The 288358-nt window shown below is 32.1% G+C and overlaps 6 protein-coding genes and 2 long non-coding RNA genes across 10 annotated transcripts; 3 read left to right on the top strand and 5 right to left on the bottom strand.

Annotated features, from left to right (window-relative positions):
* Positions 1–10479: 10479 nt before the first annotated feature.
* On the bottom strand, positions 10480–24008 carry LOC127730515 (uncharacterized). 2 transcript variants are annotated; one of them, XM_052238935.1, is made up of 5 exons: positions 23829–24008; positions 19216–19282; positions 16297–16452; positions 12659–14638; positions 10480–11943 (listed from the first exon to the last, which is right to left on the bottom strand). In XM_052238935.1, exons 2-5 carry the CDS (start codon positions 19274–19276, stop codon positions 10913–10915), a joined length of 3228 nt encoding a protein of 1075 aa, XP_052094895.1. In that variant the 5' UTR covers positions 19277–19282; positions 23829–24008; the 3' UTR covers positions 10480–10912. The 2 variants fall into 2 exon arrangements, with proteins under 2 accessions (XP_052094895.1, XP_052094896.1); XM_052238936.1 differs by having other exon boundaries at positions 12659–12733; positions 23829–24005.
* Positions 24009–49903: 25895 nt separating this feature from the next.
* Positions 49904–55972, bottom strand: LOC127730514 (uncharacterized). Its single transcript, XR_007995139.1, has 3 exons — positions 55843–55972; positions 53289–53365; positions 49904–50439 (listed from the first exon to the last, which is right to left on the bottom strand). It is a non-coding gene; the product is annotated as an uncharacterized LOC127730514 (long non-coding RNA).
* Positions 55973–106060: 50088 nt separating this feature from the next.
* Positions 106061–108104, bottom strand: LOC127728816 (uncharacterized). The gene is made up of 3 exons (XR_007994383.1): positions 108015–108104; positions 107762–107848; positions 106061–106351 (listed from the first exon to the last, which is right to left on the bottom strand). It is a non-coding gene; the product is annotated as an uncharacterized LOC127728816 (long non-coding RNA).
* A 43797-nt stretch (positions 108105–151901) lies between these two features.
* LOC127730481 (3-ketoacyl-CoA thiolase A, peroxisomal-like) lies at positions 151902–174119 on the top strand. The gene is made up of 12 exons (XM_052238910.1): positions 151902–152162; positions 156152–156245; positions 157139–157193; positions 158296–158375; positions 159371–159413; positions 160553–160654; positions 161719–161799; positions 164597–164693; positions 165274–165364; positions 167977–168156; positions 168804–169005; positions 173036–174119. Exons 1-12 carry the CDS (start codon positions 151995–151997, stop codon positions 173109–173111), a joined length of 1269 nt encoding a protein of 422 aa, XP_052094870.1. The 5' UTR covers positions 151902–151994; the 3' UTR covers positions 173112–174119.
* Positions 174120–180795: 6676 nt separating this feature from the next.
* On the top strand, positions 180796–201360 carry LOC127730485 (uncharacterized). Its single transcript, XM_052238913.1, has 5 exons — positions 180796–181070; positions 190707–190846; positions 192970–193082; positions 194970–195176; positions 196878–201360. The coding sequence occupies exons 1-5, from the start codon at positions 180883–180885 to the stop codon at positions 197214–197216; spliced, it is 987 nt and encodes a 328-aa protein (XP_052094873.1). The 5' UTR covers positions 180796–180882; the 3' UTR covers positions 197217–201360.
* Positions 201361–205736: 4376 nt separating this feature from the next.
* Positions 205737–235876, bottom strand: LOC127730470 (peroxisomal bifunctional enzyme-like). The gene is made up of 18 exons (XM_052238894.1): positions 235818–235876; positions 232072–232228; positions 229838–229977; positions 226727–226865; positions 225974–226130; positions 224834–224963; positions 222046–222095; positions 218524–218670; positions 217648–217797; positions 217162–217305; positions 216267–216386; positions 215673–215894; positions 215306–215408; positions 213386–213532; positions 212619–212743; positions 210932–211029; positions 210170–210279; positions 205737–206783 (listed from the first exon to the last, which is right to left on the bottom strand). Exons 2-18 carry the CDS (start codon positions 232140–232142, stop codon positions 206683–206685), a joined length of 2154 nt encoding a protein of 717 aa, XP_052094854.1. The 5' UTR covers positions 232143–232228; positions 235818–235876; the 3' UTR covers positions 205737–206682.
* A 255-nt stretch (positions 235877–236131) lies between these two features.
* Positions 236132–266337, top strand: LOC127730472 (F-box/LRR-repeat protein 4-like). 2 transcript variants are annotated; one of them, XM_052238895.1, is made up of 15 exons: positions 236132–236359; positions 239968–240058; positions 240414–240543; positions 244230–244322; positions 244595–244955; positions 245294–245364; positions 246505–246574; positions 247927–248039; positions 249955–250064; positions 251171–251300; positions 252780–252872; positions 254860–254967; positions 257247–257333; positions 258447–258551; positions 265690–266337. In XM_052238895.1, the coding sequence occupies exons 1-15, from the start codon at positions 236135–236137 to the stop codon at positions 265817–265819; spliced, it is 1917 nt and encodes a 638-aa protein (XP_052094855.1). In that variant the 5' UTR covers positions 236132–236134; the 3' UTR covers positions 265820–266337. The 2 variants fall into 2 exon arrangements, with proteins under 2 accessions (XP_052094855.1, XP_052094856.1); XM_052238896.1 differs by lacking the exon at positions 265690–266337 and adding an exon at positions 264652–265309.
* An 18395-nt stretch (positions 266338–284732) lies between these two features.
* Positions 284733–286686, bottom strand: LOC127727733 (galactoside alpha-(1,2)-fucosyltransferase 2-like). The gene is made up of 2 exons (XM_052234847.1): positions 286272–286686; positions 284733–284755 (listed from the first exon to the last, which is right to left on the bottom strand). Exons 1-2 carry the CDS (start codon positions 286684–286686, stop codon positions 284733–284735), a joined length of 438 nt encoding a protein of 145 aa, XP_052090807.1.
* Positions 286687–288358: the final 1672 nt, after the last annotated feature.

Raw genomic sequence — 288358 nt, 5'->3', positions numbered from 1 at the left:
CTCGTAGGAGCTGCTATAATCCTCGTATACAAAACGGGCTTTTTTGAATTTTTCTAAGTGCAAAAGTGCCATGCCAAAAAGCAAAAATTGAAATTACTAAGAATAAAAGTATGAAAAATAGTAAGTTTACTAAGTCTATCCAAAACAGAGCCTAAATGTTTTAAAACATTTAGTTGCTGTGAAGCCCTCCTGCAGATCGAGCTGATATAAACATCAAAATTTAACTGATAATCCATTTCAATGCCTAATAATTTAACTGGTTTTTTTTCACATGTAAGGTTCGAATTTTGAAAATGTATAGAAGGATTTTTTTCAAAGGTCTTTTTGCCAACAGCCAAAACTTGAAACTTGTCGGGATTTGCTTGCATTTTATTCACCGGAACCACTCAATAAGTATTTTTGACTCAGATTCCAAAGTTAAAATTAAAATAAATCAAAATCTGGAGTGCAGAAAGACAGAGTATTGTCATCTGCATAGTTATATAAACTACCATTTTTAACAAAAAGAAAAATATCATTTAAAAATACGTTTGATCAAAAGCGACCATTCCATTCATTAATGCTCCCTTTGAAAACACATTAATTGAACATATGAGACGACTTGAAAGTGTGACTGAATAGGGAGCACAATATGTCCCTATGATAAAGGTTTATAACTTGAAACCTTGGACACACGACGAGCACCTGAATAGTCCAGGTATGTTGATATGTGATGCTTATAAATTACTTCTGGATACCTGCTCAAAATGTAGTATATTTTCTTTAAGGTTGGGATAAAAATCAATAGAGAAAAATACACAACCGACATTACAATTAAAATTACTTAAGATTATATACATATATAATACCTCAGAAGTGACGCAAGGATATAAACTATACGTAAGAAAAATTGCAGTTGTCTTTCTTCTTACACAAAATCGGGCGATATTGCATAATATGTATTATGATAACATTATCGAGAATTCTTTATCTTTAAGTTATATACGCAAGAAGGCAGTTTGTATGAGAAGAAAGAAATGCTATTTTTTCCTTCCGTGTAATTTATATCCTTGCGTCACCTCTGAGGTATTTTATAAATCATTTAAACAATATAATGTATATTGTAATGTCAATTGTGTGTTTTCTGTAAAAGAGAGACGAAAGATACAAAAGAGACGATCAACTCATAAATCGAAAATAAACTGACAACGCCATGGCTAAAAAAGAAAAAGACAAACAGACAAACAATAGTACACAAAACACAACATAGAAATCTAAAGACTGAGCAACACGAACCCCACCAAAAACTGGGGGGATCTCAGGTGCTCCTGAAGGATAAGAAGATACTGCTCCACATGCTGGCACCCGTCTTGTTGCTCATGTTAGTACAAACCCGGTAATGAGTCTAATTCGGTAGGTTACATTCGAGGAAAAGGTGGGGAGGCGGGATTGTAGTTACGACATTAGGAACATATCCGCTATCATCTGTGAAACGGATATTCCATAACGGTCAAACAACTCGTGATGGCGTCCGTTAAATTTACGAAGGGATGATTTCAACATCACCACTTGGAACTCTTGGTTTAATAGCTTCCTTGTGAGCAGCAACCCTCTATCAAGGAAATCATGATAGGAAATACAAGCCCTGGAATATCGTATCGACTGGGAGATATATACTCCGTGTGCAGGCGTTGCTGAAATGTTGCTACATAAAAATGGAAAGTTCACAATTGGGAATCTGAAATCATCTCTTTTGTCGTAAAGTTTTGTTTTCAACCGACCCTCATTGTCAATTTCTAGATGTAAGTCAAGATATGAGGCAGAATTGACTGTATCTGGTGTATCCTTTATCTCAAATTCGATGGGATAGATGCGTTCAACATAGTCACCAAATTTTGAATTATTTAGTGAGTTAACATCATTCGTAAAGCGGAAAGTAAATTTAAAATGATACTGTTAACTTCTTTTCTTTCTTCCTAAGACTTTCCTGTATGAAGTCAGCATCGTATGAATAAAGGAACAAGTCGGCAAGAAGAGGGCACAGTTGGTTCCCATGGGAATGCCGATTGTTTGTTGAAAACACGTCCTCCAAACGTAACAAATAAGTTGTCAATCCAGAAATCAAGCATCTTGATAATGTCAGTTTCAGAGAATTTTTGTTTGAATCAGAGTGATTTTTTACAAAGTAGGATTTATCCCACCCTAAGACAAAATACTTGTCTCTACGTTGGCCATTCTTTTTTATGAAACAAAGCAGGACCAACTTTTTTCAATTTGTCTTTTAGTTTGGAATGGGGAATACTTGTGTAAAGTGTAGAAAAGTCAAATGTTTTAATGTTATTCATGAGGAAAGAGTATTAGATTGTATGTACTCTAAAAGATCTTTAGAATTTTGTAGTATCCACATCTGATTCACGCTACCTCTAGAATAGGTAGTTTCACTATAGCTTTGAAGCCCGGCTTTGATTGATGATAAAATTGATGTTAATAAATTAAATCGCAGACATTACAAATTTTACATAGATAAAACAGAAATTTTAGTGGCAATAAAATATCATTATTTTTTTATTCGGAGGACAGAATTTCGGAAAATGAGTAATGAGTAAAAATCATGACTTACATTTTTTGCGACAATTACGTGTATTTATATATTTGTACTTATGTACTATTTTTCGGGTACTAAATTTGGTAAATCTAGGCAAGTGTAAAAGTCACTTGTATTCATATGTAGTTTTTCATTTTCTAGTTGTACATGTATGCATACAAATTCCATGAAATCGTTCTTCGCTTTAAGAACCCTCGCAACATCAGTTTGAGGGGTTCATAGGTGGCCTGCTGCAAGGCAATATTTCTGTCATACCCTCATATTCTAGAGGCAGTTGACCGACTTTTTGTCATCTACGTATTGGATTTATCTTTCTGACTATGTATTAAATATCAAGACAAACAAAACAAAACTTTTCTAATTTAATTAATTGGTCGTTTGAAAAATCTTATTGCAGAGGTTTCTGCTGCGTTTCATAATGAGGCCTTCTGTAATGATAAAGGTAAATATGCTAGATATACTTACTGGAAGTGTGATGAGTTGATTAAAGCTGTAAATGTTCTCCTTGACAGCATTTGTGTACGTTTCGGCAATAACTTTAATTGACAGTTTGTAGGTATTCTTACGGGCACGAATTATGCCCCTTTAATAGCAGACTTGTTCCCGTATTGTTTTGAATCAAAGTTTATGGCAAAACTCAGTAAAGAACCGTCAAAATTCCATTTACCTAATAAATTCAACAACACTTACTGTTATCTTGACGATTTTCCGTTCCCTGTTGATAAATTGTCTTTATTGGACGGTGAGTTCATTTGGCTCCATCATTCTTATATTTATCCCAAGTTGTTCGCTATGCCCTTGTTTGTAGTGACATTTTGGATTTTAATGAACGTAATAAATGTGTCAATGGTGTTATTAAGTCAAGGATTTCGTTCAAAAACGATTCAAAACCTTAAAGTATTCTTTTATAGATACACAGATTTGGTTTGAAAGTTTGGTTGTAAATTATTACTAAAGGGATAATATTACATCCTAATGTATTCGGTGATACTGTTTTAGTGCCCGCAAATTTAGATACGATCCATGAAAACTTATCGATCCGTTGAATTAAATTATAAGAAGATCATTGAATATTGTTTTATCGGTACTAATATTGATGTTCTTATCTATGAATTAAAACGTAAATTATTATGTATCGCTATATAGTTATAAAGGTTTACAGTTTTATATTCTGTAGATACTTATATTTTGTCATTGCACAAGGTCAAGTTTTTAAAACTCTTTATGAATTCTATTGACTACGTCCATTGAATGTGTATTGACTGATATTTTTCATACATGATTTTTTATTTGTTGTTATTGGCTTGCAACGAGTTTTCAGTAACTGAGAGTTCGCTCATATCGGTAATGTGTGTCTTTTGTTTATTTGTTAGTTGTTTTTGTGCTTTGTGCCGATGAATCGAGCAATTCTCAACTGATTTTATAGTTTGTTCTTATGTTGTGCTGTTACACTCCTGTCCCAGGTTAATGGAGGTTGGCGCCCGTGATCACGTTTAACCCTGCCACACTCTGTATGTACCTGGGAACCTGTAATTCAGTTGTTGCCGATTGTTGTTATATATCATATTTGTTTTTCGTTTATTGTTTTGTACATAAATCAGGCCGTTAGTTTTGTCGTTTGAATTGATTTACATTTGCCAGTTCGGGCCTTTTATAGCTTGATATGCGTCATGTTGCTGAAGGCCGTACGGTGACATAAAGTTGATAACTTCTTTGGCATTTGGTTTCTGGTGGAGGGTTGTCTCATTGGCAATAATGCCACATCTTCTAATTTGTATATAACAATTAAACAACCGAATTGATAAAGAGACAAGGGAATTCAGAATTGTGTGTTAAAAGTTGATCAAAACATTGTGATCAAAATGCAGTTCTTTTAACGTGTAACCTGCCACAATTAAGAAAACTGAGAGCCTGAGAAACAACTACACAATATTAAAATAAATTGACATTTTGTATATTCAAACTGCAAGATAAAAAAAAACCATGTACCTGAATTCGATTTAACTTTGCGAATCATCATGTTCTTTCCTCGGGCAAAGCTAAAATTAGGCTGTTTCGACTTTTTGGGTTTTTGATATTCCTAAACCCGTATATATTTTTATTTCCAAATTTTTAAATCTGTCAAGGGAGACAATTACTATAGAAAGGGTTCCAAGAATGATTTCCTGGATTGAAGAAACTGATGAAATGTTTAAACTATAATACATGCTACACACATATATATTATATATACAAATATAAATATATCCCAATAGATTTGATTAAATTTTAACCCAAGATGATTCAAACACAATGTAATTCAACTGACATTGTTTATTTAAGATTTTAACTTTGAATTACGTATAACAATAAAACTAATCGTGGTTATTCAGTCTGCAGTTTGTCCTTTTCTCACAGATCCATCAAAATGCAGTCTCTCTTATGAAATGTTGCTGTGTTACTGTTTTGCCGGACAATCGTTTCTGTTTGCCTGTTTAATGCTTAACGCGTATTGTTGCATTGAGAATTACAGACAAAAATATAATGTAACGAACAAATCGTTTATATAACTAGTTTGGTTTTTATACGTAGTAATACATATTAAGAAAAATTATAATACATGGTGGGCAGTGCTTAATCGCGTGATAAATTACTTGTCAAATTCTGTCACGATATGTCTTTTTTAGGCCTGTTGTTTGACATTTTTTACGTTTTCAGAAATTAGCATTATCATATTTCATATCTATACATTTTATGTTGGCAATTAATTTTTTTTACTAGTACATGTATTCGTTAACTGTATGTACATGTAAATATTTGACTAAATATGGCTTTACATTGGTCTGAATATCAAAACATCGAAATTTGTGTCTCTATACTTTTTACCTCTTCGGAAATAAATTTCAATCAATATCATCACAGCTGTAAGCCTGATTAATAAAATATAATATCTTATTTCTTTCACAACTGATTAAGACTAATGTCTTTGGACCACATCATTATTTTAACATCTGTTGTAAGGTATTGTCATGTTGATATTATTTTAGGACTACTACTGTTGGTTATTATATGTGTCTATAATATTAGCGGTACATTATATCAACACATCGTAGAAAAAATGTTAGGCTCTCAAATTTTAAGAACAAAAGACGTTTTATACATCGGTTAAAAACCCAGATCCCAAAATCAGTTACTTAACAGAAAGACACCCCTGTTGTCATTTATGATAATGTTACTCAAATGTGCATCTTTAATTCTTTTATCCAATCTAGGCTAATTTTAGACCTTACAAAGCTGAAATCTAGGAAAGAAACATTAGATATTGGAGTTAATGAACAAAGTCAGAATGTAACAAGACAATATCAACAACATCAAGTTAAAGAACAACAAACATCATTTTTATTTATTACATTGAGAATAAAAAGATACCACAGGGGAAATAAAAAAAGAACAGAAACTGTTTGTGCTCTCAAAGAAAAATCGCTATAATAGACATAGTTACCCGATTTTATGTATGGTATTAGATTATTGCATGTATTCACAAAACTAAATTTTTCTTACACTTTGTTTTGAAATATCGGTGGAAAGTCTAGTCATGTTATTATGGTTTTAGGATGCGTTCGCGTTAAATGTATAATTTGCTTCCACCATCGTATGGAGAACAGTCTTACGTGTGAAAACAACACAATTCCATAGTGGTATTTATAATTATGTGTGTTTACTTATAATCAGATTGGAAAACATATAAAACAGCTCAGGTATGCCTTTTGTCAGATGAAATAAATTGTAAACTCTGAGCTGATTGTTTGCCAGGTGGTATACCTTTGAGTAAATCAATCATCTTCGGTTACAATTTCTGAACTTGTATAAAAAAAAAGACGCCGACAATTGCATATTGTATTTTACCTTTTTCAAATATTAGTTTTCGTAATAACTTCTTTTCATATACAGTATTTAATAATCCCTTTAGCTTGGTTCTTCTTTTCATAAAACCTTTTTGCTGAAAACTATTCTTCCGGTTGACAATGCTATGCATGTCTTTGTATTTGGCACTTTTTTTTACAAAGCAAGCTAACTGTAATGCCAGATAAATGAATATCGTCTGAAAAGAAGACATAAGATCATCATTCCAGTGCTGAATCTGCTTTGATTTCCATTTCCAATTACATTTGAGACGATAGGCCTAATTGGAGACTTGTTCCTAATGAGTAAACGCGGACGAGTTGTCTAGAGTGTTGGATTGTAATGAGTAAACGCGGACGAGTTGTCTAGAGTGTTGGATTGTAATGAGTAAACGCGGACGAGTTGTCTAGAGTGTTGGATTGTATGAATGCATTGTTTTGCCATTGATGTTGTGATCACTCGTGAAAGTTTCTGATTAGCTGGTATATAAACAATTTATACATGTATATGCCAAACAAGTCGTTTGCATTGAAATAAGTATCATGCCGGAGTAAGAATAATGACGTATAGAATATATGTTCGCAGTAATTGTTAATCAGGAATAAAGTATATTTCTTTCAGCTCACACTGTACATTTCCTTTATATTGTTTTATTGCCTTTTAAACAAACCGTACCGAAATTAAAAATTAAAAACTATGACATGGTGTAAAATGTTTAAATTACATTGATGATTGACATATTTAATATCATTATGGTTTAAGTAATGGAACAGAGTTTAACCGAAAGATCCGTTGTATTTAGAAAATTAATATCTGTCATATGAACATTGTAATAGTTATATATTTTTACTGAGTTATTTCCTGTAACATTTAATTATCCAAACCACATCTGTTTTAGCTCTTAATCATTTTATGATTTTGGCTTAACTAAATTATTGCTTGTACGTATCTGATTAATGTTATTGAGAAACACGTGATGCGTGCAATTATATTTTTATAATCGTTTTTTTTAATGAAATTGTTTTTAGTATGAATTCATGTATGATGGTAAAAAACGTTGACTAATAAATAACTAATGTTGTTGTTTAGCAACCTTCATACATATAATAACCCTATTATGTTTATCATGACAGTCAGTCGAGGAGTTACTATGATAATTATAAATCAAACAACTGGATACGAGGTAATGTTTTACGTATACTTTCACCATGCGAGAGAATGCAATACAAAATACGCTACTGTCCAATGTAAATGGTTGATTGAGCGCTCACAAACATATTCATATTGATGGCCTTGGGTTTAATTTTCTTTTGTCTCTTTAACACATTCCCCGTTTCCATATGCGATTCCATTATCACGTTGTAGGTATTTCCATGGGCACCATTTGCACCCCTTTAATAGCAAACTAGTTACAGTTTATGTCCAAAATCAGTAAAGATCCGTCTAAATTCCATTTAATTGATAAATTCAATAACATTAACCGTTACCTTGATGGTAATTTTGCTTAATATATTCACAAATTATTCTACAAAAAGTTACGAAAGAGAACGCACTTTAAATAAATCTAATATTAACAGCAATACTTGACCTTCTCTATATTTGGATATTTCAGTTACATACTGGAAAAATCAGAAAAAAACCCAAAACGATCCCTATTGTTATTTTTCTTTTTACGTTAAGTATATATAGATTCTACATCAAGTATAATGCGATATTTCTCCAACCGAGACAGTTTGATTTTCAAATTTGAAACGCAAGATTTGCCGAGTTTTTTAAATATTAAAAACGAAATTGTCGAGACTGGAGAAATTTCGTATTGCACGACATTCAGTAGTGGAATTTTTTTCTGTAATGATTTTTGGACGATATGATGACACGTTTTTTCACTGATTTGCCAAAAATGTGTTCTTTAAATTCAAAGCCGCCTTTTTGATGACGTCACAATAGGAAATTCAGAGGAAAGCGAGACAATTTGTAGTCATGATTCAATTTTGACCTATGAAGAACTGAGATCAAACGAGCCACACATTGCTTAGTAAAAGATATCAACCGGTCATGAAAAGTATTAAACCGGTAAAGAATTAGATAAATTGCATATAAGTGACGTTTTATAATTAGATTTCAATGAACGTAATTTATGTATAACTGGTAAATTATTAAGTCAAGGATTTCGTTACAATAAAATACTTAAAACTTTTACTAAGTTTTTTCATAGATATAAAGATTTGGTTTTGAAGTCTAGCTCTTTCTGAATAATTCCTGTGAAAAACGGCTGGTCACTTCCTAATTTTAACGGATATATTGTTTATAAAGCCCGTAACTTAAAATACGATCCATGTAACAAATAATGTTTTTCTTAAAGGATATAATTTTAATACCGCAGTAAGATCTTTGAATATGGTTTTTATCGGTACTAACATTGTTTTTGTTTTTGATAAATTGAAACATAACTAAATATATATTGTTGAACGCTAATGAAAACGTATAGTCCTACATACTGTCGATATTATGTACGTATAGTTTGGCATTGTTCAAGTTCATGCTTTTCTCAGACTGTTTATGAAGTCCTTTCACACGTTATATGTACTGATTGAAACTAGTTTTTAGTAATTGCGACTACTGTTAGATCAGTGTTTATGTCTTTTGTCTTTATGTTAGTTGTTTTTGTGTTTCGTGCTTATCTGACGAGTCAAACCATTTCATACTGATTTTTAAAGTGTGCTTTTATGTCTTGCTGTTATACAACTGTCCAAGATTATGAGAGGGTTGAGCGCTCCCAACCCTTTTTAACCCCGCTACTTTCTATATTTGCCTGTCCAAAATCAGGATCCTGTAAATCAGTGGTTGTTGCTGGTTGATGTCTATCATATTTTATTTTTCGTTAATTTTGATGTCATAAAACAGTCCGTCTGTTTTTCTGTTTGATTTTTTTTCACATTTTGCCTTAATAGCCGACACTACGATATGTGTTTTGCTCATTGTTGAGTACCGAACTTTGACCCGTAGTTGTTTCTCCTCATTCGGACTTGGAAATTTTCTTATTAGCAATCATACAAAAACCTTTATTTTATATTAAGGTAACTCGGATGTATTCCGCCATCTTGGAATGTGAAATACCAGAAAGCAATCTGTTTATTTTTTAAATTAAATATGGAAATTAAAAAAAGAATGCAGCTAATTTGTAAGCCTTTTCATCTGAATGAAGACAATTATGTTTTTCATTTCTAACATTACGACTGTTTTTCATTTTTATAAAAAACATATTGTTTTTCAATAGATTCATTGTTTTCCAAATTCAGCAATATAATGGAAGATAACTGCCAATCTCTTATTTTTTATGAATGAACGTTTAATTAATTGACCTATTTTGTTTTGTTACAAAAAAGACTCCAATTTTATAAGTCACATTTTAAGCGCTATTTTCTTATAATCTATCTTAACATTTTATTGTTCACTTTCATATCTATTCGCACATCATTGGTTTATCCATGCATCTATACAAAATTTACAATTTTGCACAGCCTGTAACTTATAAAAAAGCACATTGACCCATACTTTTATCCTATTTTTGATAATTATAGCATAATATATATAAACTACATTTTGGCAAATTATAAAACAAATCTATCGTTTTAAATTAAGACTGTAATCTACCTTAAGCACACCACATGTTCTTCTTGCCTGTCCGCAGTTCTTTAATAGCCTGTTTGTCCTTGGTTGCTGTCTATCATATTTGTTTTTCGTTAATTGTTTTGTCATATATCAAGCCGTTGATTTTTTTAATTGTCGGTGCCTTTTATAGCTCACTATACTACTTGGGTTTTGTTCATTGTTGAAAGTTGTACGGTGACGTTTATTTCCTGAAATCAATCTCATTTTGGACTCTGGTGCATAGTTGTCTCATTAGCACATCCCTTTATTTTATATCAACTGAAAACTTACCAGTACTTTTATAAACTAGAAAGATTATTAATAGATCTTCAATCTCAACACAATATTCCGAACTTGGACAATACCATCGATGAGATTTTTATTGAACTACACGACATTTCATTGAGTGTCATTATATAGTTAAATAAAACAGAATAAATCACCAAAAGCAGATCAGAGTAATTGCTTATTGATGTTGACCTTTAGGTAGCTGTCAGTATATAAAGAACATACACGAATTGTCAAAAAACAAGTAGCTTGAAATAAAAAGAAAGTCGTTCAAACGTAATAGATTTTACATATGGGTAAAGAGATCAGGCCTATACGCTATGTCATGCTCTAAGTCGTGCTGAATCAACAAATGAGCTCGTTTTTGTATGTTATTTTATCTTCGAAATGAAAGGATTGTCTTTTGTTTGGATTTTTTTATATTTATAAAAACGAGATAATGATATGAGAATACAGAATATACATGTACTTAAAATAAATTCCAATCAACTACAATAATTACAATAATTACAATAAAAAAGCCATTGGACTATTTTCGAAAAGTGTGGATCCTAGCTGAGATCTTACTTCTGAATTCATTGCCGTTATCGGCATACCCATTGACAACGCACCTGCACCACCCATTTCAGTCATCCTATCCTGCATTATTTCTTGGGCGTCACTGGCTCCTTCCTTCATGGCAATACTTCTAAACATCATATTGTATGGCGATGTTTTAGAGGACGCTTCTCCAGCTGTTGATGGGTTTCGCCTTAAAGTTGACATTTGGATACCATTGAATTGACTATTAGAGTTTTGCACGTACATTCCATTGTTATTAACACTTTGTCCGTTGTTATTAACACTTTGTCCGTTGTAAGTAGCACTTTGTCTATTGTTATCAACACTTTGTCCGTTTATAGAAACACCATTCCCACTGTTTGAACTTTGAGCTTGTAATGCTGATAGTCTCTTCAATAACTTTTGAAGAATTACTCGTTTTTGTTCATCTACACTAGAACGAGTTTGCAAACTTCTTGCCTGATGTTTATTTCCACTTTTTAAATTAGATTGTGTAGACACTGGTTGTGATAATTGAACAGGAGGTTTTGGTTCTTCTGTCGGCAATGTTAAAGTCCTCACATGGGTTTTTTTTGCTGTCTTTGTTATAGGGGTCGGATTTGATGCCGATACAAACGAATTTCTGACAGTTCTTGGGTTGACACTTTGTAGTGCATTTCTTTCTCTTAAGAATGCGGTTATCGTTGCCAAATCCTGTTCAAGTAATGGAGTATTCAGCTGTGGTTTTGACTGACGAGATTTTATTTTTGGATCCAACAATTGAGATTTAATATTAGACTTTTCAGAATATACATCAAGCTTAGGAATGGCATTCGGTATTGTTTGACTTAATCCCCGTAACTGTGGTGTTGACTTTTCTACTGGAGTGTCCACTTGCCTACTAGGAAACAAACCCAACAGAGGTTTTTGCGATAATAAACTTAACAAATCGAAACTCGGGGAAGCTATTCCATTTTGACCAGGTTTGTAACTGAACTCTGTAAGAAGGGAAATGCAATTTTCGGCTCCATAAATTTTATATGAATCCAACTTCCTTTTATATTTCTATTTTCGTCGGTTTATCAAAGGATTTATTTATATAATTTCGAAGTGAAATTTACAGCTATTGTAAAAAAAATTATCATGTTTGCTATTTAAATGTTTATTTAAATAATTTCAAATTTACAAGAATGTACATTTATTTTAGTAAAACGTTTATATTGCATAAAATTATTAAATGGAAGAACCATAGGTTCATAGTTTACTTCGGTGGTGGAGAAGGAGGTAATTCATTCGCTGTCCATACTTGATAAACAGGTGTAGTGCCAGTTTCATTAATGTAAGGTTTCATATTTGTGTTTGTTAATGAATTATAATCAATATCAGTTTCCGGTAATTGAGAAATTGGAGGCGGATCTGATATTGTAAATGTTTTTGGAAGCAAGCCAGCATCCATCTGCTGTTTTTGTAACCGTAGAGCATGCACAATATAAAACTTGTTTGCTTTTGTCTTATTGTGCGTTTCTATTTGTGTATTGTTGTGAATTTCCATTATAGTGTTATTGTTCATATATGCAGTATCCTCCCTGGTTGAGTTTTGTTCCTGTTTTATAGGTGACGTTTTGATTAAAGGTTTAGATATTAATACGTCATTGTTTGGTTTTGATGCACTTGTTGTGGCTGGTGAAGATGTATCTAAATTGTTTATTTTACCTGCTGTTTTGGACTTTCTGCGTTTGCTTTTGGGTCTTTTATAATCAGTTCCATGTATTAATGGTAGAGATGCCCCTGAAGAAAATGAAGAAATCGTAATAACATTTTGAACTGTTTGTTGATTTTTATAGCTTTTTGTACTACTCTGTGGAGTCTCTGGGTCACGAATTGTTATGTGTTTTTGTTTTAATGAAATTGTTTCATTTCCCTGTTTGAACGATATATTTATTTGATTTTTACCCTTCGAAGTGCCATTTTCAGATGTGGATATAATTTCCGGTTGTTCTTTTTTTTCTTCAAGCACTACCGGGGACTTAGATACATTTACTGGTTTAGACTTAACCGTCACTGTATCTTGTTTGTGCACTACCGGGGACTTAGTTACATATACTGGTTTAGAATTAACCGTCAGTTTATCTTGTTTGTCTATTGTTTCGTGTAATTCTTTTCTTTTGGACTTGTTCTGTAACTTATCTTTCATTTTCATTCTTCTTTCCTCTTTTAATTTTTGTATCAGCATTTTTCTTTTTTCGAGCAATATTTTAAGAAGGGAAAAGGGAATGTTACCTGTTTTCTTAGCTTGCTTTAATTTCTTTTTTATCAATTTAAGTAATTTTGTGGCTGACATTTCGGCCTCTGGTTTTGGTGTTTTGTCGTCAGAAGGAGACTTACGTATTGGTGTTGTAGGTGCAGGTGTTGTAGGTGCAGGTGTTGTGTGTATTTTCATATCAGATTTTGGTAGATTACTCTTAGACAGATTGATAGGCTGTATGACTGGAGTGGTAAATTTTTGAAGAGATGATAAGTGATTTACTTGAAATGAGCTTTTGATATTCGTGCTGGATTGGACACTGTTCATGTTTTCTGCTTTTGAATCCAAATGATTATAAACAGCAGGTTTAATTATTGTGCCATCTGCTGTTCCCCTGTATATCCAGTGTGATGGTATGAACACTTGTTCTTTCATCCTCTGTTTTGTTGGTAGTTTAACGACGTGTTGGATTTGCTGTTGTTTTACAAGAGATTGTGCTTGAGAAAGTTTCTGTGTCTTTCTTGGTGTTATTGGTTGTGATATCGACCTTAGATGTTTATCAGGGTTATTTGATATTTGAGATTGCACATTTTGCCTCAATGGGTTTCTTGTCCGGTGAATATTTTTTGTGTTCGTTTTAGCTCGTGATGATGGGGGGTATGTGTGTGGTGACATTGGCGGAGAAGCAATCGGATTACCTAGTGCAGAAGGTCTGGTTGTAGTTGATTTTGTTGTAGGAAAAGCTTTTAAAATTGAACTTGCTATTGATTGGAAATTATCTAAAGCACTTTGCTTTTGTATTGTTGGCTTTTGGGTGCTATGTGGTTGCGAAACAGGCGTTATGATATTTGATTTCAATGTAGGTGTTGTCATAAGATTCTGAAAAGATTCAATTAAATCTTTAATTTCTTGAAAATTAACCTTAGACTGGGTTGTAGGTGTGGGTGTCATGATCATTGATAGAGGAGGGTTTTGAGAATGCCTTCCTTCGTTTTGTAACTTATTTTGTGTATGCATATCCCTAAATGCTCCAACCATATGTTCATTGTGTGTTCCTTCACTGAACTTTCTCTCGTTATTATGTCTGCTCGGCAATTGTGAAAATGCGTTCTGCGTTTGAAAAATGTTTGATCCAGGAAGACCATTTTCCAATAACAATAGGCGATCTAACTCATTTAAGACATCATTTGGGATATCTTCTGGTCTTACATTCTGAAAAAGCTCCAAAATTTGCTGAGTATTGACAGATGACGGGGAAAATATATCAGTTTGCTGTTGCCCTTGATTGTTCAATCCTGTGGTCTTTTCAAATGAAGATGGGACAGATTGTGCATTCAGAGGAAACATATTTTGTGATGTAAGATATAAAAGTTCTTTTTGAAGGACATCCAGAGGCATGTTTGCAAGCTCCGGGTATGCCGTTGTTAATCCGTCAATGAATGCCAGCCCTTTAAAAAAGTATTTCAAGTAAATAAGACAACGTTCATATCGAATTTCTGAACAATAATTAAAACAACAAAGAAAATATGCCGACAAAATTACTATTTAGAGTCATACGTTAACATCGTCCTTCACCAAATCGGTATCACAATTTTTGGTGGTTTTGAATTTTTGATAAGGCCTGTTTCATTAACCTATACAGAAATAACATTCTGAAAATAATTGCTCATCCATAGAAGCTACTTCAACATTTCTGACCAGTAGTTTAAAACAAACCAAAATAACACTTTATAAGTTTTGTGTTCGCAGCGGTTTTCTGGATTTACCTTTACCAAGAACGCCCACACATAAATATTTGAAAGCCAAGGTTGTTTAAATATCTAAAAATGTTAGGAACTATATGACCAAAGAGGACATACAAAGAATTGCCAAATTCATCAAAGGTCAACTTTCCCTGGGGGAGTTGGAATTTTAGTTTCCTAATATTTTTTTTAATTTCTCAACCGAGAGTTTAACATAAGTTGGTTATAAATCATGTTAATACAGAAGCACTAACTACTGATCTGATCAGCATATCATTAGTACGATTTCTGAAAACAATTATTTGGTGCCATTTATTGTTAGATAGTAATCTTTAGGTATTTCTTTGCCTCAAATTTGATTGTTTTCATTTAGGTCTCCAAAAGACACAAAAATATACATGTATGCTGCCTACATAATCTACAGAGCATGCCGCCTTTAATGGGTTGATGTTTCTAAGTGTTAAGATTATTGTGAAGAGTTTTTGGATTGTTTGTTTTTCGCACTTATAATTTTTTACAACTTTCAGTTTTAACTGACCATAAAAACAATCTCAGTATAAAAACATATGTTTAAGTGAAAGTTTTTGGACTGACATGGTAATCAGTTCATGTAATGACTCGCCAGTATTTTTACCTCAAACATTTTGTTTGTTGTTTAATGTTTGGTTCTTATAACGAAATGTTAAATTTCCGTCCCCATTAGGACACAGTTTGTGCAAAGGAGTTAAACATGGTCTGTGAACTGACTCTATAAAAATAAAGGCAACTGGGTTATTTCATCGTGCAATAAAATCAAATTTAAAGATATCTGGAAATTTTTTTTTCTATATATTTACATGGATGTGAAAGAATGTTTGCACAAAACAAACATGTATTCTAACAACATTAGCGGTAACAATTGTATTGCACCAGATGCACATTTCGACAATTAATGTCTCTTCAGATATGCCCTAGGACATAGTGTTTGAATGCCTAATACCTTATTCAAACGTTGAAGAGATGATAAAACCCAAAATGAACCAAAAGGAAATCCAAACCCGGAAAAGCAATCAGAACTAAGCATCTTTGAGAAATAATGTATTTGTATATGAATGTAATCTGGAGATATATTTTACCTTAAATATCTATAAAATTAAACATTTGTAAAAAAAAAATAATAAGATAAACAATTTCTATTCCGATCTGCTAAAACCAAAAAACATGTAAGGATTAACCTATGAAATCTTAAGAATTTTTTCATTATCAATCACGAATGTCTTAAAGATGTCAGTTTAGCTCTTTAACTGGTTTAGTAGAATAACATTCGCTTACATTTTAGAAAACACCGGATCAGTTGATTTATATATATCAAATGAAAAACCTACCTGTTGACCATGGTATAGAAGATAGCAGAGAACATTCACAAGATGCTGGATCAAATTCAGTCCCTGGAGCGCAATGTCGTTCATGTGCAATATTATGTACCATTTCTATATACCTCTTAGCATCCCCTGGTACAACTGTTCTGCTGTATGGACATCCTAGTCAAAACAAATGTATATGTAATAAATCTATATGTTATGTGATCTTATTTAACCTAAGTTTTAGTGTTCTGTATAACGTTTTGTAGGCTGTTGTTTGTCTCTTCGTCTTTATGTTTGGTTATATTATGAAGATAATTATCGGTAAGAGGGTACAGTTTTCGTCCATTGCAATATTTTTCTTCTGTATGTTGTTTAAGCTAAAGCTATCAGTTTTGCTAACCTTATATGTACGCAAAATACAAGCCATTCAGAGATACAATTCAAAGGGAATGACCATAACAAAGTTTTCCCAATTATATTTTAGCGCTGCATGTGTAATGAAAAGGACATGCTGGTGTTTATTTGCTATTATTTTATATTTGTACTTAGGCTAACGGTGGTCAAAATGGCATGATCATCACATTAAATTTGAAGTGTTTGCTAAGATTGTTTACACGACATAGTGATATTGTGGTGAAAAAATTAAACAACATTAAAAAATGGAAACATGTATTACTGATTATATATGTAAACAGCCGCCAGAAGGTTTCATTATGTTTCAGACAGAAATCCATACCCCTTCAGAAATGCTGTTCGAGGAAACCTCATACTTCCTAAACCAAAAATTGAATTGTTCAAGAAATCTTTAATGTATTCTGGACATCATTGTGGAACAATTTGCCTATATCGTTGCTAAATATAACAAATGTTAAGTCCTTCAAATACAAAATAACAGATCATTTATTGAAATCACTCTTAAAGCAAAATGTTTGATATTAATTATTTTATCATGTTTACTTTTTTCATTACATTTTATGCAGTTGTATTGAACATTATCAGTATACTTGACTCTTATACTAATGTATTCCATGTATATGTTTGCATTTTTGTTTTTCAACGATTCTTTGTTTATTCTTTGCTATGATGAGGGCCCCAGGGACGATAAGTTATATAACATTTCGGGGCATTTTATAGCTGACTATGCGGTAATGGTTTTGCTCATTGATGAAGGCCGTACGGCGACCTATAGTTTTTAACTTCTATGTCATTTGATCTCTGGTGGAGAGATTTCTTATTGCCAATCATACCATATCTTCTTATTTCATATGCAACCCTCTTAAAATAAAATAGTTTTGTTGTTGTTAGTTTTATTGGCGGGCAACGTTTTTGGCAATTCAATGTTTAATGGCAAATTTAGGTCAATGTGACAATAAGAAGATGTGGTATGATTGCCAATGAAATAAGTTTCCACCACAGACCAAATAACATAATAATTAGCAACTATAGATCAATATGGATTGTATTACTTCAAAGATGTGTAATCGGGACCAACTTCCACATTGGACAAATATTATGATATAATTAACGACAACGACTGACGAGGTTTCATATTGTTTACAAGCACCTGAACATGTCACGGGGTTAAATTTAGAATTAGGAGTAGAAATAACTGTCAGTTGTACAAGTGAATGGATTGGCCGGCCGTAAAACCTGGTTCAATCCATAATTTTTATTCAAATTTGCATTTAACTAGTGAGAAATATGACACTTCATAGTTCTTAGACACAACTTTTCTCCCTTTTTATAATATACCTTTGACTTAATATTTTTTTCTTTCCATGCCTAATATTCATATAGAAAACATTTTGCAACCTTTTAAAAGAAACTTTCAAATCAACACATTATTGTTGTAGCCAAATTTATAATACATTTTATATTTTAAATCTATGCCACTTTTCAAAATCTGATCAACTCATGTTAGGGCCAGTTGAAAAATAAGTTCAACTTTTCATTTGTTATATTTTTAAAGTATTGAAGGGAAGTCGTGCAAATTTTCACAAAAATTGAGTTTTGATTTGAAAATATCTTGTCTTTGACATAAAAACTAAAAAGTGTTAAAAAGCTTCAAGTATTCTATAACGGGAAAACGTAAGGAGCAAAACTGATCGGCCGAAAAGTACCCCCTTTTGTGATTGAACATTAACGTATTTAAAGAGATCTCATAAAGAAAATATCCTTGCCGTTTAATCATATATGTTCTATACCGCTACTTATTTCAATTGTTGTATGACTTTTCTATTTTTCATCACTACCTTTTATTCCTTCGTAAACGATAAGAATGACAATACTGAAACATAACATCACTTAACTAAATGATGAAAACACTTGAGTTTTAAATAAATTAAATTGTGTGCAATAGTAGCTGGTTTTTTTAGGATATTTACAGCAATTGAACATTACAAATAATAATGTGATGTAATAGGCAATAGATGAATATTTTAACTTGTGCAGAACAAAAATAGATAACTTTACAATTGACGTTCTGAAACATTATTCTGTGTCGTATTATGACTGTTGTCTACGAAACATAATAGCTATTATAAATATACAAATTAAATCTTCTCGTAGTGACAAGGCTGAACTTATCTTCTGGACTTCATTTTAATAAATTCTAATGATTACATTTGCATTTGTTTGTCATTAAGAATCATTGAACTAAGTCATGACCTATTGCACCAAATCATAACAAAATAATTGCACTACGTTGTCTTCAGTATATCTACGTTCCTGTATGTACATGTGATACTTAGAGTACACAAACAAAGGCTCATGTATTCATTCAGGACTCCCAAACGTTTGGTTGGTCTCAAACGCAATTGAAAATTTCATTCCTGAAACTTGTGTGTCGTATGCATTGAAATCAATACGTTATCCCGTTATGCCTTTGATTCTTAAACCCGTATCCTTTCTGACAACGCGTTTATTGTTCTTAAATCTTACCTTGTCCTATAGTTAAAGGTAGCCATACGCTGGACCATGCTATTAAGAACTTGAAGTTCATCACAATCTATAATAAAGTGATCAGGTTTAAAATAGAACAAGTATAATGATTTTGGCGGTTTCATTGCAATTTCATGGAATATTTTAAATACTATTGTATTGTACAAATGCATCCCTTTAACGAATACATTAAAGGTTTAAGTGTGTCTTCAGGGGAGGGTTTTCATAACGATACTCGTATTTCATCATTCCATTCTACAGAGAAGGACAAAATCATGTATCATGGCTTGGATTTCAATCGTTAGCTTTAATATAATCTTTATTACTTCCTAAAGTTTTAAGCTGTTTCATATGAATATTCACAACACAATAAATAATGTCAAAATATTTTCTGTGGCAAAAACTTACAATTGACCAACGAACCATGACAATGAAGTCAATGTCAGATGAAAACCTACCGAACGGACATGTACATGTACACCTTACCTTACAAACATTCCATACACCAAATATAGTACAACTATTGCTCATAGTATATGCGATACTGACATGACCACGAAACTTTAACATTGAACCTTTATCCAAGAAATGAGGTAAAGGTCAGTTGAACCCTTTCTGGCAGATATGCAGACCTTGCAAGGATCCCATATACTAAATACAGCTATCTTATTACTTATCATGAATGAGAAAATCACATGAGAGACGGATTTATATAAAAAGGGAGACGAAGTTATGGAAGAGCACTGCTCTTATTTCCTTATTTCAATTATTGAATTACTTGTATATTTCGTATTTATTTACTCTTGTAGCTATACATAACGAATTATTTAATAAAATATGTTTACACTGAATCACATGACGAAAAAAATATACAGAGGTTTAAGAAAATAATGTTAAAGACAACGGACATGAGACAGACGGAAACTTTTTACCATAAGGCATCATCATACAAACTTCTGTCGCAGGCGAGACAAAAGAAAACGAATTAAATGAATTTACTTATATCACTGACAAATCATAAAAATAGTTATTGAAAGCAAAAAAGTACCAAAAAGAGGGCAAGAAGAAAACACAAACATAAGAAACAATGACTGCGTACGGTTATTGCTTATGTTTTAAAGGACCATGTTAGCAACAAGACCATTGTCACATTTTAATTTTAATTTTTAATGAAGATAATTTAAAGATAGCACTTCACCGCAGAAAAGTTGGTATGTTGATTATCATTAAAAAAATATACATATAAATTAGTCGGAAAGCAAGTCCTAAGAGACCTCAGTTGTTTCCACTACCTTATGTAAAACAATAATGTATCAGATAGATAATCCCGCCATTCCGAATTGTCTCAGTTCATGCAAACAAGGTAGAAAAATGGCATTCCCATGACCCCCATGCTTGCTTCTTAAAATGGTCAGCTTTCAGATGACAGCGAATATGTTCCAATTGTCGTAACTACAATCCCGTCACCTTTTCCCCGAATGTGACCAACCGAATTAGACTTATTACCGGTATTAACATGAGTAACACGACGGGTGCAACATGTGGAGCAGGATCTGCTTACCCTTCCGGAGAACCTGAAATCACCCCCAGTTTTTGGTGGGGTTCGTGTTGCTCAGTCTTTAGTTTTCTATGTTGTGTTTTGTGTACTGTTGTCTGTCTGTCTGTCTGTCTGTTGGTCTTTTTCTTTTTTAGCCATGGCGTTGTCAGTTTGTTTTTTGAATTATGAGTTTAAATGTCCCTTTGGTATCTTTTGCCTCTCTTTTAGTACAGATAAAACATACTTATGCTGAAATAAGATGACATAATATCGTAATGACTAATATTTCGACACAATAAATGGACTTCGTCAGTATCAATATTTTTTTTTCCAAATGCAATTATGAATATTCTTAGTGTATAATAGTGATTATTTACACAGATAACATCGACCTTTAATCCGTATTCCGAGACGTATCCGAAAAAGAACATTCAAACCGAAAGCAATAAGTTCGTACTTATACATCCCAAACAACTGTCAAAATGCAATAGTTTCTGCAACAATTTACATTTACTGACAATATTTTATTGATGGACACATCATCAAAACCGCCATTTTTTTCTATTTGTAACATTTGGATGAAGAATATTAAATTCCTTTATCCAGAATCTTTCCAGATTACGATATACATATGTATGTTTATAACATTTACAAAACTGTTGAAGCGTTCGGTAAACCTCACCCACCCCCAGTTTTTAAGCCTCATACAATATAAGTTTTCTGATATTGACCAAAAATTGTTTTTATGACTGCAGCTAAAAATTGCTACAATTATGTTATTGAAAATGTTAACACAAAAATGAAACTGATTTTCCAGCTCTAAACGAACCCCAGCTTGTGAAGAAAATCATGACATGAAATCGACATTTCACGAAATATCCTTTTGTATTTGGTAGATAAAGGTAATAGGAAGTGCTGCAGCAGCTGCAGTATAAAAGAAAATAGTCTATTTTTAAGTCGTATGAAATTTCAAATTCAAAACAAAAAGTTGAATATGTTTTATATACCTGAGTTGCTAAGTTTTATTATAAAACAAGTGTACGTAAACTTTCTTGTGACAGAAAATCCTTTACATCTATATTATCAAAATCTTCATAAATGTACTGTTATTGAATTATTGTCTTCCCGTACACTAATTCTTAGATATTTTTCCGTATGCAATGACCTTAACTACTAGACCTCTTGTTCGAACTTTGGCTACCGCGTAGCAAGTGCGAGGGGAAACCGTGATGAAATAATTTAAGCAAACGTGCACTGGAAGGAAAATAGTAATAACTGAATCATAAAGAACAAATTTAATACAACAAAACATTTAACATCTTTTAAGGAAAGTTTAATTAATAAATGGATACGCATTGAAAATTAGAAAAATATATATCATGACTGTATCAATACACTATTTGTCACGTGCTCCCCTTGCTCTGCTACTAGGTTTTTTTTAACAACCTTGACGACCCATGAGGGTCTCGCACGGTCGGAACTCTGTAATGATTGTTTTTCTATGTCATAATCCGGTATACTTCGGCAACAAACTCGAAAGTTAATTTGCTTGCGATCAACAATCACTGAATGAAGTATTAATTATCTATAATACGTTATTGATTCGTAATAAGTATTAAAAAAAAACGTGCATACAGGACTTAGATTAGTATATATGCGTGCACTGATTCAATTATTTCGGTTACATTAAAACTACAAGAAACTCGTTACATATGACATTAAGTGACATGTGTAAATCAACATAAATGTATGTGCAAAGTATAATCCGACACAAACCAATGGACCAATAAGTCACGTTTTACTTTCAATTCATTTAAATGTTTTCATATCACGTGTTAATGTCAATTTAAAATATTCAAGAGATTGGTTTGTATAAATTAACTGATTTCCATGTGCACATCACATGTTTCTGTTTTTTCAAATAGACTCTATCTGGTACACTCGAGGTGAAAGAACAGGTAAACTCGAGGTAGAGGGGTTTAAAAGCCTGAAATATAAAATGCTTTGGGGGGACAAAATCCTCTAAACAGATCGTCAATTTTTATTGAATGTGTCATTTTGGCTGAATATAACCATGACTGGGCTGTTTATGAAATGGTGATTCACAGAGATGTCACTTTAGTGGTTATACTCTCTTGAGAAACAAACTAATTAAGAGGATGAACACACTATCCACAGAAAATGCATATGAGTAATATTACTATTTGGAGATTTGTTATAGACTTTTCACATTTGGTGTCTGTGGATAGATGTTATCCGTATATGAAGCAGATCTTACATGTATCTTTAAAAGAATGTCCTTAAATTTTCTTGCACATTGGAATATATGAGAAGCAGATTATTTTTTAATTTCATTAACATTTTTTTTTCTTAAACACCATACAAATAACATATAGCAGAAACTAAAATTAAGAGACGTATGTAACCTCTTTTATGAAAAAGGACGTATTGATTATATGTCAATGACCCAGCAACCAAACAACAAATATCGACAAAAGACATTTATAACGTAGCATACTGACTTTTACAATAGACAGGTGTCTACAATATGTCAAGCTCTTAATTGCACCATATAAAGGTTGAAGATTCATTAAATGGAAAGTTTCGAAGTTCTGCCATCTACAAATATATTGATTAATGACGATGATCAGTTAAAAGTATGTAAAATCGAATAAAAACGAAGTTGTTCTCTCTTTTTCTAATTATTCGTTGTTTGAATCAGTGTAGTTCATGAAACTCCATTATCTTGTCCGCCTAAAATCAGATATTCACACCCTTTTTCATTCTAATATATAAAAACAATGATATATTGACGTTTTGAGAGGCTATTTCATTTATGATTTTATCCATATTCAGCTTGTCATTTCTATGTATTGAATTAAAATTCAGACATGCTGCACACTCGTTTGTAACGATGTGTAATAATAATGGCAACATAAAATTAGTTTACAGGATACAAGTCATTCATCGACCGTATAACTTTCTGCAACGATGATTATGGTAAAAACATGCAGTTCATTTGAATTCATAACATCCTAAGGACAATATATCGTATCCTCATTTAAATAATACTTACTTGCAAAAAGAATCCGGGTACAAAAAATAAGGAAATTAGAATTCAGATGGTGTTTACATAATATTCCAGTTTAAATATCGACTTCAAAATAAGCAAAGAGGAAAAATCACAAACACATGGCTGAATTGAAGCTATGTCACAATAGTTTAAACAAAATGGTCGCAAATGTCAAAATTAGCTCACGTCATGCATAACAATTAAAGTAATTAATAATTTTAATTAACTCAACATACATGATAAATAAGACTGCAAGACTTTTATAAACAGAATGAAGTTTATCTATGCATAATTTTTATGTTCTCGCTGTAGCTACATTGACACGTACATTTGTTTTTAACATGTGCGTATTCTAATTCTTTTCAAATTTCATTTCTGCAAAAATTGTGGTTTTGTAATGAATATTTAAGTTAATTGTTGACATGAACTCATGATAAATTCATTAATAAGAATGCAAATGTGTATATTGCTTCATATCATCATATTTTAAAATGGTTTTAGTGATAGCTATACATGATCTCTTACTGTGTTTTGTATTTCCATGTAAATTAAATGTTAAAAGTTCTTAACTTGGTAGAAATGTTGAAATTTTTAAATTACATCAAATAAATTATTAGTTTAGTTAAACAAAAAATAAAAATAGAAACGACATTTGTTTGTCTTCACAGAAATTAATTAGAGTTTTAGAAAATCAAAATTTCTGTATTTTCGAACCAACAAATGGTGCAGTGGTGAAAAGTAAAATCACAAAAATACTGAACTCCGAGGAAAATTCAAAAAGGAAAGTCCCCAATCAAATGGCAAAATCAAAACAACAAACACATCAAACGAATGGATAACAACTGTCATATTCCTGACTTGGTACAGGCATTTTCTTATGTAGAAAATGGTGGATTGAACCTGGTTTTATAGCTAGCTAAACCTCTCACTTGTATGACAGTCGCATCAAATTCCATTATATTGACAACGATGCGTGAACAAAACAAACAGACACAATAGGTAAAAATGTCAAAAATAGGGGTACAGCAGTCAACATTGTGTTATCATCTTAATCACTATAAAAAAGAACAAATGTAACGAAGAAGCACAAAAAAGCATACATCAAATTTAACATCCTCATTTTGCTTATATTATACGATTTTATTTATCTATGTAAAATCCACCCATAAAGGATGGAAGGTTTTAAGTACTGGCGTAAAATCGCGCGTTTAAAATTCGCACAGGTAGACATAAAATAATTTTGTTGTTCAAAGTATGACGGACTTTCCTAACTGGCTTTTTTTTTTTTTTTTGTTGTTGGTAGTTTTGATAGATTAATACAAGGATTCATTTGAGGTACATCTGGGCAAACGCTTCTAACTTAGTATAATACACATGTTCAATTCCAGACACTCATCATCCATCCTACTACAACCTTTGTAAATGAAAAAAAAACAAGTAAAATTGATAAAACTGACATCATCAAGATGCTGTTGTTTTCAAAACATATTAATCTTGTTTGGTGGACGTGTTTTTTTTTTGTTTTGTTTTTTTTTTGTTGTTCACCAGACAGTTATCATTCCTATTGGACCAAACTGTGCTACTCTTCTTGCCGATTTGTTCCCTTTATTCGCATGATGCAGATTTCATACAAAGCTTCTCTCCGAAATAATGAAAAGAATTTACCACTATATAAATGACATCCTTTCACTGAATAATTTAAAAGTTGTAGACTATGTTGATTGTTGTTGATAAATCCAATTGAACTAGAAATAAAGCACAGCGTGAATACAGTCGGGTCTATTTCATAACTTGACTTATATCTATAAATATACATTGAGGGTCGATTGATAACTTTACTCTATTACAAAAGAGATTATTTCGATTTTTCTATTGTGAACTTTCCATTTATATGTAGCAACCTTCTAGCATCCCCTGTGTATGAAGCATATTTCTCCTAGTTGATACTTTATTTCAGGGATGACGTTTCTACCCTGATTTCCTTAATAGAGGTTTTTTGCTTACAAATTATTTAATGACCAAACGTTTGTAGATTTTAAAGATGAAGTTATCTCTTCAAAAGATTTACGGAAGCCATCATGATTTGATTTAAAGTTGTAGAAGTTAATGTGTTAATGATGACCACGGGTATTTTCAATCATATCCACTTTTCCTCTATAATGACTTCACCGAATACGATATATTATCCGATGTTTACTGTCCTGCCCATCACAACAGTTACCACTATAGTAATAGAATCCGCTTAACATTTCTGAATACCTGCGTTCACCTCCAGTTTTTGTTGAGGTTCATGTTGTTCAATCTTGTTTTCTTTCGTCATAATTCATTCCGTATTTTCTAACATATAAATTTTACTGCACAATTTTGTTACACTTGTACTTTATTCACCTGGTTGAATTGACGACATTACTCCTGTAAATAATTAGTAGTACTGTGTACAGTCTTATGAAGTTCTTCCTCTTTTCATCATTTATTACATGACTGAATTAGACTAATCATTGAATAAGTCATGAGCAAAACGACAGTAAAAGAAACAAGAATTGCTTATCCCCTCAGGCAGCTAAATTACGCCTATTTATATGGTGGGTTTTATGCTGCTCTATTTTAAGTTTCAGTGTAGTGTTTAAGGGGTCTGTTGTTTATCTGTTCGTCTTTTTCCTTTGGTCGTGGTGTTTTTCGTCTTATGTTGTTTGATTGCCCTTTCGTATCTTTACCCTATTTTCTTGAAAACAAATTTCTGTTAAAAGGGCATTCTTTCTTTATCCATTGTAATACCTTTCACTTGATGGCAAAACTTTAAAGGACTGGTAAAACTAGTAATTTTAAAGCAGTAAAAATGCTTCTCAGTTTAATATTCATTATTTTATCATAAGCAAGAACTTTCATTTATTCCTGCAAAATTTGGCCACAAATAGCCGCTGCAAAGTACATAGTTTGACGTAGAAGAAGACAATCTAATATAAGTATAATCATTTATTTTTCATTGTAGCCAGCCGTTTCGAAATTTGATGAAAAAATTAAAGCCCATTTATTGGTTAAGGAAAATCAGAATCAAGTAAGAAATCAAACGAACTCTTTAATGAACAGGCAACCACATGACATCATGACTGTTTGTACAATATGTCAAGCTCTAAATGAATAGGAAGTTTAAAAAAGTACATTGTTATAACTGTATACATTCATTAGTTTAAATGGTTTTCCTTAATTTTTAAATGATTTAAGAATAGCAATTTTTAAGTACACCAACCCTTTGCTATCAAGATTTTCAACCACTAGAGAGTATGAGAGATCTTTATCCAGGTGGATAGAAAATTCAAACTTTCAGATTTGTTAGCCAAAGGGTCGACATATCGATTCCACAGCCAATGAACTGGACGAGCACTTTGATCAATTCAGACTGAATTGACAAATGTATGCAAAAATCATAATTATGAATGCTACACTAAAGAACTTGGAGTTTCGCAGCAAATCTTGGAACCCGACACATACTCCTTCATCATTCACACAAAGAGGAGATTTAGACAATCACAAATTCGTCCTTCACTCCTTTTGGTATTAAAATTAAAAAGAGGACGATAAAAAAAATCCTTCTTTATACCTGATACCTTAACTTCACAAAAGAGCAATATATAGCTTGGTCGTCTAGATATTCGACTAACCATATTTCTAAAGTGTTAACTACCATTCTTTCTTCAGTAATAGATGACCTTCCAAAATATTGTAATGAGGTATATTGAACCAGTTGTGGCAATCAGATGTTAATTGTTTAAGCATTCTAAAACTCTGCCTCTAAATCTTCAATCTCAATGTTTACGATATACAATTTTATCAAATAATATCAAAACGCTTGATTTTTCTGCACTCTACACTGTTATGTCCCATGCTGAAATATTGACTACATCGTTCCATAAAACAAAGCTTTTTTTTAAATCTGAATTGTAGAATTACATTTCTTGTTTTAGGTCATTAAATTTTTTTTACAAAGAACCACACTGATTTCAACAACACATACACAGAAGATGACATCATAAAAAGCTGGACTTTTGAGGACAACATATCTGTTGAGTTTGGTGGATTGGTATTTAAACAGGATTTGATATTCAAATAGGTAATTTTTTTCTTAAAATGTCTTGTACCAAGTCAGGAAAATGGCCATTGTTATATTATAGTTCGTTTGTGTGTGTGTTACATTTTAATGTTGTGTTTCTGTTGTGTCGTAGTTCTCCTCTTATATTTGATGTGTTTCCCTCAGTTTTAGTTTGTAACTCGGATTTGTTTTTTTCTCAATCGATTTATGAATTTCGAACAGCGGTATACTACTGTTGCCTTTATTTAATAATTGTGAACTTCTAATGTCCGGCTTGTTTTGTACTCACATTTTAGCAAAATTCATACAAAATATACTCAATTACTAAAAAAGGCTTCTGGCAAAGTTCCTTGATTTTACTTTCAGATATATTGAGCGTGTCCTGTAACTCAATAGCCCATTTTCAGTCAGTGCTTGCAACTCATTTGTCCCAATTAACTTGAAATTATGGACACTTTCAAAAATAGACGGTCTGCTTCATATATTTATCCTTTTCTTTGGATATTGAGATAGGTGAACGAATTCTATGACCAACGTGATGAGTTCAACTTTCAAATTATCAACATAACCTTTGCCTCATCATATGGCGTATGATATCCAAATGAAATGTTTATATGTAACACTCGTGCATGTTCACACTATACGAACTTCATTAACAGGGTTGTGCTGCTGACACAAAAGCTGCTACAAGAAGGTTATGAGATTAAACGATTAAAATCGGCACTACTAATTCATGAATCTGTTTACCGATACGATATATAATGTCTCAACTTACTGGCGACATGTTTTCTCGATCTTTTAATACCAGAATGGTCGTCTGATCTGTAAACTGACCGATTGTGTCCACTTCCCATTGTGATATTTTGACTGAGTATGGATTTTAATGGCGGGTAATGCATAGCAGGATATGCTGACCTTGTCAACATACATGGTTTCGCTCCTTTTTGAGTTGATAACATTCCGTCAGTTTTAGTTTTTGTTATCTTCTAATTTGATTTATGCGATTTGAACATTGACAAACTACTATTGTCTCTTAAATTATCTCAAAGACCTCTCTCAATCCCCTATATATATTATCCCAAAGACCTCTCTCAATCCCCTATATATATTATCCCAAAGACCTCTCTCAATCCCCTATATATATTATCCCAAAGACCTCTTTCAATCCCCTATATATATTATCCCTAAGACCTCTCTCAATCCCCTATATATAAAACATTCTTCATCTCAAAGACCTCTCTCAATCCCCTATATATAAAACTTTCTTCATCTCAAAGACCTCTCTCAATCCCCTATATATAAAACTTTCTTCATCTCAAAGACCTCTCTCAACCCCCTATATATAAAACTTTCTTCATCTCAAAGACCTCTCTCAATCCCCTATATATATTATCCCAAAGACCTCTCTCAATCCCCTATATATATTATCCCAAAGACCTCTCTCAATCCCCTATATATATTATCCCAAAGACCTCTCTCAATCCCTTATATATAAAACATTCTTCATCTCAAAGACCTCTCTCAATCCCCTATATATAAAACTTTCTTCATCTCAAACACCTCTCTCAATCCCCTATATATAAAACTTTCTTCAGTTATCAATGCCTCTTGTTGTGTTTTGTATACTGTTGTTTGTCTTTTCGTCGTTTTTCGTTTTTGACATGGCGCTGTCAGTTTTTCATCGACTTATGAGTTTGAATATCTCTTTCAAATTGGTATCTGCTGCTCTTTGAGATAATTTAAGATAAACAAATTTTATTTTGTCCATTTCCTGTTTTCGTGCTTCGAAATATTCAAATGAAAGATTGGTTATTTAACTTGATGTTCAATTTTCTTGTTCTTGTTGATGTGTTACCTTTTAAAATTATATGTTTAAGTAAAACATACAAAGAATAACAGGATTTACCAAAAATATACGATAGTACATCAGACCAACACCAAAGCCAAACAACAAAGAACAGCATATGACGTGATATTCGGTACCCATAATTCCGATAATAAGAACATCGTACTTTATTTGAACTTTTTTTTATTCAAGCGTAAATATTGTTTCTTTTGTAGACGAAACGTAAGTCTGGCGCAATACATTATAAGCGTGGTATCTTTCATGATTTTTTTTGTATACGATACAAAACTTGGCATAACAAACAAAAATATTTCAAGCAAGAAATGATTATTTCTGCGCATGTCCAGGAACAATGATTCTTAAATCTTGTATGCCTAAAAGACCGTTTAGCATTACCACATATCAATTCGGACCCAATTTACGAATAGCCTATTCATTAGTTTATCCTGGATTTTTGGTGATCAACAGAATTAACTGTGAAGTTTACTCTAACTTGAACTCTGAAATCTCATTTCTATATTAATCTATTATACTAATTACGATTCAAAGTCATTGACAAGTGTATGTTTGCATTTAAAAGCTGTTGTTATCATTTTGATATTTAACGTTTGCAAGATGTTACGAATGAATTTAAACTTCAGCTGCTATGACTTTTTCAATACCTTGAAGTAAGACAGAGTGCTCACGCGACTTGCCTCTCCATAATATAGCCTCTATTCAAAGGTATGTTTTTTCTCATGCATTTACACGTTTTTATTTAATTAGCTATCGATAGAAAACCTTAAACTTTTTTATCTCGTGCTCCAAAAAAAAAATGCTACTAAGTTTGTCTTTTGTTTTTATTTTTCTATTTTGATTATATGATGGTGAATAGACATACACACAAACATACATACATTCATACAGTCATAGTTCATACGCGTTTCTCGTTTCTCGTTTTTTATATAGATTAGACCGTTGGTTTTTGCGTTTGAATGGTTTTACAATAGTAATTTTTTGGGGCCCTTTATAGCTTGCTGTTCGGTGTGAGCTAATGCTCCGTGTTGAAGGCCGTACCTTGACCTATAATGGTTTACTTTTATAAATTGTAACTTGAATGGAGAGTTGTCTCATTGGCACTCATACCACATCTTCCTATATCTATATACATATACATCCATATCCAGCCATACAGCCGTCCATACTTATATACATACATTCATACAATTTTTACGAAATATGGTATAAAAAAACAAATGGACAGGTTTGTGTGCATATTGAACTTGTTTAAAGCAACTTATTTTGTTCTTGTCCCATGTGTTAACAATTGGTGTTCGTCTTTATTTGTACCTCTAAAGTTTCGAAGGAATCTGGTGTTAATGTTTAGTGCGGTCAGTTGTACTGCCAAATATGTTGGGTGATTTCTGTTATTCCTTTTATGTTTTATACAGAATTCCAATACATATAAAACGTATTTCTACAATTTCATAGAAAAGTCTATACAAATGGTGTTGAGATTGTTGGTTGATAATAATGATTTGCATCTTTTTATCACAATAAATTGGGTCTTTTTCATTATCATTAAAAGCAACAAATTACCATATTTGAATGGGATAAGAATTTATTTCTTGACCGTATGATGTGTTTAATAAATCTTGATAAAAAAAATTGATAACATTCAAAACATCAAAACAAAGGAAACAATATGTGAAGACCCGATGGTGATCATTTTCGGGAACAAACGAATAAGCACATCCTGTTATTCAAGCACAACACAAATAAAAATATGAACTAACGCGAACTCCGTAAAAACCCATCGAGGACATGTATAATTTAAGGCTTTGACCTCTAGCACAGTTATATGACGTTGGCTATGTTGCCTAAAAGAGGAACTTTAAAAGTCAAGTAAGATCACAATAAATATCAGTACAAAAAAATTACAAAACTATAATAACACTTATTTTAATGTATTCAATGTATGAATTTATGTAAAATACAAGTTTTGTTACAAAATATAAATATCTAATACTTGACAAGACAATACTGTACAATATTCAACAAACGAGTTTTCAATGTGTGTTTTGCATATTTAATCTGAACCTATAGTTCTAAAACAGTGATTCATACAATAAGTATTTAGATAAACCAGAGTTTCCAAAAAGTCCATTATTTGATGCTCTATTTTCTTTTGCTTGCTGTTTCTCTATATAAGCAAGTCGGGCGAGGATGAGTTGAACGTATCGCAACATTTCATTAGAATTGCCAGCTCCTCCATGCACATGTGATCCATGTATTCCTATATAGAAAATAGAAAATATAAAAAATGTCAAAAAGACTATAAAATTGTTATTGAAAGAAGATACTTATTCAAAATATATTAATTGGTATCAAAGCATGCATACTTGAACTAATAAATAATGAATATGAAGTTATGTTATTATACATAATTATATTGATATTAATTTTTTAGTATCTTTGTTATATTAGGTATATACATCTTTCAATACGGTGCATAATAGGAAAAATATATAGAAATAATGATACATACCGCAGATGCAGACAATAAATTTTCAGTTCTGTCCTATATGGGTACTATAGTTATTTTTTTTTTTCACGATGATGACATTTGATGAAGGCAACCTGGTTTTGTTTCGGACAACTCTCAGTAAAGATGCAAAAGTCAACATGTAAAATTACATGATACATAAAGACATACTCATACACTTAACACCTGTTGCAAACATGCGCACAAAAGTAAAGAAATTAAGCTATAAGAAAATATATAGATTAACTATACATTATAGTTTTGTGCAAGGCTAATAAATAAGTAAGACACGATGTGTTCCAGGGCATTGCTATCCTGTTTCGAGTAGAGTAAAAATAAAATTTATGTTTTGAGACAACACATGATTGTTCTCTTTAAACTTTTTAAGTTGGGTAAAAATCAACAACTATTTGAAGCCGGACTATGTTAACAATCCGCGAAACTGTAGTCTATAAAGAATTGTGCGATATCCTAATATGATATTTTACGAATATCGCCATCTGGTATCATACATATTTTAGAATCAACAGTACTCAATGTTGACGTAACAGTTCATTCATTTCTCCCGGAAGTTAAGCATAATTAAAACGTTCGAAAATTTTCAGAAATCAAATTTTTTTTTCAAGATTTGAAATATCAATCGCAAAATAGATAACACATACCTGAGGGAGCAGAAATGGAAGATGGGTCGAATTTATGGGTATAGCACTCAAAAACTTTTCAGCGACAACATGGCGGGCGACAAAGTTATCTCCGATGTTTAGTGTTTTCTAGAGTTTTTTTTTAAAGTATCTTAAAGGAACATACGATGTCCCGCAAATTTGTATCTGAGGAGCATACAATTTCTCGCAAATTTGAAAACAAACATGCACCAATAACCTCGAGGTCTCATCAGGTATCACATGCCTCGTATAATACTCCGGAAGAAATCAAAAATGGTAAGAGGACCGAATCGGGTCTATATACCATGACATGAAAAACATTCAACAACATGGCGGAAATAAAACTTCTTTTCCGTTTTTGTTTTTTTTTTCGGAATTTTTCCTAAAATATCATAAAGGAGCTACGATTCCCCGCAAACATACATTTGATTACAACAAAACGGAGCAATTTTGTATATCTGATTTCCGAAAGTATAATGACAAGTAAAATATGCAAAATCCATTTGTTAAAGACTGATAATGTTCTCATGTTATCAGAACTTAACATGTTCATGTTTGTATTACACAAAAAGAATAAAACTGACATTTGTACATGGTCGTGAAATTAAGAGAAAATGTTTCACTCGCTGTTTCTTCCGCTCATATTTTCCATATTTCTCATGAAATGTTTTTAAAAAGATAGTTGTCAACTAATATGATTCTTCTTTATGCACTGAAATTCAACTATTCTCTTACTAAATAAGGTGTTGATAAAAAGAACTTCACACAAAAAAAAATCAAAATTTCTGACTGAAATCAGATATTTTCATAGTTATCAATATGTGCTAGACACAATGAATTTCAAATCAGAGAAGGTAAATTAATTTATTCTTGCAATTTCAATTTACAATATTATTTATATCGTGTTACGAATTAAAGCATACATACAAATATTTTCAAACAGATTTACAAGGTTAGGATGTCTAATATTAATTAGGATTCGTCGTACTTTACGTGGATTGTCTAAAATTGTCATCTTAATTCAATTGAAACAAACATAATCATTTTTGCTATTTTGTTCAAAACGTATTCGGTCTGCTGAATATGTCTTTGCTACTGATAATTTGAAGAATATACATAACCCTTTCCATCAATTTCATATCCTTTCAATACTAAAACATCATGTATAGTTATTTCTTGCCAATCACTTGAACAAATGTTCCAGAACCATAGCATTATGTAGACTATTTCCAGAGCCAAACCAACCACCGCTGCTTTGCTTTTTTTTCTGTTGCTGTTGTCGTTCTAATCTCTGAATACGCGCTAGAATTAATTTGACATATTTCAAAAATAGGTCATTTGAATTTCCTGCCGTTGAATGTGTACTTGCGCCGAGAGCACCGTGTGTGTCCATTCCATACCCAGGACCCAAACCTATAAAATATATAAAAAGAAGCAATCGTTTAAATAATATATAAGGATTCTTTGATGTATATTTTAAGTAATGTCTTGCAAACTACTAAGCTTCAGAACAAATGTCTTTAACCCTTTGACCTTACAAAACGGTACGACTATTTCTTCTATAAAATTGAGAATGGAAATGGGGAATATGTCAAAGAGACAACAACCCGGTCAAAGAGCAGATAACAGCCGAAGGCCACCAATGGGTCTTCAACGCAGCGAGAATATCCCGCACCCGGAGGTGGTCCTCAGCTGGCCCCTAAATAAAAATGTGTACTAGTTCAGTGAAAATGGACGTCATATTAAACTCCAAAACATATAAATGAACTAAAATTAAAAAAAACATACAAGACTAACAAAGGCCAGAGGCTCCTGACTTGGGACAGGCGCAAAAATGTATACATTGTATTTATTTACAATAGATATAAGAAGATGTGGTATAAAGGTGACCAAATGCAATCAGATCCTCAAAAATACAGACCAATATCGATATTAAGCTGTATGGGTAAACTTTTCACGTCAATTTTGAAACTAAGACTTAGTAATTTTTTGGAAGAATATTTGTTGTTAAATGAAAACCAGTTTGGTTTCAGAGAGGGCTATTCCACTGTAGACAGCATATTTACTGTGCATATTTTATTTGAACTACTGAGACAAAAAAGAAAAAACTTTTTTGTGCTTTTATTGATTTTGCTTAAAGCATTCGATACAGTTTGGAGATCTGGTCTTTGGTCAAAACTCATTTTACATACAGTGAATGGGAAGATGTATAATACTATGTTTAATATGTATAAAAATGTCAAATCACGAATTTTCAGTGATGGTGAATATTCAGATTACTTTCCATGTAATGTAGGTGTAAGACAGGGAGAAAATTTATACTTATACTTTTCTCTATTTATTTAAATGATTTGGAAAGCTTTTTTCAGAACAAAAATATAAATGGTTTGAAATTTTTATCAGATCAAATAGAGAACGAGCTAAATATGTATTTAAAACTGTTTGTTGTATTGTACGCAGACGACACTGTACTTATGTCAGAAACACAAGCAGATCTACAAAAACAATTAGGCGCTTTAAAGGAATATTGTGATAAATGGAAATTGAAAGTCAATGTCCAAAAAGCAAAACAGTAATTTTTTCTAAAGGTAGACCACTACAAAATGTTATTTTTAAATATGCTGATATTGAGTTAGATATTGTTGAAGAATTTACATATATTAGTGTATTATTTTCTAGAACAGGAAATTTCACAAAAGCAAAAAAGGCACAAGATGAGAAAGCAATAAGGGCTATGTACGATATTCTAAAAAAAGGGGAGATTACATAATTTAAACATTAAATGTCAACTAGAATTATTTGACAAAGTAGTTAAGCAAATATTATTGTACGGGTGTGAAGTCTGGGGAATGGGCAACACCTCTGTTATAGAACGTGTTCATCTAAAAGTTTGTAAACTACTGCTTAATCTTAAAAAATCCACTCCTGATTACATGATATATGGGGAACTTGGCCGATTCCCACTGGATATTTTTATTCAATTAATTATACTATTAATTATTGGGCAAAGCTTGTAACTGGAGAAGAAAAGAAACTTCCTGTTATTCTATACAATCTTGTTACTCGGGTAGTTGTAATGGAAATATAGCTTGGTGTAAGAATGTAAAATCTGTGCTTGATAATTGTGGACTATCAAATATATGGAACACTAAATGTTTTATAAGTGAAAACTGGTTGTATGATACTGTTAAATTAAGATTAACTGACCAGTTCAGACAGACATGGTATGCTACTCAACAGAATTCTCCAAAAGCTCTAAATTATGAATTGTTCGAAAATAGTATAAATTTCGAAACCTACTTTGATATTTTAGATGACAAAAATATTGCTTCTTTTTGTAGATTTAGAACTTTGAACACAAAAATTCCTATCGAAATTGGTAGATGGCAAAATATTCAGAGAAAATCGTATTTTTACTTTGCGTAATTCCGGTGATATTGGCGACGAGTTCCATTATATTTCAGAATGATCGGCAATAGACGAAAGTAGACAAATGCTACTAAAGCATCATTTTGTAAATAGACCAAATATTTTAAAATTTCAAGGTCTAATGAATAGCAACAACCCGTCTGAACTAAACAAGCTGTGCAAGTTTATAAGAATAATTATTAAATGCCTAGAATCTCCTGGGTAACCACTTTATGTCTCTACTGTACATTTGTATTTAAAATTTATACTATGTATGTTAATTTATTTGTATATGTCTCTATACCATTGTACTTTGGTTTACGAGAATAATGATATATATATATATATACAGTCGATTAAAATAGAAATTTACATATGATAAGACCGCTTGTCTATAATTAAAGACCGTATGTTGACAAATAAGTTTTTTGATGATTATGTTCTTCAACATTTCCAAACGTCCGATTGGTTGTGATTATGATAACGATTACTAACGCCCGATTGGTTTGATTTCATTAAAGTTTACTAACGTCCGATTGGTTGTGTTTTTTTTAACGATTACCAACGCCCGATTTTAATTATTTTATTTAAATAGTCAATTGTATAAAGGTATGTCAGTACTGTAACTTTCTTAAACGAATTTAATTTGAATCTAGTATTTGTTTATTCAAAATTGGTGGTGTAAAGGGGTTAACTTCTTTTTTTTTCTTTCTTTTTTTTTCTTGACGGGAGTTGTCACCTTAAAAAAATAGGAAAACACACTTTGTAAATGTGTTGCGTCAAAAGCACTTTTCTTGATTTACCTTAAAAAGGGACGTTCATACCAAAACAAATGAAAGTCAAGGATGAACTACCACTTCATCTTAGGTCAACTTTTCCTGAGGTAATTGGAAACTTATTGTTTTAGTAATTTCTCAATTAATCAACGGAAAATTTATTTGCGAAAGAATAGTATCAATCATGCCAGTACTGAATCCCGGACTACTGAGCTGATGATACCCCAGGTGACTAGCTGTCAACCAGCAGCGGTATCGACCGGTTCTACCTGTGTCATTTCATTCTGTCCTTAAAAGGAGTTAATACCAAGACATCCGTCGATCTGAACAGAAAACCCAGTTCTTTACCTCAAGATACAATAGATATTTTTGATTAATCTATATCAATAACATGGGATTTTCAACGGATGACCATCTGCAATGATATATAAAGTACTGTTTATATCTTGAAATTCACTAAAACGTGCAATTTACATTTAGAATGGTCTTACACAACAATTTATATTTGCTGTTCCATATTCAAAGAACATGAAACCATTCCTTCATTTTTTCAGTAAACAACTGTATGGCTTATTACCGAATGCGTGTTATCAGCTGATATTTAGTATTACAAGCAACACGCCGGGTGCCGTTACTATTCAAACTTGATTTTAGTGGGGTTCGTTTTGTTCAATCTATTAGTTTTCTCTGTGAAATTTTGAGTACGAAAATAATTGTCTGATGTTGGAAGAATTTACGTATCCAGAGACCTATTTAGAACCACTCGATTTTTTTTTTAAATTATTGTTGATTACGTAATAAGAATGCCCTTATTGTCCTATTTCGATTATGCTACATCATCTATTTCACAGTTTGTTCCGTGTAAATGAAGAGAGGGTTATTTGTTTGACCATGATTCCTTTCATCACAAAATGATGCTAATCAGTAGTAGAAACTGGAACCCAATTAACAAGAAACCAATTAAGTCTGGTTTTCCCTTGACGGGATTTAAACCCATGCTTATGTGACACCGTGGCAACTCCGACTGCAGTGTGCTCAGTCACCGAGACCACTTGGGCAACTAGGCTATATGAAATATAGCTTTCGTTAGTCGAGTGGTACCCTCTTCGTCAGCTTTATCTATGTTTACAACAACGTACATGATGTATGGAAGGAAGCAGATCGATTACATTGCAAATTGGCTATTTTTGTTAGTCGTAAATGATGATACGTACATGTTTTAACCATGCAGTCACATATATTTATTATAGATGTCTATACATGTGACAACTCTACGACTGACTCTCTCCATTGGATAACCAAGGATTGTACAGGTCTAACACCACAGACTACATATACATCGTCTCAAATTTAGCCCAACATTGTTAGATCTGCTTTGCGTTAGAAAATTTTTGTTCATTCCGCAACGGGACTTGAACCAATGCTTTTGTGACATCGTGACAGCTTTGCCTGCACTGTACAACCACCTAGACCACTCCGCCAACTAGACTATATAAGATATAGCTTTTTTTAGTCGAGTGATATCATTCCTCGTCAGCTTTACCTAGGTTTATAAAACAGTACATGATGTTTGGTGGCATGTAGATAAAATACCTTGCAGATCAGATATTTATTTCTGTCGTAAAGGATGATAAATGCATGTACTTACCGTGCATTCACATAAGTGCCATCGACACTAAATAGCATTAAGTAGCTGCATGGTCCCCTCTTCTAACTTAAGATGATAAAACAATCAGCTTTCATTTCGGGAGGTGTTTTTCTCTCGTAGGTATTGAAGAAGGACGACAAATTATCATGCATTAAGTATACATGAATGATCATGAATGGTTATGTACTATGTACTCATCGCATTTGAATATGACAGTTGTGTTCCATTCGTTCCGTTGGTTAATAAATATCACGTTTAATTTTGTCAGTTTATATGGACTTCCCCCTTTTTTTTAATTTACCTTGGAGTTCGGTATTTTTGTTACACTTTTTTGGTATAACTGCTGTATATTATTTTAGCAGACAGCCGTTTTGTATTTCTATCCACATATATCTACCAATATGTTGTGAAAAATGCAAATTATACATTATCCATCGGATTTCTCTGATTACAAAATATCGGGAATATACAAATACGGCGTCTATTTTAAATGGTGATCTTATGTTTGGTATGCACATAAATATATTATATGAAGACCCTTACTAGAACAAGTAATGGAATTCTGCTATTATTCATAAAATGTTTTATTTTTCAACTCGTCATTACTAGTGGTATTCATTGGTAGTAAAAGTAAAGTCATCTCTTCGAAAATTATGTATCTCCGAATATTTCTAACACAGATAACCATGGATATATTCCATCTATCATGGCCACACTAACGACAAGATTTCCTCGTTATGACATCCCAGAATGCAACACGGCACCGTAGTTTGTATTTGTTATGAGCAACACGGGTGCCACTCGTTGAACTGGAACTGCTTACACTTTTAAACACTTGGGTCACCCCCGAGTTTTGCTGGGGTTAGGTTTTTCTGTATATTATTCTTTAGGCCATTTTGGTTCTATCTTTCCTGGACTTTGGTTTTCGATTGTCCTTTTGCTATCTTGGGTTTTTTTTTAACTCCAATGTTGAAGTATCTCAGAATGTTCAGATTGAAAGAAAGACCGGAAATACCTAAAACGATAGGACTGTTGTGTAACCATTGTCAAAGAGTTAGCTTTAATAAATTTTAAGCTTAGAAGAACATTCTAATCCATTAACAGTTTGTGACACACTTGAATGAGCGTTGCCATCAAGGAGAAAAACATTTGTAGTTTGATAAATTGAGTTCTTTGGAGATTTAAGAACAATGCCAATTGTATATTTTAAAGGAAATGAACTTGACTAATATGATTACAATATTTCTACTTTTGTAATGTGCAACTGTACAGAACGCATATATACGTATTAACGTTCGATTAGGCTAGCTTTGTTTTTCCAACAACCGGTGTCTAGGGTTCTAGGGGGTGTGTTCAGCGTTTAGTTGATGGTCCGTTAAATAAAAGCCTAAAATATGCTTTACATAGAATATGTAGACGGTGTTAGAAGGCAAGCGATCCGGATGATTTTTTTTTAATTTTTGTCTTCCATTTTTGGTTACTGAGCGGCCTTGTCCAACTAACAGCTAATTTAGCTAGCTTCCTGTAGTAGCAAACACATTTTGACCGTACATTCCAAATTATGTGCCGTTTTTATTGTCTTGTTTAAGTTAGTACTCTCTTTCTTTGCAATATCCAGTGCACATTTAATAAAACATATTCAAATAATTATTGTAGAAAGAATTTAATCCTGATTCCACGACGAGTCTTGCTTTTAGTGAGTACTTTGCATCGATCTTTGAAAAACATATGCAAGAGGGCATTTGAATCGTAAAAATTTGTTTTAACCCACTTATTTCGTTGAAAGTACTAAGTAATTGCATCAGAACATGAAAGTAACAGTCGTTATACATTGGTATAAGCAATTTGTTTAGAAACTGTCAAATAACTTTACTTTTATGTCAAACAGATTTTCTGATAGTTGTAGTGGATTTACTTTTTTAACTTTAAAAATAATATAATTTAGATTAAGTAACGGAAAATTAATCCCACCCCATATTTTTATATGAGTGTGGAGTCTCGCAAGTGAATGATGTTGCTGTTTTGTTTGTTTTCCCCCTTTTTCTTATTTATTTTACTTTTTAAAACTTAAAGAATTGGATGTTTATTACAGATATTTGATAGTCTTAGTTAAGTTTATTTTCTAGACAGTGGGCGATTAGAATCTTAACATATTTTGTTATAACATAAAGCAATTTGAATTGTATGTATACCCTTTGAAAAGTATAACTTGACATCAACAATGTTATTAGATTGCTGGTATTCATTTAAAGCTTTAGTTCCTTTACCACTGTGTTTCCTTGAAGCATTTGTAAAAACCAAACAAGCAAGCAAACAGAAAAACAGGTTCAAATTACCCATGGAAGGTATCGTTAATTAGTCCCGTCTAAATGAAAATTTTATACGGGTATGAAAGTCACAAGTAACTTTATTCGATCAGGTTTTTATTTGTTTGATTACATGTGCAGGCACTAGACATATTTTTACAATAAAACCAAGCAATAAACTGATTAACATGCAGTCGATTTGAAAAACAAGCTTAACCTATCGTAAAGTAATTAATTTTAAAGAAAATAATATTTTATTACAAAGCTATAAGCAACCTTTTCGATATTTAGGTCTTTTCACCTTTCCGCGGATAGACCTTAGGAAATTGTTCTGAATGATTAATTATCTTCCGCTTTTTTATGATTTATTTTTGTTTCTTAACTATTGATAAGATATTTGATATAATTATTTGTTTAATTTTAGATATGATACCTTTTAATCTAATATTTTTTTTTACTTTGCGCATTTCATTCAAAACCGCTATTCTAAACGTTACTCTAAATTATTCGTTACATCGGGTTAATCAATTTTTAATAATATTGATTCGATTACTCCTTATTTTTGTTATTTCCATTTCTGTATTCTACATAAATGATATATAAATATTATATATGTATGTGATGATGATGATGATGATGATGATGATGATGATGATGGATAGCTGCTTAACGTCCACTGGCAAATTGATATGCATATTCAGGACAAGTTCATGTTAATGTAATATGAATATTAACCCTGCTTTGTACTAGACCGACACGCTGAGCCGGATTTTTAACGTGATAGTTCACAAGGTGACAGTCCGCAGGAAGACGTGTCACCTTACCCGGACACATTATTCTGACTCCGAGCCGACCAGTCTTTGCAGTTAATGCCGCGTGCTAAGCGGAGAAGCAACACATAATAATTTTAACGTCTTTGGTTTGACCCGGCCGGGGTTCGAACCCACGACCTCCCGTACTCGAGGCGAACACGCTACCAAGTGACCACCGAGGCGGTTATATGCGATGAAGACCAGGGTCTTTTGATTTTATGTCTTGATCAATGAAAGGAAACGAAGGTAAATGTCTATAAAAAGCCTCGACATAACAAAACAAAAAAACAATTCAATGTCAAAAACAGAATTAAACGAAAAACAAATATGATATACAGCAACAATCGACAATCACTGAATTACAGGCTTAAAACTTGGGACAGCAACATACAGTATGCGGCGGGGTTAGATATGTTTGCGGGCGCGCCAAAATCAATGTCTGCCCCTTCTTACGGTATTTATATTTCCCAAATCGTTAGTTATGTTTTAACTTTGTAATACCAAAATCAATGTTCTGTCTGCCCCTTTTTACGGTATTTATATTTCCCAAATTGTTAGTTATGTTTTAACTTTGTAATACCAAAATCAATGTTCTGTCTACCCCTTCTTAAGGTATTTACCTTTCATAACTCGTTAGTTATGCTTAACAAGTAGATTTCAATGACACTAATCTAATTAACTGATAAATATTAAGTCAGGGGTTTCGTTACCACAAATTGTTTAAAACTTTTACTAAATTATTTTATACATGTATATACACATATTTTGTTTTAAAATTTAACTGTACGAGTGTAATATCTTTATACAAACGAAATATCACATCCAAAATTTTACGGTAATGTTTTTTATAGAGCTCGCAAATTAAGATGCGATCCGTATAATCTTATTGGTCCTCTGAATATTTATTTTCAATAGTTTAACACATAACTAACCATGTATTGGTTTCCAGTTATTAACACTTATCATCCTGTCGATACTCAAATTTTGGCACTGCACAAACTCATGCTTTCTAAACTGCTTATGAAATGTTTACGTAAAAGCTGTTTTAGGTTTACTTGTTGTTTAGTTTGTGGAATAACCGCTTATATATTAGTTGTAATTGACCTTAGAACTAGCTTTCAGTAACTGCAAGTACTCTAAGATCGATACTTTTAGTCTTTTTGTGAGTAGCCATATCCATCTAATATTTTGCAGATTGTTTTGAAATTGCAATCTTTACTCCACTGTCCCAGGTTAATGAGAGGGTTGAGCGCTCATAAATAAGTTCAACCCTGCCTCATTCTTTATTCATCTGCCCGAAGCAAGGAGCCTATAATCCAGTTGTTGTCGTTGGTTTCCGACTGTCTATTTTTTTTTTCATTTATTGTAGCAGTAAAATATAAGGCCGCTGACTTTCTCTGTTGTAATGCTTTGTTTTGTGATCCCACGCCTTTTACAGTTTTTTCTTATCCAGTAAGGGTTTTGTTTGCTCATTTGAAGAATACCATGTCATAATAAACATTTTTTTGTCTCTAGTCTTAGTCATTATTGGATAGTTGTATCATTTGTAATCGTATCACGTCTCCATATGTTTATAATATCACAATAAAACTGCAAGACCAAAACTGTTTGATTGACTTTAGGGAAAATATTATACATGAACCAATTTTGTAAGAAGAATGGTATTAAGTCTGATTCACGGAACTTCCTAGAATGTTTACAAATATAGTAAATGGTAAAAATTGTGGAATAAATTGAACAGGATTAGAAATAAAAGGCATTTTTGCAGACATAGATTCAACAGAGCACTCGTAGCTACTACATGTACTAAAATAAAGAAATTGGTTATTTAGTCAGAGGTCAAGTCAACTGCATACCATACAGCGAGATCTTACAATATTATTTCCTTGAATATACATGTACCCTTCCAAAATATTCTTTGACAACTTACTATTCGAGTTTTTTTCAGTATGAATTGTCAATTTTTGAGGAAAACAGACACTGATATTTTAATACTTTTCCAAACAAATTAAACCACTTTTAAATTTGCATCCGGTCTCTTGTTAATATAAAGATGAAGATGTGGTATGATTGCCAATGAGACAACTATCCACCAAAGTTCAAATGAAGTGGATTTAAGCAATTATAGGTAACTGTACGGCCTTCAACAATGAGAAAAACCTGCTCGGTTAACAACATCATAAGTCTATTTTGTAATTCTTTGGAAAGATTTGACACTTTGTTAAAGCATAGACTGGGATACAGAACTAATCTCTGCTTCGCGTCGATTACTTGGCTCTACTGTAGAGCAGTAATCAAGAATTCAACAAGTTCAGTTAAGACAAATCAATACGTCAAGCTACATGTATAATTCTAAAAATCCACTTGATCTTCATGTCATAATATTTGAAATACAATATCCCTGAAACTATTAAGGTCTAAGGTCAATCCGAAAGCGTAACATGCATATAACATCCAAAATGCAGAACGGCGCACAGGACAATAACAAAAATAGTGAAGATGAAAAATGGAATAATTTGACTGTAAATTGCCTACGAATCTTGTTATACTAATGTATACTTTAAAAAGATATGTTATTGCCACTATAATGGCTCAGTGTAAGAATCATGCAAAAAGAGTAAACAGTGATTCCCCTTATGTCATCAAATCACCCCCCCCCCCCAACACATTTCCTCATAGAAATGGTCCAGCCTAATGATAAAGAATTTAATAATACAACAAACCTTTGGAGTGTTACAATACCTATTTTGAAAATATCCTGTAATACTAATAACATGAAAGGGATGTTTTCCGTGCTGAACGGATAATGTTCATAATTGTGTGAGCTCAAGCAGAAAAAAACACCTGTATAATACAATGCTACGCAAAGTTGCAATTACATACTATATACCAGTTTAATATTGGTAATGGTATATGTAATTGGAAGGCCGATGTGTCATAGTTAGGTCGGAAGTAGGTCCACTAGAGCGAAACCAAATAGTTATACGTATTCACAGTTTGGTAATTATACCCCACGCAACGAGTTGCGGAGGGTATAATGTTTTTGACCCGTCCGTCCGTCTGTCCGTCCGTCCGTCCGTCCGTCAGTCCGTCAGTCCTATTTCTTGTCATCGCAACTCCTCTCAAACCACACAACAGAATTTCACGAAACCTTTTTAGATAATAAGGACATACTATGTAGTTGTGCATATCGACAGGAAATTACGATTCAATTTTTTTCCAGGAGTTACGCCCCTTTGAACTTATTTACTTTAATGTACTACTACAACCTTTTGTCATCGCAACTCCTCTCAAACCACACAACAGAATTTCATGAAACCTTTTCAGATAATAAGGACATACAACGTAGATGTGCATATCGACAGGAAATTACGATTCAATTTTTTTTCCAGGAGTTACGCCCCTTTGAACTTATTTGCCAAATATACTACTGCAACTTTTTGTCATCGCAACTCCTCTCAAACCACACAACAGAATTTCATGAAACCTTTTCAGATAATAAGGACATGCTATGTAGATGTGCATATCGACAGGAAATTACGATTCAATTTTTTTTCCAGGAGTTACGCCCCTTTGAACTTATTTGCCCAATATACTACTGCAACCTTTTGTCATCGCAACTCCTCTCAAACCACACAACAGAATTTCATGAAACATTTTCAGATAATAAGGACATACTACGTAGATGTGCATATCGACAGGAAATTACGATTCAATTTTTTTTCCAGGAGTTACGCCCCTTTGAACTTATTTGCCCAATATACTACTGCAACCTTTTGTTTTGCAACTCCTCTCAAACCACACAACAGAATTTCATGAAACTGTGTAGATAATAAGGACATACTATGTAGATGTGCATATTGACAGGAAATTATGATTCAATTTTTTTTTCTGATACAATTTTTTTTCTTTCACTTATTTTATTTCTCCAATGACAATGTGGGGACGTGGGGTATGTGAGCGCGCTCACTAAGGTTCTGTAATTTGGTAATGAAAAGATATCTAGATATGTAAAGGGATATTCATAAAATATTGCAATTTGATCTTTATTGTACCTTTATTCTATCTGTAGTAAGGACAGCAATGTTGTAATGAGAACTTTTCAAAAACATTATTTAATATTATTTTAATTTTGCTGTTTGGCTGTATATGTCACTGGCATAAGAAATTTGTTTCTCTCTTCCCTCCCCGTCGACGTTTTTGGCAAAACAATATAAAAAAATAAGAAAATGAAAATGAAAGAGAGAACACTGACTGAGAAATTTTTTGGGTTTTTTTGCTGCCAATTTCAAAAGTTTGCCCCCTCCAACCATTCAGAACACTTTCTGACGTTGCCTCCACCTTTTTGTCTACTCTTACGCCACTGTATGGTTATCATTATCAACGTTGATCTTCTAAACTATAAGTAGATACTTCTTAACAAAATCACCAGGAGTGACCATCACTGATTCTTAAAATAATTCATTATTACACCTACATTTAAGACAAAGCAAAGCGATGGAAAAACGAAAAGTCAATTGATTTAAACTTCAGTGTATGATTTTAAATACACCATATCCACATTTTACCTTTTGCTGTTCAATTAGTTTGTTTAGAAACGTCTGAATTGTAATAACTTGCCATTTCCAAATAAAGTCAAATGAAGTTAACAGATCTTAATATATGACCAGCCTTGACTGTACTGACATCTAACCATATCTGATCCAAGATATTATTAATTACAGTTTACACCTGATCAGATAAGAATCGTGTACGGTTCAGCCAAATTTTGATTAAGTGTAAGATTTTGACAAGCCTGGTTCAGACTTGGTCGAATCAATTTCAGATTGGATTTTGTTCGGTCCATTCTCATATTAAGTAGAGTTCAGTTCAGTCTATTCCGAAATTTATTCATAATGTTACTTGTACGATTTGATAGTGGTAAGTACAGTTAAGACAAGTTAAGACCAACAAGCAAAATACGGACCTTTACAGTCTATGAAGTCCAGTGAAGTAAACTATTAGAAAGAAAAATAATAATTTCACACTCGCACTGCATCGTATCCATTATATATACAATATTATGGAGACAGTAGGTTCATTTGCCATTTTCTGTTCAAATCTTCATGACGCTCTTATCCCATTTTTTTGAGCGGAATGCTTTGCACACTCGGCGCTAGATTTCGACAAAGCTACATTACTTTAACAGCCCATGACGCTATGTATGTATTTATTTTCTCTTATTTTCGCTTGGACATATTAGAGGAGATTTATACCTTTAGCCTTATAACATAAGCCACTGCTCGCCTTTTCAACACACGAACCTAATTTATTCTCATTTTCTAATGCATACTCGGAAATCCTTGTCTTTAATCTTAACTTTTATTAACTTTTCACCTTAAATTCAATCTCGAAAGGAATATTTTCTCTTAGACATCAGAAATTTTATCCTGACCATTATTTAATTTCAACAATATTATTGGTCTTATTACGCATGAAAAGATGCATTACATGAAACAGATTGTGCATATATAAACATATGTGTGTTATATGATTGGTATTGTGACGTTTACATAGAAATGTGCTTATGTATAGGATGGCATCATGACGTTTACATACAAATATGCGTTATACTAGGTGCAGGATGGATTCTTGACGTTTACATTTAGATGTGCGTTATGTATAGGATGGAATCATGACGTTTACATACAGATGAGCGTTATAGGATGGGAACATGACGTTTACATATATAGATGAGCGTTATAGGATGGAAACATGACGTTTACAAACAGATGTGCGTTTTGTATAAGATGGAATTATGACGTTTACATACAATGTGCGTTATATTACATGTAGGTATAGTATGGAATCAGGACGTTCACAAACAAATGTGCGTAATAGGATGGAATCATTACGTTAATAACAAATGTGCATAATAGGATGGAATCATGACATTTAAAAACTAATGTGCGTTATACGATGAAATCATGACGTTTATAACAAATATGCGTACTGAGATGAAATCATGACATTTACAAACAGATGTGAGTAATAAAATGAAATCATGACGTTTATAACAAATGTGCATAAAAGGATGGAATTATGACATTTACAAACAGATGTGCCTAATATGATGGAATCATGATGTTTACAAGCAAAGGTGCATTATACTAGGTGCAGGATGGAATCGTGACGTTTACTGACAGATGTACTTAACATATGACCAGCCTTGACTGTACTGACATCTAGCTACACTGGGTGTAGGATGGAATCGTGACGTTTACAAATAAATGTGCGTCATACTAGGTACAGGATGGAATCGTGACGTTTAACGCACATAAAGTTGCACAAGATTGGTACATTATATAGCTGTTCAAGTGTAGTGTATTATTGTGTTCGTTTGTTTTGTTTGTTTAAATAAAATTATTATATTCATGAACATGTCTGAAACACTGTAGTCTAACTCAGACAATTCACTTTTCAAATAAAGTGTTTTGTTTGAACAACAACACAGCTGGAAGCATTTTTACCAGGATAAAACTGTGCTAGAAAAAAGCAATAGAATAATGAAGCGCCTCGATAAAAGAAATGTAAAACAATCCGAATGGAACCATTTTCCCCAATACACAACATACTGTCTTCCTTCTCCATCATTTTATGGTTTTTATTGGCATACTAAGTGAACATGTGGATGATAAAGGCGTTCCTTTGATAATTTTGAACATTTATGAGAACATTTAACTCCTCGTATGGTATGTGTTGATAAGTCTCGTACTGGGCACATCGTGGTTGGCATTTTTAGATATCAAAGCCTAATTGGACTCTTATGTGGTTTATCAAAACATTGGAGCATAGAAGCAAGATGATTGGATGAGAAAATCTGAGTTTATTTTGTACAGAAATGTGGGTATAAACATGAAATTGTGGTTAATGTTAGCGAATATACACAGCATAAAATATTAGCAGCAACTTTTGAACAAATCAACATAGATATATACATATGTACAATAAAACAACGTGTAACGAAATTATCCAGCTTCTTGGCTATATATCACCAATGCCTGTTCAGGCAAATGCATCTATCTCTCCTATGAGCTGTGTGATAATGTGTCAGTTTAAAGTGCACATCATATACGAAGATTTAATGAATTTTCCTATTCTGTAAATACTGAAAGTAAACTAATCCAGTCACTGATTTCATTGATAACGGCAGTGTTCGGTTTTTAAAACGTGCAATATTTTATTCTTTTATCTTATACCTTTTTTTGAAAGAAATTCGCATACTTCAAAATCAAATTATAGATTCCTGCAAGATCCTTAACTTATTTAACGTTCTATATTAACATTTCAAAGATATTTAGAAAATTCCCATTTCGTTAAATAAAACCATATTGGCTAAATTATTAAAAGGAAGGCCTTGTCTCATGCCCCCTCCTCCTCGCATCATTTGCGACATCATCATCATTGGCAGAACATTATCGTTCCCACCCATCATCATTGCCATAGGAAACATACTGCTCATTCCTCCACTTTGGCGCTGTGCCATCTGAGCTTTGGCTAATAAAGCTAACCTTGCTCTTTGTTCATTCATCGACCTGGCATTGGCTCCTGAAATTATTTTGTCTTCTTTTAAAGATAGGTTTGAACAAACACATTGTGTGAGCCTCTTTGATATTAGTTATTCAAGGTAACTTGATTAAGCATTGATCTCTATAATCAGTAAGAAAGATTTTTATGCACAGTAAAAATATTTATGTGGTATCCCTACGTTTACCTTTTAGACTTTTTTTTCCAAAGTGATTTCCCCTATTATTACCAAATTCATCATTGGAAAAAATATTATTTACTAGAGATAATATATTTTGACATTCTTATGTATCACTATATTGATTAAATTATAACATGCATTTAGATCTAACATAGCAAGCTACACAGATTATGCTTGTTAGCTTCAGTGAGATCATTGAAGAGAATAAAGGTTGATTGAAAGATATGCATTTGGCTACAAATATAGTTTGAAAGCAAGCAAGCAAGAAATTAATTAAACAAAAGCAAGGCATACACCACGAGTTTGTTTAGTTTATTTTTTACAAACAACAGCACGTGAAAAGCAAACAACACAATCAACAAATACAGGCCAAAGATGTCTGTTTTATAAATATCGACGGATAGTATCACACAGTCATTAAACGTTCATAGATCACATCTTATGTTACAGTCACTGTCTACGGGACACATTCAACTTAATTAAACATGCGGTTCATTAATAACATATTCATAAGTCCGCCGCCACTTGATGATCCTTGGCCTCCGGATGATGATCCTCCTTGACCTTGGGACATTAATAAAAGTGGAAGCATGGACTCGCCCATTCCTCCTTCAGCCATCAACATAAGGGGCATCATGCTTCCCATACCACCTCTTCCGCCTCTACCGGACATGAGCATCTGAAGCATCAAAGGGTTCATTTTGCCGCCTTTTCCCATTGCCATCAATGCTGGCAACATGGCACTACTGCTACCTCCACGCATTTGCCTGACTGCTTGTTGTCTCTGTGCTGCTTGACCTGTAACATTTATTGTGCGTTATACTCGTTAAAGAATGTGATATTGTCCACTTTCCACGTGCTGTTACCAACATGCAGTCTTTTCATTATGATTGTTAATATTTACTATTCATTTAGTTAACTGGAGAATGTTTTAATCAGACAATGCCATTATTAATTCTCTCAAGATGTAACTTTTATTTTCTAAATAAAAAATTACGTACTGAACGACAAAAGAAACACAACACTTTGAATTTTATTAAACTATTTAAAGTTTGGTATTGCTTTTTTATAGATATAATGCTAGAATTAACAATGAATCTTTCGTTTTTCATCTATGTTTTACGTTCTAACCGAATAAAGATTCAGATTTAACGAAACCGTAGAACGAAAAAGTCAAATGCAGAATCAGAGTAAAACTATTTTCTGAATGGATAGACTTTGTTTCAATGATATCCTGCAGTATGAGTTATGATAACGTTATCTGCTCCCCCTCAAAGAGAACGCTAGGTTCGATGTGCTACTGCTTAAACTAGAAATAATCAAAATTTGGTTATATAATTTGACATAACTCTTTACTGATTTGGATTAAAGATGTTGAAATATGTATTCCCATGAAGTAAATATCGTTTGTTTAAAATTAAATTTGAAAACTGGGGTTTTGTATTTCTTTTTACGTTCAGTATATGATATGGGTGAAAAACAAAATGTTGTAATGGTTGGGATATACAAGTTATATGATGTGTTTTGCTGCTAAAAAGCCAGCTGTTCTGACTGTCAATGATATGTTAATAGAGATGTCATTTACATTGAACATGCACTTCAATGTTAATGTTAAGGAAGGAAGAGAAGAAAACTTAAACATAGAATTATTACACAGTTTACATTAATGAAAACACAAAACAAACAAAAAGCATTCAATGTATTTACTGAAAAATAACGAAATAGTATACACGTAACAAAAAACCGACTATGTGACACAGTCTATGACACAATCCACACTTGAAGAAGTCTTTTGTAAAGATTAGTGATGATTCCATCATTTCATCTTGTTCATTAACAGAAATGGAAGCATATTAGTGTTTCCGTTTCCGCCTGAGAAGGCTCTACTAAACATTTGATAGCGCATTAGGTCCTTTCCAGCATCACTTCCCATCATCAACATCATTGCTAAATTTGAACCTATCAAAAATGATGAGAGACAAATAGATAAGAATACATCCTTGTGTTCTTTTATTTGACTACATCTCTTTGAAGTATTTAAATTAATGTAACTCTTTTGACTTTTTTTTATTAACCCATTAAATATCTTAATTCTTTTTTATAAATTACTTTGTCACATTTATTTTTTTACTGAAAATCAAAGTGATATGAAACTACATTGAAATTGATAGCAAAAGTTAAGCGAAACTGAAGCTATTTTATAAAATGTAGATATATAAATGTTGTATATTTAAATTTTTGAACTTTATCTCTAAATTTAAAAACAAATGCAGAATTGAAATTTGCTAATAGATCTACTAGCTACATACTTGACATCTACTCTACAGATATGTATGTTACATCCCCTAAGTCTATGTAACATAATCGCTATATATCAGTGTAATAAATATCATTACTTCAAAAATCATGTTCTTCCTATCAAAGTATGAATATTGAAAGTCATAAGAAGGTCACATGGACAATTATCAAGATATTTTGGCCGCTTCGTCATATTGACAGTTTAACTACTATTTCGCATGATTCCAAAATCAATTGTCACATGAATGACCAGCCGTGTATAAAACCGCTGTCCTTCATGTTAATATTATGGATATGTTGACATTTTATTGGAGTCAGAGAGTCTATTTCCAATATATAAGATAATTAATGCATAAACGAGGTTCTAGTGAATCTTAAGGCTTAATAGAATTTGTCATCAGATGCAATAAAAGGTGTATAAAATATCTTATAATGTAACGAAGTACCACAAATTGTCACAGCAAATATCAATAAAATTACCTAAGCGAGGAATAGGTATAAAGAACTGATAAGGAATGAGTTAACATAGCTAACAATCAAATCGATGAAAATAATAATTTGATTACGTATATAATTATAGATCTGGAACAAAATTCCATTTCCTTTGCCATCTGAATAAAATTATTCTTAAATTAGAGGACACGTAAATTTGAAAGATATTGCATACATTTATTTATCCATCTAAAAAAATTAGCTCTTGAAAAGTTTGTGCAAAGGATTGCTGTTAAAAGACAGAAAAGTTAGTTCATTAAATTGGTGAGTCATGCAATACTAATAACCGTGCAAATAGTTGACATATAAACCATCAGAATTCGTCGTTCCATTGTTGAATATTTCAACCTACATGTATTTATAAATTTTATCTAAATGATATTTCGTTGGAAGTAAAACGATTTATAGAACTAATGCAAGAATTCGAATGTCGACGGTTTTCTTTTTATAACATTGACTTTCAATACAAAGTAGAAAATAAAAGAAGCTTTACATATTTGTTCAACGCATTCTGGTTTGTGTTCATTAAACTTGATTAACATCGCCTTGACATCAAAGCCAAAAGAGTGAAAGTACAGGATGTATTTCACATGTGAAATGTGTTTTTTCATTTACTGGTATTTTATCGCCACCAATGTTAAACATTATTTTAATTTTTTTTATTTAACCACATTAATTATCATTGAAATATCAGTTAAACTCGAGTTTTTACAGTACTCTTTTTGTAAACAAACAAAACGATATTTTATAGGAATATAAAACTTACAAACAAATGTTTTTGTTACAGTACTCAACATAATTTGCACGGAAATGTTTGATATTAGTATGATATAATTGAACTCGACTTCAATACTCACCAGCGGCCTGTGATCGGACATGAGCTACCATCACACACAACACTAAGGCAATTATCAATACGCACTTCATTGTGTCTCTGTAAAATAATCAAAGTTAAATCGTGAGTAAGAGGATAAGTAACAGATAAAAAGATCTTTAAAACTACATCTTAATGCTAAATTTAATATAGGCGAACAAAACTTGACAGTTCTGGACCAGAAAGAAATTACCAAAAGTATACAAACAGATCGCTTCTTCCTGGTTGGTTGTAATGCATTTCAACTTTGGTTATATGTAAGTCCAGCGAATGGTTTCTGATCAATTCAGGACAACATTTGATATATAATTATTGTTTTCCTAGTTTTTTCTTTTTAATTTTTGACAGGAATGTGTACAATTTGGTTGTGAGATTTTAAGTTGACACATCAGTAAATTTCTTACATCAACAGACGTCGAATAAATCCATATACCGAGAGGTTTTATCTTCTTTCGCTCCATAAATAAGATGTGTACATTTGCAATGCGAACTATGTATCTTTTGAATATCTTTTAGAACGTTATTTTACACCATTCGCATACTTCTAGACGTCATGCGATTGTTATACTATGGCCAAAAGTATGTATATATCACTGCTTGACACTTTACAGAATTTCATTCTTTGAACATTATTCATGTGCTTGCTTTTTTATTTTACAGAAAAAAACTATTTCAATTAAGTTTATATTGAGAGAACCATTTTTGTTTTTACTTTGTTAGACTAACTTATGGTTGAACTTTGACCCTAACTTTTTTTTTCATGGATAACTCTTGAATTAATGTTCACAGTTCAAAAAAGAATCAGGTAGATTACTGTCGAAAGAAGTAAAAATAGACCCTTTTTAGTCAATATCTATGACTACGATATTCATTAAAATTGATTTTCTCTTAAAGATCCTATATACTAGTATTCCTTATATCGGAAGAAAATCGTTTTGAAAGTGAAATGAATATGTGCACAAAAGAAATACCTCGTAATACTTTTTTGTGAGCCTGTTGGCTATTTAACGAAGTGCTTTTATCTTGCTCCTAATCCCTGTATAAAATTGTTGGCATGATAAAAAAAAAAACGTCAATGTTTATATTACAGAATAAAATTTGAGTGTAATTTCTTATGGGAAGATCAAATAAACAAAAACAACAACATTTTGAAGTACGCTTACAATATGATGTACAAATGTCAACAAACTTGTGGCGGAGCATTACATTTGCTCTCATAATCATTGAATGTATGCGCAATTGCTTATTTCAAATTTTTCTTTCGATGTATATCCCGATTGCATTTATTGTGTTTGCCCCTATTTCATTTTAATCCCCTCTTTCCCATTGTGTATGTCTACGCGCTCATTGGTATCCCTATACCATTAGCTTGCTGTATATGTCATGGATACGAATTTTCTCCTTTAAATAAGTAATACTAAAGGGATTCTTTTGATATTCTTATATATTTTATGGCTTTTTCTCAGAAAAAATATTTAAACGTGAATGTATTTGTATTAAGTCTAAAATGAACACTCGGAATCATTAAAACAAAAAATCATTTTTTTACAATAGTATAGTTAAGCTGCAAAACTTGAGAAACAACATTACAACATAATACCTTATTAGCAATTTCAATTTGTTGGATGTGTTAAAAAATAGTTCTTGTAATGTATTATTCTTGTCACGAAATCTAAAAGGTAATTAAAGTAACAGACATTTGAAAAGAGAAACACCCAATCACGTGGCATTTTATTTTTGTAACATAATTTATTAGGAAATACGACCAAATTTGTTGCTTTACGCTACCGAGCGTTACATTAAAGTAAATTTATGGGTAACAGAGAAAAAAATGAGAAATCACCACTTGCTCCTCTCTTAAACAAAATTATTAAAATGAATAACACAGATTGATAAGGATACAAACTCATTATAGATACCAGGCTTATATTTTGGTATTCGAGACTTGCGTTTCTTCTACAAAAGACCCATCAGTGGCGTTCGAAACAAAAGAGTTCAAGGGAATACGAAATAAAGAAGCATAAAAAATCGAAAATCCCGAAAAGTATTGCAAAACACGACTTAAGCAATCTATCTGGGAATAGATAAACTTTGTTGGTTTTCCAATTTGTTAGATATTGTAATATTGAAAATCATTTATTGAAGTTTTCTGATATTTCACAAATATTTTTTAAATGGTTTTCGTTTGTACTATACAAACAAACAAGAGCAAATGAATTCTAGCATACACATGTACTGTTATATTGTATTACTCTAAATGACAATCTATAAAACTGTTACAAATCAAACTTTTAAATAACTAACTGAGTATTGTATAAACGTTTATATTTCGCTTCTCTTTAAATATGCATGTTACTTAAAAGTGTAATATTTTCAAAAAAAATCCTCAGATGTACGTTAGTCCTGTAATGAAATTCAACCAAACATATCTCGATCTGAAAATTAGTTTAAAAAACAAACTCTTTTCTTCTTGCAAATCCAGTTGTAGAATAATTAATGCAAGATGTATCCCAAACTATGAATAAATTACAACTTACGTGATCAGAAAATCTACTGAAACTTTCAAGTTAATATGTCCTACTTGTTGTTAGGAGGCAAGCTACAAGTCTGATGATACTTGGTCTTCAACAAGTGGTTTTAAAGCCGTGACACTCCGTTTATGCAAATGATGTATAACAATGCATTAAAGTCGCCTATAATTAATGGTATTGCTGTCTTGTATGAATACTATTGTCTGTACACGACACGCTACATTTACCCCCAGGCAGTGACGTATTCGTGACCCTGTATAATAAAAAAAAGATGGACAAACGGTTTATTTTGCATGAAAGTTAAAAACTTCTAACGATCAAAATATTAGATAAGAAAGATATTTCTTTTTTAAAAAATGAATAAACTCTTTATTGGGATAGCAATCAGATGAAAATCTGTATTTTTACAATGGTCAGTGTGGCATTTTTACAATGGTCAGTGTGGTATTTTTACAATGGTCAGTATTGTTTACATGGCATTACATAACAAACGTCTATAGGTAAAGATGAACGTGGAAAGATGATGAATAATTACATGATCTGTCTTGCAATAAACAACGTATTATGATTTTAGAATTATACATAAAATATGAGGTTATTAAACTGACATAACTGTTAGATAATCGTTGCTAACAAATGGACGAGAAATTTGTTCTGAAACAAGTCAAACCACGTGCACAGGGAGGCCAGTCATTCAAATGAGGCAATAGTGAAAATAAAACTTCTATAATTATTGACCTAAAATGTTTACCCTATTTGATTATTTAAGCTGAATTTATATAAGCAAAATATTCAGAGTTCTAATTAAAATTTGGTTTAACAATCTAAAAGTTCAGACCGTCTTCTTTCTCATATATTGAGAAGTTTAAGATTTGTCAATTGGACACTCCAAACACTAATATCGATTTAAGTTATTTATTTTATATTTTTGTGATATGTTTATTTAAAAAAAACTATAACTGATCTAGTAAGTTTATGAAGAAAATGACCTCAGTTTAAAGCAATGTTTTGTTCTTTCTAGATAAACATTCTTCTTTAGCTGCTGTAAATTGATATATTAATAGAGGTAGTGTATGTCATTGAGACAACAATCCAACGACAATAGTGTCCAACATAGAAATCTACAGGTTTAATTAGTGAAAAGATACAAATGGTAATCAAAAACCATAGGTTGAAGAAAGACAAAACAAATAGCAGTCCTCACAACACTACAAAATAAAACAAATAGCAGTCCCCACAACACTACATGATAAAACAAATAGCAGTCCTCACAACACTACATGATAAAACAAATAGCAGTCCTCACAACACTACAATATAAAACAAATAGCAGTCCTCACAACACTACAAAATAAAACAAATAGCAGTCCTCACAACACTACAAAATAAAACAAATAGCAGTCCCCACAACACTACAAAATAAAACAAATAGCAGTCCTCACAACACTGCAAAATAAAACAAATAGCAGTCCTCACAACACTACAAAATAAAACAAATAGCAGTCCTCACAACACTACAAAATAAAACAAATAGCAGTCCTCACAACACTGCAAAATAAAACAAATAGCAGTCCTCACAACACTACAAAATAAAACAAATAGCAGTCCCCACAACACTACAAAATAAAACAAATAGCAGTCCTCACAACACTACAAAATAAAACAAATAGCAGTCCTCACAACACTACAATATAAAACAAATAGCCGTCCTCACAACACTACAAAATAAAACAAATAGCAGTCCTCACAACACTACAAAATAAAACAAATAGCAGTCCTCACAACACTACAATATAAAACAAATAGTAGTCCTCACAACACTACAAAATAAAACAAATAGCAGTCCCCACAACACTACATGATAAAACAAATAGCAGTCCTCACAACACTACATGATAAAACAAATAGCAGTCCTCACAACACTACAAAATAAAACAAATAGCAGTCCCCACAACACTACATGATAAAACAAATAGCAGTCCTCACAACACTGCAAAATAAAACAAATAGCAGTCCTCACAACACTACAAAATAAAACAAATAGCAGTCCTCACAACACTACAAAATAAAACAAATAGCAGTCCTCACAACACTATAAAATAAAACAAATAGCAGTCCCCACAACACTACAAAATAAAACAAATAGCAGTCCTCACAACACTGCAAAATAAAACAAATAGCAGTCCTCACAACACTACAAAATAAAACAAATAGCAGTCCTCACAACACTACAAAATAAAACAAATAGCAGTCCTCACAACACTGCAAAATAAAACAAATAGCAGTCCTCACAACACTACAAAATAAAACAAATAGCAGTCCCCACAACACTACAAAATAAAACAAATAGCAGTCCTCACAACACTACAAAATAAAACAAATAGCAGTCCTCACAACACTACAATATAAAACAAATAGCAGTCCTCACAACACTACAAAATAAAACAAATAGCAGTCCTCACAACACTACAAAATAAAACAAATAGCAGTCCTCACAACACTGCAAAATAAAACAAATAGCAGTCCTCACAACACTGCAAAATAAAACACAGATTGAACAACATGAACCCGAACAAACACCGCGGGGAGAACTCGGACTCTTCAGAAGGATATTCAGTTCTTATGAAAATGAGGAGATTTGGTGTAATAATTAATGAAAATTTCCATTAAAAAAGACAAAAGGACCAAAATGTGAACAGATATAGTTCACCGTACGGGTGCCGTACGGTCTTCAACAACTAGAAGAACATATACCATATACTTACAACTTACAACTCACCTTAGCACCAAGTGTCGCATAGGGCACAAAAGGAAGCCTTCCATCTAAGTCTGCTGCTTGTAGTTGTACTTCTACCCATGTCCTCCAACTAATGTCTATATTTTCTTTATCTACCATTCGTCTCCCAGTTTCCTTTGGTCTTCCTACATTTCTCTTTCCTGGTGGTGTCCAAGTCAAGGCGATTCGACAATCGTTCCATGGGTCAATCCTCATGGTGTGACTTATCCAAATCACTCTCCTGCTGCACATGTTGGCTCTTTGCAGTAGTTCTGTGTTGGAAATCGCAGCTGGCCAAAATATCCTGAATATTCTACGCAAGTTTTTGGTGTTAATGGTGTTAAGTCTTTCTTCATCTCTCTTGCTTATCTTCCAACATTCCGCGCCATAAAACAACACTGGTATAACATTGCTTTTATAAATTTCATTTTGGTGTTCCTACTATATTAGTTTGATGCCCATAGTTTTATAAGCTTGTAGTATGCTGCTCTTGCTTTTTTTTTTATTCTAATACCATATAGTTAGCTATAAAAGGCCCCCGTGATAAGTCGCACCCATAAACGACGAAAGACGGACGGGAGTGTGAGTACTAGAAATTAAAAAAAAATATTCGTGGTCATCTCTGACACATGCAGATGTTCCATAACAGTTAACCAAATCATAGTCCGTAATACTTTTGAAGAGATGATTTCAACTTTATCAAGAACCTTCGATTCAATAGCTTCAATGAAAACAGCAACACTATTTTAAGGAAATTGTTATAGAAAACGCAGGTCACGTACTACCGTATAATCTTGCAGTTATATACTCCGTATGTATGTGCAGCTTATTACTAAAAATAACGTAAGGGTCCCACGGAACCATTTGTCTCGCCTGCAATAGCTGCACTCAGTCTAAAAGTGTAATGTTGACTGTAAAAAGAAATTCCATTCATCACTAAAATACAAAAATGTTTTTTTTTTTTTTTAAATCTCACTTGTTTCTTCAGATGTTATTTCTTGGTCTTAAAGATTAGCTTATGTCCACGTTTCATAACAATCCAAGAATGTTTACACATTTATCTTGTCAAAATAATTTAATCCCAAGAGTGTTATGTAAATGTTAACTGCAAAAACTAAAGTCCTTCTATCAGTAAAATACTGAAAAATTAAAACAGATATTATCCAGAAAGAAAAACAAATTCTGCCAAAGTTTGATAAAATTCGTTGAAACTTTGACAAATTAACTGATGTCTAAACAACTTAAATACCAGTTGACTGCAAACAAAACCCTGATTCCTTTCATCAGCAGAAAAGAAAAAATGAAAAAAATATATTTTCATGACTGTGCTCTGATCTTCTGATCATGAAAATGCTTCAGTCCAATTGGCTTTTAACTTCAAGAGGGTTTGACAAAGTCGCAGACTCGTCAATAAAAATGAAAAGTTGACAATGATAATTTAAAGTTATCTCAAATATTCGCAAAGTTTAGTTCTTAAACTGTGCTATCATTTATTTGAAGTTCAGTGGGATAAATGCAGACGGAATAATCACCATTAACAACTTGCGGGATTTTCAGAGTCTACATCGCAAATCATAGACGTAACCAGATCTGCAAACACTATAAATAGTGGTGTCTCCCACTTCAATGGAACATTCAATTTTTTTATTACATGCCGCCATTGTGCAGATCATAATTTCATATTTTATTTTATTTTCTGATTTATGATAAGGCATTTCCCATTTGGTAACATGGACATACCTAGTATATTTATCTGTAATGCCAGTTTGAATCGAGGCGATTGAGTACTTGGTCTATCGTTTAGACACAAAGTTCTTATGAAACAAGGTTGGACTAATGTATGATGAAAACACACCGACAATGCCATGGCACAAAATCAAAAAACGAAGAAAAGACAAACAACAGTACAAAAAAAACACCAAGAAAACCAAAGACTGAGCAACACAAACCCCACAAAAACCCGAGAGCGATCCCAATCGCTCCGAGTCAAATTCAAATATAAATATCTAATTTCTGATCTTGAAAACCGCCCTAAGATCGCCAACTATACGTAAAAACAAAAATGTAAAAACACATTTATCGTTTATCTTTTTTTATATAGAAAAACCAATTCGTCTTTGTATATATATTAGAGGATGTCATATGGTATTGCCATTTGTTACTGTTGAAAATGTTTTTGTGACCTCTAGAAATCTGTTGTTTTTTTAAGGCATTGCTGTCTACTGTACGTCCGGAAAGTATTTGTGTCACGGAAGTTTTACAGGCGTATAGTACCACGTTTGTAAAACTGATCATCCGTATTACATGCGTTCTAAAACATCAGTTTTATGGACTTTCCTCAGACATTTATATAACGTCTGTTAAATCACATGTTTTATTTTTCATTAGAAAAATTATTGAAGAATAATGGCCTTATATATTTATTTCAGTGTGACATTCACAAACTGATACGTCAACGTGTAAAAAAAGGTTTAAAAGAAAACAGTTCACTAGTATATGTTTTGGTTCATGATAAAATTAAAGTTTGGACATCCACTAATGATGCAAATGTAGCGTGTACCTGTCTTTTTTGTGTTGCTTGGTTTCAGTCTAATATAATGAAGGTCATACAAGTAAATGCCATTTGTTTTAATTCAACGTGCAATGTGTAATTGTTGTACACTCAAGAAATACGCGTAAAGTTTGCTTAACACATTCATAAATAAAATAAAAGGCATGTTTAATATATGAAATACTGCATTTAAAATGTATACGGCAAAAGCATTACAAATAAAAGGAGATATGGCATATACGTCACAACACGTTACACAACGACAACAAAACCCAACAACATCAAGAGGGAAACATATAGTCTTCTACAAAACATCTAGAAGGAAACATATAGTCTCCAACAATAAAAAAAATAACTTATCGCAAGGATTTGTTTATCGTCAATGTATGCAAAAGAAGAAAATACACAGAACACGAAAATCTTTTCGTATATCTCCAGCAATTTGGAAAATATATATATGTAAAATATCAAATCTGCGGTAATAGAGGCACATTTGATACATATCGGAATTACAATTAACAAAACAATATTTGCTTTAAATAGTTCTTTGCGTGTCTAATTGCCGACCGCCTCATTGGTCTCGTGGTAGGGTGCTCGCCTCGAGTGCGGGAAGTCGTGATCTGGTCAATTAAAACTTGTATTTCCTACTTCTGCGCTAAGCACGCGATATATTAAGGAGAAAGAGCAACCATTGCTCCGAATAATGTGTCCACGTAAGGTGACATGTCTACTTGTGAACCTTGTGTACTAGCCAGAAATCTGACTCGGCGTGTCGGTCTATTACAAAAAGAAGTATTTATTTTCATATCTCATTAAAATGTTCTCGTCCTGAATATGCATTGTATTTGCCGCTGGATGTTAAACAGTAACCCCTTTCATCTTATTTGAGCCTTTTTGCAAGTTGTATCACCAGAAAGGGAATTTTAACAACCACAACATATACAGTTAATCCCAGATTTACCGAAAAACCATTTTAGTACATAATAAAACTTTGTTTTGATAAGATCTTTAATACCTTAGGAACGAATTTGCCGAATGTTCAGGAAATGCAGGGCCCAAACTGAAAAAAAGATATAGTCTAGATTTGTACAGGTTGTTTTTGAATTTATATATTTTCATTTGCATATGTACTTTTAAAGGCCTAATGTTCTTCGTGTTTGTTTGTAAAAGTATATTTTGGTAAATACTTTTGAATACCAACCGTAGAAAATTCTGGGATTCTTTGTCGTCATAGATTTTCATACATGGTGTTAAGATGCAAAGACGTATACATGTTTGTATGGTCAATATGCAGTCCGAACATTTTATCCAGCAAGTTCCTTTTGTATTCCTCGTAGTCCATAATAACTAACGGTTAACAAATTCATATTTCTTTCCGGTACGCTTCTCATGTTACTAGTTATCACTCCCTTTTTCTCAGACTTAATCTTATCCTCAAATTCAAACATGCGAGATATCGATAGATTTCTATAAAATAGTTCGTCAAACATCTTGTAAATTTCTTCAATTACCATAGCCTTTTTGCAAGGTCTAGTTGCGTCATGCGCTACCCAGAAATAAGTTAAATAAATTCTCATCCTACGAGTAAAAATATGTTTGATTGTTGCCTGTAAAAATTTGTTGAGTTTTCATTTTGTAGTAGAATGTTGTTTTTTTTTAATTTTGTAACAAATATTGATTGTTTCATTTTTACAACTTATGTAGCTCTCTTTATTGATTTTTTGTATAAAATTACCTCCCATTTAGATGAAAGATTATGTTTTAGAATTTCGTGTGCAAAAACAAATATGATGTAACATTTCAGAACTGCTTTGTGTCAAGAACAATTAATCTTACTGAGGGACAGTTTGATTCAGTCGCAAATTTAAAACAAGGGAGAGAAGCTCACATTTAAAGCTAGTGAGAGAGACTTACATTTAAAGCTAGGGGAGGGGCTCACATTTAAAGCTTGGGCGAGAGGCTTTCACATTTAAAGCTAAGGAGAGAGGCTCATATTTAAAGCTAGGTAGAGAGGCTCGCATTCAAATATAAGGAGATATCCTCACATTTAAAGCTAGGGATAGAGGCTCACATTTAAACTTGGGAGAGAGGCTCACATCTAAAGTCAGGGAGAGAGGCTCACAATTAAAAGTAGGGAGAGAGGTTCACATTTAAAGCTAGGATGAGAGGCTCACATTTTTATTACCGACCCTGCAAGGGCTGTATAGCCAGTCAAGGTCGTTAAAAACTTCCATTTGCACATTTAAATCTAGGTAGAGATGCTCGTATTTAAAGCTAGAGGGAGGCTCACATTGCAAAGTATGGATTTTGCTTTTTCTACAAATGTAACTGCAGCAGCTTCTACACAACAGTAAAAACATTATTTTCTAAAAGTCATAAATACATCAGAAGCAAATTGTATTAATTGATAAGTTAGTTATAATAGCACCCACGAGGAATATGTGAATTTTAGCGAACAAAATTTACAGACAAAGCTTATAAAATTTGAAATAAAACAATAAATACTTCAACAATAAATATATAGATGACGATCGGAATGAAATTGGAAATTAAGCAATTATTTAAAATAACTCGCATCACATTTTACTTAAATTCACGCACGAAGTACCTAAGACATCTAGAATTTTCCTTGACGTAAACGTCACAAAAGGAGACAAAATTAAATATATATTTAATATAGATAAACATGTGACAATTTCGTTCCTATATTTGAGTAGAAAAAGCTGCAATAATCCTCAATTCTTCAAATGTTTTATTTATAATCACAAGTAATACAACCAAACTACCTGCACTATTAAACACCTGATTTTCAGAGGAACGCAAAATTTGGTTGAAAAAAAATGTTTTAGAAAAAAATTTAATTAAACAGAGTTTTTATTCTAGTAAAATTATTATTATTATATGACATTTTTCTTCGGTAGAATGGTTTAAGAAATAAAGTTTCTTGAAATCACTTTGCTACCTCGACTTCTCCCGATGACCAGTAGACCATTGCAATACACTGAGTCTAATACACCATTGCAATACACTGAGTCTAATACACAGGTCACTTCATTTAATTAAATATTGGACTTCAAAGATAAACTTATTATGTCATAAGGACAGTCGCTGCTTTCTGATAATCGATTCAATATACCATTGAGGTACAATTTCATGGTAAAGCTTGCAAATTTATGTTTAAGAGTTGTATGGTATACTGACTTGAGACTTAATGAAATAAATCAACATAAGAGCATAGCTAGTTACCATCGAACACATACAAGTACTAAAACTTGACTAGATAAAAAAAGACTGATATATGTCATATTTACATTATCCGAATCTTTAAAATCAAAATTTGGTTCCCTTTCCGCGGATAATTATGAAGTATCTGACCAAATAATATGCTGCAAATCATAATATCATGCGGCGCAGAAAGTCAGAAATATTTTTTCAGTTCAAATTCCAATTTTGGTTAAGATACCATGTAGGCTTGCTATCTCGTTGGCTATTACGAAGCATCTATCTATTTACCAATTTATGTCCTTATACTCACGAGACATCAAAAATAAGGAATAACAAATGTAGTGAAAAAAGTGAAAGGCATGTTAAAAATCCAATGTCAATTTATACTGCATCTTTAAGGGAAATTTCACATAATTGTTCTTTGATTACAAAAATAAATATGTAAGCGTAAAAAGGTTTATAACTTCTCATTTTCAGATTGATTTGACATTGCGTAAAAATCAGTAAAATAAGGTTGAACCTCCTCCCCTTTCATATATATGACCATCCATCTCCCTTTTGATAGTTTTTAGGTCCCTTAATAATTGATATAGAAATAAGGAGTTGTGGGATTGTTGTCAGTGAGACAACTATCCACCAAGGGACATGAATGTAAATAACTACATGTCAACGTACTGTCTTCTATAAAAAGATACCTATGTCATATAGACAGATTTAACAGACCCCGGGTTAACAAAGTTTTAAATAATTCAAAGGATAAAACTAACTACATGAATTAAGCTAATAACATTTAACGAAAAACAAGACATATTACAACAAACGACAAATAATAGAATACAGACTCATCACTTGGGATAGGCAAGTACAGAAAAAGTCGGGCTTAACATATTTGTGAGTGCTGCATTCTCCCCTAACCTGTAACAGTGTTGTAACAGCACAACATTAAAGCAAACTGTAGGAAATAGTTGAAAAGATATTGACTCGTCTCACCGGTACTTAGTATAACAAAATATTCAAATTACCGATATAAGAGTACTTGCAATTACAGAAAGCTATTCCAAAGCTTAATTTCAAATAATAGATAAACCATTGTTTCCCATACATAAATATCAATAAATACACCTCCAACCGATTTAGTGCAAAGATATCATAAGTAGTCTTAGAAAAATATGAAGTTGTGCAATGCCAAAGTGTCAGTATTGACGTGATGTAGTACATACGTTATTACAACTAGAAATTATTACATGTTTAGCTATGTGTTAAACAATTAAAAATAAAATAAATTAATTTTGAGCGAACTAAAAAGGATAGTGTTATTAACCTCGTAAAACATTTCATTTATACCACTCTGTGAGCATTGCTGCCATAAACATTGTATTAAGAATTCATCATTTTATCATCGGCTAAAAGTAAAACTTAGAAATATGAAGTCTTGCATTAAGATGATATATGGTTAGAAACAAACAAACATCCATATAAGAGAGCTTTAAAAATATCAAATAACCACGCTATGGAAAAGCTGATAATAATGGTAATCAAAATGTATTGAGAGAACAACCCATACTGATACCAGAAAGTCCAACTTGAGTATACAAATCACGATGTTCGACTGGTTGTCTCCAGTCCCATAGAAACACCATACTGAGAAGAAAAAACCCGTCTGCTTTGCTTTTTTTTTAAACACAGTCAAATATATGGGACAATAATTAAATTGAATGTCCTGTGAGTGCCTTTATTTCTCTATCCCTATCTCTTAGAATTTGTTTATGCTTTCAAAGTTCAACAATTAAAAAAGTTGTAGATTTTTGAGTCCCCTATAATGGCTCCCTTGTTGTCCTGCTGTTTTTCTATTTCGGGAAACCAGATAGAAAGGGAAATTTTCAAACAGAGCATTCACGTGTAATTGTTATTTATGCTGGTTCGAAAATATTTCGTAAAGATTGTCGTTTTCTTCTAAAAACAGTAAGGCGGCACTGTTTATTTGAATGTTGATTTCCTTCCTATATTTTTTTAGGCGGTGACTAACACATGAGGTTGAATGTTAGTTGCATCATATAACGATAAAAAGATGTGATATGATTGCCAATGAGACGACTTTCTACCAGAGACCAATTGACGTAGATGTAAAGAATGTCCTTGTATTTTCATTTATGTCATGTTTATAAGTATAGTTTTATTATACGTGGAATGTATTTTACTTTTTGAAAGTACTACATGTACTAAAAAGACATGTTAGAAAAGTTACTTCCCATATTATGAAAAAAGTAGTTTATGTACTGAAATATCAAAGACACCTATATGTTCGGAAAAGAAATACAATCATTGGATGTTTCCTACATTTTTTTCAATGCAAAACTATTACATTTAAGGTTCAAATGTATCATTCCTGAGAGAGAAAATCGAATCCTGTCTAAAAAGTAATTTGAATATCCATTCTATCTGTATATAATGAAATTCTGCCAATATAGGCACACCCAGTCAATTAGAATTCTATCGTTACCATTATTTTTATATTTTTATCATTATTGTTCGGTCATTACTATTGTTGATAATTAAATTTGAAAATATAAGTAATATAACCAAACTTAGATTGATTGATTGATTGATTGGTTGGTGTTAAACGCCACTTTCAGCACTATTGCGCTATTTCGTGCCGGTCAGTTTTTATTGGTGGAGGAAGCCGGAGTGACCGGAGAAAACAACCGACCCTATGTAGGAAAACTGTCAATCCTAGTCAATTAAGATTGGAGAAAAGCGCACCTGCCACGTGTGGGATTAGAACTCACAACCTCCGTTTTGACAGGCTAGTGATACAGTAGTTCGACTACTTAGACCACTCGGTCACCGAGGCCCCTCCCAAACTTTGATTAAGTGATCATAATTTATTGATTGAATAAGGAAGGCACCTAACAATTCCGAGAAAAAAACGAATATGTCAGTCCTGCAACTCAATTGAAGATGAGAAACATTTTATATTGTAGGAAAAACTCAGCTTTTATTTAAAAAAATAATCAAGGAAAATTGTACAAAATTTTTAAGGATTTGGAAAATAATGCAAAAATGAAATATATTCTTTTCCCATCAACACTAAAACAGCATAGGTTCCTCTACAGAACAGTCGTTAGTACTAAGGGTGGGGCTCGTAATTGAATTATAAACTATATCATCATACATAATTATAAGTTTATTTACATATACACAATGTGCTTTCTACTTGTATGTTATACTATGTCTTGTTAAGTTGTCCTGAATCATATCAGTTTGTTTATCTGTTAAAAAAGTTTTTGATTGAATTGAATTGTATTGCAATAATGTTGTTGTTGCTCTTTTAAAGTGAGAAAGGGGTCCATAACTTTATTTATATTGTTCTGGTTTTTTCTTATTCAATGTTTATGAAATAATTGAAATTAGTAATAAGAACATATCTGTTTGTTGATGAGTAGATTAATGAAGCAATAGTCAACGACTTGCCAGATAGCAACATATTCCTGTGTCGTTTAATTTATTTTAGTACATCAACCCCATATCACTTTTCTATATCGTGAAATATATATTGTGTTTCATAATTTTAAGGTTACAAATGTCCATGTGAAATAGGTTTGATCAATTAAATAGTGTCCACGTGCTTCAAAGTTGTTTATTTTTGTGTTTTTCTTCAGTTTAACAATGTTTATTTACGAAGAATGTGTGCATAGCTCGTTAGTCTGCTGTTATTAATCCTAAAAAAGACAATGCTACATCTATTATCACTGTCGGCACAGGTCTAGCATATGTCCATGTCTTAAGTTGTAAATAAAGAAAAAAGTGACCATTAAACATTTATTTGACACTTAACATTAAAAAGTGACCATACATCACCCCTCGTCCGTTGTCAGGTCATAACTTGTCTATATTAATCCTGACATGATATTTTCTGTGTGATAGTGCGGCATGATTTATCATTTTTGTACCAATTGTTGACAGAAAACATGTCAATTTCTAAAAGCACTACGATCTCATATGCAATACATGTAAATAAAAAAGGTCAAGATCCAACTGAAAATGACCACCCATAAAATTACAGGTAAACTAGGTAAATAAATAATTGTCCAATATTTTTTTAATCACAGTATGTATTCAAACCGTTATTTAAATTATGAATTTGAATTTTATTTCTCATTAACTACAAATTATATAGTTACAGAGAATATAAACAAGTCCAAATTGAAAACAACGTTCAAACCTATGATTGCGTTGGATAAAAACCGCAATTTTTATACGGGTGCATGCAAAACAAATTTCTTGGTAGTGGGGTCTAAATACAGCACATACAACATTTTCCAAAAGACTAATAAAGTGAAAAAGTATATTTTAACAAAACGCATTTTAATAATTAATTTAATACCAAACAGGAAAAACAATAAACTTGCGGAAAAGATTGTATACCGCAAACATGAGATGCAAAAATTGGTACACCATATCCGGATTTCGACAATTAATGTCTCTTCAGTGATGTTAGGAATCGAAACGGTATTTGGAAGGCCATATAGTTTAGCTCAATTTAGGATATACTCTTGAATATAAACAATTACATTGAATATAAAAGCACATATCAATTTCAAGAGGGAGAGAGCGTCCTAATAATTAGTGTATGTCAATATCAACACAGATTAACTTAATGAATAAAAAGTAATGTGGAAAAATGTGAGCAGTTCTATATAGAAACCCAGCAACCCTAAAAATCGGAAATCTGCTAGAACTTACTAAGACATGTTTTTGTTAATACATGTTTTGTTTATAAATGGAATATATTGACATCGGCAAAAGTACGTTATATGTTCACCTACATACACATCTGGTCATATCTTTTTGGTATAAAACAGATATAAAAACTATTCTTCTTATAATTGGTAACAACCACAATCTTGAACACACTTGCAGATATGATGAATTTTGCTTGTAAGCATCTATCATGGTTCTCCAAAACTTAATTCAGTATCTAAACTCTAGAAACATTGGTATATATATGGGCATGTGTACCAGACAAACGGCATTTAAGATATGGACCGATTTATCTTTTATTAAATTTATAACCCTTTTGGTCGTGACTAAACGTTTTATGTTCTTGGCTTTCTCTGATACACGTGCCATGGGCGGAGAAATTAAATCTTATTCTTTTTACTACCAGGGATTCTTAATTCCTGCTAGTGGACTACCATTTGCACCATTTGCACCATTTGCACAGTGCCCAGTGCTTCGGTTTGCGAAGGACCTTTTAACGAATTGATAGGACATTTGAGGGGGATCAGGAGTTTAACACGTTTTAGCGAAAAGTAAAACTACATGTATATTTACTCAAAATATTATAACACATGTATTTTATTGCCCCAAAAAAGAAAAATTACAATGAAAACGACAAAGTTAGTATCTTACGAGGTCTTTTCCAACACAAATTAATCATTACGTTAGACTATGTTTGACAGAGAAATAACGGATGTCTAAGTCAAAATCAGTACATCTAAATTGAGCATTGTTAGTGTAAATTCGACACTTAGATCATTGGAGGTTGTGTGTAAAAACGACAACTTAAGAAAGAGTCTTTAGCATTTTCGAGATATCTGCCACATTCATAGAAATAAGAATCTGTGAGAATGCATCTGAAAAGTTCGTCTTTCAAACTATTGCTTTTACCTTAAATATTAGCAATTCTTGTTCCAGTCGGACAATAAAGTGGTGCTTTCGATTCTTTTCTTTATTGTAGGTGTGTTTGAGCCTAGATGATAAAATACTGTATTTTGACGATTCTAGAGTGAAAACAATTCCAAAGAGTAACTAAAAATATAAATGCGCATATTGAAGCAACCTAAAATTATCATTGCCCATTTCATAGAATGATGTTATGTTTTAATGGTCAAACACACAATTTCAAAATATAATATTTGTTTAAAATGCAGCACTAAAATCATAATAGAGGGTTTTCTATATGGATTTGATTTTGAATATAAAAGCATATTCACCTGAATAAAAGTGCTAAAACCTTGATGTGTAGTTGGTTTGGGTGAATAATTGTAATTAAATACATTGTTTTCTTTCGTAATATGGAATAAAACAATTACTGATTCTGAACTCAAATAATAGTATTACAAAATCCGTTCTAGCCTGGAATTAATATATCAGTGATCATACATAATGGGCCTTTGGTACATTCCCCTATACTATTTATAGTAGAAGCTCAGTAAGAACTATATTGAGGTACAGAATCATCCGTACTTATAGTTATGTTTTTGTTTGTGAGTTGATGATAGAATGGAATGGACGGTGAATGCGATAAAATTGTGCATTATTTATAATGGGAATGGTACTATTTAATATTTGATCGTTTGGAATAACACTTCTTACATAAGTTAGGGTTAAAACATAGAGTTTTCAGTAACAGTATTTATAAAAATATAAATGCAAATAACTTTAAAAGTATACCAATATAAATTATCGTTCAAGTAATTAATATGGTATTTCTAAACTCTGTAATTTTTGCTAAAATGAGTGATAAAAAAATAAGATGAACTTTTTCTTTACTAAAAGATAATTGGTATAATTAAATGTGGGCAAACCAGGAGTAAACCGTCTCTAACATGTTCACTGGTAGTTTTGATTTTCCGCTAAAATTTCCCGCTTCGGTTTTGACATTATTTAAATAAATTATTTTGTTTGTAAATTTCCACTTCATAAAACCATGTAATTGTTTTAAAACTATGGTTGCAACTCTCAAAGTTGACAACTCCGGCTTTTTTCATGATGCTCCCTTGGTCTAAATGCTCTTTAGCATTTTTATTTTTTTTAATTTTTAAACTTTTTGTCACAGCCTACCCGATAATGTTATTTCAGGACAGATTTTTTGAAACATGGATATTAATTACATTTTTAAGTCAAGTAAATAATGTCTACTTTTATGTAATGTATTGATTTTTTTTATCATGAACACATTTTCATGATGATGTTCCTATTAACATGTCTTTCTTCAATTAGTTTATATCAATATTTCACATGTTATAGTAGATATGGTTTAAATATAATCGTAATAGAGAGATGGACTTGAAGCAAATCTACAGTACAAGTATTGCCCTCTACGTCGAAGTTCACGATCAACAAAGAACCAAACTAGTTATTATTTTTACTAATTTCCGCTGTAACAGTATAACTGACATTTTTTTTTATATAAGTATTATATTTCTAATCAATAAATAATTGTTCTAAATAATCTTTATTTCAACTGATGTCTCTTTATCTGTCTGAATTAAGACAAGGTTATTGTTGTTGACATGTAGCTGTAGGCTGCAATAAAATAAATAGTCAAATTATTATGTATTTACATCTACGAATTTGGTATGTTAATTCGTACTGAAATACGTCAGAAAAAACAACAATAAAAACAAAACCAAATAATGATAATCTGATAAAGTGAAAAAGATATATGATTTCACTCAATTGTATTGCATGTTTAAAAATGCTAGTAAAACAACATAATTTTTTTTAAGTGTCATTACTTTTAGACAATAAAAGTACACGAAACAGAAGGTCAAAAGTGGAAATAAGATCACAATAACCGATAGCTATTTCAAAAATGATTTGATAAATACATTGTTCTGAGCACTGAACACTTGTTACATACACAAAAATAGTAACAAAAAATGGAGTTTACAAGTGTTACAATGAAAGGTTATAATTTATAAATTTAGCCATTAGGTTGACTCAGCGGTGACATATACATATAGAATACAAGTAGAGACAATCCTACTTCTGTGATATTTGGACTTAGTACATTATAGTCGATTCATCAATGAAATTCTTGTCGTTCTTTCAAGATGATGATCAGCCACATAAATGCTTCCTTTAACTTTGTATTTAGCACAGACGTACGCTACTAAACAAAGTAACAGGATGATGTAACAACAAACAAAAATGCAACATACAAATTATTCCAGTTATACGGAAAACCATGGTCGATATTAACTTCAGTTAAAACAAACGTTTACACAAATAATTTTACATTAGATATTGTGAAATTCATGGGTGCTGTCGTCTCCTAGTGTATGACATATACAGTTTTAAGAATTTGTTGTTAAGAAGTTCTATATATTGAATTTTAGCACTCATTTAATTCATATTATTACATTGGTCGCATCAAAGCAAATTGTGAATGCGTAGAAAGATACTGTTCCTTACATTTCTACTTTAATTCCATTAAAAAGCCCATTTCCAATTTAAAAAAAAAAAATAACTAATCAAAGAATTCAAATATCGAAAGCTATTTAACTCGTGACCGAACAACACTGATAATTAACTCATGCGCATTCGTGAATTAATGTGTTGTTCGGTCACTCGTTGAATATTTTTCTATATTTGAATTCTTCGAATAGTTATTTTATAAATCTTACATGTTAATATTGAACTGAGTTTCGCCAGATGTTGTTCATAAACAAAAAAATCATTTATTTTAAAATTACTGCCGGTGTTAATATCCATTCCGATATTTGGAGAAGTATCCTACAAAAAGTAGAATTGATCCATTACTGTTTAAAATTAATATCTTTAAAAATCCTGAAATTTATTACCCATTCAGTATCTAAAGATGTCTATTTATGTTTTAACTAAACTAACTACATGTAAAGACTACAAGTAAATGAACATGTTTCAAACATACATGTATGAATATAAGATGTGGGCTACTCTTCCATGAGTAATAACCAAATGGCACAGTACAACAGGAAAAATATCTATTTAATTCAAGATTTGAATAATTCAAGAAATACTATGTGAAATAAAATCGGCCGCATGTGGTATGGGTTTTGCTCATTGTTGAAGGTTGTACGAACACCTTATGGTTGCTTACATCCACGTTGTTTGTACAGTCGAGTTGCCTCATAGGCAATCAATCCACATCTCCTAATTTCTGATCAAAGAATTAAATAATTCAAGAAATACTAATGCCTTAGGGAAAAAACAGTAAACGAGGTGTTGCAAGACGATACAAACCGCCGGCATTTGTAATATTGGCAAGTAGGTGCTCTTCTGGTAACAGAAGTAACAAAAGTTCCTCTAATGGAAATAGAGTGAACGAGGGGCACAACCCCACACTGACGCTGGGCCATAACCTGAATAACGCTTTCCCGGTATTCGGATGATAAATAATTCAAAACTGGTACCAGTAATGAACCGGCCGCTCTGGTAAACAAGAGAAAACCATGGTATAACGTAGTATTATAGGGTCATGACCCCCCTGTCATCTTGCCAGATTCCGTCAAAATGAGTAGGTCTTCACACATCATTCCCAACAAAACGAGTTTACTACATGGTAGTTGGTACTGACTTACGATAAAGCTTATCAATTAAAAAATACAGACCAAAACACAAAAACTTAACTATAACAACTGAACCATGAAAATGAGGTCAAGGTCAGAAGACACCCGCCAGTTGGACATGTACATCTTACAATCATTCCATACACCAAATATAGTAGACCTATTGCTTATAGTATCTGAGATATGGACTTAACCACGAAAACTTAACCTTGTTCACTGATCTATGAAATGAGGTCGAGGTCAAGTGGAAACTGTCTGACGGGCATGAGGACATGCAAGGTACGCGAATACCATATATAGTTATCCTTTTACTCATAATAAAAGAGAAATTAAGAATACTGAAAATCTTAACCTTTTTTTTCCAAGTAGTCACTGAACCATAAAAACGAGATCAAGGACAATGGATATATGACAGACTTAAACTTCATGCCGTAAGGCCTCTATATACAAAGTATGAAGGATTCTGATTTTCTACCTTCTGAAATATTAAGCCTTTTAAGCTAATGCAGCCGCCGGATCACTATCCCTATGTCGAGCTTTCTGCAAGTCGCAGGCTCGACAAAAATGCAGTTTTATACAAAACATATAGAATATATTTTTCATGCTCTTCATATCTATTATAATTTACCAAATACGAATGTAGCTCGTGTATGCACCCAACTTTAAATTCTGTATCCGACACCCCATTCTGCTCAAATGCGATGCTCCATCTATAATTCTTAACGAATGTGAATGTGTTTGGTCTTTAACGCCACAAAAGGGGAGAGGGTTTCTTAAGTACGGAAATAAATTGAAAACGAGTCAAAGGAGACCCATTTAAAATGTAAAACAGGGGTTTGTCTGTAATAGGGTATTTAATTTGAAAAAGGCACGTAACATGCTCATAGGACAAAGATCTGCCTCCCCTTGAGGAATAATAAAGTCGTATAGAGTACTTCTTTGGTTAGCTTTCAAACTGCGAATCTACAAATGCAATTTATATATATTATGTGAAATATTAAATGACAAATCGTTAATAAAAAATTGGTCGGACTCCAATATCATATTATAATCGACCGTGAGCTCACCTGATTGTATAATCTTGCAAAATTGCTCAAGTAACAGGATTTATTCAAAATTCATGTACACACACTGTAACTGATTGGCTGTCAATTTAAACAATAACTTAATCGGCCCCACAATTGAATAGCAACAATGACTGAGAAAAAATGCAAAAAACGAAATGTCCCTCAAAACACCAATCTGACTCCACTCTAGAGGCCATCAGAAGGACTGTCCGCTTGAATTCTGCTAGGATCGAAATCCGAGACCTGACAATCTTGATAATTCCAGGAGGGACGAACATTATTGCTCATGACTACAGACGATGACTGATTGACGTTCCCTGTGACTACACACAAAACCCACAACTCATGATTCATGACACCCCAGGAGGATATTGGATAGCGCTCTTTTTTGAGTCGATACTGCACTGACATCATACACCGCCCAGCCATTATTAGTACATCTAGAAGCCGCCATTCGAATGCTTTGCATATGTTTTAAATACTCTTGGGCTTTGGACGTTCATTTTTCTAAAATAATTGCCATGAAAATCATAAAGGCAAAAGTTCAAGTTTCTATATAGCTTAAAGAATCTGGTTTCTTATTAATCACTGTAAGAACACCTCCTTTTAAAACAAAATCGCCATCCAAGTAGAAATCGGAAGTTAAACCTTTAGCCGATTTTAACAATAGTCAATACTCCTAAATGAACAAACTCACCAAGCAAAATATTTTCCTTAATCTTTCCCGGAATATGAGCCCCAATTGTGAACAGATATATCATGTTAAGGAGGGGTATTTGCGAAAAATACCAGTCGAGAGAATGTTAAATTTCGCGAGCCGTAAGGTGAGGGAAATTCATTCTCAAGACTGGTATTTTTCGCAAATACCCCTCAAGAACATGCTATATCTGTTTAATTACACCGAATGTTAACATTCAAAAACGCATTGATGATCGTGACGTTACAAGCGTCCAGTCGGATAGAGTATTTTGAACAGATATATCATGTTAAGGAGGGGCATTTGCGAAAAATACCAGTCGAGAGAATGTTAAATTTCGCGAGCCGTAAGGCGAGGGAAATACATTCTCAAGACTGGCATTTTTCGCAAATACCCCTCAAGAACATGCTATATCTGTTTAATTACACCGAATGTTAACGTTCAAAAACGCATTGATGATCGTGACGTTACAAGCGTCCAGTCGGATAGAGTATTTTTTGGCAAATACCATGGCAGAGAGGGTAAAAAAGGCATATCCTTTTTGCATATACCCCGGCGGCGTTAAAAAATGAACGATATTCATTTGATAACAGTAAATTGGTGAAAAATACACTGGCTATCAACCAATCAAAACCCAGGATTCTTACATAAGGTGTAATTAAATCAAATATACTAAGGATGCTTTTCTGGGAACGTGACTTACTAGGGAAATGTTCCCAATGGTCAAGGGAAAAACTGTATTTGGCAACTCGAACCTCTTACTTTGATTAAAGAGGGATGCATTTTGATCCTCTGTTTGGGTATACATATCATTATTTTGCTGAATCGGCGGATCAATCTCGTCTTAAGTAACTGTTCTTTTATCGCTATCAACTGCTCTACTGCAAATCACTGTAGTGACATCTTGGAATTCTATGAGCAGAGAATTTATCCTCGACATCGGATCTCGCAATGGCTCCTGTTTCTGCACATGATCAGTTTGGTTTTGATTGGAAGCAATACACTCGGTTCTGCTTGTATTCAAGCTACCTTGGGTAGAAGAAATAGTAACTACATCAATGTTCTGATTCGCTTGAGGTGACACGCGTCTTTTTGGCTCAGAATGAACAAGTCTATTACTATCAACATTTAGTCTTTTTCGCTTCGGAGTTGCCTTTTTTCCTAAGCCAGACCATAAACTATAATTCAGTTGTCTGTTTCTCTTTTGATGCTTCATCACTGTTGAGGATGGAACTGGATTGTTGAAAACTTTGAGCAAGCTTCCTTATCGAACGTTGGAAAATTCTAAAAGTGACGTATGATTGTGACGTCACACAGTGAAAACGTCACAGACACGGTCAAGGTTCAGAATACGGAAAGAAAAAGGAGGGACTCGAGAATAAATACAGAATTTAGACTTTGATTAAACCTGTATTATCAGTAAACTGATAAACATTATTACAGTTACATGTAAATACGACCTGATCGTCAACAAAACACAAGGGTAATTACCATAAGTAAACTTCGACATGCCTTTTGTTTAAAAAAATGTTAATGGGTTCAATAAAGAAAACAAAAATAACAAAAACAAAAAAACTGAAATATAAACAAAAAAACCATTGACAAGTTTCCTTATATTGATATTAGCATGTATTTAACTAGTAATTTTCTGGTCTTGGACCTACACACATTAACATGTGGCGAGATTTTAACTGGTGTTTTAGTACTCAATCAATCCCTCTTTATTTCTCGATCAGTAAAAAAAAACGACAGATAATTAAATGCGCAATAAAAATCAATGCAGAAAAGTCTTTTATGTTTTAAAAATTACAAACAGACACAAAAATATGTACATTCAAAAAGATCTTAATAATATGGTATATACGAATTATTATTCCAGTTTTTGAAAGCATGCTGAAATTACATATTCTAATGATTTAGAACTAATGCATTCTAGATGGTTGTACTTTTGAGATGAATCAACCATGCAGAAAAGGATGAATTTAAATTTGATTTAATTATCAAAATGTTCTGGATTTTTGCTCATGTCTCCTTGGGTTGCTGGCTAATTGATTTATACTTCATATCTCCATTCATTTACAATGAGCACTGAATTTCAAAACAGAACAACAAATAACTGAAACGTTTAGTCGTGTTTATAAATCAGTGACATTTGTCCCAAAATACAACATAACAGTAAACTTATAACATACTGTATGTGCCTGTCCCAAGTCAAGAGCCTGTAATTCAGTGGTTGTCGTTTGTTTCTGTGTATCAGATTTATGTTTCGTTCATTATTTTGTACATAAATTAGACCGTCAGTTTTCTCGTTTGAATTGTTTTACATTTGTCATTTCGGGGCCTTGTATAGCTGACTATGCGGTATGGGTTTTGCTCATTGTTGAAGGCCGCACGGTGACCTATAGTTGTTAATTTCTATGTCATTTGGTCTCTTGTGGAGAGTTGTCTCGTTGGCAATTATACCACATCTTCTTATTTTTATATATATCGTTTAAGACAAATTGAATCATTCATTGTCCGATACATTACTTCAATTATTACAACTGCACGCACATATAGTTGTTATATGTAAACACCGTAAGATGGTGCTAAAGGAATGTTAGTTTTTGTAAGGTGTTGTTTAATCCATCGTGATTTACGACTTATGGTTTTTGGTTGCTCGCTTTTTATCCTAGGTATCATTTTACCATTTTAATCCAGATAAATGCGAAAATTGACTTACTATTCGAGATCATTTCTTGCAAATGTGTATAGTGAGAAAACTAATTTTAAATTCGGATTAAAAAATGTGAAGAAATATTTCCGTAAAAAGTATTTACTTCTTGCATGACTCCTACCGTTCAAAATACAGATGAACTGTTTTGTACTCTGAAAATTTTATAAAAAAATTAATGCAATACAGTGTCTTCCTGTCCTGTTGAAGAAGTTGCTGTATGAAATCTACTCCCAAGTACAGTAACCAATATACAATGTATGAGTGTATGATGACATTGTTGAAGACGTTGCTGTATGAAATCTACTACCAAGTACAGTAAAAAAAATACAATGTATTAGTGTATGATGACATTGTTGAAGACGTCTCTGTATGAAATCTACTCCCAAGTACAGTAACTAATATACAATGTATTAGTGTATGATGACATTGTTGAAGACTTTGCTGTATGAAATTTACTCCCAAGTACAGTAATCAATATACAATGTATTAGTGTATGATGACATTGTTGAAGACGTTACTGTATGAAACCTACTCCCGAGTACAGTAATCAATATACAATGTATTAGTGTAGGATGGCATTGTTGAAGACGTTGCTGTGTGAAATCTACTACTAAGTACAGTAACCAATATACAGTGTTAGAGTGTATGATGACATTGTTGAAGACGTTGCTGTATGAAATCTACTACCAAGTAAAGTAACCAATATACAATGTATTAGTGTATGATGACATTGTTGAAGACGTTGCTGTATGAAATCTACTACCAAGTACAGTAACCAATATACAATGTATTAGTGTATGATGACATTGTTGAAGACGAAGACGTTGCTGTATGACATCTACTCCCAAGTACAGTAATCAATATACAATGTATTAGTGTATGATGACATTGTTGAAGACGTTACTGTATGAAATCTACTACCAAGTACAGTAACCAATATACAATGTATTAGTGTATGATGACATTGTTGAAGACGTTGCTGTATGAAATCTACTACCAAGTACAGTAACCAATATACAATGTATTAGTGTATGATGACATTGTTTAAGACGAAGACGTTGCTGTATGAAATCTACTCCCAAGTACAGTAATCAATATACAATGTATTAGTGTAGGATGTCATTGTTGAAGACGTTGCTGTATGAAATCTACTACCAAATACAGTAACAAATATGCAATGTTAGAGTGTAGGATGGCATTGTTGAAAACGTTACTGTGTGAAATCTATTGCCAAGTACAGTAACCAATATACAATGTATTAATGTATGATGATATTGTTGAAGACGTTGCTGTATGAAATCTATTGCCAAGTACAGTAACCAATATACAATGTATTAGTGTATGATGACATTGTTGAAGACGTTGCTGTATGAAATCTACTGCCAAGTACAGTAAAAAATATACAATGTATTAGTGTATGATGACATTGTTGAAGACGTTGCTGTATGAAATCTACTACCAGTTACAGTAATCAATATACAATGTATTAGTGTATGATGACATTGTTGAAGACTTTGCTGTATGAAATCTACTATCAAGTACAGTAACCAATATACAATGTATTAGTGTATGATGACATTGTTAAAGACTTTGCTGTATGAAAGTTACTACCAAATACAGTAACCAATATACAATGTATTAGTGTATGATGACATTATTGAAGACGTTGCTGTATGAAATCTACTGCCAAGTACAGTAAAAAATATACAATGTTAGAGTGTATGATGACATTGTTGAAGACGTTGCTGTATGAAATCTACTACCAAGTACAGTAAAAAATATACAATGTTAGAGTGTATGATGACATTGTTGAAGACGTTACTGTATGAAATCTACTACCAAGTACAGTAACCAATATACAATGTATTAGTGTATGATGACATTGTTGAAGACGTTGCTGTATGAAATCTACTACCAAGTACAGTAACCAATATACAATGTATTAGTGTATGATGACATTGTTGAAGACGAAGACGTTGCTGTATGAAATCTACTCCCAAGTACAGTAATCAATATACAATGTATTAGTGTAGGATGTCATTGTTGAAGACGTTGCTGTATGAAATCTACTACCAAATACAGTAACAAATATGCAATGTTAGAGTGTAGGATGGCATTGTTGAAAACGTTACTGTGTGAAATCTATTGCCAAGTACAGTAACCAATATACAATGTATTAATGTATGATGATATTGTTGAAGACGTTGCTGTATGAAATCTATTGCCAAGTACAGTAACCAATATACAATGTATTAGTGTATGATGACATTGTTGAAGACGTTGCTGTATGAAATCTACTGCCAAGTACAGTAAAAAATATACAATGTATTAGTGTATGATGACATTGTTGAAGACGTTGCTGTATGAAATCTACTACCAGTTACAGTAATCAATATACAATGTATTAGTGTATGATGACATTGTTGAAGACTTTGCTGTATGAAATCTACTATCAAGTACAGTAACCAATATACAATGTATTAGTGTATGATGACATTGTTAAAGACTTTGCTGTATGAAAGTTACTACCAAATACAGTAACCAATATACAATGTATTAGTGTATGATGACATTATTGAAGACGTTGCTGTATGAAATCTACTGCCAAGTACAGTAAAAAATATACAATGTTAGAGTGTATGATGACATTGTTGAAGACGTTGCTGTATGAAATCTACTACCAAGTACAGTAAAAAATATACAATGTTAGAGTGTATGATGACATTGTTGAAGACGTTGCTGTATGAAATCTACTACCAAGTATACAGTAAAAAATATACAATGTTAGAGTGTATGATGACATTGTTGAAGACGTTGCTGTATGAAACGTCTTCAACAATGTCATCATACACTCTAACATTGTATATTGGTTACTGTATTTCGTAGTAGATTTCATACAGCAACGTCTTCAACAATGCCATCCTACACTAATACATTGTATATTGATTACTGTACTTGAGAGTAGATTTCATACAGTAACTACCAAATACTACCAAGTACAGTAACCAATATACAATGTATGAGTGTATGATGACATTGTTGAAGACGTTGCTGTATGAAATCTACTACCAAGTACAGTAAAAAAAAATACAATGTATTAGTGTATGATGACATTGTTGAAGACGTCTCTGTATGAAATCTACTCCCAAGTACAGTAACTAATATACAATGTATTAGTGTATGATGACATTGTTGAAGACTTTGCTGTATGAAATTTACTCCCAAGTACAGTAATCAATATACAATGTATTAGTGTATGATGACATTGTTGACGACGTTACTGTATGAAATCTACTCCCGAGTACAGTAATCAATATACAATGTATTAGTGTAGGATGGCATTGTTGAAGACGTTGCTGTATGAAATCTACTACTAAGTACAGTAACCAATATACAGTGTTAGAGTGTATGATGACATTGTTGAAGACGTTGCTGTATGAAATCTACTATCAAGTACAGTAACCAATATACAATGTATTAGTGTATGATGACATTGTTGAAGACGTTGCTGTATGAAATCTACTACCAAGTACAGTAACCAATATACAATGTATTAGTGTATGATGACATTGTTGAAGACGAAGACGTTGCTGTATGAAATCTACTCCCAAGTACAGTAATCAATATACAATGTATTAGTGTATGATGACATTGTTGAAGACGTTACTGTATGAAATCTACTACCAAGTACAGTAACCAATATACAATGTATTAGTGTATGATGACATTGTTGAAGACGTTGCTGTATGAAATCTACTACCAAGTACAGTAACCAATATACAATGTATTAGTGTATGATGACATTGTTGAAGACGAAGACGTTGCTGTATGAAATCTACTCCCAAGTACAGTAATCAATATACAATGTATTAGTGTAGGATGTCATTGTTGAAGACGTTGCTGTATGAAATCTACTACCAAATACAGTAACAAATATGCAATGTTAGAGTGTAGGATGGCATTGTTGAAAACGTTACTGTATGAAATCTATTGCCAAGTACAGTAACCAATATACAATGTATTAATGTATGATGATATTGTTGAAGACGTTGCTGTATGAAATCTATTGCCAAGTACAGTAACCAATATACAATGTATTAGTGTATGATGACATTGTTGAAGACGTTGCTGTATGAAATCTACTGCCAAGTACAGTAAAAAATATACAATGTATTAGTGTATGATGACATTGTTGAAGACGTTGCTGTATGAAATCTACTACCAGTTACAGTAATCAATATACAATGTATTAGTGTATGATGACATTGTTGAAGACTTTGCTGTATGAAATCTACTATCAAGTACAGTAACCAATATACAATGTATTAGTGTATGATGACATTGTTAAAGACTTTGCTGTATGAAAGTTACTACCAAATACAGTAACCAATATACAATGTATTAGTGTATGATGACATCATTGAAGACGTTGCTGTATGAAATCTACTGCCAAGTACAGTAAAAAATATACAATGTTAGAGTGTATGATGACATTGTTGAAGACGTTGCTGTATGAAATCTACTACCAAGTACAGTAAAAAATATACAATGTTAGAGTGTATGATGACATTGTTGAAGACGTTGCTGTATGAAATCTACTACCAAGTATACAGTAAAAAATATACAATGTTAGAGTGTATGATGACATTGTTGAAGACGTTGCTGTATGAAACGTCTTCAACAATGTCATCATACACTCTAACATTGTATATTGGTTACTGTATTTCGTAGTAGATTTCATACAGCAACGTCTTCAACAATGCCATCCTACACTAATACATTGTATATTGATTACTGTACTTGAGAGTAGATTTCATACAGTAACTACCAAATACTACCAAGTACAGTAACCAATATACAATGTATGAGTGTATGATGACATTGTTGAAGACGTTGCTGTATGAAATCTACTACCAAGTACAGTAAAAAAAAATACAATGTATTAGTGTATGATGACATTGTTGAAGACGTCTCTGTATGAAATCTACTCCCAAGTACAGTAACTAATATACAATGTATTAGTGTATGATGACATTGTTGAAGACTTTGCTGTATGAAATTTACTCCCAAGTACAGTAATCAATATACAATGTATTAGTGTATGATGACATTGTTGACGACGTTACTGTATGAAATCTACTCCCGAGTACAGTAATCAATATACAATGTATTAGTGTAGGATGGCATTGTTGAAGACGTTGCTGTATGAAATCTACTACTAAGTACAGTAACCAATATACAGTGTTAGAGTGTATGATGACATTGTTGAAGACGTTGCTGTATGAAATCTACTACCAAGTACAGTAACCAATATACAATGTATTAGTGTATGATGACATTGTTGAAGACGTTGCTGTATGAAATCTACTACCAAGTACAGTAACCAATATACAATGTATTAGTGTATGATGACATTGTTGAAGACGAAGACGTTGCTGTATGAAATCTACTCCCAAGTACAGTAATCAATATACAATGTATTAGTGTATGATGACATTGTTGAAGACGTTACTGTATGAAATCTACTACCAAGTACAGTAACCAATATACAATGTATTAGTGTATGATGACATTGTTGAAGACGTTGCTGTATGAAATCTACTACCAAGTACAGTAACCAATATACAATGTATTAGTGTATGATGACATTGTTGAAGACGAAGACGTTGCTGTATGAAATCTACTCCCAAGTACAGTAATCAATATACAATGTATTAGTGTAGGATGTCATTGTTGAAGACGTTGCTGTATGAAATCTACTACCAAATACAGTAACAAATATGCAATGTTAGAGTGTAGGATGGCATTGTTGAAAACGTTACTGTGTGAAATCTATTGCCAAGTACAGTAACCAATATACAATGTATTAATGTATGATGATATTGTTGAAGACGTTGCTGTATGAAATCTATTGCCAAGTACAGTAACCAATATACAATGTATTAGTGTATGATGACATTGTTGAAGACGTTGCTGTATGAAATCTACTGCCAAGTACAGTAAAAAATATACAATGTATTAGTGTATGATGACATTGTTGAAGACGTTGCTGTATGAAATCTACTACCAGTTACAGTAATCAATATACAATGTATTAGTGTATGATGACATTGTTGAAGACTTTGCTGTATGAAATCTACTATCAAGTACAGTAACCAATATACAATGTATTAGTGTATGATGACATTGTTAAAGACTTTGCTGTATGAAAGTTACTACCAAATACAGTAACCAATATACAATGTATTAGTGTATGATGACATATTTGAAGACGTTGCTGTATGAAATCTACTGCCAAGTACAGTAAAAAATATACAATGTTAGAGTGTATGATGACATTGTTGAAGACGTTGCTGTATGAAATCTACTACCAAGTACAGTAAAAAATATACAATGTTAGAGTGTATGATGACATTGTTGAAGACGTTGCTGTATGAAATCTACTACCAAGTATACAGTAAAAAATATACAATGTTAGAGTGTATGATGACATTGTTGAAGACGTTGCTGTATGAAACGTCTTCAACAATGTCATCATACACTCTAACATTGTATATTGGTTACTGTATTTCGTAGTAGATTTCATACAGCAACGTCTTCAACAATGCCATCCTACACTAATACATTGTATATTGATTACTGTACTTGAGAGTAGATTTCATACAGTAACTACCAAATACTACCAAGTACAGTAACCAATATACAATGTATTAGTGTATGATGATATTGTTGAAGACGTTGCTGTATGAAATCTATTGCCAAGTACAGTAACCAATATACAATGTATTAGTGTATGATGACATTGTTGAAGACGTTGCTGTATGAAATCTACTGCCAAGTACAGTAAAAAATATACAATGTATTAGTGTATGATGACATTGTTGAAGACGTTGCTGTATGAAATCTACTGCCAAGTACAGTAAAAAATATACAATGTATTAGTGTATGATGACATTGTTGAAGACGTTGCTGTATGAAATCTACTATCAAGTACAGTAACCAATATACAATGTATTAGTGTATGATGACATTGTTAAAGACTTTGCTGTATGAAAGTTACTACCAAATACAGTAACCAATATACAATGTATTAGTGTATGATGACATTATTGAAGACGTTGCTGTATGAAATCTACTGCCAAGTACAGTAAAAAATATACAATGTTAGAGTGTATGATGACATTGTTGAAGACGTTGCTGTATGAAATCTACTACCAAGTACAGTAAAAAATATACAATGTTAGAGTGTATGATGACATTGTTGAAGACGTTGCTGTATGAAATCTACTACCAAGTATACAGTAAAAAATATACAATGTTAGAGTGTATGATGACATTGTTGAAGACGTTGCTGTATGAAACGTCTTCAACAATGTCATCATACACTCTAACATTGTATATTGGTTACTGTATTTCGTAGTAGATTTCATACAGCAACGTCTTCAACAATGCCATCCTACACTAATACATTGTATATTGATTACTGTACTTGAGAGTAGATTTCATACAGTAACTACCAAATACTACCAAGTACAGTAACCAATATACAATGTATGAGTGTATGATGACATTGTTGAAGACGTTGCTGTATGAAATCTACTACCAAGTACAGTAAAAAAAAATACAATGTATTAGTGTATGATGACATTGTTGAAGACGTCTCTGTATGAAATCTACTCCCAAGTACAGTAACTAATATACAATGTATTAGTGTATGATGACATTGTTGAAGACTTTGCTGTATGAAATTTACTCCCAAGTACAGTAATCAATATACAATGTATTAGTGTATGATGACATTGTTGACGACGTTACTGTATGAAATCTACTCCCGAGTACAGTAATCAATATACAATGTATTAGTGTAGGATGGCATTGTTGAAGACGTTGCTGTATGAAATCTACTACTAAGTACAGTAACCAATATACAGTGTTAGAGTGTATGATGACATTGTTGAAGACGTTGCTGTATGAAATCTACTACCAAGTACAGTAACCAATATACAATGTATTAGTGTATGATGACATTGTTGAAGACGTTGCTGTATGAAATCTACTACCAAGTACAGTAACCAATATACAATGTATTAGTGTATGATGACATTGTTGAAGACGAAGACGTTGCTGTATGAAATCTACTCCCAAGTACAGTAATCAATATACAATGTATTAGTGTAGGATGTCATTGTTGAAGACGTTGCTGTATGAAATCTACTACCAAATACAGTAACAAATATGCAATGTTAGAGTGTAGGATGGCATTGTTGAAAACGTTACTGTGTGAAATCTATTGCCAAGTACAGTAACCAATATACAATGTATTAATGTATGATGATATTGTTGAAAACGTTGCTGTATGAAATCTATTGCCAAGTACAGTAACCAATATACAATGTATTAGTGTATGATGACATTGTTGAAGACGTTGCTGTATGAAATCTACTGCCAAGTACAGTAAAAAATATACAATGTATTAGTGTATGATGACATTGTTGAAGACGTTGCTGTATGAAATCTACTACCAGTTACAGTAATCAATATACAATGTATTAGTGTATGATGACATTGTTGAAGACTTTGCTGTATGAAATCTACTATCAAGTACAGTAACCAATATACAATGTATTAGTGTATGATGACATTGTTAAAGACTTTGCTGTATGAAAGTTACTACCAAATACAGTAACCAATATACAATGTATTAGTGTATGATGACATTATTGAAGACGTTGCTGTATGAAATCTACTGCCAAGTACAGTAAAAAATATACAATGTTAGAGTGTATGATGACATTGTTGAAGACGTTGCTGTATGAAATCTACTACCAAGTACAGTAAAAAATATACAATGTTAGAGTGTATGATGACATTGTTGAAGACGTTGCTGTATGAAATCTACTACCAAGTATACAGTAAAAAATATACAATGTTAGAGTGTATGATGACATTGTTGAAGACGTTGCTGTATGAAACGTCTTCAACAATGTCATCATACACTCTAACATTGTATATTGGTTACTGTATTTCGTAGTAGATTTCATACAGCAACGTCTTCAACAATGCCATCCTACACTAATACATTGTATATTGATTACTGTACTTGAGAGTAGATTTCATACAGTAACTACCAAATACTACCAAGTACAGTAACCAATATACAATGTATTAGTGTATGATGACATTGTTGAAGACTTTGCTGTATGAAATCTACTACCAAATACAGTAACCAATATACAATGTATTAGTGTAGGATGACATTGTTGAAGACTTTGCTGTATGAAAGTTACTACCAAATACAGTAACCAATATACAATGTATAAGTGTATGATGACATTGTTGAAGACGTTGCTGTATGAAATCTACTGCCAAGTACAGTAAAAAATATACAATGTTAGAGTGTATGATGACATTGTTGAAGACGTTGCTGTATGAAATCTACTATCAAGTACAGTCAAAAATATACAATGTTAGAGTGTATGATGACATTGTTGAAGACGTTGCTGTATGAAATCTACTACCAAGTACAGTAAAAAATATACAATGTTAGAGTGTATGATGACATTGTTGAAGACGTTGCTGTATGAAATCTACTACCAAGTACAGTAAAAAATATACAATGTTAGAGTGTATGATGACATTGTTGAAGACGTTGCTATATGAAATCTACTACCAAGTACAGTAATCAATATACAATGTTAGAGTGTAGGATGGCATGATTTCTATTTCTACAAGTTAAGAACTTCAAACTTATTTTCAGTAAACGCGAGCATTCTTCGATACGGTGTATACTTCCTCAGCATCGTTTTACAACTTTTCAGTATTTGTGTTGTCCTTTATACCGGTATCATTTTTTAAAACATTTATCCATTCAGTCAAAAGTAGGTCAACAATTCTAAAACCAACGAAAAGGAAAAATGATTTGACTTTATACAAGCTTGGGAAGACTACTGTTTCAGGGTAGTGACCGACAACCATACATTTTATATAAGATCTTACAACATGAAACCGAACAATGTTATACCTATAAATGCTGAATTGTAGGGATGGGTTGATTCCGAAACCGATAAATATTATCCAAAGTTAAACCATCAAAATGTCTTCCATTTAGCCACATCAACAACCAAAACAAAAGTATTTTTATACTGAGTCAGTGTTAATACGCAGATGAATATGTTATCGCGTAGTATGTTTTCAGAAGACAAATTTATAATAAGCAAAAAAGATATATGAGTATTGTAAATATAATCAACAGTAATGTTACGGTCTGCATAAATTGTGGTCAGTAATCAACGTCAGAATGTCAAGGAATTTGCGCACATTGGTGAAGATGTAAAAGATTTTGACCATTTGATAAGATCATTTGCACGTTTTATTCCAGACGTCTGTTTTAATGCGTTTGTAAATAATAGAATGAAGAGAATTAAATGTAATGGCCAAACAGGAGTCTGAAGTACTGTGGTTGTCGTTGGTTCATGACTGTCATATGTGTTTTTCATAAATTGTTTTGTAACAAAGTAGGCTGTTAATTTTCTTTTTTGAATTGTTTCAAAATTGGGGCCTTTTATATTCGACTATAAGGTATTGGTTTTATCATTGATGAAGGCCTTACGGTGGCCTATGATTGCCCAATACCACTTCATCTTAACTCTGGTGGATAGCTGTCTCATTGGCAACCATATCCTTATGATGAAAGTTGAATATTAGTCTTATTCCGACATTTGTCTTTGTCTGCATGCCCGCAGTATTTATAAATAAGAAAAGAAATGATATGATAACAACTAAATCACATCCTTTTTTTTAGAACATTTTGAATGAATCCTGCATCATATTAAAACAAAAACAAGCAGCCAACACGGTTGCACAACAAGTACCCATTGAAGCACCCGACTGCTTTTTAACTTTGGTTCCTCCAAACTTGATAAATTCGTTGTAAATAAATAAAAGAAAAGCCAAACATTTTCATGAAATTGTCTTTGGTGTATTTGTTCATGGAATCAGTGCGGTTCTTCACAAAGTAAGATTTTCCGAGACTTAAAATCAAACACTTATATATAATATTCCCATCATTTAATAGAAATAAATCATCACACCAAAATCATGCAGTGGTCGTTCAATATGTTTAGATGCTTGATCATTAAAAGCATTCAAAAAAGATGATGGAAACATAGTAGTGTAGCTACACAATAAAAGCAAAGGTGACAGAAGGGAATTCTGATGGTCATTTTCTTTGGAACTCATAGAATAGCGAAATAAGTAAATGTAAAAAAATCAAAACTTTGTTGAAGTAAAAAAATCAATAACTTTGCATTCTATTCGTTCGTATCAATTCTAAGTGGCGGTTTTTATCTCATGATTGCCTGTGAACTGTGTACTAAATGGTCATAATGCCAATAGTTTTGATAAGAGAATTTTAAAACACTCTTTGGTCGACTCTACATAAATTACACTAGATAAGGTTTACGGTCACCATCACGAATTGGTTGACATATAAAATACCAAAATATTCGTCTGATCTGTAAATTAACCGACAATGTCCTATTCCAGACTGACATTTTGACTGAGTATGAACTCGACTGACAAGTGATGCATGCCTTACAGAAGGCTTTAATCTGTCGACGCACACGGTCTTCATCCTTTTTGAAGTTCATACGATTCTCTCAGATTTTGATTTTTACATTTACCTTGAAATGTATCTACATGGATTCGTGATATTTTTACATTTACCTTGAAATGTATCTTCATGGATTCGTGATATTTTTACATTTACCTTGAAATGTATCTTCATGGATTCGTGATATTTTTACATTTACCTTGAAATGTATCTTCATGGATTCGTGATATTTTTACATTTACCTTGAAATGTATCTCCATGGATTCGAGATATTTTTACATTTACCTTGAAATGAATCTTCATGGATTCGTGATATTTTTACATTTACCTTGAAATGTATCTTCATAGATACGTGGTATTTTAACATCAGTAAACTACTGGTGCCTTTAATTTATAGAATAATTCTTTCTAAAATAGTTCGGTGTGAGCCAAGGCTCTGTGTTGAAGGCCGTGCTTTGACCTTCAATGGTTTACTTTTACAAATTGTGACTTGGATGAGATTTGTCTCATTGGCACTCATACCACATCTTCTTATATCTATTGAGCAGAAGTACAATGATTTTTTGACTCTTTCTTTCATAAAAAAAAACATTGTGCTACAAGAATAGAAACAAAAAAAACTATACAACTGAGAGAATTTAGTATAAGATATTCTCGAGGTTTCGTTCAATGTATATAAGGCTGTAGTGGATGTGCAGTCTTTACAATTGTTGGTAGAATATTTTTCGCACTCATTTTCTTTTGCATCCAATTACATATACCATTCTTACTTTCAATGCACCAAAAACTTTTTTCAATCACTATACCTACACCAGTTGTAGTAATTGGCATCGATTGTATAAACTGGCAAAATCAGGACTAGACCAACTAAACGTCATGAAAATCAATGAACGAATGGCATCTGAAGGTGATTGTATTCTTCTTCTTTTTATGGTATCCAATTAACCATCATATCTTTGATAATTGCTAACTGCTCTCTGAAATATTTGTTGAGAAACTAATGTTACAAAAGACAGTAAAGTAATATTGTCCATTTAGTTTTCCATTAAATCAAAACTTCAGAGCGATTTCTCATTTGTCATGTCAATGTTTTATTTCAGGGACGTTTTATATATAGTTCACCATGGAAGGCCGTGTAGTGAACTTTAGTTGTTTACATTTTTGTTCTATGGTGGAAAGTTGTCGCATTTGCCATCGTACCACTAGATGGACTTTAAAAATCTTAAATTGTTTCATATAGTATATGTACATTTGGATATTCAGATTGTTTTCCTTAAAATATATTTATAATTTACACACAGTTTTATATGTTACATTTTATTTTTAGAATAATATTTAGTATGAAAAAAATGCACTTTACGTACACATCATGAATTTGATAAAGCTAGAAAATCACGGCAAAATAGTTCGGACTTTTAATCTGTCTCTATGAAGAAAACATCAAAACGGCATGATGAGTTTTGTTGTAATTTTTTATAAAAAAAGTTGCAAGTTTTGGAAAACGTTGATATACGGTGACTTGTCCTTTTTATATATAAATGGGTTTCCTTTGACAAAGAGAAATGAAATATAAATTAAAAACAATCTTTGGACTAAGTAACAAGACATGTATGTGTACAAAAGAAGAAGTGAACTCAAAAGATCGGTACGGCGCAGAAAACTAATATAAAATGAATAGACACAAAGCACCAATATAAGAGTTCTCGCAATTGCTGAAAGCTATTTTTCAAAATATAATAGAGTGCAAAAATTAAAAAAATATATGGAAGGTTAATTAACTCGGGTCCTTGTCCTTAAAAAATTGCCCTAAAAAAATATGTGAATACTTCTCGTCATTAGGTTTACGGTGGAGAGTTGGCAATCATATCACCTCTTCTTATTTCTATAATAGCATTCTTTCATATTAAAAACAAAACACACCAACGACTTCTTGGAAGTCTTTTGTCTGTGTACAGTATTAGTCACAATATAAACAATACAATATCCATCTGCAACAACTCATTTGTCTGCAAAACTTCATTTGAACAAATATGGATCAATTGAATATAACCTTTAGAAGTGTAAATGATAGTGCATTTTTTATTGTTAGAATGAACGTCGTGTCACATTTATGGCATTAATTAATTAAACATCGTTATATTTTTTATTAATACATTAACTATTTGATACCAGTACCTTTGTATTAGTTGATAGAGTTGTATGCTCTCTTTGTCCATAGAGCTAGTAGTACGATAGCCGGATAGTAATTTGAGGTTAAATAGATAACACAAGTATATGTCTTATAGTTATTTTCATTTTTCTTTATTTATTTTGTATCTTCTGTCTCTTCAAATTAAGCAAACTGACATATATGTTGACCAAATGTTAAACATGACGATCCCTGTCAAATCTGGTCGACTTAAGTGTTACAATTAATATTTCTTCACATCAAGATGGACATAAAATTTAATAAAAACAGTCGTGACAATATTTCTCAAAGAGATTTACAAGTAAGTCAACTAAGTTGAAATAAATTTGTTCTAAATGTTCATTACACTGGATATATTTAATCAATTCAGATATGTGTTATTTATTTTGTATTCAAAATCCAGATCAATTTTCTGTTGATCATGATTGCAGAATCTTTTTCATGATTAAGATTTTATTAGTTTTATTTAAACTTTATATTATTTTCACCAATATTCGGTTATGTTTGTTGAATGTTAAAAAGTGACTTGATTAAAAACAAAACAAAAACGAATGAACACAGCAATGTACTAAAAGTACAGGAAGACACGATCTTGTACAATGCAAACAATAGCTGTACATAATTTAAATGCAGAAAAACAAAGGACACATTTGAGTTTTGCTCGAACATTGAGGAAGCAACTTTTATTCCCCAATATATACCAGAGGCGTGATTGGTCAGTATAAGTCTATATTATAACCCTCTCCAATCAGTCTTTAAAATCAAAAATAAATATGAAGAAGATTTCATCATGTTGTTAGCGTTATTAATTATATAACCATAAAACACTGAAAGTCAATATACTTTCACAATAATATCCATATGTGTGATAAATTTTACAATATCTATATACCTGCTTTAAAAGTGAATATCTGTTGCAGTAAAATGGATATCGTTAATGTTTTAATGTCCGTACACTATTTCAATGAACGTTACCTAGATTAAAGTAGTGAAAGCCTTTGCTGCACCAGATTATATTTAAAATAAATTATTTTTTGTTCTGAAAACAATATACTTTTATCCACATTTAACGTACTTTTTTATGAAATAAATATGGACTAGTTCTAAAAATCGGTCTTTTTATTAGTAATACTTATGTGAAAGGTAAAGAAGACAAATGTTTTATACTATTGCATAAACAGAGGTACTTAGCTTTAATGTATTACAGTAAAGACAGAATGGAAATTAAACAAAAAGAAACCGAAGACATCTCAATATATGTCAAACATATAAATGCATTTGTACGCGCTACACAACAAGAGAAAATGAAATGGTACTTTTTTATATACGTTACGAAGGAGTACATAGATATAAGAAGATGTGGTATGAGTGCCAATGAGACAACTCTCCATCCAAGTTACAATTTGTAAAATTAAACCATTATAGGTCAAAATACGGCCTTCAACACGGAGCCTTGGCTCACACCGAACAGCAAGCTATAAAGGGCCCCAAAAATGACTTGTGTAAAACCATTCAAACATAAAAACCAACTGTCTAATCTATATAAAAAACGAGAAACGAGAACCACATCACCAAACGACAACCACTGAACATCAAGTTCATGACTTAGGACAGGTGCAAACACATGCAGTGGGTTTGAACGTTTTATCTGGCGCCAACCTTCACCCTAACCTGAGACAGTGGTGTACAATAAGACATAAAAGGACACATTATAAAACATTAATTGAGAAAAGGCTCAACTCATGAAAGTATGAATACTAACAGATTTTAGACAAAAGTTAGACCATCAAAACCAAATTACCAAATAGTTAAATTATAAACCACAGAAAAATATATCAAAGCCAAAACCAGTATGAAGTCATTTTGCCAAACAGCCGGTCACTTATGGACCATTCAAAAAGAGCTTGTTGAGAAGGATCTTTAACGTGCAAAGAGCGTGGTACTCCCTCCCTGCACACGGGACCTCAGATTTAACGTCCCCATCCGACGGACATTACATGCTATCTTAACGCCTTCTGTTTTTTATACAATGGATTGATTGATTGATTGGTGTTTAACGCCACTTTAAGCACTATTAGCTTTTTTGTATCTGTCAGTTTTTAATGATGGAGGGAGGAAGCCGGAGTGCCCGAAGAGAACAATCGAGTTTCGGCAGGAAAACTGACAATCCTATTCTATTAAAATAGGATTTGAACGCACCTGCTATGTACAGGATTCAAATTCACAACCTCAGTGTTGACAGGCTAGTGATAGTAGTAATTACAGTAGTTGGAATACTTAGACAACTCGGCCACCAATACAAGTATCCCCAAATATGCTTTTCTGTGCATATTGTTTTTTTTTTTTTTTTTGTATTGCAGTTTTAAAAGGATGCTGGTACATGTTCACGAGGTTCGATATAAATTTCATTTGTAATTAATACGACAAACAAGCACCACATTTCTACTTGTTTATCCTTTCACATTTAAGTTTACGTCCCGAAACAAAGTAAAGGTAATAATCAGCTTATTTTTTAAACATCAATACAAATTTAAATCCAGATAACCGTAAATTGACGGACGAGACAAAAATACAATAACATGACAAGTGCTCAAACGAAAACAAACATAACAAGACAGGTATTTCAACGAAAAAACGAGTTTCAAGACAGGTGTAACAACTGAAAAGACTCATAAGACAGGTTTTAAAACGAACATAAAAGAAACACAACAGGTGTAAACACTGAAAAAAGTAACAAGACTGGTGTTATAACGGGAAAATGATAATTACAAGACAGGTTTTAAAACGATCATAAAAGAAACACAACAGGTGTAAAAACTGAAAAGGTAACAAGACTGGTGTTCTAACGGAAAAAATGATAATTACAAGACAGGTTTTAAAACGATCATAAAAGAAACACAACAGGTGTAAACACTTAAAAAAGTACCAAACTGGTGTTCTAACGAAAATAAATGATCACAAGACAGGTGTTTAAACTGTAGAAGAAGCAAAAAAACTGTTAAAACGAAAATAAATTTACAATAGAGGTTTTAAAAAGAGACATAAAAACAAACCAGGTAATAAAACCGAAAAGAAGTCGCAAGACAGGTGTTAGAATTGACCCATTAACAGCCAACATGAAAACAAAAGGACTGCTTGATAAAGGTAGTCCGTAAAACACAAATTGTAGGTTATTATTTATACAAATCCCTTTCATTAAAAAGTAATACGACAAAGGAAAATACAACCATAGATCGAAAAAAGGAGAGACAACGCAATATAAAACTCTACGCTTAAAGAAAAGTTTGGACAACAAGAACCTCAAAGGGGAACAACCTCAAGTGTCACAGAATAGTAAAAAGGGAGAGAAGATACCAAATGCTATAAAAAAGAAAATTAGTCATAGAAAATTAGACAACGTCTTTGCAATCCGAAAACGACGAAAAGACAGACATTATTCAACAAAACACTACACAGAAAATAAAGATTGTGGAGCTCGCAGTAAGCATCTCCTTCTTTTCCAGTGGCATCAGTCTTGTTGCTAACAACAAGTAGAAATTCGATGATAATTCGCATTCGACTTGTCAAAGTCATAGAATAGAGACTGTGTTGTGACTACTACAAGTTGAACATATCATTGGTCATCTGTGGCACATTTAATTCATAGCGGTCAAACAAAAAAACTTTATGGCGTCTGTATATCATTCGAAGGGATGATGTGGGTTTTATACCATTAGAAATCACCTGTTTAATACCTTCCTTGTTAATAGCAACCTTCTATTAAAGGAAATCACGATAGGAAACGCCCCGGAATATCGTTTCAACTGAGAGATATATACTCCGTTTGCAGGAGCTACTGGAATGCTGCTATTCAATTCAATTATTTATAAAATCAGTTGTTACAGAAATATAAAGGTTCACAATGGAAAACATGTAATCATCTCTTTAGTCATAAAGTTGATTATATATTGGTATTTGCATCATCTGAAAAATCTGAAACTAAAATCGTTACTCGTATTGCCCAGTCTTTGGTTTTCTATGTTGTGTTTTGTATACTGCTGTGTTCTTTTGGTCGTTATTCGTTTAAGGCCAAGGCGTTGTCAGGTTTTTTTTTCGACTAATGAGTTTGAATATCCCTTTGGTATCTTTCACCTAGCTCTCTTTTACGTCTTTTACGTCTTGTAAAGAATTTATGTAATCATTCAGATATTTTCTTATAATAGATTCAATACTGAGCAGACAAATTGCTTGCAATCAACCAAGTACAGTTAAGTTGCTCTTCAGACAATGCAGAATGTTGTTGTTTTTTTTGTACAGGTAAATAAAGCTACTGACCACTCTGAAAATAGACTGAACAGATCTTAATTGAGAGAGAAGTTTTAAACAGTACTGAATTCACCGCAATGAAAATGAACGACTGAACATGGCGTAGAAATTCATCTTTTAGGACCTTTTCGGATCAAAAGGCCGTTTCATTTCAAAATTGATAACATGTATCTAGTGAATTACTACGTCGACCCTCGTTTTTTTATTTCTATATGTTAGTTAATATGTGAGGCAGACTTAATTGCAACTGTGGTATCCCTTATTTCAAGTTAAATGGTTAAGATGTGATGGTACCGAACATTAAAATTTTCAATCTTCTTACAAAGCTCCGGTAGGAAGTCTGTCTATTTCGAATCAAGAAAAATTCGGCAATTCGCTCATCAAAAGTATAAATGCTGTAAAAAGTTGTGTTCGGTGAGAGCCACAAACAAGAAAAGAGGGATGAGATTTCTTCTACGACAGTTAAACATATCCGTAGTCATCTGTGTCACAGATTTCTGTTAAGATCAACCAAGTCATTATTATGTGTGTGAATGTTTCAAAAAAATGACTTCAACTCCTCTATGTTTAAGGACTTTTGTTTCAGTAAGCAGCAATCCTATGTCAAGACAATATAGACACACAACATCATAACTAGGGCGTTAAACATTCCATAAAATAAAATATGTGCTGCTAGAATGTTGCTATAAAAATTCTAAACTTTACACAGGAAATATTACGTCATCTCTTTTTAGTAACATCTGGGACTCAACCGATCCTAACTATTGATGTTTAGTTGAAGTCAATGTATAAGGCAGATATTACCATATATTTTGCTTTTTGAATTTTTAACTCGGTTAATGGAAAGCTATACACACCATTTATACATTATATTGCAAAACTAAAAGGCCATGCTAGCTTCATACCTTTTTTCTTGAGAAACCTATGTATGAAATTTGCCTTCTTTGAATAAAAAAAATTAGAGGACAAGCACATTTTGTTTTCATAGAAATACAGACTGTTCATAAAAACTTCAATCAAACATAGCAATCATGCTATCTATCAAAAGCAAATATTTTAGCAGCTCAAAGATGTTATTTTCAGGGAAAAAACACTATTTTCACCGGATTTGTTTTAAACAAATATTATATTTTTAACTTCTCGAACCAATATACTTTTATCTGCATTTGGTGGTTTGAATCGTAAAGTTATCTATGTCCAGTATTTATGGCAAAAAAGTTATCTATACATTTGAGATCCAGGTGCAAAGACCAATCGACCTGTTCAACTTTATATACAGATTTCTACGTTCTACGATTTTTTGACAGAGCTTACTTTTCTATCTCCACACTGCCCGTTGCATTACAATGTAGCTTTTCAATTAGTTGCAGACCACAATTTCAGTGGGAAAATATTATTATATCTTAACTATTTTGCACATTTATTCCTCATCAAACATTGCAATCCAAATTATCTCATTAATACTATGCGATAATTATGTAATGAATTGGAACCAAATCTTTGATCAAATCACACATTGCAGAACTTCAAAATCCTTTATGTATCTCCCATAGAAACACAAGACATAATTTGTTACAATAAAGTTTGTTATATTGAAAAGTTCTATCACCCAAAAAGAGATTCTATAGGCTATCGTACGACCTTCAACAATGAGAAAATCCCATACAGTATTGTCGGCTATAAAGGGCCCTTACATGAAAAATATTCAGAAAGCTAATTTATAACAAAACAGTTTACAAAAAACAAATATGACAGACGCAAACCGCCGACAACCACTGAACTACAGGCTCCTGAATTGGGACAGGCACATTAAGAAAGTAGCGGGGTTAAACATGTGTGAAGGTGCAAACCCTCCCCTAACCTGGGACAGTGGTGTAACTGCAACACATTAGAACAAACTATAAAAATCAGTTGACATGGGCTGATCTCATCAGATCAATACAAAGCAGAAAAAAAAAACATCTAACAAAAACATAGACCGGACGTCCATAAATTCGATTCATGCATTACTTTTATCTCTCAGTCAATATTAAAAATGCTGCACTCACCGTTTTTTTTTTCTCTATTGACAACATTTAGAAAAATGTAAGTTACATAGTTATAATGCTCAAACGAAGAAATTTGTCATTCTTTTTTATAAATCAAATTTGGACTTATTCTTTCCATCTGTCTTTTTTTGATGAGGAATACTTGTGTAAAAATTACCAATATTTTTATAAAATTAGATGAGGACTCATATTTTCGTATACTTTAACAGATCTTATTATGATCATTTAAGTATCATTTTCTGATCCACCGTCCCTAGATTAGATGGTTTTCCACTGATTCCTGGTTGTATAACCGATTAAACATATACTAGTTATGGAAAGGTGCTATTTCGGAGTATTTGAAATATTATCCAGTTCTTTACCTTAATTAAAACTTCAGTGGAACATAAGACAGGCATATATATGTTGTCTTTTAAGATAGATGTGAAATTTCTGTAATAAATGTAAAAATAATACAAAAAACTAAAATTAGATATTGATGTTATTGTTTGGTTTAATTCAAAGCTATATTGTTTTTGATCTAGTTAACTAGTTAATAAAAAAAAGTTTGTTTACTTCTAACTAACACCAAGTGCTATATATAGATATATAAGGAGATGTTTGTATGATTGCCTATGACACAACCATCCACCAGAGTTCAAATGTCGTGAATGAACTTAATATAAGGTCATTGTGTAAGCAGTTATAGATTATATACGTCATTGCTAACAAATGATAAAAAATAATAATCTACCAAAACTGTAAGCCCCTTGGGGGGGGGGTTTGCGTGTTTAACTCTAGTGCAAAGGTCATGGGTTTGATTCTAGTCAAGATCAAAGCCAAAGACTTTGAATTTGTATTTGCTGCATTTCAACTAAGTACGTCAGCTCAGACATATACAATGATTCCGGTTGGAATGGCATTTCATTTGAACAAATATCGGGTGAGTCACATATTTACATCCAGGGTAAATGACTCTAAATCTTATTATTTGGGTTTTTGAGTCATCAATCAATCTACATAAGAAGATGCCTGTACCAAGTCAGGAATATGACAGTTGTTATCCATTCGTTTGATGTGTTTGAGCTTTTTATTTTGCAATTTGATTAGGGACTTTCCGTTTTGAATTTTCCTCGGGGTTCGGTATTTTTGTGATTTTACTTTTTTTCAGTTAATCTAAAAAGACTTAAATATAATGCCAGTAATGAAGAGTAACTTCAAACACATCGGATTAAACCTGTAACTAATTAATAATATAAGTGTATTAGGTAGATTTATCAAAAAGCTATTTAAAATGTATATTTTGTATTTTAAAACAGAAATTTAGTTATAATGGAACCACTACAGAAATGTTTTAGAGAAATAAGAATATATTTTCTGAGTAAAGCAATTTTTTTTCGAAAAACAGATAAATGTTCGATTATATCTATCAATAAAAAGGAGGTTTTACCAGGAAAAAGGGAAAATGCTTTTCCTTTTTTACAATAATCCTCTTATTTGACTAGGATTGTCAGTTCTCCTACCGAAGTTCGAAGGTTCTCTCCGTGTACCCCGGCTTCCTCCACCAATAAAAACTGACCGCAGCGAAATACCGCAATCAATCTTTAATCCGAAATCAAGAATTTTCATTTTAATATTCATCTGTTAACTTTATACTAAGGGATAAAAGGTAAGGTGCGCTAAGGACCCTTTCGGCCTGCAAAGATGAAGTACTCCAAAACTATGCGAACTAAGCTAAAATAATCTTTAAGTATTTGCTAAGCTGTATTATCTTTGAAATACTATGAATATCTACGAAGATTTTACAGTTGATAAAATTGCAAATTTTCGAAAAATGAAAACAAAAAACACTTTTAAATTTTGTGCGTCTGAAGAGCTTTTCTGGATTTACCTTCCTCGGGAAGCTTCAACCAAAATATTTAAATGCTAGGAATGGGTGCATAAATACGTAGAAAAGTTTGGAGCGTTATGGCCAAAAAGCCAATTTTATCCAAGATCAACTTTGCCTATAGGAGTCGTAAAAAAATCCACTTAAACAAAATATACAAAAAAGACCCATATCGCACACAATTGTGGTACGAGGAGGGAAGACGATTCGATATGCAGTTATGTGAATTAAATATGTAAACCGAAAAAAAAGTTTAAATATGTCAAATACAGTTGATGACAAAATACGTTTACCTGTTGTAAGAAAGATAACTCAAGCAAATATACAAATTATTACTAACACGCAATTAATTTTAGCATTTGTTTCTTTGGAACAATATATTCAGTAACTGGTCCATTAGCAACAACATTTCAAAAATGGATTACATGAACTCAATACACTCTTGTTTTTACATATTGTAATTGTCTGTATTATTGAATGAATAAAGCATAAAGAATTATTATATATTTTTTCCAGTCTTTGGAATGATGCGAAAGAGGTAGGGACCTATATTCTATTTATTAACTGTATTCAAAATCAGAAATCAATTTGAGTTTTAAAAAATGATAAACTTTTTCAAACAATTTTACATATTTCCATTAAATAAAAATCTTTATTGGCGCTATATAATGCCGCTGAAGACAATTTTTACCTGTTTTTGGATATCTTTATGATCAAATGAAATGAGAACTGGTTTTTCTGTAGCAGAGGGCTTCCCGTTTTACCTACAATACCAATGATATCAATTACTATAGATATAGATATGTTGCACTGTCCTATGATATTGTCATTTAGACCAAGAGAATGTGCGGTCTGTAGTCGTGTAATTAAAAACAGCTCACAAATTATACGGGAAACTTGAAATAGTTTATATGATTGTTCTGGGTGATTTGAACAGTTTCGAGTGTCTTCAGTTTTATTATTATGTTTATGTTTTTTATATGATAGTAAACCAAACAATCAGTTTCTTAGGTCTTCAGAAGCGTTATAGATTTTTTTTTGTGTTATATAAGTTATCTTTCTTACTCTAGAATGTATTCTGTTGCTGTACATTCTTACAAAAATGGAGTTAAATAGAAAATGGCTTAAAGTATTAACGTATCCGGCCACACCATAGAAATGCAAGTAGATATCCCAACATTATTCCGTGCAATGCCAGAACAAATTTAACCTGTTCCAGATTATTTTCCAATAATACTATTCGGCACCCAGTGAATTGGATAGCTGTTTAAATCTCTTTTTCCCATGACATTACTTGAAAAAAAACTTTAAGCCTTTATATATCTTGTCACATGAACTAAACCTAATTGTGGTATACAATATGTAGAACAAACATGACGTGAATTTTTCAAACGAACACAAAAATATTTATACCGTTTCTGCAGACCTAAATAATTCAAAAGTTTCATTTACAAGCATTTAGTCAAGACATAACCACGACTACAATTTTTAGCCACTTACAACCGTCTAGAAACAACCAGAACAATCACACAAACACTTTGAATATTCATGTACAAGTTTCGACCTGTCCAAGGTTTTACAATAACGGACAGAATATCCCCTCGGTACAAAGTACAATATTGCGGGACACGGTAACATTTCTATGACCTCATGAATATCTTGATAAAAGACAACGCAATCATAGGATTCATGAAAAAGTATCAGTCATAATAAACGAAATCAACATTGAACTAATTTTACCCTTTGATCTTTTTTCCTTATTTATGATCAATGGTAGTCATCAATTATTAACCAAATTGGTTCAAACAACATGAATATATTAAAAGGCATTTTCCAAAACACTAAATACACTAAAGAAAGGCGACAGTAGTTTACCGATGTTAAAATGTCGTAAATCGATTAGGAACAGACAAATCAAGGTAAAAAAAGAACACTTTGGGAATTGCACGCCAAAAGAACCGAATTCGGGTGTGTTGACAGGGTAAGCGTCGCATGCTATTCATACATCACCCGCCAAGCGAATTTCACCACAGTGATGAAGACAAAATCGGTAAAATAAAAGATCGGCGACTATACTGTTATGTAAAGATCTAAGACCGCAAAATATGTCAATAGGGAGTTGGTAAATAGACACATCGTATAGGTTAACCAATTTGTTATGGTCACTGTAAAACTAATGAAGTATCGCTTTCAGTCAATCTCCCTCATACCCCTGTTATTTAAATCCACTTAGTGTGAACATATGTAACTGGTATAAATTGCCTTTGCCTTATTTGGCACAATTTTGAAAAATCATCGTTTTTTAATGCTCTTCAACGTCTTATTTTATTTGGTCTTCGAATTTGTTTGATTTGAGCGTCACTGATGAGTCTTATGTACACGAAACGCGCGTTTGGTGTACTAACTATAAGCCTGGCATCATTTATGAGCTTTTACAACCAGTTGGTCAATGCCATTACTGGTGGACGTTTCATTCCCGAGGGTTTCACCATTCCAGTAGTTAGCCCTTTTGTCTTGGCATGAAATATCATTGATATGTTCATTTTCCCGTGCGTCTAGTGATTGTAAAATGTTGAATTAATCGAAACACTAGGATTTGTCTACCCGATGTATAGATTCTCTAAGCCTTTTATGGCACGATTTTTTGGGAATATCCGGTTTTTAATGCTCTTCAACTGTTTTGATTCGAGTGTCACTAATGAGTCTCATGTCGTCGAAACGCGCGTCATGCGTACCAATCCATCAGCCAGGTATCCTTGATGAGTCTTTTTAAATACGTTCACCTTTGCAGTTATGCACATTTGGTTTTACATCCTGTCGATAGTTATAGTTTGGCATTGCACATGGTCATGCTTTTCTCGGTCTGTTTATTACGCCTCAACATTACATCTTTTCTATATGTACTGCTTGAAATTTAAGTCGTTGAAATTATGAGTCTGTTTGTTATTTCAAATTGGCTTTTAACTAGCCTACATTAACTGCGTGTACTCTTAGTTGAGTACATTGTGATTTGTTTCTTTTTTGTATTTGGTGCGCTTAGTGTCGATCTGATGTGTCAAGCCTTAAATATATGATTTTATAGTTTGTTTTTATGTGTTGGTGTTGCGCCACTGTCCAAGGTTATTAGAGGTGCGACTGCTCATAAACATGTTTAATGGATATAAGAAGATGTGGTATGAGTGCCAATGAGACAACTCTCCATCCAAGTTACAATTTGTAAAAGTAAACCATTATAGGTCAAAGTACGGCTTTCAACACACCGAACAGCAAGCTATAAAGGGTCCCGAAAATGACTAGTATAAAACCATTCAAACAGGAAAGTCAACGGTCTAATCTATTTAAAAACGAGAAACGAGAAACATTAATACCTTAATGTGCCCGCCCTAAGAAAGAATACTGTAATTCAGTTATGTCCGTGTTGCTGCTCGCCTTATTTGTTTTTATATTTTTGTTTTTTGCTTTTTATGTTTTTCGTTGATTTTTTATTTATCTATTTTTTTTTTTTTGTTGTTGCAGAAACGAGAACGTTGGTTTTCTCGCTTACGTTGTTTCATCTTTAATCGGGCGTTTAACAGATTATTATGCTACCAATGAAAAGTGTTCGGGTATATATTTTGGTATTCTCGTGTGAAACCTTTATTTTGTATGAATCGTCAGATAAAGATATAATAGTTGAAGTACACATATACATATGGTTATTGTTGAACACTGTTTGTCAAAATGTTTTTATTTTTATTTTTATCATTGGGTTACTGTCTAATTGACGCTTACTTCACATCTCTTTTGTTCATATATTTTATATTTCCATCAGATAACAAATAAAAAGAATAGTCACTGGGGGAAATTTCATTTTAAGTTGCATTTTCTTATTGCATATCAAAAATGAAAGGAGTCATTTCTGTATTCTACGACTATTGTACAAATTTCTTATACTTTGGTTTTTTGTCCCCCAACCCTTATAAGCGCCACGGGGTAAATAGGTACAATATTTGCCCGTCTGTCTATTCGTGGGTTCTTCTAGAAAACAGCAACATCTAGACACCGTTAGACAATAGTCCATACTTTGTAGAATTATTTGTCATCTTCATTTGACTTGCTTATGAATAAGACTTTTCACCTTATTTGTACTTACATGAGCAACACGACGGGTGCAACATGTAGAGCAGGACCTGTTTACCGTCCGTATCAGTACCTGGGATCATCCAAGTCTATTGGTGGGGTTTGTGCACTCTTTCTTTAGATACAGTCTGGTGTAGAAGTGTTTTAAATACTTCAATAACTTTGTCAAACTTGGAAAGACGCTTCATTATGATCAAGAAACACAATCTGAAGACAATGTTTTTTTTCGAAAACAAATTCACCAAAGAAGACATCATCAAAGGGCTAGACTATGTAATCCACAACATGTTGAGTTTGGTGGATTAATATTTCAGCAGACAGTCGGTATTCCAATGGGAACTAATTGTGTACCACTACTGGCTTTTGTGTGTACTCATATGAAGCAGAATTCACAGAATCTTTTCATAGACACAAGGAAAAAGCATCGTACAAAGTTCTTTAATTTCACTTTCAGATAAATTGATGATGTCCTGTCACTCAATAACCCATATTTCATTTGATTTCATTTTCAGATATATTGATGATGTCCTTCACTTAATAACCAACATTTCAATGAGTGCTTATATTTTGTATAGCCAAGTAAACTTGATATTAAAGAAACTACCGAAATAAGAAGGTCTGCTTCATATCTTGATCTTTTGCAACGATGTTGACAAATACGGACGACATCGAACTATATTCTATTACAAACGTGTTTAATTTACCTTTCCAATTGTCAAATTCCCATTTCGCAGCAGTAACATACCATCTGCTCCGTCGTACGGCGTTTACATATATCAGTCAATTCATTACGCTCGTCAAGTTCACACTATACGAATTTCGTTAACAGGGGTGTGATCCATACACGAAAACTGATCCAACAGATTTATGAGGAAAAACGACTGAACAAATTTTTGGAGGTCAGATTGAATCCCTCCGTTTTTGTTTGTTACAGTAATTTATCTCATCTTAATCGATTTACGAGATTGGAACATCGGCAAACGACTGGCGCCTTGATAAATAAGATTGACTTTATAATGTAATCTGTGTGCCTGTTGTACAACTCTACAGTATACACAGTGGCGGGGATCATTTTGGTACGACGTAGCAATCTTGTTTATTGTGTGGTAATTCTGAGAAAACAAAAAATCATAATTGTTATTTCAACGTGAAATCCAACCTTTCTTTATGATGCCGAAACATGGAGACTCACCATAGGGCTTAAAAACAAAATCCAGGTATTCATCAATAAAAGCCTTGATACATTTGTGGCGTATGGTGGGTTAGAACTATTGGCAACATGAACTGCTATATCCGGATAAAACAATACCAATCAAATAAACAAATTAAAAAAAGATCTAGGCAGTGGATGGGACAAGAATTGAAATAAACCTTGACAAATGCATAACAAAATACAGCCTGAGATATAAAGAACCGGAGTTTGGCACCACCTGAAGAGAAGAATGATCGGATCAGATAGCAGACGACTTGTGTTCCTCAAAAACGAACAGAACGAAGTCAGGTACGTCAAGTTCGTTTTGTGGGAAATGATATATTTGAGATGATGGAAACAAACTAGTTATGTACACATTATTATAACTTGCATTGTAAAGAAGCAAGCAAAATAATGATTTTATGGTATGAAATAAATGTGTATACTCTCAAAATGTTGACAAAGTTGCACTATAAAAAATAGCTAGTCTGGCTACATTGAAAATAGAGATTAACGATAAACAATTCAAACAAAAAACACTTTTTTTGAAATTAATATAAAATATATAAATACAAAGTTAGATGATAATTACAATGTTATATAAATAAAATGTATAGTCTGGTTGATTATGAATGGATTCCAATAATATAACAACAAGTGGGTATCCTTGTCGCATTCCTTTGCGTCGAGTATCGTTTGTCGATTCATTTTCTGAAGTTAAATGATGTCATACTGGTTCATTAGCATCATATCCATTAAGTTCATCGGTCGATTATTTTGTCTGTTAAACATTCTACTCAAAAACCATAACGTTCCTGTCAAAAATAAAGCACAAGATCAGAGAAATATATACACCGTATAGTAAACTAACTAACATAGGAACATTTTATTTTACATTCGCGACAGCATGTATCATGGTACAGATGTTTACTAAACAGTGTATTGGAATCCAGAAAAATCTTGTAGGCAAAGTAGAAATTTTATGTAGTTTATGCTTCAAAAGTCCTGCAATCCTAATTTTTCTTAGTTATCCGTTTCAAAAGTCAAAAATAATCGCGATTAGTGAATAGTTATAAAAGTAGAAATAAAAGCATATGTTTCACTGCATATTAGATAGATGAGTATGATTATAAAGAAATTGTGCTCTCAGCAAACTCAGACAGTAAAGAGATATAACACTTGTGTATCTATTTAATCTTTACGTTGATGAAAATTTTTTTGTTGTCATTACTTAACAGTCGTTAAACTTTATACAATAATCCATAAACATTCTTTTTTTTAAATGATATTTTCAATTTCAGTTATGCGGAATATTAGTCAATGTTACACGCAATATTTACATAATGTACTGATATACCTTGTATACCTTTAATAATCTATTACCAAGAATATATTGGCCGTAAACTCAAGGCCAATTGCCATGTTTTACATGAATTTTACATTATCATGTCATTTATAAAAACAATATATAAAATATCATGTAATTGTAAATAAGGTTTTATTGCACTCAATTTTAACATTAAGTCAACACATAAGATTATTGCGTGAAAGTACATTTCTGAATGTAAGCGTGTGTTATTGTACATGGCGTGTGTTGCTATATATAGTGCTGATATAGATATGATAACGGCAGCTTGTTTATTATCAAAATAAAAGGATCATTCAAAATAAAACGTTCCTGATGAAGGTAAATAACGAAAAGCGCTCCGGACACAGGAAAATTAATAAATTTAAAGTGTTGTTTTCATTTTTTTCAAAGCAAATTGGATAGAAAAAAATAATGTAAACTGAAGGAGTTTAAACGAAAACTAAATGAATAGGTAGCAAAGATTTCAAGTTATAAAACGCTAAAAGTAGGTAGTGCTGTAAAGGGAAATGAAAAATCATTAGGCTGCTGTAATTAATCATGTTTCATTAATAAGAAAGAGAGACCAGCTTTATTGTTTTAAGCATTTGTCTAAACTTAATGTCACAGTCAACGCTTACATTGTGGAAAACCAAAGCATGAAAAGCAAACTGACTTTTTAAACAAAAAAATAATTGTTTACTAGTATTTGCCATGTGTATTCCTAAGCGGGACGCGTTTAAGGTCAAATGAATCGCGTACAATATATAGAATTACATTACGTCATTGTATAATTGTTAAATGAAAGATCTCCTTTTATTAACATTAATAGTATATGAATTAAAACAAATCCTTTCGAATTATTTTATGTTACACTTACCAATATTTTGTGCCTCGCAGATTGCCAGAAGTAGTGCACATAATAGCAGAAGAAGAAAAAAATTCTTCATTGTAAATTCTTGGTTATCTAAAATGTAAAGTGAAATAACCCATCATATTTCATTGATAAATAAAATCATTATTAAAGACATTTCCACTAAAATAATTTGAAAATATAAGTAACAAAAATAAGTTAGAAAATAAACATGTTTCAAAATATGCAGACTATTTTATCCTAATAAGCAAGATCCTACCTGAAGGAAGATTCTATAATCTTGACAAATTAAGACGCAAATTGTTTTTCTGTGCTTTGCTTTCCTTTTTATATGTACAGGCGAAGAAAATATTTCCTCATTTGCATATACGATGACAACAACAGGTCATGGTTCACGTTATAATCATAGCTTCATTTACTTAAATAGAACCTGCTGAACTGTGATTATTGCGTAAATCAGTCATCAAAAGATCAGCAAGTAATCATAAAATTGTCATAAAACATTCGTTTGATGTACTTTACGATATAAGGATAGGAAGTAAATATCTTATTAGCAATTTCTGTTTTCTGACCATTTTACAATTTCACATTTGTATGTTAACGTATCGTTAACGGCATGTGTTATTTCGTTTCAACGCATAACTTTACATTACATGTTGAGCAATCAACATACTTTAACGTGGGGAGGAGTTTTGAAAAATTTTATTGATCGTATAAAAAAATTATAGTGACACCAAATTTGCATTATTTAACATCATCGTTTAAAGATGTATCGCCTCTTTAGGTATGATTTAATATACATTTTAGCAGAGTTTCGGATTATAAATAAACTTCAACTACTCGTAAAGCGTTTTGTATTTTGTCCCGTCTGAAAAAGCAGCCAATGTATAGTGAGGTACTGGTATGAAATAAATATTACACGGAAAACTCCTTAGAATAAAATTATATATTTTTTCTATATTGAAGGCCGTGTGCTCCATGAAGAGTTATGTAGTAGACAATCATTGCATTGCCACATCTCTGCTTAAGGCCTCGTTTGAACATTTGAAGGTCTCTTTTGTGTATTGGCTACCTTACCTTAAAAACACTTCAAATATCGTTTCAAATGCCTCCAGTTCGCGTTCTAATATTTCTGTCATTTGACTGTTTATCCAACAAACATGATGGGAAATTTATAACGTGTTGTTTTCATTTTGTACTATTACATGTTAGGGAGAGGTTGATTTTATAGTGGCTGTCATAATAGTTTTTCAGATTTTGTTTTAGCATAAATAAGGTCGTTTGTTTTTCTATTTTGAATTATTTTCCATTTTGTTATACCGGGGCTTTTTATGAATACCTATATGATGTGTGTTTTGCTCATTGTTAGAGGTTGCACGGTTACCTATTATTGTTACCATCTCTGTCCTTTTGGGAATTTTTGCGATAGTTATCTCATTGACAATAAAACCCCATCTCCTTATTCTTATATTAACTATTTAACATGTATTTGCATTTATTATGTATGATGGGTTTATCATTAAGCATTTAAGCATAAAAATAGTCTTCAAATATTTCATTATAGCCTAGTTGATATTGATAAAGATTATAAAAGCATTGCATCATTATCAATAGCCGATTAACATTAGTTCGCTTTTTTTTATGTACATTATCAGGTTCAGTACTGTTATGTATATCCGCAGATAAGGTCCCATCATTCTTTGATCCGGTACTGTTCAATATTGTTTATTTGTTTGTGGTTTTGTTTCTATAATACCAATATTCTAAAGTAAAGTTTTTTCTTTGACCTGATTTGATAAAACATATATTCACTGTGCATTGTAATTTCATTTAGCGCGAGAGTTGAATACTCATCGGACTAATTTAATCCTACCACATGTTAATGTGCCTGTCGCAAGTTACAAACCCTGTGAGTATACTATAGTATTCGGATTATCTATTTTGTAAGGAATTGAGTGTTAATAGCATATATTTGATAATCTCTGTAACATTATACAACACTCAGAGCGATATAATGAATACACTTGTCAACTGTTGAAATCCGTACATGTATATTGTCGTCTTTATTTCTTTTTTACGCATACCTTACATTTTTTTCTTTTTTAATTCATCATTAAGGCATGCTTACGTGTAAACAATAAAACATACTAATATTATCTTCTATAATATGCAATTCTCCACTCGGGCTTATATGATACGTTTAATTAGAATTATTTTACCTGTTACTGAGTTCTAATAAAAAAAAAACCTGTGTTTTACTACTGTGCTCATTTAATATGTTTTATTATAATTTTTGTACTTACTATTACCTACAATTATGTCACAGATGTCTTTTCTGCTTCAGGGAAATTAATCTGTTGTTTACAAATTCAGCATCTTGATTTATAAGTCATGATAAAAAAAAGACTTCAACTGCGTTGTAAGATAATTAGAAAATTATTAGTCCTGTATATATTCATGTTTGCGGTTACAGGTATCAGAATCAATGTTCCTATTCGTATTTATTATGTTAAACGCATTTGTATTTGTTGATCCTTTACCTTCATTATAGGATAAGAAGAAAAACACATATAATTACATTGTTTTATGTATAAACTTAAGTCGCAGTATCACAATGAAATCAAAATACCAATTAATTTTCATTCTGTTTCTTCAAATCTTAAAACGCCTGTTGGGAGGACGATACAATTCTGCGCAAATATTGCATTGACCCTTTTCATGAGTTCTGAAGGATACGTCTTTAGATTCAACGTTTCCTTTATCTATTAGGTACTTTCGGTAGTCACTCAAATAAATGGAAGAAAGAAATTATTGATACCCACTGTTCAGCCTGGTCTTTTCTTGTCATTATCATTGCAAAGTGGATAAGAATATAAAAAATATACTTGCACTTATGTATGTCTATCGAACTATAGCGTCTTCTAAAGTAAATAAGCTGCGTATACTTAGATCTATGTTTTATTTTCATTTTTCCGGAATTTCTTATATGCTTTACTTATTCAAAGTGTGACTGTCCGTTCTATGCAACTATTTGTTGCAGATTTCGCATGATTTAGTTTATGTAAAATGTTAATCAATCTTAGAATATCGCTACTGTAATGAAGATCAACAAGTATGTCCTAAATGATAGCCATACTGAAATATACTTTATCAATTAAAAAATGTTCACATGTATCATTTTCCAGAACAAATGTGGTTTGTTCATTGGGAATTTTAATTTGATTTCATAAAAATAAACTTTCACATGTTAAGTACTGTGACAGCTATGTCAAGATTCCATGTGACGATCGTGACAATTTATCATGTATGAAACTGTGTTTGACGTCAATTTAAACATTAAAAGATGTTTTTCATTACAAATAATAAGTGTTTATTTTTTTCTTCACATTTTTGTGGTCCATAGGAGTCAACTGGCATTCTTAATAATCCTTTAATAATTATTCAGTCGTAACTTTACTCTCATTCTGTAATGGTAAGGTACACAAAGTTTGTTACCATTCAGTTAAAAGAGGCTTTTCATCGTAAATGGTTTTATGACTTTCGTCTTGTTCAAGAATATTGTGTTTTTGACTAACCAATTAAGCATTTCTGAAGTATAAATGAGTGTCTGTATAAATTCTTTCTTTAATACTTCATTTACCTTTTTTTTTTTCTTTTTTTTTTTGGTTAAAAATCTGTTCACAATCAATGAGTAAGTTGACATAATTTAAAGTGACTATACAACATTTTGATGTGCCTGGCACGTGTCCGGAATGTTGTAAACTTCTGTTGCTACATTTTAATGTATAAGTTCTTGATATATTGATGTTGGTCAGCTGTTGAACAATACTTTACAATTTAGGGAGATTTACAGTTTGACAAACGATTTTGTCTTTAGACCATATTGTTGACCTTTGTCCAATGTGTTATTAGGCTGTTGTTCCATTGATTGTTTACTTAACACCTTTAATTAAAATTTCTAATACATTTATATAACTATTTTTTTATCACGTATTCGGTATAGTTTCGATTTGGTAACCTTTGATTTTAACATGGAAGTATAGTATAATATATATAATACTTCCATGATTTTAATGATTGTAACAGCCAGGGCGTCTTTACCCGATATGTTCTCTGACTTGACGAAAATGGTATCTGCAAGTTGTTGATGTTTGTCAGTTTGGTTTTTTTTATAATATTTTGTGGCGTAAAAGAGGTGAAAGTTTAAAACATATATCTGAGATATAATTATATATTATAACAACGGTTCATTTTTATAATATAGTTTTGTCCAATAGCTTTTCATTAGAATAGAAAAGATTTACCGATGGCAAACTTTGATTATCAATACAAACTAGAAGATCGCACCCATTCATGTGGAATTGTTCGTGGGATTTAGAAACCATAAATATTCAGACCAACGAAACATGATTGACGATTAAAAACAAAATAGACCAATTTACGGGCGGAACATCGAACTTTGAGTTCTAAAAATTCATATAAACAGATTGAAGGTAATCATTGCAAAATTGTATCGAACTCTGAAGGTTTTCAGCGCGGTGCCATTCTCACACCTTAAATATAGTCTGTAAATTCAGGTAAATCTGGGTTTGTTTTTTTTTATTTTATTTTTATCGTTTTTTTTTACCCTAACCCTTACCTTAACCCAAAAAGACATTTTAGCAAAACAAATCGAACGTTTTACACTCGGTACAACCAATTATAGCACCAGATCGTTCATCCATTTTCGCGAAAGGTGAAATTATCAAATAAAATTGAGAATGGAAATGGGGAATGTGTCAAAGAGAAAACAACCCGACCAAAGAGCAGAAAACAGCCGAACGCTACCAATGGTTTTTCAACACAGCGAGAAAATCCCGCACCCGGAGTCGGGCATCAGCTGGCCCCTAAACAAAAATGTGTACTAGGTCATTGGAAATGGACGTCACACTAAACTCCAAAACATATAAATGAACTAAAATTAAAAAAACAAAGGTCAGAGGCTCCTGACTTGGGACAGGCGCAAAAATGCGGCGGGGTTAAACATGTTTTGTGAGATCTCAACCCTCCCCTATACCTCTAGCCAATGTATAATAAACAAACACACAGCAATACGCACAGTAAAACTCAGGTTTTAGAATAAATGTGTTTATTTCCGATGCAAAGACCCTATGAGTGAATCAATATTAATATCAAAATATGCCATCTTTAATTACCTGACAACAGTAACGTAACTATATCCCTTCTGAATAAGTCTGTTTAAAGGTTTGGTTAGCTTTTGAGGTGAATGTCGACATTTTTGTGCTTTGTATAGAATATTACCATAAAAGATTGGATGTGAAATACCTTAACGTATAAGATGTCTGCATGTTGATTTATATTTAAGAATGATGTCCTTGTACCGATGATAAAATTTAGTAAATGTTTTGACTAGTTTGTGATATCGAAAACCCTGGTGTAATAATTTTTTTAGTAATACGGAGTTTTTTTTTCGTAAAATTCAAATACGTTGTTACATACACAAGCGAATCGAACAAGTTGAGATATATAAACACCATAAGATGGTGAAAAGGGAACGTCACCACCTAAAATGGATGATAAACAATATGGAATGAAAAATCATCTCTTTTATCATAAATTTTGGTATTAAGTTTCCCGTTAAAGATATAGATAATCTATTTAGTGTAGAAATCGTCATTATTGAGAGCCAATATATCATCCAAATATATAAAAGTGTTATTAAATTTTTTGTATCAGATGTTGTTTCGATGGGTCTTTGATGATTTTAGTCATAAATTGTAACTCATAACAATACAGAAACAGGTCCGCAATAAGTGGTGCACAGTTAGTCCCCATTAGAATTCCGATAACTTGACGATATACGGAATCTCCATAGCGGAGAAAAAGGTGATCTAGTAAAAAATCAAGGGCAGTTATCGTACCAAAGCAGGTCCAATTGACATAGTTCTTGTGTCTGTTGTCACTAAAAAAATGACCTAAAAGAGTTAGAACATATATATTCGCATTCTGACTTTTTAAATGCCCATTTAATAAGGTGTGTGAATTTTTTCTTAATAAGATTATGAAACAAAGTGGTATATAGGGTAGAAAAATCAAAACTTTGAACAGATTCGAAATCACCACTATAAGCATGCAATTTATCAAGTACTTCCAACGAATTTTTAACGTTCCAAAACTAGTTAGTTCCACTTTTTTCAAAGTATTTGACGGGGGACGATATTTAGGTCCTTTACTTAGGAATGATTTCAACTCTCGGTCATGAACGATGTTAAGGTCTCCTGTTATAACATGGGAACTTGGGACATAAATGTATTCGGAATAACTGCAGTTTCATGACGTAGGTGTATTGTCACTGATATTAACATCTTTACACACTTCGCTATAATTAAACACATATTTCCGGGTAGATTTTTTGTAAACATAACAAATAAGAGGGAGTTCAGTATTATAAAAATAGCCAGGAATGTGTTCGATTTAACGACAGAATTAACTCGTAGAAGAATAATAAATTTATATAGTATCAACACAGCACAACAATATAATGTCCACTTAAAAACACATGGATGTATACTATAGACGTAGGATACAAGAATTTATATTGCTAACTTCTAAGTAACTTCGGAGTTCAGTATTTTTGTGATTTTACTTTTTTCTGAAACATATGTCACTGGCGTTAGCAATATAAAGCCTTGAAATACAGCAATTAAAGTCAATGAAAAGTAAATGGGCTATGTCACAGATTTTTGAAACATTTTGTATACAACTTTGGCTCATTGAACCTCAACTGAAAAAAGGCCTTTATCTCTTTTATTTTCTGAAATATTACAAAATGAACTCTTTCAAAATAAGTCAACATTTGTATCGAAAGCACAAAAAATCGACGAAAAAAACTTTTTTTAATTTGTCCTAAAATCACAATATCTCCAATTTCAAATCCATAGATTTTTCTTAGAAATTTATATATTGTTGATACATACATTTTGCTATGATTGATATAAAATAATCATAGGGTCACCGACTTCGTTTTTTAGTATTAACCAGTCTGCTATCTAGTTGGTAATGAAAACGTCAAAAATCAATCAACACGATAACGTTACGCTTACTTCGGCCTTTTGTGGTATTCTTCCACCTAGAACACCTCTTTGATTGATGTATACCGTAAAAACGAAGTCAATGACCGTATGATCATTTTGGACCATTAAAACAGAATTTTTGTATCAACAACATATCAATTTAAGAAAAATCTATGGATTTAAAATTGGAAATTTGATGATTTCACCTATTTTGAGAGAATTTTTACTTCTATTATTTCCAAATAAAATCTTGCCAAGTATTTCTTTAAAATATTGCGAGAAATCATATATTTTAACTTAAGTACGTATTGAAAATTATTTAAGAAGGGAGAACTAGCGCAAAGAGCATGTAAAATAAAAATAAGAAGATTTGGTATGATTGCTAAATAGACAACTGCTACCAGATGAGATGTTATGTTTTAACCAGAAAAATGTCTTGCAGCTTTTTACAAATCTAGGTGACATAAAAAATACACCATCAAACAATAAACCTTACTTTATCCTATTTCATCCTATGCAATATTTCTCTTTTGGCGCAAAGGAATACCTAATATTTTCTATTTATAATTAAATGATAACGTTGAAGTGACATTAAAGACCATTTCTGTTCATGTTGTTGACAATCTTGTGGGTCATTATTATGTTTATGGCTCTACAGTGGCCGTAAATTATTTATTTAGCAGAAAACACCTGACCCATATCACGCGAAGATGTGTTATGATGGACAGTTAGAAACTTTTAAGGTAACATTCCATCAAAAGCAATCTTTATAGTTGTCACATAGGCAGTTGTACCACATCTCCTTATAATTTTGTATTAATGTAATTTTTGGTAATCTAAATGAATATATTGAAACCAAAACTCTTGCAAAACGTTAAAACGATTCGCGAAAAACGTTTTGCATCATAATTATTTTAAGTTTTTATTAAACAGTTTATCCCATAATTCCAGACATGTAATTCTCAAGCGTATCCCAATAATACAGCTAAAATACAAGAACAGCTATAAGATTGGTCTTGGTTTTTTTTACAATAGTTTTTCTTTTGTGTAATGTCGCATTGGCTGTAAGTTGCTGGAAGTATACATTATGATATATAAAGAAAAGACATTGATAAAGCTTTCTCTCGTGCTAACAACATCAGCCGAGATGAAATTTTACAATATTAAGACGATAAGGTCGACAAAAAAGTGCCGTTAGTGCTGACTTACCATCCCAAATTTGACAATTTATCATACCTAATCCGCGAAAATTGGAAAGAAATAGAAAAACAGCCTAAACAATTCAAGATCTCTCCAGAGCCACCTGTACTGGATTTGCTGGTGAGAGCTGATTTATCCTCTAAATCAAGCTCTTTGCCTGTGGGTTCTTGCAAGGGATGCGGGAACAAACGATGTCTAACTTGCAAACAAATACTGAACACCCAGACTTTTAATTAACAGTCACTCCACTGTACGGAATACACCATATTTTGCAATGTTACCAGTTTAAATCGCAGGTTACTATTTATTTGGAATGTATAAGTACGCAGCCACGTTCAATTACTTAACCTTTGTCAAAATTATTATTCTTTTTTTTTAATCATTATCAAACTACTATTTATTTGGGGTGTTTAAATACGCAGCCTCTGTTATAATTACTTTACCGTCGTCAAATTTGGAATATCATACCAGCTGAAATCGGTCAGTGCTGTTCATTGGGAATGTATTTGTACGCAGTCTTTGTTCTAATATCTTAATTATCGTCACCTTTGAAACTTTAGAAATGTACCAGTTCATATCGCACATTACTATTTTAATTAGAAGCATTGTTATAGTTAAATCAGAATAGATTGATATGATTCATTTTACATTATATAAATCATACTGATGAAGGATATCTGTTATCCGAAATATTTATAGATACTTACATTTATTGTTTCCTTTTTTTAATATTGGTGTTGTTTTGTACAATTTTTAGGCGTTTATATAATTTATTTATTGTGTACATGTATCGTAAATCGTGTCGATCCAGCGCCCTCGTAAGAAAAAATCGTTAACTGATACGTAGACGTTTTATATATATATATATATTTGTATATGTAAACGTCTTCTTTTAATTAAAACGTTCAGCATTTTTTGGCATTACCGGCCTCGTTTTAAGAAAAAAATATTTGTGCCAGTTTGTTAATCGGTCAGTGTGAAACAAGTTGGTATAAATAAGAAGATGTGGTATGAGTGCAAATGAGACAATTTTCCTTCCAAGTCACAATGTATAAAAGTAAACATTTATAGGTCAAAGTACGGCCTTCAACACGGAGCCTTGGCTCACACTAAACATCAAGCTATAAAGGGCCAAAAATGACTAGCGTAAAACAATTCAAACATGAAAACCAACGGTCTAATCTATAAAAAAAACGATAAACACTTATGAACCACACCAACAAACGACAACCACTGAACAACAGGCTTCTTTTTTCATTCAATATGCCTGCACCTTTATTTGTATGAGCCAGACTTCAAACAAGGGTTTCTCACGTATGATGAAAATATATTAGTTTCACAACTTATTTTCAAGTTCCACTTTAGAGATGATGTTCTCTCACTGAAAGTTTGGTGACTTTGTTGATTGCATTTATCCAATTGACTTTATAAAATAGGATACCTTAGATACATATACATGTATGGCAACTTCATATCTAGACTTGTCTTTCTATGTTGTGATGTTACGCTATTGTTTCAGGTAGGGTGAAGGTTAGCACCTATTAACACGTTTAAACCCACTGCATTTGTTTGCACCTGTCCTAAATCAGGAACCTGATGTTCAGTGGTTGTCGTTTGTTGATGTGGTTCATAATTGTTTCCCGTTTCTCGTTTTTAATATAGATTAGACCGTTGGTTTTCCTGTTTGAATGGTTGTTCACTAGTCATTGTTGGGCCCTTTATAGCTTGCTGTTCGGAGTGAGCCAAGGCTCCGTGTTGAAGGCCGTACTTTGACCTATAAGGTTTACTTTTACAAATTGTGACTTGGATGGAGAGTTGTCTCATTGGCACTCATACCACATCTTTTTATATCTATTAAATACAAAAATTGACAGTGAGATTGGGTTGAGAATTAAATTTACGACATAGATTTCAAATTTTGAAATTTCAATCGTATATAGCAACATTGCAGTGGCACCTGATATTGAGCATAAATTTGAAAGTTCAAGGGCTAGTGTTTCCTATCGGGTTTTTCCGTGATTGAGATATGCTGCTTACAGGACACAAATGAACCAAGGTTCTTAATGGTAATATTGATGTAATTGCTCTCAGATGGCTATGGAAATACACAAATGTCAAAGCCCAAATCCCGTCCCTTTGTATGACATAAGGCAATGCTTCTTATAACGTAATTTGTATTTGCCATGGACAACATACTAGTAACAGGTGTCACTAGTAACGCAAAACCTCCTTACCCTTCCGTTGCACCTTAATTCTTATAACGTAATTTGTATTTGCCATGGACAACATACTAGTTTGTTTATTTTCTTTGGTTACATCTTCTGACATCAGACTCGGACTTCTCTTGAACTGAATTTTAATGTGCGTATTGTTATGCGTTTACTTTTCTACATTGGCTAGAGGTATAGGGGGAGGGTTGAGATCTCATAAACATGTTTAACCCCGCCACATTTTTGCGCCTGTCCCAAGTCAGGAGCCTCTAGCCTTTGTTAGTCTTGTATTGTTTTTAACTTTAGTTTCTTGTGTACAATTTGGAGTTTAGTATGGCGTTCATTATCACTGAACTAGTATATATATTCGTTTAGGGGCCAGCTGAAGGACGCCTCCGGGTGCGGGAATTTCTCGCTGCATTGAAGACCTGTTGGTGACCTTCTGCTGTTGTCTGTTCTATGGTCGGGTTGTTGTCTCTTTGACACATTCCCCATTTCCATTCTCAATTTTAGTAACAGGTGTCACTAGTAACGCAAAACCTCCTTACCCTTCCGTTGCACCTTAATTCAACCTCGGTTTTGGTAGGATTCGTAGTATTGTCAATATTTATTTTTTTGTTTGCTGTTTTGTTAAATGTTGTTGTTTATACTTTGTTATTTTTTTTCTTTTTACCATGGTGTTGTCAGTCTATCTTTTACTTGATTTCCCACTTGGTATTTTTAACTCCTCATGTCCTTATTTTGAGTAAAACATACTTTTATTGTCTATGGTATTGATAAGATATCATAGAGTTTGTTTTCACTATGGCAATTTTACTTAGTCTTAACACATAAAATATTGCAGCAATATCATGCAGAAGAACAATTGACATTATCATTCAGTTCTTCAGTCATAGTAATACATTTGTTTGATCGTTACAGTGTCTCAGTTTATCAAATCTTTAGGGGACATTTTGAATATGCCATGGATCAAACAAGTCTACCAATGTCAATAAGTTATTAACATTTTTATTCATATGTAATCAGGAGATGCTGTCTAGTTTTACTTAGTTTCGAGCTGTTGCTTTTGCAACTGCTTTCACTACAAATGTGTACATTTTAACAGGGACTTGTGGGGATATTAATCGAACCTGTATGTCTCAATTCATCACACGACTTGTAACACATTGTTTATTAAACCTTGCTAGGTAAAACCAGAAACTTTTATTTATCTATAGTGAATTTTTAAAAAGAGCACGAAATTGATTTTTTCTTACTATAGAAAGTCTGGTATTTGTTAAATATTACCGCACATTTTTATTCTCAAAGTATCGAGTCAATTTAAAGAAATGCAGATTGTTTTGGAATATACTTTTGGAAATCAAACCACAACTTCTTATTTTTATAAACAGAATTGTTTCAAAATTTATAAAAGGAAGGAAATAAACCCAGCAGTAACCTCTTCACGAAAAACCAAATATGTGCTGAGCAAAATACAGTGATTTCACATTTTTTACATTTCTCATTTATTTGCCTGTGTTATGAAATCTTAACAATTTAAGCTTTAAGACAAGGTCGTGTGATGTTTCTTTGTGATACTTAAATGAATGAAGATGGATGATGTATAACCAGTAAGTAAATATGCTGTGAGATATTGGTGTTATGCTATGTGTCGCAATGACTTTGATCAGAATCTGTTAAAAGTTCAAGCTCGTAGAATGACCAACATCATACCTTAATATGTTTAAAAACGGTATAACTATAGATCGTCATTTATGCAAATCAGTAACATAGTTATCGAGAAGATGAGTTTTTTTCAATCGTTTTTTGTCTATCATGTTATCACCTGCGTTTGAACTAATAGACGTTTTCAATAATTATCTACACCCACAGTAATGTTCGTATATTAATATTGGCTAGAAAAATGTGTGCCTGTTTACATGACTGATCAAGTATACTTACCACAACGATATGTTTCTTGTATTGGTTGCAAAGCTTATCAAAATTCACTTTTATTTTTTAAATGCCAATATGCCTAAGAATCAGGCAGTGGTGAAAACATGACAAAGAAAAACCCGCTCGGCTTTACATTAATTTAAGTTCAGAATGTATAATGGTGCATAAATATAAAATTCGTTTCCTTTCACTAGAAATCAATAATTAAGGGGAGATAACTCCGTAATTTGCTATCATTCTAACCAAAATTTATTTAGATATTTCTCGAATTACCAGACACGCAGAAACAAAAGACCTACCATTTCTAACTCAGGATGAGGGTACCTTCAAAATAGGGTGGTTAGGTCGGTGGGTTTTTTTCGGCCATGTTTTGATTTTTTTCAAAATTATCTGATTCTTACAAAAACTGGCACTTAATAGAGTATGTTATGTTATCTTTTTAGACGATTAACGTTTTGCTTTCTTGATAAAATAGGCACATGTCTCTACAATGTGTGTAAATGCTTGCCTCCATAAAGTTCTCATTACCTTATAGTTTTCTAAATCACCAATTTTGATGTGCGAATTAATTCTGCTAATCAACGTGAATACGATTGAATGTTCTACATTTTTGCCTCAAATTTTCCGACTTACGATTGATCGGAGATGTTGTTGATGGTGTTACCAAAGTATTGCAATTAAGGTATAGTGTACCTCCAAAGAGAACCCATGCTTCTAGGAAATACAACGGACCAAATCTACTAATTTGCTGCATCCGTGTGAATTGCTAGGATCATTCTGATCAACAACCAATCCGTTTGTGAGGACGACCATAGATAACTTACGGAGGGATTACTTCAACCTTGTGACAACAAATCCTTATTTTATTCAGCAGTTTGTTCCTGTACAAAATGACTCTGTAATGACAACACTCTGTATGAGTTGAGAGCTAAAAAATCCATACACAACTGCTGTTGGAATATTGCTACACAGGAATGGCAATTTGTTTCCAAATGATCCTTCTCTATTAAGGAATGACCTCAAAATAAACAAGGATACCAAACAGCAAAGTATTCCTCGCATGTGATCTTGTCTGTTGACCTTCAAAATCAATAACCTTCTAGTCCCCCCTATGATGAATCTGTACATCAAATGCGGTGAAAATTATATACTTGTACAGAATACGGATTCGCATGTGAATTGATTGTAGTGTTTTTTCCTTGACAATTTATCCAGTTCAACGTGAAAAACATGTAAGTACTATTACATAAAAAATTATTAACAAAAATATTGAAAAGATTTCAACTTGACAATTTAGAACCCTTTATTTTTATAGCTTACTTTCTTTCAAAGAAATTAAAGACAATTAAAAACGCAATCACTAGAATATCGTGCGAACTTGTATGTACTTAGAACGCAAGTTCTACTGGAATGATACCTCATATAACAAAAAGATCATAATTGAAAAATTGAAGTAATCTTTTTGTTGTAAATTCTATCTCTTTTTCTTCATAGTCTTGTATAAAACAAACCTGTTTTATTTTCCTAACTATATTGCTTACTTATAATAAAAGTGTTTTAAAGACTAAAAGTAAAAAAATAAACACAAGATCTCTACAGATCAACACAATTGTCCACACTTAATTATCCTTCTTTAAAAGCCATTTATTAGTTACTTTGTAATAAATGCCTAAATACCTGACAGTGTTATTATGTACTGGATCATGACTTATAATTAATTATAATTTCCACAATGGTTTTTTTATAATACCTTTAAAGACAAAGGAACACATACCTGCTACCTTATATATCATATTTCTTCATGTTCTTGTCATATCTAAACAGTTGCTTTTTTGTTGTTGTTATTGCGGTTATTTATTGTCTACAAATTTGATGGATTTGTCTTATTATGGAAGTATTATAATACTTCTATGGTCTTTCCTATTTACCAAGCATATATAGCAATTAATTAAAGTGAAGATATAGAAAGTATGGTGTTAAGGTTTAATGAAGTATTTATAAGTGACTTTTTCTGGTTTCAAATAAACAAAAGAAATCAACGAAAGACCGACAGAATGCTATTCTCTGTCACCTCTGGTCATTTCTCTATTCCGAGTGGACATTTCTCAGTTCCATCTTTTAAACATTTCTCAGTTCCAAGTGTGATACATATTGATAGTAAATTTATAAGTTATGAATAATGTGTAATAAATGACCTCAGTCGGTTTTGAATGTTTTATTTATGCACTTTTTCATGCTCTCAAATGTTCTATATATTTGGTTCTCAAAACTCTTGGTCCTTATGATACCTGCTGAATTAACAATCAATCAATGCGTCAAGAATCTTTTTTCTTCATAGAATTGTTGTTTTTTTCTGTTCTTATCAAATAGGATGCATGTTTTCATTGAGATCGTCTAAAATAACTTTCAGTACTGCGATGAAACCTTACAAAAGTATACCGCGTCCAAACATAAAGCAATGAAAAAGTCTATAATTTGTTCAGGAAAACCCAATAATTATTCAGATAGAAAGGAACAATGGCATTGTAAGGTGAAGAAGATCTTGGTGAAGTTTCATTGGTTTAAAAGGGGTGTTTATGAGGACATGTTGATGCAAATAAGAATACACTAGAATAATGTCTTTGCAAAATACATAATTTTCTAAAGAAAATCCCAAAACCATTCGGACCAAAACAAATCAAAATGTGCACAATGGCATTTTACTGTTATATAAAATTCTGAGAAAGTTCCATTAAATTCTGAAATTTGAAAGACGAGTTTGACGAGTGTGCTCCTTACGCAGAAACTGCTCCAACAAAGTTATGAGGAGGAAAGATTTAAAATGATACTCCGTAAATGTTATGGACACCATCACAAATTGGTTGATCTATACGATGTGTCTGTGTCTAATCTAATTAATGACATTTTTACCACGTCTTAGATTGTGGATTAACATCTATGTCGTCTGTCTTCTAAGTACCGAACGTGACCTATTCCCGAATATGACTATTTTGCCGAGTGTGAATTTGCATTGCTATGCGACGTGTCTAGGTATTTATACATCCAACATTCATGTATTTATTTATGATGTTTCTGTTGTGGTTTCGGTTAGATATTGTGTTATGTCTTATCGTTTGTGGTTTGAATTCTGTATTTTCGGTACATTTCACATATGTCTTATTTGTCAGTATAGTCGAGTTAATTTCCATTTTCCATGTTTAAATTATTGTGTTAGTCCAAATAATTATGATGTCGTCACAGCATTTATTTAAAATAGCCTTTCAATACCGTCATAGTCATGATAATTGTTTGGACTAGTATTGTGAAAACAATTGTATGAATTTCAAGATTATATATTCGTTACAAAAATACGTCACTGTTTGTGATGTCCTGTGCTGTCGTTAATGGAGGATGTTCGTTGTTATTCTGCGGGTTTACATGTTGCAACGATTATTGTTTTATATATGTGTGCGTTTCTCTGTGCTGAGTGTTCTTGCGTTTATTTGTGCTGTATTTATGTCACGTAGTGTTGTCATTTTAGCGATACTTTTTAACATTGCCATATAAACGGGAGGTTTGTCTAGCCATAAAACCAGGTTCAACCCACCATTTTTTTCTTAAATGTCCTGTACCAAGTCAGGAATATGGCAGTTGTTATCAAATAGTTCGTTTCTATGTATGTTGGCGTTTGTTTTTGTTGCACTTCAGTGCTTCTGTTGTTCCGTTGTTTTCCTCTTATAGTTGATGTGTTTCCTTCGGTTTTAGTTTGTAACCCGGATTTGTTTTCTCTCAATCGATTTATGACTTTTGAACAGCGGTATACTACTGTTTCCTTTATTGAACAAAAAAAGTCATTTTTATAGATGTTGATATATTTATCAAGATAGTCAATCAAATTTGGAAGAACAGAATAATACAAGACTTTTTTTTCTGTATTAAGAATCCAATGTCGAAACAACAAATAAAAATATACATTTCATACAATGTACACCCACACCTTGATGACTGAATATTTAGCGATTTATGCAACAGTTAGAAAAAAGTATATCGAATATGACATTCGTGTTTGGTAATATTTTTTGCTATTCTGAAGTCATTATTCTATTAATTAATCTTGACATATTAATACTACACCCTGTAGAATGATTAATGAAATAAAACAAAGTATCAAATAATAAAGCATACAATTTAAAAAGTTCACATGAGTATATCAAATACACTCTATATCAAGTAATGGAAAGTTTATTGTAACTGTTGATTGCTCATAGTAATATTGTGTCTCAATTGAGTTTAGTTGCAGTTACTTAATGTGTATCTTTATAATTAGGTCTAAAGTATAGAGAGACAAAGTTTGTTTACTGATTTGATTATTTTTTCTGAGTTCAAGAAAGGGGTTATCTGGAAGTTAACTGTATATATGTTAATATGTGTGTTGTAGATCAAGATTGGCATGCAGTGACGTTTTGGATTTCTATGTGTAAATTATTAAGTCAGGGATTTCGTTACAACAAATAACTTAAAACCTTTTCTATTGGTTTGGAATTTTGGCTGTACCTTATTTAAAACGGAATAGCACATCCTAATTTTTACGGTGATGTTGTTTACAAAGCTCGGAAAATTTACATACGATCCGGGTAAACGTATTCCTTTAAATAAAACTTATTCTAAAAGGTTACCAATTCAACACTGTAATTAGATCTTTATATTGTTTTTATTGGTATAGATATTGATTCTGTAAATTAAAACAATACTAAATATCATTGTTATACACATATGCCCATTCACGATTCTACAATCTGTCGATACCTATATATTGCCATTGCACAAGAACATGTTAGTCTCCAACTGTTAATGACGTCTTTACATTAAATTCATTGGATGTTGGATGTGTACTGATTGTAATCTTACTAGTCTTAGTTTTAGATACATGATATTTTTATTAGTTGTTGTTGGCTTTAAAATAAATGTAGCTGCCAGTAACTACGAGTACTCTCAGATCTGTATTTTGTGTCTCTTTTCGTTGTGAGGGATGTATAAATTCCCTCCCACGTCCGGTTTGTGTTTTTGTTGGATGTTTTTCTGCTTTGTATCTATCTGATGAGCCGTTTTCAACTTATTTTTATAGTTTGTTCTGATGTTGTGCTGTTACACCACTGTCCCAGGTTAAGGAAGGGTTGGCGCCTTCAAACATGTTTAACCAACCGCCACAGTCTTTATGTGCCTGTCCGGACCCTGTAGTTCAGTGATTGTCGTTGGTTCATGTTTGTCATATTTGTTTTTCGTAAATTGTTTTGTTTTAGATTAGGCCGTTAGTTTTCTCAATTGAATTGATTTATATATTTTTTATGTTGGAGCCTTTTCGTAGACGCCTATACTGTTTGGGTTTTTCTCATTGTTGAAGGCCGTACAGTTGCCTATAATTTCTTACATCCACTTCATTTAAACTTTGGTGGATAGTTGTCTTATTAGCAATCATACCATGTCTCTTTATTTTTATATGTGATTTGGTTGCCATAATTTGCCTAAATCGGTGTATGCGCGGAAATTGGTGTTACACGTTAAATCATAGATTATTCATTTGGTTTATTCCGCCTTTTTTTATATTAATAACATTTGATTCATACCTCTGTTTGGGGAACGGTTACTCTTTGGTGAAACCAATCTTCAAAATACAGAAACAGTATTTCTAACGAGTTTCATTAAGTTTCATGATAAAATCTAATTGAAACTTTAATATACACATATTAGATATCAAACCATTCTTCTATTTGAAAAATTACAAAATGGGGTAAGAAAATAATTTGAATAATGAGGTAAAGAGAAAAAGATAGTCAGTAACAATTATTTGCAGAATTTTACTTCTCAACAGGAAAACTGAAACCAAAATTTCTCTGTAGTAAATTTTACCTCTAAAATGTGAATCAATTGCAAAGTTCCTTGTGAATAGACTGTTATTAAAACAAATACTTTTTCATGGTTAATTACTTGGAAGCTTGCCGACTGGATGGAAGAATATTTACAAAGTTAAATAGTAGTGGGATAGAGAAGAAAGACTATTTACCAAGTTAAAAACTAGTTCTTGGATAAACAAGAAAGGATATCAGATATTTTATAACTATAATAGGAATGGTTGAACGAACTAAAGGATGAATGAAATTAGGTGTCACGACCGACGCCAACACACAATGTAATAAACAAACACATATCATAAAAATATTGTGATTTGTTTAATCAATAACATACCAATAAAAACATCTATGAATGTCTTCCAAACTTGATCTTTTATTATTTGTTTACTAACACTAGTTAGTAACAGTCCGATGATGAGAGGATATTAAAACGATGCCAATAATAATATGGAGAAAACGTATTCATTAACACAAGGCTATAGTTGGTAGTGAATTAACAGTGTATTTTAACCCTAAAGAAAACGAGTTTTGCGTATCAAGTTTACACTAACTGGGCATGTTTCTTTTGTCTATCATATGTCTTATTTCTATTATCACATTTTTTGCAAGCATATTATGATGCCGTTGATTTATTTTAATGCTTGTTATTTTAATGTTATTATTGCGTTTATTGCAACGAACTTATTATAAATAAGAAGGCTTCATCATATCTGGTGGTTATTAATGATTAAGTAAAAACAGCATTAAAGTCTAAGCTTGAATAGTGATCATGCTGTAAGTTGTGAAGTCATTCGCTTATCGTTGAGGTCTCAAGATGGAAAACAGCAATAAAAGCAATTGAGGTTTTTTTTCGAGATTGTTTCTAAGAATATCTTGGAAAAGAAATTCCAAGATAATTCAGATATTTTGTCTGGAAAATGTTTCCATATTTATGATTTTTGTGAACTGTGTAATGAACTTGTGATATTATGAGTTAGCTTTACTAAAATTGTAGTAATTCATATAAAGACTAAAACTATGAAACTGAGAAAAATATCATAACAGATAGTACGAATATACAGGAAAGGAGTAGTTATGTCTGCAACTTATAATGAGAACTGGAAATATACAGGGAAAGGAGGCGAAGGATATCAAATAACTGTAAACAGAACTGTAAATTGTTCAAAGTAATAAAGTAATAAGCAATGTTTACCCCAGGAATAGATTACCTTAGTCTTGTTTGACAAAATCTTTCCGAATTTTCGGTCCTTAGGGCTCTTCAACTACGTACTTTATTTGGCCTTTTTTATTTAAAACAATTTCGAGCGTCACTGATGAGTCTTTTGTTGACGTCTGGCATAGAAAATATAAGCTTGGTATATTTGATGAGTGTTTATATAATAAGATTTTCGATAAATGTTAATAACAACCAACTAGGCTGAATAGTAGCACACAAATGTATACTTGAGTTATACTATTTAACTCTCCAAAAGGAGTAAACACGTATACTCAGTTAACTATATAAATTAACTACGCAAATGAATTATAATGCCAGTTCAAGTAAGCACATAGTATGGGAACAATATTAATTGTCATACACACAACATTATCATCTCTGCTAATCATCAAATGATATTTCGCCATCTGAATAGTTACGATGTAAAATAATCATTGATTTACTGGTTCTTAAACTTTTCTTCGAAAATTAATAAATAAATAAATATATCCACAGCGTTCATAGTAACTTTCCATATATGACGACCTATATTTGTAATGAAAAAGAAGAAAACAAATAGATAAACAAACAAAAAACAACAAAAGTTTGGATTTTGGCAACAGTGTAAACACACTCACAGCGAAAGTATGTCTTAATCACTGTTGACAATTATGGTTTTCTTTTTTATATTTTATTATTATACAAACACATATAATTATGAAAACATAAATGTGGTTATAAATACAAACAAAAACAACAAATGAATAACAATATCATATGTATAAAACATATATGGTGTTGTGGATAAGGTAACACTATGTTACAAGCATTTTCTAAATTTAGGCATTTTGTAAAATGACTGAAATTTTAAGGCATTTTCTAAAATGCCTGTGCGATTCATGCATTTTATAAATTGACTATTTTTTTCAGGCAATCTATAAAATGCCTGAAAAATTGTAAGGCATTTTACAAAATGCAAGAAAGTATAAAACAGGATGAAATGTACACAAAAAATCAGATGTTATTACTACCACTCAGTCTGGACCGATACCTCTCCTGGCTGTCTGTTAGTCCCCGAAGGTATCACCAGTCAAGTAGACAGTACTTCGGTACTGGCATGAAAATAACGATATTGTGTTATCAAAGTTTTTGGAAATTATTTAAATTAAGGAATATCTCACTCATGCATTTTTTGCTATACCTTTTGTCTTTTTGGTTTATCAGCTCTTCAATTTTTGAATACGTGTTGGATTTAAATATTTTGACCTCGAGCATCACTGAAGAGACACTTATTGTCTAAATGCGCAACTGGTGCAGTAAAATTGGTATCGTTAATGTTATTATGACATGTCCAACAAATGTGCTCAATATCTTCGTTGCAAATCGTCCATTTGTCGATTTTCTTAATATATTTAATTTACATAAAAATATATTTTTGCGCCCAGATTTTGTAATTTATGCAATACTATCTAACCAATGACGTTCTGAACTTTTTGTGGTGAAAAAAAAGACATATTGTTCATCTTTGTCTAAATCAATATTTTTATTCAATCTTAATGACCATTAACTTTGAATTGGTACTCGACTCTTAGAAAGATTGTCTGTTGATATATTATTGCTGAGAGATTTTGTTAAGACTTTATTGCCGATGTTGCCACATTATAAGTGAGAGAGTTAGATTTGATTTATAAATAGTTTGGCATTGTTGAAAAGATATACATGTACATACACCCTAATTATCTACTATATCACGTATCAAAACGATCCATGTATTAGCGCAGTCTTTGTAGAAAACAGATGTATTCCTATTTAATTTTTCTACTACAATCTATTCTACATTTTTTAAATAAATTTATTTTGTAATTATGTTCATGCTTTTAAAACCTCTTCTAAAATGTGGTTTTTGGTGGAACTAGATTTACTAGGCTATCAGTATTATGTTTTCTGTATTATTCAAACAAATGGTTAAATCTAAAGATAACTAGTGTCGTTTTCATGGTTATTTTTTTACTGGAGTTGAGGTTTGTGTAGATTATATTTTGAATCATTTTTCAATATCCTTTATTCTTGGATGATAATTTTAAAAATTCATTTCTTGCAAGATGACCCAAAAGTTTATACCTAGTAGTATAAATCAACTAGAGCCCCATATTGTTCCAGTATACGGAGTGATGCATCCAGAGGTTCTGGTGCATCGCAAAGTATAATTGAAATGTCATCTGCATATTAAGCTATCAAATATTCTGTATCATATATTTTAATTCCTTATATTTTTTATTTTTTTCTAATTATTATTCCAAAGTTTCTGCATAAGAAAAGAAAGATGTATGTTGATAAAGGATTCGCTTGTCTCCAACCTATAGATCTCAAAGAATTCAGATAGAAAACAATTATGAGAACCAAATATTTGTGAACTGAAAAGTTTTTTATCCAGTGCTTTATAGAGGGGCCAAATTTGAAAAAAAATCTAAAACATTTTCTATGATGTAAATGTTACTGAATTAAAGTCTTTATAAAAATTTACGTGAAGGAGAAGACTTGATAAATCATTTAGTTTTGATAGAATGAAATGTCATATATGAGACATCAGTTGTTTATGAACTGTCTTGGTTTAAATCCCTTCGATATACAAGTTATAAAACCTTGTCGCCTGGTTACTGACAATTCTGCCTTTTTTATAATTACTAATTAAAGATCTAATAAAATTGAGAATGGAAATGGGGAATGTGTCAAAGAGACAACAACCCGACCAAAGAGCAGAAAACAGCCGAAGTATACATTTTCCTATATTTACCCAAAATAATTTTTGAAAAATCATTTGTAAAACCATCTGACCTAGAATTTTTCTCATTGATCATTCTTTGCAAAGCTGTTATATATTCTCTATAGTCAGTAGTCCAAGATTTATGAAAAATGCAAACCTGAGGGAATAGTGTTTTTTTTCAAATTTTCCAATAATAATTTAGATCTAAGCAACAGCGTAAAACGAATAGATATTACGCCACACAATATCATGTACAAGTTAATTTTAAAACATGCTGGTGCATTTGAAACATTTTTTGGATAACACTTACATGTGGCTCATATTTTACTTGAACATAATGTCTGAAAAAAGATTTATTTTGGTCAAATACGACATTTTATGAAAAACGGATATTGTTATATCAACATTTGCTGTAAATTATGGTCGGTCGTCACTGAAGAATTAATTGCCGCGTCTGGTGCAGTATGATTGGTACCCGTAAATATTATAACTACAATTGGCTCTATACCTCTGCTGGTGGACTACTAGTCCCAGGTTCAATTCTCAACACCGTAGCTCAATCGTTAAAACTACAGACGTAAAAATTTGGATTTTCATATATTTTGGTCTTGCGCATCACAGATAAGACATTGATTTCAAAATCCCTATCTGGTGCAGTAATATTGGTCACGATTATGTTATAACAGTAACAACACAAATCAACTTTTGTACAAAATGGCCAGTGATCAACAAAATCGGCAGGACTTAGAAAGATTGAAAATGTTCAGCTTCCTATGTATCAATACTTAAACCATACCTTTCTGGCAATATTGTGTATAACTGGTCTACAACATCAATATTTATAGTACTAAGTAACGTTTTCAGCATCCAGCAAAAAAGTTACTACATTCTCAAATCTTTAAACCTGATTTTAAAGGGGCGCATGACATTTTAGCGAAAAAATTTAAACTACATGGGGAAATTTTTGCGCAAACATCATAGCCCATGATTTTAGCTCCAGATCAATCCACATGTATTTTCAATAGCCAATTTTAGCGAAAACTTACCAGATTGAATAAGACTCAAAATACTAAAACCGTGAACAGTAATTTATACGGGATTTATGTTTAAGTTGTTTGCATTCATAATATGTTCAAACATGGAAATAAATGCGAAACAATGGTGCAATATATGATGGTTTTTATTGGATACAATCATTAAATTACAAACAGTACCATACAATGAAATAAGGAGTATCGATGAATCTGCACTTCAATTTAGACGTCAAGAAAAAAGATAAGGAACAGTTTATATAGCAAGTTTATTGCACAGGGGTTTTATCATGAACCCATTACATACGTTCACTTGGATATAAATTACAGGTCAGAACGGACTTGTAAAATTTGAGTTAACTTTTTAGACATTTAGTGCTGTATTTTAATATTCATGATATTTTCTATGTTAAGCCGTCTTTGATACTTTCAAATTTAATGTTTTACTATTAACTAAATCTGTCGCTAAAATGGGCATTGATAATCTCACTTTTTGCTACAATTAGTTAAAATCCGTCGCTAACATGGGTTATTCTTTAGCAATAAAATGTCAATCATATTTTCAATAAAAACGTCCTATCAATGCGCTAAAATGTCATTCGTCGCATAAAAATCCTGTAATAGTAAAAAAATATTGCAAAAAAAATACAGATTTTTAATGTCAGGTAAAAATGTTTGACAAGGAGGTAACTGTTTTGCTAATTGTTAACTCGGGTATTATATACTTTTCATTATTACATTATAAATTTACAGGAGAAATTCAGTATAAATAACAGACAATCAATATTGGAGCGATAAAACAACACAATATCAAAAGAGAACTAATTATATATCTACATACCAAGAATCAGTCAAACATGAAACAAATACAGGTTAAACATATTCAGGACCATATCTGAGAATTTTGTATACACAACCATTTAATATAAAAATAAAGCAATGTGGTATGTTTGCCAATGATATTATTATCCAACAGAGACCAAATAACAAAGCTGTAAACAACCATATGATACTGATGAAAGGGATATTATTTTTACACTTTGTAAATTTAGAATGGCTAGTCATTAACTTCCAATAGAATGTAGGAGGTTGGCAAAAATAACAAGAAAAAACTTGTCGATAATGCAACAATAATATCGATGATGAATATCATTACCTTTTAAATACTTATTTTAAACAACAGACAGAAAAAAACATATATAGATATGTAATATAGAAGTAACTGTACTCCTATGAAGTCAAAAGACGTAATGAATAGTTTTATTAAGAGAATAAGCTATAAATTAAATGTGATGTGCTAAGTCTAAGTTATGCTACTGTAAAGCTACATGTTATGTACTTGGTTTTTTTTTGTTGCCTCATCATATGTATTGCAATATTATGTTAATGTTCTGTTTGGAATTTTGGGTCCTCAATGTTCTTCAAATTCGTTCTTATTTTTTGGCCCTTTTTAATTTTTTTATTCGAGCGTCAGCGTCATGGGTATTTTGTAGACAAAAGGCGCGTCTGGTGTAAAAAATCATATTTTTTAATAACTTATTGGTATACATCATGAAATAGAAAATTATTCTTCCCATCATGAAAGAAAAGTGACTTGATATAAACAATGGAATGTACTACATTATTGGGTTATCTCCCATTTCTGACTTTTCAAAGTACATTTTAAATATTCAATGACAATAACTTTGATTTCTAAACAAAATATAAAAAATAAAAATAAGAGGGCTTTCCACCCATGAATCAGCTTTTGCATGATTTTAATGTGAAGTGGTACTTAAATTTTCACCGAAGTATTATTTTCATCTTTCTCAAACTCATGCAAAAATTTCACAATTATTAGCTAGCTTAATTCGAAATTTTATTGACTACCTGTATAATTCCACACTATACCATGAAATTCGGGATAATAAACACTCCTATATATTTGCAATTAGGGTTTCTCTTTTATCTTAATTATAGAACCTTAAAAACTACTGCAATCTCCCGTATTATTTTCAACATTTGAAAAACAAATACAACAGTCAAAACTAAACTGAAATTGATTAGTTTAATTATATGACCTCGATATTGTAGTTGTCAAAAGTAAACACACATACAGAGATGCTGATGTGCGAGCATTCACTCCTAGATGTTCACAAGATTTTGCTTTAGTTTGAGCATGGAAGTATTATTCTCTTTTACTTCCATGGTTTAAGTAACGTTTTACGCTAAACATTAGATAAGTTTAAGTAAAGAAAAAAAGATATAAAAAAATAATGTAATAACTAACGTGTAATTTCTTGCAAATAACTGTATTAATCATTCTTGTCCATTTTTTAGAAGGGTATTTTCACCAAATTGCAGTTTATACATTTAAATTATCCAGATTGATCAGTTGATACAAGCAAGAATGCACGCGTTGTCGTGCTAAGCATACCCCACTCGTAATATTCAGAGTAACGATAACCAGGAAGTAGATATCTATGAAAAAAAAGGTATTCACAAAATTACCGAAAAATGATAAGTCCATAAAACCTGGCAAAATCAAATGCTCGACTATATAAATAACCGGAACGAATGGAAAACAACTGTCATCTTTTTGACTTGGTACAAACATTTTCCGAAAAAAAAACAATGGGTTAAAAGACAGATCTGCATGAAACCTCTAAAACGTTACAAATCAAACTGCTCATGAACTACGGAGTCATTTTGTTCAGTAGTAGACGAACAATTTTAAGTTCATTCAACATAAAACAAAATTCAAAATATCTGCAATCAGGGAGTATGTGTGTGACTGACTGAAAAGTACTTACATGTTACAACTCATCTAAATCAAGCTGCTGACCAAATATGAATTAATGCTGTTAAGTAGTACATGAAAAGGTGTAACAGAAAATATTGCTGGACTAACGGACGGAAGGACAAGGTATTGCATACATTGGTCTAAGATAAATACTTGTTTTTGGTTAGAAGTTAAACAGATTTGACAACATATGAAATTTTTCACCGGCTTTTTTCCTTTCATACAGCAATCTTCTGACACACTAAACTTATAACCTACTTGAAAAATTAATGTTTTATCTGTACATATATATCTTTAACCTTACACAAAGAAATATGTTATAATAACCCCTAAGTGGTAATCATCACTCCTCAAGTTATCCTTCATCCTGGAAAATGAATCGTCTCCAACGCTTGCAGGTTCTCTAAACACAAGTTATCTTATTTATGCGTGCAGGTTTGTGCAATTATTTATATATTTTTCATACGAATTTTATTAAATGTATGGTCATACAGTGCACATACATGACATTTTTATTGTGTTTTACCTAAGGGGGATTTGTGCGCAAATGAAACTGGTTTAACCCACCGAATTTTGTTATTTGTACGTATTATGTCATGCTTCTGTCGATACGGTGGTAAGTTTATACGTTCTTCCCCTCTATTTTTATTTGCAATGTGTCAAATAAGAATAGAGGGGGTAGTACGTTCTAACTTCTTGTTATTGTTGGAAATAAGAATAGAGGGACAGCTCTTGTTAACTACAGTAGCTGTTGTTGTAAGATAAGAAAGACAATACATTAAATATGTTGAATTAAAGAAAAGTAACATAGAAAAAGAGGGTCTATGCCCCAAGCGCTTGATTTTTTAAGATAAGATTCTCAAAATTTAAGATACTGTGCATGTTATAATATTTCGTACAACTGTCTAGTTATACATATATAAATAAAAAGAAAAGAGTTGCGCCATGAGCGCGTGGTACGCTCGTCTTTATGCTTTAAATGAATTCATATGATCAACTAGAAACACTGCTCAAATAGAACAAACCACCCCCCCCCCCCCCCCCCCCCCCAAAAAAAAAGAAAAAGAAGACATGCTCACACAGTCACGTCAGTGGTACCCATTGACATAAAATATCAATAGATGGGAACTATTTGTTTAAACGAGTACAATATTTTAACTGTCCAAAGTGTGAAAAATGGACAGATTTCGACAATTTTTCAACGAATAAAGTTCCATAACTACGCAATGTCATACCAGAAATTTATGAGGAAAAAAAAAAGAGAGCTTATTTCAATAGATATAAACAAGTCACCAAAGTTTTATGAAGTTTCATGAAAACTGCTCAAAGCCTTTTTGAGTTATTGTCCGAAAAATCCCCCCTTTTTATGAATAAAGTCCCCATACTCCAAAACATAAAATCAGAAATTTTTACAACATCGAAAGGGAACTTATGTCAATATATATAAACAATTCACCAAAGTTTCATGAAAATTGCTCAAAGCATTTTTGAGTTATAGTCAGAAAACTTGAAAATCCTCCACTTTTAATAAACAGAAAAATTAAGTAACATAAACCTTACCAAAATCAACGCACCAGACAATAGCTGATTGGTAAAACTATTCTAATACATCACCAAATTCATAAACCATCGAGACTCGTAAAATGTCTAACTTTTATGCTTGAAAGCATATAAAAATATATAATGGAAACGATTTTTTCTTGACAATCATTAACAAAACCGTTAACAATAGAAACAACAAAAACAAAAATGAAATCGCACAAACTTACAAGAAAGCAATACGAACTCCTATAAAAACTAGACGCGAACTCAGGTGCTCTATAGAAGGGTAAACAAAACCTGATCCATTAGTCAAGTACTTCATGATGCTTTTGGCAAGTTAAATTTCAAAAATACGTCGCATTCGGTAATAAATTCGAGAAGAGAGCGAGTAAGAGACTATACTGCACACGAAGGTGCTGCTTGAATGTTTCTACATACAAAGATAATGAAAAGGGAATTTTTTTTAACCGGCCATTACAAATATATTTTTCAGTCCGTAAAATTAATTTTCAAGGAAATGATATGTTTTTGGCTGACAGTCAATCGACGTGGGTGACGATGAATGTAAACTTGTACTATTGGCTTGTGGAAAATTGTTATTATTTTATATATCCTTTGACCAACAGCCTTGAAAAGTCATATAGGAGTCAACACATGCCTTCGGAGTGATAGATTTGTCACTTAAAACATGGTATATAACCAATATATTTAGGAAATTAGACTAACCTTCCAATTTTATAAAGTTATTGCGCTTCATTTCTACACGATTATCTAAAAGTTGCTGGTACGTTAAGTAGCTGAAGTCGTTTGTTTTATAACCAGTAAAGACAATGATATATAAGCATCATATTTTGCAACAGTTTTATGAGGTTTGCATTGGTCAAACTTCAGTCTTTTATGTGTCTGTATTGTGATGTTTTCACCTTCGTTTGTCTTTTTCCTTTTTTCGATTATGATGTTTTAATCCTCTCTTTGGGCTTTGTTATGATGTCTGGTTGCTGATTTACTCAATATTATATAATCATATCTACATCTAATTATGGTTTTTATAATTAACAAACATCTAGTAATGAATGAGGATGATTTAAAAAAAACATCGTTTAGGAGGTCGTTGGTTAGATCCCTCGCCGGGTCAATCTGAAGATATGCAACTTTGTATGTTTGCTGCTTCCCCGCAAAGCACGCGGCATTTAAGGGTAAGAGCAAATGCTGGTCGGCTCTGAGTCAGAATAATGTGTCCGAGTAGGTGACATGTCTTCCTATAGGATGTTACCTTGTGAACTTAACCGTAAAAAGTATGGCTTAGCGTGTCGGTCTAGAAGAAAGCTGGGTTCATATTCATATGCATTTAATTTGCCTTGAACGTTAATAATAATTATAATCATCATCATCCAACCTACCGTTATGGTGCAGTAATTAAACATATATATTCTTAAAATAAAATTTAGCAGTCCAGATACATATAAGTACACAATGTATAAGATATCTGTGCATCTTGTATTCTATAGACTAGAATCGATTTATTTATATGTACGTGCTTGCCTTCAAAACTCGTGTTTCGAAGAGAAGAGATACCAACAAAACGAAAACGACAAACAACAGCCTACAAAACACCAAGACTATTCATCACGAACCCACTAAATACCGGGGTATCTCAGTTGCTCCGAAAGGTAAGCAGATCCTGCTCCACATGCGGCACTCGTATTGTAGCCCATGGTAAGTAAAAAAATCGTTGATATATCTAATTCAGTGACAACACAATCGGGGGAAAAATATTTGAGGGATTGTGGCTACGACAATTGGACCATTTCCGTCGTAATCTGTGACACAGATATTCCTACCGGTCTGCTGTAAAACTTTCGAAGGGACTACGAATTCATCTTTACCATATGTTGATGTACTCTTGTCCAGCCAAACCTTGTTAGTGATTGTCTTGGCCTATATCTGAGTGTTTTATCCTACTATAGATATGGTTTTGATGTTTGGTTAAAACTGTTAAATTTATTCATATCGTCGGCTTAAGGATTTATGTCACTGTTGCGTATGAATCACGCCTCCTTTTATTCATATAAATGTACATCCTTCTTAAATAACTCCAAGGGTTGACTGGAGTATATAAGTATGGTTATCCCTAGACTTTTACCCCCAGCAGTTTATCCTTTGCTAAAATGGTGCGTGATGTATAAATACGCTACCACGTCCTTTCGGAATGTGGATGTTTAAATCGATGCCTCTTTATCCATTTTTCTGTACGTTAAACAACTCGTACATATGTCCGTAGGTGGTTTGCTGCAAGGCATATTTTCTGTCCCTATCTAAGATATACCCTCCTTTTTTTCCTCGTCATGAATATTAATGAAATATATGACACTGGGCGTTAAGAAAGCACCAATCAATCAATCCTTTTAAAATCCAATACACTGATGTTAATTGAACAAAAAATAAGTAATTTAAATATTATATTTATCAATGTTTTTATAAAGGTCTTGTACATTGACGTATCATTGAAGTATTATTGTTATTATTTTAGAATAATCTTGTTTTTTTTATTAGTATCATTCGTGTAGTTTAGATTTGGCTGGTACAAGTTGTTGTTTTCTGTACAAATCAAAGTTGTCTAGATATATTGTTAGACAATATAAGTAACTAGTGTCTGTATGATGTAGTGAGGCATGCCTATTACTCTTGGCAATGGTGATCTGTTTAATCTTATGGGATGTGCAATTAATATGCAGACACGTCCGGTCACACTGAGGATGGTAAATTACATACACGTGTGGAAATATGCCAGGCTCTCTGGACTAGAGCACATAGATACTCCTATTGAGGTATGTTCGACTGTGTGTAGAATGTATTCATACAATTAAACGTCATTTTGTGGACGAGAACTTCAAGATTCAGTCAATTAGTTAAAAGAGAAATGTCATACAAGTGCGAGAATTTGCGAGTTAAAACTTGGTTCAAACAACCACATTTATTTAAAAATGAAAAAAACACTATACATTTCGTGCGTTTCTGGATTAACCTTCATCAGGGACACTCAAGCTCAAACTTGAAAAGCCAAGGATGTAAAACGGTGATAAAATCCTGAAAGCCTGGGGTGCTTTAAGTAAAGAAGACACATAAAAAGAATAGCCAGAATTCATTTATGGTCTTTAGTGCGTAATATACAAACATCAAGATTATGACAGTATCATAACATTTTTATTAATTTACACCAATGGAAGAAAACACATTAATTCAAAGTGGATGAGTTATTGTTTTGTGCAGTCTTAAATAAAATCCTTTATAATTTATCATTTTCTCTTGAAATTAGATTAATCAATGATTCAACGTTATATGCCAAAACACAGCTGACATCGTAATTAAATACTATCAGTGACCTAATGTCACATAATATTTACAACATATCATACTAATTAAAGCGACATTTTTATGTCATTTTCAAAGAAAAAGCACCAGAGTTACACAATATGTTATACTGTATCTTGTCACTTACTTAAATAATTACTCTTTGATGCTTTCGTTTTATGATTTGTATTTTCAGCTTGATTTTATTATAATACTATGAAAGTAAAAATGAAGTAATTAAACATTACAAGTTCAAATATATTGGGTCGTACCTCCATGTTTTCAGACGCAAGTTTACATGGATACGATAACGTAGCCCTGAGTCTCCTACTCTCCCATTAGTGTTACGATTCTGTCCAATTACTCACAATAGAGCAAAAGTGATTTAAATTTCAGCAGAATAATGCCGTTTATTTCCAAAAATTAATGATAAATATCTTGCTTCTTCACACAAATACAAATTAATGTCTTTAAGTTACTTTGATTTCAAATAAATACTTGTTTCCTAAAATGGCAATCTAATAACTCGTGAAAACTGCCAATTTATTGAATACTTGTTGTTCCTACAATGTATCACAAAATTCCCTACTTTTTAAAACTATATGCATACCTTCGAAATAATTACAATACACTTGAATATAATAATTCCCGAACTTTTGGATCCATTATAACATTATCATTAAAATATAATGTTATATGAATTCCAATGCGACAACTTTCCATCAGAGACCCGTCACGTAGATGCAAGCAACTATAGGTCACCATGTGTCTTTCAACGATGAGCAAAAACAAACCATAAAGTATGCAATTAAAGTCCCCGACAAAATGTAAAACAATTCAAATGAGAAAAACAACAGGTTGATCTACGTACATAAAGATAACTGAAAATAAATATGATAGACAACAACCAACGACAACCACTGAATTGCAGGCTCCTGACTTTGAACATACAGAAAAATCGGTTGAAAAAGGACTAACTTAATGAGATCTACAAAAGCACAAAAAAAAAACTAGCGAAAAGACTAAAGATATCAAATAACCGATCTAAGAGTACTTACAGTTACTGAAAGGTAGTTCAAACCCAAATATAATTAATAAATAAATCATTTTTCCCAGACTAAAATATTTATCAAAATACATTCACTATATTTAGTGTAAAGACGTAAAAATAAAAGTCAGCGAAAATTAAACATGACCATGTGCAGTGCCAAAAGAAATAAGTATCGGCAATATGTAAGACCGTAAATGTTCATCAATGTGTACGGGAATACATATTTAGTTACCATATTGAATTATCTTATTACAGTGTTAAGTTCAGTATTCCTGATAGTCTAATCCAGAAAAGCGCTTCGGATGCAACAAATATAAACCCTAGAACGATACCGCTGCTGATTGACTGTTAGTCCCCGAGAGTATGTCATCACCTCAATGCTGTGTTACTGTTTTGATGTATTACACTCATTTGATGAATTAGTAAGTTTTTCAGAACCTTTATGTTTCAACTCCCTCAAGAAAGTTGAACTTCGATAGATTTGGTTTCTTATAGGCCCCTTTTGGTCATATAGCTTCTCTCATGTATCCAAATACAGCACTGGCTTTGTCCGGTTTGAACGTTCCTGGTGAAGGTAAATCCAGAAAAGCGCTTCAGATACAGTATATATAAAGTTGTAAAAAAGTGTTGTTTTTTTTTTCATTACTAAACTCTTTAAAATTCAAATTCAAGTAGGATTTTGAACTGTGAGGCGAAAAACTTCAAAGGAAATTGACATTTCCTATTTCAATTTGACGTAATTGGGTGCTTATTTTCTAAATAATGAATAATTATCAAAAATTCTTATTCGTAAACTTGATTTTCCTTTATATATATATTTAGTTTAAAACATATTTGATTTGCAAAAGTAGCAAAAGGAATTGGACACAAGTTATAACATCAGTGATGACTGATGTCCTCTCTGTATATGAATATAAACACAAAATACATTTCATTTTAATAATGACGAAAAACATAATAAGAATGCATGTAATACAAACTATAAACAAAAACAAAAATACAATACAATACAATATGAAATATTAGATAAGACTGGATTGGAGTGTGAGAAATTAGGAATTCGGAATATAAAATCGTAAAGTTCGTTATTCTGATATAAGATTTTACAGACTCAAAAATTTCTTTATTTTGCTGAAATATTTGGTCACTCACCAGCCAATAGAAGCTCGATTGATATAGAATATCTTTCTTATCTAAAAAAAAAAAACAATATCAATATTTATCTTGCTTCATTGTGAAAAGGGCATTCGAAGAAATAGAGAATACAATCCTCAACAGGATCTCAAACGCGAATGAATAATATATAGTATTCTATCATCACAAATAAAGTAGGAGGGTGGCTGTATGAATTTAGTTTTCATCTTTCGTTTAAAAATATATTTATATTTCGGGAAATCTGTATGTCGGAGTTTAGGCTATTCCATTCAATAACAGTAGATAGGAAAATGGATTTTCTAGTTATATTTAGTCTATAGCGGGGGTACTACGTAATTGTTACAATTTCGCAAATCATAATCAGATATTTGACCAACAAGTTGGGGCATTAAATCACAGAGGTAATCAGGGGCAGTCCCATTATATAAAGAATAGCACATATTGAGCTTTCTTGACTTTCTTCTATTCACTAGCAATTTCCAGCCTGTTTCGAAATATATAACTTCCCGACTAGCATACACGGGCAACCCAGTTACTATTCTTCCTGCTTCCAACTTGTTATAAATTGTCAGAATCTTGTTGAGTACGACAATTTCATAACTCACATGCATATTCTGTAATTGGTCTAATAAATGGTAAGTATATACGAGCTAGATAATTTCTATTCGATACATATTTCATTTTTTCAAGAACATTTAATCTTGTGCTTGCACAGTATATTATGTTTTCTACATGTGTGTGGAATTTACCATTCAATTTTGGTATCAAAAGTAATTCCTAACTGTTAATGACAGGGGACACATTCTACTGCTTGATTATGAAATTCAAATTCAATTTCATCTGGAGAAGTATTACAGGACAATATCATTGCCTTTGTCTTATCTGGATTAAAATTATAAGTAGCCAATCTTTAGACCATTATGAGAATTGTTCTAAATTGCTGTTTAAGACATCTTCTTTTGTGTAAGGGCTATCACTGGAATAAGAAAGGGATGTCATCAGTAAACAATCGAGTTAGACTTTTCAAATTATCAGCTATGTCATTTACATAAATAAGGAATAGTAGGGGACCAAATACAGAGCCTTGCGGAAGTCCTACATTAGTAGTCTCTAAGGGCGAATATGATCTTAAAACAAAATCACTTTGTTTTCTATTTGAAATATAGCTTTCAAACCATTTGTACAGTTTTTATATAAATTGTTTTCTATTAATTGATTAAATACATTTTTAAATACAATTCTTTCAAATACTTTGTCAACTGATTATAATAAAGAGATTGGTCTATTATTAGAAATCAGCGATTTGGCTCCGGTTTTAAAGGCGGCATGACAATAGCTGTTTTCCACTGATTTTGTACCTTGGAAATATGTATGAAAGAAGTGACTTATTTTTTGTTGATATTTATTGTTTATTATTATGCGTCCTCCCACACACAGTTGTTTACAATGTGTATTACATTTTGTTAAGCATGTCATTAATATTTATTTTATGTATTTTTCGACAGTTCATGACAGTCCCACATCATCGTTTGACAACTGCACAGCCACAAATATTTGTATATCCGTTCTGTTACTAAACAGTGTACGACTTCATAGATCAATATGGACTTAGTTTTTATATCTGTTTAGTAGATATTGCAATTAGGTATTCTAAAAGTTTGTATCTATACTTATCAATAATCGTTTTTTTCTCCATGTATGCTCTTTATGTCTTTTACAGCATTAATCTATAATAAAATACATTAATAAGAGATATTAACGGTAATAACTGTCCTTTCCTAGATATTTCAGTTTTACACGGAAAACTCTACACAAAAATTTACGACAAAAGGGACGACTGTTCGTTCCCTATTGTTAATTTTCCTTTTTTTGGACGGTGATGTTCCTTTGGCACCATCTTACGGTGTTTATATATCACAACTCGTTCGCTATGCTCGTGTCTGTTGTGACGTTTCGGATTTCAACGAACTTAATCTATGTATAACTGGTGAATTATTAAGTCAGGGATTTCGTTACCACAATTTACTTAAAAACTTTACTAAATTCTTCCGTAGATACAAATATTTGGGTTGGAAGTTTGGTTGTACCTGTAGAAAACTAATTTCAAACGGATAGCACATCCTAATTTTTTCGGAGATGTTGTTTCCCCGAGTCCGGAAATTTAGATACGATCCTAGTAAACTTATCGATCCTTTGAATAAACTTATTCTAAAAGGTTACCAATTCAACACTGTAATTTGATCTTTGAATATTGTTTTTATTGGTATAAATATTGATTTTGTTATCAGTCAATTAAAATTAAACTAAATATTATGTTTATATACATGTGCACATTCATGGCTCTACAATCTGTCGATACCTGTATCTTGGCATTGCACAAGGTCATATTTTTCTCTGACTATTAATGACCGTATTTACATTAAATCCATTGGATGTTGGATGTGTAATGATTGATATTTTGGTCTTAGATGCATGCTATTTTTATTAGTTGTTATTGGCTTTGAACTAGCTGCCAGTAACTGCGAGTACTCTCAGATCTGTACTTAGTGTCTATTTTGTTGCTGGGATGTATAAATACCCTGCCACGTCCGATCTGCGTTTTTGTTGGAAGTCTTTCTGCTTTGTATCGATCTGATGAGTTTAGCCCTTTTCAACTGATTTTTATAGTTTGTTCTTATGTTGTACTGTTACACCGCTGTGTCATGTTGGGGAGGGTTGACGCCTACAAACTAGTTTAACCGCGCCACATTCTGTATATGCCTGTCCCAAGTCAGGCGCCTGTATTTCAGTGGTTGTCGTTTGTTGCTGTATTTCATATTTGTTTTTCGTTTATTATTTTGTACATAAATCGGGCATTTAGTTTTCTCGTTTGAATTGTTTAACATTTGTCATTTCGGGGCCTATTATAGCTGACTATGCGGTATGGGTTTTGATCATTGTTAAAGGCCGTACGGTGACCTTTAGTTGTTAACTTTTATGTCATTTGGTCTCTTATGGAGAGTTGTCTCATTGGCAATCATACCGCGTCTTCTTATTTTTATATGTGGTATGATTGCCAATAAGATTAGTTGTAGATATTTCATAAGGAATATCTGTTTTAACCTATCACAGCTTTCGCCCAAACCGTAAATTGATATAAAATGGGTTAAAATGGTCACGACTAAGAAAATATGCTGCGTAGATAGGCTTCGTTTTGGGTAACCAGACCCAATCTTATTATAACGGTCCAACATTATTATTATTAGTTTCTTAAGCAACCTAATTAAAGTCGAGATGTCAGCATTAGAATTTGTTAATATATACTATAGCTATACAATGGAGCATATGGGAATACGACCAGAGTATAAATCTCAATAAAAGAAAATTCAGGATATCACCTATCCTAACTAAAAATTTCATTAGACTATATACATGTAAATATTAATATTACCTTTAACACATTTATGGTTAATTTGGCCTAATTAATTGATTTTTTCGAATTAATATATATGTATTTTTTATTTATTTTATTTTATTTGTTCTGGGAGCGGACTTTTGTTCATTTTTATATATATATATGACATCATAATCTGCGTACGTGGGTTCGATTCCCATCCTAGGCATTCATTTATATCGGCTGGTGGCCAAGCGGGCAGATTGGCTTAATGGCCCCGCGTCGACTCTGTTGTTCCTGTCTAAAACTTCAATCGACCGCTGCTAAATCCCCCACGGTCTTGCTGTCTTCCATCTTTTTTTTTCAAGTTGAAATATAACTAAACTTGTGAAAATGATACCATACATAGCTATCACGGTTATGGAGATTTATACTCTGCATGGTTGCATTCCCATATGCTCCATTATACAGCCATAGGTTAACTATCTACTACAGTACAAACGACGAGGGTATAAACAACTGAAGGGAACTGCACCGGTTTCAACAATGAGCAAAACCCATACTGTTTAGTAAGCTATAAAAGACACGAAATGACAAATTTGAAACACGGCTTGTTTGTTTATACAAATTAATGCATTTGTCCAAGAATGTTGTACAGGCATGGGTATGTATATGGTATTCTAAATCTAATGATCTTCCGACCTAAATCTTGCTTATTAATAAATGTTTCCAGATTTACTACGAATGTACCGTATTTGTACGTATCTCAATCGTACGTTTGGTTTAGGCAGTATCATTAACAGTATTGAAAAATTAACATTTTCATTATGAAAAATTAAAAAAGGGACACTGCAGATATAAAAATAAATTAAAATTTGAAAACGAAATGACAATTTCTTGAGCTCTTTGTTAGAGGTTATGAGTAATATCATTTACTTAAAACACGAACCAAACGGACCTTGAAGTTACGCTTTTCGTTTTTGTATTTGTATTGTTTGTATTCGTCTATAAAAGGATATGGCTCTACGAATACAGTCATGAATGAAATGCTACGTCATTCAACATGTCAACACGTAAAAACAATAAAAGCAATAAGACATCTTCTTCTCTACATAACCCAATAAATGTCATAACATTTCTAATTGATGACGTCCAAACATCTGACCTCACTATATATGGTTCGTTTACTAGAAATAAAGCTGTTCTCGACAAAACCGGATCATGCCTGTAAGAACTATCAGTAAGAACACACAGGAATGTTTATTTACATAAAATGAAACCGATCCCGACTAAACCGGATCATGCCTGTTAGAACTACCAGTAAGAACACACAGGAATATCAATTATTTCAAAGAAGTATGAACAATCTGATTACATGAATACCACTGGGTAAATTAGAAATGGAACAAATTGAAAGAAAGATATTTTTTTATAAAAAACTGAGGCATAATTACTAGTATTATATTTGCTACGTTCGAAGAATTGGGTTTTTTTTTAAATTTTCTGGAACAGTTGGCGGCAACAGTTTGAAATGCAAACTGCGAATGTCATTGGCAGGACAAGGATTTCTAGGGAAAAGGGGGAGAAGGTTTCATCGAAAAATTACGAATGAGGCGGCCAAAGACTCACTTTAATATAAATCCAATCTATATTTGAAATGTTAATAAAATAAAATCAGCAATGAAATACAACAAAAATTTTGTGCCACACGCATTAAAAAAAACCCAACTATATTTTACTCTCTCACGAACTATGCGGCGTGACTTGATATGAAGTTGTAATATTTCCTATTTTTTACCCTTGTAACAATTTAATCAAAATATGTATCGACGGCGTCGAGAGAACAGCAAATTTATGTGGAAGCCCTTACGGCACATATTCAGTTATTGCGTAAACTCCTCACGTATATGGCCTGGTATCCTCGCTCATTGCTTGACAGGACTTACCGCGAAGAGGAGGTTGGGTCAGGATGTCAGGCTAGCGTTTGTAGTCTTTCGGAATATATCTGTACGTTTTATATTCAGCAGGAAGCTTGGGATCCTTGTCCAACCTCCTGTTCGCTGCAGTTAGTCTACTATCGAGTAGTCAGCCAAGATCTCAGACTAAGTCATCAGGAACATTTGGAATACGGCTTCATTCGGACTTCATTTGCGCGTTAATAAACTAATCGAGCAATTGAAAATGCCATTAGTATTCTTAAGATAGTGTTGTATATTTAAAAGATAAGATAACGATTCTCTAGTAGTTGAGACTTCGATTAAAAAATCTCATACCATTACTCATTAAATTAAACGCAGTTTTAAAAAGAAATGTTGTGTTCATATCCGATTTTAGCGGCCCTGTCGACCGTGGAGGATATTTAAAGCGAAAAGGTGTTTTTAACAAAAATGAATAAGACACTTTTCTTCGATTTCAAGCCTTTTTAGCGAAAATAAATGCTGTTAAAGCGGCCATGTAAAACTCATCGTTTATAATGAAAGATGCCAAAATAACAAGAGAATTTCTAAAACTTTATTTTCGAATGGAAAAAAATAATTAATATTTATAATGAAACAATAATTCTTATGCAATTAAAATTGCAAAATTTTTAATGGAATTACTTTTAACCCAATTGAGTTGCCATAATCAACATCAATAATCGTATCAAAGTGGAATTAGAAATAAAAAGAAAAGAAAGTAAGGAAAAACATACTAAAATCCCAGATAACTGTGAAAATTTCGACGAATTTGCGTGTGTTAAATGTCATATCGAAACAGATGATTAGTGAATGTGCGTTTGAGTCATAATTCTAGAGACACGATAATAATTGTAAAAGACTGCATGAGATTAGCAATTGTCTAAGTAATTTTAAAAGAAAAATGAAAATAATGTACATATAATTATTTAACAAAATAAGAGATGCGTATGTTAATTATTTTTAGAAAAATTAGTGAGTTTATGGTGAATAGAGTTTTTAGGAATAACATATTTATTAAATTTTGTATTTTCACCCACTGCTGCCAACTGCACTTCCTCAGCATCATTTGCTGTACGTATCAAGGAGAAGAGATTTAAAATAATTGTTCAAATACTATCCCGGGTCAGTTCGCCACGGTTTTTACTGCGAGTTCACGTTTCTCCAACTTTCAGTGATGTTTTAATTATGATACATGGTTTATATATTATATCTGTATTGTCATATAACATAATTAGTTTGTGACAAAAAACAAAAACAAAACCAAACATAATATAGCAAAGAAATAACATTTCTTTATGAAATGAACATATGGAAAAAAATTATAAGACTTCTGCCCTAGCTCAGTTCTATAATGACTGTTTTATAAAGGAGCCAATATTTATAACATGTTCCATGATAGAGGGGTTTAGCATTTCTTTTACTTTTTGTTCTTAACGGTTAGAGATAAAAATATGAGAAGGTAATCAATTTTCACATAGATTATCCCTTAGTTTTTTGTTAATTTTACATTCAATGAGGAAGTGTTTTCGTCCTCCAGCAAGTGGCACAGTTTACATATATTCAATTTTCTATTTCTAAATTATGGTAACTAATTCTCAACTTAGTGAAGCATTTTCTTATAGAAAGGTCATTAGAAGCTAAATGAAATTCCCTATCCAAGCTAAGTTTTAATTTTTTATAAAGTAACAGTTTACAATTTTCATCATAACTATTTATTCTATTTTCTAAAATATTTTTATATTTTCCTTATAAGGTCCGTGATTTTTTATTCCCGGGTTTTTCTTATTCCGTTGATTTTCATTCTTTTTATCGAGAGCTTCGGTTGTCTACCCCTTCCTTTCAAATTGTAAAAAATTGACGACATTTTATGAGGGGGGTTACCAAGTTTCCTGATTAATACAAATGATTGATAAAAAACTGATTTTGGCTATGAAAAACCGGACTAAACAGGACCTGTGTGTAGTATAGTTTTATATTACTATAATTATGACAATGTCAATATTTAATGACAATGGAGTCATTTTTTATGACAATGTTGTCATTTTAGACACATTTCACATTGCTAATTTTGTATTGTTTGTTTGTCACATTTAGGAGGGGCCCGATGGGGGGGGGGGGGGGGGGGGGGGGGTCTCATCACGATTCACGAGTTGATTTTTTTGTCAATCACGATTCACAGAAAATAAATTTCCATGATCACGGATCACGACAATATAAAAAAAAAAATCTGTAGAAAAACGGATCACGATAGCGAAAATGCGCCGACCACGAAGAACGAAAATAACCCATCAGGCCCCTCATTTAGCCGTGCAAGCATGAATAAAGTGCATCACAAATTCGATTTAGTAAAAAGTGATGTTGAAGTACTAGTACAGTTTGAAATGGTACCGTGTGTCTAAAAGACACATTTGATGCACCCTAAAAAAAACGGTAAAACATTCTATTATTAGTTGAAAATCTTAAGAAAATCAATATCCTTATTAAATACAAATTCTTAATATATTATACCTGTGTAATGAAAACGTGTTAGTTGTATGAGTAGTTAGTCGGTCAAACCTTGCATCCTGCATGGAAAATTTCACTTAAAAAGACAAAGTCCAACATTCGGTCATTCGCGGAAAATTATAGGAGTAAGCCGGACAAGCCATGTACCCTGCATGCCTTATGTTACCAAAATAGCAAACTTCAGTCACCTGTTATTTGTTGGAAATTTAAAACAAAAAGCCTCACAATGCGCACACCTTTAGTATATATCCTAATATCAGGTACAAAATTTTAAAAAATCTAGCTAGAAAACTGTACTTCCGAGAAATTGGCCGTATAAACCATATACCCAGCGAGAGACGGACGGTCGGACGACGGACAGGGGTAAAACAATGTGCCCGATAATTTTTCGCGAAGGCAAAATAAATTAGGCATTTGGTGACAAAGCAACTTTTTTTAATAAGAGCTCATATTTGAATGGCAATTGGGAGGTCTCAAATTTTGCAATGTAAGCAAGCCAACACATAGGTCATTTGGTTTTTGATGGAAAGTTGTCTCATTGGCAATCATACTATCTCGCCTTATTTTATGATGCTTTAATTTCCCCTGAAATGCAAGAAGTTTAAAGACTTAAACAAATATGTTCTATGAGACTGAAATGTGTTATTATTAAAATCAGACAATTTTTGCGATGTTATTATTTGATAGATTTAATACTTGTTTTACTAAATATACATATTAACTTTTCAATTCAAGGGACCAACGAATCTTTTATTAAAACTACAAATTAATAGTAAAAAAATACTGGTCCATCTTGCATTAGTCACGTGTTATTTAGATGTCTTTTTTTCTGTCATTAATTGGCCAGTTGCTGTCTTATTGCACATCGCACATATCCCTTTATTAACACCGAAATTTAGCAACACTTTGAATGTTTTTACATGCTTGTATACTTGTTATAAAAACTCCTTATAAGACTGTAACACCCCAGCCCCCCCCCCCCCCCCTTTTCGGCCCTTTTCTAATGCTTATGTGAGCAATATTCCACTCCCCCCTTCAAACATGCACATTTGTTCATCGTCTGTGGGTCGTTTTGTCTCCCCTTTGGAAATGGTTTTTTTTCATCATCTGTATTTTTACATCATGTCCAACTCAAAACATTAAAAACGCATCCTTTCATGAACATCCAAGAGTGATTTAGCATAAATCGAAATTATAAATGATTTTAAGATCTCGATTTTTTTAAGTTTCTTCTTCTGTCGTTTGAAAAATATAGGTTAATGATAATATCTGATCCGAGAGTTATTTCGTAGTGCATTTCTTTTAGACAATAAATACAATTTAAAAAAGTCGCACCTGCTCTATATCTCAAAAAGACAATCATTGTTGACAATGTAGCGTACTACTTTTTGGATTTCAACGGATTATGCCACACTTTTTAGTGTATGAACCTACCAACTATAATCTGCATAATAGCCAAAATTATACAGTTCCAATAAATCGGCTTCATTTGTATCAACAATTCTTTCTTCGTGGTACTTCATCTCAGGCTCTGGAACAGTTTGTACATAGATATACTAAATTTAAGTTCTATCCATACCTTTAAAAAGTCTTAACAAAGGTTTCGACAGAATCATAATAAATGTTTTATTTACTTTTCAAGTTTTTGTTGTTGTTTTTTAAGAAAGCTTTTGACTTAGATATACATGTATGTCATGAGATATTTTAAATCTGTATTCAGTACATATTTTGGAAAATATTGATAAAAAAATATCAATTTGCAAGTTACATTTGACAAATTTTCCGGTTTCCTGTTTTCGGAGATTTCATGATAAAAATCTTTAGTTTTTGACTCAAAATAGTAATTTTTTGTCATTTAATTTTCTCAGTTTCCGTAAACAATCATCGTTGTTATCTTTAAAATATATAATAATATGGACAATTTTTCCAGTTTCCTATTTTCGGAGATTTTATGATAAAATCTTAGTTTCTGTCTCAAAATAATAATTTCTGATCATGATTTTTTTTTACAGTTTCCTTATACAATCATGTTTGTGATGTTTTAAATAAGTTATATTTTAATGAAAGATGCTGCTCCATCAATAACATAAACCATAAAAATTTCCAAGTTTTCATTATTTTTTTTTTATAACGAAGATTTTAACCCAAACCTATCTAGTACCACCACTATTAACTTGGATGTTGCGCACGGTATTGGTGTTTTTACTGTTATAATTTATATAAGAGTTGAAAGTGGCTTTTAACAATATCAGAAAATTTATACGCTTTCTGAAGTCGTCACTATATAACTGCGGTCTTACTTTCAAAACATCGTCAGTTTTCCCGTGTCTAATAACATGTCTCGATGGACAAAATGACACATAGAATAATTTGGAGGCCGTTTATCAAACGAAATTTCACTTGATCTCCAAGTTTAAATACCATTCAACTGATATTATAGGAAAAAACATTTAATTTCCTCTAAAATGTTATGATATGTCTTTTTGTTTGAGCTGCAGGTAGAAAATTGGAAACGATCTAATATGTCCAATGACATGTCCCCATCACTGTAATTTGACGTCCACATGGTAACACTAAACTGTACATGACTTTTCTTGTATATTTGGCATACAATTAATTTCACAAAATGATCTGATCTATATTATATAAAGCTGGGACTATTATACTAACTGTTAGTATAAAAGTAGTCCCAGTATAAAGTTATTGTTTAATATGCACCAGAATATAGGTCTGCATTGATTTAAGATGACGAAATATTTAACTCAGATACTTGATAAAGATCAACCTCCGGGGCAATAAAAGTGAGACATGTTTACAAATCACCACAGTCATACTTTTAGAAAAGGGACATACAGTGAAAATGAAAATCCGATCAAAAGTGAGCTCATCTTATTTATTTTATCCTTTAGCAAGATTATGAACGATTCAAAATCAAGCTATACCCCTTTCATTCCTAGTATTGCTATTAAAAGAATTGAAATTCAAAATAGTAATAAGGTTGTGTATAAGGCGATCAATACGAATAGTAATATGTGTATGTGCCGACGAGATTTGTTTTATATGACCAAACAAAAACTATTGTCCGGAATCTATACCTGGTCCGCTATTGATAAAATTTAGAACCGTTTACTCACATCCTGTACTATTTTTATCGTGTTGATCAAAGTTTGAAGTCCTACATTCTGACCCATTTTTGATAACTGGTAACATTGCAAGCAAAGGCAAGATGGAGCGCATAAGTGTTATGTTTAATCATTTGTCTTCAAATAATGATGTTGTATTTAATCAAACAGCTAGTGGAACTATTCCACGGTTCAAAGATACGCCTGATGATATCGTTATTGTTTCTGCACTTAGAACACCGATCGGAAAAGCGAAGAGGGGATCTTTTAAGGTAAATATACTTTTTAAACTGTATATATATGAACGTTTATTAATTGTTTCATCTGTACACAACCGTTTCCAACTTTTAAATATTATTTTAGATATATATACATGTATACAAAAAGGTTGAAAACCCACTCTGGTATCCAGACCGGAGTTTAAACTAGATTGGATACTTCGGGGGCCTCGGTAGGTCAAAGTTGTTCTCAGCTTGACCTGGAGATCAATCTTCTGAAATCTCTTCGGGTTGTCTGTTCCCGTCGAGAAGCCCGGTGGTTCTCTCCGAGTACTTCGGCTTCCTCCACCATAATAACAGACTTCCCGGTGTCCAACACGCTCCCTTGGGCGGTGTTGTTGTGGGGATTGTTCTGGTGGTGGGTTAATATTGTAAAGGACACATCTCCCTTAATTCTTAGGGAGTGTACATGGATCCGCTGTACCCTTGCAGTCAATCAAGGGGTGCGTCTACACTGGCGGAATCTCGAAGTACATACATACATTCGTGCATGTACATTGTAAGATCTTGTCAGTGTTCTCTGGAAAATACGATAATGTAAAAGACAGGCACCATAAAAAAAAACTACAATAATTGTAATATCATATGGATGAGAGAAATAACAAAGTAAAAATATTAAAGAATTAAAAATATATATTAACAGGATAAATAGAAAAGAGCTAGCCAGTGAAATTGCTCCAATCTTAACCATCATATACAATTTTTCAATGGAGAAAGGAAAGATACCCGATGACTGGCGAACTGCAAATGTCACTCCGGCATGTAAGAAAGGCCAGAAATTCATAGCAGCTAACTATAGGCCAATATCCCTAACATGTATCTGCTGCAAAATAATAGAACATATAGTCACCAGTAACATCATGAAAACATGCAGAGGTAAATAACATCCTATACCCACTACAACATGGCTTCAGAAGTAAAAGATCATGCAAAACACAACTCCTTGAATGTATCGATGACATCACAAAAAACCTGGAAAACGGAAAACAATCAGATCTGCTAATACTTGACTTTTCAAAAGCTTTTGATAAGGTGTCCCACAGCTTACTCCTCCATAAATTACACCATTATGGCATCTGAAGTAAAACAAACAAATGGATAAAGGAATTTCTCATCAACAGAACCCAAGTAGTAGTTGTTGAAGGCGAAACATCTGACAAAGTAAAAGTAGAATCCGAAGTACCAAAAGGATCAGTATTAGGACCCAGTCTTTTTCTGTTTTACATCAACGACCTACCATAAGGCCTACACTCCACAGTAAGACTGTTTGAGGACGATACTGTGGTCTACTTGACCATTTCATCAGACAGCTACTGCCATACACTCCAAGAAGACCTGGACAAACTGGCAAAATGGGAAGAACTCTGGAAAATGGAGTTCCATCCTGAAAAATGCAGTGTCCTCACAGTCACAAAAAAGAAAAAGCCAATCAAGTGGGACTATAAACTCCACGGCCATACTCTGGTGCATGAAACATCAACTGAATACCTAAGCTGCACCATTGCAAATGATCTGGATTGGGGAGAACATATTATTAATATTAACAACATCACAGGAAAAGCCAGCCGAAGCCTTGGTTTCTGACATCGAAACCTCTACATTAGCTCAAAATCCATCAAAGAGAATGACTATAAAATATTAGTAAGACCGCAAATGGAATACGCCACGACAGTATGGGACCCATAACAGCAAAATCACATAGATAAAATTGAAAAGGTACAAAGACTAGCTGCACGTAACCAGCAGACATAGAAATAGATCAAGTGTCAGCAACATGATAAATGAATTAGGATGGAAAAGCTTACAAACAAGACGAAAAGAAGCTAGTCTCATCATATGTTACAAAATAAAAAACGACCTTGTAACCATAGAAAGAATAAATATCTACAAAAACCAACAAGAAGCTCAAACCGGACAGGACAACATACTAACCTATTACAGCCAGCCACTAAAGACTGTAGGAAATGGTCCTTCTTCATAAACACCATCAAGGATTGGAACAAACTGCCACCAGATACCGCCACAGCAAAGTCTCTTGAGATATTAAAGTCTCAAGTGACCAAAACCACAAACTAAATCAAGAGAACAATTTGTTTTTATCCTGTTTTAAACCTGTTTTAATCATGCGCAACTTGCCAGAATATTCATCATGTTGAATGTGGGCAGTATTTGGAAGAAGAAGAAGGGGGTCCTTTCCCCAAAGGGCCAGTGGTACATGTATTTGACCTACATAAATAACATTTAAATGCATTTTGTGTTCCAGAAAATTAATAACTGTTTTGGATATTTTTGTGTGCATTTTCTTCATTACTACAGAAGTTGCCAGAATATTAAAACTAAGTTCCCATTTGAGAAGTTCCCCTCATGTAATAATTGTTGTAATTTGATTTGATTGAAATGGACAATACATTGGCAATGGATATCTACACAACAATAAGTCATTTAAACTGTGTATACACTGAGTGGACTGTTATTACAATGTAGGTGAAATGCAGGGGCTTGTTAAATTTACCTCCATCTGCTGAATTGAATTTTTTTTCACATTACCAGTAAGACATTATCTGTAATGACAGTAAGACATTCTCTGTAATTACAGTAAGACATAACCAGTAATTACAGACTTTACAGTAAGACAATACCTGAAATTGCAGTCAGATATTAACTGAAATTACAGTCCAACATTACCAGTTATCATAGTAAGACATTAACTGTAATTCCTGTAAGACAATACTTGTAATTCCAGTAAGACAATACCTGTAATTCCAGTAAGACATTACCAGTAGTTACAATAAGACATTACCAGTAATTCCAGTTAGACATTACCCCTAGTTACAGTAAGACATTACCAGTAATTACAGTAAGATAATACCTGTAATTCCAATAAGACATTACCAGTAGTTACAGTAAGACATTACCTGTAATTCCAGTAAGAATTACCAGTAATTACAGAGTGACATTACCAGTAATTACAGTAAGAAATTACCAGTAAATACAGTAAGACATTACATGTAATTACAGTAAGACAATACATGTAATTACATTAAAAATTACCAGTAATTACAGTAAGCAGGGAAGCAGTACAACAATGGGTAACTGGAAATGCCTACCTTGGAAATATATTACTTCAAAGTAAAAAAAATAATAGCTCAATGGATATCTACTCAACAATATGTTATTTAAACTGTGTAAACTCTGAGTGGACTGTATTACAATGTAGGTAAAATGCAGGGGCTTGTTTATTTTACTTCCATCTTCTGATTTGAAACTTGTTTCCAAAATTACAGTAATACATTACCTGTAATTACAGTATGAAACTACCAGTAATTACAGTAAGACATTGACTGTAACTACAGTAAGACATTCTGATTTTATAATTTGTTGATATATTGTCTTGTTACACCTGACCACTGTCCCATGTTAAGGGAGGGTTCGGTGCCCACAAACATGTTTAACCCCGCCACATTCTATATGTGTCTGTCCTAAGTCAGGAGCCTGTAATTCAGTGGTTGACGTTTGTTGCTGTATATTATATTTGTTTTTTGTTCATTGTTTTATATATAAATCAGGCCATTAGTTTTTTGGTTTGAATTGTTTTACATTTATTATTTCTGTTTTACATTTGTTATATCAGGTCCTTTTATAGCTGACAGTATGCCGAATGAGTTTTGCTCATTGTTGAAAGCTGTACAGTGACCTGTTGTTAAATTGTTAACTTCTATGTCACTTGGTCTCTGGGTAGTGTTGTCTCATTGGCAATTATACCACATCTTCTTATTTTCATATTGATAGTTTGTGCCTTGTGTATTTCGCTGAAAGCTTTTGCTTGCTAGGTTTTATGGAAACATGGTCAAGACAATTATTTATTTTCCATTCATCATGAAATCTTACATTTATACTTTGATTTCACATTTTTCTATGCACATATCCCCTTTTATGACCCTCTTTTAAAATTTCTTATTTTTCTTATGATTCTTTGTTTACAGGATACCTATCCAGATGAACTTTTAGCTACAGCCTTGACAGCAGTTATTAAACAGTCTGGTATTTCACCAACACAAATTGGAGATATTTGTTGTGGTATGACTTATAATTATTTGCAAATTAAAACCATGCAATTTATAATTTATGCATTATCACAATACTTTAACATTTTGAAAATAACTGATAATTCATCATTGCTATTCATTTAAAATGTTTAGTATAAAGTAGTTTATAGACTTATATGCCCTCTTCACTCATTAGTGACCAGAGCATACAGTGTTATCAATGTCAATCCTTCTGCAATTGCCTTATTTTACTTAAGGGGCTCTATACATTAGGGTTAGGGTTCATTTATGGTATACTTATGGGGTGTTCTTCATTTAGGTTAGGTTAGATAGGAGTTAGGGTAAGGTTTAGGGTTAAGTATAATTTAGTATAGCTCTATATGAGTTGGGACCCCTATAAAAATAAAAGAAAGGCCCTGAAATCCAACAGTTATCAGATTTTTTTTATTTTTGTATATTTTGCCATATATAAATGTTTAGTTCATAAGTATGTTCTAGGGAGTTAAAGATGAAAATCACCATTGTTATGAATGACACACTTATCTCCAAATTATTATTATTCAATTCATTCATTTCATAATTATAAGATTATCCAATAAAAACTTAAAACAATTGAATTTAAAAGTATTTGAACTTGACATGTGTCACTGTGCTTCCGGAGGCTTTTTTTCCCATATAATGGACCAGAGAATGCAAACTTCATTTTAAGCATGTACATGTAAAAATATATTGACAATGTATAGATGAACTTGGTTAAGCTGACTTTTTACCTAACATACAGTAGTGTTTAATCATTCTACATTGTGACCTTTTATATCATTTTTAACATTCTACATTGTAACCTATATATTTTTCAATCATTTAAATGACTTTACAAAATGATCTCTATATTTGATCTGACAAGCTACATTCTACCTTTTTAAGGAACTGTTGGAGATGGGAGAGGTGCTGTTACAGTCAGAACTGGACAATTTATGGCGTAACTATCTTGCATTGATTATATGTTAAAATTCTGATAATTAATTTAATAAACAGAAACTACCAAATATCTGCCATTGCATGTAATATCAAGTTATCCATAATAAAAAAAATCCATTGAAATATGGAACAAAACAACAAACTGATGATGTTCCAGATTTTGCACAGGCAATGTGGGGTTAAACTAGGTCTGTTTATAAAGATCTCAAATCTCACACCTTTTAAACTCCATTGGTGGACTAACAAAGGGTACTTGAAAGAACATACAATTAAAATCAGTAAAGTTAAAGCACTTTTAAATTCTTAATTAAGGTTATAATACATATAGCTAACAGCTAACAATAAAAAGTACAAAAAATAATATGATATTATATCAAAGAATACATGCAGTTACTGACAGGAAGCTCAAAGAAATAAATGCTGATATAAAAAAGTCCCATCCTTCACTCATATATCAGTGTCTGTACTTCGTCAATAGCACAGGAAGACATGCATTGATTTAACAATTGTACAGAATTAATATGCAATAAAATAAAAGAAACATTTATAAGTCTTTTTCCAAACTTTATATCAGCAGATTGATGATTTTTCCCAAAAAAATACCAGAGACATTGATATTATTTCAGTATGATGACAACATTAATCAACAAATCTGTTAAGCCAAAAAGAAAGATTTGAAGGACACTTCTTAACTTTTTAGCTTTATGAAATATATAAATAAATTTTAGATACGAAAGGTATGATTATATTCATGCTACATTTTTAAGCATTATTAATTCACCGGGGCCCGAAGCAGTAAGAGCAAAACTGACATAGGTGAAAGTGTTAAACAGGTTTAGATCTACCTGTCAAGTAATCTTCAGACCAATATGACAACTTATTGTTGGGTTACTGTCCAGAAATAGTTAATTTTTAGGAAATTTTACAGTTTTGGGTTCTGTATTATCTTTAATATTATTATAGAAAGAGAGAAAGTGTAAATGACAAAATTGTTCAGCAAAGTAAGATCTACAAATAAGTCAAATGCCTGAAACCGAAATTGCAGGTAAGCGAGATCAGGCTCTCATGAGCCTCTTGTATAATTTAGTTTTGATTTTTTTCAGAGGTATTCCAGATTCTGTGCCATCATCTGCAGTTAATAGACAATGTTCGTCTGGTTTACAGGCAGTCATGAATGTGGCAGGTAATTACTTTTATATCATGTGAGAAAAGTCACAAAACAGATGACCACAGATATGTTCCATGTGTTGTGGCCATAATCCCATCCTCCTTTCATTTTATTTTTATGACTAATACCACTTGACTTTTACTTGTCAAAACAACACCATTGGTGTCATAAGTAAACCAGGAAATGATAATCGTCTGGGAGCATCAAAGTTTAACCCTTGAATTTTAATGAACTCTTCCTTTTCCTTATTTTCTGTGTATTTTGTGATGTATTATATCGAAAATAATTTATACAATAGGATAAGAGGAATCAACATGAATTTGGACAGTGCACAAAAGAATACAACAACCAATTTTTGTGTCGCCTTAATTGATTCAAAAAGCAATATTTAGGCCCTTTATAGCTTGCTGTCAGGTGTGAGCCAAGGCTCCGTGTTGAAGGCCGTACTTTGACCCATAATGGTTTACTTTTACAAATTGTGACTTGGATGGAGAGTTGTCTCATTGGCACTCATACCACATCTTCTTATATCTATCAAAAAGCAATACTTAGGTATTCTGTTTTCGGCATTGACGGCTGCATCAACATTTTTTTAAACTTTGTGATTTGGTCAGCTTAAGGGGAACCACTTATGATTAGTCAACAATATTTTGTATGCAGTTGTATAAGCATTCTTACTGATCTGGTGGCATATACTATTTGCTACAATTAGACCATATAGGTTCCAGTTGAATCCTTAAGTAAATATCATATGTGTGTTGTCTAAGAAATTACTTAGCAGACCTAAACCAATGTTGTATTAAAGATCATTAAAGGTTTTTTATTAAAAGCTTATCAACAGATGAATTAATACATAATATTTGTATCCAAATAAATAAGGAGACCCATTATATGTTTGAATGTTATGCCGTAATAAAACTGTAACTTTTGTGAAGTAGCCAATATGAGTCCTTAATACAACAATTACATGATAATACAAGTTCATAATGTCCATTTGATCTCTTTTAAAGGTAGCATAAGGATGGGACAGTGCAATATGGGAATAGGAGCAGGGTAAGTTGGGAGTATTTAGGTCAAACTTACCATTATGTAAAAAATTGTTCTCTTATAAAGTGACAACAGTAAAGTTTTAAAAATTCTGTAAAAAATAAGACCCCTTCAAGGATCCACTTTTCTGTGCTGATTTGATAACATAAACATAAGATCCAATGAGAAATCATATATTCATCTGTTATGAAATGAGTTATATCAAATTGGTACAACCTGCTAAATTGTAAGAAATACTTTGGTATTCATCCTTAAAAAGACATTTTTTACATTATGGTTTCATAAAATACATGGCTACCATATGTATTTCTTGATCCAGATTTGGTCATATTTCAGATGCATTATCTTTTGCAGCTGCAATACTTATTTTCAAACTTTCAAGAACTGTAGTTGGAAGACTGTCCACATATATTACCCTATTGTAATCAGGAGCGGATCCAGCCATTTTTAAAAGGGGGGTTCCCAACCCAGGATAAAAGGGGGGGGGGGGGGGGGGTTCCAACCATATGTTCCCATTCAAATGCATTGATTGGCCAAAAAAAGGGGGGTTCCAACCCCCTCCCCCCTTCTTTTATTCAAGAAATTTTTAACTTTGATACTTGTATGATTAGATCTATCTTAATCATTTTAATAATATATGCAATATATTGTTAATATTACACATTGAGACCTTACTATAAAAACCAGGTAAGTGATAGAGACTAAGTAGAAGCCTCCTGTTATTTCAGTGTACAAGAATGAAAAAAGAAAATAATTAAGAAATCATTCTGATAATGATTAAGGGATGTTCCAGAATTAAAAGAATTTGAACAACACATGGGTGGTACATTTTTAAGACAATGACCACCCATAAAATAAAATATGTCATTTGATTTGAAAATTCTTACACAATTCTATGGAAAATGCCACTAACGATATTTAATTGATTTGAGTGCTTCCCATTCCCCACCCGATAAATTTTGGAACAGCCCTAAGTGGGAACATAAATAATTCTTTTGTATAGTTATCACAATATCACTTATATAGCTGGCATTATTATGACATCAATATATTTATGTGTCTTTTGTATATATTTGAATCAAAGCTATGAAATACTTATGATTTAGGTCCTATTAACTCATTCTTTTGGGTGTTTTTATTAACAGAGTTGAATCAATGTCATTCCATAGAGGAGAGAACAGTAATGCTCCACTTAATCCCAAAATATTTGAGCATGAAATGGCAAGAAAGTGTTTAATACCTATGGGGTAAGTAGAACAATGGCAAGAAAGCGTTTAATTGCTATGGGATAAGTAGAGAAATGGCAAGAAAGTGTTTAATACCTATAGGGTAAGTAGAACCATGGCAAGAAAGCATTTAATTGCTATGGGATAATTAGAGAAATGGCAAGAAACTGTTTTTAGGGGTAATAGACAAATGTCAACAAAAAGTTAAATACATAAGGGGTAGCTGAGAAGTTCCAAGAAAGAGTTTAATACCTAAGGGGTTAATAAGAATTCTAATGCAATTAATTTGTATCAATGGTTCTAATTGGATGACAGTAAGCGTCAAATTCTCTATCTCCTTGTCTGTAACTAAGGAAGCTGACATTTTGAATTCCAGAATGTATTGACATGTAATTTCTCAAATAATAAGCAAAAAAACTCACATTTTGCACCTAGAAATCTTCTTTTTATCAAATTTTATTACATTCTGAGGCGGTCAAGAAGCCAGACTAGAAAATGCCCAGTGTTTACGTTTGACGCCGGAAGTATACCTATGACGTCACCTACTTTAGGGGCCAAAGAAGATAACATCATTTCGCGGAATTTTCTTTTAATGAAAATTTTACACTAAAATAATGACTAAAATTGAATAATGTATTTATTTTGCATTAGAATAGAGATAACTGTATTGTATTTGAAGCTTTGCGGACATCCATCGATAGATTTACAGTCGCAAATATCTGTTTACCTGTCTCCGCTACGCGTCACTGGGTAAACTCAATTTGCGACAGTAAAACTACCGATGGACGTCCGCAAAGCTTCAAATGTTATCTCTTAAGTGGCAAGAAACAGTTTAATACAAATGGCAAGAAAGAATTTAATACCTATTGGGTAATCGAGAAGTGGCAAGAAAAAGTTTAATACCCAAGGGGTAATTTATAATTGAGAAGTGGCAAGAAAGAGTTTAATACCTATTGAGTAAGGAGAAGAATGGCAAAAAAGTGTTTTGAAATAAATGAATGTAAATAATGCTTCTGACTTTTTTATGTTGCTATGATTTATCAAAGTACACAATAATATATAAACATTATTATTCAATTTTGTAGAATTACATCAGAAAATGTAGCTGAAAAGTATGGAATTACCCGGGAACAACAAGATAACTTTGCTCTTGCATCACAACAAAAGTAAGTAAAAGTACATGCAGGTCAAATCTTTATGTGAAAATATAGAAAGACTGTGGCATAGCAAGGTACGTTTTATTTTATTTTTGAATTTTATTATCCTCAGTGATTTTTAGGGAGCTACCATTTGATTATTATGGGGGGCTAGGATGAAAAATTTTGTCCTGCTTTTTTTTAGTTGTAATCTCTGTCCTGCCTTTTTATTTTTTACTCTATTCGGTCCTGCCTTTTTTTTTTACTAGTTTATCCTGAATTTTTTTACACAAATTGTCATCCTGCCTTTTTTTTACCAAGTTGCTCATCCTGCCTTTTTTTTTACTCTTTTACTCAAAACTCCTGTCCTGCCTATTTTTTTCAAATTTCATCCAAAATGGTCAGTTGACCCCTTAAGGAGTTATTGCCCTTTACAGTCAATTTTTAAACATTTTTCGTAAATTTTTGTAATCCTTTACAAAAATCTTCTCCTTTGAAACTACTTGGCCAAATTTAAACAAACTTGGCCACAATCATCATTGGGGTATCTAGTTTAAAAAATGTGTCCGGTGACCCAGCCAAACAACCAAGATGGCCGCCAGGGCTAAACATAGAACATAGGGGTAAAATGTAGATTTTGGCTTATATCTATGAAACCAAAGCATTTAGAGCAAATCTGATGTGGGTAAAATTGTTTATCAGGTCAAGATCTATCTGCCCTGTAATTTTCAGATGAATCCGACAACCCGTTGTTGGGTTGCTGCCCCTGAATTGGTAATTTAAAGGAAATTTTGCCATGTTTTTGGTTATTACCTTGAATATTATTATAGATAGAGATAAACTGTAAACAGCAATAATGTTCAGCAAAGTAAGATCTACAAATAAGTCAATTGACCAAAATGGTCAGTTGACCCCTTAAGGAGTTATTGCCCTTTATAGTCAATTTTTAACCATTTTTCGTAAATTTTTGTAATCTTTTACAAAAATCTTCTCCTCTGAAACTACTAAGACAAATTTAACCAAACTTGTCCACAATCATCATTAGGGTATCTAGTTTAAAAAATGTGTCCGATGACCCCGCCCGCGAACCAAGATGGACGACATGGCTAAAAAAATAGTACATAGGGTAAAATGTAGATTTTGGCTCATATCTCTGAAACCAAAGCATTTAGAGCAAATCTGACGGGATAAAATTGTTCATTAGGTCAAGATCTATCTGCCCTGAAATTTTCAGACCAATCAGGCAACACTTTGTTGGGTTGCTGCCCCTGAATTGGTAATTTTAAGAAAATTTTGCAGCTTTTGTTTATTATCTTGAATATTATTATAGATAGAGATAAACTGTAAACAGCAATAATGTACAGCAAAGTAAGATCTACAAATAAGTCAACATGACCAAAATTGTCAATTGACCCCTTAAGGAGTTATTGCCCTTTATAGTCAATTTTTTACAATTTTCATAAATTTTGTAAATTTTTGTAAATTTTTACAAAATATTTTCCACTGTAACTACTGGGCCAAGTTCATTATAGATAGAGATAATTGTAAGCAGCAAGAATGTTCAGTAAAGTAAGATCTACAAACACATCACCATCACCAAAACACAATTTTGTCATGAATCCATCTATGTCCTTTGTTTAATATGCACATAGACCAAGGTGAGTGACACAGGCTCTTTAGAGCCTCTAGTCTATGATCTTGTTAAGTTTATGTGATGCTTGTAGTAAAACTTTATATTTAGGACAATCAGTATAAAATCAATGGTCAGTAAAGCAGGCAAGACATTTCAGTGTGTGCACTCTTGTAATTATAAAAGGTCATACAGGAAAACCACATCACTATGTCAACAGTTTATTTAAGATTATTAGTAAAACTGTGTTAATTGAAATTTAAGTAAATTTGGGAGAGAAACGATTAGAAATTTGTTACACTGACGGTCAGGGGTGATACTTATACAAGTATTTTTTATTCAATGGTATATACCGTAATTGTTGTGGTAAAGTTATCTCCCGTAGTCATCTCTTTGTTGAGTTCTTGAGATAAAAGGTTGAACACTCAATGAAAAATTTGTAAGCAAACCAGAAAAAAAATGTTTAAGGCCTGTTTTGACTTCCCAAAAATTGAATTTCAATGGGTTGTAAAAAAAAAAGGATTGGAAAAGTAAATTTCTGGAAAAGCATAAGGGGAGATTATTCAAAAAATTAAAAAGAAAATTTAGATTTAACGAATTTCTTATACAAGTAAATAGAATTTATGACTTCAAGTATATAAAAATGACCTTTGAATTACTGATATTTAAAAGAAAATAATAATCTTTGCTGCATATTGATAAAAAAAAATAATTGATAAAAATCAAAATCTAAAGCTCTTTCAATACTTAAATCTTCAGAATGTTCTACATAATTCTTTTACACGATACACTTTCCTTAATCTGCCCATTTTCATCAGCTAAGTTTTCCAGCATGGCTGACTGTTCATTGTCAAGGGAACTTACCATATAAAAATATTGTCTTTGTTTTGATATAAATATTTGATAGTTGTGTCTGTTAAGGTTAAAAAACTAAAGGAAATAAGTTTTTATAGTATCAGTCAGATAGTTGGGTAACACACTTTTCAGATCATTAAAAAAATAAGCGACGCAACGCGACATAAAATATTGTAAAATTCATTTCGTCACGCGTTACCCTGGTGCTATCCAAAATTCCTGGGGAGAACACTGCATTACTTTGTACAAACAAAATCAACTGTTATACAAAAAAAAACAACTAGGAGTATGTTCCACAATGATAATCATTGAATTATTTATATGCAATTTATATTGTCACAGAGCATTAAAGGCAACAAAGGATGGTTTATTTAAAGATGAGATTATACCAGTAACAGTGACTTTCAAGGACCAGGATGAAAATGAAAGACAAATAACTGTTAGTATGATATTGTGATGTCTATTGGATATATTTTGTGATATCATGATGTCTAGTGGATATATACCCTGATATGCGTCGTCTATCCATATCTCATTTTTTCTATGTTAAAATCAGCAATAAAACTATATTATACACAATTATTTTTTGCTAGCATGACATTTTTGGGGGGTCGGACCTTTATCGGGACTCTGGGATCGGGTGTTTTTAAGCTCGGGATTTCGGTATTGATCCTTTTGGGATCCGGGAATTCTTTTTTCCAATTTCGGGATGTCAGGATTTAAATTTCTTAAAATTCGGGACCTCTAGATTTCATGTTTTTAAGCCTGGGATTTCGGGATCAGGACCCCTCCAAAACATCATCCTATTATCTTGATAAACCTGATTGATAAAATGCTCTTTATACCATCTCGTTCTGACATGCAGTTCGCTCTGTTTTTTAATAAACCTTTTTTTTTGGTGAATGATGATTACTTTTAAGTGAAAACTCATATTTAATTCAAATCTTTAAAAAGAATTGGAAAATTTTGTTATGTATTTGTAATCATTTTTTGCATAATGAAATCTATAACATTGACAGGTAACCACAGATGATGGAATAAGACCTTCAACAATTCAAAACTTAATGAATCTTAAACCAGCATTTAAAAAAGATGGTACAACTACAGCAGGTAAGTTTATTTAACTGTTATGATATAGTTAGTAGGAATATGACAGTTGTTTTCCATTTGTTCATTCTTTCCGTTGGTTGATAAAATGTAACGTTTGATTGTGTCAGTTTTTTGGACTTACCTTTTTTGAAACAGGAATTAAAAATGCAAATGTTGACACTTCAATGCCACGCAGCAGTTCTACTGACCATCAAGGAGATCTAGCCTGCTTCATACAGTCGAACCTCAGTGTGTCGAACTCGGTTGTATCAAAAATTCGGATGAGTTGAAGTAATTTCTCGGTCCCGGTAAAATTCCCGTTTGATAAATGTATAATTACCTCTGATGAGTCGAACTCAGTTGGTTCGAATACTCAGTTAAGTCAAGTAAATTTTATAGTCCCATCGATATAAAGTTAATGTAAATTGACCCCGATGTCTCGAAGTTCGAAAGTAAGAATTTTCGAAAGATGCAGACCTAATGATAAAAATTCAATCGGATTTATTTCTTATGTAACCTAATCATTTTCAAAAGAGATTAAAGCAGAGTAAACATACTTGTTTGTATAACAGTTAAAATGACATGTTTATGGTGGCCGGTAATTAACACCTTTGTTGATCGTTCAGCGGAACGTAAGTGTGTTGAACATATTTCACATAAGATAAAAAAGAAACGAATTAAAATAACCCAAGCCAAGATTAAATGAATCGTTAGAATTAAAACTCATTAATTACAATAAATAAAAGGATTAAGACAATTATGATAAATTCATGATTATTTAATGTAAAGCAGACGACCTCATCAGAGACCGTTCAGAACTTATTTCGTTGCGCAAACGATTTCATAATTTAAAGTGACTGACCTTTGTAAATATTTATGTAGACTATTGATTTTATTTGTGCATGATTTGTTTTTATACGACCGCAAAAATTAAAAATTTTTTGGTCGTTTATTGGTATGACGTTGGCGTCGTCGTCGTCGTTGTCGTCGGCGTCTCGTCATCGTCGTCCAAAGACACATTGGTTTTCACACTCTAACTTTAGTTTAAGTGAATGGATCTCCATGAAATTTTACCATAAGGTTTAATACCACAAAAGGAAGGTTGGGATTGATTTTGGGGGTTATGGTACCAACAGTTAAGGAATTAGGGGCCAAAAATAAGCATTTTTGTAACTTCCAGACATAACTTGTGTGTTAGTGTATGGATCTCTCTGACATTGTACCACAAGGTTCCATATCACAAAGGGAATGCTGGGATTGATTTTGGGGGTAATTGCCTCAAAATTTGGGGAATTAGGGGCCAAAAAAGGGGCAAAAAACAAGCATATTTCTAGTTTCTTGATAATAACTTGTGTGTAAGTGTATGGATCTTTCTGAAATTGAATTACAAGGTTCCATATCACAAAGGGAAAGCTGGAATTGAGTTTGGGGGTAATTGCCCAAAACGTTTAGGAATAAGGGGCCAAAAAGGGGCCAAAAATAGCATTTTTCTAGTTTCCAGACAATTACTTGTGTTCAAGTGTATGGATCTCTCTGAAATTGTACTGCAAGGTACCATACCACAAAGGGAAGGCTGTGATTGATTTTGGGGGTAATTGCTTCAAAATTTTAGGAATTAGGGGCCAAAAAGGGAAAAAAAACAAGCATTTTTCTAGTTTCAGGACAATAACTTGTGTGTAAGTGTATGGATCTTTATGAAATTGTACTACAAGGTTCCATATCACAAGAGGAAAGCTAGGTTTGAGTTTGGGGGTAATTGCCCTAAACGTTTAGGAATTTGGGGCCAAAAAGGGGCCTAAAAACAAGCATTTATCTAGTTTCGAGACAATAACTTGTGTTCAAGTGTATGGATCTCTCTGAAATTGTACTGCAAGGTACTATACCACAAAGGGAAGGCTGGGATTGAGTTTGGGGGTGATGAATCATAAGGGGGTTCAAAAAATTTAGGGGAGGGATTTTTTTTTTCTTTAAAATTTTCCATTTTATAAATGGGTTATTTCTGATTTATATATAAAAGCAAATAATAATGATATGGTTTGAATAGGTAAATTAAAAATGTTTAAGTTCTTAGACCACATTCATTCTGTGTCAAATATTTAATCACAATCCAAATTCAGTGCTGTATCAAGCTTGAATGTTGTGTCCATACTTGCCCAACTGTTCAGGGTTCGACCTCTGCGGTCGTATCAAGCTGGGCCCAGCGGAGCATTTTATTGTACTTGTGTGTTTAATTATTATGAAGGACCAAAAATGGAGATTAAATACACAATCATAAAGTGTCATATCGAAAAAAGGCACACTGTTCAAAGTATCTAGTTTACGTAAATTTATACCGTATTTCATGCATTCCAAATTTATGATGACACACTCGACCTCGGATGAGTCGAACCTCAGATTAATCGAATACTTTGGTCCGGTCCCTTCGACTTCGTCACAACGAGGTTCGACTGTATTATAATTTTTGATTGAAATTCATGATTCCAGAAATGAGTTTCTTGAAATGGCTTAACAAAACAAAAGCTATAGAAAGTAGTTAAATTAGGACACAATAGAACTTTAGGCAATACATGTATAAGGTTTATAATATACTTAGAACTTGTGGGATGATTTAATAAAAGACAAATTTTTCACAGGTAATTCAAGTCAGGTTAGTGATGGTGCTGCTGCAGTGTTAGTGGCCAAGAGATCAGAAGCTGAACGATTAGGGTTACCTATATTGGGTGTAATCAGAGGATATGCAGTGGTAGGATGTCCACCTGAACTCATGGGTATTGGGCCTGCAGTTGCCATCCCTGAGGTATTAAAAAAGACAGGTAATATAATGATATGTATTTTTTCTCCTTGCTTGCATTTGTATCTTGCTGGTGAATTTGAGTTTATTCCTGTGGGGTTATGTTACAGAATATAAGTTTGAAGTAGAATGACTTGTTAATCATTTGTTTGTCTTTTCTTTGACCATGTTATTGTCTGACAACAACATGATTCTGTTAGTTTTCACCTAACTCATCTTTCAAACTATTGTATTTTTACTAATTTGTGAATTTAAAAAGTCTTAACCCTTATTTTCAAAGTTTATTGGTCATTGTTAAGATTTTATGATCATGTCACTTTCTTGTTGCTATTTTGGAAAACATTACCACAAAAAATAGTTCAATGGCATTCTTATTGGAATTGTCCATGTTAAATCTACCAGAAAGTAGATGATTTTGTTGTTTTTTTTATTAATACAAAGAGAACAGTGATTGTTTTTGTATTATTTTTTATAGTAAAAATATGGTAGGCATTTAAAATATATGAATATGTGCAAAAGACAATAAGAAAAAAAATTACACAAATAGATTCTTGCTTTTTACACATATTGACAGGTTTATTCCATGGTGAATGAGCTCTATATAAAATTAAATATCGTTGACATTCATTCATTCATTGTAATTAAGTTTATTTGATCATTTATTTTCAGGATTATCAGTAAATGACATTGATATATTTGAAATAAATGAAGCCTTTGCCAGCCAGGCTACTTATTGTGTAAATAAAATTGGTATTCCCATGGAAAAAGTAAATCCAAAAGGTGGTGCTATTGCCTTAGGTCATCCTCTTGGTTGTACAGGAGCTAGGCAGATTGGAACTTTATTACATGAGTTGAAAAGACGAAGAAATAGGTAAATTTAGTATTGTTTAATTGAATAAATTGTTTAAACATATAAACTAATTTATATGATGGATAGATACAACTGTAAAACTGAAGAAGTTAAGATTTATGACAGGAATAAACAATCAACATGAAGTGAAGCACAGATGGTTCCAATATGAATGCTGTCTGTTTAAAATACCTCCAACAAACATTACCAACACTACATTATAAATATACAAACTACAGTTGGACAAGCATAGAGACGCAATATTTTATAAATGTATTCTCAAAATTTCAGCTTTTAGAGTGCCATCTTCCTTTCAGTTAAACACAGTTAAGGTTATATTTTCATATGATTTTGTATTTGATTTTGATTTTGAAGGGATTCAGAGGAAAAATGAGGGGCAAGATGTATAAGCAAAAATTGTGCAAAGCATTTTAACATTATAATTCTTTTGATATATTGTAATTCAAATTATAACCTAATTTCCGATGGCCTTACTGTTTTATGACCTGTACAAATCAACATTAATGCCAATTGATAAAACTTACTTCCATTGTTCAGATCATTTGATTTATTAGAATGATTTTGGTAAAATTAATATTTTGATCCAACTAATACTTCTTCTTTACTATTTTGTTATGTCTCGATATGGTATCACTGGTGTAATTTAACGACAGGTGCCACATGTGGAGCAGGATCTTCCCTAGAAAAATTTTCATGCATGGTGGGTCCATGGTGAATTTGCAATGCCGCATGCGATGCTTCTTTTTCAGAATTAGTTACACTACATAGTTTATATGTTTAAAGCCATATACCAATCTAATTGTTTTATTATCGGTACAGCAATTCATATAAGTCATGGAACTTTAAAGTATTTATCACAGATGAGAGGAATTAATGAAAGACCTTATAAACAATAATAAAAATAATCCAGTCTGCAATAGTTATTTACAAATTAATGTCATGTACACATTATTTTGTTGATATCTTCATCTGTTTCAACTTTCCAAAGGTCACCACACATTTTTCAAAATCAAAATCATCTCTTTTGGTCCTTCAGTTGATGTATACATTAAGCAATTCAGCACTTTTTGGCATAGTCTGTTTCTCAAAGGTGTTTTAACTCTGTTTAAACATGAAAAACATCTTTCACAATCAGCTGTTGAAACTGGCAAAACAAGACCAATTGCTGCATACTTAGACAGACAAGGATACAAAGTTCCAAGACTGTCATCATTGCTTCACAGAGATTTTACAGGAAACAATAAAAAAAAGTTTATTTGCGTTAATTACAGAAGTCGTCAGTGAAGAATGCCTGACATACGGACTTACGGATGACATATTTGGCAATTACCTGTTTGTTTGGAAGCTAAGCTGACATTTTATTTCATGACAATTAACTATTTTTTTTTATTAAAATACATCCCTGTCCGATTTATTTATAACGCTTCATAATTGTAAAAATCCTATCTTGCCGAAGTGAAAGAAATTTAGCCACACTTGTGTAAAAAAGGAAAATGAATCCACTATACTTAAGCTTGTGACCCATTGAAATAAAAATAGAACAACACAAGTTATTAAAAACAATATTTCCGTAAATAACTACGTATGTTTTGAAAGTTTTTCTATCAAATCTTTTAAATATTTCATAAGACACGTCTTTTTCTCGGCCCAGTGGTGGTGATGTGTATTCTTTGATATAATCAATCAACCGCGACTAATCTAAAAATAACTGATTGTTGTGACCAATCAAAAAATAATTCGTCAATGTAAATATAGCTGATGAAATAACTGCCAAACTTTATTAAAAAAAATGTTTTGTCCATTCTGGATGAAATTACGTTAGTTTTATTTAATAATACCAGAGACTATACCAAATTTTAAATTTCTACTTTTTAAAGATCACATTAAAAAAATGATGTCAAACACCCGTTTTAAAGGTGAAATTTGTACTGGAAAAGGTTTAATTTTTTATTTAACACAGAAAGGTATGCATTGGAGATTAATCTGACTATTTATTTATCAGCTAACTGGCAACTTCTATTATGTAACCAAAGTCTTGATGTATAACCAACTAATCAAGAAGGTTGTAAAATCCCGGCATGCGCGATGTGATGCATCCAATTTTCAGTCGGATGAGTTTAAAACACCTGTTGAGTGTTGTCACTTGTCACTTCACTTTCAAAATATCGATTATAAATATTTTACACAGTTATAATTTTCACACATAGCGGGATGCATTGCGGCAATGATGAAAGCATGGCGGTCGAAATTAATGCGTAGCGGTACCACAATGCTTGAATAGCCTAGGAAAAACACTGACAGCTTACGCTTCCGGAGAACCTGAGATCACCCCCAGTTTTTTGTGGGGTTCGTGTTGCTTAGTCTTTAGTTTTCTATGTTGTGTTTTGTGTACTATTGTTTGTCTGTTGGTCTTTTTCTTTTTTAGCCATGGCGTTGTCAGTTTATTTTCGACTTATGAGTTTGAATGTCCCTTTGGTATCTTTCGCCTCTCTTTTACTTTCAAAGTCTGTTCCATGATCTTTAGTTGCATGCATAATTTTATAAATTCCATACCTCTTACAAGTACTGAATCATACATATGCAGGGATTTCCACTGAAATAGCTGTACCAGTGAAGAAATCTGTTAACAGCATGTGCAATATTGTTGTTGAATAAAAAAAAATCAAAAAAAAAATCATACATATGCTTTTAATGAGATGATAGGAATAAACATATGCAAATTGACTAGTAGCAGCTTAATCATTTACAAATAAGTAATGAAAAAAAAAAAACATAGGGAAAATGGACTTTTCTGAGGCAATAGCAGAAATGTTCTAATCATGACTGTAAAAGTCTGGGTCATAATTTTTCTCTCAAATATATTAAGGAACAATATTTTTGTGTGTGTGACATAGAATAGAGAATTGAAAATGGGAATGTGTCAAAGAGAGAAAAACCCAACCTAAGAGAAAAAAACAGCCCAAGGCCACCAATGGGTCTTCAAAGCAGCTAGAAAATCTCACACCTGGAAGGGGCTTCAGCTGGCCCCTAAACAATAATGTATACTAGTTCAGCGAAATTGATGCCACACTAAACTCTGAAACGTACAAATGAATCTAAATTAAAAAAAAATACAAGACAACAAAGGCTAGAAGTTCCTGACTTGGGACAGGCGCAAAAATGTGGCAGGGTTAAACCTGTTTTGAGAGATCCCAACCCTCCCCCATACCAATAAACAAACACACAGCAATACGAACAGTAAAACTCAATTTAAAAGAAGTCTGATTCTGATGTTAGAATAGCTAACAGAAGAAATGAAGCAAAATGACAATGATCAACATAAATTAACAAAGGACTACTAGCAGTTACTGACATGTCATCTCCAGACCTGAATTAAACTGATCAAAAGATTATGTTTTTATCATATGAAAATCAACCACAATCCCTCCCATTAGGGGTTTAGTGTTATGCCATCGTAAATTATACGAGAAGAACACAACCCATATCATGCCAACAACTGGTGTTAGAATAGATGTGTTTATTTGCGATGCAAAGACCCTATAAGTGAATCAATATTAATTACAAAAAATGCAGTCTTTAATGACTTGACAACAGTATTGTAACTATATCCCTGGTGAATAAGTCTGTTTAAAAGTTTGGTTAGCTTTTGATATTAATATTAATGACGACATTTTTGTGCTTTATATAGAATATTACCCCTAAAAAATGGGCTGTGAAATACATGAACTTATATGATGTCTGCACAATTTATATTTACGAATGATGTCCTTGTACCGATGATAAAATTTAGTAAAAGTTTTGACAAGTTTGTGTTTTAGAAACCCTGGTGTAATAATTTTTCAGTTATACAGAGATTTCTTTCGTTAAAATCAAGTATGTTGTTACATACACGAGCCAATCGAACAAGATGAGATATATAAACACCATACAATGGTGCCAAGGGAATGTCACCATCTAAGAACGGATAATTAACGATAGGAAATGAAAAATCAACTCTTTTTTCACCATCATAATCTATTTCATATTGCAGATCCTATGGTGTTGTCTCTATGTGTATAGGAACGGGTATGGGAGCTGCAGGAGTGTTTGAATATCCTGGAAGATGAGATCAACAGACAAATCAATCAAAACTTATAATATAAATGTGATTCAAGTGATTAATTAAACTGATGATTAAAATTAAAGGAGCAGTATTGATTCTACTGATATACTAATCAGATTGATTACATATAGTCATATAATGGTAGATTATTCCTAAAAGGTTATTCCATGTAGTTCTAATGTGAAAAAAATAAACATCTTAAATATGTAACTATAACGAGAGGAATCTTAGCATTCATATGCTTTAATACATTTGTGACATATTCATTGCACTCTTTTGAGAAAGAAATTTTTCAATAAAGGATGACCTAAAAATGTATGACATTATATTGTATTAAATTTGAGGAAGGGTTGCATGCAAATATGTGCTAAATATATGAGTTGTCAGAAGAATATTGACAACTATTTAGTGTTTTAGTAGTTTGATATGGAATAAAATTTAATGTGATTTTAATCCAGTTGAAGTTGTTAAAATCACTGTAAGGTATTGCTGTAAATTTCTCATTTAGAAACATGTTCGAAGTTATAAATACAAATGCACTGTTAATTCAAGTAGTGAATGATTTGTTTATTTGTGAAAATATATCTATTGAATAATAAGTTAGGAATTTTCCACATTGCAGCATTAAGGGAAATTTATATAGTTTACCTAAAAAGGGATTTTTGAAAGGACATAATTAACATTTTGGAATTTTTTTCAAAGTAGTTTGTTAAAAGACATGTCTTTCTATTTTAGCCAGAAGCTCAGTGGATTTTTAAACACTTACCAAGTAGTAGTTATATGTAGTTAGATTTTTATATTATAACTGAAACAACTTTATAATTGAGTAAATTTAATTGAAAACTAAATGATGGTTTGTTCTTGGTTGTATGATTACAAGTACTGTGATATTTTCTCTGTTTTGATGGAAAATAAATATTCTGTATGAACATTTAACATCATTTAATTTATGTGAACTTTAAGTATAGTTTATATAGGAAGTTTAAAAGTTAATTATATTTTACAAAACTAATCAAGTCTTTATTACACTGTCTACCAAGCAAATATTATTAATTTTGATTCATACAATCAGATAAATACATATGGATATTTATGGTTAATACTTGAGATGATAAATAGACATTAAGAACTTTCTTTAAAAATAAAGAGACCAAAGGTGTTTTAGAGATCCTTAATTTAAAATAAGGAGATGAGGTATGATTGCCAATGAGACAGAGAGACCACCAGAGAAAACAATCTATATAAAAGGACATGTTTATAAAACATAATGTTTAATCTGATGAATGCAGCCATTTAACAATCTGGAGTTGATGTAGAGATGGTTCCAAATTGATAAGCCCATTTCATTTCATTTCCTCTCACAGAGCTGGACTATCATATGACCACTGTAATCGTATCCCTAACAATGTTCAGTTGATGTGGAGATTGTAACAGTATGAATGCCATATTTATAATAATAAATACATTGCCTCCAACTGAGCTGGTATCATATGACCACCTTAATGGTATCCCTAACAATGTTCAGTTTATAGATGGTTATAGTATGAATGTCTCATTACATTGCCTTTGACAGAGCTGGTATCATATGACCACTGTAATTGTATCCCTAACAATGTTCAGTTGATATATAGATGGTTACAGTATGAATGTCTCATTACATTGCCTCTGTCAGAGCTGGTATCGTATGACCACTGTAATGGTATCCATAACGATGTGTAGTTGATGTGGAAATGGTCACAGTATGAATGCCTCATTTCATTGCCTCTCACAGAGCTGGTATCATATGACCACTGTAGTTGTATCCCTAACAATGTTCAGGTGATGTGGAGATGGTTACAGTTTAATGCCTCATTGCATTGCCTCTGTCAGAGTTGGTATCACTATGACCACTGTTATGGTATCCCTAATGATGTATAGTTTATGTGGAGATGGTTATAGTATGAATGCCTCATTACATTGCTCTGAAAGAGCTAGTATCATATGACCACTGTAATGGTATCCCTAACGATGTATAGTTTATGTGGAGATGGTTACAGTATGAATGCTTCAATTCATTGCTCTGAAAGAGCTAGTATCATATGACCACTGTAATGGTATCCCTAATGATGTATAGTTTATGTGGAGATGGTTACAGTATGAATGCCTCATTACATTGCCTTTGTCAGAGCTGGTATCATATGACCACTGTAATGGTATCCCTAACAATGTTATGTTGATGTAGAGATTGTTACAATATAAATGCCTCATTACATTGCCTGTGACAGAGCTGGTATCATATGACCACTGTAATGGTAACGATGTTATGTTGATGTGGAAATGGTTACAGTATGAATGCCTTATTACATTGCCTCTGCCAGAGTTGGTATTATATAATCACTGGAATGGTATCCCTAACAATGTTCAGTTGAAAAGATATGGAGATGGAATTAATGCCTCATTACATTTAATCTGTCAGGGCTGGTATCATATGACCACTTTAATGGTATTATTAACGATGTATAATTTATGTGGAGATGGTTTACATAAATAAGAATGGCCAACATAGATACATATCTTGTCTTAGGGAGGAGTACATATCGTACTTAAAAAATCACTCTTATTCAAACAAAACATTCTCTGAAACTGACATTATCAAGATGCTTGATTTATTTCTTGAATGACAACCTATTTGTTACGTTTTGATGGACGTGTTTTTTAACAAACAATCGGCATTCCAATGGGAACCAACTGTACTCCTCTTCTTGCCGACTTGTTCCTTTATTCATATTAGGCTTACTTTATACAATAGCTTCTTAGGAAGAAGAAAAGAAGTTTTAACTTCACTGTCCGCTATATAGATGATGTTCTCTCATTAAGTAATTTAAAGTTTGGTGACTATGTTGAACGCATCTATCCCAACTTGAGATAAAGGATACAACAGATACAGTTAAGTCTGCCTCATATCTTGACTTTCTTCTAGGAATCGACAATGAGAGTCGGTTGAAAACAAAATTTTACGACAAAAGAGAGGATTTCAGCTTCCCAATTGTAAACTTTCCATTTCTATGTAGCAACATTCCAGCAGCGCCTGCATACGGAGCATATATCTCCCAGTTGATACGATATTCCAGGCTTGTATTTCCTATCATGATTTCCATGATAGACGATTGCTGCTCACAAGGAAGCTATTAAACCAAAAGTTCTAAGTGGTGAAGTTTAAATCATCCCTTCGTAAATTTTACGAATTGGTTGACCGTTATGGAATATCTGTTTCACAGATGACGACGGATATGTTCCAATTGTCATAACCACAATCCCGTCCTCTTTTCCCCGAATGTGGCCTACCGAACTAGATTTATCACCGGGTTTATACTTATATGAGAATCACGACAGGTGCCACATGTGAAGCTGGATCTAGCTGTTTCCGGAGAAACTGAAATCACTCCCGGTTTTTGGTGGGGCTTGTGTTACTCAGTCTTCAGTTTTATGTGTTGTGTTCTATGTACTGTTGTTTGTCATTTGGTCTATTCCTCATGGCGTTGTCAGTTTATTTTCGACTGATGAGTTTGAATGTCCCTTTGGTATCTTTCGCCTCTCAGTATGAATGCCTTACAACATTGCCTCTGTCAGAGTTGGTATCATATGACCACTGTAATGGTACCCCTAACGATGTTTAGTTGATGTGGTAATAGTTACAGTATGAATGCCTCGTTACATTAGCTCTGTCAGAGCTGGTATTATATGACCACTGTAATGATATCCCGAACAATGTATAATTGATGTGGAGATTATTATAGCATGAAGGCCTCATTACATTGCCTCTGAATGAGCCGGTTACATATGCCCACTTTATTCTTATTCCTTTCAATGTTCAGTCGATTTGGAGGTGGATTCCCCATCGATTTCTCAGTGGAATGAAAACTAAGTTTGAGGAATATTTACCATGTTGTGACATATAAATAAATTGCGATTTGTCACCATAATATTTTGTCAAAAGAAGCTTACGACTTATAGCCCTGTCGTCAGGGTTAGCAAAGTCGGCCGTTGCCATCTGACAAATACATGTCCTTCAAATCTCTCAGCTTCAAAGTTTTCTTCTTCAGAAATATTTCTGTGTTAATAAAGGGTCAATGAATGCTTGCATCTTCTTGAGTGCCATTTAATGAAGGGTCTGCTGTTTTTTTTTTCATTTTTTTTTGTCCCTCGTCTTTTACTTCTCGATTTCTTAGGTTCACTATTGATTTATTTCGACTGCTGCTATGAAACATAATTTCCCAGGCCCAAAGTTTGCACCTCTTATGCGAGTTACGAGCTCATCTTGTCTCTGTTCTCTGACCTTCAGAAATCACCCCACCACCAAACTCGAACATTGCTGGGGTTTTGTTGTCCAAATGTCTCTTTTCTTTACAGCCTTTTTTCCTTCCTTTTTCCAAAAGATGCAGTCTGGGCTTAAAAGTACATGACCCTCTGTGCTTACGTCCTTTATGTCTGTTCATGCTCATCATAAACCGTTGGCAGCCGTCTCTGTGGTACCATGCACAATCTTCTGAATTTAGGAACTTTCAAACAAATCTCTGCCATATGGAAAAAAGTAAAATAACAAAAATACCGAACTCAAGGAAAATTCAAAACGGATAGTCCCTTATCGAATGACAAAATCAACAGCTCAAACACATCAAACGAATATGGAAAACAACTGTCATATTCCTGACTTAGTATAGGCACTTCCTTCTGTAGAAAATGGTGGATTAAACCTGGTTTTATAGCTAGCTAAACCGAGATCCCTACGGTTCTGCCAAGCGTTAGCTGGAAATATAGTGTTATGAGCACAATGTGAAGTGCTCATAGTAGGATTTATCCGAACGAACTATTACATAATGGATCACTACCTGTGCCCCCAAATTCAACAAATGTTCTCTTGAAAACCTATATTTGATATACAGAACAAATACACTTAATAAACTACTTTAATTGAGAGAAAAAAAAACTATTTTACTTTGAAAACTTCAAACAAACTACATTTAAAAATATGCAAATGTACAAATATACTAAAAGCTTTTATAATATCTGCACTGAATTTTCATCTTAGAGTGCATTTTTTTTAAAATAAATTGGTTGATTCTGACTTTGTTACGAACAAAAAATGTTTCAAAGGGGGAGTTTTTTTGTTTGTTTGTTTCTACTAATAATAAGTATAGGAATAAAGTTAAAACAAAACATTGATGAAAAAGTGACATTATCATTCCAGCGGCTCATCCCTACCACTCATTACATAACAAGTGTCACCACCTCCCCTTGTTGTGTACAAATTATCACTTTGTACAAATTGTAATTTGTACAAAAAAATTGTACAAATTATAATTTGTATATTGACTTTGTACAAATTGTAATTTGTACAAAAAGTGCTTGTACAAATTACAATTTGTACAAAATTGACTAAAATTCACTTATAACTTGTATAATAATTTTAAGTATGGATTTTGTTATAAAAAATAGCATTGATACACACAATAAACTTTATTTACAAAATACAAAAATACCCAGATGGGGACAGGAAATGTAATTGATACATGCATGACAGTTAATTCTGATAGTACAATAAAAATTGGCCCGGTGACAATTCTGAAAGAATACTAAAAATTGGCCCAGTGACATTTCTGATAGTATAATAGAAATTGGCCCCAGTGACAATTCTAATGACACTGCATGACGTTGAAACACCAATCATACGTGCCAGGAAGCGCGCACTGTCTGGCCAACAGATCCAAGCCGAATATCTTAGACCCAAGAAAACGAAACGGAAATAATCATAACTTGCTGTGGGGGATAATGTCATTTCACCAATTCCCCAGTGTGATCGTGCTCCAACTGATCCTCGAAATATCTTGGGTGTAATTATTGAATCTGGAGAATTTGGGTATCGCATTGGAACAGCTGTAGGAATTTTAACAGGATATTTGTCGAGACTGTTAAGACACATCTTTATTCGCAGCAACAGTTCCTAAGCTTCAACTTTCGCTATGTGAAGCAGTTAAAAAGCTTTCAAAAAATGGTGGTCAGGGATTTCTTTCATGTAAATGCAAAAGAGGGGGTGCAGCACTTCTAAATGTAAATGTAAACGGAGCGTCTTTTTACCACAGAATACCACAGAACACCACAGAATACCACAGAACACCACAGAATACCACAGAACACCCAAAATATACCACAGAACTACACAAAATACAATAAAAACTACTAAAATCTACCACAGAACATTGAATTACTTTACAAAATGCAAAACTAATTATTCAGAATTATATTATTTTTTTATAATTCGGGCTACACTAATGATAGGACGATTGACCGGATTTCTTTCATGATCATAACTTTCTTTGTTATTTGGTAGATTTTTTTTTATATTTGATGACCTTTGAAATACTTAACTTTATTTTATAAAAATCTTTTATTAAAAACAATTTATTGTAAAGTTTTCTATAAAAAAAAAATGATTTTCTATAAATAAATGTTTTTTCTATAAAAAAAATGTTTTTCTGTAATAAAAATGCTTTTTTTTACAAAAAAAAAAAAAGTTGACATGATGAATTTTAGCGGCGCTAATTACACTATTAAGATTAAGTTTGTTCTCCCAATTCTGTTGATAAATTTCAAAATAATCAACTATTTACAAAATTGTCAATTGATTGAATTCTAATTGCCATCTGATTATGCAAGGTATATTCCAGTATACTCTAGTATAATTCAATGAAATGGTTTATTCCTCCTAAAATATTGTATGTCATTTGTAAGAAATCCATGTAGGAATAGTTGAATAATGTAAAGAGCAAAAGATGTTGTGCATTTCCGATGCCATAATTCACTCACATGCTCAAACAAATGATACAGAACTATTTTTGTATTTTGTAAATAAGGTTTATTGTGTGGTCATTGATTAAAAATTCTTTAGTGTGTATCAATGCTTTTTTTTATAACAAAATCCATACTATAAATTATTGTACAAGTTATAAGTGAATTTTAGTCAAATTTTGTACAAATTGTAATGGCGTTGTCAGTTTGTTTTCGATCTATGAGTTTGACTGTCCCTCTGGTATCTTTCGTTCCTCTTTTGTAATTTGTACAAGCACTTTTTGTACAAATTACAATTTGTACAAAGTCAAAATACAAATTATAATTTGTACAATTTTTTTGTACAATTTATATGGGGTCATTATAATTTGTACAAAATGATAACTTGTACACAACATATATATAGTCGTTTTTATAAATCATTATCTACAAAAATGTTAAGGTAGGTAGGTAGGTAGGTAGGTAGGTAGGAGGTAGGTAGATAAATCACACGACTAGCAGTATTTTACAACTTTTGAAAGAAAACGATAAGTATTGAAAAAGCTACTGTTCAAAAGACTTACTTTATGATTTACGAAAATTTGTGTCAACAAGTATAAAATATTGAAATGTATGCAGTAATATATAAGAATTAGATTGAAGCATTAAAATAAATCGTTAGTAAAATTTGATAACACTAAATTATGATTTTATCCTGGGACACAATTATAGCTGTATCCTTGTCGTTGCCTTCTTCTGTGTGACCTTGATTAAAATACATACATGTGCAGAAATATTTTTTTAGGTCTGCTAATTTTCAGTTGTTTATTTACGGGTTTCAAAACTTGGCCCGGATTGGAGTATATTGTTTTAGCTCATCCTTTCCAATTGCCTCATTTCCGGTTATAAAAAAAAAATAAGCAACACGGATCTTGTGAATTATCAAAGTCATAATTCACTTGTTTATAAAGATGGCAACAGAAGCAATTGAGTTAGACTTAAGGGGACTGCCGCCATATACAGCTGTCGCATGGGCTCAGTTCGAACAAAATCCGCGAGTAATGTATAATTTGTTTGAACCAACAATCCGACCAGGAGGAAATTACTCTTCAGACAAAGTGTTTGACATGACTGGTGCTAAGCTAAATCAGAAACTTTGGTAAAGATATTAATTTTTTTTTTTAAATGATTTCCTTCAGATTAACTCTCAGAAACCGTTATCTATGCCCAGCTTGGCATAGACTTACTGTACATACATAGTCTTGCATAGTCTTACATATGCATAGTCTTGCATAGTTTTACATATCCTACCGTAGTCTATAATCGGTCATAATGTAGGTTCATTCGGACTTTGTTATTTTACCTATAACACGGGAAAACTCTGCATTGACGTCACTACGCTAATACCAGCGTATAAAATTAGTGCAGAATACTTTTTTCTACACTTCTAAATAAAATGATATTTCTAAAGATATGTTTTCATTATTATTCTTAAGTATTGTACAAAAATGCAGATTTTGTAATGGCCATTTCAAACCTGACTTCTGAATGCCTAAAAACATTTCAGAACTTCAGAAAACCCCTCTTCCGGCTAACTCGAATAATTCAGCACCCTCTATCCACTACTATTCTCGAAATTTAATCTCTTTCTTCTTGCTTTTGGAGTTTGACATGCTGCCAATGGTTTCTTTCCATGGGGTGTGTATCCCGACTTCACTGGAGTCAAACATTCCCTCGATCTTTTCTTGGTTGGAGATTGATTTCAACGAAGAAAATTTTGTAGATGCTACACTTTTCAAAGAGTCTGTCAAAGTAGAAAGTTTCTTCTGACTCCTGTATATACCCTGTATGACATTATAGCACTTACTGCAAACAAAACAGTCTTGTTCAAAACCACTGAAATCATGAAGTTCAACACCACCGTAAACTGACTTCAAAATTTCTAATATATTGATTTCACCGTGAATCTTATGAATATTCCGTCTGCATTCCTTCGCTAAATTCTTCAGATCAAACACGTTTGTACAATGAAAACACGTTTCTTGCTCCATTGCACATGTTGACAAACAATTTTAAACTCCTCCTCTATTTCGCGCCATACGTCAGGATATATTGATCCCAGGATGCAGTTCGTTTCTTTAATATCCAGTTGACGCGTTTTGACTGTAAGTGCATTCAGGCGTTAATGGAGTGATCCTAATATAAAGACAGAATTATTCGGGTTATCTTCCGGCCTCCATTGCTTTGTTTATATTCCATTACACGTCATCATACTTACATGTAATGGCAGACCAAACAGGCTAAATTGTATATTTAAGAATTTCAAAATGACAAGCACCTTACGTCTTTAAGCGATTTTCCCGTGAAAAAGCATCCAAAATGAAAGAAAACCTTGGGGAAACAAGTCAGTGCACATGTACATGCCATATTTTTGTTCAGGAATTATGGAGTAGGTTAAAAAAAACAATTCAATGTTTATTAGTAAATTAATTGAAAAAAAAATGTGTTTTATACACATCCTGTCTATTATTTTTATACGACCGCAAAAAAATTTTGTGGTCGTATATTGGTATGACGTTGGCGTCGTCGTCGTCGTCCAAATACATATTGGTTTTTCGCACTCTAACTTTAGTTTAAGTGAATGGATCTTTTTGAAATTTGACCATAAGGTTAAATACCACAAAAGGAAGGTTGGGATTGATTTTGGGGGTTATGGTACCAACAGTTAAGGAATTAGGGGCCAAAAAGGGGCCAAAAATGAGCATTTTCTAGTTTCCAGACTTTAACTGTGGAACGGTGTATGGATCTCTCTGAAATTATACTACAAGTTTCCATACCACAAAGGGATGGTTAGGATTTGCTTTGGGGGGTTATGGCTCAAACCGTTTAGGAATTAGGGGCAAAAAAGGGGGAAAAACAAGGTTGTCCTGGTTAATGGACAAATACTTTAGTACAAAACATAATTTAAAGTAGTGTAAGGGAGATATATCAAATACATCATTGAAATTATCTCCCTTACACTGCTTTTAAATTATGTATAAAGTAATGGTTAATGAACAATAAAGATAATCTTAAACAGTGTAAGGGAGGTTATCCAAATACAATGTTTTGGTTACTTCCCTTACACTGCTTTTAAATTATGTTTAAAGAAATGCATATTTATAAAGGAAGACCAGTAAAAATATCTGCAAATGTTTTCATCTTTTTTTTTTACAAAAAAATCCATATGAAAGATTTGACACTATATTTTTTTAATTCTATTATAAAATAGATTAAGTTAGCACTATGGTAAATTTAAATGGGTAATTATGGTTGCCAACTCCATTGGAAATTTGAATTGAGATTATGACCATATCTTGAGGGAAAGAATTTTTTTGGGGGAAAAAGGGGGGGGGGGATAAAAAGAAATTGTGGGGGGCCAATTTTTTCTCATTTCAGATTTCAGAAATTAAAAAGAATTATTCTTCAAATATTATTTTTTTTTCAAATTTCAAATATTGAAAAATTTCAAGAAGTAATCTTTAATTGCACAGTATGGTGCATTAGATTTGTAAAATCTTTGATCACATTTATTTATTTGTTATGCCGAATCTAACAGTGTATTTAGATTTTTAATTTTGGGTCCAGTTTTCAAATTGGTCTACATTAATGTCCAAAGGGTCCAAAATTCAACTTTGTTTGATTTTAGCAAAAATTGAATATATGAGGTTCTTTGATATGCTGAATCTAAACATGTATTTAGATTTTTGATTTTTGGCCCAGTTTTCAAGTTGGTCCAAATTGGGGTCCAAAATTAAACTTTGTTTGATTTCAACAAAAATTGAATATATGGGGTTCTTTGATATATGCTGAATCTAACCATGTATTTAGATTTTTTATTTGTGGACCCCGTTATCTAATTGGTTCATATTGAGGTCAAAAGGGTCCAAAATTAAACTTTGTTTGATTTCATCTAAAATTGAATTATTGGGGTTCTTTGATATTCCAAATCTAACCGTGTATTTAGGTTTTTAATTTTGGGTCCTGTTTTCTAAATTGGTCTACATTGAGGTCCAAAGGGTCCAAAATTAAACTTAGTTTGATTTTGACAAAAATTGAATTCTTGGGGTTCTTTGATTTGCTGAATCTAAACATGTGTTTAGATTTTTGATTATGGGCCCAGTTTTCAAGTTGGTCCAAGATAGGGTCCAGTATTTAAACTTTGTTTGATTTCAACAAAAATTGAATATATGGGGTTCTTTGATATGCTGAATCTAAACATGTATTTAGATTTTTGATTATGGGCCCAGTTTTCAAGTTGGTCCAAATTGGGGTCCAAAATTAAACTTTGTTTGATTTCAACAAAAATTGAATATATGAGGTTCTTTGATATGCTGAATCTAACCATGTATTTAGATTTTTTATTTGTAGGCCCCGCTATCAAATTGGTTCATATTGAGGTCAAAAGGGTCCAAAATTAAACTTTGTTTGATTTCATCGAAAATTGAATTATTGGGGTTCTTTGATATTCCAAATCTAACCGTGTTTTTAGATTTTTAATTTGGGTCCCGTTTTTTAAATTGGTCTTCATTGAGGTCCAAAGGGTCCAAAATTAAACTTAGTTTGATTTTAACAAAAATTGAATTCTTGGGGTTCTTTGATATGCTGAATCTAAACATGTGTTTAGATTTTTGATTATGGGCCCAGTTTTCAAGTTGGTCCAAGTTGGGGTCCAAAATTAAACTTTTTTTGATTTCAACAAAAATTGAATATATGGGGTTCTTTGATATGCTGAATCTAACCATGAATTTAGATTTTTTATTTGTGGGCCCCGCTATCAAATTGGTTCATATTGAGGTCAAAAGAGTCCAAAATTAAACTTTGTTTGATTTCATCAAAAATTGAATTATTGGGGTTCTTTGATATTCCAAATCTAACCGTGTATTTAGATTTTTAATTTTAAGTCCCGTTTTTTAAATTGGTCTACATTAAGGTCCAAAGGGTCCAAAATTAAACTTAGTTTGATTTTAGCAAAAATTGAATTCTTGGGGTTCTTTGATATGCTGAATCTAAACATGTGTTTAAATTTTTGATTATGGGCCCAGTTTTCAAGTTTGTCAAGTTGGGGTCCAAAATTAAACTTTGTTTGATTTTAACAAAAATTGAATATATGGGGTTATGATATGCTGAATCTAACCATGTATTTTGATTTTGGACATTGGACCATAATAGGTAAATTAAAAAAATTCAAGTTCTTAGACCACATTCTTTCTGTGTCAGAAACCTATGCTGTGTCAAATATTTAATAACAATCCAAATTCAGAGCTGTTTCAAGCTTGAATGTTGTGTCCATACTTGCCCCAACTGTTCAGGGTTCGACCTCTGCGGTCGTATCAAGCTGCGCCCCAGCGAAGCATTTTATTTTATTTAAATTTAATTTTTTAAAAACAAGTTGAGTTGACCCAATTAGAGTGATATCAAGGTAATAGTAATGAATAAGTTTGTAGTGTTATCTCCCTTGTTTAACTCCAAATTTCATATTTGTTAATAAATATTGCATGTAATGGCAGAAAGTCACACAATTTGTAAAATTTGATAGATGTTACTATTATTAATTTTTTTTATAGAATACTTTTATTCATATTCAGAAATTTATACATTTGATTTGAAACATTTAAATTTTTTTTATACCTATATACTTATAAATTAATAGTATTTATTGCCTAATTTTTGCTGTCACTTCAAATCAGTGACAGAGCAAGGGCTGTATAGTCAGTCAAGGTAAAAAAAAAAGCCAGTCAAGGTCGTTAAAAACTCCCATCATCAACTTCAAATCATATATTTCTTTAAACAAAGAAAACAAGTGAAGTGTATATTTTATCAGTCAGGGGTATACTTATACAAGTGATTTCAGAATCACATCTTTAAGTGATTTTGGCTTTGAAAAATTGAAAATTTTCACAAAAATAGACACAGACTTTTAAAAATCACTGAAACAAGTAATTTGAGAAGTAAAAATGTAATCACTTCAATAAGTGTTTAAAACATTTTCTTGATATTTTACCCACAAGCTTGAATTTTTTATTGGTAAAAACACAAGGATTCCATTGAAAAAACAACTATATTCATGCAGAAATGATCTTTTGCTTGATGAGCCTGTCAGTTTTTACAGTTTATTTAAAATATGCATAAACTGGAATAATTTGTAGATCAGGACATATAACCTTGAAGTAGATCATTCTAACTCTAAAGAAAACCAATCAAGTTACTTAAAATTGTTGACCTTTGTCTGATTGTTAGAGAAGTTAATGAATATTTGATTACAGAAAAATTCCCAATGGTACTTTTAAAAGCTTTAGCGCACTAACTTACTGCCCAAGCGCACTGCTGAAATTAATATACAAGAGAAAGGGATAATTGATCTATGTAGGAAATTTACAGAAAAATTTGTCAAAATATGGAAAATTAATGAAATTAGCATTTGAAGATCAAAGGAAACACCGAAATCACTTAAATAGGTGATAGCTGAATTTATCAAATCACTAAAATAGGTGATAATGAAATCACTTGTATAAGTAGTACCACTGACTGTTTATATAAACTTACATATACCTTATCATCAGTTATATATTGCACCTTTCTTTTGCATCCACGACAGAATTGATCCTGCTACATATACTAATAAAATTCTTTTCTTGTATAGTACCTACTGTTGATGTTTTTGGTAACACTACTTGATATTTCTGCACTAAAAAATATAAGTTCTCTTTTTATGAGTATTGTTTTATTATCATTTATTATTAAGAAGATGAAGGAGCTTAAAGTAGAAGTATCCATGGTAAGTCTAAGAAAGTTTGTTATTTGTGAAATCAGAACAAAAAAAATACATGTAAGATAGATTAAGTAAAAGACCAGGTTAACAGGAACAGGAAGACAACAAAACAATTTTACAATAAGAATTTTTGAAAGTTGTTGATTCTCGTAAACCAGAATTGCAACACTGAGAACTCAGTATTGGGAAATAATGGGTGAATGATGTGTATGTACATAGTTTATGCCAGAACAGACATGTAACAGTGTGAGTTTGATCTTCACAAAGTGGGCACTATGTGATAGCATTAGGTACATTTGAGAAATACTTACTTCTAAAAAGAAAGTTACATAGGTACATGTACATGTAGTATGTGAGAAGAGGTGGCAACTTTCATAGTGTACATGTACATTAGGAAAGTGTTGATTATTATAGATGCGTATTTGTTTGTTTCTATAATTATTATGTGTAATATATATTTTTTTATTGGAGAGAATTTTTGTCTATACTGGAATATCAACATGCTCTCCAATCTCAGTACTTTATATATTTAATAAAAAAAAATCTTTTGGTATAAAGAGATCAATATTCTGACCATAAGTGAAAATTCATAAAAACTTCCATTGATGTCAAATTTCATGGTAAATAATGAGGTTTCTAGTTAAATAATTTATATAAACCCCCAATTCATTGCAAACAATTTCAAGTCAAGATCATACAAACAAATAATATAATTGGCTTAGACTAAAAAATCCCCAAATTGGCCATAGGGCAATTTGATTCGTCTGGACGATCCAATGTGTCACATGGTTTTGACGCCATTAGAATTTGGAGGTAAACAAACGGGGTCAGCTGCTTCAGTTTGTAACAAGATGGTACATTCAGTGATTGAGGAACAATTATGAGTAACCAAGCTTGACAATACACGGTAATAAAAAAACAAAGCTAAGTCTACAGAAAAATAAAATAAAAAATGTCCTTAAGTGACCGGAGTACCGTCATTACGGGATAGTCTGTAACTGAGTGCTGGATCACTCCACTACATGTATGCTCAGATTTCAGTTATTTGCTGACTTGTTTCGGTTCCGGTTCCTATGTCAGCTTTTGCTCTATAGTTATATTTCATCTCAGTGTTTATCCAAAATTTGTCTAGTTGGCTCTCGAACGTCTGAATAGTTGGTGCATTAACAACACTGCTACAATTAGACACAATTAGGAAGGTTAGGAATAACTGTAAAAAGCTCTAAAGAGCTTATTTGTATCCATCTGATGAGTTAAGGCTTTTTCAACTGATTTTTATAGTTTGTTCTTATGTTGTACTGTTACACCACTGTCGCAGGTAAGGGGTAGGGTTAAGCGCTCACAGACATGTTTAACCCTGCAACATTCTTTATGTGCCTGTCCCAAGTCGGGAGCCTGTAGTTCAGTGGTTGTAGTTGGTTCATGCCTGTCATATTTGTTTTTTTTTAAAAAAAGACACTTTAATATATATTTTAATATTTATTTATGTGAAATAATTAATATTTTAGATTTTTAACCGGATTTTCGAAGGAAAAATCGGTTATTGATTTGGGGATGTATGGCCGGCGGGCGGGTGGCTGCCAAACAGTGTCCGTTCATTAACATGAAAACCCTTTGAGAAAATCTTCTAAAATTTAGATATGTTGTTTCCTGTGACTAAATGAAGGTCAAGTTCAATTTTCATGATTTTAGCTATTATCGTTGTTGGATTTTTGGACCTTTCAATAGCAAAAATTATTTTTATTATATGAATTTGAGTTATTTCCCTTTGAACAGAAATTGTGATTTGCAAATATCATTTTCATTAGATAATAATCTATTTTTATTAAAGGATATATTTCATTACATTACATTGTGTAGATAAAATTGTTGACATTGATAGATAAGTTGCAGATCTATATTAGTTTGTGACAAACGAAAGAAAAAATATTGGGAAATATTAATTATATATAACAAGTTTGATTACACTAAGTGTTTTTAAATAATTTTCACCTGTTAATAGATAACAAAGCATCTGGTAAATATCTTATCACACAATTATAATTGGAGTGACAGATTTATTTGAAAATTTTCTGTTTCCTAAGTGTTGATGATAAGATCTATAGGACAGTATAAATAAAATTTGAAATTTACTGTGCATTATTAGACATTTTGAAGATAATTACAGATAAGTTTTATAGATTTTTAATAGATATTGTATTAATGATAAATGACATTTTGGATTTTTTTTCTTCTTTTCTTTTGTAAATTGTTTGAAGAATTTTTGTGGTTGGTTTGTTTGTTATTCTGTATAAACTTATTTTCTGAATGCTATATATATATATTTTTTTATGAAGCAAACTCCTTTAAAAACTAAGCTTAGTTTGTCTATTTATAAACATATATTTAGATTTCTGATTTTGGGCCCAGTTTTCAAGTTGGTCCAAATTGAGGTCCAAAATTATACTGTGTTTGATTTCAACATAAATTGAATATATATAGGGTTCTTTGAAATGCTGAATCTAAACCAGTATTTATTTTCATTATTAATTAGATAATACCCCATTGAGGTCCAAAGGGTCCTAAATTAAACATTTGTTTGATTTCATCAAAAATTGAATTCTTGGGGTTCTTTGATATACTGATTCTAACACTATTATTAGATTTGGATATTGGACCATAATAGGTAAATGTCCAATTTCAAATTTTTCAGTTCTTTGACCACATTCATTTTGTGTCACAAAACTATGATGTGTCAAATATTCAATCACAATTTAAATTCAGAGCTGTTTTTAGCTTAAATGTTGTGTCCATTCTTGCTCAACTGTTCAGGGTTCGACCTCTGCAGGAAAATCCGGTTTGCTGTCACTCTGACAGCCTTTTGTTCATATGCTAAATTTGTTTTCTTGTCACTAAACTACTTCTTGTTGCTAAATTGTTCTTCTGTCGCTAATTTTTTTCTTCTTGTCGCTTTATTTCGCTTCTTGAAGCTTCTTGTTTCTGATTAGTGAGACCCTATATATGTGACCCGAATAAAAAATAAAAAAATAAAACTTTCGTAATCGTGACCATTAATTGAGTGGATTATACCTTGATGCACATATTATCCACCAGTTGATGTATACTTTGGGTGCGCTCACTCTGTTGGCATGTTCCGAACAGATTCTAGCTGTCCTAATTCCAGACAGTGATTGAAATGAACTGGATGTGTCATTTTCAAAATGGGAAGGTGGGGTAGTTACTACAGATGCTGCACTGGCATTTATTAATTGTGATGAAAAAGATCAAAATAAAGATTCTGCTGTGGTATTAATCTTATTTTTACATTGCTTACCAATATATGTTTTGTGCGGTAAATGTAGAGCAAATTGTCCTCTGATTTTGTCACAATAAATGAATGAATGCAATTTCTAGTGTCAAGATTTTACTACAACTGGCTTCACTTTTGAATAGGTTGCATAGATTGCTGTTTGCCAAAAAAAAAATGGCATTATAAATGTCCAAATAAAAATTTCTGGCTTCAAAGTCTTCCTAATTATCATGATTATCTATTAACAAAAAGGACATCTGACTGACACTGTACAGTGTTAGAAAATACTCAGATTTAGACAATGTCTGGTGGTGATTACAGACATCATTCAGTAAACAGACATTTAAATTTTTTCAATTTGTATGAATATAAATGGATGAAACACTATAGATTTATGTTTGACATACTACATGTACTAACATAGTCCATCAAATTTGATTAAACATTAAAGGCTATTTTGAAATTAATTATTTGAAAATACAGGACCTGAAAATGTTAACCCATTATTTCTTAAATCCATTTACAATATTATGCTATTCTCAGAAACGCACTGTGGTAAACGATAATAATTTATTTATCTCCGGCATGTTGGAAAATGTAATTATACATGTAACACAATCATGATTTGTTCTTAACTTCTGATATCACATATATGTATCATGTAATATCTTTACAAACAGTATGATATTTTACAGTGAATTGAAAGTAGACAATGTTGAGGAGTTACACAGATTGACCAGGGATCTCCTTAAAATGCCAATTTTGTTTCGAGTGAAAGTAGAACATACAAGGACAGATCATTATGTTGTGATGAAAGTTAGAAAGAAGTGGCGAGGTATTTAGATACAGAAAGTGTAACTAAATTTGTATCCAGTAATCATTATCACTTGAACATTTTCTGTTTTTTTAATATATGCCCGTTTACGGGACGTATTATGGTATACCGTTGAGCGTCTGTCCGTTCGTCAACATGTCGGACATTAACTAAAAAAAGCTTAAAGCAATATGCATGAAACTTTGGTGAATTGTTTATATCTATTGACGTGAGCTCCCTTTCGTTTTTAAAAAAAATCAGATTTACCGTTTCGGAGTTTGGGGGTTTTATTCATTAAAAAAGGGGGGATTTTCCAGTTTTCCGACAATAACTCAAGAATGCTTTCACCAACTTGCAAGGAATTTTGGTGAATTGTTTATATCTATTGACATGAGCTCCCTTTCAATTTTTATAAATTTTAGATTTTACGTTTCCGAGTTACAGGGTTTTATTCATAAAAAAGGGGGGATTTTCCAGTTTTCTGACAATAACTCAAAAATGCTTTCAGCAGTTCTCATGAAACTTTGGTGAATTGTTTATAACTGTTGATGTAAGCTCCCTTTAGAATTTTATAGATTTTCGATTTTACATTTCTGAGTTATGGGGTTTTATTCATTAAAAAAGGGGGGATTTTCCAGTTTTTGGACAATAACTCAAAAATGCTTTCAGCAGTTCTCATGAAACTTTGGTGAATTATTTATAGCTATTGATGTAATTCTCCCTATTGATTTTCATAAATTTCAAATATGACATTGAGAAGAAATTGAACTTTATTTGTTTATAGTCTGACAACAGATTTACTAAGTATTGCACAACAGCAAGAAATCTTTAATTGAAGATAAATTCAATTCATATAACCAATTTCAAGTTCTTTGACTACATTTTTTCGGAAACCTATAATATGTCAAATATTTAATTACAATCCAAATTCAGACCTGTATCAAGCTTGAATATTGTGTCCATTTTTGCCCCAACTGTTCAGGGTTGGACCTCTGTGTGGGTATCCAGCTGCGCTCAGCGAAGCAGTTTATTAACAAAAGTAGTAACATTGTATTAATACCCAAGAAATGTTCTAGAATTAAAAAAAAGCAGGAAATAATTAAGCTATGTAATAACAATTTTATAATAGTTGTTAAAACAAAGGAAAAAAATAAAAATATTATTTACTCAATGGTCCTAATATTTCTGGATTTATGCCACAATATACAAGTGTTTACATCCATGGTGTCTTTCCATTCATCAGACAACATCACACTATCTACAATATCACTGCATTTTCCTTGGGTGAACTACATGTAGCAGACTTTTAGCCTTCATATGTAACCTGATCAATTTCCTTACAAACTGCTGACACCTTTTTTGTTCAGACATTGCATGGTACAATGTACTACCAATGTTACCATGCAAGGTCGGTACCATTGGTAGTGTCTCATCTTATTTAACAATAAACTTTCTGTAAATGCAATAAAGTTTGCAAGTGCCCTGATTGTCTGTTGAGCTATTTTTGCCAGCTGCTTATCAGGCAATTTTCTGTTGACATAGTCATGATATCCTTCTACCAATACATAGAAATAAGATGTGTTATGAGTGCCAACTCTCCATCTAAGTCACAATGTAAAAAGTAAACAATTATAGGTCAAAGTACGGCCTTCAACTTCAAAGCTCACACCGAACAGCAAGCTATAAAGGGCCCAAAAATGGCTAGTGTAAAACAATTCAAACAGGAAAACCATAGTCTGTTTCTCTATTAATTGAATGTTTCTCCTAATTCCTTATTTTTACAATGATATTATTGGCATTTGACGACCATTCTTTTCCTTTTTAACCAGATTTTCGAAGTAAATATCGGTTATTGATTTGGCGATGTATGGCGGGCGGGCGGCTACCAAACAGTGTCCTCTCATTTACATGAAAACGCTTTCACTTTTCTTTTAGGTTTTAACTGTCAGGACGAGAACCAGCAATAAAAGCTCTGTTCATGATATCTTTTCTAGTACCAGTACATTTATTTTGTGATACCAGACAAAATATTAACCTATTTTTTACATTTCCCATAAATTCCTCATTATTTTAAGGGACGTAAATATTTCAGTGGCCCCTCTGTACAATGCTCCATATGCATATATATGTTGATATATTTTCAGATGAATTTGCCATCCTTGTGAATACACAACATCCACAGATCAGAGAAATTCTATCTAGACGCTTGTCAGAAGCAATGCAGTATATGACAGAAGGAAAAAACTTTTGTTTAAAGGTAGAATGATTATGGATGCATTGTAGTTTTATTTTTCAGAAATTACAATTGCTGTTTGAACAACCAGATACTTTCAAATGAAAACCTGTTTCATTAATTTGATGAAATGCCAGGGATTTTTTTTATATTATCATGATTATATGTTAAATTACAAAGTATCTGACAGTCTCAAACAACATGAACAATTAAAGAAAATGTATATTTATACTGTTGTTTAGTGAGTGTAAAACTGTCATGAACGTTTGTATATCAGGTTTATAGTTTCATCAACTGTCAGAACTGCAATCACATTAGTTATATACGATTTTCAGACAGACAAAAGGAAGAGCTTTTCAGATAACAGCGACTTTGGGATACACTGAAAGAAGAGCCTTTTTTCATATCACACTCAAAAATTTCCAATTTAAATTTTTTTTTTTTTATTTTTTTTAGAAAAAGTTCTCCTTTAAATTTTATTTTTTAGAAAAGGTTTTCCTTTTAATTAGGGGTCCGGCTGCTGACCAGAAACACACCTATTTTTTTCCAACCTTATTCTATATTTACAGTTGGTTTAAGATTATTTTCCACACATTGTAATCAAGTAATGGTAAATGTTATTGTAGGTGTCTTAAATGACTCAAAGGTATTCAACATTAACCAAGAGTTTCCTTAAAGCTTGTAAAAGTCTTCCCTACAACAGTTAAACATACTCTGTGAAGGTATTGAACTTGGTTGAAGTCTTAAAATTTTGATGCAAGTTACAGATATGTGTGATGTTTTACCAGAGCTTACCTTAGGGTGTCACAGTTACATAGATAAAGCTGGATAAACATGAAGTTATAATCCAAAAAAGTGATTAGAAATTGCAATACATCAAGAAAAAAGCTTCCTATTTTGATGTTTTTTGAAAGGAATAGTTGCTGAAAGGCCTTCAACTAAAACCTTGCAGCAAAGGCAAGTCATTTCCTACCTGTGAATAATAAGTAATCATTTATATTTATCAATATAAACAGTTTCCAATCTACTGTGGATTCATTTATTTTCGTGGGTATCAATTTTCGTGGTTAGAGAAAAAAAGACGTTTCGTGGTATACGTAAATTCGTGGATCGCTGATTACAAAAAAAAAAAAAAAACAAATCAGATACGTGATTCTTGGATTTCATTTTGATTTAGGAGATCATATAACCTCCTTGGTTTGATCAATAATAAAACAAAATAAAGAAGGAATTCATTGAAAAAGTTTTGAATTGTCAAAATCCTGGCTTGGACATTCTAGGTTAAAGTGTTTATTGAAAACTTCTATTACAATAATGGACAGAGACAACTAATTATTTGTTTGTTTTACAATTTATAAATTCTTGTTGGAATTTTATAAGGCATTCAAAACTCTATGATTGAAAGCTCATTTCCCTAATCACGATATAATAAACAGTCATATAAGTAAAAGGTGTGAAAATAAATGTTCCTGTCATAAACAATATTACCTACGGGATATTGCCCGTACTTAATCTGATTGATTTTTAATCACCATTAAACCAAACTATGACACGGTAATTAACAACTTGCAGTTATTTTCCATGAACAGTTTTAATCAATTTTAAAAAGTAAATTATCACTGATATTCGATCTATTTATTATTGATTTAATCAAAATACTTGTATCTTCTTTCAATAAAAACACGTGTTATGTTACAATGTTTATCGCTAGTCAACACTATACTAGAACTGCATAACATAACCGGAAATAAACATCCGACTCCATACACATTTATTCTTCGTTGAATTCTTAAATTCGTGGTTCACTGTGACCCACGAAACCCACGAAAATTGGTATACCACGAATAAAAATGAATCCACAGTATAGCAGTTAATTTGCTTGCTTGTAGAAATGTGATATGTTTGTTGTAGATTGGATTTGGCCAGAGTGTTCGCCAGTGGTACAGTGGTGTTGTAGATGCAGAGGTTTCCCTTTGTGACAGCCGGTCCAACAGTGATGATGGCCACATGAGTATTTATATCCACAACTATTCCACACCTATGGACTGTTGTATGCATCCACTGTGTATCTTCTGTTGTTTCCCTTTCTGGTTACTCTGTGGTGGACCATGTTATTTTGTGAGTATATCATCATTGTCACTTTTATTAGCTACATGAAGCTTACTTCATTATACACATACTTGGTATCCAGGTGGTCACTTAGTTTAATACAGTAAATTCAGAAATTAATGTGTGCATTTATTATGGCGATTTTTGAAGAATGGACAAATGCGAGATTAATTATTGTGATTTCAGGAAAATCTGCATACAGATAATGTATCCTATATCAGAATGCAGATTCTTATTATTGCAATACTCACCAATAAAAGTCTCATTCTAAATATATACAGTTCATGAAGTACACATGTTCATTATGATGGGAACCTTTAAGATATTTGCTTAATTACGGTTTTGACTAAGATTTCGCAGTTTACTTACCATGAAGTGTGAAAGTAGGATTGTGGCATGGGGCCGCAATTAAAAAAATCTTTGTTTCCCCACACCCCTACCCAGATTTTTACTGGTGAGTAGGCAGGTAGGTGTTTTTCTTTGTTTTTTTTTATATATGTATTTGTCAGACATTTAGAAAACATAATGCGTGAAAAATTGGCAACTACACTCAGGGTACTTCTTTTTTGTGTTGATGGTATTCATTAAGCTTTGTGTTCACCTTTACAGTGAATAATTTGTACCCTGTTATCAATAAGCAGCTTTGTACATTTTGATAACTACTGTATTGCATACAAAACATTCTCATTTCTGATCGTATAATTGTGCAGTTTTTGTGTAACAGTGACATGTTGATATTGTTTATACACAAATAAAAAAATCAATTTTCCAGTGAGCAACAGCTCGACACTTTGTTGCAAACTTGACCCAAAACCTTGTCAGAAGGAAGTAATGAAAGACTGCCTTCACCCGTGTCAGTGACATCTTCCAATTCATCTTTCCAAATTGATTGTTTTCCAAATGTATACAATCTAATGTTTACTTAAAAGTTTTTATTTTTCCTGTGTGTAGATATTTTATACTTACACACGAAGAGAGGGTAATTTTGTCTGCCATTGACGCAGATCAATTGGAACTGCTCAGCCTTTTTTGATTTCTGGACACAGACACACATTAAATAAGAAGTCGAATCTGCCTTTTTTCCAATTGGTCTGGGCATGGGGAAACAAACCTGATTTTTATACGTAAGCTCCCTTTCGATTTTTATAAATTTTAGATTTTACGTTTCCGAGTTATGGGGTTTTATTCATTAAAAAAGGGGGATTTTCCAGTTTTCAGACAATAACTCAAAAATGCTTAGAACAGTTTTCATGAAACTTAAGTGAATTGTTTATGTCTATTGATGTGAGCTCCATTTCAATTTTTATAAATTTTAGATTTTAAGTTTCCGAGTTATGGGGTTTTATTCATTAAAAAAGGGGGATTTTCCAGTTTTCCGACAATTACTCAAAAATGCTTTGAGCAGTTTTCATGAAACTTTGGTGACTGGTTTATATCTATTGAAAAAGCGACGGGCATATCATGCGCTCATGGCGCAGCTGTTTATTTTATTTTGGCTTGGTGTTCTATTATAAAGCAATGAACCGCATTTTTTGTAACGTTTATGCAAAATAGCTGAGATCTTTAAAGGGAAATGTCATCTTAGAAACAGAACTATTTTTTTTAGTCTTAATATGCATACAAACCTTAACATATTGAACGAATTTATAAATGTAAATGTAAATTACAGACTGCATTATTTATTGTTGGTTTGTTTTCACCATATTGTAGGTGAATCGTAAATTGAAATGCACTGATGTTGAAGAGCATGTAAGAGATCTGCCAGTTACCATGGTAACAGGACAAAGAACCATATTGATTGAGCACCATATCCAACCAGAACCTTGTGCACGAGCAGATCAGTACCGACATCAGCCTCCTGGTTATCCTGGTCCTCAGAATGGGATGCAGTATAATAATGTCCTTCCTCCACCACAATCTGCACAACAGATGCAACAAGGGCAGTATGGAGGTCAACAAATTCCATGTGTGCAGTTTGGAGGCCAACAAGTTTCACCTGTGCAGTATGGAGGTCCTCAAATGGCAAATCCTCCACCATATTCTCCATAATTTTACAATTATGGATTGTAGTGTATTTTGTTACCGGTGATATAATATGAACTTGGAAAAATTTAAAAGTTAAACAATTAGTACACCTATAATCTTGTTATCACAATATATTTTGTACTTAACTTAGAAAAGAATAAGTGCTAAGATTGACAATAATTTTTGTAATAATTTTAATCATTAATCTTATATGAAAACTTGGACTAGAATTTTGATTGACTATGTTTATTTTTATAGGATAATAAGAAAGGATGTTGATATCATACATTGCTTAATTGCATGTCATGTATTTACTTTCTTGACGACAAAAAGTTTTGTTTCAATGTGAAATGTTGGAATGACTTTTTTTTATGCCCCCGCCGTAGTGAGGGGGCATTAAGTTTTACCCTTGTCCGTCTGTACGTACGTCCCAAAATTGGTTTCCGTTCTCTAACTTTAGTTTGCCTCAACCAAATGTTATGAAACTTATACATAATGCTTATTACCACAAAACACAGATCAAGTTTGAATTTTGGTGGCGTCACTTTTACCGTTCTAGAGTTATGCCCCTTTACAAATGGAAAATTGCTGAATTTATCGTTTCCATTCTCTAACTTTAGTTTGCCTCAACCAAATGTAATGAAACTTATACACAATGCTTATTATCACAAAACACAGATCAAAGGAGTAGGCCCGGTAAGACCCCTTTTTGGCCCCAAAATATAGCAGTTTTACAAAATTGTTAAAATGTAAATTTTAAGCTATTTATTGGAAAGAAGAATACTTCTGTTACATAAATATGGGCTGTGTTTGACAATACAATACACATGTATCGGGTACTAGCATCATTAAGTCATGCTAAATTACTGAAATCTTCGAAATTTTAGCATTTTGGTTTATTTTTAGACGGTTTCCGTCTGAAATGGAAGTGGCCGCATTTGTGTTCATTCTTAATATTTAAAGGTAAGTTGTATTTGATGATAATACATAACATATATAAAGGTTGAGAATGAACACGGATGCGGCCACTTTCATTTTTGACAAAAACCATCTGAAAAGTGACATATTATGGCATATTTGATAGATTTTTCATATCTAAGCTTGAAATTGAGCGTCTTTAATGACTAAATCAGTTCAAATCTTTCACATAAACTAATTGAATCGACAGAAGTAGCCACTTAAGTGTTTAAAAAGTGTCCAAAATCTTTCATCAGATGAACCTGAATTTTGAGGCCAAAATCGGGCCTTACTGGACCTACTCCTTTGAATTTTGGTGGCGTCACTCTTACAGTTCTAGAGTTATGCCCCTTTACAAATGGAAAAATTGCCGAATTTTTTGTTTCCGTTCTCTAATTTTAGTTTGCCTCAACCAAATGTTATGAAACTTATACACAATGCTTATTACCACAAAACACAGATCAAGTTTGAATTTTGGTGGCGTCACTTTAACCATTCTAGAGTTATGCCTCTTTATAAATGGAAAAATTGCAAAAATTTTATTTTCTTCTAAATATCAAGTAATTTTTATTAAAATTGGAGTTATCTTTCTTTGTCCATGATTATAAATGAATCAACTACATTCAATGCTTTATACAATGCAATGTCTAATTTTGACTTCCACTGATAAAACACAGATCAAGTTGAATTTGGGTAGTGTCACTTTAACCATTATTGAGTTATGCCCCTTTATAACTCGAAAGATTGCAAAATTTTTAGTTTCCATTCTGTAACTTAAGTTTGCCCCAACCAAACATTATGAAACCTATACACAATATTCATTACCACAAAACTAAGATCAAGTACAAATTTTTTGTTTCCGTTTTCTAATTTAGTGCCTCAACCAAATGATATGAAACTTATACACAATGCTTATTACTACATAATACAGATTAAGTACGAAATTTGGTAGCAACACTTTTACCATTCTTGAGTTGTGTCCCTTTATAAACATAAAAATTGCTGAATTTTTCATTTCCGTTCTCTAACTTTAGTTTGTATGAACCAAATGTTATAAAACTTATACACAACCGTTCTAGAGTTATGCGTGTTTACAAATAGAAAAATTGCTGAATTTTAAGTTTCTGTTCTCTTCTTAAGTTAGCCTCAACCAAATGTTATAAGACTTACACACAATGCTTATTACCACAAAACTCAGATCAAGTTCAAATTTGGGTAGCGCCACTTTTACCGTTCTTCAGTTATGTCCCTTTATAACTATATGATATGCAAGCGGGGGCATCATCTGTGTCCACATGTGGACACTATCCACATTTATTTTATATTTAAGAACAAAGTATCAGGCAGACTTTTCAAACAAAAAGACACAATTGTTAGTGCTATATTTTGGTTGTACATATTATTTGAATTTTATATTTATAGAACAATACAAAGAGAGTTGTAATGGATGATAGAAGGATCAATTTTTACATTTAATTAATTTGTGCCATTTACCTCAAATAGGTGACTGCTGATAATGATATAGTTTTAAACAGAACAATAACATGTATATATATATTTAAATGTAGCTTCTACTTCTACTTTGTAGTGACCACCTTCTACATGTTGAAGTTTATGTCACTTTTACTATGCATGGCTTTGTGGAAACATATTTTTAGCTTTTCACCTAAAAATTTGTATTCCTGATATTTTGGCAAGAGAAGAAATATTTTCAAAAGATGGACAACTGTGGAAATAAATCAATTCCTGTGAAAACATGCATGATCTTGCTGTAATAATTGAAAAAAATAATACTCTAAAGGGAAATACACAAAATTTTGTATTTATGATTAGATTTTATTTTGTACTGGCAGTACATGATTGTGATAAAGTTGTAAAGGGGTTAATTCAATAGCAAAACAACTTATTGTTAAGGTTACATATTTTCCTTATTACTTGTAAGCTTATTTTGATACTTGATAAACAAATATGAAAGAAACAGTTTGTTTATAACTTCCTATTTCAGTCCTCTGCATCTATATATTTCCTTGTCAGTATGGATTTAAATTGTCAATGGCATACATAAGAGATATATCAATGTTATACTTTATTTAAAAGAACAATATGGAACATGCATTATCAAGTCCCTTTGGCTTGAACATGTGACCTAATGATTTTTTCTCTCACATTTATAAAACTATAAGGCATATTACCTAAAAGAGCTGTAAATTGAGTAACATATGCAAATATTAATCATTGTTAATTCAATAACCTCATGGTCTGTTTATGTAGATCATATATCAATGACTGAAACTTTATGCTTTTTATTACATGACAAATAACATTGTACATTTATTCTGTAAACTTTACATAATTAATTTGTATATATATTGTAAGAATATATTTGGTTGTGTACATATAATAAAATGAATAATATATTCTATCAAGCTTGTTTATCCTTTCATGGGACTGCATTTAATATTTACTGGTCCATGGAAGGATGAAATCACACGATAGAATATGTTATTATTTGTCCTGATTGATTGATTTTTTGCAATACATACATACATACATATTATTTGAATACTTTTGATTTAAGTTTTATTTGGTGCAAATGTATATTGATTAAACTTTATTCCTCTTTATGGAAATTATATTGGCCTGTAACTTATGAATTAATGAAAAGGCCTTCCAATGGCATAAAGTTTCTACTGGAATAGCTTAAAGACAATAGGTTGATTTACACACTAAAAAAACACCAATGTACAACTATCATGAAATTGTATATTAACTATATATTAATCCCAATTTGTCTTTAAGAATAATTGTTTTGTTGCCTACACAAGGTTCTATAATTCACATATAAATGTCAAAAAGAAATTTGAAATTGTTTTCAGTTTTTCTCAATGATGCAATGTTGTTTGGAAAGAACTGTCTTCTTATAATTTTTAGGTTGTTTAGCATTTTTTATTTTTTTATTGATCTGTTGATGTGTAATTTTTTTTTCAAAAACATAAAAAAGCATTAAAAGTGTGGATTGGTTATACTATACGTAGTTACAAGGTAAAAAAATTACTTTGATTAATTACAGTGATTAATGGTGTTATTTGAAAATAATTTACAATTTTGTATTCAATCATAAATCTGTTCTACATTTTCTATTTTATTTGTTTTACCTTAGTTATAATACATGTAATATATTTGTTAATAAAATAAGATAAAAATAATTGAATATCAGATTCAGCCATTTTACTGCAATTACCAACCTTTCAGTTGTTGTTGAGTAGTTGAATATATATATTTTCTAATGGGGTTTGTTTGATTATTTAGCAAAGCGCTATCATTAAGATCAAATACATTTCATTTTCTTATCATCTATTGCAGCTCAATTGTTTAGAAGATCCTTTATAAAAATCTTCATTTTATTCATTTGTCATATGGCATCAGAAGAAAATAAATTACCTCATATGTTAGTATATTGTAAACTGCAAAGGATGACTTAAAAAGAAGCAGAAAACGTAGCGTAAACTATTTCTTTAAAGTTTTATATTTCAGAAGGTAGAAGGCCTGGATGCTTCATACCTTCTATGTAGATGCCTTATGTTACGAAGTTTCCATCTGTCTCATCTCCATTGTACTTGACCTCATTTCCATGGTTCAGCAACGGCTTGAAAAAAACATTGGTTTTTTTTGGCTTGTGAATTTCCTTACTTATTATTAGTAATATGATATCTATATTTGGTATATGGGTTCCTTGCAAGGTCTACATGCCTGACAGACAGATTTCACCTGACCTCAGCCACATTTTATGGATCAGTGATCAAGGTTAAGTTTAAGTGGTAAAGTCTGTATCTCACATTCTATAACCAATAGGTCAACTATATTTGGTGTATGGAATGATTGCGATATGTACATGTCTGACTGGTAGGCATCATCTGACCTTGACCTCATTTTCATAGTTCATAAGTCAATGTAAAATTTTCAAGATTATGTTTGTTTTTTCAGATACTGAAAGCAATAGGTCAACTATATTTGTTGCATGGAATGATTGTAAGGTGTACATGTCTCTTGTATGCATCATCTGACCTTGACCTAATTTTCAAGGTTCTTAGGTCAATTTGTTACTTGAAGTTGAACCTTTATCTTTCAGACTTTTATATAAAATAATCATGGTCAGTAGAGCAGATGACATTTCAACGTGTGCACTCATGTTCAAATACTAAGCAATAGATCAGCCATAATTTGTGTATTGCATGATTGTAATGTGTACATGTCTGTCTGGTATAGTATTATCTGTCCTTGACCTCATTTCCACAGTTCATTGGTCAATATTTTAAGTTTCTGTAGTTTGGTCCTCTTTGCAGATTCTATAAGTAATAGGTCAACTATACTTTGGTGTAAGGAATGATTGTAAGGTGTAAATGTGTGTGTGGCAGGTTACTTTTGACCTTGACCTCATTTTCATGTTTTATTGGTCAGTGTTTAGTTTTCCTGGTTTAGTATGTTTCTCAGATAATATAAGCAATAGGTTAACTATATTTGGTGTACAGAATGATTGTTAGGTGTACATGTCTGTCTGGCATGTATCATCTGACCATAACCTCATGTTAATGTTTCATTGGTCAGTGTTAAGTTTTCATGGCTTTGTCTGTTTCATTGATAGTATAAGCAAATGGTCAACTATATTTGGTGTATGGAATGATTGTAAGGTGTGCATGTCTGTCTGCATGTTTATTTGACCTTGATCATATTCTCATGAATTATTGATAATGTTAAGTTTAAGAGATACTTGAAGTGAAACCTTTATCTTTAAGACTTCCGACATTAAATCAGTGGTGGTCAGTAAAGCAGTCGAGACATTTCAGCTTGTGCACTCTTGTTGTAAAACTAAATGGATGACGATAGACCTTAACGATTGATACCAAAGTGATGAGAATAGCTTACTTAACCTGTTCAGTCAGGTGTGCTAAAAAAGGAAAATCTTATTAGGATTGAGATAAAGTAAAAAAGAAAAAGTGTAATTAAGGCTAAGAGAAACCAACCAGAAAATGAAATTAGAATTGACAGAAAGCAAAAGAAATAGTATAATTAGGACTGAGAAAAACAGAAGTCTTAAAGAAACTGGCATAAATGTTTCATGACCATACTATACGAGATCAAGGATCTGAAGTATAAAAAAAATCGTAAGGGTTCCACGGAACCCAGTGTCTCGCCTACTTTTGCTGTTAATCGCAGGCTCAACAAAAATGAGGAAAAAAATTAATAAAAATATTCCTCTCTATACTATCTTTTGATTGTAAGTAGCTTCTGTCCAAGTTTGGTAAAAATCCAGGATAGTTTATGAATCTAATAAATGTTTTAAAAACTTAAACTGCAGACTGTATGTAATGTTAACTGGAAGAAAAACAAAGTCCATTTATAAGTAAAAAACGGAAAAAGTGGAACAAAATTTTAACAAATTTTCCTTCTAGATACTAGCTTTTAATCATAAACAAGCTTCAGTCCAAGTTTGGTACGAATCCAGGATAGTTTAAGAAAGTTGTTAAAATTTAAAAAAAACTTTAACCACAGAGTGAATGTAATGTAAACTGGCAGAAAAACTAAGTCCATTTATAAGTTAAATAAGGAAAAAATGGATTTTTTTTACAAATTTTACTTCTGGATACTATCTTATGATCATAAACAAGCTTCTGTCCAAGTTTGGTACAAATCCAGGATAGTTTAAGAAAGTTGTTAAAATTTTGAAAACTTTAACCACAGAGTGAATGTAATGTTAACTGGCAGAAAAAACTAAGTCCATTTATAAGTAAAATAAGGACAAAATGGAATTTTTTTTTTACAAAATTTACTTCTGGATACTATCTTATGATCATAAAAAAGCTTCTTTCCAAGTTTGGTAGAAATCCAGGATAGTTTAAGAAAGTTATTAAAATTTTGAAAACTTTAACCACAGAGTGAATGTAATGTTTCCTGGCAGAAAAACTAAGTCCATTTATAAGTAAAATACGGAAAAAATGGATTTTTTTTTTTACAAAATTTACTTCTGGATACTATCTTATGATCATAAACAAGCTTCTGTCCAAGTTTGGTAGAAATCCAGGATAGTTTAAGAAAGTTATTAAAATTTCAAAAACTTTAACCACAGAGTGAATATTTGTGGACGCCGCCGACAACGACGACGACACCGACGCCGACGGAATGTAGGATCGCTATGTCTCGCTTTTTCGACAAAAGTCGAAGGCTCGACAAAAACCAAGCTGAACTGTTGAGCTCATGCTCACAAATGAAACCCATTCTTAAAGTATCCAGCAACAGGATGTTGATGATTGATGGATTTAAAAAGGTATTACACAGTATAGCATGCTCATATAAAGGTTGATTCCAAATTTCAGAAAGTAAAGCCTTAGTTCGTAGTTAACTTAGTTTAGCCTGTGAAAAATGTAAAAATTTCATACATGGCAATTATGTGAAAGAATATGCATGTATTCACTTAACAGGAAGTGGATGAGAAATGAATCTGAAAATGTATCACACAGTATAGGATGCTTACATGAATCTTGGCACAAAATTTTAGGAATCTCTGATTTGTAGTTCAAGTTTCATGAGAAAAACATGACCAAAATTATATACAATATAAAAATAAGGAGATATGGTATGATTTCCAATGAGACAAATATCCATCAAAGTTTAAATGAAGTGGATGTAAGTAATTATAGGCTAGCCATTATGTGTAAAAATAAGTACTTGGTAAACAAGAAGAGAATAAGAAGAGTCTGAGAATGCATCACACAGAAAAGCATGACCACTAACAAATATGTTGAACTTAATCACATTCTGTATGTGCCTGTTCCAAATCAGGACCCTATAATTCAGGGGTTGCTGTTTGTTGCTTATTGTTTTGTACATAAATCAGAAAGTTAGTTTTCTCATTTGAATTGTTTGACATTTGCCATGTCAGGGGATTTATAGCTTGCTATGTCGTATGGGTTTTGTTCATTGTTGAAGGCCATACATTGACCTGTAGTTGCTAACTTTGACTTCATTTGGTCTCTGGTGGAAAGCTGTCTCATTGGCAATCATACCACAGCTTCTTATTTTTTTTATTACATGAAGCTTGATACCAAATTTCAGGAACCTCTGATTTATAGTTTATAAGAAAAACGTGAAAAAAATTTTATACATGGCCACAATGTTTGTAAGAATATATAAATATTTTTAATAAAAAGGAAGTGGATATGTATGAATCTGACAATGCACCACACAGTAGAGCATGCTCATATGATTGACTGATTGATTGGTGTTTCAAGCCACTTTCAGCACTATTGTGCTATTTCGTGGCAGTCAGTTTTTATTGGTAGAGAAAGCCGGAGTGCCCACAGAGAACCAACCAAAGACCTTCGGTGTTGAGAGGCTATTGATACAGTAGTTGACTACTTAGACTACTCGACCACAGAGGCCCCCCATGCTCACATTAAGCTTGATATCAAATTTCAGGAAGCTTTGATTTGTAGTATGTGAGAAAAGGACGAGGACAAGAATTATTTCTGTATATTGTATATTTTCTATAAATCAATTTAGGAACAACATATATCAAAAACATCAACAATCTTAAAAAAATTTAGTTTTATATTTTCTATAAATCAATAAAAAACAGCATACATCAAAAACATCAACAAGAATATTATTGCATCACAGTTATAAAAATATAATTAGTTCTGTGTAGAAAGAAATAATCAATCTGTAATCTAAAATATTGTTTTCTTTTAAACTTATACGATTGTTATTATAATTCCACTGTCTATTTTATAGGGAAATGGTTTGGCTCTTTTCAAATGCCTATACCAAATCTTGAAAATCAAATGTCTCAAAAATGGCAAATTTGACAATATTTAAATAAAAAAACATTCTCCTTTTTATTACATGGACGACATAAATTATATACAAACATGTCATATGACAGTATAAAGCTGATCCTATGCAATTTTTCCTTGTCATTTGGTCTGTAAGAGTAATTACAGAAATGACAGATCCAGTTTTAATAACATTGGTATCCCAATAATAACTGGGTAATTATTACATTAGTTACACAGATACTGCTTCCAAAAGGAAATTAAAATGAGAAGTTCTTCAAGAAAAGAAAAAAAAACAGTTTTAATTTTTTTTTGAAGTGGCAGAGCATGAATGTCTTCTTTTCATATACTTTTGAGTATCATTGATTGATTTTTATTTTGACTGAAAAAATGAAATAAAACATATCCTTGTAAATGTAACAATGCAATCATTCATAGTATGGAAATACCTACCTAATTTAACAGTATATGATAAACATCAACTATCTCTAACTTATCTAATTAGTACGAACACAATGCTGATTTCGATATATTATTTGTTGTGGCACAAACAAATAACTTTTTTGCAATTAGGCTTAAAGTAACTCTATGGAATGCTGTAGTAATAACTATTTGTTTGTGTTGTAGTAATAAATATTTGTTTATATATCAAACAGTTTAAAGTCAGATTTCTGTTTATTGCCAAGTGTTTCTCGATGATTATTTTACAATTTGCTGTCCGTTCCTGAACACCACTGACTCATAGGTACCTTGTTCTCACTTAGTTTTAGTAACAATCTACTTGGTATCCAATGACTACTGTAAGCTGTTAATAAAAAAAGAAGTATGATAGTCAAAACCATTTAAATGGATTCTTGCAAATTGTAGTATTGTTTTGTTTTCCCACCACTGTCCTATGTAATGAGAAGGGTTGAACATTCATAACCATGTGTGTTCCAGGATTTTCTTTATATGCCTGCACTAAGCCATTAGCCTGTATTCATAATCTCTTATATTGTTATACATGCTTATTTTTATGCCCAGTATATAAAAGTAGAGGGCCATTATGTTTTCTGGTCAGTGTGTCCATCCCTCCATCTTTATCAGGTTAAACTTTTTGTTTAAGATTGGTGGAAGTTGGGGTAGTTTGTGGTCACATCAGTTTGAAATTTAGTACACATGTTCATTATTAAGTCAATTGTTTCATATTTATTCCAAATTAAAGAACCTTAGTGAGGAGTTGCGATGACAAACTGTTGCAGAAGTACATTGATGCAATAAGTTCAAAGGGGCGTAACTCCTAGAAAAAGAATTGAATCGTAATTTCCTGTCAATATGCACATCTAAATAGTATGTCCTTATTATCTAAAATGATTTCATGAAATTCTGTTGTGTGGTTTCAGAGGAGTTGCGATGACAAACTGTTGCAGTAGTACATTGAAGCAAATATGTTCAAAGGGGCGTAACTCCTAGAAAAAATATTGAATCATAATTTCCTGTCGATATGCACAACTACATAGTATGTCCTTATTATCTACAAAGTTTCATGAAATTCTGTTGTGTGGTTTCAGAGGAGTTGCGATGACAAACTGTTGCAGTAGTACATTAAAGCAAATAAGTTCAAAGGGGCGTAACTCCTAGAAAAAAAATTGAATCGTAATTTCCTGTCGATATGCACATCTACATAGTATGTCCTTATTATCTAAAAAGGTTTCATGAAATTCTGTTGTGTGGTTTCAGAGGAGTTGCGATGACAAGAAACAGGACTGACGGACTGATGGACGGACAGACAGACAGACAGGTCATAAACATTATACCCTCCGCAACTTCGTTGCTTGGGGTATAATTAAGGTTTGAGCCAAATTTAAAGGTTCATTGACATAGAAATGTGATAGTGTGAGCAAGGTATGGTTTCATATGGACACATATTCTCCTTCTATTTGTACTTGAAATTTTTCTAAAAAGGTCTCTTTTGAATTTGTTCACATTTAGGTACGTGAACAGCTTTTTTAGTTTACCTCACAACATAAGTCTTTCTCTATTATTCTTAACTGCAACTTAACATGTACTTATTTACTTTCTTGGTTTTCTTTGTCGTAAAGTTTCTCATTAGCAGTCACACCACATCTCTTTATTTTTATATAAGATAAGACGACAAATACTTTGTTAAAGTATCACCTCATGTTCATATATATGTAGGACTCAAATCTATGGCGGGTTCCAGATCTATGGCAGATTCCTAATCTATGGTAAATATGACGTCATGTCATCCCAAATCTATGGCAGTTTTTTTTAGAATCCTAATCTATGGCAACTTTTTAGTTTCCTAATCTATGGCAATTTTTTTAGTTTCCTAATCTATGGCGGATTTCTAGATTTCAAATCTATGACAGATTTTCTGCAAAGGTCGGACCAGTCAGTACATATCTGACCAATGATTTCGAGGTCGAAATGTCCAAAGGTAGCAAAAAAGCTGCTTTTAAATAAAATCCAGTATAAGAAAAACAAATTAGGACTATTACTAGGAAGCATATACATAAACGTTTGTAAAATGAGCACAGACTGTAGGTTTGAAATCATGTGCACCGGAAGAATACTTATTTCCTACTCTGTGTATACTAGTAGTACCTGTGTGACCCTCTAAAAAAATCCTTATTTCTCCAACATAACAGTTTTTCGACACATTTAGAGCGGAAAACGATATTAATATCTATTAGAAATCTATATCATATTTATTTTTTTCCAAATCTCAAGAAAGATTGTTTGCTACAATAGTACAGGTAGTCACTGTTATATAGCTGACAAAATACTTTATGTTGTGTTACTTCTTACAGAAAATTAAAGAGATCATAGGAATACAAAAAAATAGCATAAAAACACAAAACAGCAAACCAAAATGCACGGTAAAAGCTCGTACAATTAAGGGTGATGCCAACACCAGCAACACGAGAAGAAGAAAACAAGGGTAGAAACAAACACAATTTTGAATTATAATTTATTTATTAATTTTTATCCTTGCAAACTTGCTTTTCGATCTTTTTCTTTTCCTTTTGTATAACAAAACCGTCGTCGTCATCAGCAGCTTCAACGTTCCATGACGTTATTTGATTGTGACGGAAAATTACTTAGTATCCAAATCTGCCATAGATTTAAAGAAAACAAAGTACTGCCATAGATTTGTGATTTGTTTGGCGTTTGTGACATCATATTTACCATAGATTAGGGATTTGCAGAAATTTGCCATAGATCTGGAACCCACCATAGATCTGAGTCCTACATATATATACTACATAGGCAATTATAAAAAAAGGCAACAGTGTGCTCTTAAAAAAAAAGTTATAAGACTAATAATCTCACAGACACACAGAAAAGTTAATGTCTGTACAAATATTAACCAATCAATACTCTTCAAACTTACAGGAAATGATAAGCAAACAACAATTTATCAACTGTGTTGAAACCAAATAATATTTTTTCACAGAATAAATTAATTTAATCATGATTATCAATTCATAATGTAATAATCCAGGAGCCTTGGTGACTGAGTGATCTTAGTAGTTCACCCACTGTATCACTAGCCCGTCAACATTGCAGTTGTGAGTTCAACCCAGCTCATGGCAGGTGCTTTCATCTTCCATCTTAGTTAACAAAGGATTGCCAGTTTTCCTGATGAAGGGTTGTGGTTCTCTCAAGGCACTCTGGCTTCCACCAATAAAACTAACTACCATCATATAGCAAAGAGTGTTGAAAGTGGTGTTTAACACCATCAATCAATCAATCAATGTAAAAATTCATTTAATCCACAAGTAGTATATATTGTGACATTGAAATTATAGTTTTTTAATATTCTGTGACACAGTGATCACTAGCCTATCTGCTGATATATATCCATGTCATCACTTTTGTATGGTGGTGTCAAACATTTTCTCCCGTGTCAAAATCTTATTTACATGTCTGTGATGTATTGTAACAGTGGACAAATAACAATAAGGTGTATGGCAATATATCTTGCTTTTTTGGCTTAAATCTTTGTCATAAATAGTAATGAGAGATAGCACTTCTATATAAATATCAAATATAACAGTTTTTCTTTGATTCTGCTGCTAAAGAATTTAACTTAAATTTTCCTTAAATTACATAACTTCAAACTTTAATCAACTAATCAATTTGTTACAAATTTTAAAACTTTTGTTTACAAGCAGATATACTTACGAAAATTTTCATGATAATAACAAATTCTTTGGTAAATTTTGTCTAATCCTATTCTGTTGGCATAATACATTGGTCCACCTAAATACTTCGGCCAGGAAAATCCATATATCCTTAAAATAATATAAACTCTATATTTTCATGACAAACATAAATATGAAAATAAGCTTAAGACTGAAAAACAGTGTAGTATTATCTTTTCATCATTTCTAATATATTTTCTGACAAAAGTTGTGGCCTCAGTGGTGGACTGGTCTAAGTAGTTCATCAACAGTGATCAGTGGCAGACTGGTCTAAGTAGTTCATCAACAGTGATCAGTGGTGGACTGGTCTAAGAAGTTCATCAACAGTGATCAGTGGTGCATTTGACTTCTGATTGTCTGTAGTGCTTCCTCCAATAATAAAAACTAACTACCATGATAAAGCCAAGTGTGCTAAAAGTGGTGTTAAACACCAACCATCAATCAATTAATCTTTCTTATTAGTAGTCAGCTGTTGTTCGAGCTTGATTACTATCTCCTTATATGTGTTTCAAAATAGATTTTTTTTCTCAATATTATCATTTCTCAATATCTCTTTTCACAATCAGAATGGATTGAACAATTTCATCCTATAGTTGTTAATTTCTGTGTCATTTGGTCTCTTGTGGAGAGTTGTCTCATTGGCAATCATACCACATCTTCTTTTTTATATTGTAAACTAATTCATTCCCAATACAATGTGTCTAGGGTATAAGTAGTCCATTATAACTTTTTGTCATCTTACCAGGAAATATCAATGTCCTCAGGAGTGGCAGCTACACCTTCTTCTAATATCTTAAATCCTTCATTGATACAGGAGTACATTAATCTTTCTAAAATTTCCTGAAAACAGTATAGGAGTAAAATTAACCTTAGTATTCACTTATCATTATATTTGACAATCAAAACAGGAGATGGTTATAAACAACAAATTCATTAGTGTATATATTCTGTACAGGTTTTATAATGGGGATTCTTTTATTTTCGTGAATTGAGGAAAAGTGATATTTTCTTGGATATTTGATTTCATGTTTTTTTGCATAAGTCTACTTACAAGCCTATAGAAATGCATTCTTCAGTGAACATTCAAATTTTTGGATCATCTATACCCACGAAATCCATCAAAATTACTACCCCACAAGTAATAGTGAATCAACAGAATAAAATTATTTTATAAATTTTATAGTTGTTTGCTGACTACCTTTTACGGCTTATGGATAATGTTTCCACTGACTACCTTTATACGACTTACGGATAATATTTCCACTGACTACCTTTGTACAGCTTACAGATAATGTTTCCACTTACTACCTTTGTACGGCTTACAGATAATGTTTCCATATACTGTGGATTCATTTTTATTCGTGGTATACCAATTTTCGTGGGTTTCTTGGATCACAGCGAACCACGAATTTAAGAATTCAACGAAGAATAATCCCGAGAAATGTGTATGGAGTCGGATGTTTATTTCCGGTTATGTTTTGCAGTTTTAGTATAGTGTTGACTAGCGATAAACATTGTAACATAACACGTGTTTTTATTGAAAGAAGATACAAGTATTTTGATTAAATCAATAATAAATATATAGAATATCAGTGATAATTTATTTTTTAAAATTGATTAAAACTGTTCATGGAAAATAACTGCAAGTTGTTAATTACCGTGTCATAGTTTGGTTTACTGGTGATTAAAAATCAATAGGATTAAGTAGGGGATATTGCCCGTAGGTAATATTGTTTATGACAGGAACATTTATTTTCACACCTTTTACTTATATGACTGTTTATTATATCGTGATTAGGGAAATGAGCTTTCAATCATAGAGTTTTTAATGCCTTATAAAATTCCGACAAGAATTTATAAATTGTAAAACAAACAAATAATTAGTGATAATTAGTTGTCTCTGTCCATTATTGTAATAGAAGTTTTCAATGATTACATTAACCTAGAATGACCAAGCGAAAATTCAAAACTTTTTCAATGAATTCCTTCTTTTTTTTGTTTGTTTTATTATTGATCAAACCAAGGAGGTTATATGATCTCCTAAATCAAAAAGAAATCCACGAATAACGTATCTGATTTTTTTTTTTTGTAATCAGCGATCCACGTATTTACGTATACCACGAAACGTCTTTTTTTCTCTATCCACGAAAATTGATACCCACGAAAATAAATTAATCCACAGTAGATGTTTTCCAAACTGATTACACTTTTTCTGTGCAACACAAAATTACATTTTAAAACATTATAAATAATATATGTGTTTAGATTTCTGCAACAATAAAGAAATTGTAAATTTCATAAGTCATTGGTTTACTAGTTGATGATATCACAAAATGAAGTCTTCAAGTCATAATTTCTACTAATTTAAAAGTTCTATTTGTTTTATGTTTCAAGTTGACTGATTAGCAAATCATACTGAAAGTTTATACCTGAGTTGATATATTTCGCCTTTGTATTCCAGCTTTCTTACAGTGATCTTTTATAAGTTCCCTTACTTCCTCATCAGGGGTAGCTAACTTTCCTCCTGGTTTCTCATACCTATACCATCCTTTTCCTAATTTGACAAATAAATAAGTTCAATAGGTTAATAATAACCTTTAAAAAGAAAAAAAAACTGTAAAACATATATTAATTAGTTATCTTACCATGCACATAAAAATTTGTTATGTAGGTTACCATAAAATATAATTTAATTATATAAGTTTTGATGACTTTTTGAGGATTATGAATAAATACACCATGTTATAATCAGGCAAATAGAACAATATAGTAGGGGAAAATAGAAACTGTGCATTTGTCAATTAGAGGAAAATATTCAAATAAAACATTGTATGGAATAGAGTAACAACTGCTGGTTTTTTTAACACTTAAAAAAAAATTGTGAAATTAAAGGAATAGGACAAACTTCAAATATAACAAGGATTACTTTTTTTACCAGAGGCTTTCTGTATGAAAGCAAGGAACTAGAAAAACAATAGAAACAATATTCAGCTGAGCATTTTACATCATATGTATTTCATTTTTTTTTAGTGTTGTGACTTTTATATCTTCTTGTGTATTTGGATTTTTTTCTGTTTGACATGGAAGTAAGAAAACTAGGCCTACACCCAAAATTAAACTCTTTTAGTATGGTATTATATATTTAATACAGTATTTGATATTGTAAATTTTTTCAGAATTTTGAAGTATAAATAACCTGTTTTTCTTCCAAGCCTTCCTTTATCATACATTGTCCTTGCCAATGTGGAAATTCTCTCGCCCATCAGAAACTTAGAATCCACAGTTAATTCTACACCTTTTGATTTTGCCAACTCTGTCTGTATCTTGTAACCAATATCAAGTCCTATAATAAACCAATAGACTTTAAGGTGGATCATCGGTATATATATAGCCTCAGATGGAATTTTCTTATACTTTGCCAAAATGTAGATTTTACCATGCTTTTTTCAAAAAGAATGGATCACCGTGCTATTTTTCAAGCTACAAGTTGGGCAATTTTGCATAGATTATTCAAGAAAACACTTTTTTTGCCAAAAAAAAGAAATCTATGAGAAAGAATTTTGAAATAAAATATGAGAAGATAAGTTTTATAATATGCTTTAAGAAAATGAAAAGAAAAAATGGGGGTCACCCAACTTGTTTTCTTGCTACAAGTGAAAAATGTAAATTTCTTTAACATTCTTTTGGTATAAAACCACTAATTCATAGCCCCATTGCTTTCAATATTAAATTCTGCAATTTCAAGCATTAATGGCTACTTTGTCTTAAGTTCAAATAAAGTGGCAGACATTTCATGTTAAAACTATACCTTATCCTGACTTGTGCTGAAAAAATCAACATTCCTTTAAATGCATATTAGAGCGTACTGGTTCTGGAAGTCAGATAGTACAAAAAACGGTACTTCTAATCTGAACAACAGGGCAAATGTGCCCTCCTATTATAATTTCATATACTTAAATTGTTTATTATTCAAAAGAAAATTTCAACAAGGGTTTTACAGTGATCCCAAGTCCCCAAGCTTTCATTTGATACCAAAACTACCCAAATATTTCACCTATTGACAAAAATACAGCTATGCGTAGGAACTATTTTGTTTAAAATATGTACTACTTTCTTGTATCTTCTTTCCGACCGGGCCTGAATTAGTGGTTCTATATACCTTTTATAAAAAATTTACTATTAGAGCTATCGCCCCTTAAATGGTTAAGTTGAAAAATTGACTGAAACAAAAACAAATATTTCGTATTTGTTAAAACAGTCTAAATAATGCAATAAATCAATTAGTTTTCTTTATTTAAATAAACAGTCTTACACATTAATTGCCAATCTGTCTCAATATTTGCAGATTTAAGCAAAGAACTAGACCGTTTGTGTACTGCTATTTTACAATCCAAGATGGCATATACAGATAATCTACCTTGAATAAAAAAAAACTCTGCATATCTTAAAATGTTCACTTGATTCTTTTCCTTATAATTGTAATTTATGTACCAGTCTTATCTGTACTTGACTGACTCACTAGCCTTGACTGAACCTCACTAGCCTTGACTGAATAAATATTCATTATAACCATAGTTATTTTTTGTGAAATATTCTTATCTGTAAAATTCTATACAACTCTTTTGAAAATATTTTCCTGATGGCTATTTTAAAAGTACTTTTGATTCTCAACCTCATATTGTATAAAGATGAACATGACACCTTTTTATTCTTTTTAGGAAAAAAATCATAGTTTATCAACATAATTTTCAATCATACCACACCTCCTTATTTTTATATCAATGACTTTGTAGTATGGAGTATAAATATTTTTAATGATTGAAAATCTAAAGGCTTCGTTTCTGTGCAACTAGCAAGATAGTACAGTACCAAAACTATACACAGCCTGATTTGTCAAATTTATTTCATAGGAAGTTTTCTAATTATTTCTTAATATTGTGTATAAACTGCTACTGATAAGGGTCTGTGATATTATACTATTTAATGAAACATTTAAATCAAATTATCTATAAAACTTAAGGTTAGGCACCTTGTAGGTAGATTTGGGCATTACCTTGATTTCCAGTAAGTGGCTGTCAGTTTTAAAAGAAAATATGTACCGGTAGACATTCATTACCTGAGAGATCCCCAGTTTTAAATGGTCCCATTGGCATTCCTAAATTTTCCATAACACTATCTACTTCCTGTGGTGTAGAACCTTCTTCAAGCAGAAAATAAGCCTAAAAATCAAATCATCTTCAAATAAACACCTGTCTCTTTTAAGTTCCAGGACAAATATAGAAATAAATTAAAAATTAGACTTGTGAAAAAAATGCACAACCAATTTTCTGTATTGCATGAGTTTTGTGCTATTTTTTTTCTATAATTCTCACTTAAACAGTAATATTTTATAGCTTTTAATGCTTCTTTAAACATAAAACTCAAATTTCTGAAAAAAAATTATTATAGCTGTGAACTCTTTGGTACCAATGATATAAACAAACCTCAACAGCAAAGGGACCTCTCATCCTATTGGCTAGGAATCCTTGACAAGATTTGACCAGTACCGAGACTTTACCAATTTTCCTTCCAACATCCATGATAGTAGCTGCAGTAGTAGGTGAAGTCTGAGTACTATATATATTCTCTAATAATCTCATGTAATAAGCAGGGGCAAAGAAATGCATTCCTGCTACTTTGTCTCCTCGTTTGGTAGCAGTTCCAATCTGTAAAAGGAAAACAAAATTGCAAATTCTGATGTATATCTCATTAGTATATATAGAAAAACCTTGGTCATTTAGAGGATGATATCTGAATATCTGAGAGTGTTATTAAATATTCCAGCAATTTGTTATTATCATTTTTCAATTGAAAAAGAAAAAAAGATGAAAATATCTGTAAGCATATGTTACAGTACAAACTTCTTACAAATGATAATTATTCCTCTTCATATTTCTTAAATATAATTCATCTAATCTATGTAGTACATGAAATTTGAATGTTACAAAACATAAAGACATCTGTAGATAGAAACAAGACAAATAATAGAGATTCCAACGTTTTAAATGCTTCCCAGACTAAAAAATAAAGTTTCTTACCCTATCTATGTCCAGACTAGATGTATTACTGCATAACAGAGTTGTAGGTTTGCACAGCTTGTCTAACTTATTAAATATTTCTCTTTTCAAACTCAAATTTTCATATACAGCTTCAATAACCTATAAAATGAAACAATCTTTAGAGAAAACAATAATCAGTATTGCAATTAAAGAACTACAAACCTATCATACTTATTGTCCCTTTCAAGGATCTTTGATTAAAAATGTATTAACAAAAATATCCTTTTATGTGTTATATCTGATAAAGTTCCAATCTTGTAGGGTTATTCATTTTACACAAATGGGACTCTGAAATATATTTCCTTGTACTACTACAGAATATTTTTAGAATGAATAGTTTGTTTGTATATTTTCAGAAGTAATTTATTTTTGTTGCTTTCTGGTGGAGGGAGGTATTTATTTTTCTCTTGTATTTTTAAAATTTTTTCTGTTCCTGTTTGGTTTTTTTTCCGGACATTTTGTTTGTAAGAATGTGTGCATTTTTTTTCATAAGAAGAAGGTATTTTTGGGGCCTATTAAGTTCTAAAATCAAATGTATTAAAAAAAAATTTCATTATAATACAGATCTTATTGTTAAATTAGTTTACTTCAATAAAGCGTGGTTATTTTTTGTTATCCATATTTCAATTTCATGAATGATACAGCTAAAAAGTAAAAGTTAACTTCACCTTCTCCTAATCTACTTTAGATTGTTGCTTGGATGGCTTGATTGTTGCATACTTAATGTCCAGTGGCAAGGACAAGAACAAATCAACAATTACTGCAATAAGTTGGCAATTTTTTTGGAAAAAAACTATATAGCCTAAGGGGAAAAAAGATCTTACTGTTCAAGACAATTTTTTTCAACAAACCCTCTGTCAAATTATACACATACCAAATCAACATCTGCTAAATCTTCGTATTTCATTGTAGCTTTCAGTAAAGTTGCTGCCTTCTGAGCTACAGCCATTGGTGTTTTCCCTAATCTTACACTTCCTTCAATTATTCCTCGAATTGTCTTCACACCATTTTCTAAAAACTATAAAATAAATACATATAAACTCCAAAAGGATAATTTTTACTATAGCGTAAATATACAGAACAGTTGAATAATTCTATTAGAGATACTGTCATTTCCTATTATGATCAATTATTAATATTTTTGTACAGAAAGCACACAACTTCTTTATCCTGGTAATATTTTTTATCTGTAATCAGTATTTTTTTTACTTTATTCTTTATTTTTACAAAAATATTCTTGATATTTTTGCACCCTATTATTCTCTATTCTTTAATTTTTACCCCCATTTTCCCTATTCTTTACTTTTTTTTATCTCATTATTCATTATTCTGTAAACCCCATCCTGACCCTCATACTAACCTTTTGATTTTGTTCCAATAAGTAAACCTGGTACCCTGCATTCAATAAACAGACAGCTATACCAGTCCCCATGGTACCTGCACCTATTACTGCTGTAGATTTGATAGGTAGTGGTTTGGCTGTCTGAGAATTTCCTCCAGGCATCTTCCACTATGTATACATATAAAAGATTTAACATTATACAATTACAGCCTTGAAAAGAGGGAAAACACGAGATTAATTTTATACAGTATTATTTCTGTATTTCGTTACTTGAAAACTATTCCTCCTCTACCGTTAAGTTTACTGTAGCTAGACACTTTTAAACAGAAAATGCAACTGAACATGTATAGACTATCATATGATATCAAAGAATCAGAGCTTGTTCAGGGGAAATAACTTATTGTTTGATTCAGGGGAGATAATTAACAAGGATACCCACTATCCTACTAATATCTTGTGAAAAATTGTCAATTTCTAATGACAAGTTTTTGTTTTATTCACAAAATAATATAATCTATCAATATATAATCTGTGTAAATATAGACATGAAAGAAGTATGTTTGGTTAGGGCCCTATTTGGGCCAGAATATTAAGTCTATAGTTTCAAAATAAAAAGGATTTCAAGTTGATGAATCGACTTGTAAGAAAGTGAAATAGAAGTATCTTAATTGAAACATATAAGTCAGAGTGACCTTTTTGTATACGTCCAAAGATGTATCAGGGCACATAATTGTAGATAATTTAGAATCTGATATCTGAACTTGGACTTATAACAGCTTAATTTGAGGCTAACTAAAAACGTCATTTCTTTCTATAATAACTGAAGCTTCTGAAATATCTAAGACATATTATGATGATATATATACAATTTAAAGTAAATAGCTGTGAAATTACCCTTGAAACAGCCCTTTCAGAGAAAAAAGCATATCTCTGTGCAGCAGACTGTCCAGATAGCAGGAGTTTTTGCATGAGCATACTTTCTGTCTTTAGCCCCTCTCTGTATGGTAATGTAGCTGATGCCTTTACTGCCTTTACACAATCCTAACAAAACAATAATCAATGTTGACATTGTGAATATGAAAATTAACAGTAAAAATAATTTCTTCATTTAATAATAATATAGGCAACAAATGTACTTTGACTTTTGCTTCTTAAGTAATCTACTCTCTGAAGTCTTAATCGTTCCTTATTTAACTTGATTTTTCTTCCTCAACATCAGGGTTTTCCCAAATCTTGTCATCACAAGCATAAGTGCTTCATGGTTATAGGTACAAGACAAAGGCTGCGTTTAAATCAAGCAGAACCATTTCTAACTATTGAGAATAATATTCTTCAAAAATCATCAATTGAAAAACTTTTAGGTGTTAGAATTGACTCTAATCTGTCCTGGACAGGCCATGTTAATTACTTATGTTCATCAATATCATCCAGACTTCATTTACTCTCTAAAATCAAGAAATTTCTAAATATTGATTCAAGAAAATTGTTTTATAATGGCTATATTCTCCCACTGATAGATTATTGTTGTATTATTTGGAGTGGTTGTGCTAAAAATGAGCTAGTCAGAATAATAAAATTGCAGAAAAGGGCTGCAAGACTTATTTTAGATGCTGATCCACTTTCATCATCAGCTCCACTGTTTAAACAGCTTGGGTGGATGACAGTAGAGAACAGAATCTCATACCACAAATCTGTTTTGATGCAGAAATGCCTTAAGAACGAAGCCCCTGTATATCTCACTGAAAAATTTAAAGAAATGCCAGAAATAAACCAATATTGTTTGAGGAATGCGTCTTGCAAAAATTTACAAGTTCCAAAAGCCAAAACAGAGCTGTATAAGAAATCTTTTGTATATTCAGGATCTATTTTATGGAATAACTTACCAACATCCCTGAAAAAATCAACCTCAAGTACAAGCTCATTCAAAAAAGATTTAAAAAATTACTTGTTGGAACATTAATTTAAGAAGCTGTGTAATTTTATATGTATAATAATTTTTCACACACTTACTGAAACTTAAGATATTGTTGAGGTAATTTGAATGATGCCAATACTATATGAATTTGTAATTTTTACCTGTTTTGAAAATTGTATATTTCATAACAATTTTTATTTCATTTTTTCATATATGTGTGTTTGTTTGATATTTTGTAATTGTTTGTTATATTTCATTGTATTTCATGAGGGCCTCAGGGAAGATTAGTTTTATAGCTAACTGTGTAACCCTCTTTAAATAAAGAATTATTATTATTATTATTATTATTATGCAGTTTCCAAATTTTTTATTAGGTGATCCCTCTTAAATATTTTACTTCTGATCTTATTCCTGGGAAAAAAAAGTTAACCGACCAAAGCTTACTTCATAAGGTATTTGGGACACCAGAAGGTTTTAAGCTATATGATGCACTTAAAATATCTATCTAAAAATAACTAGAGGCTCTCAAGAGCCTGTGTCGCTCACCTGATTCTTCTTTGGTTTGGGAAATCATGTTAAAATAGATTAAAATCATAATAGATACCCTAATAATGAGGCCAAATTTGGTTTAATATTGGCCCTGTAATTTAATAAAAAATCCTGGTGGCCATCTTGAACAATAAATCAGCAACAAAGTAGCAACACTTCATCAGCACCTCATAAGAAACATTTATGCCATGTTTGGTTTCATTCCATTCAGTGCACCTCTAGAAGAAGCATTTGTATGTATTTCCATTAGGGTCTTATGTTAAAGGAAGTCCCCCCGATGGCGGCCACCATGGATGAAGGATCAGCTTCAAAGTAACAACACTTAGTCAGCACCTCATAAGGAACATTCAAGCCATGTTTGGTTTCAATCCATTCAGTGGTTCTCTAAAAGAAGACATTTGTATGTATTGTCCATAGGGTCCTTTGTTAAACACTGTCCCCAGTTGAAGGCCATCTTGGATGATGGATCGGCTTTAAAGTAACAACACTTGGTCAGCACTTCATAAGGAACATTCATGCCATGTTTGGTTTTATTCCATTCAGTGGTTCTCTAAAAGAAGACATTCGTATGTATTTCCCATAGGTCCTATGTTAAACTAAGTCCCCTGCTGGCGGCCATCTTGGATGATGGATCGGCTTCAAAGTAACAACATTTGGTCAGCACCTCAAAAGGAACATTCATGCCATGTTTGATTTCATTCCATTCAGTGGTTCTTTAAAAGAAGACATTTGTATGTATTTCCCATAGGGTCCTATGTTAAACTAAGTCCCCCCTGGCGGCCATCTTTGATGATGGATCGGCTTCAAAGTAACAACACTTGGTCAGCACCTCATAAGGAACATTCATGCCATGTTTGGTTTCATTCCATTCAATGGTTCTCTAAAAGAAAACATTTGTAAATATTTCCCATAGGGTCCTATGTTAAACTAAGTCCCCCACAGGCGGCCATCTTGGATTATGGATCGGCTTCAAAGTAACAACACTTGGTCAGCACCTCATAAGGAACATTCATGCCATGTTTGGTTTCATTCCATTCAGTGGTTCTCTAAAAGAAGACATTTGTATGTATTTCCCATAGGGTCCTATGTTAAACTAAGTCTCCCTCTGGCGGCCATCTTGGATGATGGATCGGCTTTAAAGTAACAACACTTGGTCAGCATCTCCTAAGGAACATTCATGCCATGTTTGGTTTCATTCCATTCAGTGGTTCTCTAAAAGAAGACATTTGTAAATATTTCCCATAGGGTCCTATGTTAAACTAAGTCCCCAGCAGGCGGCCATCTTGGATTATGGATCGGCTTCAAAGTAACAACACTTGGTCAGCACCTCATAAGGAACATTCATGCCAAGTTTGGTTTCATTCCATTCAGTGGTTCTCTAAAAGAAGACATTTGTATGTATTTCCCATAGGGTCCTATGTTAAACTAAGTCCCCCACTGGGGGCCATCTTGGATGATGGATCGGCTTCAAAGTAAGAACACTTGGTCAGCACCTCATAAGGAACATTCATGCCATGTTTGGTTTCATTCCATTCAGTGGTTCTCTAGAAGAAGTTCAAAATGTAAAAAGTTAACGACGACAACGACGAACGATGATGACGGACTATGACGATGACGACGACGACGGACGCCAAGTGATGAGAAAAGCTCACTTGGCCCTTCGGGCCAGGTGAGCCAAAAAACAGTGGACTGAATAACATCAAATCCTCAGTCTCTACAATTTTTAGAATACTTATTGATTGTGTATTTGCATTTTATACCACTTTCAGCACTATTGGTTTTATCATGGTAGCCAGTCTATATTGATAGTGGAGGCTTGAGTACCCGTAGAGAACCACACACTTCAACAGGAAAACTGGCAATCCTAGTCAATCCAAGATCAGAACAATTTTTAGAGTAACAAACATGACTAAATTTGATCATTATTGCATGCTGGTATTGTGTCTACTTACTATGGGAGCTTCAAATCCTTTGTATTTCCTCTTCACCAATGACATAAATTCTACAAAGATATGGCATTTTATAAAAGAAGGCTACAGTGCAAAATTGAATATACAAAGTACAGTCATAGAAAGACACTCTGTTCCATTGATTATTTTTTAACATTATAGATACTACCATAAACATATACAGATGTGGATCCAGGATTTTGAAAAAGGGGGCCCAGAGCCCCAAACAAGGCAACATTTTGAGTGGAACATTCAAAAAGTCTATGCATTAACCATATATGTAGCTCCATAAAGGGGAGGCTGGGCACTCTGGTCCCCCTAATTAAACCTGGGATTATGTAAGACTCAGAAGTGCTATGGTCTATGTGACTCGTGATTGCTAGTTTAAAATCTTTAGATGAGCAATTTTTATGAAAAATAGATTTGTCTGATCATTTAGAATATAAATTAAGAATTTAGAATGGAAACCGGGAATGTGTCAAAGAGACAATAACCCAACCAACGAGCAGAAAACAGCTCAATGACACCAATGGATCTTTAACTCAGAGAGAAATTCCTGCACCCAGAGGAGGGCTGCAGCTGGCCTCTAAACAATAATGTATACTAGTACAGCAAAATAGAAGCCACACTTTGCATTTATTATTGTCCATAAAACATTGATGGCTTTTTGGTATCAATGATATGTTGGTGTTTTGTTGAAATAAAAGAATTGGTAAAAAAATTATCATCCTGCAATAAGCCTGTTTACCATACAAATTGGAATTATGTGATAATGGAATACTGTTGGAATATCACTCTGTTAATACTATAGTTTCATCTTTAACTTGAATGTACATGTCTTCAAACAGTAATAGGAATTTGAAATACAAGAAATATTTCATATAATGTATAACAGGGTCCCTTATTACAGTTTCATACTAAATGAGGGATTGTCCTATTCAATTTTGCTGCATACTCTCAATGATTTTCTTAAAACCTAAAAAGCTGCTTTTAACAAACAAATTGACGTCTACATCGACATGTGAACATAAAAAACATTGAAAATATAGTTTATGTAATCCATCAAAATTCAGCTTTACCACCAACGCACTTTGGCGAAGTTATCAACAAGAAAGCGTTACAATGCCACCATCTCAATTTGGCATAATCAAAATCACACTTCATCTTTAAACCATCACACTTCAGCGTAACCATTGCGGTTCGGAGTACCAGCACGGTTCAGAATCCTACATATATCATATATATATATATATATCAGATGCAGATCCAGGATTTTGAAAAAAGGGTGACCTGGGCCCCCAAACTAGACAATGTTAGGAGGAGAACATGTAAAAAGTCTATGTATTCACCTTATATGTAGCTCCATAAGTGCCCTACCCCCCTCCCCCCAATCCGCCCTCTGGCCTGCAACAAATGTTTTTTTGTGGTTAAACTTGGTTTGTATCTTTTCTAGCATATCATTATTGACATTTTATGTTAAGCTATCTGTTTATGATAGACCATTGATATTTAGTATTCTTTTAGATGCATCCATAAAAAACTTAAACACAGGAAGTATATATCATGTATATGGTGAAGACACTTTAAATTCTAACATATATTCAAAAGTGTTCTATAGAGGTGTGTTTATATAAAGAAATACTGAAGCCATTAATATAGATATGCTATTGGCTCAACTACATGCTTTTCAATCCTAAACATTTACAGAGGCCTAAATTCCTCAGTTAAACTAGTCTTTACATTCAAATGTTATATTTTTTGGGATAACTAATAGTTGTTTTATGAAAAAAAAATCAACAATTTTTAGAAATGCTGTCACATCAGCCTTAAAATGACACCTTAAAAGCCTTCTTTCTAAGAACATTTTTTTTCTTTAGAGATGTTTCACTAAACTTGTATTAATTGCATAGTCGAATGTACAAAATTATTACAAGTGAGTTTCACCAGCACATTGGTACTTATTGATTTATATAGTTTTGAAAAGCAACATAACTTATACTTTAGTTAAGTATCTGACCTGTCTTACATAAACAAGTCCAAATTGAAAACAACGTTCAAACCTATGATTGTGTTGGAAAAAAACTGCAATTTTTATATGTGTGCATGCAAAACAAATTTCTTGTTAGAGGGGTCTAAATACAGCACAAAAAACATTTTCCAAGAGACCAAAAAAGTGAAAAAGTATATTTTAACAAAACGCATTTGACTAACAGGTCGAACAACAAATGTTCTTAAACCCTGCTGACTGCCATTGGCGTTTGCCAAATAAACGGATCACTGATGTAATAAATGAATCTTAATAATAAATTTAATACTAAACAGAAAATAATAAACTTTCGGAAAAGATGGTATACCGCAAACAAAAGGTGCAAAGGTTTTTGTACACCATATCTGGATTTCGACAATTAATGTCTCTTCAGTGATGTTAGGAATTGAAACGGTATTTGGAAAGCCATACAATTTACCTCAATTTAGGATAGACTCTTGAATTTTGAGGAGTCAAAATAGGATGAACAGATCATATAAACCAGAAGGCAAATATAGTACAAGCCCAAACGAAAAAATATAAACAAGTCTAAATTGAAAACAACGTTCAAACGAAAAAATATAAACAAGTCTAAATTGAAAACAACGTTCAAACCTATGATTGCGTTGGATAAAAACCACAATTTTTATATGTGTGCATGCAAAACAAATTTCTTGTTAGAGGGGTCTAAATATATATACTGTTCATTGGAATCATTTTTTAATTGCCATTTTTATCAGGTAACAGATGATCCAATTAACTTACCATCAGCAATTTGATCTGCCTGGTCAGCATCCTTTACAATTTTGTTCATCAGGCATCTGTCCTCTAAAGGTTTGTTCATCACAGACTTGGCAAACTTTATTCCAGCATTTATAACATCTCCAGTAAACATCTGTCAATGATAGACATGTATACAGGTACACCATGGTTATCACAGGTAAATTCATTTGTAGATGTAGTGCAATTTTTAAGTTCTTCACTTTCATTTAATGACGAAGCCCTAATTATCATAGAGTAAACCAAAATACTGGTCCTCAAATTTCATTCTCAAAAACAAAAGGCCTTTAAAAGCAATCTCCAACAACTTCTTTTAAATTCGGCAAGTTTTGCAGGATTTTGCACATCTGGTTCATGCATATCTTAAATATAACAGTAAAAATTTTGCAAGCACAAAGATTCCAAAAATATTGTTAAAAATGTTTTTAAAGAGCTACAAAACTATCTACTTAGACCTAGCATTATGTTCCATAGACAACACTTGCCCAGGGTAATGTTTGATTACTTAAAATTATACCATGTGTTCTATCAAATCTTTGTTTACTTCACAACAAATAATATATCATGTTTCTTAATGGTCAATTCATTAAGACATGACTTTTTAAAAAGTTTTACAAAGTAGTTTTTCATACATGTTACCATAATTATTGCATGTCAAATTTGAACATCAAATGGCAAGTTTTAGTCTATCGATGAATAAAAGGAGGGGTATATATATCAATGATATTGTCAACAACACAAACAAAACAGAACAGATGTATTAAGGTCAACATACATTCAACAATATATGTAATATGCAAGTTTCTGTACCACAAGTCAAGTTCTAAACTTACTTTGATGGCCTATAGTTTTTAACTTCATTTGGTCTCATTGGCAATCATACCACATCTTCTTATTTTTATATTGGTCAAAAAGAGTTGTCAATAAATTAAATTCAGAAAATTGTCATTTCTGTTTCTTGTTTCGCACTCTTGAACAAGAGGAAATGACAGACTTCTTTCATTCCTGAAAAATATCTATTTCTTAAATACTGAAGAGTATGAAAAAATCCAAGATTACTACAGATGAGTCCGTTATACAAAAACATTGAGAGCACTTTTGACCATGTGACTGAACATTAATTACCTCATCAATGATACCATACTTAAGAGCTTCTGGGGCAAATATATGTCGACCAGATGTAATCATATCCATGGCAACACGTAGACCTGTTAACCTTGGTAGTCTCTGAGTTCCTGCAGCACCTGGTAGTACACCTATCTGAACCTCAGGGAAGCCTACCCTGCAATTAAAAAAACATTTGTTGATTCAGATGTTCATAAACTGACAGCACAAATGATTGACTTATCCAGCTTGAGAAACATTTGCCATAATTGACACAATCATCATATTCTTTTATGGTATCTTTTCTTTTAACTAAATGCATTATATCATTAATGGGGATTTGACTTTTACGAATGCAATGTTAATGCAATACTCTTAAAATGTTCAAAATTTAACATTTCAAATATCCTGTAAACATCACCTGTGATTGCGCAAACATTGTTGCAAATGACTCCTATCGTCAGCAGAAGAGTTGATGGCACTCATCATCCAATCAAAATTGGCTTTACATACCTAATGGCATCAGACTTCTTATTCCCATCTTTTCTACACAACTTTACAAATTACAGACAACATTGTAATGTTTGTTCTGTGTGTACATATATATATTGTAGTATGAGAATGCACTCTCTAGTCATTTTTTGGCATTCAGGGGCCTAACAATATGTTAAAGTAATATTTTCAATATGTGAGTAGCAGGGATTATAAATGCTGAACCTGTAATTACTTTGGTTCTGAATAAATAAATTTTATTCAAGAAGTATATGAACTTACCGTGCAGTTTTCTGTGCAATCCGATAATGGCAGAACAAAGCACACTCTAAACCTCCTCCCAAACATGTCCCATGTATAGCAGCAACAACAGGTTTCCTTGTTTTCTCTAACTTTTCAAAAACAAGTGTCAACCAGGGTTCTAAAAAATGTATAGTATGAACAAGTGATGTTGTGACTACTGCAATATTGAAATAGTTTTATAAAGGGTCATAAAGGGAAATGCACTTTTCAACTGAGTTCAAAGTTTGAGATGCTTCATATTCACTCAATTACAATCCGACTCAATGTTATATCAAGACAATGTTTCATTTCTGCGAGCAGCAAGACAGACATATAAACTCCTCACAACAAAACAATTTATTGAATAAATGTACTGCTAACTGTAATGTCCAGTTGTTGTTGAGGAACAGACCTAATTCTATCAACTTAACTCTTGCTTGAAATTGAGGTAAAGGTCATTAAAAGTATGTCAGACAAACATAAAGACCTTGTAACAATTTCATACTACCTGTCATGCAGTATAAGCCACTGAGTAACATACACAATCCTTGATAACCTCATCTACTTACTAAAGCATAAAAGAAAGTCAAAAGATAACCCAAATTGACATTTGTCAAACAGACAATTTCCTCGCATTTCATCTATTCACCAAAAATTGTTGAACTTTCATGTAAATTTACTAAGGAACAGATCTAATCTTGAAAACTGTTAACCACTAAGAGGACTTATACATGGAAGGACATTGCTGACTAACCAATATAAAAAAAATGAACTACAACCTGCTCACCAATAAAGACAAATTTAATTTTGATGGTATAATGCAAATGTTGAAATTAAAATGGATATATTTAAACCAGTAAACTATGCAAATCATTCAAATTCAATGAATTATGACTGAAGGTACATGGCCAAATAACCTCCATTGAAATGTGAAATGCCGATATAAAAATAAGGAGATGTGGTATATGATTACCAATGAGACAACTATCTACCCAAGTTCAAATGAAGTGGATATAAGCAATTAAAGGCAACCATATGGCCTTCAACAATGAGAACAAGAGAGCACACGCTGAAATGTCTCGCCTACTTTACTACCATTGATTTTATGTTGATAGCCCTAAATATAAAGTTTTACTACAAGTATCACATTAACTTATCATGATCTAAGGAAATGAGGTCAAGGTCAGATAAACCAAGCCAGAAATACATGTACACCTTACAATCATTCCATACATTGAATATAGTTGACCTATTGCTTAGTATACAAGAAACAGACCAAACCATGAAAACATTATATTGACCAATAAACCATGAATATGAGGTCAACCTTTTTACATTTATGTATACCTTTTACTCTATCAAATGATTAACTAATAAAATATTCTTATATTCTATTGAATAACATTCACGTACCTCACAATGAGGTCGGGTGGGGGGAGGGTATATAATTATATCCTGATTATCTGTTAAAAAAATGTATTGCTACATGTATTTAAAAGAAAATCATTCTGATTATTTCATTCGATTCAATTAAAATTGTTGAAAAAATAATCACTTTTCCGCGATAAAATGTCATTACAAAAAAAAAAAAACACATAGCACCTCCCCCTTTCCATAAACTAATTAAGTTGGTACAATACATTACTTACAAAGTGTCTTGTATTTTTCATACACCGTTATCAGATGGTAACAATTCATGTGTGTCTTACTTCATGCAGATACAGTAATATTTTTATTGTGTATGGTTAATAATTTCTTAGGTTTATATCTATATTAATTAGTGAGTTTTACTTCACATTCTAAATGAGCCGTAGGGCGTATTAAAACCTGAACGCATTAGAAAGGAATATCCCATTTTAGTGTGGTCGGTAAAATAGGATGCTAAATTTTGCAAATCTTTATAAAAAACAATATTTTTTTACGGTATATAAGTCAGATAATGCATATTTTAAGGTTTTTCTTGTCGTAGAACACACCTCGCGGTGTCAGGATTGCCCAAAGAAAGACCTCCCTACCTCGGTGTGTTCTAAGACAAGAAAAACCTTAAAATATGCATTATCTATAACAGATATAAATTAAACCAGTCACCAAAGTTTCATGAAAACTGCTCAAAGTATTTTTAAGTTATTGTCTGAAAACTAGAAAATCCCCCTTTTTTATGAATAAAGTCCCAATACTCCTAAATGTAAAATCAGAAATTTAAAAAAATCGAAAGGGAACTTATCTCAATATATATATAAACAATTCACCAAAGTTTCATGAAAATTGTTCAAAGTAATTTTGAGTTATAGTCAGAAAACTGGAAAATCCCCCATTTTTAATGAATAAAATCCCATAACTTAGAAACGTAGAATCCAAAATTTATAAAAATCAAAAGGGAACTTAAGTCAATAGATATCAACAATGCAACAAAGTTTCATGAAAGTTGGTTAAAACATGTTTGAGTTATTGGCCGACATGTTGATGACGGATGGATGGACAACAGTATATTATAAGACCTGTAAACGGGAGTATAAAAATTGGCTCTAAAAGGGAGCTAACTTTCTGCTTGCAATTTTAACAGAGTGCTAAAATTATATGAAAATCAAATAAGGTAACTTTGAGTAATTGTATAAAGTGTATATGAACAGACAGACTTTTAAAATTATAGTCAATGCTAAATCAACAAATTAAATTAAATCCTGAAACCGAAATAGGAGGTTGAAATATTGCTTACAAATTTTAAAGGCACTATATATAGTAAAAATTGCACCTCCATTTTTCATAGGAAATATCCCATAGCTCTAAAGCAACAGTTCAGTCAATCAGTAAGCAAGGAACCCCTCACACTGCCTTAAAACTTCATGGAAATTATTCAAAGCATTTATAACTTATGGAATGAAGTTTGTATCATAATACATTACACAGACAACAGGCTTATACAAAGACATTCCTAAAACTAAGTCAATCTTATTATAATATATCCATTATTTTGTTCTATACTATTCAGCAACACTTTCATAAAGTAATAAGTTAAATTCAAACAGATTTTTCTAATACATCAAGTATTTTCTTTGTTTTAGTATCTTTATGAAATTTACTTTGAAAAAAAAATATTTACTAGCTTCCTACCTTTATGAGGTTGATCAAATTCACGAATATCTGCTCCTGCTGGGAAGGTTCTTCCTTTTCCACAGATTACAATAGCCTTTACATTTGTGTCTTGAATAGCTTTATCAATAGATCTATCTAATCCCACTCTCACATTATGACTAGAAAATTAAATAAAAAAAATTTAGAACTATTGATTTTTACACATATTTTTTTATGTTTTATTTTGTACACAAAAATACTTGCCAGAGAAAAAATAAACAGGTTTATTGAAAATTTTCCATATGATAAATGCACCAACATTTTCAATAGTTCTTTGAGCACTTTTTTTTGTCGTAGGTTTCTTGAAAATCTACAATAATATGTACACAACATCTAGATAACTTGTGAAAAAAGACACAGAGTATATCTAATATAAAGTACACAAATTTGCATTAGAAAAAATCATGAAGAGAAAATAACACCCACTGATTATATTTCTGGTTCTTGGACATGGACATATGGAGGGATTACACTGATTAGATTTCTGGTTCTATGACATGCACATATGGAGGGATTACACTGACAAGATTTCTGGTTCTTTGACATGCACATATGGAGGGATTACACTGATTAGATGTTTTGTTCTTGGACATGCACATATGGAGGGATTACACTGATTAGATGTTTTGTTCTTGGACATGCACATATGGAGGGATTACACTGATTAGATTTTTTGTTATTGGAAATGCACATACATGGCATATGGAAGGATAACACTGATTAGATTTCTAGTGGTTGACATACACATATGGAGGGATTACACTGATTAGGTTTTTGGTTCTTGGACATACACATATGGAGGGATGACACTGCTTAGATTTTTGGTTCTTGGACATACACATATGGAGGGATTAATTACACTGATTAGATTTCTAGTTCTTGACATACACATATGGAGGGATTACACTGATTAGGTTTTTGGTTCTAGGACATACACATATGGAGGGATTACACTGATTAGATTTCTGGTTCTAGGACATCACAAATGGATAGATTACACTAATTTTGCCAGTAAAAACAATCCTCTTAGTGGAAGGCAGGAGTTTGGTGTAACACTTGATTCAGTTGGATGAAGGGTAAATACCCCTGAAGGGACATCAGGAGGCCCCTGGCCAAAAATAGGACTTGAGGGAAGTTTAAACATCTAAAAGCAGTTAAACAACTGCTCATTATAGCATCTTTGTTAAGTATAAACCAAACACTAACAAAAATTTGGTACGATTAATCACAAATTTTTGTTAAGTTTATTTTTTTGCAGATAGTTTTTGCCCTTGAGTTATGAGTACTGTCAGGTTCCTTTGCCTCAATTTTCAAAGACAATTTTGTTCCCCTCTGAATGTGCATGTATGGTAAAAAATCTCAAAATGCGTTTCATTGCATGACAGAATTTATATTTTGATATTTAATCCATTTGAAATTTGGGTTCTTTGGTTAAATTGAAATTTGACAAGTCTTCATTGCTATATGGATGGAATATTTTTTGAAATTTTTTCTTCTGACTTCAAATTTATACATGATTTGGTCCTACTATGCAACTACACGTACAATCCAAATTTTACTATTGATCTTATTTAGAATAGAAAGATGATAAATAAAACTTTTTTCACAAGTCATTTTAATGTTTGAACATTTTTAATTCCATTTTAACAAAGTCATGGTAATCAAAATGTTCTGGAATCAAATGATTAGTATTGTGACAAAATAATCACTGATTTGATTGACATCTGCTCATTTGTCATCTCAATAATTGATGAGAGGAAGAAATAAAGCAAAGATTTAAATAATAGAAATAAAAGACAACACAAATATTTTTTTGCTCATAGCTTGCAAAATATGCATATATGGTTGTAGATTGCTTAGTTATATCTCCAAAGCAAGACAAAGTTTGAATGGTTGAAATACTGACTCCTGAGTGTACTATAGTCACAAATTTTGCATGGGTAACTTTTAATATCAAAAGAAAGTAGACACCCAAAACAGTGAAGAAAGTTTTAAGAATATCACTGAAAGCAATATATCTAAGGAACTTGATCTGTGTCAAATAAATTCATGCCTTCCAGTACACTCTCATTTAGTTTTTTGAGGCATTGTATGAAAATTTTGACTTTAAATTTTCAACTGTTTTGCACATGACCAACCGTTCTCAAATTCAAACATTCAATAATCTGGCCAGATTCAAGATTGAAACAAAAAGAGATTAATATTTGAATTACCTGAATGCATTGACTGGTGGGTTGTTCACTTCTAAGACAGCAACCTGTCCATGTACTGAGTAATCCACCATCTTCCTAATTATTGTACAGGTTAAACTTTGTCAGTCACTTCAGGTAGACAAACTTCACTGATAACAAACATCCTACATTATGAACCCTGAAAGATAAAATGACTATTGACCAAGGTAAAAATAAAGTTAGCATTATTTAATCATAACTTGAAGACTCACACACAACATGCACAAGAGGAACCACAAACTAAATAAATTAAAGGTATACATGTCTATGTAAATATTTTATCACATGTGTATTTCAGCATATAAATAAAGAACCAATAATTATCATATTCATGATAAAGTAATGCAGTTATACTCAATGAACTCTAGTTATCTCAAAATTAACAATAGAAATATTAGTCTTGACTAAGTTCCTAAATTTTATAAATTTCAAATTGATATATTACACCAAAAGTCCTACCTTTGGAATATTTTCACCTTTTCCATACAGGATACATCAGAAATCAAGAAAAGTTAAGTTTTTAGTTCAAGATCGCCTTGAGGGGGGTAAAAGACACAGCGTAATACATAATATACTTAAAATCCAATCAAATTAACAATGATTAAGGTAGATAAAATTAAACAATATCTTGATTTTTCGACCGATTGGATAACCTGCATGCATACAATCACAACAATATCATGCACTCCTTTACGGCTTAAGTACCAGGTAAATTAAGGAACAATATAGTAAGTAGTTTAGGTGTCAGACCACCAATTCAAAAATCCAATATAATCAACCAATTTTTTTCAATTTTCACTTATACTTAATAATGTGTTGACTTTATCGTATTTTATTATGCCTACATATATTTCTAACAATAGCACTAGCCCTTAAACCTAACCATAATCTAAAACAAACAGATAAGTACTGTACAGGGTCCCCTAAAAGTCATAACTGCCCTAATGCTACCCTGGTAGCAACCACTCCTCTTGTGTGGGAGGACATGTGCTACCAATCCCTGGCAAGTCCAAACATTGTTAATAGCTGCTCTCCAACAAGCAACTTTTAGGAGTAAGAGCAAAGACTGGTCAGCTGAAAGCCAGAATAATGTGTCCAGGTAATGTGACATATCAATATCTTCCTACAGACTGTCACCTTGTGAACTAGCATGTTTAAAATCTGACACAGTGTGTCAGTCTAGCACAATGCAGGATTAATATATTCATATCGCATTACATTCTTATGAATCATCACTAGATGTTCAACACAAATCCAACATCATCATCCACCAAAGTTTATGAAGACCATGATTATTCTCTCAAGGAATTTATCCTTCTATAAAAATCCTTGATTGGGTACCAGGATTGCTTCCCTTGCATAGTAGCTACTTAGCCTGCCGTAAGAGATTGAACTAGGGAAGTAGTTCTTTAACTCAGTTGGTTAGAGCATTAACTTGTAACACAGAGGTCCCAGAGGAGACAATGTGATTTTCTAATAAGAATCATGCTCTCTGTTCACATTTGGCACCCAACTAAAAAATCTGGTTAAAGATGAAATTTAGCCAGAGTATGTCAGACATGTGAAAGAGTTGTCAAGTCACAAATGGAGATTTGAAAATTTTGAGTTGGAGTTTGGGCCTCATAACAGGAGATTGTTTATCAACATTTTTGTCAATATTTTCAGTGTTTATTTAGATTATAAAGCAACATATTTCCACCCCCTTTTTTTTTTAGATAAGAGTATTTCTTTTAATGTATGCTCTTAACAAGATAAATGTAGAACTCAATTTTGACTTTTTCATGTTAAAAATTTCTTTGAACTCGTTTTGACTTAATGGAGAAAAAAAATGAATTTACAAGCATTTTTATAAATCAGTTATAAATCATGTAAATATAAAATAAGTAAACAAAAATATAATTTACATGAACTGTTAAAATTTCACTATCTAGTCACCTCCATAATAAACTTTACTATTGGTAATTGATTTGTTTTATATGTAATGTTAAGATTTCTCAAACAATTTTCAATTTTTGTATTTGTCCTAAAGAGTAAAATCATCTAATTACCATTCTTATATAATTCTTTCTTTAAATTATATTTCATTTATATTTTTACCAATTTACATTATTTTAAGGAGTGTAACTTGAAAAACAAGGGAAGTAATGTCAGCATACGTTTATTCCGGCATGCAGATTTTCCAATGAGAAAATTTACACTAGTGTTGTCTTTCTGTAAATAGTGTGAAACAGAACACACACCCATGTAAATTTTTTTTATTTTGATTATCAATTATAGAGTTCTCAATTATAAATTCCTTTAAGTTTTTCCATGCACTAGGTAATTTCTTTGTGTACGTCATTGTCTTATTTCTTTGAAGAATAACTTCAGCCAAATGCAGATAACATAAATTATCCTTTGTATATTTGTGTATAATTTTACCAGGATAAATTACACTAGTGTAAAATTTCCACATGAAAATTTATTTTTACATGCTGATTTTGATATTTTTCTTACCTATTTTTTTAACCCCCAAAAAAGCCCATGCCACATTTTTTTTATAGTCCCCCTAAAAAACACTTTTTAATATGAGTGTTTTGGATACACAAATAAACAAAGGATGATTTACACTAAACATTGAAACCTATAATGTATAGTGCAATTATTCTCTGGAAATTATACACTGGTGTATTAAGGTTCATGTGGACCCTTCGTCTAAAATGGCTGCATTTTCACCTCAAAATTTACTCTGAGTACAGGCAAACCTGTGCATCTGGAAAAGTTTTAAGGCATAGCATGCCCTAGATAAATAAAATTCAAATATATTTTATGTTTTAGAAAATTAAAAACTTAACCGGATTTTGCAGTGCACTTTTTTTCATTCCTCCAGAAGGTGCCAAAATAAACTAAGTTGGGAAAGTGGTTTGAGAACTTCCCCACAGGTAATAATTGAAGTGAACTGTTTTGATTGACATGGACAATAGATGGACAATAGATACCTGACAATAATTGGTGATTTAAACTGTGTACCTGAGTGGACCATATCAAGTGAAACTCAACTGTTTGTTAATTTTATCATCTTCTGCAGGAACGAAAAAAAGTGCACTGCTAAATCCAGTTAAGTTTTAAATTTTCTAAAACATACAATGCATTAGAAGTTTATTTATCTAGGGCATGCTATGCCTTAAAACTTTTCCAGATGCGCAGGTTTGTCTGTACTCAGAGTAAATTTTGAGGTGAAAATGCAGCCATTTTAGCCAAAGGGTCCACATGAACCTTAAACTTGTCCTAATTAGCTCTGGAAAAAATACAATGGCCGAGGGAATACACTGTTACAAATCATGTCTGGTAATTGAGTTGTGAGAGTCAAAATGATATGTCAGATGATTCTTGTGGGGGAAGTGTGATGGGATTGCTTTCCTTGCATAGTAGATACTTGGCTAGCTGATATCTGTTGAGCCAGGGAAGAACTTCAGACTTCTGAAGCTTAGTCAGTTATGATAAGAATGAGAATCATGCTCTCCGGTTACAATTGTCTACGAAAGGAACAAATACAAACATGATTAAGTTTAAAAACATTTAAAAGAAGCAATCAAAATCAACTGAACATCCAAAATTTACTTTGAGTCTTCTTTTTTTGAGGGGGGTATTTCATTGACTTCTCTTAAACCCTGCATCTTTTTATATCATCACATTTTATAAATTTTATATGTAAATAAAACTTGTGAAAATATGCATTTTAGACCTACAATATAAAAAAAAAATGCTTTAAAAACTGGATTCGTTTGGCACGAAAATAACAAACTTTTCCAACCAACTTTCAAAATAAAATTAAGTAATTTATCCCGTGTACCAGTTTAAATACAAAAGTTTATTTCTATCGGCCTTATCTTGGAAAGAGCATTTTACAGATCCATATGTTTTATAAAATACATATAGGTATTCTCATTTAATTGAATATTTGCAAAAAATTGATTTATTATTGTATAATGTAAGATAAGACACCTAAACGGACGGATCATGAATTTAGCTATTCAGTTTCGCTTTCGCTTTTCTAATTTTAGAAATGGCTGACAATGCACTAAACAGAGACTCATTTCACAAAATAACAGAAACAAACAAACCCGACACTACATCAAAGGCAGTTTTAGTTTCAAGATTTTCGAAGGAAGTTACTGATTTCAGCAGTCAATATGGGAGTGAAACAAGTATTTCTTACACAGTTAGCAACCTAGCTGGAAGGAGTAACATATTTCCTGCTTATGGAGATTTTACACAGGCTGCTGTTTTCGTAAGATTTCCAAAAATTAATTGAATTTTTTATCATTCAAAGTAGATTTAAATAATTCCATAAAATTGATTATATCAATACAGATTAAATAGACGACTTTTGAAAGTGTGCGCTTTCCTGTAGGTTTCCTATGTCATAACACATATGTTATTACTCACAGTAAGAATAAATTGTTCAATGACCTCATTTACACCGATTGACCTCATTTACACAGATTGACCTTGGGGCAACTAGTGTAACTCATACATAAAAAAACAACTCGAGATTGGTATATTATCTATACTTATTAAACGAGAAGACCTCATTTTGTGTGTCGCGTCTCTTCCTTCCACAATAAATTTATCATCATGCCTCTGTGTCCTATAGGTACCATGCATAGTCGCATTTGTCATCCATTCTTATGATTATTCAGTTTGGGTTATTTTGGGCGAAAACGAAAATAAAGGCGTCCGGATATTGTTTCCGTAATCAGACCGACTTTTAAGTCATACAAGACAGGGACTTTCTATAGTATAGAAAGTCCCTGTACAAGACTTCCGGTTTTAAACTTGCACATAATTTTCAAAAGTACTCGGGGACAGGACAATTACTTTCGCTTTTATCTGCATGTATACTATGATTTTACTACTATAATATATAGAGTCTCTATATAATATAGCAGTGATCGCCGTGGAGAAGAAACTTGGAATTGATAGGTAATAGCAAATACACTTTATTTATAATATACATATGTTCATAGTATATAGAAACACGAACTGAATAATGGAATTCAACAGAAAAAAAACGGACATTGGGAAAAAGGGAGAGGGCTTAAAAAAATTGTCCTGTCTCCAAGTACCTATGACTTTTGATACCTTTTCTGAAATTCTCCAGACATAAAATCTTTTACAAAAATTCATCCTTCAACAGTTTACATACTTTCAATTAAGCTTTAAATGTCCGCAATTTCGCGGGTGTGTTCTAGTAATACCAGTAGTAGTACAACATAAACGTGCTAAATCTGTTAATTGCCATTCATAGACCCACCAGGTGCCTTAGGTATACGTTCGGCCTAATTACATGTTCCCCCAGTGTTTGTTTGCTCACAGAATGCCTTTGCCCTGGGTTTCGTTAGCCCTATTTATAAAAAATATATATTACACATGTAGTGTTAACATGGTTAATGGGTGTATAGATTTAATTTTAAAGACTTGATTGTCATTTAGAATTTTGATTAGGTATAATTATGATGTCTAATTGATCTCACTAGCTGTTGTATAATAATTGTCTTGTGGTAAAATATTGAAAAGAATATTGTAAAAACAGCTTGGCTCCTTTGATCTGACATGTCTGAAGTGTGTTTTGACAAATTTTTTATATATGGACATGATGGAAGTGGGTTATGTATTGAATGATTGTTAAAATGCATCAATAAAGATAAATACATACAGATAACTTGGTCTTCAATTGTTTTATATTAAATACCGGCCTTATATTCCTGTACACTTCAGTGCAAATTAAAGGAAAATAATTATCTGGTAGCAGCAATACAATATAGATATTTGACGAAATTTTTAAGACTTTAACATACTCTATTCAAGTAATATTTTATACTATTATTTGTGAAACAAGACAACAACATAAAATAAAAATTAGGGCGAATGGACCAAGGGTGAATGGACTTCTTCTTCTTGGATATGACTTCTGAACCATTCAATAACCTATCAGAAGGGAGAAAACATTATGGGAGTGCTGCTTGTATTTCCAGTAAGGATTTGGCTAAGAAATGAAAACTAATTCGGTTTATTCCACACTCCCTATGAACATGTTTAGATTTATCCTTTTAGGGCTTTTCTTTTCTTAAAAATGTTAGTTTATTTGAAGGCTTAGGCCCTGTCCCACTGCTTACCTATGCTAAATAATTGTACCTTCCAATCAACAAAGATGTTCTGGAAAGTTGACCAACACAACTGTGAGGGAATGAGTCATCTCCCATTCACATGGATGGGACTCTGTTGTACCCAGGGGGTTAACCAAGACTTCCATGACCTGCAGATATCCCTACTTATGGCTGTCCTGTACTTGGACCAGCTGGGGTTTCCCCTCCCTACTTCTAGCTGAGGCCAGCTGGTTTCTCTAATCTGTTTCGATGACTGTTCATGGAATATACAGGGACACTTTCTGCCCAGACTTCTGTCTTTCTGTCTGCAGGCAGAGCTGTAGTTCCTCCCCCAGCTGAGCTACCTGACCTCCCTCAGTCTGTCAACCTGTCTGCTCCCTACTGTTCTCTCTTTTTTTTTGTGGTTACCTTACTTCTCCTTCCCTGCCCAAAAAATGTGTGTTAGGTTAACAAAATACAAATTATAAACTGGTACAGGTAACTAATTTTAAAGGAATAGTTATTTGCGTAGGTCATCCAGATTTGTTTAACTTATATAGAAGTAAGACAGTCACATTTTCTTCTCTTGACTACATTTCTCTAATAGAGCGTTTAATTGTCCGTTGTCTTTTTCAAAAGAATAATGTAGGATCAAACAATTTGTTGAGCATACCTCTTACATGTATCCCTCCTCTGGGAAAGCGGTGTAACAGCACAAAAAAAGAAAAATTTGAAAAATTAGTTAACTACATTTGTACATGTTGTAATAAATAAAACCATGTTTCTCAGACTAAAATCATGAAAATATTGATCAGTGCACATCATAAGCAGTCTAATATATAATGTTCAGACCAAAGTACATGAAAATGTTTTGCTTTTTGAGAGAAATTTTACAAATGTACATGATGCAATTTAAGGTCAAGGAACAGCATGAACATGATGAACAGTGATTGGGCTATGTCACAGATTTTGCTAAAATTTTGCATACAACTTTGGCTGGTTGGACGATAACTGAAAATCACAAAAATAATGGATTTATTTCTTTTTATTATCTGAAATATTACTGATTGAATTCTTTCAAAATAGGTGAACATTTGTATAAAAAGCACATAAACTGGCAAATTTTTTTCTTAAATTTGTCTTAAAATCATCAAATCTCCAATTTCTAATACATAGATTTTTCTTAAAAAACTATATGTTGTTGATACATAAATTTCTGTGTTTAAGATATGAAATAATCATAACCTCACCGACTTTGTTTTTTGTCTGATAATCAATCTGTTACCTAGTGGGTAGTGAAAAACGTCAAAAATTGACGTTTAATGGCCTGCAAAGTGATGATGTTATGATTATTTCTACGTTTTGTGGTAATTTTTCACAAAAACACCACTTTTGAATGATGTATACCATTAAAAACAAAGTCAGTGACCCTATCATCATCATCATTATTTTTCATCCTTTAAAAAGGAAATTCATGTAGCAACAACACATAGTTTTTTTAAGAAAAATCTATATATTAGAAATTGGAGATTTGATGATTTTAAGACAAATTAATTTTTTTTTACAAATATTCACCTATTTTGAAAGAATTCAATCAGGAATATTGCAGATAATAAAAGAGATAAATGTATTATTTTTATTCCATTTTCAGTTATAGTATAATGAGCCAACGTTGTATGAAAAATTTTAGAGAAATCTATGACATAGCCGTTTTACTGTAACTTGACCTCAACAAGTTTTTCTTTTTCAGAGAACATATGGACCATGGTGGAAAAATGTAACATCTTCACCCCGAAAATTCAAGAGAACACCACCTAACTTTATAAGTGAAGATTATGTTGGTAAGATTACATAAAGATAGACAGTTTTAGAGTGGAGTCTATTTGACAAACAAAAGATATGGGAATAACATACTTTCCCATTCATTTTTAATTTTGATGGTAACAGAAAACAAAATGTTCTGCATTTCTCAATTTTAAATGTTTTAACATAAACATTACTGGTTATCATGTTTATGAAACATGGTACATGTAAGTAACAATTTATCAGAGATTTGTTTTCATGTAGATAAGGACATCAAATTGCTTGTCCAATGATCTTTCTCCAAATCTTGTAAAAAGCTGTCAGAGATGAACTAAAAATAAAGTGCCAGTGTTTTATTGTGCTCATTACAGTTATATCTTTTCTGTTTTTCAGAGTTGAGTTTCGATTTAGATGTTTATCCATGTAAGATTGAAGTTTGGGAAACTTATAATCCAGGATCAGTAGTGAGAATCCTAGCTTGTGATACAGCTTCAGGGACTGATGTAGATGATGGCAGAGTTAGGTAACATATTATATGATTTATATAGTGTATATGGTCCATAGAATAGGTTTTCATCATTGATGTTATTTTGTATCAATACATTTCTCAAAAAGTCTTCAAAAAAAGCAATGATCCTTTGCTTTTTATACGCCCGTCAAATTTTTGACGGGACGTATTATGTTATACAAATGTCCGGCGTCCGTCCGTCTGTCTGTCCGTCTGTCTGTCTGGCGTAAACATGTCGCACCGTAACTTGAGAATGACTTATCCAAATTTCAAGAAACTTAACATAGTTGTTTCTTATGATGGTCAAACGATCTGTATACTTTTTGGTGAAAATAAGATTAAAACTTTTTGAGTTACTGGACTTAGTAACTAAAACAGGTGTGTGTTTATTTTCACATGTTGCGCCGTATCTCAAAAACAATTTATGATTATTGCTTAAAACTTTACACACTTCTTAGTTATATTAATCTTAAGATCTGTATACTTTTTGGTGATGATTCAAAATTTTATTTTTGAGTTATTGAGTATTTTGTTAAAAAAGGGGGAGGGGTTTTTCACATGTCGCGCCGTATCTCAAAAACAGTTTATGATTATTGCTTAAAACTTTACACACTTCTTAGTTATATAAACCTTAAGATCTGTATACTTTTTGGTGATGATTCAAAATTTAATTTTTGAGTTATTGAGTATTTTGTAAAAAAAGGGGGAGGGGTTTTTCACATGTCGCGCCATATCTCAAAAATGATTTATGATTATTGCTTAAAATTTTACACACTTCTTAGTTATATTAATCTTAAGATCTGTATACTTTTTGGTTTTGATTCAAAATTTTTTTTTTGAGATGTTGATTTTTTTTTTTAAAAGGAGTGTTTTCACATGTCGCGCAGTATCTCAAAAACGTTTTATGATTATTGCTTAAAAGTTTACACACTTCTTAGTTATATTAATCTAAAGATCTGTATACTTTTTGGTTTTGATTCAAAATTTTATTTTAGAGATATTGAGTTTTTTGTAAAAAAAAAAAGGGGGTTTTCGCATGTCACGCCGTATGTCAGAAACTATTTATGCTTATTGCATAAAAATTCACACACAAGACGACGGGCGTATCATGTGCTCATGGCCCAGCTGTTTATTGGTTTTGCTGTGCATATACTGATTTTGTGTCATGGATGGATACCCCATATCTTTCTTTTCTATTCAATACACTGTAAAGGAAACTGCAATGAAAGTTACTTAGAACTATCCATTATCTAACATGTCTAATGATTAGAAGTAATAGATAGGAGGATCTGCATTCAATTGGTTTTCAGAATAGAGAATAATGAAGAAAAAATAAAGAGTTGCAAATTGAGCAAATAAATAAAGAATAGAGAATAATGGAGTGTACACATTGAAATATAAAGAATAGAGAATAATGGGTCAAAATATAAATAATGTAAAAGAAAATGACATAAAAAATTATGGAATACAGAACTTATTCCATCCGTTCTTTTGTCTGTCCTACATCAGGTTTAAGTTTTTGGTTAAGGATATTTGCTAATCTTCTTTTTGACTTTTTTCAGATTTTTGGAATCCTCTCGTTTTATCCATATACTTCCATAAAAAAATATGCCTGCTAAGCCTATCTTCAATTTTTCTTTTCATTAAATTTGATAACATATTTATATAGTTTAAAAAGGCATTTTTGAAAATCTTACAAAATCCTTGTTATTTTTCATAGTTTTTGAAAGAAAAAAAGGTGCCAATGTAAAATGTATGAAAAGTCTAGAGAAAATCATTTCCTGCCAAATTTTGAATGGCTTAATATCTCATAAACAAGGACAAGGACCTATAACTTTTTTCTGCTTTTTAAGTTCCATTGAAAAGCTTGTTTACATGAAACAGAGTAGGGGAGGGTTGAGCACTCACAAACATGTTTAACCCAGCCACATTCTTTATGTGCCTGTCCCAAGTCAGGAGCCTGTAGTGGTTGTTGTTGGTTCATGTCTGTCATATTTGTTTTTTGTTAATTGTTTTGTTATAAATTAGGCCGTTAGTTTTCTCAATTGAATTGTTTCATATTTTTCATGTCTGGGCCTTTTATAGCCAACTATACTGTATGGGTTTTTCTCATTGTTGAAGGCCGTACAGTTGCCTATAATTGTTTACATCCACTTTATTTGAACTTTGGTGGATAGTTGTCTCATTTGGCAATCATATCTCATCTCCTTATTTTTATATAGTGAACATCCTTTAGGTAGTTAACCATAAATTTGTGGTCACATCAATTTGAAACTTGATACACATGTTCATTTTACAGTAAAACTCATATAAACAGACTGGCTATAGGACTATGAAAAAGGGCCGATTTGGACAGTGGATCGATATATTCAGGTTTCAGATTGACAGGAAGTTATTGGCTGGTGACATCAGATATTTTGCATGTAAAAGTTCTCTCTCATTGTAAACTGTAAACTAATAATAAAAGATTCTGTAATAATTAATTTATTGAAGGTTATGTCATGATTTGTGTATAAATATTTTCAAATTTTCTCTACGTTTTCACCATTTTACTTCACATGATCATGTCCTCAGTCATTGTTTTTATTTGCTTTAGAAATTTGAGAAATTGGTTGTCCTCAAAATCGGCCTTGATAGCATCAGTCTACATCTTGTGAACTTCATTTCACTTTGAATTAATTGTTTTCATCTGCATCTTAATCCTCTTGTTGTTTGAATTGTTCAACTAGAGTTTCTTTCCACTGTCCATCATGCATCGTTCATTTTCTAAGTTGGTATAGCAGATTAAATAGCCAGTATTTTATTAAACAAAATTTTATCATGATCGAAACATTGTTTGTACAATGTACCATATCCATAAACTTGACAATGGAATGTGATTACACTGGTCTTTTCCACTATCAGGGTCATCAATTTCATTAGGGTTTACAACAGGGAAGCCAGCATTTTCTGTATTGTACCTTCGATATTTGTTCACCTAGATACATGAAATTAACTGAAACTCGAAAATCAATACATTTTCTGAAAAATCAACATGAGCTTGCCCTGCATTAGATATAACAGTATTTGTCCATTCAATTTTAAACAAATTAAGTCGTCTCACAGGCCTCCAGATTTTTTTGAAAATTTAGTGTTCACCCCAATAACCGGTTTGGCCACAACATAACAATTTCAAGTTTATTTACAATTTACACAGTGTGTATATGTTAAGTATGTTTAAATGAACATATGTTCTCATAGTTTAGGACTTTACTCATTATAGGTTGAAAAATACAGGCAAAGTTTAGATGTTTATGAAGTGTCCTATATTTTGACTTTAGTGGAACCTTAATTAAACCAACCGGTTTTGACAGGCAATAATTAATGTTATCAAGAGTATTGGACTGTATAATTAGACCGGTATTCAGAATACACAGGGTCTGCTTAACAGACTGAGAGGTTATTTTTACAAAAAGCTTTGACGGAAAAAAATGGGACTTCAATATTCGGCCAGAATGGATAAGAAACAGGCTTATTCAGGGTCCAGTTTTCTCAAGATTGACTGTTATGTTTACTATTCAAATTACATGTCAAATTAGGGTGTTGACACCAATTTCACAGTTCACTTTACATAGTAATATAGTGTGATCAGGGCATCAGGTGTCCTATTGACACAGATTGTTGTTGATCATTATGTTGGTTACAGTTAGTTTTTGTTTTAGATGGCAAGTGTTGTGGGAAGGCAAACCAGAGCAATGTCCTGATAAATCCAGGATATTTTCCCCAACATTGAGAGAACCCTTGTTTAAAACAAGGTAAGTTTTTAGATCATCTGTTTCCTATGAATTATTTGTCCTTTTTATATGAGTTGTTATAGACTTTTTTAGACAAACTTTATATATACTGAGTGTCAGTAGAAACTTACATGTATTTTTCATTCAATAAAAATTCTAACCAATAGATCTTTGGAAGTTCATCAATCATAGAAGGATTTGTTATTGTACTCCTTAGCAGTTACCACCTAGAAAGAAGTTGGGGTGTATATGAGTTTGACAAGGTTCTTCATTATATACCTTTTATATTTCAGCTTGATAAGATTAGAACTGTGTTCTACACTATGTCATTACTACACAGAATTAGACTGTGTATGTATGTATGGTACCTTAAATCCTTGTTCTGACATGCAGTCCATTCTTAAACAAGCTCCATCATTTGAAGTGAAAGATTGTAGTGATGCTGATGAAATTGTATCACAGACAATGAAGTATATCAATACCTTGTCTGTGTCATCTCATCAGGAAAGTCTGGATGAAAACAAGGATCCTGGACATTTGTCAAGGGAGACTACTGATGTAAAACAAGAGGAAGTTACTCCAACCGAAGTTACATCAGATGAAAAATTTGAAGAAGATCCTGAAATGGGAAATGGATATTTTGATGATTTACCAGTGAGTTTAATGGGCTAACTTTTTGCCTGTTTACTGAATTATGATCATTTTTATTTACCACAGACTGCGCACAAACTTTGATGAACTTATCAATACAGTGACAATACTCCTAGCAATACAAATAGTCAACATATTTACCAACAACTACTTAGTTATATAAGTCATAAAAAGCTTACAGTTATATTAACATTTGATCCTTTGTTGTTTTGATATTTTTAGAATTAAAACTGTTCCTTTATAAATAAAATATGCTGTGACATTGATTTTCTCTCAAGAAGATGATTGAAATTATAATTAGTTTTACTGATATGACAAGTGAGTATTTTTTATGTTGACAGGATGAAGTTATACAGCTAATACTTAGCTATTTAGATGTACCAGCTTTATGTGTGGCCAGCAGAACCTGTATGTATGTATCATGTTCACCTTAGATATTATAATAGTAGTATAACGTCTAATAAAGGATAAGGAAACTGTCATATATGAATTTGGATATAAATTAAGGAGATAGATATTCAGGACTTGGATATTCAGAATTTTGCAGATCAGTCACTTTGCTATATAGCTACTAGCTAGCATGTCATAACTAGCAACTTACCATTTATATACCTATCAGGTAATTAGACTGACTTTTTAGATTATCCAGCACAGGTTCCTCCCACTAAACAGATATATCAGCCTTGTCCACCAGAGTTTACTTGTGTTTTAAACATCTGCCAAGCTGTTAAGAACAAAGAATACCTACTTCAGGGTTTTCTAAATTGAAAGCAAATTGTAAATCAATCAACCATAATAATGTAGAATTATCTTTTAGGTGCATTTAGTTTAAACAAATTTTTTAACCATTAAATGGAGAGGTCTGTTTAAGTGTATAAGTCTGTTGTACTGTCCAATATTTTCTGTAATTCCGGTTTTAATTTTATGTATTATGTGATATTTATTTACAACAGAGATGTAGTAAACTATTTGCATAAAACTTTATATTACAGAGGGTAGAAGACCTGGATGCTTGGTATCTTGTATACAGATGCTTATGTTAAGAAGTGTCTGACTTTTATATTTCTATTGTTCTTGACCTCATTTTCATGAATCAGTGATTGTATAGTTTTTTGTCATATGTATTTTTCATTCATTGTGAGTAATAAGATAAACTTTATTTGGTATATGGGATCCTTTCAAGGTTGGATTGTCAGGTGTGCATGTCTGTCTGACAGGGTTCATCTGACCCTGACCTCATGGTCCATAACATAATGTTTAGTGTTCCTGGTAAGGTCTGTTTCTCAGGTACTATATATGCAATAGGTCAATTATTTTTGGTGAATGGAATAATTGTAAGGCATACATGTCAATCTGACAGTGTTGATCTGACCTTGACCTCATTTACATGTATCATTGGTGATATTAATTTTATGTAATACTTGTAGTACATGTATACAAATTTTCTTCTATGAAACATAAGTTCAAGTATGATCAGTAAATCAGGCGAGACATTTCAGCGTGTACACTCATGTGTTGATTATCAGTAATATGTCCTTTTTTTCTATTTTAGGCTAATGAAGAAACATTGTTATGATAGCTTACAGTATACAGAGTTAAATTTACAGCCACACTGGACACAGGTAAGCTTTTTCATAACATATCAGTTCAGACAAAGGATTGTACAATAACTTTTTACTAGATACCTAATGATCATATACAAGTATTCACAAAAAGTAAAAATTTACAAAATTTTCATCCAAAAAGCATATTGTATCCTGTATTTTGATAGATACAAACAGTTCACTGTAAGTTGTGCTGCATCATTTGCCTATGTATGTCTCATAGGCCTGGTGGCATATTAAGTCTGTATGGCTTCATCTAGAATTAATTATGCTTCTTACATTTTTTTATTCAAAATGTATTCACCAGAAGTCCTCATTCATATATATGCTTATTGTCCCCCGCGTAACGTGTTGTGGGGGACATGGAAATACCGGGCGTCCGTCCGGTCTTTTTATCGCTCTCACAGGAACAATTCTTGCCAGATTTTTATAAAACTTATACTATAGTTTAATATCAGCAATATCTCAGACAAGTTCTAAAATGGTGGACAATTGACTTTTCATGCCCCACGCGACAAAATGTTGAGGGCCATATTAATTTACCCCTGTCCGTCCGTCTGTCCATTCGTCTGTTCGTCCGTCAGTTCATCCGTCCGGATTAGGATACATTTTTGTCTGGCTATCTCCTCCTACAGTTTGGAGGTACAGCTTTAATATTTTGTAGGATGTTCATACACATAATGAAGGTGTGCATGGCCACAGGATTTTGTATGCCAACATCACTGTTTGTCAAATCTAAAATATGTGAAACTATACTCATGCATATGGCAGAGCAGAAAAGGGAGGGGGGCGGGGGATTGTCCATATCTAGTTTTAAAGGAGTTATGCCCCTTGGATATATTAAATTTATGGAAAATGGCCTCGTTAGCGCTTTCACAGGTACAATTCTTGCCAGATTTTTATAAAACTTATACTATAGCTTAATATCAGCAATATCTCGGACAAAATATAATGGTGGCCGATCGACTTTTTTAAAAGAGTTATGCCCCTTGGAAATATTAAATTTATGGAAAATGGCCTCGTTAGCGCTCTCACGGGTACAATTTTGTCAGAATTTTATAAAACTCATACTATAGGTTTATATCAGCAATATCACGGACAAGTTCTATAATGGTGGAGGATCGACTTTTTATAAAAGAGTTATGCCCTTGGAAATATAAAATATGTGCAACACGGGGGACATTGGAACTCTGTTCTTTTATTAAAAGTCAATTACAGTTTTTTTGAAAAAACACTTTTTGATTTGCTAACCACAGATTTTAAATTGATTTGCATGATATTTTTAAAATAACTTAAGCTGCTGGCTTGAGAAAAAGCTGCAATGGATGTTGTGAAGAGAAGTTTTTTATAAAATATTTTGGAATTTACAGATTAATAACCATACCCTGGATTGTTTAAAAAGCAGATGCCATCACTTACAGCAGTTAAACTTATCCTGGTGTGGGGGAAACAGAGGGATCATGCAGAGCATGACCTTTGGAAAGTAAGTATACTTCACATAGGTAAAGTTCATACAGAAAATGACCTTTGGAAAGTACTTAAGTATACTTCACATAGGTAAAGTTCATGCAGAAAATGACCTTTGGAAAGTAAGTATATTTCACATAAGTAAATATTGAATCACTTTTGGAAAGATGATACTCTTATCAGGAGCACAATTAAAAGAGTCATATTTATTAAAAGTAGGCCTAGATTAGGGGGAGTGTTGGCGCCTTCAAACTAGTTTAACCCTGCCACCTTCTGTATGTGCCTGTCCCTAGTCAGGAGCCTGTAATTCAGTGGATGTCGTTTGTTGCTGTATATCATATTTGTTTTTAGTTCATTATTTTGTACATAAATCAGGCCGTTAGTTTTCTTGTTTGAATTGCATTACATTTGTCATTTCGGGGCCTTTTATAGCTGACTATGCGGTATAGGATTTGCTCATTGTTGGAGGCCGTACAGTGACCTGTATTTGTTAATTTCTATGTCATTTGGTCTCTTGTGGAGAGTTGTCTCATTGGCAATCATACCACATCTTCTAATTTTTATATTACTTACAAATAGTAAATCTTACAGTGTGATAGTAATTTGATTATTAATTATTATGACAAGATTAAGTCACTCTTGCTCTTTCTATAAAATAATGCAAAAAGGGGGTAAAGATGTCACATTTTTCTCCAAAATTTGGCCAGTAGAATTTCAATCCCTTGGAGTGATACCTTTTCTGAAACTGGTTACATATATCTATCAGGAAATCAAATAAAAATCATATGTTTTTCGTCTCATTTTTTTGTAAAATTGCGTCAAAAACTTCGTGTAGAAAAAAGTGTTTGTAAACATTACATTAATTTCTGGACCTACAGCAGGTCTAGCTATGAAAATACGGACAGTCAAACAGAAAATAGCCCATAAAACATGTAAAAAATACTCTTGATTTTCTTATAAACCACCTTTGAAGGCTAAATTAGTACTCAGCTGTCTAAAAATGCATTTTATTGCACAATAACTTTCATGTTTGAAAAATCCACAGGGGCCAAAATGCAAAACCACACTCCTAACTGTGTATTGCTACCTTATACACAAAACTCAGATCAAGTACGAATTTGGGTAGCTTCACTTTTACCGTTCATGAGTTATGTCCCTTTGTAACGTTATATGCAAGCAGGGATATCATCTGTGTCCCATGGACACTTTTCTCATTTATTTGTTATAATTGTATTGTTTGATTGCAATGCTATTGACAATTACCTCACATCTCTTTTTTTTGTATTTTAACTAATTCTGGGAATGTTTATTTGAAGTATCAAATAATCTAAGGGTTAGAGATATAAACTCATCAACATGAATGGTTCATCTTTCATTTTTATGAACAAGTATAAATGGTATTTTGTACTATATGTTATTAGTTACATTTGGTGGTAAGGTTAATTAACTTTTCAAAAGATTTTTTTTTAAATCAAGCAATGTCTGAAAATATAATGGTAAAAGATTAAAGGCAATTTTCATTTGCTTGCATGTAAATTGTGTTTACCTGTTTGTCTTAACTGCATCAAAAGTCATAGTAGGCAAGGGATAGGAGCTTTAAGAGTTGGCAAATTACTGTGTAATTTTAAAATCACTTTCATCAAAAATAACAAAAAAATGTATGGATGTATTTGTTCATGGTGAGACATTGTCAGGCAGTCATTGTCTCCTGATCTTGACTTCATTCTTCTGCTCCAGTGGTCAGGATACAATGACTAGATGAAGTCTGTTCCACAACAACTATACATGAAAAATACACATTTCAAAACTTTTAGCCAAATACTAGGATAAACATTTTGGTATAATTGTAATGAAATTGCAATTACACACTTTAAAATTATCATAATTGAAAGGATTTAAAATTACATATATTGAAATTCATTTTTTTTCAGGTTTATGGAAGAATGTGGCAGTGAGTTAAGCTGTCTGTACTTGGCTAACTGTAAATTTGTTGACTCAGAAGTGTTGAGGTTGCTATCAGAATATTGCCCAAAATTAGCAGGTAAGTTGATCTTCAGTCATTAATATCCCTGAATTTATACATTGACTTTTAGTTTGATATGGGTTTATTTGATTAAAAATTCTGGTCCGACCTTAAAGCCCAATAAAACCTGTGTAATGTATTCTTTGGCCTTGGGCTAATATGGGAGTCTCCAGATGATACCAGGGGCGATATGGAAAAGGACGTGGTTTTCCCGTTTGAATGGTTTTACACTAGTAATTTTTGGGGCCCTTTATAGCTTGCTGTTCGGTGTGAGCCAAGGCTCCGTTTTGAAGGCCGTACTTTGACCTATAATGGTTTACTTTTATAAATTGTGACTTTGATGGAGAGTTGTCTCATTGGCACTCATACCACATCTTCTTATATCTATGTTATAATCTATAGATACGGGATGCTTTCCTGGGATCAATTGCTGATAAAATTTCATTTAGGGCCATCTGATCCACAATTCCCCCAGCTGTTTCCATTATATTAGTTATTTCTTGATGGTATGCAAATTTATTATGCAATTAAAATGAATTGTTAGTACTTATATGCTATGATTATGAAAAATTCTGTAAATCTGAAGTAGATGGATGAAGTTTAAGTTGCTTTAATGTACATTTGTATTTTTATGCCCCACCTACAATAGTAGTAGGGGCATTATGTTTTCTGGTCTGTGCGTCCGTCCATTTGTCTGTCGGTCTTTCCCGCTTTAGGTTAAAGTTTTTGGTCAACATAGTTTTTAATGAAGTTGAAGTCCAATCAACTTGAAACCTAGTACACATGTTCCCTATGATATGATCTTTCTAATTTTAATGCCAAATTAGAGTTTTGACCCCAATTTCATGGTTCACTGAACATAGAAAATGATAGTGCGAGTGGGGCATACGTGTACTATGGACAGATTCTTGTTTAACTTTATGATGTTTACATTGCTATGTTTTTTATTACAAAACCGATGTCAGAAATTTGTGAGAAATAAAGATTGTAGTTTAAATTGTGCAAGGGAAAAAATGAAATGTCCTTATTTTTAATCAAATGTATGTAATATGAGTTTAATCTAAGTTATCTTGAAAACATTCTAGTAAAATTCATAGTCTAACTTAATTTTTTTCTGCTTTCAGATTTAGATCTACAGAGCTGTATGGGATTAGATGGTATTGGATTGATTCATTTAACAAAATTAAAAGGTCTAAAGAGACTTAACCTGTATAGAACACATGTTGATATACACAGTCTTATAGCTATAATTAGGTTAGTATATATATCATTACACAGTATAGCTATAATTAAGTTAGTATGTATAGCATTACACAGATTCTGTGTACCATTACTATGTTGATATACACAATCTTATAGCTATAATTAGGTTAGTATATATAGCATTACACAGATTATGTGTACCATTACTATGTTGATCTGCCTTTCCAGTCCAGCTTTCTAAAATCACCAAAACAAATTTTACTTTTGTTCTTATATTTTTAGGGGTTATTAGTTTTATCAGTATTTTATGCAATTTGCAACCTATTTTCAGTAGGTGGACATGTCCTCCTGTAGACTAATACGTTGTGAGCTATAGCATGTTATTCTAGTAAAAATCAGGGTTCCTATCCATATCACATTATATGGTCTCCTAGTGGTTGAAAGATAATTCACTGACCATTAAACACCAATCCATTCATGTGTGGAACCAGAAAAAAATAATGAGAAGAAGCACTAAACCACAAGATGGATCAGAATTTAGAATTCCTGCAAAACCCGTAACTCTTTGAACAGTATAACTTTGAAGAAAAAGAACATATGCACATTTTATAATTGTTCAGCATTCTATGGTAAATAAAGAAAATTACACCTTTTAGAGAAATATGAAATGTTGTCAAAAATTTGCACAAAATATAGAAAAAAGTAGCTGCCTGCAAAAGGCAGAAATGTCTTGTGTATCTTTATGATCTTATTTTTTGGCAGTATTTGGTACTACTGCTTATATTCAGCCAAAATCAAAAGTTAGAGAAAGATCTCAACTATATTCTTATTATTTTTGAGTGATGAATAAATAGGACAGTTATATGTTAGGGAGAGTTTTTTATTAATATTGTAAAACCAGTATTAATTGTACAAAAATGACTCTAAATTACTTATTTTTATCACAATGAACATATCAATGAAATTATAGTGTCAAATACTTATTTCTTTCTTTCCCAACTCTGTGATCACTGTCCAAAGATATTGTTTCTCAATCTAAAGGGGAAGTAACACAAAAATAAATCTTTGAACTGAAGCATCTTCTTAAATAACAAAAAATTATAGCTGTTAAATGAAAAAAATTTAAATAATTCAAAATTCTTTCACAAAATGTGAGGTAAACCGTAAACATAAATTGATAACCATAATTTATCCATTGTTACTGACTTGCATGTGATCTTAGAACTTATCTTGTTTGATATTTATATTTAGTTGTCATGTATACATATATAGAACATTTAGTTGTCATGTATACATATATAGAACATTTTGTTGTCATGTATACATATATAGAACATTTTGTTGTCATGTATACATATATAGAACATTTTGTTGTCATGTATACATATATAGAACATTTTGTTGTCATGTATACATATATATAGAACATTTTGTTGTCATGTATACATGTATAGAACATTTAGTTGTATGCTTTACTTTGATTCTGCCTTGAAATAGATTGAAATCTTGAACTGTTTTCTTCTGTTTCAGAACTTCTCCACACCTTGAATGTCTTAACTTAGGATCATGTAGCAGGATAAATAATTTTGATGAAGTAGCCATTGAACTAAGTAAACATTGCAAGTAAGTCATGCAAGTTCTGTTCATGTACATAAGGATATACTTATATATGGCAAAAGGAGTAAAACATAGGTATTACTTTTCTGGAAGCCCTGAATGTTTTTCTTCCTAACTTTTGTAGTAAAGCATTTTTACATTTTTACAGAAGGAAATGAGTGAGATACATTTGTATTTTTATTTTGTCAATAACATCTTTGAATAACTATTATTGTCTCGCCCTGACAGAGTCAAAAAGCGAGACATAGGTATGCTGTTTCTGGCGTCGGCGGCATCAACAATGTATTAGTTTGTGATTAGGCCTAGTTTATGGTGAACCACTAGTGGTAGGTCAATGATATTTGGTATGCAGTTGTATTAGCATTGGCACATCTCATTTCCATTGAGATTATTTGGCCCCCTCAGTCATGGTCTATTGACTTTGAAACTTTTGCTTAGTTTACATGTATTAGTTTGTGATTAGGTCAGTTTATGGGGACTCACTAGTGGTAGGTCAATGATATTTGGTATGCAGTTGGTATGCAGTTGAATAAGCATTGGTACATCTCATTTCCACAGAGAATATTTGGCTCCGCCCCTCAGTCATGGTCTATTGACTTTGAACTTTTTGCTTAGTTTACATGTATTAGTTTATGATTAGATCAGTTTAAGATGAACCACTAATGTTAAGTCAATGATATTTAGTATGCAAATTAATTGACATTTGCAAGTCTTGTTTCCATGAAGATTATTTAGCCCCCCCCCCCCCCCCTCATCATGGTTCATTGACTTTAAAACTGTTACATAGTTTACAAGTTAATGTTTGTGTTTAGGTTTGTTTAAAAGGAACGACTTATGATAAGTCAATGGTATTTGGTATGCAGTTATATTAGCATTGGCACATCTCATTTCCATGGAGATTGTTTAGCCATGTACCTTCAGTCATGGTTCATTGACTTTGAATATTTGCATAACTTACATGTTAAAGTAATGCTATTTTAATTTCAAAATTTGCATTATCAAAATTACAAAAAGGCGAGACATATCTCTGTGTTAATAGTTAAACAGTTTATTCTATAAAAAGTAATGTGTGGTTGATAAGCATGCAAAAATAAATTATCAGACATTTGTGTTACACTTGCATCAAAAGTCACAGAAGCAAGAAATAGCACCCCTACACTTAAGTTTAATTTTGTAGTTAAAGTTTTTAAGATATCAATAACTTTGTGAAACCTTTAAGGAATTTAACAATGACAGTGGCAATTGCAGGTTAGTTACAGAGTTCCATTGAAACCTTTACACATTTTGTTATACTTAGGTTTTACAGACTAGCTCTTAAAAGAATTTGAAATTATTTACTCCTGGTTTTGATTTATTTTAGTTTTATAACCATTATTGCTTGAATTTTATGGTTTAGCAAAATTTGCATGTGGATTTTTAAAAGAAAACTGAACCAAGCTTTATCCTCTTTAAAATTAAAAAAAAATACACAAAAGGATAACAGATATTGCCAAAAGAATGAGCAGTACAACAGACCATACCAACACCTGACTCCTCCAAAAAAAAAGATTCACAAATAAAGACAAACAACACATGGTCAAGATAGCCTGACTTGGTCAAAACTTTTTGAAAATGTTATTTTTCCATGTAGTATAAAACTATAATCATTCTTTTTCTCTAAAAAAAAACCCTGCTATAATGTTTCTCTTATAATGTCATCGAAAAAATGTGAAGTAACTTATCATTGTAACAAAAATTAATGTTGTCAATATGAATTTGCATGTATTTTAATGTTGCTGTGGTTGTTTAAAGAATCCAAAAGTGAAAAACCTGTTCAGTCAAACTTCAGTTTTTAAACACTGGCAAGCTTTTATAGAGGCACAAAATCTTTTTTCATAGAAATAAGTGTCATTATAAAATATTTTGTTGAATAATTTATTTTTTATTTTATTAACATTTCATGCCAATGATAAATTCTTAAGTCTTTTCTCTAAAATATTTGAATATATTTTAGGAAGCTGAAATCATTGGATTTGTGGAGGTCTAGAACTATTACAGATGTTGGTCTGAGGGCTCTAGCTTATAACTGTCCAGATTTAGAAGAACTGGATTTAGGATGGTGGTGAGTAATGCTTGGCTTTTGTTATGGTAAATGTGGGAGTGGAAAATAGGTCTGGAAGCTCCAGCTTAAAAAATTAGATTATAAAGGACCTACATTTAGGATTGTTAAGGGCATATGATACAGTTTTGATACCACAGTGATTTTTATGCCCAGGCCGTAGCAGAGGGGGCATTAAGTTTTACCCTTGTCCGTCTGTACGTCTGTCCATGCGTCCCAATGTTGGTTTCCGTTCTCTAACTTTAGTTTGCCTCAACCAAATGTTATGAAACTTATAGCAATGCTTATTACCACAAAACACAGATCTAGTTTGAATTTTGGTGGCGTCACTTTAACCGTTCTAGAGTTATGCCCCTTTACAAATGGAAAAAATTGCTGAATTTTTAGTTTCCTTTCTCTTACTTTAGTTTGCCTCAACCAAATTCTATGAAACTTATACACAGTGCTTATTACCACAAAATACAGATCAAGTTTGAATTTTGGTGGTGTCACTTTAACTGTTCTAGAGTTATGCCCCTTTACAAAGGGAAAAATTGCTGAATTTTTGTTTCCGTCCTCTTACTTTAGTTTGCCTCAACTAAATGCTATGAAACTTATACACAATGCTTATTACCACAAAATACAGTTCAAGTTTGAATTATGGTGGTGTCACTTTAACCGTTCTAGAGTTATGCCCCTTTACAAATGGAAAAATTGCAGAAATTTTTCGTTTCCGTTCTCTATCTTAAGTTTGCCTCAACCAAATTTTATGAAACTTATACACAATACTTATTACCACAAAACTCAGATCAAGGTCAAATTTGGGTAGGGTCACTTTTACCGTTCTTCAGTTATGTCCGTTTATAATTTTATTTGATATGCAAGCGGGGGCATCATCTATGTCCCATGGACACACTCCACTTTTATTTTACAAAAATTTGCATACAAACTATTTTTCACTTAGTTAATTCAAATATATAATAAAAAAATTTACCTTCATGTGAGAAATTTAGAGATAAATGGGGTTGAAATTTTAGACATTTACTGAAAATTTCGGTTTCTTGTTCATTTCTAACCTTTGGACAGACCATGGAAGTATTATATTTCATTTTACTTCCATGGACAGACATACTTAACTTTTTTGTTTCAAAAGATAAACACATGCAGATTTTAATAAAACGATTTGGAATATCTTCTTTACAAAACAATGCTAACAATTCTTTGTAAATTATTCTTTTTTACAAAAATTTCATGATTTTAGTAAAAACAGCATTTTTTGCTTCTTCTTATTCTAATTTAAAAAAAAATCATCAGTGACTTTTTCATAAAAACTGGAACAAATAATCTTCATACAGTATCAAGTCATTTGTCATTTTAATAAAGAGGGGTTCATGTACTTGTTTTCAAGCTAGTGATTAAAACCCCTCGAAAAATGCATCTTTTCCAGATAATTCGCAGTTTGATGTCGCGGAAAATAACATTACGTTAGCAACGTCATTATCTCCCATGTAACTGTATCGTATGCCCTTAAGTGTACTCTGGCTAATTATAAAGCTTGTGAGGGGAGGAAGGCTTGAAACTCCTGTTATGAAGTAAAATGATTTAAGGAAACATGAGGGAGGATTGCTATTATAACCTTCCATTGCAACTTAATAAAAGGGATTTATGAAATTCTTAAAATAAAGACCAAAATGTGCAAAATTTAGTGGTTTAATTTTAATAAATTAAGTTAAGTGTCAATACACTGTTTTAATTTTGGCATAGTGAATTTACTTTGAACCCTGTGTCAAAAAAATTTTGGGTAGTATATAGGAATCTCCTTGTCCATCTGTCTGTCTGATCATCTGTCAAGGCACAAAGCTTCCTCAACAGCTGGATGTATATTGATAGAACTTTAAACAGTTGTAGAACACTACCTGTGGATGTGTATAAAGGAATATAATATTGGTCCTATATTTTTTTTTAAAAGGCAGATATTCCAACTATACCTTCTAAATATAAGGTAATAGTCTTGTAAGAGAAACTTCTCATGGTTTATTGATCAACTTTAAGTTTTCATAGTTGTTTTTTTTTCTCATATACTCATATGCAATAGGTCAACATGTCCTTCTGTCAGGTTTCATCTGGCCTTGATCCCATTTTCATAGATCATTTATAATGTTAATCTTATGTGATACTTGTAGAAGAACCTTTATCTTAAAAACTTTCAACTTAAAATTCAATCATGTTCAGTAAAGTGAAATGCAGGTAAGACATTTCAGATTGTGTACTTATGTTTGTTTTATCTTCATTTTATTTTTCAGTCCAGAACTAAGATCAGGGAGTTGTTGTTACCTGGATCTGGTTGATAAATGTCATAAAATCAAAAAGTTATACTTAACTGCCAACAGGTAAGGATTTTATAACAGTTGACTGGCAAATTTTTCCATTGGACTGGCCAATAATTAGGGCCCTGCCGAATGGCAGATGCCCTTTAGTGATCAATCTGTCCGTCCATGTGTCTGTCAGTCCGTCCATAACAAATTGTGTCCGCTCTATATCTAGAGAACCGTTATGATTTCAAAGTTTATACTTGACATGTATATTAACCAACACCAGAGGGTGTGTCATAATGTATGTACAACTTCAAAGGTCAAGGTCAAAAACTTTGGTTTTAGTTGACAACCCCATGTCCTATGGTAAAGATCGTGTCCGCTCTATATCTTGAGAACCGTTATGATTTCCAAATTTATACTTGACATGTATGTAAACCAATACCAGAGGGTGTGTCATAATTTATGTACAACTTCCTAGGTCAAAGGTCAAGGTCAAAAACTTTGGTTTCAGTTGACAACCCCATATCCAATGATAAAGATACAATTTTTTTACCACACATTATTCACAGCGGGGCCCACAGAGATGGCTCCCATCTCAATGATATCTAGTTTTCTCAACTTCAAATTTTCATAATTGGATTTTACAAAATGTTCAATTTCATGAAAATTCATTATTTCAAATAAAAAGGATGTTCAATTAATACAATCCAAATAAGTAATACATTGTGTACCACACAAAATACCTCATATACAATAAATATAAATTCCATACTTGCTTATTTTAGTTTTATATGCCATTATTCATTGAATTAATCAGATTTAAATAAAAGTACCAGATTGATAAAACAATGATTAATATTTCAGTATATTTAATTTTTTTTCTGCTTTGAAAAAAAAAAAAAATTAAACCAAAGAGACATATCAGCAAAGAAGTAAATTTTGTCACAGGTGAAAGTTTAAATTTCTTTGTAAATTTCTGCATCTAGAATGTACATGTTTGTCTCAAAAACATTTTGAAATGACCTCTTCTCAGAAAAATTAGGTGTCCTATGGGGGTTATATTAGCCTAATTATGGAAAGTGTAGCATAGAAATATAGTCAATATTACTGATAAGAATATAGAAATACTCAATTAAAGTTAATATCATACTATGCATTGATATGATACTCCTTTTGTATTTGTAACAGAACAGTATGCGATGATGATTTGAATGCTATAGCATCCAACTGTCCCGATTTAGAACAATTAGACATACTCGGAACTAGACAAGTCAGTGAGGAATCTGTACTCAGGTAAGTCAAATTATTCATTTATTTGTTTATTGGTAATTGGAACATTTTCCATTTGGTGTGACTTGATGATGTCAGTATTAAATGTGATTCTCTTACGATTGTGGCCTGTTATCTATTTCTTGCATGAAGAGATATTTCTTGTATCACACTGCACAGAGTTTGATACAAAAAAGAGATATGAAAACTGTGTTAATTTGAATGGCTTATCCAGCTCCATGAGGCGATATTATGACATTCCCATTGGCTATTTGTTAGGTCATTGATGACTTTCAAAAGTTAAGATGATGTACATTTCGTCCATGGCAACAGACATATCTGATTTCTTCAATGATATACAAAACATCCACACTTTTTACCAGAAAATCTTCTTTTTGTCAAATTTTTTAACATTCTGAAGCGTACAAAAAGTTTTAAAATATCTAATGTTAAAGTTTGATGCCAGAACAGGACATATGACGTCAGACTGGTTTTTGCAAAAGACTAGATCAACGATTTGCGGAATTTTTAAATTAACACTATGAGAGTATTGACCATAACTGATCACAGAATCATCACAGAATACTGTACCTTGACATTAAAGGGATAATTATAGTGTGTAGAGGACAGATTCATATAATTTGACAATAACTGATCCTATCAAATACCAAACAAAATTAACACTTGTGTGAATGCTTTTTGTTGCTTATAAGAGGATTAAAAGTTTGAATCATATGATGATGAACTTAACTTTTGGTATTCATTCATTATTATATTTGTGAATAATCAAGGTACTTGCCATAGACTTGTTTATTATTATATTGAAATTAAGTAACTCGAGTTGATACGGTTACCCCATTATTTGCAAAATTCAACTCTTGAATCCTTTCAAAATGTAAATTCCATTCTTAAAGATTTGCATAGTACCTTGATGATTCACAAACTTAATTATGAATGAATACCCAAAGTTAAGTTTATCATCATATGATTCAAACTTTTAATCCTCTTATAAGCAACAAAAAGCATTCACACAAGTGTTAATTTTGTTTGGTATTTGATAGGATCAGTTATTGTCAAATTATATGAATCTGCCCTCTACACACTATAAGTATCCCTTTAATGTCAAGGTACAGTATTCTGTGATGATTAAATATAGATTTAACCACAATACCATTTTGATTCAGAGCTCTGATTATAACATCTATCTGTTATAAGGCATAGAGCATTTGAGCTTTATTACTTGTAAAACCAAAGGATATTTGTGCTCCAAACACTATTAATAGGGTGCCCAGTCAACAAATTTGATCGATTTTGGTTAACGGAATAACACACGGCTACATTTTATATCATTGGAAAGAGGAGAACAAGCCTCGTCGATATATTGATGTCTTCGTTGTCTACAGTGGTCACAATTTTCTTAAATTTGGGTCAAAGGTCAAATCTAAAATTTCAAGGAAAACGTAGACTCACGTTTAGACAGCTGGCCACCCCTACATATTTGCGTTTATAGCAAAATAAATTCGAATAATTCAAAGGATTATAACTATAGTTTCTATATTTAGGACTAATTTGATAATTTTATTGCCAAATATTGTTCGAGATTGACATTTGTACTTATAGGGTGCACATTTACAATTTTCATTCAGCTGTTAAATAACAGTGACCTTGACCTTTTAAAAATTCCAAAATCGGAATTTTAACATAAGATTTGATACAAGTGATCTTTAGAGATGTTTTTTTAGATATTAACATTTATAAGTTTCCCTCCCAAAATGTTATTTTTCCCGTCTTTTGATAGAAGGTGTTCGTCATGATTTTCTGGGTAAATATCCTATTTTCTTTTGGTAAACGGGGAAGCACATCAAATAGTACTTAGTTTCAAAACTGATGAATATCAACGCAGAATTGATTGAATTAGCAGGTCTGAGTATATATATTTGCTTTACAGAAATAAAAAAAAAAAAAAAAAAATGCAAACGGTGAAAAAGGGGGAGGGTTTATGTTACAAATTATGAAAACAAAATGAGAATTAGAAACAGCAGGCTAATCACTCCATCTTACACACTTATATCAAGTGTAATGTACATGACTTATCGAACATAAATTAGCCTACATTTGATATGAAGTTAAAGATTATCTACAAAAAGAAAGTTTTGTACAGCATCGATGTATTTCACAAACACTTGTAAACAACATCAATCTAATTAAAATATAGATCTCTGATTTTGTTATCTTCATTTGAGCTTATATATAAGAGCACGCGAGTTAATAAAGATCAGAATTTTAATAAGAGCAACATAGAAAAATTGCCGAAGCTAGTAGTAGCTATTACGTTTCATTGTCTACTGTTAAGTTGAAAGCCCACCTACTAGGTTTAGGTAAGAGAGCTAATTTCAGTTGTTCTTTTTTAAATCGCATCCGACGCAAGTAGTAGAATGCGAGGCATACAGAATACAATCTGATGGTGGTGGCGGCAACACCGTAAACTATTTGTATAGCTTTATATTTCAGAGGGCAGAGGAACTGGATGATTCATAATTTGTATATAGATTCATTGTGTTACGAAGTTTCCGTCATATAATCATTATCCTTGACCTCATATTCATGGTTAAGTGACTGCTAAAAAACTGTATAGCTTTTTTCGTCATGTGAATGTCTCAATTATCATGAGTTCTAGGATAACTATATTTGGTTACTAATATATGGTATCCTTGCAAGGTCTACATGACCGTCAGACATGATTCACCTGACCTCTACCTAATTTCACGGATCAGTGAATAAGGTTAAGTTTCAGTGGTCAAGTCAGTACAGTCTCAGATAGTAGTGGGTTAAATATATTTGGTCTATGGAATGGTAACAAGGTGTACATGATTTTGTGGCAGAGTTCATCTGACCTTACCTCATTTACATGGAACATTGATAGTGTTAATTGTATGTAATATTTGTTGTATAATATAAAAATTAGGAGATGTGGAAGCATTGCCAAGCAATTATAGGCAACCGTACGGCCTTCGACAATGTGAAAAACTCATACTGTATGGTCGGCTATAAAAGACACAAGACAGGATGAGAATGAACACTCTTCAACATGAAATGCAGGATAGTTGAGGATATGAATGTGTACAAAAGTGAAAATAAATTTTCGCGCCGCCAGCCCCATCCCTTTCTTCAGAATATAAAATGTTCTATCCTAACGGCGAGTACTATTATATCGGTTCTTTGTGTTTTTTGTCTTCAAGTTAGTTGTTTTTGTGTTTCATGCCGATTTGATAAGTCAAGCCATTTCAAACTGTTTTTCAGCAGAATTTTCTTATGCTGTGTTGTTATACCATTGTCCAGGTCAGGGGAGGGTTGAAGGATCACAAACATGTTTAACCCCTCCAAATTCTGTATATGTCTGTCCAAAATCAGGATCCTTCAATTAAGTGGTTGTCATTGGTTGTTGTCTATTGTATCTGGGTTTTTTTTAGTTGCACGAACGGTGGTATATTTTTGTTGTCGTTCCCACCGAGAGGAATTTAAGTCGAAAACATCATATAAGACTTTTGATGTGCCATATTCCGGGTGTGAAACAAAACCGACCGATTTGATTCTTATACTACAATTATAACAAAATATTTATTCAATAAAAAGTTTAAAGTTTTGAAAAACAGACACAAAACAGATTTCTCCGAAAAAAGTGACAAACTACAAAGTTAGCTGGCTATTCACAACAAATAAATCAACCACGCAACAAGCAAAAAAGACAAATGTTTTGAGTGACCTCTGTGCTTGTTATTGACCTAATAGTGTAAGCAACGAAATGATTAATGGCACGAGATAATCCGTGTTTAATCAATACCAAAATGTTGACTTAATTTGTGTTTTTAATTGCTAATTTCTTCAAAACGATTTTTATTTCACGCATGCAATTTGGCACACACATGCACTGTGTCTTATTGATTAAATCAGAGTAAAAAATATTGTGATGATACACGTAATAATTTTGCTTTCGATGAAAATAGGGTGAATTTCGGGTAAAATTTTACTCTTACTAAAATGCTGAAATACTTATATCAAAATCACTTAAATACTTTCCGATTTCGTTATATGATATATTTAATATATAAACTATATTATAGGTACTGTTTTAACTACCAACAAAGAACGCAATAATTTTATTTTTCATGTAAAAGATTCCCCGTAAAATACGGTATCTGGTGGTACCCTGTAAAACACGAAATTTAGACAATCGTGACCACGGGAACTTACGGCGACAATCATGATTGTAAAATACAATGATTTTCCTATAATGTGCAAAAAAATCAGCCGTGTGTTATCCGTTAACTTAAACTCGTTACCTAGAGGACTTTTTGGACATTGGGCACCCTACTATATGGACATTTGCCTTTTAAACCTTCATAAACCTGCACTAAATTGACTGGACATCTGTGCTTTTTTCCTATAAAAGTTTAACAGTAAATTGAATTATAATTCTTACAGGTACGATAAAGAAGTAAGGGCAATAAGGCCCTGATTTGGCCTAGATATTAGTGCAAATTTTACAATACATGTTTGAAACTTTGTCAAAACTATACTAGGGAACAGGGTGGTTAAAAAATATAAACAATTTTCACATTTAACAAGTTACCATGGCAATAAACCGTGACAAAATTTGTATATTTTATAAGCTTTAAAATTTCTTGATTTTCCTTTTTCTACATCAATATATATTTACCGGTAAGTATATTTTGGATTAGAAAAGTATGTGCACACTCAAGAAACAACTTTGTATTTAGTAAGATTATGTAAATAGCTATAATAAAGCTTCTTTAAAATTATTTTGTTGTTTCTTGGCTGGCACAATGTTTCCACAAAGGAAATATGGATAGAAAACTGCATAAATTTAGCAGTTTTCTTTGTTTAAATGAAAAATGTGCATTTTATGATGTAATTGTGATGCCATAACATAAAATTCTTGTGTTATTCATTTATATTTCTTGATCTAATGCATTTCCGAACATTATGTGCAAGTAATAAATGGTCCTGAAAAACTTCTTGGGCCAAAAACAGACCTTAATGCCCCTTCTCCTTTAGAGTGCTTGTGGCATGTTGTAGAAACTTTTATGGTAGGAACATTGAAGATTTATGTAGATATAAGAAGATGTGGTATGAGTGCCAATGAGACGACTCTCCATCCAAGTCACAATTTGTAAAAGTAAACCATTATAGGTCAAAGTACAGCCTTCAACAAGGAGCCTTGGCTCACACCAAACAGCAAGCTATAAAGGGCCCCAAAAATGACTAGTGTAAAACCATTCAAACAGGAAAACCAACAGTCTAATCTATATAAAAAACGAGAAACGTAGAAACACTTATGAACCACATCAACAAACGACAACCACTGAACAACAGGTTCCTGACTTAGGACAGGTGCAAACAAATGCAGTGGCTTTAAATGTTTTAACAGGCGCCAACCTTCACCCTAACTTGAAGCAATAGTGTAACATCACAACATAGAAAGACACACTATAAAATATCAATTGAAATGGCTTAACTCAATCAAAAGACATATTAACAAAAACAAGTAAACATACACTGAACATACACTGAACGAATAAAATTGATCTATGACACAATGTGAATACAAAATTAATAAAATAAAAATGTGTTGTATTTTAACTTTCAGGTTAATTATTGCATACAATTTTGCTTGTTAAACTGTAACCGAAAATAAAAAAAATATAATGCAATGTATTATCTCTTTTATTTCCTTAAATATTATCGAATGAATTCTTTCAGAAAGCACATAGAAATTGGCAAAAAAACATTCTTAAATTGGTCTAAAAATTATCTAATCTTTAAAAATTCTACAAGGTATCTCCAATCGTATTGCCTTCCAATGCTTATTACAATACAATGTTTAATTTTTTTTCCCTGCTGCAAAATATTTGCAATATTTACCCTTCAGTGCTCACAAGCACTTTGATGCAGCTTTCCCTATACAATAAAAGGGTTATTGCATGAATATTGGTGAATATCATCCCTAACAGAATATATAGTTCACTAGCAAGCTCATGCAATATAAAGTTCTGCACAGGACAATATTCACCAATATTCCCTATTATTATATATTTTGTTTCAGAGTGCTACAGTCCTACCCTTAGATAACTATGTTGTTATGTATTAAAAGAGAGGCGAAAGATACCAAAGGGACATTTAAACTCACAAGTCGAAAATAAACTGACAATGCCATGGCCAAAAAAGAAAAGACCAACAGTACACAAAATAAAATTGAGAATGGAAATGGGGAATGTGTCAAAGAGACAACAACCCGACCATAGAGCAGACAACAGCCGAAGGCCACCAATGGGTCTTCAATGCAACAAGAAACTCCCGCACCCGGAGGCATCCTTCAGCTGGCCCCTAAACAAATATGTATACTAGTTCAGTGATAATGGACGTCATACTAAACTCCAAATTATACACAGGAAACTAAAATTAAAAATGATACAAGACTAACAAAGGCCAGAGGCTCCTGACTTGGGACAGGCGCAAAAATGTGGCGGGGTTAAACAGGACTGTAGCACGCTGAAACAGAAAGACACATCACAGAAAACCAAAGAATGAGCATTACATGTGAATTTTTTTAAGAGAGCTAGAGTCTTGTCCTTAAATGAGAAGGTTTAATTTATTTCAATTTACATGTGTATTTTGTTTCAGAGTGCCACAGTCTTGCCCTTATATGGTAATGTTTTAATTTGTTACAATTTACATGTGTATTTTGTTTCAGAGTGCTACAATCTTGCTCTTATATGGTAAAGTTTTGATTTGTTACAATTAACATATGTATTTTGTTTCAGAGTGCTACAGTCCTGCCCTAGGATGATCATGTTTGATGTTTTTTTCTGTTTCAGAGTGCTACAGTCCTGCCCCAGGTTGATCATGTTTGATGTGTCTTTCTGTTTCAGAGTGCTACAGTCCTGCCCCAGGATGATCATGTTTGATGTGTCGTTCTGTTTCAGAGTGCTACAGTCCTGCCCCAGGATGATCATGTTTGATATGTCATTCTGTTTCAGAGTGCTACAGTCCTGCCCCAGGATGATCATGCTTGATGTGTTACAATTTTATTAACATGCATATTTTGTTTCATGATCATGTTTGATGTGTCTTTCTGTTTCAGAGTGCTACAGTCCTGCCCCAGGATGATCATGTTTGATGTGTCTTTCTGTTTCTCTATAGAGCACGAAGTGGTAAATGAATGGAGCAGGATTTTTCCAAATTGTAGTATAAAGAAAAGTTTTCAACAATAGAAAAAGGTTTACATCAATAATTATACAATCTCAGGGTCTAAAACTATTTCAATTTAATCTCTATTTAGGGGCCATTGTTTATCTTTAAGTGGTCATATTAGAAGAAATATCATCCTTTTTGCACCATTTTTGTCAAGCCTTTATCATTTTGTCGTGGAAGCAAGACTAAGTGATCCTACATTCTGTCGTAAGCATGGTCAACATTTAGGTTGTTGATTTTATTAAACATCAACAACTTTGTCAAACCAATATGGTGGTCTATGAGACTTGGACACAGCAAATTGTTTTTCATGACTGAGTAAACATATTGAACATATTTTTTTTGTATTTTCCTGATAAATGTTTTTTTTTCGCAGTTAACATTTCGATACATTCTAAGGTTAAAGTTTTTTAGACATTAAAAAATTGTAAAACCTTCATATAAAAATAAGAAGATGTGGTTTAATTACCAATGAAACAACTTTCCACCAGAGACAAAGATGTCAACAACTATAAGTCACCATATGGCCTTCAACAACGAGCAAAATCAAAACTCCATAGTAAGCTATAAAAGGCCCTGAAATGACAAATATAAAACAATTCAAACAAAACCAATGATGAAGGTATATCTAGAAAAGCGCATTAGGCACACCCATACAAAGTTTTATTTTCATATACAAATACAATTTTTCTGATGTGTAATAAAGTTAGACTGCAATATCATAATATATGCAGTGTAAAAATGGATACACTGAAATTGTGCAATGACTAAGCTATATTTGAATATTATTAAACTTGCTGTTGTTGATTGTAAACTGTGATTGATTTTTGTAAATTTTATATCTATTTGTATAAATATTTTCGTTTTTATTGGAAGTTTGATATCATTTGTATATTAGGAAACCTAATATCAAGTGCAATTATTGTTGTTCTATTTTCCTTAAAATAAAACAGAAATTGACTGAAACCTTTTTTGATTGGTTAGCAGTGTCCCAAATGGATATCCAACAAATGATCATGTGTTGTTTTTCTCAATTTTATGTACAAATAATGAACTTACCCACAGTATTTAGATTCTGAAAAGGTGAATTGTTTGGAACAGATCTGAAGAATAGGGCAGTACTACTGAATTAAATAGATTGACCTTTTTTCAATCAAGTCAGCTTTGCGTACTACTAATGTCTGTTGAGATACTGATCTGATTAACAAGCGAATTCAATAAGAAATCTAGTAATGAAATCATTTATAAGTATATTTGGAAGATTTATTCTATTGAACTGTATACCGTATATTAAGTGCTGAGGTCAATTCAACTCTAGTTCTAAATAAGATTCAGTTGACATTAATTGAATTTGTTATTTTATGAAAAATTATATCAATTTACCATTATTTGTATTGTAAAAAAAATATTTTATTTAATTTTGTTCCTTGATGTAGGAAATATTTGTAATAGGTAGATTCAGAGAAGAAAAACACAGTAAATGCTTCACACTCTTAAATCACATTCAGATTTCCTTGAATAAGATGTTGAATAATATATACTGTAAAAATACATTATGAAATTATCATTTTGAAAGGAAACATGTTTAACTTACATTAAAATTTTCAACAATTTGTTGCTCAAAATTAAAGTAAAAGTCTACATACATTACTTCTTTATTGCCTTGAGATTTGGGGTTAAGTATATAGTATTTTGTCAATTGTACCTCATAAATTGCTATGAAGCTGTATGCAAACATTAGGTTACCTAAACTACAAAATATAGTATATGGGATTACTGGTCAAGTTTAAGGTTAAAGTCCAGGGTTAAGCATTGCTTCCAATCATCGAGCATTGAGTATTTTTAGCACACACATCATGGATAGTACTTAAGGCCTATGTAAAAATTGGGACACCTTGAGCTACTTTTTATATTAGGGATGTTTATGAATTTAGATAATTTTTGTGTTCAGGACTTGATCTAACCAACTAAAGGGAAGCCATCTGAATAGCAGCAATAAAGACTGTTTTGTTTACCATTGACTTATAGTTTACCCAAGAGTGACTCCAGTTAATATTCTTTCCAACTTACTAGGATGTAACAAAATGCATATGGGCACATGGTTTATTACAGGCAACAGTAGTTTATCCATGTTCAAATCTCATAAATCAATTATGGGGATATGAATCAAGGTAAAAAAAAAACAAACAAACAAAAAACTTAGGGAATTGCATGAACTCCAAAAGGAGCAAGACCAGGTGCTTTGCAATCATGACTTTATGATTACATATATAATACCTCATAGAGATCATTTTATACTGGATTGACCTCAGACTTCCCTGCAACTTAATTTGATATTGAATTAGATAATAATTGACATGATATACAATTATTGAATGTGTTCAGTCATCCCAGAAACAATTGCCAATTTGATACTGCCATTTTAAGTTATGTTATGGATTTCTTTTTAAAATTTGTCAATGAACATTTACATTGTTATGATACATGTTTTCATTACACATTGCAATTTGTAGTGCAGCTACAACACCTCCTGTTGCCTTACTATCTCACCAGAATAACAAAGTGATAGTTTGTACATGTCAGTTTTATGTCGCATCACTTTTTGTCACAATCAGGGGTTTATTAAGAGATGGACAATTAATTGCATCTTTGTGTTTACATTTTAAAGGCTCCAAGAATATGATGTAATAGTTGTCTGTGAAACAAAACATTATTTGTTGTAAAAATTAACAAAAGAAATACTTTAATGATAGATGTTTTTTATTTACCACATGCAGAAGACTCTTAATCATATTTTCTCTTAAAAATTTATTTGACAATATAACATTTTGTAATATGAAAGTGCATCATATTGAAATTGTGGGAAAAATAAACTGTTGATTATAAACTGTTGTAAATTTTTTGGTAGATTTTATCTTATATGTGTAACTTTATCACCAAACTTTATACTACAAAGCAACTTATTTTTATGTTTAGCTCTTTCTAGTCACATTCATGGCAGTTTATATTTAGAATTTTTAGAGCTTCTTGGTGTATATCCAAAGTTGACATATCAAGGATTATTAATTTGTATTATTTTTGTACTTAAGAAAGTCAAGAAAATAAATTGCTCATTTCATTAATTGTAACATATGATCTCTTCAGTACAATTGATATATTTATTAATTGAACTGTGTATGTTGATTGTGTCAATCTCAACAGTCCCTCTTTTTCTAGATGAGTATATAGTTAAGAAAATATATGTGTTAATACATAGAATATATTTCTTAGTTTATGGATTTTAAGTTATGTAGCAAAACTGTGATACTTAAATGGATTTTAAAATTTTATCTTTGTTGATGACTTACTTTTGAAATACTTTTCCCATTTAACAATTTCTAAGCTATTTAATTTTATTTCATATTGCATTACATTTAATAATGTATATTATAGCTTTAGAATTATTTGTTATGTTGTATCGTATATGTACATTTATAGTTGCAATTAAACATGCCTGTTATGAAGTGATGTTTTATCAATCAAATTATTTAAGTATTTACAAATTTTCTATTTTTATTAGTTAAAATGAGACTGTTATACAAATAACAAAATAAAGGTGTCATCACAAAAGACACAAATAACAAAATAAAAGCATCATCATGGAAAAGACACAAATAACAAAATAGAGGTGTCATCATGGAAAAGACACAAATAACAAAATAGAGGTGTCATCATGGAAAAGACTCAAATAACAAAATAAAAGCGTCATCATGGAAAAGACACAAATAACAAAATAGAGGTGTCATCATGGAAAAGACACAAATAACAAAATAAAGGTGTCATCATGGAAAAGACTCAAATAACAAAATAAAAGCTTCATCATGCAAAAGACACAAATATCAAAATAAAGGTGTCATCATGGAAAAGACACAAATAACAACATAAAGGTGTCATAGGCTTCTCTAAAGTGTATGTAAACTCATCATAGGTACCAGTATTAAAATTTTGTACTGCATAAGACTCATCAGTAATGCTCTAATTAAAAAAGTTATAAAGGTCAAATAAAGTACGAAGATGAAGAGCATTGAGGAACCCAAATTCCGAAAGGTTTTGCCAATTACAGCAAAAATGTTATTAAATAATTTCTGACCACATCTACCTTAATTTGATTAGTTGGTTAAAGCATTTATAGTTAGACATTAAATGTACCAAAAAGAAAGATGCAATATAAGATCAATGATTGGCTGATTCAGGAAGCAATTTATATCAATTTCATGTCATAAGTGTGCATATTTTTTTAAAGACTAGTAACTGATATATTTATGATAAATCATAACGCTAGATTGTAAACAAAGGAAACAATATTTCATAACATTAAGACATTTTGTTTATGCATATTTATGTTTTGAAAATTTTGAGCTTCCAGCAGGAAAATTCGGAAATTAATTTTACTTTTTTGTCCTTTCATTAGAGAAACGTATTCTGAGACCACCTTAACTGTTTATAAAACTTTACATTTTTGAAATACTAAGGCTTTTCTACCTCAGGAATAGATTACCTTAGCTGTATTTGGCAAAGCTTTTTGGAATTTTTGGTCCTCAATGCTCTTCAACTTCGTACTTTATTTGGCCTTTTTTACTTTTTTTTTATTCGAGCGTCACTGATGAGTCTTTTGTAGACGAAATGCGCGTCTGGCGCAAATACAAAATTTTAATCCTGGTATCTTTGATGAGTTTATTAATCACCAAGGAGAGTGTGAATTTATCAAAAGTTAGATTTTAAAGTTTTAAAATCTTGACAAGCCATTTAAAAGTTGCTCTATCGTGAGATGATAAATGATAAATCAAGTTTGATTGACTAGATCTTTTTAAAAAAAAGAAAGAATATCTATATGTTTCCATTTGAATTTGATGATCCTTAGAATTGTTGCTCTAGAGGTATTGAACTTTCAAAAGTAGTTAAACATCTTATGACAAAGCAGTAACGGCAATGTTATTAGTTGGTCATTTTATAAAGGACTTTCCATATTGAATTTTCTTTGGAGTTCGGTATTTTTGTTATTTTACTTTTTGGTATATATTGTTATGTTATCTTAATATTCTTCCTTTCAAGTATAGTACTCTAGCCACGGTTCATTGGTATGTACATGATGTTCAAAGACTTAGGATTTTAAAAGACCGAAGTCCTATATTTTAAATATTTCATACATGCTGACTACATTGATCATTAGTGAAACATTTCTTCAGGAATAAGGGTATGTATGCGTGTTGAGAGGGTAGTCTCTGTTGGATGTTTTTCTGGTCTGATTAGAAATGCTTACTACATAAGTTGTGTGGGGATATGCTCGGACTCTCAACACAGAAACTAATTTATAATTATTTCTGTAGACGTATTTGTAGCAGTGGAGTTTTATACAATGCATATGTGCGTAGTTGTCTACCCATTAAAGAGTCATACAAATTAGTCATGAGGCATTTGATGAGCATTGTAAGATGTATTACTATGCTTCACAGTAACTTCCAGTCTGGTTAGGGACTATTTCAAAGACACAAGTCTCTACAAATGAATAAACCAGGGAGGTAAGCTTTCTTTAGTGACATTTATGACATCTTGCAAGACTACAACGTATATCCTTTGTGCTTAGGACTCCTGTAATTTTTTTACAATGAAATATAGGATTTAATTCGTCCTTTTTCAGTTGCGTGGCATATTGTTTTACCCCTGTCTGTCCGTCCGTCCGTCCCATTATGGGTATATAGTTATTCCAGATAACTCCTCCTACAGTTTGAATGCTAGGAAGTTTTCACTCTGCTGGCTGTTTGTAAATATATTGAAGGTTTGCATGTGGTCGGGGTTTTGATTTTTATTAATATTTGCTCTTTTGGGAGATAGTTGAACTTTGTCATTTTTTGGAGTATTTACTTGCATAAGAGATGCATAGCGTTTCCGGATAACTCCTCCTACAGTTTGAATGCTAGGAAGTTTTCCCTTTGCTGGCTGTTTGTACATATATTGAAGGTGTGCATGTTGTCAAGTTTTTGATTTTTATTAATTTTTGTTCTTTTGGGAGATAGTTGAACTTTGTCATTTTTTGGAGTATTTACTTACATAAGAGGTGAATAGCGTTTCCGGATAACTCCTCCTACAGTTTTAATGCTAGGAATGTTCTTTTGCTGGCTGTTTGAACATATATTGAAGATGTGCATATGATCAGGGTTTTGATTTTTATTAATATTTGCCTTTTTGGGAGATACTTGAACTTTGTCATTTTTGGAGTAGATACTTGTATAAGAGGGGCATCATTTGTGTCTCCCAGACACAATGATATCTCAAAGAAAGTCCTACATTGACTTTGTTATAATACAGTTACTTCAGAGTGGAGTGCGGGGCATCACTCTGTCTAGTTTAATAATTGAAACAACAAATATAATTACTTTAAGCCACTTTTACCATTTTCACTGGAGTTTCTGAATCAAAGAGCTTAAGAGCTCTGAGGGAAAAGACGGCCATTGTTTCTATTTTTTTTTGGGTATCTTTTGATAGTCTTCATACAAAGAATGAGCAAAAGAACAGCTAGAACATGTCAAAAGGTTGACAATATTGAAATTAATTGTTGTTTAATGTAATTTCATTTCCTTAGTCAAGAATTCATCATGGCGTCAATTTGGACCAATGGAAAAGATCGGCACCTTCTGAATCAAAACATTTGATTAAAGTTGAAAGTTAATTATCTAAAATTCAATTGAATTCTATCATTTAATAACTTCTACAATATATTTTTTTTTTTTTTTTGTGTACCACTGAACTGCAGGCTAGGGTTATTCTCCATTTTTTTGTGACAGTGCTCTAAGATTTTTAATTGATTACAACTTTCTCAAGAAAGTGAGGACTGAAAAGTCTATTCAGTTTTAAATTTCCATTGATAAAGTTCCCAGTTACAACTCTCATCACAGGGATACATGTTATTGTACTTACAAAAACCAATCAGATTGATATAAGCTGTATGCAGCTTGTTTCAAGATCCTACATTTTAATATATGCAAATTTCATGAATAAATATGTTTAAACTACAAAAAGCAACATTTGAAAATTTTATATTTTTTTACCATTATGCTGGTACACAAAATTTTGTTTAAATGGAAGACTACTTATCATATAATAAATGTCACATTTTAAGTGTTCAGATATATTAACTTTTATTTTGGTGGATAATTACTCATCAATTGAGGTGCTCCTGTATTAGAGGAAGATTCTCAATACAGTGACAGAAAGAATGAAAATTGTCGTTTCTCTCCCCAATCTCATGTATCCCCATTGTTTACCGCGAAAGTTGAACTACAAATTAAAGCATTGATGTTGGAATCATCTACAGCAAACATAATTATGTTTAAATAAAAAATACCGATTTTAAAATCGTACACGATTTCTATGAATGATTTTAATAATGAGTAAAGGATATCCCTGTGGAATTCCAACCATGATGTCACTAGGTTGGATATATCAGAGACATGTCTCTGGATATATTTAGAATATTTCGTAATACTGATTTTTCCGGAATGTAAAAGAAACGTAAATAGTGTAAGGGAGAGCTCAAGATACGATAATTTCACGAGAAACAGAAGGGAAATGTGTAAAAAAAAGTGTTTAAAGTCAATCTGTTCATTTGTGTGTCTCCTTCTCATCAATTCAGTATGAAATCTCGAGGTGTTTTCCCAACTATAAAAACAAAAATGATTGACGTGAGAAGCTTGGCTGGCCAACCAAATAGGGAATTGACGGCTTGAAGCCGTCTTTCCTCAAAAATAACGTACGGAGCACCTGCGATCACCCTAGTTTTGTTTTAAAGGGATTCGTGTTGCTCTTGCTTTACTTATAAGTGTTATTTATAAGTGTTGTTCTTTGTGCTTTTTAATTTTTAATGTTTGTGTTGTTTATACCGGTCCCAGTCTCGTCTATCCCTTGTCATGAAAACATGTTTTAATATCAAAATTTCGAAATTCGGTCAAGTTTCAGGGTTAGAACATTTTACATGACCGATGGTCTAGAATTTGTTGATGCCTTAAGCTGCGGTCACACCTTAACGGATAGCTCGAACGGACGACGAACGGATGAAAAAAAAAATTTCCGTTGACAAAATTTGTATCCGTTGGGAGTCCGTTGGTGTACTGACTATATAAAACTGACGCATAACGAATGGTTAACGGACACACACCGGATATGTAACGTTCGAGAAACGGAAACGTACCGGACAGAAGGGATGTCGAACGTACATCCAACGGACGAGTTCCGCATAAAACGGACACCTAACGAAAGCGTACCGGATAAAACGGATGAACAAGATAAGCGGGAAATTAAAGGCGGCAATATTAATACATGTAAATCACATAAACGTGACCTTAAAATAATTAAAAAGTTTTCGTGTAACTGGTTGTAGTTTATAGTCTAGAAGGTTTATATTTGCAACATTTAAGTTCAGTCTGGCCTAAATAAGAGCTGTTTGATAGTGAAGACGTGCCCTTACTCAGCGATCCATTATGAATAATAAACATTCATGACATTCAAGAAATCTGACATACCAATAATTGGCATTTCTAACGCGAAATTTTCAATTGGCTTTTATTTGTTTTACATTCGGTACGTATCCGTTTTATCCGTTATCCTTCCGTTCATGTCCGTTTCACATCCGTTTAAGATATAGTAGTCCGTTGGTGAATTGGTCTACCGGACCATCAACGGATGTATAACGGACAAGTAACGGATACAAAACGGAAACGAAACGGACGAGTGCCGTTAAAAACGGACGACTACCGGACGTTAAACGGACACTTTATCCGTTGGACGTCCGTTCGAAGTTTTGAACATGCTCAAAATTTTCCACCGGACAGAACGGACGTCGACGGATAAAGCAGAAGCTGAACGGACATGAAACGGATATGGACGGACGTCTAACGGATATGAACGGACTTCTAACGGACATGAACGGATTGAAAAAAAAGTTATCCGTTCGGCGTCCGTTCGTGCAATCCGGTAAGGTGTGACCGGGGCTTAAGGGTTAGATAAGAATCAATTACCATTCCGCTATTGTGTGATGTCTAATCACTTGGTAACTTATCAACGTATTTTATAGGAGTAACACGACGGTTGTCACATATGGAGGGACCTGCTTGCCCTTCCGAAGCACCTGAGATCACCCTAAGTTTTGGGTGAGGTTCGTGTTGCTCAGTCTTTGGTTTTCTATGTTTTGTTTTGTGTATTGTTGGTTGCCTGTTAGTTTTTTTTAGCCATGGGTTTATTTTCGACTTATGAGTTTGAATATCCCTTTAGTATCCTTCGCCTCTCTTTTAAGTACGTTTCTCTATTTGGTAAGTTTTCCTTGTTTTCAAATATTATATTATTATTAAGAAGAAAACAGAACATACATTCTTACCCACATATTGAAAGATAAGAATTGCCCGTCCTTGTCTTATAAAGGCAACAGTACTATACCGCTGTTCAATAGTCATAAATCGATTAAGCGAAAACAAATCCGGATTACAAACCAAAACCGAGGGAAACACATCAACTATAAGAGGAAAACAACCTTATGATTTGATTTGGAACTTGGAAATCGCATCGTACGAATATTTCAAGACCGGACAAGATAATAATACAAAATGGAAGGTTTCGACTGATATAAGAAACAACTGTCATACAAGTGAGAGGTTTATCTAGCTATAAAGGTATTGTGAAAATAATTGTAAAAAGATCGAGATTGCATGTTCGTTACGTACAGTACAACCTGTGACTTCCTCTTAGTTATGTCCACCCTCTTGTATGGTCACCATCGAATGGTGGCCATTTATTGGGGTATTCAATCTTGAGATGTTGGCCATTTATTGGGGTCATAAAACATAGGTTAATGTTTTATCTAATTATGTTACCTGTTGAAATCAATCAGGGTTGAAGTTTTCAGCTTGTATATGTTTCATTAAAATTTACCTGTACAGGTAACTCAGGTTTTTTCTCAAATTGACAACTCACCTTTTCTTTAAAATGTAGAATAGAATGTTGTTTCAGTCTTTGTTAATTCATATCATTTGTTGATTTTTCTGTCTTTAAATTTACATATTTTCCTTTTTTTTAGAATGTTATTTTTTATTATTTATTTTTTTTTTTTTTTGCTTCTTATTCTTTTAATTTCTTCTTGGAAAGAATCTTGAGTAGAAATGACAAAAATTCAAAGATAAAAGTAAAGTTATTGACTAGCATTTGAAAACAAAACAGAGAACCCTTTAAACAATTATTTTTACAGTAAAAAAAAGTTATTGTACATGATGTACATGGTATTCAATTGTTTGTTTGCATTACTAAATGAATTATTATTAATTATAACTTATAATCATGCAAATGATATGTTTAAAGGAACCATGAAGCAAGTAATTTAACTAGCCTGTTTCTTAACTAATTAAAACTATCAATATCCTGAACATCAATCCTTTTACAATAAATTTTGTTAACAATGTTGTACAATCTATTTTCATGATTATTATTCAGAAAACTAAAAATATCATTATATGGTACATGTATAGGAATGAACTATTTTTGTTTATCTTTTATATTTTTCCAAATCTCAAAACTGGAGTTGTGCATGAAGAATCACTAGAGACTTAAATTTTCCAAATGGCTACCTAGTTATCATCAAATTTTGATATATGCTAATCATAATGAAAAATCTTCTTATCTGTATATTGATCTGAATAAAGTAAATCTTATGAAAAGAAATTATTTAAAGAAAAAATTGTCTTGTTTTTTGAAATAATTGTAAATTTATCAAATATGTTATCTTCAGTTTGGCTAATTTTGTCAGTTAACAGGCAAAATTTGTCTCCAGAAAAAATAAAGAACACTTCCATATATATTGTGACATTTTTATGGTCTATTAATTAAATTACTTTTTGTTCTGTGTATTATATTGTCGAAACTGCAGGACTGGCATATCCATGATACATATTCTTGGTATACATTTGCAAAGAATATTTCACTCCACTCGGGCCTTTTAGAGAAAGTTAATAATTGCAGGGACTTGAATGCATTAGGTTCTTTTAAGCCCTTGATTAAAAATGAATTTTAAGAAAAAAAATAAGAATATTTTTGAAAATAAAATAAAAACTTATGATGAGAACAGTAAACCCAAATGCTTCACTCAGTAAAGAATTAGTGGTCATAATTTAGAAATAGAAAAGGGTGGATAAAAATTCCTATAAAGGATAGAATTGTTTGTAAAATTAACATAACAACTTAGAGATAATCTATTTGAAAATTTTTTACTTTCTCATAATTATGTCTCTGACCAGTTTATGAATAAAATCTTAACCAAGAACAAAAAGTAAAAGAAATGCTAAACCTCTATAACATGGAACATGTTATAAATATTGGCTCCTTTATAAAAAAAAAATCATTAGAACTGAGGGTAAAACCTAATATTTTTTTTCCATGTGTTTTGATTTCTTATAAAATTGTTATTTCTTTGCATTATAATGATTGTTTTTGGTTTTTTTTGTCAGAAACTTGATTAAATTGTAATATGTTTATATGACAACAAAAATATTATCAAATTTTTCTGTAATGAATATTTTGAATATACATGTATTTATGAATTGCCCAAATTTTATTTAGAATAAGTCCTAAAGATCATCTTAAACATTTGTTTAACCATGTTAAAAGCAGTAAGTATAAACAATTTTGATTTTAGAAAATTAATTTGAGAAACAACTTTTCAATGGAAAAAGGCAGGCGTTGTGAAAGTTTGCATTATATTAGAAGATGATATTCATTTATTATTTACTTGCCAAAAAATACATGTAAAAAATAACTTTAATTAATAGAATTATTTAAAAGATATAACATCAAAACAAAGAGTCATGAGAAATTTTTACAAAAAAAAAGTTAGGAAGCTATATGTTCAACTAGTTTTATTATTTCATTTTATTTTAGAATTTTCTTGTCATAATCACAGTTATTAAATTTGACAAACACTTATATTTTACCTGAGACACTTTACCTGTGAGTTATATAATTTTAACACTTCAATGCAGTCATGATTTCCCTTTGTCCTTGACTAGTTTTTGATTAATACCTTGTGTATTAATTAAGCAACAGGAGGTATAATGATGGACATTTAGGGCCATCATGGTGACCATATTTTTGATGGCAACCATTAATAAGATAATGTCACAGGTAGTACTGTAAGTGCGCCACTGTTTGTGATGTCCTGTGGTGTCTGTCGTTGATTGAAGATGTTCGTTGTTGTTCTGCGGTTTGCATGTTATTATATTTGTTTGTGCGTTTCTCTGTGATGAGTGTTTTGTTTGTGCTGTATTTCTGTCACGTAGTGTTGTCATTTTAGCGATATTTTTTAACATTGTCAAATAAGGGGGAGGTTTGGCTAGCCATAAAACCAGGTTCAACCCACCATTTTTTCTTAAAATGTCCTGTACCAAGTCAGGAATATGGCAGTTGTTATCAAATAGTTCGTTTCTATGTATGTTGGCGTTTGTTTTTGTTGCACTTTAGTGTTCTTGTTGTTCCTTTGTTTTCCTCTTATAGTTGATGTGTTTCCCTCGGTTTTAGTTTGTAACCCGGATTTTGTTTTCTCTCAATCGATTTATGACTTTTGAACACCGGTATACTACTGTTGCCTTTATTTATCCACATATTTTCTTCAGAAAATGCATGTACCAAGTCAGGAATATAACAGCATTCGTTACGTTGGTTGATGGAGTCGAGCGTTTTGGTTTGTCATGTTTTATGGACTCGCTTTTTTAATTAAGTCTCCCAAACGAAGTTTGGGAAGACTTATTGTTTTTACTCAGTTCTTATTATTAGTATTATTATTATTATTATTATTATTTTTATTATTATTCCTTTTCTTCTTCTCCCGCCGCTTTTAAATTTGAACTTGTCCGCACCTGTTCTCCAAAACCGCTGGTCAGATTAACTTAGGGTTCCACAATATGTTAGACTAACATGTCTTGTGGTGCAATCAGGGTTTTGTTTGTGCAACGGGTTTTATAAAGGGGTACTTTGAGGGGCCAAAAGAAAGGAGGGTTTTACTATAGAACCGTATGGGATTTTATTTTTTTTTATTTTCAAAAGATTATAACTTGAAAACAGTTAGTGATAGACACAATCTTTATAATTCAAAGTGTTCTAAATGATAAAGCACATTAAATGAAATAAAAGGTTAGTCCTAAGGGGTTACCCCACCCCCTGCCATTTGAGAAACTTTTAATATCTTGTAAGTGGTCAAGATCCCCACCCCTAAACCATATATATTCTGGTTTGTCATGATAATGCACATCAAGTGAAATACAAGGTTTGTCCCCAGGGGTCACCCCGACCCCCTTCCATTTGAGAAAGTTCAAATATCTTGTAAGTGGTCAGGATCCCCATCCCTAAACCATATATATGCTGGTTGGTCATGCCAAGATGATTTAAATGATATACAGGGTAAGACCCAAGGGGTCATCCCCACCCCCTGTCACTTGTAAAGGGTCGAGATCCCCACCCCTAAACCATATATATGCTGGTTGGTCATGCCAAGATGATTTAAATGATATACAGGGTAAGACCCAAGGGGTCATCCCCACCCCCTGTCATTTGAATATTTTCAAATATCTTGTTAATGGTCGAGATCCCCACCCCTAAACCATATATATTCCTGTTTGTCATGTCATGAAGATTTGAATGATAGATAGGAGAGGTCCCTAGGGGTTCCCCCCACCCCCAATGTTTTAATAGCTTGTAAATGGTCGAGATCCCCACCCCTAAACCATATATATTCCTGTTTGTCATGTCATGAAGATTTGAATGATATATAGAATCAGTCCCCAGGGGTTCCCCCCACCCCCAATGGTCTTATATATTGTAAATGGTCCAGATCCCCACCCCAAAACCATATATAATCCTGTTCGTCGTTTCCCGAAGATTTGAATGACATACAGGGTCAGTCCCTAGGCGTCACTAATGCATATCACTTTACTGGACCAAACTAATTTGTACTGGGTTTTGTTACCTTGGAGTGCGGTTTTTTTGTTTTTTGTAGATACTTTTTTATACAGGCCCAAATTAGTCTGGTATTTTAAAAATTAAATTATATGTCACTCCATTAATTGGTGCCCAAAACTTGGTACCGTTTAATGTTATTGTCAAAAAGAACTTCTGTATGTTCTTTATCGAGAGAAAAACAGATAAGTTGCTATTCATTTAGGTTTAAAAAAAACACAATTACATTGTAAAAGATGTATAATTAACTTTTGTAAATTTTGTTTATATCATAAAGTATCTGTTAATGAAAAACTGCAGAAGACTTTAAACTAAAGAATCACAATCCTATCCAATGTGGATAGTAGTAATCTGTATAATTTGAGCTGTGCATTGAACAAGCTAAACTTCCCTCCTTACATGGCCATTTGTAATACAAAACATTACCATCTGTAAGCCATCCGCACCACCAACTAAATGTACCTACAGTCGCTATAAAATGATCGCACATAGATACAGTTGCCATGTCAACCTCCGAACTATGCCCTTCTAAATATGCAACGGTGATTTGATTTGGCAGATTATTCTTTGTCCAATCAATTCCATTAGATGCTACAATAAATTATACATTTGAATATTTTGACTCATACCACTTAACAGCTTGATATAGATACTCTCTTGTCGCCGGTCTGAAACCTTCGTCGTGATCTACATAATCACCTCGACGAACATGAACCCCGATTAAAGTCACCTTTTGTCGGGAAATTATTTTAAATCTATTGAGGACTCTTTTCATCGTTTTGTTTGCTTCGGACTGTATATTGTCTTTGAATAAAAACTGCTTCCTGAGTTCACTGCTGTTTTTGTCAAAATACAAATATGATTGTAAATACGACACTAAACGCACATCATGAGAATTTGTGAAATTGACTAATTTTTTGTCATAAATAGCTGCTTTTTCTTCCACCCGTGTTATAATGCGACTCCTGTCAAATATCAAACTATCAATCGGAACCACACGGACCACTAGTTTGAATATTTTTCTAAGAGGAAAATATTCAGTAATGACAGGTATCATTCCTTTAGATCTTGCTATTCCTAGGGCAGATGCAAATTGAAACATATGATTTCCCATTCTACTCCTTGCGACAACACATATACTACGTGCGATCTTTTATAGAAAATAAGAGAATTTGTTGTGCGGACTAGTAAATCTGTCTTCTGTTTAAATGCTATGTTTAGCATTGCAGCAGAGACAATCAGCAGTATGAAGCCACAAAGAAGGAAAACGAATACTGAAAAAAATAAATAGTAATACTAAGATAAACCATAGCTTATCTATTCTGATGCACCTTACGACAATTACTCGTATGTTGTGCTAGACTTAAATATTGATACATTCTATCTTAAAAATACAAGATCAATTAAACCATTATAACACAATAAATAAAAGAAGCCCAACCCATCTAAGGAATATCTTCGTTACAACATTTTGTTTTACTTTGATCGCAAATATATTTTTTTTTCATTTTAAAGAGACAATAAATGCAAAAGTTGAGTAGCCCCCATAACCTTATACCTTTAAAAATTAGATCTAAAGATAAGAAAACATATGGGTTTGTTTTTATAACTATGGAAATAGTCCTTTTCTAGCTATTGGGACAACACATAAAACGTGATATCTTGTACAGAAAATTAGAAGATTTGTCTGGCAAACTAGTAACTGTTTTTTTATTAGATCTATTCTATGTTCAGTATTGCACCAAGGAAAATCAATAGTATAAAGACATATAGAAGGAAAACGATCACTGAAAAATATAGAAAATATAGAATAGTAATACTAAGTAAAATGATATCAAATTTAATCTGAAGCACAAACGAGCATTCCGAAGTCTTATTGCTCGTATGTTGTGATTGACTTACATTTCGTTTAAATATTTTTAATGAGACAATACATATAGAAGATGGATATTGTCATACTCATTTAACTTTAGTATAAATACTGAATATAAGAAAACATTTGGATTTGGATTTATAACGATGTAAATGGTACATCCTAGTTTTCACCGGCATACCCACCTGCAAGAATTTGAAAAGTTGATTTTAAAACTAAGGAATCAAGTTTATTTATTTATGCAATGATTTCTTAGTTATTGTTTGACATAAAAATGGAACGTCGAAGATAAAGACCTTTTTTAATGCTTAATTTGTCCTATATGAAGTCAATGAAAAGAATTGCACATGGACATTTTTCATAAAAAAAATCCAAATCTTTATCCCTGAAACGCTTACCTGGTGTATAATCCTCAGAATGTCACTTGTGTTAGCAAATACGTTCACTAATGTAATCAAAGGGAATACATTTTCACTAATTGCCTTAATAAGTTGCAAGAATGTTAACAATTATAAAGATGGGAATTGCTTTATAGAGCACCCAGATACTAATATCTTAAATTTCGCTTTTGACAGTACAAATTCAAAAACATGAAATCAATTCAAACATGTGAACTTAGTAAATTTTGTACCAAATTGCCTGTAACAGTAAATAACATTTAAGATAAAGTACAATATGTTGCTTATAAATTTACTTACTACTGATTTAACTTTTTACAAGTAAAATTATTGTAATGTCTTTAGTAAAATTTCATTAATTTCAATATTTTTAAATGAAGGAACTTATCTTAAATAAATCAAATTTAAACGGTAATAACTGTCCTTCCCTAGATTTAGATATTTTAGTCACCAGAAACTCTACACAAAAATTTTCGACAAAAAGGACGATTTTGCTTTCCCTATTTTTAATTTTCCTTTTTGAGATGGTGATATTCCTTCTGCACCAACTCATTCGATATGCCCGTGTCTGTAGTGACGTTTTGGATTTCAAAGAACGTGTTCTATGTATTACTGGTAAATTATTAAGTCAGGGATTTCGTTACCACACATTACTTAAACCTTTACTAAATTCTTCCATAGATACAAAGATTTGGTTTGGAAGTTTGGCTGTACCTGTAGACGGGATAGTACATCCTAATTTTTACGGAGATGTTATTTACCGAGCCCGGAAATTTAGATACGATCCGGGTAAACTAATCGATCCTTTTAATAAGCTTTTTATAAAAGGTTACCAATTCAACGTTGTAATTAGATATTTAAATATTGTTTTTTATTGGTATAAATATTGATTTTGTTATCAGTTATACATTTGTGTCTCTTGACTCATACCGCTTAACAGCTTGATAAAGGTACCCTGTATAATTTGAGCTGTGCATTGAACAAGCTAAACTTCCCTCCTTACATGGCCATTTGTAATACAAAACATTACCATCTGTAAGCCATCCGCACCACCAACTAAATGTACCTACAGTCGCTATAAAATGATCGCACATAGATACAGTTGCCATGTCAACCTCCGAACTATGCCCTTCTAAATATGCAACGGTGATTTGATTTGGCAGATTATTCTTTGTCCAATCAATTCCATTAGATGCTACAATAAATTATACATTTGAATATTTTGACTCATACCACTTAACAGCTTGATATAGATACTCTCTTGTCGTCGGTCTGAAACCTTCGTCGTGATCTACATAATCACCTCGACGAACATGAACCCCGATTAAAGTCACCTTTTGTCGGGAAATTATTTTAAATCTATTGAGGACTCTTTTCATCGTTTTGTTTGCTTCGGACTGTATATTGTCTTTGAATAAAAACTGCTTCCTGAGTTCACTGCTGTTTTTGTCAAAATACAAATATGATTGTAAATACGACACTAAACGCACATCATGAGAATTTGTGAAATTGACTAATTTTTTGTCATAAATAGCTGCTTTTTCTTCCACCCGTGTTATAATGCGACTCCTGTCAAATATCAAACTATCAATCGGAACCACACGGACCACTAGTTTGAATATTTTTCTAAGAGGAAAATATTCAGTAATGACAGGTATCATTCCTTTAGATCTTGCTATTCCTAGGGCAGATGCAAATTGAAACATATGATTTCCCATTCTACTCCTTGCGACAACACATATACTACGTGCGATCTTTTATAGAAAATAAGAGAATTTGTTGTGCGGACTAGTAAATCTGTCTTCTGTTTAAATGCTATGTTTAGCATTGCAGCAGAGACAATCAGCAGTATGAAGCCACAAAGAAGGAAAACGAATACTGAAAAAAATAAATAGTAATACTAAGATAAACCATAGCTTATCTATTCTGATGCACCTTACGACAATTACTCGTATGTTGTGCTAGACTTAAATATTGATACATTCTATCTTAAAAATACAAGATCAATTAAACCATTATAACACAATAAATAAAAGAAGCCCAACCCATCTAAGGAATATCTTCGTTACAACATTTTGTTTTACTTTGATCGCAAATATATTTTTTTTTCATTTTAAAGAGACAATAAATGCAAAAGTTGAGTAGCCCCCATAACCTTATACCTTTAAAATTTAGATCTAAAGATAAGAAAACATATGGGTTTGTTTTTATAACTATGGAAATAGTCCTTTTCTAGCTATTGGGACAACACATAAAACGTGATATCTTGTACAGAAAATTAGAAGATTTGTCTGGCAAACTAGTAACTGTTTTTTTTATTAGATCTATTCTATGTTCAGTATTGCACCAAGGAAAATCAATAGTATAAAGACATATAGAAGGAAAACGATCACTGAAAAATATAGAAAATATAGAATAGTAATACTAAGTAAAATGATATCAAATTTAATCTGAAGCACAAACGAGCATTCCGAAGTCTTATTGCTCGTATGTTGTGATTGACTTACATTTCGTTTAAATATTTTTAATGAGACAATACATATAGAAGATGGATATTGTCATACTCATTTAACTTTAGTATAAATACTGAATATAAGAAAACATTTGGATTTGGATTTATAACGATGTAAATGGTACATCCTAGTTTTCACCGGCATACCCACCTGCAAGAATTTGAAAAGTTGATTTTAAAACTAAGGAATCAAGTTTATTTATTTATGCAATGATTTCTTAGTTATTGTTTGACATAAAAATGGAACGTCGAAGATAAAGACCTTTTTTAATGCTTAATTTGTCCTATATGAAGTCAATGAAAAGAATTGCACATGGACATTTTTCATAAAAAAAATCCAAATCTTTATCCCTGAAACGCTTACCTGGTGTATAATCCTCAGAATGTCACTTGTGTTAGCAAATACGTTCACTAATGTAATCAAAGGGAATACATTTTCACTAATTGCCTTAATAAGTTGCAAGAATGTTAACAATTATAAAGATGGGAATTGCTTTATAGAGCACCCAGATACTAATATCTTAAATTTCGCTTTTGACAGTACAAATTCAAAAACCTGAAATCAATTCAAACATGTGAACTTAGTAAATTTTGTACCAAATTGCCTGTAACAGTAAATAACATTTAAGATAAAGTACAATATGTTGCTTATAAATTTACTTACTACTGATTTAACTTTTTACAAGTAAAATTATTGTAATGTCTTTAGTAAAATTTCATTAATTTCAATATTTTTAAATGAAGGAACTTATCTTAAATAAATCAAATTTAAACGGTAATAACTGTCCTTCCCTAGATTTAGATATTTTAGTCACCAGAAACTCTACACAAAAATTTTCGACAAAAAGGACGATTTTGCTTTCCCTATTTTTAATTTTCCTTTTTGAGATGGTGATATTCCTTCTGCACCAACTCATTCGATATGCCCGTGTCTGTAGTGACGTTTTGGATTTCAAAGAACGTGTTCTATGTATTACTGGTAAATTATTAAGTCAGGGATTTCGTTACCACACATTACTTAAACCTTTACTAAATTCTTCCATAGATACAAAGATTTGGTTTGGAAGTTTGGCTGTACCTGTAGACGGGATAGTACATCCTAATTTTTACGGAGATGTTATTTACCGAGCCCGGAAATTTAGATACGATCCGGGTAAACTAATCGATCCTTTTAATAAGCTTTTTATAAAAGGTTACCAATTCAACGTTGTAATTAGATATTTAAATATTGTTTTTTATTGGTATAAATATTGATTTTGTTATCAGTTATACATTTGTGTCTCTTGACTCATACCGCTTAACAGCTTGATAAAGGTACCCTGTATAATTTGAGCTGTGCATTGAACAAGCTAAACTTCCCTCCTTACATGGCCATTTGTAATACAAAACATTACCATCTGTAAGCCATCCGCACCACCAACTAAATGTACCTACAGTCGCTATAAAATGATCGCACATAGATACAGTTGCCATGTCAACCTCCGAACTATGCCCTTCTAAATATGCAACGGTGATTTGATTTGGCAGATTATTCTTTGTCCAATCAATTCCATTAGATGCTACAATAAATTATACATTTGAATATTTTGACTCATACCACTTAACAGCTTGATATAGATACTCTCTTGTCGTCGGTCTGAAACCTTCGTCGTGATCTACATAATCACCTCGACGAACATGAACCCCGATTAAAGTCACCTTTTGTCGGGAAATTATTTTAAATCTATTGAGGACTCTTTTCATCGTTTTGTTTGCTTCGGACTGTATATTGTCTTTGAATAAAAACTGCTTCCTGAGTTCACTGCTGTTTTTGTCAAAATACAAATATGATTGTAAATACGACACTAAACGCACATCATGAGAATTTGTGAAATTGACTAATTTTTTGTCATAAATAGCTGCTTTTTCTTCCACCCGTGTTATAATGCGACTCCTGTCAAATATCAAACTATCAATCGGAACCACACGGACCACTAGTTTGAATATTTTTCTAAGAGGAAAATATTCAGTAATGACAGGTATCATTCCTTTAGATCTTGCTATTCCTAGGGCAGATGCAAATTGAAACATATGATTTCCCATTCTACTCCTTGCGACAACACATATACTACGTGCGATCTTTTATAGAAAATAAGAGAATTTGTTGTGCGGACTAGTAAATCTGTCTTCTGTTTAAATGCTATGTTTAGCATTGCAGCAGAGACAATCAGCAGTATGAAGCCACAAAGAAGGAAAACGAATACTGAAAAAAATAAATAGTAATACTAAGATAAACCATAGCTTATCTATTCTGATGCACCTTACGACAATTACTCGTATGTTGTGCTAGACTTAAATATTGATACATTCTATCTTAAAAATACAAGATCAATTAAACCATTATAACACAATAAATAAAAGAAGCCCAACCCATCTAAGGAATATCTTCGTTACAACATTTTGTTTTACTTTGATCGCAAATATATTTTTTTTTCATTTTAAAGAGACAATAAATGCAAAAGTTGAGTAGCCCCCATAACCTTATACCTTTAAAATTTAGATCTAAAGATAAGAAAACATATGGGTTTGTTTTTATAACTATGGAAATAGTCCTTTTCTAGCTATTGGGACAACACATAAAACGTGATATCTTGTACAGAAAATTAGAAGATTTGTCTGGCAAACTAGTAACTGTTTTTTTTATTAGATCTATTCTATGTTCAGTATTGCACCAAGGAAAATCAATAGTATAAAGACATATAGAAGGAAAACGATCACTGAAAAATATAGAAAATATAGAATAGTAATACTAAGTAAAATGATATCAAATTTAATCTGAAGCACAAACGAGCATTCCGAAGTCTTATTGCTCGTATGTTGTGATTGACTTACATTTCGTTTAAATATTTTTAATGAGACAATACATATAGAAGATGGATATTGTCATACTCATTTAACTTTAGTATAAATACTGAATATAAGAAAACATTTGGATTTGGATTTATAACGATGTAAATGGTACATCCTAGTTTTCACCGGCATACCCACCTGCAAGAATTTGAAAAGTTGATTTTAAAACTAAGGAATCAAGTTTATTTATTTATGCAATGATTTCTTAGTTATTGTTTGACATAAAAATGGAACGTCGAAGATAAAGACCTTTTTTAATGCTTAATTTGTCCTATATGAAGTCAATGAAAAGAATTGCACATGGACATTTTTCATAAAAAAAATCCAAATCTTTATCCCTGAAACGCTTACCTGGTGTATAATCCTCAGAATGTCACTTGTGTTAGCAAATACGTTCACTAATGTAATCAAAGGGAATACATTTTCACTAATTGCCTTAATAAGTTGCAAGAATGTTAACAATTATAAAGATGGGAATTGCTTTATAGAGCACCCAGATACTAATATCTTAAATTTCGCTTTTGACAGTACAAATTCAAAAACCTGAAATCAATTCAAACATGTGAACTTAGTAAATTTTGTACCAAATTGCCTGTAACAGTAAATAACATTTAAGATAAAGTACAATATGTTGCTTATAAATTTACTTACTACTGATTTAACTTTTTACAAGTAAAATTATTGTAATGTCTTTAGTAAAATTTCATTAATTTCAATATTTTTAAATGAAGGAACTTATCTTAAATAAATCAAATTTAAACGGTAATAACTGCCCTTCCCTAGATTTAGATATTTTAGTCACCAGAAACTCTACACAAAAATTTTCGACAAAAAGGACGATTTTGCTTTCCCTATTTTTAATTTT

Source organism: Mytilus californianus, unplaced genomic scaffold (assembly GCF_021869535.1).
Source record: "Mytilus californianus isolate M0D057914Y unplaced genomic scaffold, xbMytCali1.0.p SCAF_2, whole genome shotgun sequence".
Classification (NCBI taxonomy): Eukaryota; Metazoa; Mollusca; class Bivalvia; order Mytilida; family Mytilidae; genus Mytilus; species Mytilus californianus.
Note: the sequence above shows the minus strand (reverse complement) of the source record. Positions and strands in the feature narration are given on the sequence as shown.

What these genes read in the sequence shown, in the direction of transcription:
- LOC127730515 (XM_052238935.1), bottom strand. Translation starts at nt 19,276, where the DNA reads ATGAACTTCAAGTTCTTAATAGCATGGTCCAGCGTATGGCTACCTTTA. An exon ending in ACCTTTAACTATAGGACAAG is followed by an intron (nt 16,453 to 19,215) that starts GTAAGATTTAAG and finishes TGTTTTGACTAG; the next exon opens with GATGTCCATACAGCAGAACA. An exon ending in TTCTATACCATGGTCAACAG is followed by an intron (nt 14,639 to 16,296) that starts GTAGGTTTTTCA and finishes ACTTTTTTAAAG; the next exon opens with GGCTGGCATTCATTGACGGA.
- LOC127730481 (XM_052238910.1), top strand. Translation starts at nt 151,995, where the DNA reads ATGGAGCGCATAAGTGTTATGTTTAATCATTTGTCTTCAAATAATGAT. An exon ending in GCTCTTGCATCACAACAAAA is followed by an intron (nt 161,800 to 164,596) that starts GTAAGTAAAAGT and finishes ATATTGTCACAG; the next exon opens with AGCATTAAAGGCAACAAAGG. An exon ending in TTGAAAAGACGAAGAAATAG is followed by an intron (nt 169,006 to 173,035) that starts GTAAATTTAGTA and finishes TTCATATTGCAG; the next exon opens with ATCCTATGGTGTTGTCTCTA.
- LOC127730485 (XM_052238913.1), top strand. Translation starts at nt 180,883, where the DNA reads ATGGCAACAGAAGCAATTGAGTTAGACTTAAGGGGACTGCCGCCATAT. An exon ending in AAGCTAAATCAGAAACTTTG is followed by an intron (nt 181,071 to 190,706) that starts GTAAAGATATTA and finishes GATATTTTACAG; the next exon opens with TGAATTGAAAGTAGACAATG. An exon ending in GAAAAAACTTTTGTTTAAAG is followed by an intron (nt 193,083 to 194,969) that starts GTAGAATGATTA and finishes TGTTTGTTGTAG; the next exon opens with ATTGGATTTGGCCAGAGTGT.
- LOC127730470 (XM_052238894.1), bottom strand. Translation starts at nt 232,142, where the DNA reads ATGGTGGATTACTCAGTACATGGACAGGTTGCTGTCTTAGAAGTGAAC. An exon ending in ATTGCACAGAAAACTGCACG is followed by an intron (nt 226,131 to 226,726) that starts GTAAGTTCATAT and finishes TTTTAATTGCAG; the next exon opens with GGTAGGCTTCCCTGAGGTTC. An exon ending in TTATTATCATGAAAATTTTC is followed by an intron (nt 206,784 to 210,169) that starts GTAAGTATATCT and finishes TTTTATTAACAG; the next exon opens with CTTACAGTAGTCATTGGATA.
- LOC127730472 (XM_052238895.1), top strand. Translation starts at nt 236,135, where the DNA reads ATGGCTGACAATGCACTAAACAGAGACTCATTTCACAAAATAACAGAA. An exon ending in GATATTTTGATGATTTACCA is followed by an intron (nt 244,956 to 245,293) that starts GTGAGTTTAATG and finishes TTATGTTGACAG; the next exon opens with GATGAAGTTATACAGCTAAT. An exon ending in AGTGAGGAATCTGTACTCAG is followed by an intron (nt 258,552 to 265,689) that starts GTAAGTCAAATT and finishes TTTCTGTTTCAG; the next exon opens with AGTGCTACAGTCCTGCCCCA.
- LOC127727733 (XM_052234847.1), bottom strand. Translation starts at nt 286,686, where the DNA reads ATGGGAAATCATATGTTTCAATTTGCATCTGCCCTAGGAATAGCAAGA. An exon ending in CGGGGTTCATGTTCGTCGAG is followed by an intron (nt 284,756 to 286,271) that starts GTGATTATGTAG and finishes AAATTCTTGCAG; the next exon opens with GTGGGTATGCCGGTGAAAAC.